The sequence below is a fragment of the Lynx canadensis genome, chromosome E2, assembly GCF_007474595.2.
Source record: "Lynx canadensis isolate LIC74 chromosome E2, mLynCan4.pri.v2, whole genome shotgun sequence".
In the NCBI taxonomy this organism is placed as follows: domain Eukaryota; kingdom Metazoa; phylum Chordata; class Mammalia; order Carnivora; family Felidae; genus Lynx; species Lynx canadensis.
The window spans coordinates 58323667-58581064 of NC_044317.1; the positions used below are offsets into that span (position 1 = coordinate 58323667).

Below are 257398 nucleotides of genomic sequence, written 5' to 3' on the forward strand. Positions count from 1 at the left end.
GTCAAGCACATGGGATAAAGTGGGAAGCAGGGAGAGGCAGTTACCACTTTACTGCTGGCTCTGGGAGCATCTCGGTGCTTCGACACCATCCCTGCCCCAGAGGAGGAAGAGGGGGCTCAATTCTGTGCCCCAGGCATTTCATCAGCCTGTTTCTTTTAGGATGAGTCTTCTGTCCAAGGTGTCCCCAGGGTACCCAGGGCATTTGCACCTACCCTATTTCTAAAGACAATGATCTTGACAGTGGGGTTCAGCTACCCATTCATTCCAGGTACCTGTCTCCGTGGGGCTCTGCTCACCTGCGTTCTCCCTGTGGCAGGTCAGAGGCAGACGGGGCCCTTATTCCATCCCAGACGGTCATGACCATGGCCCGGTAGGACTGAGCTGGCCAGAGATCCCACATGGACAGGCTCCTCCCACAGGAAGATCCGTCCTGGGGGGGTCTAGCCAATCTTCTTCTTCCCAAAACCAAAATACCTCTTCAGCTCTCATTTTCTGTCCTCCCCCAATGGACACGCAACAGATCCCTTCGGGCTACCACTCCCATGAGCCCTTGGGCTCTCTGTATCACTGCAGCTTAGCAAGGCATGACCCCATGGCCTGATGGGATTTGGAGTCCACTCCCCTCCCATCGCCCCAAGGTCCAACCTCAGCTCCCACCAGGTAGAAGGGGGCCCATCTCACCTGTGGATGCAAGGAGGCTCTGCGCATAACCGGTCACCTTGTTCCTGTCTGCCCACACGCTGAAGGTGTACAGAGTCCCGGGTTCCAGGGTCTGCACCTCATACCGACTGTCACTGGTCCTGCCTGTGTGGCTGACGTGATGTCCCTGGGGATCTTGCTGTCCCTGGAGATGTCCTCCAGGGTTTCGCCGGACCCAGTAGTACATGTAGAGCGGAGAGTGGGGGACTGTGGGGACCTTTCACCGCAGTTCTCTTGTGCAAATTCGTGACCGTGTTGGGAGCAGGCAAGTGGGGGTGCGGTTCCTGGAAACATCTCCCTCACCTGCTCTCTGCCCCAGAGCACCTGTAGGTATCCTTACTCGGTGAAGGGGTATGTGTCTCAGCCTCCCAGGCCCCCTTCCTCCAGTGGAGCGTCCATGATGTTGGGTCTCCCACCTGTCACATCCTCCTAGCCCAGGGGACCCAGTAGGTGGAGGGTGAATGGAGTCTTTTGGGTGAGGCCAAAGTCCGGAGCTGGCTGAGTCTGGAGACCAGAAACTTGGACGTGGATACTTTAGGGTATGTCTTGTCTTCTAAAGCTCTCTCAGAGATAGATTGGGAATGTGTGGTGATTGCCCAGCCCTGTTGCTAAGGAGGGACACCCCCTAGCAACAGGGCTCCATCCCTTGAGCTCAAATGAACTGTCCAGATCCTCGAAAAGAGGCCCAGAGCAGCCCCTTCCTACCAGCCCAGAAGTGCCAAATCCCGAACAGTTGTGTGTCTCACCTGTGGGCAGGTCAAAGACTTGGGTATCACTACAGACTCCACTCCTTCTCTCCTGGATGGTGAAGGTGTACCAGGCCCTCCTTTCCAGTCCCCCCACCATGACCCATGTCCCTGAGGTGTTCAGGATCTCACTGGCGAAACCTGGCTCACAGCACTGGACCCCGTAGGTGTAGGGTGGATGGTCAGGGCCCAGAGGAGCTGTCCACATCAGGATGACAGAGCTCATGGTGTGGTCCTGTGTCCCCTGGTCTGTCACCGGATTGGGCACTAAGAGACGGGACACGGTCAGCATTTCCAAATCCCTGAGTACCTGCACCACACCGGGACAGACCTGGGTGCTGAGGACGTTCTCTAGAACGAGGGCCCAGAAGCTAGAAGCCTAGGATGGGATGTCAGTCTGGGGCCCTCCGCCCCTGATCTGTGAGTCAGGAGGCCCCACAGACATCATTTCCTGTTCTCCTCGTTAGAGCCAGATGACCACATCTCACCTGTGGACACGCTGCCTACGTGTCTCAACAAGGTCATGGGAGTGTAGGCTCCCACAGTACTCTGCTAGAGCACTGTCTTCACTAACTACCTCCTACTGTTGCCTCAAAGCTGGAAGTGGTCTTTGCTAATCCTCAACTCGGTGACTGTTGTGGGTCGAATTGTGTTGTGTCCCTCAAAAAGACATGTCCACATCCTAACCCCTGGTGCCTGTGAATGGGGCCTTATTTGGAAGTAGGGTTTTTGCAGGTGTAACCAATGTAAGATGAGTTTGCACGGATTACGACGAGCCCTAAATGCAATGACTGGTGTCCTTAGAAGGAGAGAGAAATTTGGACACAAACAGCAAGAATATACCCTGGGAGGCTGGAGGTGGAGATCGGCGTGATGTGTCTTCAGACCAAGGAAGGCCGAAGGTCACCAGCTAGGAGAGGCAAGAAAAGATTCTTGAGGCTCCAAACGGACTGTGACCAACACCTCGATTTCAGAATTCCAGCTTCCAGAACTGTTGCTTTAAGCTCTCCGTTGGTGGCGCTTTCTTATGCCAGCCCCAGGCAACAAATGCAACGACCTTACTTTTACTCTTTGGTAGCGTCATCCCTAGGGAGGGTCATTTGTCTCCTGGAGACGTGCAGAGGGTCTCACTCTGTCCTGTTCACACGAAGAATTCATACAAAGTTGGGGTTCAAGTGCATCCACAACAAGCCAGGGTCTCTGAGGTGCTGTGAGCACCACCTGGGATGCTCTCCTTCGACAGCTGGATCCCATAGAAGTATATCTGAGGGCCTGGACCCTCAGAGACCTCCCTTCTCGGGGTGATGGAGCTGGAGTCTGAGCCTCCACCCTTAGGCTTCTGACTGGGATGGAGCCTGCAAAGGGGAAGATAGGCCTGTTAGGAGAAGGCATCAGACAGTCCCCTGCTCCTTCTTCCACCCCGAGCCCATCCACAAACCCCAGAAAGCACAGTTCCCAACAGTTCTGCAAGGACCCCCCCCCCCCGAGTCTTCCGGAGGGAACCCCCAGGGGGCTCAGGGGCGTGGTAGTCCAAGCTCTTCTGTCAAGAGTGTGTGTGGAGGGGTGAGGGGTCATCAGTGAGGTTTGGGGACAACTCACCACCAACCACATGGACGTACAGAGAATAGTCCCCATTTTGCTTATTCACTCACGCGCTGACGGACACGTGGGCGGCTCTCGCCTCTCAGGTATTGTGAACAACGCCGCTTTGAACCTGGGTGTGCAAATATCCCTTCGAGACCCCGCTTTCAATTATTTCGGGCATAGATCCAGAAGCGGGATTGCTCGATCGTACGGTAACTCTGTGTTAAATTATTTTAGGAACCGCCATGCTGTCTCCCACGGTCGCTGAAGCATTCTACGTTCGCACCCATGGTGCCCGGGGTATCTCCCATGCTCACCAACACTTCTGAGTTTCTTCTTTGGTGGTTGCCATCCTAACGGGCGTGAGGTGGTCTTGATTTGCATTTCCTTAGCGACCAGTGATATGAAGCATCTTTTCACGTGTGGCTCATTCACTTTTTCTCTCTGTTATTATTAACACATTTCTCTGACAGCGTAGGTCTAGCTTCTGTATACTTAACATGAGCAAGCCTCCTGTATGTGATCTGTTCCCCTTTCTGCCACCACCTCCTCACCCCTGCGAAGACCCGTGTGCCCTGCTCAATCTCGCTGACTCTGCACAGGAAGCTGCCCGCCGTGCGAACGCCCTCCTCGCCCTGCCTGAACTCTGACCCTCACGATGAACCGCCACCGGGGATGCCTGCACTGCTCAGTCCCGCCAAATGGCTTCAGGACTGAAATGTCTCAAGAGGGAGGGAAGAGGGACAGGAAGAAGAAGAAGGAAGAAAAATATCTTTGGTGGGGTGTTTTGTTGATGAACGAAGTTCTAAATTGTTTTTTAAACATTTTATTTTGAAATTATTAGAGACTCCCAGGAAGTTGCAAAAAATAGTACAAAAGGTCCTGTGTGAACTTTGTCCCACTTTCCCCAGTGGTAACATCTTACACACACATAATTCAATATCGAAAGCAGGAAACTGGGGGGCCTGGGTGGCTCAGTTGCTTAAGCGTCCGACTCTTGATTTCGGCTCAGGGTGATGATCTCACGGTTTGTGATTTCCAGCCCTGCGTCGGGCTCTGTGCTGACAGCTTGGGACTCTCTCTCTCTCAAAATTAATAAATAAAACATGGGGAAAAAAGTAATTTCTAAAAAATAAAAAGCAGCCTGCCAGGTCGGCGAACACCTGGAGGTGTGGAGAGAAGGCACGGAACCCCCACGTCCTTTCCACGTACCTGGCATCTCTCCCGTGAGCCATATCCCTTTGGCCCCAAATCTGTGCTCTGGTAAGTGAAATGCTTTCCTGAGTTCTGGGAGCTGCTCTATTGAGCATGCTAATCAAACCCAGGGAGGGGGTCTCAGGAACCTCTGATCTATATAGCAGATGGTCAGAAGCCCGTGACCGCCTGGATCCGAAATCGGCCTCCGGGAGGGGCGGGGCTTTCCCGTGGGGCCTGGCCCTCCACTCTGGGCTGTGACTGTCTCCAGGTAGCCAGCATCAGAATGGACTTGAACTGGGGGACTCCAGTGGGTGTCAGGGACTTTTGCTTGGTGGTGTGGGGGAACCCTCACACTGGAATTGCGTAGAATCCTAATTACTTGTCCTTGTGGAACCCTGGAAAGCACCCAAATCCCAAAGGATCGGTAACACGTTTAAAGATGAATTATGCCGGTGGTTGCCTTGGGCCGGAGGGGGTAAGTGATCGGGGAGGTGACTGCTGGAAGGCACGGGTCTCTTTTTGGGGTGATGAAGGCTCCCAAATGGATTGTGGTGATGGTTGCACAACTCTGTGAATGTACCATGAACCATTCACGTGCGCACTTTTTTTTTCTTTTCTTCCAACGCCCAACGTGAGGCTTGAACTCATGACCCCAAGATCAAGAGTCACACACTCTACTGACTGAGCCAGCCGGGCGCCCATAACCTGCACACTCTAAATGGGCAGTTGGATGGTAAATGAAGGGCATCTCAATAAAGCCATGACCACATTTTTTGCTGGAATTGAATAGAAACGACTTCAAACAGGACATGGTCACAGCACAGTGATGACAGTCAATGATACTGTATCATAAAAGTTCACAGTTGTTAGGAAACCAGATCTACTTGTCCCCACCGCACGCACGCATGGACATACACACCGTTGCACAGACACGATGTTGTCTGTAGGCACATTTCAATAAAAAAAAAAATTTGAAGGGGTGTCTGGGTGGCTCGGTCCTTTGGGAGCCTTTTTTTTTTTTTTTAAACGTTTATTTATTTTTGCAAGAGAGAACGCTAGTTGGGGAGGGGCAGAGAGAGAGGGAGACACGAATCTGAAGCAGGCTCCAGGCTCTGAGCTGTCAGCACAGAGCCTGATGCGGGGCTCGAGCTCACCAACCGCGAGATCATGGCCTGAGCTGAAGTCGGACACTTAACCGACTGAGCCACCCGGGTGCCCCGGAAGCCCAACTCTTGATCTCGGCTCAGGTCATGATCTCATGCAGTTTGGGAGTTCGAGCCCCGAGTTGGACTCTGTCCTGACAGCACGGAGTCTGCTTGGGATTCTCTCTCTCTCTCTCTCTCTCTCTCTCTCTCTCTCTCTCTCTGCCTCGCCCCTGCTCATGCTCTCTCTCTCAAAATAAACATTTAAAACATTTTTGAAGATACTCTTTAGAGATAGAGGCGGGAAATTTCCCTCCTCAGCACTTTCCACAGGGGCGGGAGATTGTTCTGGGGGTGCTGTAATGGGGGGGGGGCAGAGAGAGGGTCTTCACTTTACCTCCGTGCTCTGACGGCTGACAGAGCACCCAGGACCTGGGCAGCGTGACCGTGACCCACAAGTAGGCCTGAGGCAGGGGCTTAAGGGAGGTACCACAGACCCACAGGCCTCTGAGGCTGGGAAGGGCCAGTCACAGCCCCCAGATCACTCGCCCCTGACCGGGTTGCCCCCCAGCATGCATGACTTATCTGGCAGGGGGTGAGTGGGGACCCTGGCCTGAAGGTGGGGCAGATTGGAAAAATAGGGCTGGGCCCAGAGAACACAAAAATGCTGTTTCGAAGGGACACGTGCACCCCCATGTTTATAGCAGCACTATCGACAATAGCCGAAGTATGGAAAGAGCCCAAATGTCCATCGATGGATGAACGGATAAAGAAGATGTGGTGTCTATATACAATGGATTATTACTCAGCGATCAAAAAGAATGAAGTCTTGCCATTTGCAACTACGTGGATGGAACCGGAGGGTATGATGCTTAGCGAAATACGTCAGAGAAAGACAAAAAGCATAGGACTTCACTCATAGGAGGACTTTAAAGATACGAGCAAAGGGCGGAAAAAGAAACAAATGAAGAAGCAGACTCCTAACTACATTAAGAGAACACACTGGTGGTCACCAGGGGTGGGGGGATGGGGCAAACAGGTGACGGGGATTAACGCGTGCACCTGCGAGGAGCACCAGGTGCTGTGTGGGAGTGTGGAACGACTATATCGCACACTGGAAACCAATACCGCACTGTAGGTAACCAACTGGAATTTAAATAGAAACTTCAGGGGCGCCTGGGTGGCTCAGTCAGTTGAGCGTCTGACTTCGGTTCAGGTCATGGTCTTGCTCTGGGAGTTCGAGCCCCGCGTCAGGCTCTGGGCTGACGGCTCGGAGCCTGGAGCCTGCTTCAGATTCTGTGTCTCCCTTTCTCTCTGACCCTCCCCCATTCATGCTCTGTCTCTGTCTCAAAAATAAATAAACATTAAAAATAAATAAATAAAAACTTAAAACAGGGAGGGGCTCTGGGGGTCCCCCAAAGCACAGCGTGGATGTAGAAGTCTCCCCACTGCTGTAAGAGTCCCTCAACGCGCAACGGAGAGCACACGCTTCATTGACATAACACGCGTCGCACGTGCTGGCGTTGGAGGTCACTCCCTGGGGTGTCCTTCTTTGACCTCGTGAGGCTCCTCCCCCAGGTGTCACCTGGGTCTGGAACTCCCCGAGGGGCGGACCGGGCCGGACGCACTTTGACCCTGGCGCACTTTGACTGGGGGAATTCCACGTCTCATAAGCCCAGGCACCAGGCCCGCGTGAGGTTAGCATCACTACATCGGACCCCTAAAAATGTGTCATGCGGGCTCCACCTCACGGTGACAGTTTTTACCCCAAGAATGATAATTAAAAAGAAAGATTCAGTGCACAACACTGTGAATGTATTTAATGTCACTGAATCGTACATTCAAAAACGGTTAAGATGGTATGTTTGTTAACGAAAGAAGAAGAGAAAGGACCGTTTGTTGTCATTGTGGGCAGCCCTCCCCCGGTGCCCCTCCCCAAATACTAGAGATGGCGCCATCCCAGCGGGCACTTCACTCCTGGACACAAACTAGGGCCAGAGGGAAGGGGGCAGGTGGACGTGGGAGGCAGGTGGCAGGCAGGCGGGTCCCCCCGACGCGGGTGTGGTTGAGGGGTCTGGCATCCAGAATCAGGCCAGAGGGAAGGCGGCAGGAACTTGGTGGTACGGGGGATTCTCAAGTGTCTCTGGGTGGACCGGCCCCTGCAGACAGGAGTCCAGGAGCCTGGCTGCTGTCCCCCAGGGGTTTCTCTGGCCAGGCCAGTCAGTCTGGAGGCCCAGGGCCTCGCGGGAGGGGAGGGGGCCGATACCTGCTCGTGCGAGCCGTGGTCAGCGGGACTTGAGCCTGGGGCTCTGGAAGGCGGACAGGGCAATGAGGAGCTGGGCGGCATAGTAGGTGGTCATGACCACCAGGCGGGCGTGGGGCAGGGACTGCAGGAAGGCGTCCCAGGCCAGCACCGAATCCGAGAGTGTGAAGAGCAGGGCCCCCCAGCGGGCGCTCCCGCCCCTGGCCAGGCCACGCCACAGCATGGACGCCAGGACCAGGGAGTAGGTCACCAACATGGGGACCGTGCCAGGGGGGAGGTGCAGCAGCACGAGGCCGTTGTACAGGAAGAAGGCCGGGACGATGGGCAGCAGGAGGCCCGGCCGCAGGGGAGTGAGGCCGAGGGCCCAGAGGTAGAGCAGGTGAGCCACGGTGAAGGCCGTCACGCCTGGAGGAGACAGGGGGGGTGGTGCCTGGTGGGCCCGCTTCCCCACGCGGCCACCTTGAAGTGCAGAGCCTGAGGGAAGGCCCACCCCAGGTGCCAGCATCCACCCTGGCCCCAGCACCCGTCTGCTGGGGTTACGGTACCCGCCTCCCCGGTGCAGGTCTCCCTTCTCCCCGAGCACCAGAGCGACCTTAAAACACGCTGCATTCCATCCTCACTCCGCTTAGAACTGTCCGCTGACTCCCCACCTTGCTCTGCTCCCCACTCGGCCCCGCCTGCCCACCCACCCGTTTCGACTCACCAGCAGCTTCCCACCCCGGGGCCTTTACACTCGCTGGTCCCTCTGGCCCATCGTTCCTCAGATGGCTCCTGCACCCTCTTCAAGACATTACCTTCTTGGTGAGGCCGTCCTGGACCAGCCAAGGCTGCAACACGTGCGGCCCCTCTTTGTTTCCCTCCACACAACGCACACCTCCTCAGGGAACGCTGCCCGGCCCCCTCGGGGGAACGAGAGCTCCGCGAGGGCAGGGGCCTGCGCCCGTGGGCTCACCATAGAGGAAGGCCTCAGGCCAGATGAGGCAGGCGTCCCCCACGGCAGAGCACAGGAGGGCCCCCTGCAGGAGCGCCCTGTAGCCCCGGTCCGAGCGCGCCGCCCGCAGGAACACCGCCAGGCACAGGACGGGCAGGCACTTGACAAGGGCACTGATCCAGGACGGCTGGTCTTCAGGGATCCAGAGGAGGAAGTAGATGGCACAGGTGAGAAGGAACGGGCTCAGCCCCCTGCACAGGTGCAGCTGCTTTGGGGGACAAGGGCGTCACTGAGCCCAACCCGGGCCGGGGCTCGGATGTGGGGGCTTTCCACTCTGCCCCTCCCTCCCCGCCCCGAACCCAGCCGCACTGTTGTGGGGGCTGCTCAGGGACCGGGACGTCCCACCTCACAGATCCCAGCCTCCCCGGGAGGGCCAGGACCCCCCAGTTCCTCCACGCTGCTCAGGTCCCCTGGTGCCCAGGCCAGACCCCCTCCCACACCCACCATCTCTCACTTGGACTGAGAAGCAAGGCTTTTGGGACAGACCCTCTTCCCAGGTGTCCATGTCGGCCTATGACCCCCCCCAGACTGGTGCGTATGTGGGCACAGGTGGCTTTGGGGGTGGAGGGGACAGCGTGTGGTTACACATTAACCCGAGGAGCGTCCTGTGGACTCTGGGACTGGTAACAGGGCTCAGGGAGATGCTTCCCCCACCCTGGGGATGGCCCCACCTGGCACCGCCGATAAGGTGCTGGTCAGGACCCGGGGGTCCCTCCTCCCCCACAGCACCCTGTCCTCACCCGCTAGACCTGCCTTCTGCGCACCCCCCTACCTGCCTCCTCCCCGCCCCCGGCCCGAGTGTGGTCGTTAAGTGCCCTTCACATCCTCCCCATGCCCAACCAGTCAGGAAGCACAGGGCAGGATTCCAACACCCTCCCCTATGCCCAGGACTCCCTGCGCCTCAGCAGGGGAGTGGAGCCCCATCACCCTGGCTCGGGAGGCAGGACCACCTTGGATGGAAACTCCCTCTGCACCTGCCCACCCAGTGTCCCCCAAAAGACTGCCTGGGGGTCCCCCCTGTACTCTGGCCTCCCTGCCACACGCGGTCCTCAGCTCCCGCTCAGGACCCCGAAGCCCTCCCCGTGCCCTGGACGGCCCCCACGCCAGCCTCCTTGCACCCTCCTGAAGGAGCGAACGCCAGTGTCGGGTTGGGCAAGGTCATCACTGCTGAGCTGGTCTGCAGCTTTGGAAGTCATCGGAACAAAGGCTCCTGTGCACATCAGCAAGTGCACCTGGCCTGTCCCTCACTTCTACTTCAGAAGGCACGAACTACTAGGTGCCCTCCTATCTTGGTTGGCTGGCCACCTCGGACGCCCTCTGCTCCACTGCAGGAGCTGAGGCTCAGGGGCTTCTGCAAGGTCACCCAGCCGTGTCGCTCCCCTGCCCACCGCTGCCAAGGCCAGGGATAGACCTGCCACCTGTGTGTGGAGCCAGGAGCCGGGACACACAGAGACCCCAGGACAGGGGACCTTGTGGGGACCAGGTCCCAGACAGGGCTGGGCAGGGCTCTGCCCCTCTGCCCCAGGCATTCCTCCTGCGCTGAGCCCGAGTGACCCCACCCTCTGCAGAGCAAGGAGGTCCAGGAGCCTAACTGCGCTCTGAGGGCCACACCTGGGGTCGCGAGGCCACAGTGCAAGGACAGCTCAGGCTGCCCCTCCCCGAGTCCCAGAACTCAAGGTCTCAGTGGGAATCTTAAACTGTATTTATTTATTTATATTTGCAATATGAAATAGAAGCTGGGCACGAACACACGCACACTCACGCCAGCCTGGGGAGGGGGAGCTGGGACAAGGTCACTTGGCAGCTGGGCTGGACCCCAGACCCTCGGGCATGGGAAGGGGACCCCAGCCAGACCCCTGCCGACCCCCCGCCCCGGGGTCCATGGGAGGTGCGGAAGTCTCAGTGAGTGCATCAGGGCCCCACAGGAATGTCCCCAAAGAGACCCCCTCGGATGGGGACTGCCAGCTCCTACAGAGGCAGCAGGGCCGGGCAGGGGTCCTCTAGCCCCCAGCCCGGGTCAAAGTGCAGGGTCCAGGGCAAGGGTCTGGGCAAAGGCACGGCCCCCACTCGGGCCCTCCCCCGAGGCGGACCTGAGCCGAGTGTGGGTGTGGGCATCTGCACCGGAGGCTGGGGGCGTGGTGGTGGTGGGGCAATGTCCTCAGGATGGGATGAAGGTCCAACCCGCTGTCCCGCCCGCCTGGCCTCCTCCTGGCTCTCCACCCACCCACTCTCTCTATATAATATATAATATAGGTCTCTCTCTCTCTCCTTTCTCTCTACTCGACTCTGTATCTTTATTCTAGGAGACAAAACTCCATAATTTCTTTTCTCAGTGCAAATGGGGGTGGGTAGGGGCCTGTCTCCCTGGCACCAGGCTCCTGGGAGTCCAGAGGAGAGAACGTGGGGGCAGATGGTGGGGAGGGGGTGATGGGGCAACAGGGCCATCGTGGGACCCGCCCTGCCCCCACTTGGGCCGGGTCCACGTGGAGTATGGAGAATTCAGCCGCCACCACCAGGACCAGGCAGTTACCTGGGAACCAAGAGGGAGACCCAGGTGAGCAGCCCGCTGCCCCCACCCCCGCAGCCCCCCGCCTGCCCACCCCCGGCCCAGCTGCTCCCCAGCCAGCCCTCACCACTCACTGGGAGCCCAGGGATGCTGGCCCTCCCGGGGCAGAGCCGCTGGACATCGGAGGTGGTGTAAGGGCCTGGGCACTGTCAGAGGAGACAGATGTAGGAAGGTCAGTGCCTCCCCCACGTGACCCCGGCTGCCCTGGGAGGCCGCACCACACTCACCTCTGGCTTTGGGGGAGCCCTGAGGGCTCTGGGCTCTTCTCCCCCTCTGTGGTCTGGGGGTGCTGGCAGGCCGCGGGGGCTGGGACGGAGGTAGCAGGGTCTCTGGTTGCACTGTGTGTAGAGGGCGGATCATCAGTGGGGCTCCCATCACCAATACCCTGTGGACCCTCCCACCCCTAAGAGGTGCACAGCCCAGGGTGGACCCTCCCATCAGAGACCCCTGGGAGCCACCAGGCAGGAGAAGATCCAGATAGCTCTGCACACCGCCTGCCTGCTTCTGGGAGCCTTCCCAGCCCTGGGGCCCTGGGCTCCAGGGTCCTCTGTGGCATCCACACGTGGGCGCAGGCACAGCAGCGGACCCTCAGTCGCCACAAGGCCCCGAGGCAGCAGTGCAGACCTGGGGGGTCCTCTGAGGGCCATTTGGAGCAACTCCAGGGCAGGACCAACCTAGGGGCCAGGCTCCACCTGTCTCCCGAGCCGCTCACCTGTTCAAGGAGCTGGGAGTGGAGCGTGTCCCTCTGAGGGTGGCCTGGAGGTCCCCGAAGCTGACCAAGGCCTGGCAGGGGGCTGTGCGGAGAGAGGCCAGGAGACCTGAGCTCAGCGAGGTCGGGCATGGGCAAGGCCAGGGGACAACGGGGTGGGCGGTGGGGCTGGGCAGGCGACACTCACCCGAGGGCTCCGCTACTGTGCTGCCGTCTGTGGCTTCCTGAGGTGCTGAGGGGGACGCGGGGTCCTGAGACCTGGGGGGAGGGCAAGGTTGGGGAGCAGCTCAAGGGCCAGCTGGAGTCAGCGCTCCAGCCCAGGGGCCCAGGGACTGGGTACCCGCTGCGGCCTTACCTGAGCTGCAGGGCGGAGAGGTCCCGGGGAGCGCCGAGGGGCCCCTGTGGGGCAAGGAGACCAGAGCTCGGCTCCTTCTCCCCAGGGTCTCGGGAGCCGGTCGGGGTGTCTGTAGGCACTGGGTCAAAGGTGGCTGGCCAGCTGGGGCCTGGGCAGGGGGAGGGAGGAGGGAGGGGTGAGCATGGCAGGCGGACACCCCACGTGCGCCCCGGCATGCCCCACCCTGCGTGTCGTGTTCACCCACCTGGAGGCTGGGGGCCAGGGCCGGGGTGACAGGGGGGCCCGGTCCTCCCACCGGCTGCTCGGCTGTCACCATCATCCTCGTCCTCCTCGTCGTCCTCATCCTCACTGTCTGTGCTGCCTCCACTCCTGCCCAGAAACCACTGGTCAGCGGCTATGCTGAGACACAGCCAGGTGTCCTGACTACCCGGGGACGACAGAAGGGATGGACGAGTGGGGGCGGCAGGGAAGCCACAGCACAGGCAGGTCAGGGCCTTCCGGGGCCCATGGGGTGAGAAGATGCCAAAGCCCATCCTTAACGTGAACAGCCTCCCCGCCCCCACCCCTGACCTGACACTCTCCCTCCAACCACACACTCGGAGCGGCTGCTCCAAAACTGCGCTCTAAGTATCGACTGACACACGACCCCAGCCCGGGGGACAGCCCGACTGGCCTATGTGTCGCCAACTGGGGAATGGTTAAGAAATGACATGGCTCCTAAGATGCCCAATGCACCATGGTGTGAATGGTTACCGACTGGAAAGGGACCCATCTGCACGCAGCTCAGAGTAAACGCAGACGTTCAGCAAAGAGAGAGCAGAAGGGAGCTTCCAGAGTCGGGGGCGGGGGGGGGGGGGCAGCAGCGCGTCTCCTAAACCCACAAGGACCATCACACAAGGTGGAGGAAGCCCAGATGCTCCCCAAGGCCAGGAGCAAGACCGGGGCTGCTCTCCACTTCTGCTCAGGACCATACTAGAGGCCAAGGAGGCAAAACAACGAATTAAGAGGCATCCGGATCAGAAAAGGAGTAAAGCTCTAACTGCAGATGACGTGACTGTGTTCAGACGACCCCAAGGAATCCGCTAAGACTGTTAGAGCGAGCGCCGCAGAACACAACGTCGACGTACAAAAATCCACTCTATTTCTGTACGCTTGCGACAATCTCAAAATTCCACTTAGGTAACATATGTAGGGATAAATTTAACACAGGAAGCATGAAACTTATACCCTACAAAAGACCCAAATAGAAAAAAGACGTTCCGTGTTCACGGACTGGAGGATGGGATGGGGCTCGCAGGGCACAACCTGAGCTGACCTACAGGTTCCAGACGGGCCCTCTCAACCCTGGCTGGCTTCAGTTGTTGAAATTAACAAGCTGATGCTAAAATTCACACCGAATCCCAAGGGACCCTGAATAGGCCACACAGTCTTGAAATACAACCACAAACTTGCAGTCCTCACGCTTCTTGATTTCAAAACTTAATACAACACGACAGTAATCAAAACAGGGATGGGGCGCCTGGGTGACTCAGTCAGTTGAGGGTCTGACTCTTGATTTCAGCTCAGGTCATGATCTTACCGTCATGGGACTGAGCCAAACATCAGGCTCTGAGATGAGCATAAAGTCTGCTTAAGATTCTCTGTCCCCCTCTATCCCTCTCCTCTGCTCATATGTTCTCTCTTTCTCTCACTAAAATAACAAAAGAAATTAGGGGGTGGTGCCTGGGTGGCTCAGTCAGTTAAGCGTCCAACTTCAGCTCAGGTCATGATCTCACGGTTCGTAGGTTCAAGCCCTGCATCCGGCTCTGTGCTTACACCTCAGAGCCTGGAGCCTACTTGGGATTCTGTGTCTCCCTCTCTCTCTGCCCCTCCCCTCCTCACACTCTGACTCTGTCTCTCAAAAATAAACAAGCATTAAAAAAAATTTTTCAGGGGCGCCTGGGTGGCGCAGTCGGTTAAGCTTCTGACTTCAGCCAGGTCACGATCTCGCGGTCCGTGAGTTCGAGCCCCGCATCGGGCTCTGGGCTGATGGCTCAGAGCCTGGAGCCTGTTTCCGATTCTGTGTCTCCCTCTCTCTCTGCCCCTCCCCCGTTCATGCTCTGTCTCTCTCTGTCCCAAAAATAAATAAACGTTGAAAAACAAAAATTTAAAAAAAAAAATTTTTTTTAATGAAAACAAAAAAAAATTAAAGACAAGGAGGTCTTGGCATAAGGACCAATGGACCAAAGAGGCCAGTAATAAACCCACACATACAGTCAAATGATGTGTGACAAGGGCACCGGGTCCATTCAGTGGGGACAAGGCAGTCTCTTCGACAAGAGGTGCTGGGAAGACATTCACACAGAGAGAAGAGGAAGCTGGACCCCCACTTCACACCATACACACACAGCTCGCCACGGGATCAAAAACCTAACTGTGAGACTCTTGGAAGAGAACATGGGATGAGTCATGACTGGGGTGTTCAAGGACACACACAAGTACACACCAGCCCGGCCAGTAACACAACAGCACACCCAGCAGATGAGAAGTGAAACACAACCACAGCCATGGTGGGGAGGGGGGATGTGTGTGTGTGTGTGTGTGAAGACCTCTCAAGTAGGAGGAGGAGGCAAAATCTATAGGGCAGGAAGTCAGGACAGCGCCACCTTCAGGGGGCACAGTGGCACAGGGATGGCTCCACTCCCTCATCCGGGTGCTGGGGCTGGCAAAGGGGTGTCTGTGGGGCGGTGCACGAAAAAGTTAAAACTACACAGTGTAATCCTCAAGCCAGAAACCACAGGGACAAAGGCCCTGAGCACCTGTTCACAAGGCACGAATCTGGGGTGTGCAAAGAGCTGGTCACAGCCTGTACGGGAGACACCATCACCGCCTCTCCTGTACTGGAGCGAAGGCATACCAATGCCACGTCGGTGGCTCTGTGGGGACACCCGAACGAGAGCGAACATGGGGAGAACAGAGCGGAGAGACAGATTCGCTTGCACCAAGCCATTCTTCAAGGACCCACCTCTCTCCGGCCACACACGAGCCACTGCCCTATTCCCTCTGTAGCCGACCTCAGCTTAGCTGGGTTTCTGGCATTCAAAACCGAAGTGCCCCACCTAACACACACCACGTTCTCACGCTTCTCATCCACATTAGCGGGCGAAAACCACATCTCGGGGGCCCGACCGCCCCGCGTGCCGGGCTCCCGGCTGCAGGAGGTGGAGAGGACTCACCGCACACCCGGGGGCTGGCCCAGACGGGCTCCCCTGGCCAGCTGGCGGCCCTGCCAGGCACCATCCTCCTCATCAGATTCCCCGGAGCCCTGGCCCTCCTCCTCGTCCTCGTCCTCCTCGTCATCAAACTGCTGGATTCGGTCCTTGTAGCAGATCTCCAGCAGGCTGGCATTGGGCTGCGGGGTGCAGGGTGGGAGGCTGGAGTGGGAGGCACTGTCTGCAGGACCCCCCACCCCCACCCCCGCACGGCCAGGGACGGGGGGTACTCACGTTCTCGTCGTCGGCGTTGAGGGAGAAGGTGATGTTGGCGGTCTTGTCGAATGGTGCGCTAGGAGGCAAGTACCACAGCAGTGAGGCAGTGGCCGCGTCAGGGCATCTCGAGGTGGAGCACAGAACGCCTCCATCTCCTGTCTCAGCCCTCACACAGGGATGCCCGTTAAGGCGTAAAGATTACCGTCGAGGTGAGCTCCTTACGCAGGCACATGCTTCCCTGGGGAGACAGTCTAGTGCCCACGGTGACTGGACCCAACACGGCACGGTCAGAAATGGAGACGCAACCGTGTGCCGACTCTGACGGAATAGTTCCCTAACGGAATAGTTCCCTATTCTGTCCCCGTGCTGCCCTGGGCCTCTGGTAGCTGAAGCAGCCGCACGCAATTTAAGCAGAGACCAAAGAAACAAAACCGAATGAGACCGTGGCTACGGGCCACAAGTGGGGGCTGTCATCATCCCTCCTGTCTCTGAGGAGTGAGAGCCGGAGGTTCCCAGCGCCAGGCCACAACACACACGGCCCGCATATCCAGCCCCAGCCGGAGCGGGGCGAGTCTGGGGCTGGGACTCGCCTCACCCCACCCGCCTCTCACGCCTCTCACCCCGCTCACGGGGCCGACACCCAGCTCCCTCTGCTCAACTCCCTTTCTGAAAGCCCCACGAAACACTTCCAGCTCCAGGGAAGTGAGCGCACGCGCTTTCGATGCCAACACAAAGTGCTGCCGGGAGCGTCACTTAGTCTCCTCCCGCCAGTCTCCGCCTCGTGTCCTTCACCCACTTCTCTGGCGGCGTCGGACATCTGTCCGTCCCCCGCGTTACGGATACTTCCCACGTTACCACGTGCCCCCCTCCCCCCAGGGAACACTGCCACGAAGATCTGTGGACAAATGGAGGTCAGTGATCGGAGCGCTGTCCCAGCTCCTGACACCGAGCAGACACGCCCACGCGGTGTCCTCGCGACCTCTCCACCCAGACACGCAGAGCTGGTCCCGGTTGGGCAGTCCGAGCCCTGCCGGGCAACGTCTTCAGCTCCAACATCCTAAAAATATTCATCTACCTTCCACTCTAGAATGCTTCATGGCTTTCGAGGTTTTTTAAAGGAGCCTGTAGCCCCACTGGAAATGATGTGACGGTGGAGGCAACAGTTTCCATCAAGAAAACAGCTGGTAGTCCCCACACCGTCCCCCACCAGGGCGGGGTCTTCTCTCTAGGGTCCAGGGCTCGGAGACACAGCCAGAACCGCCAGGCCATCCATGCACCGGGCACTGAGCTGGGCAGGGTAGCAGCGGACACAGAGCTCACGTCCACCTAGGCGAGGCAGCCCAGTCGCCAGCCAGTGCCCATCACGCAGCAGTGATCCTGCTCCCACGCCGGCCAACACGCACCTCAGTCTCCCCAGCTCTAACGGGGCTCCTGAGCCCTAAGCAGAGGAGGATGGTGGGCACATGACAGGACACCACCCAAGAAGCACCCAACACACTGCTAGCGACGAAGCAAATGCAGACAGGGACCTCAGCTCAGCTGCCCCCGACCCAGGGACATCCGTGGCCCCCCAGCCCCCACAAGTGACACTCAGCCACTGGTCCTCTGCTACCTTCCAGCTGCTGCCACCAGATTGCTCATGCAATTTACGTGATGTTAGAAAATCCTAATTTTCTTCTCTCGACCATAAAAGCAACAAATACCTGTGCTGGAAAGCTCGGAAAATAAAGAAGAAAGTTGGTGACGACAACACCAAGTTAAAATATTATTAGACCACAATTACAAAGAAGCACACCTAGTCACTGAAAGAATTTCTCCCGTCAGCCTGGGGCCTGTCAGCCTGGGGCCTGTGCAGGCGAGGGGATGTGGGGGCCACTCCGGCTTCGAGGACCCATCCCAGGAGCTCCACACGGCCCAGCTCAGGCCCGGCTCGGCACAAGGCCTGTCCCCACCCACACCAGGGAAGATGGGAAAGATGGCAGGAGGAGCCACAGGGCAGGTGAGTGCTCACTTTCCGACCCACGGCCCCGTGCCCCCACCCTGTCAGGGAGGGCGCACTTACTTCACACTCTCTTCCTGCTCCCCAAACTCCTCGTCGTTGAAGCCAAAGTGGTCGATGAAGGCAGAGGTCATGCGCTGCATCTGGAAGTCCATGAAGGCCTGCGGAGGAGGGGCGGGGCGGTGGTCAGGGGCTGGGTGGGGCCTGGAGGAGCAGGGCAGCCCCTGTCCCCGCCCCGCAGCCCACCTGCTGCAGCACCGCCTCCTCCGGGAAGCTGAACTCCTTGAGCCGGTCGTCCTCATCGTCGCTGGAGGAGTGCAGGTGGTGGGTGCTCACCTGGGACGGGTGAGCAGGCAGGAGTGAGGACCAAGGTGGGCAGGGTGTGGGCGGATAGGGGTGAGGACCAGGGCGGGGAGGTATGGGCGAGTAGGGGCGAGGACCGGAGGGGTGCGCGCAGGGGAGAACCCCGATGGAGGGGAGAATCAGCCTCACCAGGTCCACTGTGTTCTTCCTGTTAGTTTCTGCCAGGGGTCCGGACACGAAGGCCTCCCACTGCTCCTGCTGCTCACTGGGCAGGTCTGCTCCGAGGGAAGGGGACAGGTCGTGAGGGGCCCCACGGCGTCCTCCCCTGCCCTCCAGAGCTGGGGTGTGCCCAGGCCCTCACCCTTCAGCAGCTGCCCCAGCTGCTCAGCGTTGGGCCCCTTCTCCGCGTTCTGCACCAGGGCGTTGGCCAGTCTTGTCAAGTGGCCCATGTAGCCCTTGCGAGGGCCCCCTGCAGACCTGGACAAGATCAGAGGCCGAAGCTGGACACTGGCCACACCTGCCCCTGCCCCGCCCTCCCCTGGGGGCAGGGGGCCCGGGGGATGCTCACTGCACGAGGTCGTTCTCCTCCCAGGAGGTCAGGATGCGCTCTACCAGGCGGCACTGCTGCAGCAGCTGGGACAGCAGGGTGGGTGTGGGGGCGGGGCCAGACTCCGCCCCTCCTCCCCTGCGTCCCTCCAGCCCCACCCCCATGGAGGTGCTGCTGGACAGCTCCTCCCTGAGGCCCTGGGCTAGATCCAGGGAGGCCATCCCTCTGTCTCCCAGGACACCCGCTGCCCTGAGGGCACCACATCCTGCACCTACCTGCACATCACCCCCCATTTCTCGAAGACAGACCTAAGACAAGGCCGAGCCCCACCCCCAGCACGCACAGGCACCCAGCAGGCAGACCTGGGGCAGAGCCCACCTGAGGGGAGAGAAGGGGACCTGGGAGCCCAGCTCACATGTTTCACGACGGGGTTTGGAGCAGGTGTCTCGAGGCCACTGTCGGAAGGAGGCCCAGCGCTCAGCATGGCACTCACACACGACTCCACTTGAGCATGCAGGAAGTTGTTGAACACGTAGTGGAAGAAGAGGTCCTGGGTGGGGGAAGCACAGGCTGGCGCCGAGGCCCCCCACCTGCCCTCTGCCCCCAGCCCTGCCCAGGGGCCCCCGCCCAGTCCTGACCCCCTCGGCCCCCCACCCCCCTACCCTCCGCACCAGCATGGTGTTGGGCACATCCAGTGCCAGGAGCTCCTGGGTCAGGGCTGCATCGTTGGCGCTCAGGGCGCTGGCCAGCAGCTTGACCACGTGCAGCCGGGTGTTGCCCAGTGGTGGGGCCAGGCTGCCCCATGTAGTACGCAGCGGCTCCAGCTGCAGGCAGAGGGGTGGCTCGGCGCTGCCCAGGATGTGGGGCCACCCTCCCTGCCACCCTCCCTCCCCGGCATCCCAGCCCACCTCGGGGGGCTCAAGCAGGAGCTGGTGGAAACGGCCAAGGCGTGGGCGCAGGGCGTGCAGGGCGCCTACACTGGCCGCGGTGCTGTCCAGGGTCGCCTGGGCCAGGAGCTCCAGCTGCCCGTCCACACTGCTAAAGAAGTTGTTCACGGTCACAGACTCAGACCTGCGGTAGGGGACAGGACAGAGGGCCTGTGTGCATGGATATGCTCACGTGTGGCACCTCTGGGAGTGAAAAACTGCTTCCCTGGGAAGGGTAGGGCAAGGACCAGGGGTGGGTGCTCAGGGACTGTGCAGGACAGGCCCCACTGTCTCAGGCAACCACCTGCCTGAAGGGCCCTGGATTCAGACAGCTACCTCCAAGCCACAGGCGGTTTATTTGGCCTCAGATGTGAGCAGAGGACTCTCTTCCCGGGACCCTAAGTGACCACCAAGAAGGGGCCAGCCCTTGTAGAGGCCATGTCCCCATGAGTTTCGCCTCTAGATGCAAAGGCAGGGCTCTGAGGGATGGCTCAGCCCCCTGGGGGGGCTGGCCCCCCTCACCTTGGCCTTCTGGGCTCCAGCAGGGTCAGCAGCACCTGGATCCCGCTCACGATGACAGACTGGCTCTGCTCTCCCTCCAGCATGTTGCTTAGGAGCTGCTCGATCGTCTCCTGCCTGGGGCGGGGGACAGGGCGGGGTCAGGGTGCAGGGCTCTGGACAGTTTCCCTCCCTGGGCCTGGGAACTGCCCCGCAAACCCACTTCTCCAGGGTGGCCAACAGCTGATCAGGCTCTGGGCTGTCCTGGACCTGGATCATCTGCTCCCGGCTCAGGCGGATGATGTCGCACAGGGACTGGGACGCATTGGAATGTTGCTGGGGAGGCAAACAGAGAGCTGAGGACACCAGCCCAGCTGCTGGGCCCTCGTGAGCTGACCAGCTGGCCTGTAGGAACACAGACATGGGGAAACACAGACATGGGGAAACAAATGCCGAGGGAAGAAAACGAAGACACCGAATGCTGGGAGAGGACAGACGACGAAGAAATAGGAAACCCAGGAAAGCTTCCTGGAGAAGGTGACACCCCATCTGCTATAGCCAAAGGAGGGAACGACCAGATAGATGTCCAGAGTTTGGTGAGTGGATAAATACCAGTGATGTGTCTGCATGCCAGAACATTCCTCAGCCTCAGGAAGGGACGGAGCACTGACATGCCACAACACAGGTGAGCAAAGAGGCCAGTCATGAAAACCATGTATTTCGTGATTCCATTCGTACAGTGAGTCCAGGAAAAGGAAACCCAGAGACAGAAAGCAGACTGGTGGCTGCTGGGGGCTGGAGGACCGCAAGGCAATGGAGTGACAGCTAATGGGCACAGCATTTCCTTTCTGGGGTAATGAAAAAGTATTCTAAAACAATGTGGCGATAATCACACAATTTCGTGAACACGCTAGAAACCACTGAATTGTGTTCTAAATAGGTGATCCACATGGCACGTAATCTATATCTCAACAAAGCTGTTACAAAGAAAAGCCAAGAGAGAAACATGAACACAACTCTTGAGTGTAACCTACTGAGCGGCTGCCAGGGCCCACCTGTGCAGACCCCAGACCCACCCGGGCCACGGGCCGCTCACTCTTCAGAGCCCCTGTGCCACAAGGCCTGCACAGCCCTCACCCTACAGGGACGGATACTGGCTAGATGCTCAGGGCTAACTCCCCACACCTGTGGGCCTCGGCTCTGTAAGCCAGCAGCTCCGAAAGATACGGCGAGGCCCCGTGAGCTGCAGTGAGGATGCGGAACCTCTGTATGGATTCTCTGAAGCACAAGTAGGGTCTATCTGCCAGGTCACAGTCAGCAGGGGAGGGGGCAGGGAAGGGACCCCGGGGCGGGGGGTGGGGGGAGGCTGGCAGTGAGGGGGCCTAGAGCCCGAGGCCCCTCGCCAGGCTGCGACCCATCAGATGCTGGGCAAGGTCCTGGTTCACCAGACCCCGTCCGTGGGGGTCCGGCCCCTCTTACTCTCAGCAAGAGACTCAAGGGCATGCACACACCAGGTTCTAAAGCTTCCCTTCTTCACCAGTTCACCTCTTAGGAAGGGAGGAGGGGGCAAAGCCGGTGTGAAGAGCAGATCTGAGGGAAGAGGCCGGGCCACAGGTAGGAACAGCAGGTGAGTAGGGGACACTCACATTGTCGTCCTTTGACGGGTGGATCTGATCAATGAGCCGTTGCACGATCTTCTCCTCATTGAGCCACTGGGGGTGAGAAGGAGGGGCGCTGGGCTCACCGGCCCGCCCACCTCCGGCAGGCCCCACCCCCTCCCGGCAGGCCCCGCCCCCACACTCACGTTGACCACGTCCTGCCTCAGCTGTGGCCGCTCCACGCAGGTGAGGAGACGCAGCAGGAGGTCCATGATGGCCGAGGTGCCGATGTGCTGCAGCAGCAGGTCCACGAAGTCGTCCTTCTTCCGCAGGAAGGACACGAGCTGGGGGCCAGAGGGGCAGCGCTCGTCAGGCTCGTCACTCGGCCCGACCCAGCAGGGCCCGCGCACCTGCCCGCCTGCCCGCCGCCCTGGCCCTGGTGCGGCGGTACCTGGTCTGTCTTGCGGTTGATAAGGATGCCCATGACCTTGCTGAAGAAGCTGGCGAGCAGTGGGTTGAGGCTGCCGCTGCTCTGCAGGAAGCCGTAGAGCCGGTTCAGGAGGGACTCGTCGGCACCCAGCGCGTCGTTGATCTGGGGCACGTCTGAGGTCAGGATCTCGCAGGCCACGCTCGGGTACCTGGGGGGTTCACGTCCAAAAAGGGTGGCAAATGTCAGGGAAGCTGGCGGGGCCATCCTTGCCTTCCCATGCCCTCCTGTCAGAACCCACTCGTGGCTCCCCACTGCCCCCAAGGCTACAGTCAACCTGAGCTTGGACCCGACCCCCACCGCCCTTCTCCCAGGCCCACCCCCAGGTGACCTCTGACATCCGCCTTCACCCCTGCTTCCCGGCCCCCCGCCTGCACGGGGCCCAAGTAGGGCAGTGGCCGGGACGGACGGGGTGGGGCTCACTTGTAGCGTAGCCGCTCCTCCCCGCTGGCGGGCGGCTCCTGGGTGACCCAGGCCACCATGGCCTGCAGGTGCGGCGGCTGCAGCAAGAAGTCCAGCAGCTTGCGGTTGACGACCTTGCACTCCTGCAGCACGTCCTCTTCATCCAGTAGCTCGGGCAGGCTTAGGTCCTCCCGCTCCAGCAGCGCGTCGAGGTGTGAGCTCGTGTGCAGGTCAAACTTCCAAAACATGGCGCCCTGGGGGCGGGGCCTGTCACACACCCGCCTCTGCCGGCTCTGCCCCGCCACGCCCCACTCCCTCCACCTCAGCCACCTATTGCTGGATGACCATGGCAGCCTGACAGGGCCACCCTCTAGTTCAGAGGGTAGTGCACACCTGAGGCCAATGGCCCTGACCAGCCCTCCGCCCCCAGTCGCGGGGGAAGTCCGGGGGCCGGGGGGGGGGGGGGGGAGGTGGGGGGCTGGGGGTGCACACACGTGGCCTGCAAAGAAGAGCCCTGAGGCTGTGCAGAGCCCCTGCGATCCTGTCCCCGTCCAGGGCCTGTGTCCACGGTCCCAAATCTGGGCAGGGACCCTGAGAGTACGGGTGGGAGCAGTGCTCATCCTGGAGCCTCTGGCATCAGACTCGCTTCAATCTGTATCTGAACAAATTCAAATGCCCCATGGTCGCCAGCATGGGGCTGCTGGCCAGCCCAGCAAATCACCATGCCACGTGCAGGGCGTGGGGCGGCGGCAGAGGGAAGTCTGAGATGTCTCCAGGCTGTGGCTGTTGCCTGGATTCTACATACACACACACAAACACACCCAACCCCCCCCCCCACCCACCCAGGGCCCGGGACAAGGAAGAGGAAAAGCGGGGGAGGGGGCCCTCCCAGAAGAGCCGCTGACTGGGGCCCAAAGGAACCAGGACAGGGTAACTGACTCAGTGGGGAGGAGGACAAGGCTGCGTCCCACTCCCCGACCAGGAGCACTTCACCGGGAGCACTCCCTGGGTGCCTGGGGGTCTGAGCCCACTATGCACGTGGACTCAACCAGGCCTCTACAAAGGCCTACGGCTCCCAGTCCAGACCTCCTGCTAGGCCTGCCCTGCACTTGCCACCAAGCTCCCAGGCCACCAGTCCCCCACGCAGAGCACCCGTGGCCCCCTCTGAGGACACGTCGCCACCCCGCTGCAAGACAGGCAACTCATGCCCAGGAAAGTTGGGGGTTCCCCAGCACCACACAGGTGCTGACCAGACCTCACATTCGTCACCTGCCTGTGAAGACCACCTAAAGCAGAGGCCACCGAGGATGGACTGCGAGGCCCTCCCTCACCTTCTCTGCCCCACACCACCCACCATGGAATGGAGCCCAGGCCCAGAGCACAAAGTGGCTCTGACTCCCTCAGGAAGCAGCCAGGACTCAAAGCCAGGGCAGAGCGGCACACGCATGGCTTCGGTCCCTTCGAGACACCGCCCCCCCCGCACCCAGCCCTCCCTCCCAGCCTCTGCGGGAGACTACTCACCTCCAAGCGTCCTCCCCACCCGCCGTGCCCAGGAACAAGTGGCTCTAAATTTGCAATGATCCCAGATCTGGGGCCCTGGCGATTCCTCGGCCCTGGCTCAGGACGGCGGCAGGTGGAGTGGAGTAGACACCACCATACAAGACGGCAGCAGGCACCAGGTCCCTGCCAGGGTGGCGGGGGGCCCTCCCACAGGCCCAGAGGTCCCGTCCCACAGCACACAGGGACTCTCCCGTTAGCCCTCCACCCTCCACTCCACGCTGGCCACTTTTCTCAAACACAAACGTGAGTGCCTGGTGTTCGCTCGCGGCCGGAAGCCCAAAAGGGCTCCCTGGGTCTCGCCATTTGAGACCCCAGGGGCCCCTGCCAGCCTTCCAGCCGGCTCGGGCCAAGCCCAGCCTCCCCTTGGACCTCCACTCCCACAGCACTGGCACACACCGGCTCTCTCACACCTACACGGCGCCTCCCCAAGGAAGCTACAGCCTGGCTCCTCACAGGTCATCCTGCAGCTGCCATTTAGGGGTGTGCCTCCCCCAGCCTGCGGCCGGCCCTCCTTAAGAGGTCCCTGCAGGACATCACGGCCCCAGCACCATGCTGGACATCTAGGCCTCCCGGCATCACAGGAATGGAGGGGGCCCCTTCCCTAACATGCCAGACTGATGTCCCACATCAGCTGTGTACTGACAGCTTTGGCTCAGGACCGTCTGGCCTTTATCTCTCCCTACTCTCATGACTGCCCCCCAAGAAGGTATGGATGGCCCCATTTTACAGGCGAGGATGCTGAGGTGCACAAAGGCGACTGTCCACCCAAGCTCCCGGAAGGTAAAGTCTCCGGGCGGGGGGCCTTGTCCTGTTCACTTACAGAGGAATGGGCAGGCTCAGGCCCAAGTTTGGGCAGGGCCAGCTCGGCCTGGCTCTGCCATCCTCACCCAGACTCTGACGGCCGGCCCCTTCCCGGTCCTCGGGGGCTTGGCGGGACACTCAGCTCCTAGTCTAGCGCTTACTCAGGAGACACCTCCGAATTCAGGAAGGCACAGCCTGCACACCTGCCCATCACTCAGCCACTGGGGGCGCTTCTCTAACCTGCAGAACCTTCACCCCGACCAGGCCCCGTCACCTCTCTCCGTTCTGTTCCACAGGCATCCAGGACCGTCTTGCTAAGATGGAACCTGACCACGTCCTGTCTGCTCAGGAGCCTGAGAGCTTCCCTCCGCTCTCAGATACATCTAAATTTTGCCCCGGCTGCAGGCCTGTGTGAGCTGGCTCCTCCAGCCGCCCTCACACCGCGTTCCTCACCTGCACTGGACACACCGGCTTTTCTGTGTGCAGAGCACACTTGGCCTGGGATCTTCTTAGCAACTCTGCTCTTGCTGCCTCGCCGGCCTGGGATGTCCCAGTAACCGGCTCCTTCTCATCCTTGGGGTCTCCTGCCAAGCCTCTACCCCCCGAGAGGGTGGAAGCAGTGCTCTGGCACCCCCTCCATCCACCAGCTCTGGAATGTGCACCCCGGTCCGCACGACAGTGTGCTGTGACACGGTGCACGTGCCCTGGTGCCCTGACCAGATGACGGGCAGCACAGGCAGAGCCTTCCTCATTAGGCTGCTGTGAGCGCCCAGGGGCAGCACCCTGCACAGCACCTGGTACGCGATTCGATCATGTTCAAAATAGCAGCAGAAAGATACCCCCGTCTGCAACCCCCCACGTGTCATAAGGCCCCTGCCCTCTCTGAGGCAGCAGGTGACATATCTGCCAGGGCATCGCTCCTCCCATGTCCCTCCCCCCCCCCCCCCCCCGTTAAACCACAGTCACAGGTGGGGGTGGGGAGGGGAGGAGGGCTGAGCCGGTGCTGAGTGTGCACCCCCGGGCCGTGTGACGGGGAAAACATTGAATATCACCCCCCCACACACACTCTAAAGTACTCAGCGACTCTCCTTTGCATGCAGGCAATTCCCTCCATTTGCTGAGATCCTAGACCTTCTCAAGAAACCCTTCTACGCTTGATGGACGTCCTCTCTCTTTGGGTAACAAGTCTGTGACAGGCCTTGTGCTAAAGGCCAGAAAACTAAGGGCTGGCACAGGTGACTCACCAGCCCCAAGGCACTGAGCTGGGCAAACCTGGGGCCAGGACCCCCTTGAGGGGCAGCCACCACCCAGGCTGTGAGAGGCAAGGAGCTCAATGTGGCAAGCACACCACCTCCTTCTCCACTGGAGACTCACGTGAGGGGGAGACCAGAGAGTTCAAAAGACCCCCTAAGCCCAGGGAATGAAGCCAGTCACCAAGGACTGCGTGTTGTAGGACGCCACTTAACGTGAAACATCCACAAGAAGCAAACCCATAGACAGAAAGCAGATTAGTGGCTTTCAGGAGCTGGAGGAGACTGGGCGTGGGGGTGAGAGCACCTGCTAATGGATATGAGATTTCCTTTTGGGAAAAGCATATCTAAAAAAAAAACCCCAAAAGTTCTAAAATTGAATGTACACAATTTTGTCCGTTACACCTCAATGAAAAAAACCTACTACGGTGATGTCTGCGCAACTCTGAATATACTAGAAACCACTGACTTGTGCACTTTAAATAAATGAACCACATGACGTATAAATTGTATCTCAACGAAAAACACTACCAAAAACAAAACCAAAGTTGCTCAAGCCTGTGGTGACAGGGCCGGGGCCAGGCCTCACTCTGTGTCCAAGTCACCCAGAGCTAACCAGGCGCCAGGTGCCACAAAAGCTGAAGCACAGAAAGCACGCACAGGTTCCCCCTTCCACACCCCCAACACCCCTGAGCTAAGCAGGACCCCCCACAGCTGAGGGGCAGGGCGGGGATGGGGCCCAGACAACATCCCCTGGAAACCTACACACCAGCATGGGCACCTGGGCTCCACATCAAGACAAGAGAGTGGATATTCCCATTTGACAGACATGGGGACAGGGGCCCAGAGGGACGGAGCCGTGGCCACCAAGAGGCAGAACCAGGACTCAGACAGCCCCCCTATCCTGTCTACTGGCGGAAATTGTCAAAGCTGAGACCCGCCCACTTCCAAAGCAGCTAGTTAGAGGGCACGGGATCAGGGCATCATCCCCAACCTCTCCCACGGGTTGGTTGTGGACAGCAGCTAGGGTTTCCTTCCCCAAGCTGCTTTCCAGAGAGCCGGTGTAAGGTGGGGAGGGGCGGGCGGGGGAAGGGGGGAGAGGTGGGGAGGGATGGGCAGGGGAGGGCCCGCCTACCGTAAGACAGGAGGGTGCCGGGTGGCATGGGGAATGAACTCCAGGGGCCTCAGAACCCAGGTGGCCCCTTAAACTCTCAGAACCTAAGGTCGTTCCTCCAAAATCAGAGAGGCTGCAAGGATCACACGCAAGTGAGTGGCGGCTGGTGCCTACAAGCATCACGTCTCAAGCTCCACACAGAACAGAGATGGAGATACAGGAGAACACGAACACACACACACACACACACACACACACGCTCTCTCAATTCACTCCAACCTCAAGTCCTGATGGCCAACCCCATCTTCCCACTTAACAGAACTTGCTGGAAGCCCTGGGAATTGGATGGGCCAGTGGGGGGGGGGGGTGTTCCATTCTCACTCTAATGGGGTGAGCCTGGGCCAAGCACCTGGTATCCTGGAGCCTCATCTCCTCATCTGTGAAATGCGTTCACAGCCCTCAGGAAGAGTCCTGTGAGAACGGCCAGCTCAGGCAGGTGGTCCTGACACGGCAGTGCTCGGCAGCTGGTGGCCCCTTCCTGTAGGTCCCTGACCCCGCCGAAGCCCAGACACTCCCAGCGGGACGGAAGGAGCTGGACAGTAACCCAGGGGTGATAGCTTCAAAACCAGAAAGCCCAGAGACAGACTCTCCGCACACCTGCCTGAGCGACCCAGGTCATTCAAATACTCTGGCAGGCGCCTCGCACCCCACCACCCCCACCCTATGCAACTCTTAGCAAACTTCAAGAAAACGGAAGTGACTACCACTGGTTTTTAGCAACCGTTTGAAAACCATGACTGGCTGCAAACGGAAGAAGGGGAAACTGTAAATGAGAAAGGAAGCCATTAAAAAAGAAAACCACCTCTCTCTCTGCCAGCTTGGCACCATCGCCGCGGGTCTCTTGCTCTGCTGTGTTGTTCTTAGGCCTGTGACAGCAGCTGCCCTCCCAGGAGCCTGCCCACCCCGCCCCTGCCCTGCCCAGGCTCAGACAGGGCCTGACTGCAGGGCCCAGAGCGCCGGCCCCACTGCACCGCCGATCTGCCTCCACCACCTCTGTCGGTGCCAGGGAGCCCGGGGCCCGATCCTCTACCTTCCACCCCTTCCTCGCCTGCCCTGGCCATGAAGCCCCTGCAAGCAAGCGCGTCTGGGGTGGCCACCTGAGTGGCCCAGGGGCTCAGGGGAGGGTCTAGCGCTGGCAGAGACCGTCTCTGGCCTGCAGGCGCCGCCACCCTCAGCCATCACAGGGCCACAGGCTGCTGAGATGAGACACGAGCCCTAGCAGGGGAGAGAACCCATGACTGAAAGGCCGGCCTCAGCCCCTTGAGCGCTCAGCAGGTCCAAGGGCTATGAGACCACCTCCCTCGAGTCTCCCCAACTGTCAGCTCTCTGCCAAGTCTGGAAAGGGGGTAGGGAGCTTGATTCCGAGGATAGGACAACAGTAACGGCGACCCCACGACCTCTGAGTAGGATGCAGAACCCAGCACAGACCTAGCAAGGTAGGCAGCAGGATGCCCATTTGGGACGAGGGGCCACTGAAGCCAGGGAAGGAGGGACCTGGCCACAGCCACAGAGGACAATAAGCTGGGACTTGTCCATGGCTTGGGAAAGCCTGGGAGGGGTCCCCAGTTAGGGGGACACCCCAGACCACATTCTCCCAGGGGAGGTGGCCACTTGGGTCCAACCCCGGGAGATGGAATAATTAGGAATTAGAAGACTGCAGACCCCTGGCCAACGACTAAGGAGGGACCTGAAAGCTCACATTCGGGACTGTCACTTGGATCAGTTATGGGTTCAAAGGAAAAAAGGAAAACGGCTATCAGATTTTGAAATAGCCCTCGGAACACGAAGAGGAGCAGAGTCAGTGTTCCAGGGAGATCCAAAGTCAAAACAGCCTGGGTTCCAATCCTGCCTCTCCAAATATAATCCCCGTGGCCTTGGACTCCATCTCCTCCCTCGGGAGACACCTCACGGTTACCATAAGATCACACCTCCCACGGGAAGATCTATGAAGCGGGTGTTCAAAGAGAAAACCATGCTCGGCCTGGAAAGGAGGGCGTGTCCCCACCCCCCACGTGCTGAGCCTGCCCTAGAGAGCTGGTGAGCCAGGGGCGCCCGGAAGGCCTCTCGTTTTCACCAAAGCTCCCTGGCCTCTCTCACCTCATCTCTTGCTGCAACCCGCATGGTGCTCACACTCCCGCCACACCTGGCTGCTCATGGGCACCCTTGCCTCTGCCCTGGATGGCTGCTCCCTCTGCCTTCCCTCCAGCTCTTTGGGCCTGACTAGCTCCTCCTGGGTCCTTCAGGCTTCGGCACAGACACCACTTCCTCCAAGAAGCCTCCCCTGACTTCGTTAGGGGCCTGCTCCACACTTCCACAGCTTCCGTGGTCACCCTGTGACAGCATCCGAGCGCTCTGTGACAGGATCTGCCTGTTCAGTCACCTGCCTCCCTCTGCAAGATGCCAACTTACCGGGACTTAGCATAAGGCCAGGCCCACAGCGAGAAATACTTACTAAAAAAAAACACCTCAAGTCCAGAGGGGGAGCGTGACCTGTTGAAGGCACTTCCCATAGACCCTGAAAAAGTGCTGGTGATCGGGGTAGGCAGGAACCAGAGGGCTCTCCTCTGATGCAGAGAAACTGTAGATGAACCAACAAAAATCCCTGAAAATACTAAAATAAATCAAAATACACAACTCAGAACACACAGCCACTCACGAGTACCAACAGGGCAGATAAGGCAAAACTGTACACGACACCCAAGCCAGAGAGCAGGGTTTCTGCGCCGCAGCACTGCTGGCATCTGGGGCTGGACAATACTCTGTGGCGGGGGCCGTCCCGTGCACTGTACAACGTCCAGCAGCATCCCTGGCCTCCACCCACCAGTAGCACCTTCCTCCTAACAATCGGCACCTCCTGCCATTGCCAGATGTCCCCTGGAGGACACAACCGCCCCAAGTTGAGAGCCACTGCAACACGTAATCCCGAACCTAGTAATAACACTCCTAAAAGCTACTGATCCTGGAGCACTTCCTGTGCCTTGCGTGAGGGTCCAGGCTTCCCGAAACGGCCCACTGAATCCCCACTGAATCCCCACTGAATCCCCAGAGCCGCCGAGTGAGAAGAACACTGACATCAGCACCATTTTACACACCACTGAAGTTTCTTTACCACTCCGAACCCGGTACCACACCTAACGCATCTTCCTTTCCAGAAACATCTTGCCTCTGGGGCCGGAGTGAACGGTAACGTCTGTGGCCTCAGCCCAGGCTCAGGTGTGTAAAAGAGCGAGCAAGAAAGACCCTAACCAGGAGATCACATTCGAGGGGCTGGACAGGCAGCGGCACCAAGGCCCTCCGCCCGCCCCCTCCCGACACTTCTGCAGACCACTCCCCGGTTCCCACCTTCACAGGCTTGCACGTGCTGCTCCGTCCACCCGGAAGGCCCTTCTTCCCACTCTCCATCTGTCAACCCCCTACTCGTCCCTCCCAGACAGAGAACGCCACGGCCACCGAGCCAGGCTCCCGAGCCCCTCCTCTGCGGCCTGCAGGCCCTGAGCCACCTCCATCACAACACCCCTAATTGTGACTGTCCGGCAGGGCCTTTGTCTCCCCAGGGCAGGGCCTGGGGCTGGTCCCTGCCTCTGCCGCCTGCCTTCAGCAGGCCTGGCTGGCTCCGCAGGCTGCTTCCAGAGCCCTCCTCACACGCTAAGCCGGGCAGGGAGCAGGGAGAGCCTTGCTGCTCTAGTGGGCCTGAGCCCGGGGCAGGGGTACGGGCAGGGTCAGAGGCGGGGAGTCTAAGGACAGGAAGGGGGTGTTCCAGGGAAAGGGGCTGAGGAGGAAAAGATGGAGATGTCCCAGGAGAGTGGGGCTGAGTCCGAGGAGGGGAAGTTGGAAGCGAGTGGGGGAATCGGAGGGAGACCGAGGAGGTGAGCTGGCCGGCGGGAGGCCGAGAGGAGAGACTAGGGAACTTGGCCGGGGGAGGGGGGGGGGGGCCGATACCTGGGGGGCTGAGAGACCCTCGGGGAACCCGGGGGCCCGCTCACCTGCGCGGGGGGGCGGCGGTTCCTCGCACTCGGGGCTCATCGGGGCGCCCCCCCCGCCCCGCCGCCGGCGGCTCCGGCCCCGCCTCAGGGGCCCGGTATGAGGGGGCGGGGGGCGGCGGCGGCGGGGGCTCGCGCTAGCGCCTTCGGGCCTAGGGGGCTCCCCGCGAGCCGAGCTCCAGAGTCCGGGGGTCAGCGCCGGCCGGGAGCGGACGGAGGCGGGCGTCCGGGGCTCGCCGGCGACCGGGGCCGCGGAGAGGTCGGTGCGGCCGCGAGGCCGGCGAAGGCCCTCAGCGGGGAAGTGGTCCCGGCTGGCCCGGCCCGGCGGCGCGCGGGAAAGCAAAGGCCGGTCAGAGAAGACGTTGTCCTCCGCAGTCCGAACAGGCCGCAGGGCTGAGCAGCGGCCGACGGAAGCCGAGGCCCACTTCCTTCGGCGCCCCCTTCCTCAAACGGACCGCGTCTTCGGACTCTGCAGTCGGCTCGGGGCCTCCGACGCCCGGCTCCGTCCGCCACTATCCCACAATCCCCTAGCGCAGGGGCACGCAGGAAGCCCCGCCCACCCGCCGCCGTCCGGGTGCGCGGGGCCGCGCGCCCGGGCCCGGGCCCGGGCAGTGCGTTTGCGCGCGGGGCACAACCACGCCCCTCCGGCCCGGCCAGAACATGGCTGCGGATGCGCTTGCGTTGGTTTGGGCCAACGGTCTCTCCCTGAATAAACCCAGACAACCCAACGCGCAGGCGCCACCGCACGCGGGTAGCGTTTGTCTACGACTCCGTTCCAAAGTCCAGAGCAAATCCTGCTCCAGGATTTCTCTTCCCACTCGCTCCTTTTGGAAATCCATTCCGTCTCCTCCAATTATTTCCTGCTTTCGCTCCAGGGTCCAGGTCCTGGGTAATCCGCACCCGGTTTTCTCTCCAACCAGGGCCCCGCGCGCGTCTGCCTCGCGCGGTTCTCGACGCCTTCTCTGTGCGTAAAGCTGACTTAGGTCTCGCCTTAGGTTTTTGCCCAGGCCTTGTCTTTACTGTTGCCTCCGTTTCCCCAATTTGTTACAGGCCCTTGCTCATGTTACAGGCCCACTGTAAGGATCAGACGAGTGCGTGCGTGTACGGACTCCTTTCATTTTTTTAATCTGCAGATTTACTTTTTTTTATTTCAGAGACATTTTATTGAATCATATGTTTAGTACATTTTCCTGTTCTTGTTGTTTGTTCCCCATTTCAAGGATGCCAGTTATGCATTTGCCTTTCACATTTGTTAGCTCCTCTGTACTTGGCTTTAATCTTTCTCATTTCCACCTGTATTTGCTTATTATCATATGTCTCTTCTTCTGGTCCTTGCTATTTCCAGTGGATTTGCTGCATGAGTTAATTTTTGGCTCTTGTATCAGTTATCTGCTGCTGTGTAACAATCACAACCTCAGCAGCATGTATCTATCATTTTCACAGCTTGGAGCTGGCCAATGTGAAGTTTGGCAAAGTTGGTTCTGTTTCCCATGTCTCTCGTATTCTGGCACCATGGGCTACCCAGGGCACCATCTCACAAGGAAAGGGAGAAGCAGCCCAGGTCGAGCCCATCTGTTAGCGCATTTCAAGTCTCAGGTTGCCTCATATCTGCCATCATCCATTGGTCAAAGCAAGTCACACAATCAAGCCCAAAGTTATGGGGAGCAGGCACATAAATTCCACACACCAACAGAGCGGATAAGTGTACTTCTCTTATGGAGGTGGAATGGGAGGGAGTAAATATTTCCTGAACAATCCACCATAGTCCTCTGTTTGTTTCCTTAGTTTTGCCAATCTTAACCTTTTCATCATTGGGGATTTGTTTTTTGTTATTTGTTTCTTCAATTTTTTGAAACATTTATTTTTGAGAGAGCGAAAGAATGGAGGATGGGCAGAGAGGTGGGGGAGACAGAATCTGAAGCAGGCTCCAGGTTCTGAGCTGTCAGCACAGAGCCTGACATGGGGCTTGAACCAACCAGCTGTGAGATCATGATCTGAGCCAAAGTCTGAGCCACCCAGGTGCCTGGGGATTTGTTTTTGTTTTGGGGGGGGGGGGGTTGTTCTAAAATGGACCCAGGTTCCTATTGTAACTCAGCTTGAAGCAGTTGTGATGCATTTCCTTCTGTTCCTCAGTCATCTTTTCTTCGGTCACATTCTTTTGACTTTTACTCAGCATTTTGCTTGCTTTGTTACATGTTTGCACAGTTGCCATATTATTTTAACACATAAGCTCAGGAACTGAGAGACGAGGGGTAGCCCTTTTCAACCAGCAAAAGAAACCTGAGAAGTTGACATGGTCAGTCTGGAAGAACCCGGGAAGCTGCAGCAGCTTTAAAGACCAAAATCTGCGTCGTCTCCCCCCTATCAGGACTCACAGGTTGGCGATGCTGTTATGCGTAAAAAATTGGAAGGCGCTGAAAGTGTCTGGTGACAACGCTCATTCCCCATTGTTCACATTTCCACACGGAGGTACTTCTATTGCTTAGTGTGTCTCCCCTGGCCTCTCCAACACTTTTAGGGGCTGAGGAACAATTTGCCAGATTCGACGGGCATCGTGGCTCACGCCAGCCCTCCCTGTCTTAGAGCCAGCTTGCCCAGTGCGGCCTGCGGCACCCAAGGGGAGGCCTCTGCTTGTCCAGTGCTGCCTGTGACCAGACAGGCAAGCATGTCTCACGCTGGGTGGGGTAGCAGCAAGACTAAAGCTACTTTCTCTGATTGGCCATAATGGTAATAAACGTGATACTTGAGCTCCAATTCTTGGATTCTGTAGCTACCTTTCAATTTATCCTGAACTTGGGAAGAAGGGTGAAATAATTGGGCCATCCCAAATCCCAAGAGTACGAGTAAATGCCACACGAGAGGAATTAGCGTGTACGAAATGGAGCTAGGAGACCAGGGTACAGGAGGAGCACAGCTTTGAAGCCAGCCCGGGTCTGAAACCTAGCTGTGTGAATTTGCCCACGCATCAACACCCTGGGCTCACATTCCTCGTCTGAAAAATGGCACTGGTCACGAGCCTTGGTTGCACACGACCAGACTTGGTTGAGCTGACAAGGAATTTATGAAAGGGGGTGAGACCTGTCTCCGGCCCCAATATCTGATAAGGCTGGGGATCTCTCAGTGCTTTGCAGCCGGGAGCAAGGCCCATGCCCAAGCCCTGGGCAAGTAGAGCGCTTGGGGCTGGCCGCGGTGCACCTGCTCTCGCCTTCCCCCCATCTCCCGCGCCCAGAAGCCGCGCGGTGGGCTCTAATTGGTGGGGCTGACGTCACGTGACATGCCTCTGCACGGGATGCTGGGAAGTAACATGGCTCCCGCCTCCGGGCAGGCCCTTTGGATATCAAACGTGGGGGGTTCTTCTGATGGAGAAGCCGGCGACGCTGGATGGTCAAAAGGGAGGGCGGGTGTCCACCACACTCCCTCTCAAGAGGGCCTGAGAAGATGAGACACGATGGCTCTGGATTTTAGGGAGCAGCACTTTTCTTTCCAGGTTCCTCCCGCTGCCCTCTCCTCCTCCGTGGCTCCCTCGGTCCCGTAAGATCGTGCCCCACCTCCCAACTATCCTCTAGGGGAGGTGACAAAGGCTGCAGTGAATGAGCTGGAGGAAGAGAAACACCTTTATTAGAACAGTGTGGACACAAGAAGGAGGAAGGGCGTGAGAGCACAAGAGGTGAGATCCAGGGAGCCAGAGCCTTCCCCGGTGCCCCTGCAGGGGGCTGAGCAGAGACCGGTTGGCACGCCCTGGCCATGCACCAGTAAGGCCCTGCTCTCGCTTGGGAGGCAGGAGGCCTGGGGCTCCACGGAGACAGGCGATAAGCCACCAGGTTTCACCGATCCATGCTGTCATCCGTCGGGCTGGAGAAACAGGTCTGTAGCAGCTTTTCACAGAACTCCAGCTCCTCCTGGATGGGGGTGGGGGTGGGGGGACAAGAGGCAGAGTCCTGAGTGCAGAGGACCACCCCTGCTTCGGGGTCTCTGCCCTCCGCACTGCCTGCCCCAGAAGTCTCCCAGGGTCCTCAGATCTCAGCGGAGATCCATGCCAGCGGGATCCATCATTCTCCCCTGTGCCCGGACTACTGACCTAGAACCAGGGGCCGCGCAGCCTCCATCAAACCCCACTGGTGAGTCCTCCCCTCAGCTCCTTGCGCCCTAACTCCCAGGTACCACCGACCCCTACTAATCACCACTTAAAACTAAAACCCCTTCCACAGGTACAAACACCACTGAAAGACTGGACTGTATGAACCTGAAAGGGTTCTGCTTGGCAAAAAGATGCCAGAAACAAAAAGGAAAGAAAAACAACAATTTGGGGTGAAAAATATTTGCAACTCGTCTGAAAAGGCTAACATATTTAATGCTTCAAGAGCTTTAAAATAAATCGATTATAAAAACCACCACCCCTTAGGGGCGCCTGGGTGGCTCAGTCGGTTAAGCGTCCGACTTCGGCTCAGGTCACGATCTCACAGTATGTGGGTTCGAGCCCCACGTCGGGCTCTGTGCTGAATGCTCAGAGCCCAGAGCCTGTTTCAGATTCTGTGTCTCCCTCTCTCTCTGACCCTCCTCCGTTCATGCTCTGTCTCTCTCTGTCTCAAAAATAAATAAACGTTTGGGGCGCCTGGGTGGCGCAGTCGGTTAAGCGTCCGACTTCAGCCAGGTCACGATCTCGCGGTCCGGGAGTTCGAGCCCCACGTCAGGCTCTGGGCTGATGGCTCAGAGCCTGGAGCCTGTTTCCGATTCTGTGTCTCCCTCTCTCTCTGCCCCTCCCCCGTTCATGCTCTGTCTCTCTCTGTCCCAAAAATAAATAAACGTTGAAAAAAAAAAATTTGAAAAAAAGAAAAAAAAATAAATAAACGTTAAAAAAATAAAAAAAAATAAAAAAAAAAACAACCACCCTGTAGATGAATGGGCACAGGATACGAATGAGCAGTTCACGAGAAAGGAAAGCTGTCCGACGTTACTCACTGCAGAAATGCAAATGTAAACCCGTCTGGAATACTACTTTTCGCCAATCGGCTTGGAAAAAGACCAAATGGCTTAAGGGACCCTTGGGCGCCCTCATCAACTGGTTCCCCCCTTATAGAGAGCAACTTGGCAATAGCTAACAAAACGGCCCCTAACTCTGTACCTTCACTTTAACCTACCTTAACCTGGCTGCTTTTCCCTCTCTGGAAATTGTCCTATAGCCACATTCATGCATATTAAGTAACAGGTAAAAAGGTTATTCCTTTAGCAGAGCGGTAGCAACAGCCAGCAAGTCCGTTAACAGAGGTCATGATGCGGAAGAAGCGACCTACCTTGCAGCTCTCAAAGGAAACAGGAAAAAGCCAGGGCCGCCAACACACAACACACTTCTCCTGCACCCCTCCCTGAGACGTTATGAAAGGGAATGAGGCAGGGAACAGAAGAGTGGTCAGGACAGGTCGGTTGTGCACCAAAGGGGCACAGGAAGAGAAGAATTTACACGCACATTTGCTTGTGTGCATAGACCATCTGAGGAAGGGCACACACAGAACTGGGGGAGGCACTGGGTGGTTAAAGACAAGGGCAGCGGGGAGACTTTTCACTGCTTACCCTCCTATGCAGCTTCACTTTTGAACCACATGACTACAGGACCTTTTTGCAAGAAAGCATTCATGAAATTTAACTCTTAAATTTACCTACAAAAGAGGACTAAGTCATGACGGAATCACCTTACGGGATATCATGCCAACTGCTGAATCATTCAATTATGCTGAATCATAATCATTCATAATCATTCAATTATGCTGAAATTAAAGCAGACCTCTAAGTATCTGGAAAGATTTCCAAGACGGACACACAGACACAGAAGAAGGCCCATGTGAAAATGGAGGCAGAAACCGGACCGGCACATCCACCAGCCAAAGATTGCCAGCAACTACTAGCAGCTGGAAGCGGAAGGATTATTCCCCTAGAACCTTCAGAGGGAGCACGGCCCTGCCGACTCTAGTCTTGCCTTCAGACTTCTAGTCCCCAGAACTGCGAGAGCGTACCTCCCTGCGTTAAGCCACCCAGTCTGTGGTACTGTTAGAGCAGCCGTAGGAAACTGATATGGCACCAGATCTAACGCATCACTGCCCCGTCTTCTCTGCCCCCTCACGTTTTTTCCGTCAATGTACTTGTAACCTCCTGATGTCATACTATCCGTGTTAAATTACACATGTACAAACACTGCATGTATTGTGCATGCACATATACACGCACACACAAGGTATGCATGTACTTGTAAATATGTATTTCTGCGTGTCTGCATGTTTATCACCCCTGAGCCCCCGTGAGAGCGAAGGCTGTACCCTTTTGTTCCTCCCCAAACCCCCAGCGCCCAGATCAGGGCCTGGCACATGGCTGAGCTGCCCCCGACAAAGGGAGGCAAGGAAGAATGAAGGTTTCCACAGGTGTATCCATATGTCTAAGCTTCTCACGTAGCACACTTCAAGTAAGTGGTTTATTACATGACACTTATATCTCAATAGAACTGTTAAGCGGGGCGCCTGGGTGGCTCTGACGGTTGAGCGTCCGACTTCAGCTCAGCTCATGACCTCACGGCTCGTGAGTTCGAGACCCTCATCGGACTCTGTGCTGACAGGTCAGAGCCTGGAGCCTGCTTCTGAGTCTGTGTCTCCCTCTCTCCCTCTGCCCCTCCCCTGCTTGTGCTCTGTCTCCTCTCAAAAATAAATAAATGTTAAAAGAAAAATTAAAACCAAATAGAGCTAACAGACTTTTTTTTTGGAACAGAAAAAAAAAAAAGGCAAAAGGAGTGGTGGTCAGTTCATAGGAGACCTGTCTCACCAGGAGGGTCCTCACCAGTAGGCCGTGGTATCACCTGCCACGCAGGCAGCTCAGGGATCGAATGCAACAACTAAAGCACTCCCCAGCTGGAAGTGAGCCCAGGCCGGGTTGGGGCTCCGTGGCCCCCACGATCCGTGGGCACATGTTTCCACGTGTCCCTGTGATGAGGTCGGGGCAAGCCCCTCGGAGTGGACACTGTGCCTCTCCTGGTCATCCCTGCTCCTCACTCCCAGCACCTCAGTGAACTCTCGACAGTGTCACAGAGGAACGGACTCAGTCGAACAGTTGTCCCTGGAGTGTGACACATTTAATTATCAGCTAAATCACTTAAATAATTAAACAACTGTACGAATATTTAATTAGTTGCTCTTTATCACTTATTTGTTCCTGATTAATTATCTGAGTTATCACTTGTTACTTATTACCTAATTAAATACACGAGTTACTTATCTCGTTTCTTATTCAATTATCTCATTGGTTGCTACTTATCAGACTTGTTATTTAGCAATCTAATAAAGATTAATTGTTAAAACTCTGACAGGATGTAAATAACTACACGATTTGGCTATAAATAAATGACTGCTAACTAACCCCTTACGGCACCCCGGGCTCCCATTCGCCCGTGCAGCAGCGCTAGCTCAGAGCACGAGGCACGCGGCAAGAGACACAGGAAGGACGCAGCAGGTGCCGCAGCCACGCCCACAGGCCGTACCTGGTACTCCTCGTGCTGCTGTAGCAGCTGGACGCGGTGACGGAGCAGCTCTTCCAGGCCCAGCTCGGGCTCCCGGCACTCCCGCACGCCCTGGGGGAAGTCTGTCACCAGGCTGCGGGGACAGGAGAGCGATCCTTGGGACCCCGCTCTACACAGGCCCGCCCCCGAGCTGCTCCCACAGGAGCCCGGGCAAGACAGTTCCCCACGCTGGGCCTCAGTTTCCCCATCCGGATGCAGACCTCACGCCGTCCCCACGCCACCCCAGGGACTACGATGAGACTGGTACAAAACAAGGCACCTGGCACAGAGCCTGGCCTGGAGCCCGCTCGGCACGCGGGAGCCGCCGCCTGCGTGACGGGCTGCTCCCCGTGTCCTCTCGTGCAGACACTAATCTGCCGGTACCGTGTGTGTGGTGTGGGGGGAGCGGGGTAAGCCTCTGCCCCTCCTCCCAGGCTGCCGTGTCAGCCCCTACAAGTGAGGAAACTACTGCTCAGGGAGGGCCAGCACAATGATGCCTGCCCCCTCTGTGGGAAAGGCCCAAGCTCCCGAATCCCATCAGGGAGGAGGCCGGTGGGCGGGAGCCCAGCGGTGCCAGCCCGGGAGGTGGGGGGTGGGGGGGGCGCCTGGCGCAGGCCTCGCCCTCTCGGAGGCCCCAGCATACCTGCACAGGGCTCCAAGCACATGCTCATGGAAGGGGCTGTGTTCTGTCCGGATCAGGGCCACCAGCTGCTGGACCATCCCCATGGAGCACAGGGTCCCTGGGGGAAGGGTCTTAGGGGTCAGAGGGGCAGTCCACACCCCTCCCCCCCACACACCGCCCACCCTCCCTTTGGGACCGTCCCTGGGCCCCCTGCCCTGGCTGCCCCACCTTTGTGTTCGGGGTGGCCCACCAGCAGGTTCTGCAGCAGGAACGCCGACTTGACCTTGAGCTTCTGCACTTGCTGCTGCATGGCCCGCATCAACACGGAGAAGCCGTCCAGGCGCAGGAACTGCAGCAGCCCGGCCTCCTGCTCCCGGACCAGGCCTGGGGGGAGACAAGCGGGGGGAGGAACCTCGAGGTCACGGTCACCACCGTCACCACCATCAACATCAACTTCTAGGGTCCCGCGCTTCATAAGCATTATTTTTTTTTTTTTAGGTATTTCTTTTTACTGAGAGATGATTAACGCAAGCTACTAGAAGACAACACTGACCCACCTCTTCCCCATCCTGCTCTGGCTCTCGGGACCTCTGGGGAACTGAGTCTCTCTGTCCACCCTTTGTGGCCAAGCCACCCAAGGTCTGCCTGTCCCTCTGTCTCCCCAGTTTTGCAGGCGACTCTCCAGATGCCACCTCCTCCAGGACTCTTTCCCGCACCCTTGCCACAATCCCTTTCTCCCTAGCCTCCCTGTTCTTCTCCCGGGGCCACTGTGACATACTAAATACATACTTGGTCTCTGCCCCCTTTCCTGACACCAACGTCTCAAAACCCTTGGAAGTTTCTGGGTGATAGGAGCATCTTTTGTTCTAATGAGGTGACTCTGGGTGGACTACTGGATGGGGTTTACTTACCAGAAAGACCAACCCATGATTAGAAACTTGGAACTTCCAGCCCCACCTCCCATCCTCCAGAAAGGAGAGAGGGACTGGAAGTGAAATCAATGATCCATCACGCCTACGTGAGAAAGCCTCCATAAAAATCCCTCGGGGCGCCTGGGTGGCTCAGTCGGTTAAGTGTCTGACTCCTGATTACGGCTCAGGTCATGATCTCACAATTGATGAGTTTTAGCCCCAAGTCGGGCTCTGTGCTGACAGTGTGGAGGCTGCTTGGGATTCTCTCTCTCTCTCTCTCTCTCTCTCTCTCTCTCTCTGCCCCTCCCCCTGCTTGTGCTTTTTAAGTTTGTGCGGGGGTTTCTACAACTTAAAAAAATCCCTAAACTGTGGGGTTCGGAGAGCCTCTGGGTTAGTGAATCCAGGAGGAAGGCACACCCCAACTCCTTAGGGGCAGAAGCTCCTGTCCTCAGGACCCTTCTAGACCTCGTCCCATGTCCCTCTTCATCTGGATGTTCATCTGTATCCTTTATCACATCCTTTATAATAAGTCATTAAACATAGGTATTTCCTTGAGCTCTGTGAGCTATTCTGGCAAGTTATCGAGGCCGAGGAGGGGCGTCATGGGAGCCGCCAATACGCAGCCAGTAACGAAGAAGTAAGGGACGCCCAAACTCTCCACTGGTGTCCGAAGCAGGGCAGTCTCGTAGAGCTGAGCCCTTACCCTGTGGGAGGTGTGCCGTCTGTGGGTAGCTAGTGTCCGAATGGAACTGTCCAACACCCCGCTGGTGTCCAGCAAGTTGGAAACCTGGTTGTTGTAGAAACCCCCGCACACAAGTTTGGTATCACGAGTGTTGTGAGGGGAGGGAACAGGTTCTCCTCCAACTTCCAAGAGTTAAATGCAGAGCGGCCACGGGACCCCGCGCGCCCGCGCCCAGGCGTGCGCACCCGAGAGCGATGAAGACACGCGTCTGCTCAAAACCTTGCCCACATGGTCCACGGTGGGACCGTTCACACAGCCAAAGGTAGAAACCACCTGCCACGCGAGTGATGAAGGAATAAACAGAACGCAGTCCATTCACGAATGACGTACTATTCAGCCACACAAGCGAACGAGGCGGTGGTACATGCTATAAACGCAGACGCGCCTGGAGAAGGACGCTCAGTGAAAGAAGCCAGACGCAAAAGGCCACGCGGTGTATGACTTCTGCCACATGTCCGGGGCAGGCAAGCAGTAAGCAGGCTGCTGGGTGGCTGCCAGGGGCCGGAGGAAAGGGGGCGCAGAGGGGCCGCTAACAGGCGTGGGGCTTCTCTTGGGAGCGATGGAAATGTTCTGAATTTCGACAGCGGTGACGGTTGCACAGCCTTGAGAATACACTAAACTGTGCACTTCAAAGGGATGATGGGGTGTCTGGGTGGCTCAGTCGGTTAAGCATCTGACTTCGGCTCAGGTCATGATCTCACAGTTCACAGGTTCGAGCCCCAAGTCAGGCTCTGCACTTGACAGCTCAGAGCCTGCTTCTCATCCTCTGCCTCCCTCTCTCTTTCTGTCTCTCAAAAATAAATAAACATTAAAACTGTTTTAAAAATAAACAAAAGGATGAATTCTATAGCCTGTGAATTTCATCCCAACAAAGCTTATTCAAAAAAAAAAAAAAAAAAAGACAGAAAGAAACCATCAAATGGGGGCCCCCAGCATGGCACACACATAGACGGGGGCCCAGTGCATGGTGGAGAGCACTGCCTGGGCTCCCACCGCGCACCTGCACGTCCTTGCAGGGCGCCCGGGTTGTCACTTAGGCTACCTGACCTGGTCTGTCCTTGACGCAGATTCAGTCTCCCTACCTCCGACGGTGTGTGTGCGGGCTAAGCAAGCTAATGCTCGCCCAGGCTTGGCGTGGGGCCTGGCACACAGAGAGTGCCCCACAGGTGTCGGCATCAGCCCCATCCAGGCACCTGTTCCCCAGGAGGCAGCGTGAGTGAGAGACACTGGTATCTCTAATGGGTGGAGGCCACCCTCTCAGGCAAGGACGGCCCCCTCCTCACGACAAGGAAGGGCAACAGAGACTGACGACTCTGACGTGTTGAGCGGCATTCCCGTGGCACTAGGGTCTGGCTCTCTGAGTGACAGGGGGTTGGCAAGCTCACCACCCAGTCCTGGCACCCAGCACAGAGTCTCAACGGGTAATGGGCATAACTGAACGTTCAGGTCCCCCTCCACCTGCCCCCAGGCAGATCCCAGCAGGATCTGTGCGCCTCCCCGCAGCCCCCCCGACACTCACAGGAGATGGCGAACAGGGCCTTCACGCGCACCAAGTCGGAGGAGTCCCGGTCGAGAAGCCGCAGCAACTTGCGCAGGGCGCCCAGGCCCAGCACCTGCTCCTGGATGGCCGCCACGTTCTGGCTGCAGGTGCCGATGAGCTGTGCCGCCCGCCACCGCAGCCCCGCGGGCCCTGCCTCCAGGTACCGGCCCACCAGCAGGTGCATGCCTGACAGCTGGCAGAAGTCTGTGCCAGAGAGAGGGGAGACGAGAGTTCAGGTGCTAGGGGCTGAGCTGTGCCCTCCCCCCCAACATTCGTATGCTGAAGCCCCGAGTGTCCAAGGATGTAACGTATGGGGAAACAGGGCCTTTTAAGAAATCACCCAGGTAGAGAGAGGTCATCAGGGTGGGTGCTAATCTGGTACGACCAGTGTCCTTATAAGAGGTCAGGACACAGACATGCACGCAGGGAAGACCACGTGTGGACACGGGGAGAAGGCGGCCACCTGCAAACCAAGGAGACCCGAGCCCAGGAGAAACGGACCCTGCCCACACCTGGATCTCAGACTTCCAGTCTCCAGAGGTGCGAGGCGACACAAGTCTCTTCAAGCCTCCCATTCTGTGGTGCTTTGTTACTGCCACCCTCACAAGTTAATACTCCAGGTGAGGCTGGAGGGTGAGGCTGCCTCCCAGGGGAGCCTGCCTCAAGTGCGGGCTTCCTCCCGGCACCCAACCAGGCATCCCTCCGAGGTCTCAAAAATGTCAGCGTTTCTCTTCCCGTAAGCGGCCTGAGGTGATCTCTGAAAATGGTTCGCTATTCACTTGACCCGGAAAACTCGACAAAATCGTGCAAATCAAGAGGTTCAAATCTTCGTGTTCACTCTAAGAACACACGGGAAACTGCCCAGGCCATCAAGAATGCATATCCGAAAGGCCACCAAGTATCTGAAAGATGTCACTTTGCAGAAGCAATGTGTGCCATTCCGACGCTACAATGGTGGAGTTGGTAGGTGTGCCCAGGCCAAACAGTGGGGCTGGACACAGGGTCGGTGGCCCAAAAAGAGTGCCAAATTTTTATTGCACGTGCTTAAAAATGCAGACAGCAATGCTGAACGTAAGGGTTTAGATGTAGATTCTCTGGTCACTGAGCACATCCAGGTGAACAAAGCCCCCAAAATGCGGCGTAGAACTTACAGGGCTCATGGTCGGATTAGCCCATGCATGAGCTCTCCCTGCCACATTGAGATGATCCTTACTGAAAAAGAGCAGATTGTTCCTAAACCAGAAGAAGAGGTTGCACAGAAGAAAAAGATATCCCAGAAGAAAGTGAAGAAACAAAAACTTATGGCCCGGGAGTAAATTCTGCATGAAATACATGCAAATAAAAGTAAAAACAGAAAAAAAAAAAAAAAAATGTCAGCGTTTGGGGGCTTAGGGTCCCAGGCTGCAGCCCACTGAATTCCGGTACTGACCCCCAATCTCCCTGTGGGAGTACCTCATACTAGACCAGGGCTCGGCAAACTACGGCCCAGCACCCGTTCTTATAAATAAAGTGGTATCGGCGAGCTTGGTGGTTCCTCGAGAAGCCAAACGCAGCGTTGTCATATGACCACTGCTACATAAAGACCCAAAACCACGGAAAGCACAGACTTAAACAGACACTTGCACCAATGTTCACGAGGGCAGTATTCTCAATAAGCAATGGGGGAAATGACCCCAATGTCTATTAACTGATGAATGGATAAGCAAACCCGTGACCTATCCACACAATAGGTTGCTCCAGAGAGGAATAAAGTTCCAGTTACAGGTTCCCACATGGAAAACCCTTGAAAACGTCCACTCGGAGGCCACATATTCTATGATTCCATTGACATGAAACGGCCAGAAAAGACAAATCCACACCCTCAATGACTATATTACGCCCCTGCGACTGAAAGTAGAATGTCCTCCTCCTACCAGCTCCTTGGCATTTAGAACAAAACCCCAGCACCGACTCTGGCCTACAAGGCCCTCCACACCCAGCGTCCCCTCCCACCTCCCACCCTTCGCTCACTCCATTCTGGCCTGTTGGCCCTACTGCTGTTCCTGCACGTCCCAGGTATGTTCCCACCTCAGGGCCTTTGCACTGGCCATACCCCATTAGCTTTTTCCAGAGCTAATCTCATAACTCACTCCACCGCTTCAGGTCTCTGACCAAAAGGCACCCCTCGGGGAGACCCTCTCTGACCGTCCTGCCCCGAGCCACCTCCTCACTCATGTTCCGGGGAGTGACAGTGCACACGCAAGAGGCTAGGGAGAAACGACCAGTTTGGGAGGATATCGGGGAGGCAGACGTGCCGCCGGGCTGGTGGGGTGAGAGAAGGTCCCCTCCTGATGACAAGGGGACCAGGCAGGAAGAGACAGGGCAGTCGCATCTGGGACCAGACTAGAGAGGGAGAGGCTGCAGGCCGGGAGGGTAGGGGAGAGGCCGACAGTGTGATCCCCGAAAGGAAGGACAGGGGCTAAGACACAGAGGGACCCGGGGCTGCAGAGGAGGGAAGAGACAGAGGGGAGACCAGGGAGAAGGGGCAGGACCCTGGAGGCGGGGGCGGGCAGCCCGGGGCGTACCTGTAGCATTGTCCATGTTCTCACACAGGTCGGCCAGCAGCTCCAGGGCCCCCTCACGCTCCTGCTGGTCAGCGGCCAGTTCGGCCTCCCCAGCCAAGGAGGGTGTAGGCTGGGACAGCACTCGGAGGCAGTTCTTCATCTGCTCCACCTCCTCCCGCGGGCCCCGGAAGGCGGCGGACATGGCCTCCCGCAGCCACTGACGCCTCTGGGGCGCGAGACCGGGCAGGGGGGTGGGGAAAGAAGCAACCCTCTGTCAGTAATTCGTTCACGCCTAACAGTTGTTGCTAATAACGGCCAACATTCGGGAGCTGACTGCCCCTTCAATCAACAGGTTTCCGTTGAGCGTCTTTTCTATTCACAGCTTTCTGGACACGAGATTTACGGAGAGAGTGGCAACGGGGTGGGAAAGAAGGGACTCCTAGGTCTCTGTCCCGAGCAACTAGAAGGAGATGGGGAAAACGGGAGGGGAAGCGGGTATGGAACATGAGGAGTGGAGATCAGAGCTCATTCTTCAACACGTTCAGCCTGAGAGATCTATTACACACCCAGGGCGAAATGCTGGAGCTCAGAGAGGAGGTCCAGCCTGGACCTAGCTTTCCCAACCTGGCTCCACCGACGCTCTGAACTGGATGGTTCTGTTGGGGGTGGGTACACTGGACGATGTTGAGCGGCAAGCAGCGGCCCTGGTCTCTACCTACTAGATGCCAGCAGCCCACCCCCTGCCCCGAGATGAACAACTAAACGTGTCTCCGCTGGTTGTCAAATGTCCGCAGAGAGAGAATATCAGAACCACCGGTCTAGAGATGTAAATCTGAGAGTGGTCAGGGGGAGGTCTCAACACAACATGAGTTCACAAAGGAAGTGAGCACAGGTAGGTAAGACGAGAGCCCTGGGGTACGCATTCATTCAGAGGCTGGAGAATGAGGAAGAACCAGCAGAGGAGAGGGAAGGAGAGCCGGTGAGTTAGGATAAAACCAGGACACTGTTGTTCTAGAAAACAAATGAAGAAAGAGATTAAGGAGATGGGTAGGAATCAAATGCTGCCTATCAGGTCAAGTGAGATGACAGCTGAGAGCTGGCCACTGATTTCTTGTTTTTTGTTTTTTTTTTTCCCACCAGGTCTGTTAGTGCTCATATGCGGGCTCTGTAGTCACAAGTCCTGGATGAATTTGGGCAAGATGTTAATCCTTCTGTGCCTATTCCTACCTCATTGTCCTAAACGTTCAATGACATCACTGGATTAGCACAATATCTTGTATACTATAATCACCATCGGCCGCTAAACATCACATATAACCAGTATTGCTAACTAATCTCCAAGACAACCCTCCCAGGTGAGTATCGCTATCCCCACTTCACAGATGAGAAAACCGAGGCCCAGAAAGGCTGTGACTTGCCCAAGGTCACAGTGTGGGCCACCCACAAAGCCTAACGCCAAACCTAAGTGCCTGTCCCCAGAGCCTGCACTCTTGATGAGGACAGCCTGCTGTCTTCAGGAACACTGCCCGGCGCCGTGTGGACCCCTACTTAAACGGGAACCTCAGAAATACCCTATGAAGTGCTGTTATTCTTAGCGTCATCGTCAACTTGCAAATAAAGAACCTGCTGCTCAGAGAGGTGAAGCGCCATACCCAAGGTCACACAGCTGGATACTGTCGAAACCAGGTCTGCCCGGCTCCCTTTCCCTTCTCACCACAAAGCCACTGTGCAACTCTGCACCTCGACGGGATGCTGGGATCCAGGGATCTGCCCTCGCAGGCACTTCTGAGATCTGACCTCCAGTCTACCATAACCCCACCTGGCACAAACACAGCCCGCTATGCCCTCACACCTGGACTCCCGCCCCTGCCCAGGACGCACTTCCCGAGAGATTTCTGTCCCACCTACCCCCTCTCCCCACCTCCGGGATCCCCACCCTTTACCTCTTCACTCATGGGCTCCGGAGGGGGCTCTGGTTCCTGAGAGCCCGCCGTGATAGCCATCTGCAGCAGGCCTTGGAGGTTTCGCGGGGGCGGAGGATGGCTCGAGTTCCCGGCCGAGGAGCCGCCGCCCCCTGAGGAGCAACCCTGGGAGGCCGGGGGCAGCGCCAGGGGGAGGCGGCTGCCCCCAGAGCCTTGGTCCGCCATGGGCTGTTTGCGAAGGGAAGAATGTGTCTGGGAGAGCGGGTGGCCACCGCTGAGGTAGCTCTGGCGTCCCGTCGGGTCGACTCCTGGGGGTCTGCTGAGAAGGCGGCGTTTTAGGGGAGCTGGGCGCCCGCCCATGACCCCAAACCACTCTGCCCGCACCCACCATAGCCACAGCCCTCTCTCCTTCCTGCAGACCCACAGGACCCTTCCCCAAAGTCACACGCCCCTCCTTCCTCCCTCGCAACAGGCCCCACCCACTCCAACTAGCAACCTAGCAACCCCCTCCCCCATCGCCCCTAAGTGCGTTCCCGTCTCTTAGCAACCCCACTGCCCTGCCTCCTTGGCAACAAGCCCCCCCTTTGGACGCCTTAGCAACAAATCCCCTCTCCTTCCTCTCCAAAGAGAGGAGCCAGAGCGAGACGGACCTCCCTAACCCAAGACTCACCTCCCCGGGCTGTGAGTCGCCGCCGCTACTAAAGACAGAGTCGCCCGCACCTGACTCTGCTGGGCGCCGCCATCTTGACCGGAAATGCGCCAAACTCGCCCGGAAGTTCCCGGCGCACCCTCCCAACCTTGATCCAGGAGGCTTTCCCGGCTCTTAAGCCCTTCCCACCTGGCCGGATAAGGCGGCCGGCCCCGCCCCCCGCTTCATTCTCAGCCTAAGCTCCGCCCCGACCCAGATCTCGTCCCTTAGGAGCCGCGTCCCCTAGTCCTCCTTGCAAGCTCCACCCCTGCCGTGGCCTCGCCCCGCCCACGGTGTAGCTCCGCCCACACCAATGTTCTCGCCCCGCCCTGCCACCTCACGCTCCGCCCCTGTTCTGGGCCTTTCGGCCTCTCCCAGCTTGACTCCACCCCTCCCCTGAGCCCCGCCGCGTGCCGGTGAGCGGGCCGCTCCCCGTTAGGCCCCACCCCCTACTTGCAGGTTGTGCAGGTCCCTCACCCTAGGGCCTTTTCCCCTGCACCTGGACACCTGCTGCGTCTTTTACTGGAGCCCTAGGTTCTCACCCCTAATATTTGATGTAAGCAGCCTTTGGCCCATTCCACCCCGCTCCTGGCCTCAGTTTCCCCAGTCGCCAAAGGGGGCTCCCTCGTTCCCGCTGCAGCGCCTGGGGACACCTATTATCACCCAGCCTCTCCCTCTTGGAATCTTCCCTGGGTCCTGCCAGGTGCACAGGACGGGGGGATTCCTGAAGGCCGCAGCCAAAGCAAAATGCTCGGACTAGGTGGTTCGGGAGGCTTGCCGGTTCTGTGCGCCATGCGTGGGGCCCGGGTCTGGGAATAGCCTGGTCTGTAGAGCTATTTGCCTCGAGCTGGGCTTAACCCCTGGTTCTAGTCTTCCATTAGGGGCCCCGCCCTGCCCCGCTAGGAGAAGGTTGTACTCAGCTCAGGTGGCGGCCACAGTCGCACACGGATTGCACATCCTGCTGCGCCAGGAGCGTGCGAGGTTGTATCGGGGACAGAATTGGAGAGACAACGTAAAAGCCCTGGGCACCCGCGGGCGGTGTTTGTAGCACTGAGCAAAATAGCTATCAGGGGTCTGGGCTCCTACCGCTACCCTCACGCCCTGTACCCTATCGCATGTCTTTCTATTGCTGCTTTAACAAATTATGAAAGAAGCGCCTGGGTGCCTCAGTCGGTTAAGCGTGGGCTCTTCAATTCGTGTGATGGAGCCCTTCGGGGATCCCTGCGTCAAGCCCTGCATAGGGCTCTGCGCTGACAGTGATGGAACCTGCTTGGGATTCTCTCTCTCCCTTTCTTTCTGCCCCTCCCCCACTCACGCTCTTTCTCTCTCTCAAAAAAAATAAACAAATAAACATTTAAAAAACAAATTACGAAACATTTGGTGGCTTAAAACAACACAGATTTATTATCTTAAAGTTCTGGTGGTCTGAAGTCCAAAATGGTTCTTACTCAGTTAGAATCAAGGTAGCAGCAGGACTGTGTTCCTTCTCGAGGGTCTAGGAGAAAATCTGCTGCCTGCCTTTTCTGTCTTCCAGAGCCCACCCGCATTCCTTGGATTGTGGCTACATCACATTGGCTTCTGCTGTCTTGGTCCCATCTCCTCTGACTCTGACCGTCCCCTGCCACCCTTTCACAAGGATCCTTGCGATCACCTACAGGGCCCACCCAGATAACCAGGATCATCTGCCCATCTCCAGATCTTCAACTCAGTCACATCTGCAAAGTCTCTTTTGCTACATAAGGTGACATAGGCCCAGGTTCTGGGAAATTAGGATGTTGGGCATCTCTGGGGGCTGTTATTCAGCCTACCATCCTTACATACGCCCATGTACAAGTCGATTTATATTATTTACAATACGTTATTATGCATGGTACCATACAACCTATGTAACTACAACGTGTAATTATACATAACACTGTGTATGTTAATATACGTATAATATAATGCTGGCCTACAGGAAAACTCCCCAGGTACCCTACAAAAGCCATAGTCCTTATGATGACCTTATGAGTAGGGTGATCATACAATTTTCAATGCATAGCGAGACTTCAGAGTGCAAACAGACCTCATTAATAATTACAGAATACCAAATAATGATGGTGATGACGATAATTACAGAATACCAGGCATATGGTCACCCTGCTTCTAATGGGGTCCTATATGATCTGCCTCCTCACCTCATTTTCTGTCTCTCCCCCTCTCTTGCTCCTCCAGCCACACTGACCCTTCGAGGTTCCCACCATGCACCGTAGGGCCTTTGCACTCGCTGTCCCCTGCGTGGAAGGTACTTTGTCCACACAGCTCTGACCTTCATTTTCCTTCAGTGTTCCCTCACTGGAGAAGTCTTTCTTGGCACCGCTTAAAAAAATCCTACTCCACCCAACAAACACTTCCTGCACCCCTCATCTGCTCCTCGGCACTTGTCTCCAGAGACTTGACTGTCAAAACATACACTTCGCTTATCTTGTTTATCACCTGCTGTGTCCACTGCCGTGGAAGCTCCACGGGGCAAAGATCTTTGTTGGTGTGGTTCCCTGGTGTCCCCTCACCATGTGGACAGGGCCAGCGTTCAGATTTGGTGTTAAATAAAGGTTTACAGAATGAAGGCAGTTGTCTAGGAGACTAGAAGCTCTTGGGTCCACTTTATAGGGGACTTGGGGACTAAACGGGCGTCTAACACCTTTGGGTACCTGATACAGGAGTCCTGGATTATGTGGACATCTACCTGAGCACAGATCCGTGGATGTGCTATAGTGGGCATGTAGAATTGTATGGAGGCCCACATGAAGATTGAGGGGACCCTGTGGTGGGCACAAAGAATATTCAGGGGTCTCAAAACATACACAGGGACCTGAGGGGGTTCTGGAAGTTTCTTTGTGGAGTACTGAGGCTCCTAAAAGGGGGAATGGAACCAAGAAAATCTGAGAAGGTGCACCTGGGCTGTGGGTGGTTATGGGGCCCTGATACTAGAGGGAGAAGGAGGCCTGGGTGGGCAGGCTTGGGGGCCTGGTTCGGCAACCCCCAAATTCTTTCCCTCTCTCTGCTTGTCTCCCTCTTTCTGTGCCCCCGTCTTCCCCAGCACGTAGCCCTCCCCCTGTAGGGACCCCACGGTTCTTTTCCGGTCTCCAGCTCTCTCCTTCTTTGTCCCTCTCCATAGCCCTGTCTTTCTTCGTCTCGGTCTCTGTCCCTCCACCTGTCTGTCCTTTTACCTGCCGCCTCATCCCCGTCCACCTGTCTCTCCCACTTCCCTCCTGCGCTCTGACCCTTCATCTTTCTGGCTGCCCTTCTTCTCCCTGCTCCTCGCCTCTACATCCTCCCCTCCCTCTGTCTCTGTCTCTCTGTTCCTCCCTATCTCTCCCCCTCACCTCCCTGTCTCTCCCCCTCACCTGTGCCTCTCCCTGGTTCTGTGTCGCTGTCTCTCCCCCTCATCCCCTCTCCCCTTCTCCATCACATCTGCGTTTCTGCACATCTGTCTCCGTCTCCCCGGCCGACTCTCTCCCTCTTTTCCCCCCGTCTCTGCCTCTCCGCGTCGGACTCCCCCGGCTCTGCCCCTGTCCCTGCCTCGCGCCAGCCGGTCTGCTGGTCCGCATCTCTCTCGCCGTCTGCCTCTGTGCCCGACTTCATCTCCTTTCGTGTAGCCCCGTCTCGGCCCCGGTCTCGGCTCCGCACGTCTCTCCCTCGCCTGGCCTCCACCCTCTCCCCTCCTGCATCCCTGCATCCCTCCTCTCTGTCCCTCCGGCTCCCAGGCCCGCCCCCTGCCCCCGCTCCCCCTCCCCCCTCCGAAAGGGTTAACTTTGGGGAAGGGCCCGGAGTCCCCGGATGGTGATGTCAGCGTGCCGGAGAGAAAGGACGAGGTGGCGGGGGGAGGCGGAGAGGAGGAGGAGGCGGAGGAGAGAGGGCGCGTGGGGGGGCGGGGGGGACCTCGGCCTGCAGCATCCGCCGGCCCGCACCTCAGACCCCCCCGGCGGGGGGAGGCGCAGGAAGGGGGGGGCCGGCCAGGGACGGGCTGGGGAGGGGGGGCCGCTCAGCCCCCCCCGGGCCATGCTGACTCCCGGGGCCTGACCCCCCCGGGCCAGCCCCCCCTCCCCCAGCTCCGCGGCCCGCCGATTGGGGGGGCCCAGCCCAGCCCCCTGGGGACCCCCGGAGAGGTGGGGAGCAGCCGGGGGGGCCGGGACGGAGCTGTCGCCGGCCCCCACCGGAGGGACGGGGCGACCTGCCGCCGGGGGGGCGGCCGGGGGGCCGGTCGGGCCGGGACCAAGGGCACCATGTCGTCCGGGGCCAAGGAGGGGGGCGGGGGCTCCCCCGCCTACCACCTCCCGCACCCACACCCACACCCACCCCAGCACGCCCAATATGTGGGCCCCTATCGGCTGGAGAAGACGCTGGGCAAAGGACAGACAGGTGAGCCAGGGGAGGGGACACCTAGGGCGGGGGCAGAAGAGCTGGGGGGCAGAGGGCGGGACTCCTGGGGATTCAAAGGGCAGGGGCTGATCGCCCTCTGTGAGGGTCCCTCACAGAGAGGGCACTTGGGCTCCAGTCTGCTGGGTCCCCAGGATGGAGGGGGCTGGGGGCTTGGACTCCGGGGGGGGGGGGGGGGGGGGGGGGCCCACAGGCTCCCACCTCATGGTGGGCAGAGGTTGGAGGGGCTCCAGGTGGGGAAGGGAGGCCGGCCTGCAGCAGCGGACCAGCCGGCAACGGGAGCCGAGGTCCTTGCTGCAGTCCGGCCGCGGGATGGGGGTGCGCCCTGGACAGCCGCTTCCCTCTGCACCGCTCTGGATCCGGAGGGCCTCACGCTCTCCTGGCAGGCTGTGTGGGTGACCAGCGGGGAGGCTAGGGTGATGGGGCCTGCAGCCTTCTCCCCCTTCTCTGGCATGCCGGCTCAGTGTGGGCAACAGGATGGAGAGGTAGAAAGGTGGATCCAAGAGCATAGCTCCCAGGAGTGGTTGTGGAATGGGGGGGGGGGGGGGAGGGCATCCTTTGCTGTTGCTAAACACTGGCCCCAGCTGTAGCCTCTTTCTTGCCAGGTGGAGGGTAGGGGGTTGTGAGGCAGGAGCTGCACACCTGTGTCCTAGGCAGCGGTGGGCCCAGGGTCTCTGTGAAGCTGAGGGCCGGGGCATGAGGGAAGTAGAGGCTCAGACCCCAAGAGCCTAGTGGTAAGAGTGTGAAGGTGTCACTGACCTGAATTCCTGAGTTATGGGGGAGGAAGGGGACACGGTCTTGAACTGCTGGGTCTGAGGGAGGAGGGGCTGGGGGCAGGACTCCTGGGTCTGAGGAAAGAGGAGCTGGGTGGGTCTGAGGGAGGAGGGGCTGGGGGCAGGACTCCTGGGTCTGAGGGAAGAGGAGCTGGGTGGGTCTGAGGGAGGAGGGGCTGGGGGCCTGGACTCCTGGGTCTGAGGGAGGAGGGGCTAGGGGTCTGGACTCCTGGATCTGAGGTAGGAGGGGGCTGGGGCAAGACTCCTGGGTCTGAGGGAGGAGGGGCTGGGGACCCAGACTCCAGGGTCTGTGGCTTTGGGGCTTACCCCTGGGGAGTGGGCATACTCTTGCATGCTCCCAGCTACAGCTGCTATTAAAAGGAGATCCAAAAAGAGGATTAAAAAAGGTCAGGGTTTGGAAGGATGGTGGAGGAGAATGGTCTGGGAAGGGGGCAAACGTGAAAGTATATTCCCTGGGAGACCTGGAGTCTCCAGATGATTGAAGGGCAGAGAATTCAAGGAAAAGATGGGTTTAGAGGGAGAGAGAGGTTGAAGGAGGCAGCAGGGGAGACAAAGCTATGGAGACACAGTGAGGAGAGATTCTGTGGAGAGACGGACTTCAGGGGGCACATCAGAAGGACAGAGAAGGGGGTGAGAATCAGGGTCGGCTGTGGAGGTGGGGACAAAACAGGGGCACCTGGCTGGCTCAGTCAGTGGGCCGTGCGACTCTTGATCTTGGGATTGTGAGTTTGAGCCCCACGTTGGGTGTAGAGATGACTTAAGGGGGAGAAAAAGAAGAAGAATGGACAGATCAGAATGTCAATGTCTACGGGCAGCAGGAAGAAGAGTGCGTTTTGTGGGAATGACAGCTGTCAGGGCCCTCAGGGACTCGGGTCAGGGTGATTCAGGCCACTGCAGCCAGCAGGAAAAGGAGGAGGAAAGGGGGTGGCAAGGAGGACTGAGGAGCCAGAGGCCGTGAGAGTGCTCTCTGAACACACTCCACATTTTCAATCCTGCTTCCCCAGGGCTGGTTAAACTCGGGGTCCACTGCATCACGGGCCAGAAGGTTGCCATCAAGATCGTGAACCGAGAGAAGCTGTCCGAGTCGGTGCTGATGAAGGTGTGTGTGTGCTGAGGGAGGGCGTCCCATTGGGGCTGAGGGGAGGGCGGGAGGCCATGCTGACCTCCATTTCTGTGCGCCCTGCCGTCCCCCAGGTGGAGAGGGAGATCGCCATCCTGAAGCTCATTGAACACCCACACGTCCTCAAGCTGCATGATGTCTACGAGAACAAGAAATATTTGTAGGTATTTATAGACACCCAGCCCCCCTATGCACCCCCACTCCAAGTTCTTAGCGTGGGACCTTTCTGGAAAGAAGGCCTGAAGAGGCCTGTGGAAACTTAAGCTCTCCAGGCTGGGCCTCTGAAGGCCCAGTCAGTCCCTTCCCTACTGCACAGAACACACACACGCGCGCGCACACACACACACACACACACACACGCATGCTCGCACATAATCCTCCTGTTCCCAGGCTGACTGGCCTGACCTGGCCTGACGCTAAGGACCAAATGTGCCTCAACAACAGGACAGCTAAGCGTGAGCCGTCCTGAGTGGGGGGACAGAGGCCCATCCTGCCCCTTCTTCCCCAGCCCCGGCACCCCCCCCACACTACAGGGAACACTCTCTACTAGATAACCTGGATGTCCTCAAGGAGGTCCACCTTGTTAAGAGCAGCTCCCCACCCCAGTTCCATCTGCTGAGGCAACAGGGCTTAACAAAGTCTAAGGCTCAGTGAATCCTGCCTCTTCCTAAACCCCCGCTCTGGAGCATTGGAACCCCCCTTCCCCGCACATAACTTTGGGTGCTACGATGGACACCCCAACAACGGCCGTCTTACGATTTCCTAGTCTGTATCTCAAAGTTGATTACCCCCCAGGAACATGGGAGTGGAGTCCAGCTGTCCAGGGTACAGACAATAGGCCTTTGTCTGGACTCTGGTGACCCAAGGGACAGCTGGGCTGGGCAGCGGGAGAGGGGCCAGACCCCCGCCCCCACCATGCAGTCCTCAGGATGAACTGTCTCCAATACCCATCAGATGCTGGGGCTGGTTTCCCCAGGCAGTACGCTGCTGGGCCCCACGTGCTCATGGGAATTGTAATCTTCAGGCTTCCCCAGGTGTGGCAGCAGGGAGGGGCTTTGTCACCAGCTGGTGGAGATGTCACTCCCACCCCACCACCTAGGTAGGGAGAGAGGGGGCCCATGGGAGTTTGGGCTTCACAGAGGATTATCAGCCTTCCAAGAAATTGAGCCTTTGTTTCCAGTGGTTGATGGGAATCAGAGTTTTAACCTCCTGGAGCCTGATGGGATTTGGAGTCTTAAGGATCCAGTGGCTGATGGGAATTAGGAGTCTATGTCCCAGAGGCTTATGGGAGTTGGGAGTTTTAAACCCCTTTAGAGCTTATGGGAGTTGTAGTCTTTTACCTCACAGACTTTGACTTAGATTGGTGCACACTACAATCATTTATTGCCAGGCATTATTGAGAATTCGAGTTTCTTCATCCCAGAGGCTTATAAGAATGAGAGGCTTGGCTTTCCAGAAGCTAATGGGAGTGAGGGAGGGAGGTGTCTTTATTTCCCAGGGTCTTGTGAGAATTGGGGTGTTTCTGCCCTCCACGTGCTAACAGGGTTGCCTTATCTCCTGAAATAACTAGGAGTCAAAGTACTATACTCCTAAAGTTGACATAGGATTCTGGAATTGAGTTTTGGATTCCCAAAGGCTGAGGGGTATTGGAGTCTCTTTTGCCCAGGGGCTCATTGAAACTGGAGTCTCCTCCTCCCCCCGGGGACTCATGGGAATTGGAGTCTCCTCCTCCCAGGGACTCATGGGAATTGGAGTCTCTCCCCCTCTCAGCAACTCATGGGAATTGGAATCTCTCCCCCCTCCCGGGGACTTATGGGAATTGGAGTCCCACCCCCTCCCGGAGACTCATGGGAATTGGAGTCTCTCCCCTCCCAGGGACTCATGGGAATTGGGGTCCTCTGCTGTCAGGGGCCAGTGGGATTGAGGTCTTGTGCTGGGGTCCAAGGGCTTTTGAAAGAGGAAGACCAGGCTCTTTGGTCCTCCACATGCCCCTTCCAGCCCTCTGCCCCCTCCACGTCCCCCAGGTACCTGGTTCTAGAGCACGTCTCTGGAGGTGAGCTGTTTGACTACCTGGTAAAGAAGGGGAGACTGACACCCAAGGAGGCCCGGAAGTTCTTCCGCCAGATAGTATCGGCGCTGGACTTCTGCCATAGCTACTCCATCTGGTGAGGGGGCAGCGTGAGGGGAGGCCAGGAGGAGCACTGCCCACGAGGCAGGCCCTGGAAGCACGTGGCAGCTGAGGGGAAGCCAGTGTGGTGCGGCCCCGACATAAATCTTTATCCCTTTAAAAAAAAAACTGAGCTATAACTCACGTGTCATAAAATTCGCCCCTTTAAAGTACACAATTCGGTGGTTTGTAGTATAGTCAGTGCTGTGCGTTGCTGCTATGTAATTCTGGAACATTTTCATCACCCCCGACATCATCACCTCGTACCCATTAAGCCGTCACCCATCCACTGCCCCTGCCCGCAGCCTCTGACAACCACCAGTCTGCTTTGTGTCTCCACGGATTGGCGCATTCTGGACATTTCGTACAGACGCACTCATACTGCATGTGGCCCTCTGTGTCTGGTTTCCTTCACGGAGCAAAATGTTTTCGGGGTTCGTCCATGTTGTAGCTTGTCAGTACTTCGTTCCTTTTTGTGGCTGATAAATATTCCATCACGTGGATATGCCTTATCTTGTTTATCCATTTGACAGTTGATGGACACTTTAGTTGTTTCTCCATTTTTAAATGTTGATTATTTTTGAGTGGGAGAGGGAGACAGGGCGTGAGCAGGGGAGGGGCAGAGAGAGAGGGGGAGACACAGAAAAGGAAGCAGGAGCCAGGCTCCGAGCTGTCAGCACAGAGCCCGACGCAGGACTCGAACCCACAAACCATGAGATCATGATCGGAGCCGAAGTCGGACACTAAACCGACTGAGCCACCCAGGCGCCCCTGTTTCTCCTTTTTGGCCATTATAAATAATAGGGACATGTGAATATTCACGTGCTAGTTTTGTGTGTACCCGTGTTTTCGGTTCTCAGGTACGTACCCGGGGGTTGAACTGTCTGGTCATATGGGAACTCTGCTTGGCCTTTTGAGGAAGTACCAGATGATTTTCCAAAGCAGCTGCGCCCTTTAACACACCCTCCGCCCCACCAACAGTCCATGATGGTTCCAGTCTCTGTACCTCCTTGCCAACATTTGCTACTATTTGACTTTTTTTTTAAGCTTATTTATTTTTTAAAAAAAATTTTTTTCAACGTTTTTTATTTATTTTTGGGACAGAGAGAGACAGAGCATGAACAGGGGAGGGGCAGAGAGAGAGGGAGACACAGAATCGGAAACAGGCTCCAGGCTCTGAGCCATCAGCCCAGAGCCCGACGCGGGGCTCGAACTCACGGACCGCGAGATCGTGACCTGGCTGAAGTCGGACGCTTAACCGACTGCACCACCCAGGCACCCCTAAGCTTATTTATTTTGAGAGAGAGAGAGAGGACAAGCAGGGGAGGGGCAGAGAGGGGGAGAGAGAGAGAGAGAGAGAGAGAGAGAGAGAATCGCAAGCAGGCTCCACACTGTCAGTGCAGACCCCGACCCAGGGCTCGATCCCACAAACCATGAGACCGAACCATGAGACTGTGACCTGAGCCGAAACCCAGAGCTGGACACTTAACCGACTGAGCCACCCAGGTGGCCCATTACTGTTTGACTTTTTGGTTATAGCCGTATGCTAGTGGATATGGAGTGGTATCTCATTGTGGTTTTGATCTGCAGTTCCCTCATGACTAATGATGTAACACATCTGTTCATGTGCTTATTGGCCATTTGTTTATGTTCCTTGGGAAAAATGTCTGTTCAGACCCTTTGCCCATTTCTTTTGAGTTATCTTTTGATTATTGAGTTGTAAGACTCCGTTATTCTAGGAACGAGAGGTAGCTCTAGGAATAACTCTTAAGAATTATTTATTCTAAGGACAGATCTTTTTTTGTAAACGTTTATTTATGCATTTATTTTGAGAGAGAAGGTGCGTGAGTATGAGAGGGGGAGGGGCAGAGAGGGGACAGAGAGAGAGAGAGAGAGAAAGAGAGAAAGAGAATATCCCAAGTAGGCTCCACACTGTCAGCACAGAGCCCGACTCGAGCCTTGATCTTACCAACCATGAGATCGTGAACTGAGCTGAGACACCCCTAAGGACAAATCTGTTATCAACTGTATATTTTTTGAGTATTATTTTCTCAGTCTGTGACATGATTTTGCATTATTAATATATTTTTAAGGTTTTCTTTTTTTTTTTTTATTTAACGAAGTAATCTCTGCACCCAGCTTGGGGCTCGAACTCATGACCCCGAGATCAAGAGCCACGTGCTCGCTCTTCCGACTGAGTCAGCCAGGTTCCCCTCTTTTGTGTTTTTATAGCAATGTCTTGTGAAAAGCAAAAGCTTTAAATTCTGGTAAATCCAATTTTGTCTTTTTTTTTTTTTTTTTTTTTTTTTTTTTACAGTTTATGCTTGTTCTGTCCTATCTATAAATCTTTGCCCCGCTCAAGGTCCCTAAGGCTTCCTCCTACATTTTCTTCGAGAAGTTATATAGTTTTAGCTCTTGCATTTAGTCCTGGGATCCGTGTCAAATTAATTTTTGTCTATGACTTGAAGTAAGGGTTGAGGTTCGTGCTTTGGCTTGTGAATGTCCATGTGAAAAGATGGTCCTGTCCTCTCTTCCGCTCTCAAAACAGGGTATTAAATATGCAACATTTTAATGATTCATTGAGGTGCAAATGGATGCCTTCCGTTGTCTTTCAGCCTCTTTTGTTTGCACACCTCCCTCTCTGGGGTGGGGATTGGAGTTGGGGTGGGTATCAGGGTGGAGGGGCTCAGAGTTGGGGGTAGAGCTTGGAAATGAAAAGGCAGCCTGTTTAAGTTGTCAACACCTCCCTAGCGACCGGACCCTGTCGAAACCCTGACATTAAAAACACTGGCCTCTAGGGGGCAATAGTCAACATACTGAACAAGTGTGACCCAGTTACTGAGCTGACCGCTTCCGACCGAAACTCTAGAGTCTTCAGGCCCCATCTCCTCCCAGACATTAGCTCTTAAAACTTGAAGGATTTTGCTCCAGGGGAGAGGGCAGGTGTCTCACGAGGGACCAGTGACTGGCTTGGGGTGGCAATGTTTTTATTGTTCAGCACGGAAGTATTTCAATAGCTCGATGTTAACTCTTCTCACCTCAAAATATCTCACTTCATACATAGTCAAGCATTTGCAGATAAAATGATATGCTGTCTGGCGTCTCCAGTGAAGGGGCGCCTGGGTGGCTCAGCTGGACGAGCGTGCGACTCTTAATATCGGCTCAGGTCATGATCTCACAGTTCGTGGGATTGAGCCCTGCATCGGGCTCTGCACTGACAGCTTGGGATTCTCTCTCTCTCCCTCTCTCTCTGCCCCTCCCCCTCCCCCCTCAAAAATAAACAAAATAAACTTTAAAAAAAATCCAGCGGGGGAAGGAAACAGTACGTAGGGGTATAGGCGAGAGAAGATTTGCCCTGAGTTGATAAGGGGGGGGGGTGGCGCGGCGGGCAGGTGCATGGGGCTTCCTTGTATCTTCTCACTACTTTGGAGCGTGTTTGAAATTGTCCATAAGACTTTGCAGAAGTCTCCCCCTCTGAGAGATAGCGAACTGGGCCTCCGCCCCCAGGAGGAGGGCAGAGATCTGAGCGCCACCTGCCTGCCTGTCTCAGCCACAGAGACCTGAAGCCTGAGAACCTGCTTTTGGATGAGAAAAACAACATCCGCATCGCGGACTTTGGCATGGCGTCCCTGCAGGTGGGGGACAGCCTCCTGGAGACCAGCTGTGGGTGAGTGGGGGCCTGGCCCCTGTAGTCCCAGGGAGGGGGTGAGAAGCCGGCCAGAGGCTCACACTGCCTCTCTCCCTCAGGTCCCCCCACTATGCGTGTCCGGAGGTGATTAAGGTGAGTGAGCGGGTGGAGAGGCGGGAGGAGTGGAAGGAACGTGGTGGAGAGACGATGTCACAGCTGGTCCTCCTTTGCAGGGGGAGAAGTATGACGGCCGCCGAGCGGACATGTGGAGCTGTGGAGTCATTCTCTTTGCCCTGCTTGTGGTAAGGTGCCCCTCACCTCTCCTGCCCCATTTCTAGGACAACCTAGAGCGCAGAACATCAAGTTCCGTCCTCCCCTCAGGGGTACCAACTATTTCACTGAGATCGGGAAGGTGGGAGGTATTAGCCAGCAGACCAAGATCCTGGAGCACCCCCCTCTGTGCCCAGAGCTCACCATTCAGTCACACAATGGTGAGCTAATCCAGGTGTCCCAGAAAAGGACGGGGCAGCCGGGAGCCCTTGGACGGCTCGGGACGGTGGCCGTGCTAGGGCACTGCAACATGACAGTAACTCGTACAGTCAGCCCGGCTCTTCCCGCCTCGCCTCCACACCTGCGCTTCTCTGCCCAGAACGCTCTCCCACCCCTACCAGTCCCGTTGCTCAGCTAGGTTACACCTAGACTTTTTTGGTGGTGCTGTTTATTTATTTTGAGAGAGAGAGAGGAGAGGGAGGGAGAGAGAGAATCCCAAGTAGGCTCCACACCTCCAGTCCGGTGTCCGACACGGGACTCGAACTCACGAACCTCTTGATCATGACCTGAGCCGAAGTCGGCTGCTTAACCGACCGAGCTACCCAGGCGCCCCCTTAGACTTTCTTTTTGCTTCAATTCAACTGCCACTTCTCCAGGAAGCCTCCCCTGTCCCCCACGCCCCACGAGGTCGGATCCTCCAGGGTAGGCTCTGGGCTTCCGGGGGCCCTCGGTTGCCATCGTGCGTTTAGTCGTTCGGTTCCTTGAGGGGGCGTCTCCCTTCCCTTCTAGATCATCAGCTCCCAGAAGTCAGGGCTTTTGTCTTTGTGTGTCTTATTTCGTGGGCTCGCGAGTGGGACCCGAGTTGGCACACGGTCGGCCCTCAGGAACACGTGTGGTGTAGACGAATTAGTGGTGCGCTCCATGCGAGGCACTGTTACAGGGACGTTATCCTCCGGACCTCTCCCCACAGCCCCGGAGAGAAGTGACCGGCCCGCACTGCTGAGAAGTGGCAGGTCTGGGATCAGTGTTTGGCGTCATAAGCACTAGCCCACGTGACCAGGGAGGCTCCATGACACTGAGGGGAACGAGGCCGAGTGGGCGCCCCGGGGAAGCTGGAGAGGCGCCCGAGAGGCAGGCTCCAACACTACAGGCCTCAGCCCCTCTGCAGCTGGCAGTGCGGGAGCCCATCCAGCTGAGTTCAAACCCCCGCTCCGTCACCTCGAGCAAGCAAATCACCGTCCCTCTCCAGGCCCCTTTCCTCACCCGCCCAGCGGCGACGGTTAGGGTACCTGGAATTGCGAGGGTTTCGATAGCGTGTCGTATGCTCAGCGTTCTAGGCGGTGCTCGACAGTTACTGGTACTCATACTTCATTACTATCATTATTACAGATGATTCTCACGCCTTACGGATTCTGTATTGCAAAGTTGCCCACTCACCGCAGTTTATCCGTGACCTCAAAATCAACACTCTGGGTGCTTTTGAGGTCATTCTCAGATGTGCACAGAGCAGAGAAAAATTGGAGTCCCCACCACACGCGAGGCAACCCACCCTCTGCTTTTTATGTATTTATTTATTTCCTTATTTCAGCTCATCTCGTAAGCAACTGTGCTTTTTGTGGTTTATTGAGTGCAATATATTTGCTTTTTCGTGCTTTTTATTGGTGATTTTATTTTATATTATTATTTTTTTAAGTTTGTCTATTTTGAGAGAGAGACAGAGACAGAGAATCCCAAGCAGGCTCTGTGCTGTCAGCACAGGGCCCAACTCAGGGCTTGAACTCACGAACCGTGAGATCATGACCTGAGCCAAAATCAAGAGTGAGACGACCGAACCACTCAAGCGCCCCCATGTTATTTTTTTTTTTTAAATAATCTCCACACCCAGTGTGGGACTCGAACCCACAACCCGAGATCGAGGGCCACATACTCCATTGACTGAGCCAGCCAGGTGCCCTTTTCTTGGGGATTTTAAATGGTGCTCAGGGTAGTATTGAAGTGCTATCTTGCGTTCCTAAGGGCAAAAAGGCTGTTTTGTCCCTCATCGAGGAAAATGTATGCATTAGATACGCTTCATTCAAGTGTGAGTTATAATGCTGTTGCCCATGAGTTCTATCTATATGCCATATATATATATATGTATATATATATATATATATATATATATATATATAAACAAAGCCTGATGTGGAGCTTGGGCCCACAAACCCGTGAGATCATGACCTGAGCCGAAGTTGGATATTCAGCTGACTGAGCCGCCCAGGCGCCCTTATATATTTATATATTATACACATGTATTTATATATATATATTTTATATAAATATATATTAATATAGACATATATATACATATATATATACACACACACATATATATATATATATATATATATATATATATATATATATATAAAACAAGAGGTCTGTCTTTGCTTGGGCTGCTCTGACAAAAGTAGACCGTGCAGCTTAAACAACAAACATGCACTTCTCACTGTTCTGGAGGCTGGGAAGTTGAGGGTCCAGGTACCAGGCAAACAAGAAACACAGGGACACATCGAACAAGACCGACAAGCAGAGTCACATCCAGGCTTCCTGGCCCTAGACCAGCATTCAGGGGCGCCCTCTCCCAGTCTCCCCAACCCCAACACCCGGCATTCTCTGTCCAGAGGCCTCTGACACCAGGGACAGCACTGTCACCCCCTGTGAGTCTCGGTCCAGCGTCACCTCCCCCGCGACCCCTTCCTCGACTCCCTGGCTACACCCGGCTCCCGTCCCGCGCTGCCTGCTTGTTCTGTGTCCTCATCACCCACGTTCCCGTCCATGTGTTGTTTGCCTCGCCCACCACGCATTCAACAACCGTTGCCTATTAATTACTGTTCTACACAAAGCTCCATGAGGACAGGAATCTGGTTTTGTCCTGCTCCAGCCCTAGGGGCCAGATCGGAACCCGGGCGGCAGCAGGGGCAGCATCAGGTGCTGAATCCATCGTGAATGACATCACAGCTAATGCGCGTCCACTCGCCGGCATCTCACGGTCCCGGAGAGCGAGGGCTCATTTTGTCGGTTACTAGATCCCTGACCCATAATGGATGCTCACCTTTTGTTGAGTGAATGAATGAGTGTGACCGCATCTGAAACTGGTCTGGGGAGAAACCTGTTCTTAAGATGCAACCCCAGCCTCTTAAGCACTGGGGCCTGACTCCATTACCAGCTCAGAGGCCCCGGGCGAGTTGCTGGACCACTCCGTGCCTCAGTCTCCCCACCTGTAAGGTGGGGTACTAACAGTTCCCTACTTCCCGAGGCCTGTGGTAAGGACTAAATGTGTCCGTGTGTGGAGCACTTAGGCTTTTACCTGGTACGTGGTAAGCTCCGTAAGGGGTCCTGTCATTTCTCACTCAGGGGGCTCTGCCCTTTGATGACGACAATCTCCGCCAGCTGCTGGAGAAGGTGAAAAGGGGCGTCTTCCACATGCCCCACTTCATTCCTCCAGACTGCCAGAGCCTCCTGAGAGGGATGATCGAAGTGGAGCCTGAGAAAAGGCTCAGTGTGAGTTGGGGGGGCAGGGGGGATGGTGGGTCAAGAGGACAGAATCCCTAGGGGGCTCATAAAGATGGCTTTCCAGGACCTGCCTGTCAGCTTGGCCGGGGGGGGGGGGGGTGGGTTGTGTCGTGGAATGAGCCAGGGTCTGCCCAACCTGCCGCTCCAAGCTGGGAAGGTCCCCCACCGCGGGAAGGATGCATGCCCCAGGCAGTAGTTGTGGGTCAAGGCACTCAGTTGCCACTAGGGGAGACCAAAGTCATCCTGACCTCGGTGGAGAGGAGGGGGCATCGTCAGGGACCCCCAATGCCACGTCATCAACTTTCGACCTCACTGGTGCTTCTCTACGACCCACCCTCTTCACAGCTGGAGCAAATTCAGAAACATCCCTGGTACCTGTGAGTACGGGGAACTGGGTGCCTGGTTCCGGGAGGACGTGGGGAGGGGGGCAAATGTCAAGCACCAGCTAGGGGGTGGGATGCCAAGGTTCCTCAAGGAGGAGGGGCCGGAGACTCGGATTTCTGGGTTCCCAGGAGAGGGTGGAGTGGGCTCGATCACGGATGCCCGGCCCCCTGTAACGTTTCTCCGTCTCCCAGGGGCGGGAAACACGAGCCGGACCCCTGTCTGGAGCCAGCCCCAGGGCGCCGGGTGGCCATGAGGAGCCTGCCATCAAACGGAGAGCTGGACCCCGACGTCCTGGAGAGCATGGCTTCGCTGGGCTGCTTCAGGGACCGCGAGCGGCTGCACCGCGAACTGCGCAGCGAGGAGTAAGGCCCCCTCGCCCTCGAACACCCGCGCCACCTGCCCGCCTCCGGCGAGCTGCTGCAGCGCCCCGGACGGCCAGCAGGGGGCGCAGCTGTGCCTCGCACCCGCGCAGACTCCCTGGGGCGGGCGTCAGGGCCGCTAGACAGGGCGGGGCTTAAAGGTCCCACGTGGAGCGATTCCCCGAGGAACCAGGAGGGGGCGGTAGGGCCAGCGGAAAAAAAGATAGGATGCTGAAAAGTATCAACAGGTGCTGACGCAGACTTAGTGCCTCACGTGGGTAGTGCTTGCAAATAGTAAGTGCTTCGATATTATTATCACTACTACTGTTATCATTGCTGACTAAGGTGAGGGTAGGATGTACACCGACACAGAGGAACTAACCGTGCCGCTACCTAGGAAGATGGAAGCATGGGCAGAGATGTTGGGTGTACCGAGCCCCAGCTGCGGGGAGGGGGTGAGACCTTGGAGACCCGACCTCTGATCCCGATTCTCCTCCTACCCCCTCGCGCCCCTTGCGTGCCAGGGAGAACCAAGAAAAGATGATCTATTATCTGCTTTTGGATCGGAAGGAGCGCTATCCCAGCTGTGAGGACCAGGACCTGCCTCCCAGGAATGACGTTGGTGAGCAGGCAGGGCCGGGAATCCAGACCCCGGATTCCGGTGGGAGGAAGGGGCTGCAAGCCCTTAGCTCCTGGGTTTAGACCCCCTGACTTGCCCTGTGACCTTGTCACAACTCTCCACTCTGGGCCTCCGTTTCCCCATCTGCATGAGTGCCATGTGCAGCTGGACGAACGTGTCTTTTGATCAGGTTGAAACTCTCTCCGCCCTCAGACCCACCTCGGAAACGTGTGGATTCCCCTATGCTGAGCCGTCACGGGAAGCGGCGGCCAGAGCGGAAGTCCATGGAAGTACTGAGCATCACGGATGCTGGGGGCGGTGGCTCCCCAGTGCCTACCCGGCGGGCCCTGGAGATGGCCCAGCACAGTCAGAGGTGGGAGCCCCCGCCCCTCCAGCGGATCACAGTCCTGGCGGGTGAGGGGGGGTGGGAGGTCAGGGTTCTAGCCCAGCTGCCCCTCGACCGTACTGTGTCGTTGGGACAAGTCATCTCCCCTCTCTGGGCCTCGTGTCGTCATCTGAAAGGAGTGTGGAAGGGAGAGGACATCTGAGCCTTATGAAACCCACACAACTGATTTAAAAAAAAAAAAAAAAATGTCTCCTGGAAACAGGTCTCGTAGTGTCAGTGGAGCCTCCACCGGTCTGTCCTCCAGCCCTCTGAGCAGCCCAAGGGTAAGGCCAGGTCCCCGATTACTCAAGGGATAAGGGGGTGAGAACACTGGAGCAAAGATTGGCAGAACTACAATTCCCATGAAGTCTTGGGGCATTGCCTTTTTGTCCCTAAAAGGACCAAAACCTAAGGCTGCATTAAGTATTTTATTTTAGTACATTGGGCATTTCACCTCCAATAGGATTGGGTTTTTAGTGTGTCAGAGGTTCATTTATTCATTTAACAAAAGCTAAGTGAGTCCCTACCGTGACCAGTCACTGTGCTGGGTCTTAGAGCAGTGAGCATGATAGAAAAAGTCCCTGTCCCCTTAACAATGTGGTTTGGGAGGCGGAAATAACGGACTACAAGTTCCAGCGTGCATCAGTGTCCACCTCTGTGAGCATGTGAGACTGAGGCTCCAAGAGCCCCCTGGGAGTTGTAGTCTGCCATCTCACCCATCTCCACTCTTTCGCAGAGTCCTGTCTTTTCCTTCTCGCCTGAGCCCGGGGCTGGAGATGAGGCTCGGGGCGGGGGCTCCCCGACTTCCAAAACGCAGACGCTGCCTTCTCGAGGCCCCAGGGGTGGGGGCGCCGGGGAGCAGCCCCCGCCCCCGAGTGCCCGCTCCACACCCCTGCCTGGCCCCCCAGGCTCCCCGCGCTCCTCTGGGGGAACCCCCTTGCATTCGCCCCTGCACACACCCCGGGCCAGCCCCACCGGGACGCCGGGAACAACGCCACCCCCAAGCCCCGGTGGTGGTGTCGGGGGAGCCGCCTGGAGGAGTCGTCTCAACTCCATCCGCAACAGCTTCCTGGGCTCCCCTCGCTTTCACCGGCGCAAGATGCAGGGTACGGGGTCCCTGGGGGTGCAGGGGCTGGGGGCACGGATTCCTGAGTCCTGATATGAGGAGAGAGGTAGGGGGCCTGGATTCCCACGTCCTAGGAGAAGAGAAGATGGGTTTGGGAGGAAAGATTCAGGTGTTGGGAAGAGGGGGTGTGGCATCCATCTCTGGAGGAGGGGCCTCCCTGAAGGACACGCCCCTTCCTTGCTCTGGCTCATCTTCCCATTGGCTCATGGCAAGCAAGTTCCGCCCTCGGGGGGCGTGGTCTAACGGGTGGGACAGCATCCCTGGAAGGACCATCAGTCAGCATGCCATTTGGGGTTTAGCTACTGGGAGGTGAGCGGGCGGGCGCTGGGGTCTGGAACCTCTGGTTGGAGGTGATTGCTAGCCTGCGTGCTGGACACCAGGATGACGGACAAGTGCTGACCATACTCTCCCCTCCCTATCCCCCAGTCCCCACTGCTGAGGAGATGTCCAGTTTGACTCCAGAGTCTTCTCCAGAGTGAGTCTGACGGGGAAGGGAGAGGAAGGAGGGAGGAATTTAATCCCTTAGCCCCCTCCTGGCCCGCCTCCAACCATCCCCTTTCACTCAGGTTGGCAAAACGCTCCTGGTTTGGGAATTTCATCTCCTTGGACAAAGAAGAACAAATATTCCTTGTGCTAAAGGACAAACCTCTCAGCAGCATCAAAGCGGACATTGTTCACGCCTTCCTGTCGGTGAGGGCCCTGGGTCTTCGTGTGTCCTGGGCAGCATAGGACTACAAATCCCAGAAGCCCTTGGGGGATTTCCCCCTCCCCCCCACCCCCCAGCTCTAGCCTGGCTTCCTCCTAAGGCTCATGGGATCTGTAGCTTTCCATTCAGAGTTGGGTTTGGTCACTGTAGGGGCAGCGAGGTGGGAGGGGTTTACTGTGTCCTGGGGTGCTTTGCTCTAGGAGCTAGTGGGACTTAAAGGTTTTGAGACAGATGTGGCCGTGCTTGTGGAGGAGATGTTTGTGTCATGTGGTTCTGGAGCCTGGGGCTGACACCTAGATATGAGGGTCCTGTTATGTGGGGATCCAGTTGCTCAGCCATTCCCCTTATACCCTGCCTATAGTTGGACAAGAAAACTACAAGTCCCAGCAGGCAGTGGGGGCTCCCAATGGCTTTTCTGTTATTCTTTGCCCCAGTGGCTGATGGAACTTGTAGTTCCTTGGGCAGAAGTAGTTGTAGGGTTGGCTCTCCATTCCCTGGAATCAGGTCACTGGAATCACCCCCTCTTTTTGTCCCCCTCCTGCCTCAGATCCCCAGCCTGAGTCACAGTGTGCTGTCACAGACCAGCTTCAGGGCCGAGTACAAGGCCAGTGGCGGCCCATCCGTCTTCCAGAAACCCGTCCGATTCCAGGTAGACATCAGCTCCTCAGAGGGCCCGGAGCCTTCCCCACGAAGGGATGGCAGCGGTGGTGGTGGCATCTACTCTGTCACCTTTACTCTCATCTCCGGTAAGTTTCCCTCAGCTACACTGCCTCCAGCCTGGTGTTGGGATCCTCAAGACAGCTGAGATAGGATAGTGGCCCACGAGGGCAGCAAGAGCGAGGGGGAGGAGGTGGGGCTCAGCTAGTGCTGACTGACTGTGTGAGCCCCCTGCTCGTTCCGACCCCTACCTCCTCTCCTTCCCCCTTTCCTCGTTGACATTTAGTGGATATTTATGATGTTCCAAATGCTTTCCTTGCACTATTTCATTGAAGCTTCCCAGCAGCCTTTGTGGTGTTAGTAATCACCCATCTTACAGAGGAGAAAACTGAGTCCTCTAGAGGTAAACAGACTTGACAGAGTCACACTACAGACCATGACAGAGCTGGGCTCAACCGAGCCCTTGACCTTGAAGTGCAGAGCCCCCTTCCTACTTCCTTAAGACAGTACAGCAGAAGGGCAAAGACATGGCCCGCCCCGTTGTCAGATGTCACTGCTGCACCCAGAGCAGACATCAGCAATTGACCACTGCACTTCCTCCCGCTGAGCTCAGGTGCGGCCTGAGAAACTTCAGGCCACCATCACTACTCGGGAGTTGGCACAGGAGACGAAAACCACAGAGGTGCCTTGCTTCCGGTTCAGCTTGGTTCCTGAGTCCTGCTAACCAAGAGTTTGAATGACCAGGGCTGCCCCTGTTTCCCAGCCTTGTGAGCTGTCTTAGTGTGTCACAGCTGGGAGATGAGCTTGCTCTCGGGGTTTCTAAACCAGGCTTCCCCAGAGCACTGCGGTGTCATCACCGAAATGAATGACGGCGCGTTGTTTTTCCTTTCCCTTAAAGACTAATACGCAGGACTTCCTCGATTTTAAGATTTTATTTTACTTCCCGTTTCTTTTCTTGCATTTCTGGCTCTACATGACCTCACCTTGAAACTTACAAGGAACAGGACCTATTTAAGTGGAAAATGGCACCCATCATTATTTCAGCTCAGACCTTTCTTAGTCCCCTTTGCAGACCGAAGTTTAGTTTTATGCCCAACACAGGGCAGGGAAGTTGAGACCAAGAGAAGAGTCCTTTGCTGGGTTTCACAGGGTGGGAGGGCCTTCCTTGTCCCGGTCGGTCCCCAAGTCAGTCTGTCTCCATACCCCTTCCAGGTCCCAGCCGTCGGTTCAAGCGAGTTGTGGAGACCATCCAGGCACAGCTGCTGAGTACTCACGACCAGCCCTCCGTGCAGGCCCTGGCAGGTGTGGGGGGGTGGGGGCTGCAATGTCTCCCTCTTTGATCCTGTGGGCTGGAGGGGAGACCCCCTGCTGAACGAGTGCCCCCCAGGGCTCCGGTTTGTGGGCGGGGCCTCCGAGAGGCTGGGGCCTGAGCGCCATCCAGGGAACCTGGCCATCCTGACCAAGAAGGCCTCGTTGCTAGGGAGGGCACCTCCAGGGGTCCCCAAGAGGATGAGTAGTCTCATTGTCGGGCGTAGTGGAACTTTCTGCTGCCAGAAGTTCTGGAAGTGTGTTCTGGAGAAGGGGAATCTACCATCCGGGTTTGTTCAGGCCCCCAAATGGCCCATGTAGGCTCCCCCGGGCCCTATTGCCAAGGAGCGTCCTCCCTAACAACCAGGGTTGGGAGGAAGGAAAGGGGACCTCTGGCTGTCATCCCCAAATCTGAGCTGCTGCTGCTGCTGCGACAGGCTGTCCCTTAGCGAACAGCGTCCTAGCCAGAGTCTGTGAGGACGCCTCCTGAGGGTGGGCCGCCGGCTCTCACCGGGACTCATTTGGCCCAGTTCCCACAGTCACACAGCTTGGAGGGGCCCAGGATGGGTGACCTGCCGTCCTGAGATCGCCAGGTCCGGCTGCAGATGTGTCCTCCCGGCAACCGTCTCCCCAGGCTTCCAGCCCCATGCGGCTGCCGGAACATGTTCCTTGGGCGTTGGCAGCTGTGAGGGTACTGAGGCCAGACTGCTTCCTCCTCCACAGACGAGAAGAACGGGGCCCAGACTCGGCCTGCTGGTACCTCACCCAGAAGCCTGCAGCCCCCGCCTGGCCGCCCAGACCCAGAGCTGAGCGGCTCTCCCCGCCGAGGCCCCGCTAAGGACAAGAAGCTCCTGGCCACCAACGGGACTCCTCTGCCCTGACCCCAGGGGGCCGGGGAAGGAGGGGAGCCCCCTCCACCCCCCTTCCCTGCCCCCCAACTGTGAATCTGTAAATAGGGCCCAAGGAGTATGTAGGGAGGGGAGAGATACAACAAACCCGGCCTTGCCCCGCAGGGATGGGGCTCAGGGGGCCGTGCCCAATGGGGGGTGGTTCTAGGGGGGACTGAGGGGGGGGGAGCTGTTTCTATTTTATTTATTGATTAATTTATTATTTTATTTATTGATCAATCTCTCTGCGGGGCGGGGTGGGGGAGGGACGGGGGCTGGTTGGGGTGGCTTAGCAGATCCGGACGGAGAGGGCCATCTGTCCCTGTGTTCCCCAACTCCTCCTTCCCGGGCCCCCCCTTCCCCGGTTCTCCCCTTCCCTCAACAACCTTCTGTACGGATTTGCTCTCCGGAAGGAATTCTGGTTTCGCGTGACCCTGCCTGCGTCCGTGTCTCTGATTCCGCCGGCGGCAAAAAAAAAAAAAAAAAAAAAAAAAAAAAAAATAATAATAATAATAAATAGCCTTGAGCAGGGATGGCTGGCTGGCCTTGGCCTCTCACTTCCCGGGTGGCCGCGATCGATCGCAGCGCCGGGGTCAGACCACACCGAGCGGACTGCCGATCACAGGGGGATCTGCAGGGAGATGGGGGAGGCGGGTGGAGAGCTGAGGCCGGGGCCCGGCCGGAGAGTCAGGGTGCAGCCGTCCAGGCCGGAGAAGTCCACAGCAAACAGGCCAAAGAGCGTGAACAGCAGCATGGCCACGGCCCACTCGCAGGCGGCGGAGGCCGAGCGCAGAGGCCAGGAGTGGAGGATGACCACTTCACGCCGGGGTCAAGGGCCACGCCGAGCAGAGAGGACCCCGCACCCTCCCGCGACAGACTCGCGGTGAATGCCCGCCGACCTCTGTGTCTATCTCAGGCTGTGGCCCGTAGGTTCCTCCCGCTCCTGTCTCGTTTCCGACATTGCAGAACAAAGTTTCTCTTATCCTTGGCCTTTCCTGACGCCTTTAAGGCTCCACCCTCACCATCTCCCCACTTGCCCCGCCAGACAAGCAGCTCCCAGTTGCTTCTCCCTTCAAATCGGCAGCGTTTCCTAAAGATCCCCCCAACCCCGGGTGCCAGCATCAGGCTACGTTGGCGACTTTCTTCCCCGACCACCCACAGCCCTAGGGCCCCTCCCAGTCACCCCCTGAAATATCTTCTTCCTCCTCCTGGTGTCCCCATCTGGTGACAGCCCTGCCACCCACTCACATGCCTAGCGGACCCTGGGGAATCACCCTCGCCCCTGCCCCTCCCCTCCCCCTCCTCATGGCCAGCTGGTCACCCCAAGGCTTGTGCTGTTGGTCTTGCCCACCTCTGTCCTGGGCTGTCCTGTCCTGTCTCCAGCTTCTTAGTCCCCTGCTCCTAAAAACCTTTTTTTCTTCTTCCCTTCTTTCCTTCCAAGTCAACTCTACACCCAGTGTGGGGCTCGAACTCACAACCCTAGGAGCAAGAGGCACATGCTCCACTGACTGAGCCAGCCAGGCGCCCCCTGAAAACCTTCTTCTGCCAGCCCAAGCACACTCCGAGCTCAGCCTAGCAGAGAGGCATCTCGCTTTCTGGGACACCCCCTCGCCCGACTCCCTGCAACAACTTTCTTGCTTCCCACCTAAGCTAGCGCTCTCTCACTGCCCCTAGATCGGTTTAGACATTATTCTGTTCACTGAAGGATTTTTAGACCGTGAACAAGGCTGACGTCACCCCTGACCCCTGAATCTTAGAGCAAAGAACAGGTGGGAGCACCCGAACACAGGGTGGTTACCCCCAGAACTGACCTTGTTTCTCCCCTGCTCATCAGCTCCCCATGGCTCCCTATTGCCCCTGGGCAGAAACCCAAGCCTTTCAAGCCTCACAGTAGCACTGGAGATCCTCATCTCCGCCCTGCCAGCAGCTTCGTCTGTGAGCTGGTCTCTCTCCACCCTCTACATGCACCTGCAGTGTTGCCCAAAGTAGCTCCTTCTGCAAGGCCAGTTCAGAATCTGTCAGTTCTCAGACCTATCCTTGCAGACACCCAGCCCTTATCACACCTCGCTGGCCATCTTTATGGTCCATCTCCCAGCCCCACAGAAAAAGGACCCTGCAGCCAAACTGATTAGCAGCCCAATTGTCCCTAAGGCAGACCACACAGGATGTCAGCTGGTTTCCCTCCAGCCTCTTCCAACCAACGTCAGCAGTCTTCTGGCCTCCATTCCACCCTCCCCAAGGAGATCAGTCCCTAAGCGTGAATTTGCAGCCTCCCCTCTCTCAGAGCAGTTTGCCTATCAATAACCACTGTTACTATGATCAAAACAAGTCCATCTTAATATATGGGGACTGAAGTGCCCAGAGTCACCTGAGTCACCCAGAGGCAGCCGTGCTGGCGGAAGGCATCTGGGCTCAGGTGACTCAGCACGGGGCTGGGTAGAGTCTTCACCGGGTGCCAGGTATGTTGGTAAATGGTTAACAACCGGCCACGATTCACAGCATTGGCCAATTTCTGTGTGGTAAATACTCCCACCAAGGCCAGTTGGAGCTGCTAATATGACATCACCGGATGTGGAGCTGGGAAGAGACCCGGGCTGCTCTTGAGAGCCTGCTGGAGCTCTGCCATTGAACTTCATGACCGGTCTTGGCCAAGACACTCCCCCTCTCTGAACCTCAGTTTCCAGTCTTAGCCAACATGATGCACGGCACAGGGCAGGCTCCCCTAACATATCCCTGCTCACTCCGTGCTGTTAGCGCAGAGCCTGCTGCTTCGGACCCTCCGTTACCCCCTCCTCCCTGCCCCTCCCCTGCTTGTGCTCTGTCTCCCTTTCTCTCTCTCAAAAATAAACAAACATTAAATAAAAACTCCTGAGGAGACGGAGGCCCAGACAGGACAGGGCACTGTGCACCACACGTCGCCCACCCAGCCCAATGGACAAACCCCAAGCCCTGCCACCGGCCCCGGTAAGGATACTGGTCACCATGAGGATGGTGCAGAGGCTGCAGAGGCCCAGGCGGAGTGGCCCGATCCAGGGAGGCCCAGGCTGGGGCAGGCTCTTCATCCACCAGAAGAGTAAATGCTGCATCCAGAAGTACAGGTTGCCCACGAAGAAGGCGAAGAAGGCCCCTGTCAGGTGCGTGGGCAGCTGGTTCTTTTGCTGGGAGAAAAGGGACAAGAGGGGAGAGGAAGCTACATACGTGAGGGGAGGGGTCCTCGATCCACCCAGTAGGCTGTGTTGGAAAACTGCCACACCCAGGGCACCTGGGTGGCTCCATCGGCTAAGCGTCCGACTTCGGCTCAGGTCATGATCTCACAGTTCACGAGTTCGAGCCCCGAGTCTGGCTCTGTGCTGATAGCTCAGAGCCTGGAGCCTGCTTTGGATTCTGTGTCTCCCTCTATCTGCTCCTCCCCTTCTCTCTCTCTCTCTCTCTCTCTCTCTGTCTCTCAAATATAAATAAACATTAAAGAAAAGGATAAAAGAAAGAGTGTTGGCCTTGGTCAGTTAGAGGAGGACAGGCACTTAAATTTGTTGCCCACTGCTGTGGCCTTGGTCCCTAAAACAGTGCCTGACACATCGCAGACACTCAGTAAATATTAGTGAAGTATATCTTTCATTTTTAACCAGGGTCAGGGAGCCTAATATGGCCACTCAGGGGGTAAGAATTTGCTTCTGGAGGATGAAAAAATTCTCAACTATTACAATGGTTTGTGGCTTGCAGATATATGGTATGTTATTTAATATATTCTAAATACTAAAGGCTTAATAAGAGAAAGCATTGGCCAAGGGGAAATGTCTTTAAAAGGTCCCTTAGGGGAGGTGCGCCTGGGTGGCTCAGTCAGTTAAATGTCTGACTTCAGCTCAGGTCATGTGCTCCTGGTTCATGAGTTCAAGCCCCAGGTCAGGCTCTGCACTGACAGTGAGGAAGCCTGCTTGGGATTCTGTCTCTCTCTCCCTCTCTCTGCCCCTCCCCACTTGCTGCCACCCTCCCTCAAAATAAATAAGCTTTAAAAAAGACTTCTTAGGTGAGCAATATAGTATTTTTAAAAAGTTAAAGTTGAGGAACCCAGGAATAAATGAATGAGTGAATGAATGCTACGCAGAGGTGATTGGGAATTTTTATTAAGAAGCCCAAGGAGCAACCTCTTATCTGAACACCCTGTGGTTTCTTTAGGCTGGAGAGGTTTGGAATCCAAGACAAAACAGTAAAATTAAATAACAATGTAAAATAAATCAATAGGCTTTCTCCAACCCATTGTCCATTTATTTGTTCTACAATTATCTACTGAGCTTCACAGTGAAGAATGCGGGTTCTAGAGTCTGAATCTGGGTTCATTTCTTTTCTTTTCTTTAATGTTTTTATTTTTGAGAGAGAGAGAGAGAGAGAGAGAGAGAGAGAACGAGTGGGGGAGGGGCAGAGAAAGAGAGAGACACAGAAACAGAAGTAGGCTCCAGGCTCTGAGCTGTCAGCACAGAGCCCAGGGCAGGGGCTCCAACTTGTGAACTGGGAGATCATGACCTGAGCTGAAGTCAGAGGCTTAACCAACGGAGCCACCCAGGCGCCCCTGGGTTCATTTCCGACCTCCAGGGACCAGCTGATTAAAACAACAACAACAAAAACCAACTCTGTCGGATTTGACCAAAAAAAGGTGTACGTAGGGCTCTTGTGGAGATGGATGAAGACACACACAATAAAAGCCTAGCGCCCCGCACCGAGCCAACACTCCAACTCTGTGGCAACCCTAAGAATGAGTGGTTCCGAGTAATTATATCATTAAAAGGGGACAGGGCAGGGGATGGCAATCGATTACCCCAGCCTTCTAGAGTTCAGTGAAATAAGGAAGCCAAGAGCCTCCCACGCGAAGCTCTATTCTGAGAGCCTAGGAGCTCACCCCTCCCTCCACCCCGACCCGATGGCCACAAGAGAAATACAAGTCCCAGAAGGCCATGCGCGGACGAGCCCCCGCAACGAGAAGCCAGCGGCCCCGGGGGATGCTGGGAGCTGTAGTCCCAGACTTGGACTGTCAGACCCTCCTGCGGGTCTCACCTGGAAATTGCCCACCACGGAGGTGCCCAGGGCACACAGGAGTCCGGTCCACAGGATCAGCAGGTTAAACCACTTTCCGACCCCCAAGTCCCGGAGCTGGTGGTAACGGATAATGCAGATCCAGGCGGCTGGGAGGAGAGGGAAGTGGGCGGGAGCCCCGGACCCGGACTCCTAGGGCAGGGGGTGCGGAGAGACCGGCTATCTAGGGCTGGGGGGGGCTAACCCCCATATCTGGGGGAGCGCGTGTGGGCTTGGACTACTGGGTTGAAGCTGGGGCTGGGGCCGGGCCCCCCCCTTGGCTGGGAGGAGCTCGCCCGAACAGAAAGGGCTAGAATATTTACCCATAGCAGCTCCCATGTTGAGCAGCTGGCTGAAGACGCAGCTCTGAGGGGGGTAAGATCCACAGAGGCTGGGGAAAATGAAGGATCATCCCGGGGCTCCTGAGACGCGGGCCCCCTCCTCTTCTCCCGCGGAGCCCCCCACCCCCACCCCGCCAGCGCCATAAGTACCTGATGTAGGGGAAACCCTCCGTGAGGTTCACAGCCCTGTTGGCCACTGCAAGGGCAAAACTGAAGTACAGGGACACATCAAGGTGGTTTTAACGACAACTTTTCTTTCTGTTACCCACAGAAACAGGGACTTCTAGCTCCCTCCCCTCGGACCCAGGAGTCCAGACCCCAGCGCCCTCCTCCCTCACACCCCTGGGATCCTGCTCCCAGCCCCTCCTCCCTCAGATCTAGGAGTCCTGACCCCCAGCCTCTCCTCCCTCAGACCCAGGAGTCCTGTCCCCAGCCCCTCCTCCCTCAGACCCTGGAGTCCAGACCCCCAGCCCCCTCCTCCCTCAGACCCAGGAGTCCTGCCCCCAGCCCCCTCCTCCCTCAGACCCAGGAGTCCAGACCCCCCAGCGCCCTCCTCCCTCAGACCCAGGAGTCCTGTCCCCAGCCCCTCCTCCCTCAGACCCTGGAGTCCAGACCCCCAGCCCCCTCCTCCCTCAGACCCAGGAGTCCTGCCCCCAGCCCCCTCCTCCCTCAGACCCAAGAGTCCAGACCCCCCAGCGCCCTCCTCCCTCAGACCCAGGAGTCCTGTCCCCAGCCCCTCCTCCCTCAGATCTAGGAGTCCTGACCCCCAGGACCTCCTCCCTCAGACCCAGGAGTCCAGACGCCCTCCCCCGCCCCTCCTCCTTCAGACCAGGAGTCCAGCCCCCTCCTCCCTCGGACCCAGGAGTCCAGACCCCCCAGCGCCCTCCTCCCTCAGACCCAGGAGTCCAGACCCCCCAGCCCCTCCTCCCTCAGACCCAGGAGTCCAGACGCCCTCCCCCGCCCCTCCTCCTTCAGACCAGGAGTCCAGCCCCCTCCTCCCTCAGACTAGGAGTCCAGCCCCCTCCTCCCTCGGACCCAGGAGTCCAGACCCCCCAGCGCCCTCCTCCCTCAGACCCAGGAGTCCAGACCCCCAGCCCCTCCTCCCTCAGACCCAGGAGTCCAGACCCCCAGGACCTCCTCCCTCAGACCCAGGAGTCCAGACGCCCCCCCCCGCCCCTCCTCCCTCAGACCAGGAGACCAGCCCCCTCCTCCCTCAGACCCAGGAGTCCAGACCCCCCAGCCCCCTCCTCCCGCAGACCCAGGGGTCATCCTGCCTCTAACACTCACACAGTCCAGACTCCAGTGATAGCCCAGACGGCCAGGAAAGCAGGCAGCAGGGACAGGTAGCCCCACATGCCGGGCTCTGCAGGGCAAGTAGAGAGCCACGAACCTCTCTCTTTCTCTCTCTTTCTCTTTCTCCGGCGAGGAACCTGCCCTAAGGGTCCAGATGCATCAGAAGGTGGCCTCCTGGCTCTGAGGCCCCCATTGGCTCCCAGGCGGAATCAGTCGGTGAGGGTCTCCGGGCTGCTGAGGCCAGCTCTCAGCCTGAGGCGTTTTCCCTCTTTGAACAACTGTCTTTCCATCCGGACCTCCCAGTTTTTCCAGGCTGGCCTCCCCCAGCCCGGCTTCCCAGCCTCTCCCAGCCAGCCCTCCACCGCCGGCCTGGCCTCATGGCTTCCCCGGAACGCTCACCTGTCCTGAACCTGCTCCCTCTGGCACTCCCCGAGTCCTGGGCCTGGGGGCTGTGGGAGAGGTTGAAAAGGGAGCAGGGGACGGGCGTGGAGCTGGGTGGTGCTGTGGCAGAGCCAAAGTCCAGCCCGGGAGGCTGCAGGACAGTGTCAGGTCAGGAGTCTGACGGTCTCACCACCACTTTCTCCGGGACCTCACCCCCAAACTGCCACTTCCCCACGCAGAACCTAGCAGGCACCACCTTAGTTAGCTTCGAGAGGCCCCCAACTTCCTTCCTTCAGCTTTCAGCAGTTCACCGTCCAAGAGCCCAGCCCTTGTCCTTCCCAGGACCCACAATCTGAGCCTGCAGCGCTCCCCACCCTTCCTCCCTCAAAGACCCAGTCATGCAGGCCCCCAGTCCCTTCTAGAATACGTGCACTTGTAGGGGCACTCGGGCGGCTCAGTCGGTTAAGAGTTGGACTTCGGCTCAGGTCATGAGCTCACAGTTTGTGAGTTCGAGCCCCACATCGGGCTCTGTGCCCACAGCTCAGAGGCCACTTCAGGTCCTCGGTCTGTCTCTTTCTCTCTCTCTCCCTCTGCCCCTCCCCTGCTCGTGTTCTCTCTCAAAAAGTAAACATTAAAAAAAAAAAAGATTTAGAACACATCCACTTGTTTCTAGCCTCTGGGGCCCCACCTTTAGCTCTTACCTCCTCTGGGACCTCAGAATCCAGGCCCACGGGTCAGACTCTGTGCTGGGAGTAGTTTCCGTCCTTATGCTGCTGGATGTAGGGCCTTGCTGACCCGGCCTCCTCGCCCTCACTTGCCTTCCCCTCTCCCTTCCTCTGGACAGCTGCTGGAATTCCCCGGTGGGCAGGCTCACGGTGGGTGGGAAGGGAGACCTTGGTGTTGACATCTCATCCGATGAGCCTTCCCCGAAAGCAATTGCTTCCTGTGCCCAGACCATTCTGCTGTGTCTTCCACATGGCAACCCTCAGATTTCTGGTTTCCTTCCCTCTTGGTGATCAGACCTTTGGGCCCTGGCCTCATCCTGCTTCCTGTGGACCCAGGAATCTAGGTCTCCAGGCCCTCCTCCCTTAGACCCAGGAGTCCAGACCCCCAGCCCCTCCTCCCTCAGACTCAGGAGTCCAGACCCCCAGCCCCCTCCTCCCTCAGACCCAGGAGTCCAGACCCCCAGCCCCCTCCTCCCTCAGACCCAGGAGTCCAGACACCCCCCCCCAGCACCTCCTCCCTCAGACCCAGGAGTCCTGCCCCCAGCCCCCCCTCCCTCAGACCCAAGAGTCCAGACCCCCAGCCCCTCCTCCCTCAGACCCAGGAATCCAGCCCCTAGCCCCTCCTCCCTCAGACCCAGGAATCTAGGCCCCCAGCCCTTCATCCCTCAGACCCAGGAGTCCTGCCCCCAGCCCCTCCTCCCTCAGACCTAGGATCAGGCCCCCAGCCCCTCCTCCCTCAGACCCAGGAGTCCAGACCCCAGCCCCTCCTCCCTCAGACCTAGGAGTCCTGCCCCCAGCCCCTCCTCCCTCAGACCTAGGAGTCCTGCCCCCAGCCCCTCCTCCCTCAGACCCAGGAGTCCTGCCCCCAGCCCCTCCTCCCTCAGACCCAGGACTCCAGATCCCCGATCCCTCCTCCCTCAGACCCAGGGGTTCCAGCTCTCTTCCCCCTCAGCACCCCACCTCTTTTTGTTCAATTTGAGGTAAAATTCACAAAACATAAAATTAACCATCTTACAGTGAACCATTCAGTCGCGTTTGGTACATTCCCAAGGTTGTGCAACCCCCACTTCTATCTAGTTCCAGAACTTTTTCACCGCCCCGGAAGAAAACTCTCCACGCATCAAGCGTAGGCCCTCGCCATCACCTCCTGTCCTCAGCCCCTGGCCACAAGCAGATGGCTTTCTGTCCCTATGGATTTGTCAATTCTGGACATTTCCTATGTTCTTTGAGTTTTGTCCACGTTGTAGCGCACGTCAACGCCGCATCCCTTTCTGTGGCCAAATAGTATTCCACTGACCCTGCGTCTTTGTGGACTTAAGAGTCTGAGACCCACCTTTTCTTGCTGGTACTGTTGTGTTTCCAGGGCCCCAGCCGCTGGAACTTCAGGCTGTTGGCTTCCTCCAGAGCACAGATGAGACAGACAGAACATTCCTCGAGGCCAGAAGCCGTCAACCCACTGGCCACGGTGGCTTTTCCGGCTGGAGGGCAGGCACACTGGGACCCAAAAAGGAGGGTACAGGTACGATAATGAAGGTAACACAGGGTACGGTGGCCCCCGGAGGAGGGGGTGCTGACTAGAAATGGTGTCCAGAGTGTTCTGGCTGTGAGGGAAGGTCAGGAGATTCTCACAAGCGATACGTAGAAGGAGGCTGTGTGCAAGTTTTCAAGCTTCAGGAAGGCTTCCTCAGTAGAGTCCAGGTGGCCCCTGAGACCTAGCCCATGAGGGTCGAGTGCCTTTGTCTGCTGGGTTGTACAGTGTAGACCCACTAGGAGACGTGAGCCAGGCCCCAAAGTTCTCCATTGCCATAAAGGGCCTGGACATTATCCTGAGGGTAATGGGGAGCCATGGAAGGTTCTTGAGCAGAGCAGATGGAGGAACGGACACTGTGCAGACAGGAAGGAGGTGCAATAATAAAAACCATTGACACATCTGAGTGCCAGGCACTGCCCTGTGACCCTGAGGGGGGAAAAATCTGGAATAATTCCAAGCTTCGCACTTCCAAGAGACAGCCCGGAGCGTTCAACTCGGCCAGGCTTGAGTTGGAATCCCATCTCTGCCCCCTGAAGAGCTGACTGCCTGTATGAGCTTCCAATGTCTGCTGTCACAAAGCGCCACAAATTTAGGGGTTTAGGACAACACAAATTTAGTAGCTCACAGGTCTGGAGGTCAGAAGGCATCAGTGCGGCTCGTTCCTCCGGAGGCTCCAGGGGAGAGTCCATTTTCCTGCCTTTTCCAGCCTCCATAGGCAGCTACACCCCTTGGCTTGTGGCCCCTTTCTCCATCTGCAGAGCACCTCGTTCCAACGTCTGCTCTGTCATCACGTCCCCTTCTCCGACTCTGACGACCCCATGACTGCATTGGGCTCATCCACAGAATCCAGGATAATCTCACCTCAAAGCCTTTAACTGAATCATGTGCGCAAAGTCCTTTTTGCGTGTAAGGTACCATAGTCACGTGTCCTGGAGATTAATATGTAGACACGTTGAGGGCGCCTGGGTGGCTCAGTCGGTTGAGCGTCCGACTTCGGCTCAGGTCACGATCTCGTGGTCCGTGAGTTCAAGCCCCGCGTCAGGCTCTGTGCTGAGGGCTCGGAGCCTGGAGCCTGCTTATGATTCTGTGTCTGCCTCTCTCTGCCCCTCCCCTGCTCATGTTCTTTCTCTGTCTCTCAAAAAGAAATACAAATTTAAAGATGTAGACATTTTAGGGATCATTATTCTGTCTCCCACAGTGAGGAAGCTTTGGTTTCTTCAATCTGTAAAATAGAGGCCATAATATTGCTCTGGAGACAGACTTCCTGGTGGTAGTAAGAAAACCACAGCCCCAAGGGGCGCCTGGGTGGCTCAGTCGGTCGGGCGTCCGACTTCGGCTCAGGTCATGATCTCATGGTTCTTGGGTTCGAGCCCTGCGTCGGGCCGTGGGCTGACAGGGCAGAGCCTGGTTCCGATTCTGTGTCTCCCTCTCTCTCTGCCCCTCCCCCGCTCATGCTCGCTCTCTGTCTCTCTTAAAAATAAATAAACATTAAAACATCAAACAAACAAAAACGCAGGTCCAAAATGGAGTCACTTATGCAAAGGGCCTAAGTCAACAAACCAAGGCTCAATACCCAACCCAGGTGCAGGCTTAGCCTCCCTGCCCCCAAACCCCAGGTGGTAACATTTAACTAGTCAACCTGGAATTTCCTGGTTAGCACTAGGAAATTTACTGATAGACTCTTTGATCCCCCTTAGGAGGACAACCTTGCCTAATACGATGCATTCTTTGCCAATAATTTTTGTTTCCACTCCCTAGCTACCTTTAAAAACCTTTCCTTGGGGCGCCTGGGTGGCTCAGTCGGTTGTGCGTCCGACTTCAGCTCAGGTCACGATCTCGCGGTCCGTGAGTTCGAGCCCCGCGTCGGGCTCTGGGCTGACGGCTCAGAGCCTGGAGCCTGCTTCCGATTCTGTGTCTCCCTCTCTCTCTGCCCCTCCCCCGTTCATGCTCTGTCTCTCTCTGTCTCAAAAATAAATAAACGTAAAAAAAAAAATTTTTTTTTTAAATAAAAATAAAAAAAAAAATAAAAACCTTTCCTTTCCCGTAGCGGGAGCCGGAGCTCCCCTCTACTTGCTAGATGGGACGCTGCCCCATTCATCAGCCACCTGATAAAGCCAACCAGGTCTTTAAAACGTATTAGGTTAAATGTGTGTTGTTTACCACTGAGTTTGTATCCCCCCCTCTGCTTCCTGCTGTCGGCGTGACCTGGGCGAATGGCCTGTCTCTCCGCACCTCGGCCTCCTCATCTGTGAAATGGGGATCATGAGAGTGCCGACTTCAGAGTCCGGGGGGGGGGGGGGGCGGGATCTGCGTGTCAGTCCGCTTAAGGTGCTCAGAACAGCATCTGACAGGTTTGTGTTTCTAAGAGGCAGCTGCGGTCAGCATTACCTTTATCTGAGAGTTCGTGTGCGGATCAAAGAGAGGAAAAAAGAGGCGTGGTCAGCCTTTGCTCTGCTTTTTGCTGGGTGCGGGGCTGCTTCTCCTGGGGGTGTAGCATAGCTGCCCACGGCAGGAGGGGGATCAGAGTTCCTGGGGGGGGGGGGCGGCTGGTTGTTGCTGGTTTTGTGTGTGTGTGTGTGTGTGTGTGTGTTTGCCATTGAGCAAATATTGATCGAGGACCCACTGTGTGCCAGCCGCTGTTCCGGACACTAGAGAGACCGCAGTGCACAAGCAGAGAAAAACTGGTGGCATGAAACTAACAAGGTCCCACCCTGCCCCAGGCCCCAAGTGCCTCTCCTGCTGGTCCCCTCCTCTGGCGGGGAGTGGTGGCTGTTCCAACCACTGACTCAGTATCTTCCTCCTGAATCCTTTGTTCACTCGCCCATTCCCTCAGTGAACATTCCCCTGAAGTCCCTGGGCTCTCAGGAATGAATCCGATCCAGCCCCTGCCCTCAAGGGGCTCCCTGTGTGCAGGTGACGTGCGCCCTAGTGGACGCTATGCTGAAGGAGCACAGGGGAGGGAGGACCGAATGCTACCCGGTGTCCACTCTGCTGGTAACTCTCTGTCCCCACTCCATGCCCCAGCCCTGCCTGTGCCTGATTCCCACTCGTCTCTCCAAGATGCTAACCTCCAGGTGACCCAAGGCAACACTTTTCCCCACTCTGGGCCCCAGGACCCACCTCTCTGCACCTCCCTGGACTGGCACAGAAGCCGGGCTTACTGGTGTCCCCATGGTGGCTGTGTGACATCTTCAGGACATCTGCTGAGTGGACAGGAGTGGGGCACCTCAAGCCCGGTGGGCTACGTTCAACTTGCAAATAAGCCCCTCCCACTGTCCGCTTGCAGGCTGGGGGTCCTGGACTATTCTGGATCCTTCCGGAAACGAGTGCTAGCCAGGCTTGGCTGAGGGGAAAAGGCTGCACGTGGCCTTCCTCTGGGTGAGAATGACATTGCACTTTCGAGTTTAGAAAACTGCTTCTAGTTGGTGCTGAGGATTGTTTTTTCCTAGACCGAGGAGGCAGCTAGAGCAAGAGACCTCATCTGTCAAAGCAAGGATCATAATGGTGCCCCGGTCACATGCTTGTGAGGGTTCAGGAGTGAGTCTGTGAGAGTCCCCTTCTGCCACAGTGCTGTCTACAATTAGGTGCCAATGTTGTCGGGTCCTCCAAGTTGCGTTCAGTATTTCTTTTTTCTTTTTTATTTTTTTCTTAATGTTTATTTATTTTTGAGAGAGACAGAGACAGGGCGTGAGCAGGGGAGGGACAGAGAGAGAGGGAGACACAGAATCCGAAGCAGGCTCCAGGCTCCGAGCTGTCAGCACAGAGCCCGACATGGGGCTCGAACTCACAAACGATGAGATCATGACCTGAGCCAAAGTCGGACGCTTAACCGACTGAGCCACCCAGGCGCCCCACGTTCAGGATTTCTGAGAAGTTGCACTGCTTCACAGAGTAGATACGTGGAGCTCAGAACAGCTTGCTGTGTGATGGGTCCTTTGAGAAGCAAGTGTTGTGATGGTGCTGGCAATACAAGGGATTTATTGGGGACAGTGCCAGCAAAAGATAAAGGGGGCAGGGAACAGAGCTGGGAAGTTGGTAGGCCCCCTGTGGAAGATGAGGGGGAAGGAAGGTGGGGGTAGAAAGAGCTTCAGGCCGTTCAGCACTGAGAAATCTCAGCCAGCCAACAGGGGAGGGGAGGGGCAAGGATTTCTCCTCCCAGATCCCTAGAAACAGAAAGTAGGTTGGTGTTTACCAGGGGCTGGAGGGAGGGGCAAATGGGGAGTGATTGCTTAATCATTTCTTTTTGGGGTGATAAACATGTGAAACCGCATAGAGAAGACACGGTTGCAAAATAGCGTGTACTAAATGCCACTGAATTATACTCTTTACAATGATGGTTGAAGCGGCGAATGTCGTGGTACGGGAATTTTAGCTCAATTAAAAAAGAAAAAGATCACATTAGAGGAGCCCACATTGGGTGGGAGTGGCCAGGCCCTAGTGCCCTCCTTCCCCCCCATCCCAACCCCGCCCCTGATGATTAGTCGTGGTTGGGGGCTGTCAGAAGAGAACACGACCTGGATCCAAACAAAATAGTGACTTAGGGCAGCTGGGGGGCTGTCCTCCCAAGGCACTCGTCACAGTTGATCAAGATCTTTCTTCGAGGGAGATCCACCTTGGCTGCTATACTTACCCGATGTCGCTGAGCAACAGACTGAAGGAGCTGGGGCCAGACCATAGGTCTGTCTGACTCTAAAATGTTGTTCATTCCCACATGCCAGGCTCCCTCCTCGGACACCCGTCCAAACTTCCACCCGCCCCGTCTGTTCATCTGTGCATACGTTCTTGCCTTTATGCGTTTATCCAACTAGGTGTTCGCCCTCCCACCCACCCACCTGCCTATCTGTCCAAATATCATTTGTTTAGATATTCTTCCAGCTCTCCAAGCTCCATCCATCCATTCAGCTCTCCATTCATCCAACTCGGTGTTCTTTTTTTTTCTTTTCAAAGTTTATTTATTTATGTTGAGGGGGGAGGGGGAGGGTCAGAGAGAGAGGGAGAGAGAACCCCAAGCAGGCTCCACACCATCACCACAGAGCCCGAGGTTCTGTGAGCCCAAGCTTCAAACCCACGAACTGTGAGATCATGACCTGAGCCGCAACCAACAGTCAGACGCTTAACCGACGGAGCCACCCAGGCATAACCCCCCAACTATATGTTCTTTCATTCTTGGAGCCATTCTGTCAATCCCCTCTTCCCGTTTATTCTACAATCCATCCATCAGTTTAACCACCCACTTTCCCACTGATCCAATCCACTTAATCAGCTGTCTATAGTAGCTTTCTGTGGCTGCTGTAAAATATTCCCACAAACCTAGGATAATCCAGGATAAGGTCCTCCTTTCAAAACCCTTACCTTAACCCTATCTCTTACCATAAAAAGTAATACCCACATTCTGGGAACTGCAGATGTCTTTGGGGGCGTCACTGTTTTACCACATCATCGATTCAACCCCCTGCGCGCACACACACCTCTCTCTCTCAGTCTCTCTCCCTCTCTCTCTCTCTCCCCATCCATCCACCCACCCATGCATCCATTCATCCACAGGTTTTTATCTCTGTAGGAAACAAAGCTATAAGGAGACAGTTACAATCACTGACATGGTTGAGATCGGTGCTATTGAGCAAATATGCAGATCTGTTGAGCTGACTGTCACTTCTGCCCACCTCTTTGTTCCCACCGCCACCACCTCCACGTTGGGAGAGGAAAGGAAGGTGGAAAAAGAATGACCCAAACATCCAAACATTTTTCTTAAGTTTACTTATTTATTTAATGTTTTAAATGTTTCCTTATTTAAAAAACTTTTTTTAACGTTTATTTATTATTGAGAGACAGAGAGACAGAAAGTGTGAGCAGGGGAGGGGTAGAGAGACGGGGAGACGTAGAAACTGAATTAGGCTCCAGGCTCTGTCAGCACAGAGCCCAACACGGGGCTGGAACTCACAAACTGCAAGATCATGACCTGAGCCGAAGTCGGTCGCTTAACCAACTGAGCCACCCAGGCGTCCCAATGTTTACTTATTTTGGAGAGAGAGACGGAGAACAGAGACAGAGCATAAGTGGGGGAGGGGCAGAGAGAGAGGGAGACACAGAATCTGAAGCAGGCTCCAGGCTCTGAGCTGTCAGCACAGACTCCAATGTGGGGCTCGAACCCACAGACTGTGAGATCGTGACCTGAGCCGAAGTTGGACGCTCAACTGACTGAGCCACCCAGGTGCCCCTATTTATTTATTTTGAGGGTGGACAGCAGTAGAAAGAGAGGGAGAGGAGAATCCCAACCAGGCTCCTTGCTGTCAGTGCAGAGCCCAACGTGAGGCTTGATCTCATGATCCTTGAGGTCATGACCTGAGTTGGAATCAAGAGTTAGACACTCAACTGACTGAGCCACCCAGGTGCCCCACCCAAACATTCTTCATTCTCCTTAAATCTTCCATCCCACTCATTCCCAGTCCATGAACATGGTATATATCTCCCTGTTTTAGATTTTCTTTCAGGTCTCTAAATAAGGTTTTACAGGTTTTCCGGAAGAGGTTTTGCACATATTTTGTTAGATTTATTTCCCCTTGCTGGATATTTATAAATATTGTGGGTCATATTTACTTAAATTTTTATTTTAAAATTTTGTTAGTTGTACAGACAATGGTTAACAAAGCGGATCCATCCAAATCAGCTATCCTGCTTGCAAGTTTGCCTTGGGCTGGTGTCTGGGGACTTGGTTGCTGAAATATTCTGAGTGGCTCACTGTGCCTGGCTTGTGCAAACCATGTGGTTAATGCTGAATTCCCGCTTTCTTTCTGGGAGTCTGGAATTTTGGTATGTGCTAGGCAGAAGGTGCCTACATGATCAGTCGTTAATAAAACCTTGGGTGCTGAGTCTCTGATGGGCTTCCTTGGGCAAAAACAGCATGCACATTGTGCTGCACTTTTGTTTGGGGAAAGAGTGAGTTCTGTATGATCCTCATGAGAGGAAGAGAGAATGAGGAAACCTGCATGTGATTTCCTCCAGTCTCGGCCTGTGAGTTTTCCCCCTCAGGATCCTACATTGTTGTAATAAAGTTTAGCCATGAATACAACTCTGTGCTGAGCTCCATGAGTCCTAGTGAATTTCTAAACTTTGGGTGGTCTTGGGCACCTCCAACCCACAGGTAAAAAAATGTACAGTTGATATTTGTATATTGGTTTTGTATCCAGCAACCTTTCTAGATTCCGTCATTAATTCTGACATTATCAGGAGCTTCTTTTGGATCTTCTAGATACATAATCATATCTGTGATCAATGGCAGTTTTATTTCTTTCTCTTCAATTCTTACACTTTTTTTTTATTTTACTTGCCTTACCCAGAACAGCACAGAATGCAGTGGTAAGGGGACATCCCTGTCTTGTTCTCGACTTCAAATAAAGAGCTTTCGATGTTTCACCATTAAACATGGGTTTTCTCTAGATTTTTTATTGTGGTTAAATATACCTAACATAAATTTTGCCCTTTTACGATTTTAAGTGTGCAATTCAGGGGTATTAAGTACATTCACAGTGTTGTGCAACCATCACAACCATCTGTCTCCAGGATTTTTTCATCATCTCAAACAGAAACTTTATACCCATTAACCAGTAACTCCCCACTTCCCCTCCCATAGCCCCCGGCAGCCAAAATTCTACTTCCTGTTTCTACAGCTTTGACTATTTCAGATACTTCATATTAGTGGAATCATATAATATTTGTGTGTGTGTGTGTGTCTGGCTTATTTCATTTAGGAAACTGTTTTCAAGGTTCATGCATGTTGTAAAGTGTGTCAGAATTTCCTTTCACATTTTGTTTATTCATTTATGAGTTGATAGATATTGTCAAGTTGGTTCTAGATATTATCTAGTTAGTTCTACCTTTTGGCTATTATGGATAATGCTGTAATAAACATCCATGTACAAGTTTTTCTTGTTTCCTTCTTTTTTTTTTTTTAAGTTTTTGCTTGTAAGTAATCTCTACACCCACATGGGGCTCGAACTCACAACCCCAAGATCAAGAGTTCCATGCTTCACTGACTGAGCCAGCCAGGCACCCTGAGTTCTAAGTATTATTTTTTTTCTCTTTCTTTCTTTCTTTCTTTCTTTCTTTCTTTCTTTCTTTCTTTCTTTCTTTCTTTCTTTCTTTCTTTTTCAGTAGGCTCCACGCCCAACGTGGAGCTTGAACTCGCGACCCGGAGATTAAGAGTCATATGCTGCACCAACTGAGCCAGACAGGCGTGCCAAATATTCTATATATATTCTAGGTTACAAACCTTTTATCAGATATATGATTTGGAAAAATGTTCTCCCATTCCATGGGTCCTCTTCTGAGGTACTCTCTCTCCTTCAGGGACAGGCTTCTTTCATTGTTTTTATTCGTTTATTCATTAAATCTGTATCGAATGCCAGTGATGTGCCAGGCAATGCCCTTGACGTTGGAAACTCAGCTGTGAACAAAACAAGGGTCCCTGCCCTCCTAGAGCTCATGTTCTAGCTGGGAAGAAAGACAACGAACAAATAAACAAAGAGATGTATAATGTCAGGCAGGGCTAGGTGCTAGGCAATGCTCGTTTTGTAGGCGTGTGAGTTGTATAGTGGCTCAGGGCCTCACGTGGGTTGAGTGCTTCATTGTGACTGTCCTGAAACGCTTAGCAATTTTTGAACAAGGGCTCTGCATTTTCGTTTTGCTCTGGGACCCAAAAATTATTATGTAGCTGGTCCTGGGGCTATAAAGCAATAGAGCAGAGTCAGGGAATGACTGGGGTAGTTGGGCTCTTCCAGCCAGAACCATTAGGGATGGTGACCTTGAGGAGGTGACATTTGAGCAAACACCTGAAGCAGGCGAGAGAGTGAGCCCTGCAGACAGTTGTGGGGGGTAGATCTCCTAGCAGACAGGACGGCAAGGAAAGGCCTTGCTTCCATCAAGGAGGCCAATGGGATTATAACAGAGTGAGCGACTCAGAGAATAGTTGATAATGAAGATGAGAGGAATAATGGGGGGCCGTTGTGAGACTGTTGGATTTTAGCAGCGCCTGGGTGGCTCAGTCAGTTGAGCATCCAACTTCAGCTCCGGTCACGATCTCATGGTTTGTGGGTTCCAGCCCCGCATCGGGCTCTGTGCTGACGGCTCAGAGCCTGCAGCCTGCTTCGGATTCTGTGTCTCCCTCTTTCCCTCTCTCTCTGCCCCTCCCCTGCTCACGCTCTGTCTCCCTCTGTCTCTCAAAAATAAATAAATGTAAAAAAAAAATAAAAAAAAAAAAGAATGTTGGATTTAAATCTAGGTGTGTATCAATATACTATAGTGGCATAAAACAGCGATAAGGATTTGTCATCTCGCAGTTTCTGTGGGTCCAGAATCCAGGAGCAGCTCAGCTGGTTGGCTCTTCAGGTTGTAATCAAGACGTAGACAGAGCACCGTCTGGAGATAGGAGGATCGTTTCCAGGCTGGCTCACTCACATGACCGTCAAACCGTTGGCAGGAAGCCTCAGTTCTTCCCTGGCTATTGACACAAGGCTTCAGTTCCTTGCCACATTGTCTTCTCCACAAGGTGGCCTTGATAACCTCTCTGGGTTCTCCCCAAGGAGCAATCTCAGAGATAGCAGGGATGGAAGCCAGAATGTCTGTGACGACCTAGCCTTGGACACATCATCATTTTTACACAATACCCTTTCCATTACACCAGCTCAGCCCTGTTCACTGTGGAAGCAGGAGCTCAAGGCTGTGAATTCCAGTGGGGGAGATTGGGTCCCCGGGGGTCACCTCGGAGGCTGACTGCCAAGGTGTGAATTCATTGCAGAATTTTGAGGAGGAGGAGGAGGATGATATTAGATAGATATAGATGTGTGTGTGCATATACATATACATGTGTATATAGGTAGATAGAGGTATTCATGAAGTAACATACAGTATATAATACTCATATTTATTCTATCATATTATACATTTTGTTCTTACACAAGTAATACTTGAAAACTGAGAGACAGCTTCCCCCCCATCATTTATGTTTCTCCAGCTTTATTGAAGTGTGATTAACAAACAAAAAGCGTATACAGTCAAGGTGTACAATATGATTATTTGACATACGAACACACTGCGAAGTGATCCCCACAATCAAGCTAATTAACACGTCCGTCACCTCACAGTTACCCTTTGTGCGTGTGGTGAGAAGGCTAATGATCCATGACCTACTGTCTTCGCAAGCTTCAAGTACACAGTTTGGTATTGTGAACTTGAGTCACCTATTCAGCTCATGTGCACTTTGTCCAACCTCTCCCCTTTTCTCCACCCTCTCCCCCCACCACTGCCTCCGGTGACCACCCTTCCACTCTCTGCTTCTAGGAGTCCGACTTTTTTTAGATTCCACATACATATGAGATCGTGCAGTATTTGTTTTTTCGTGCCTACGTTATCTTATTCAGGATAATGCCTTCCAGTGTCGTCCGTGTTAGGATTTCCTCCTTCCTCACAGCTGAATAATATTCCATTATACATATATGCCCTACATTTTCTTTTGTCGTTGATCCCTTGACGGACACTTAGGTGGTTTCCACGTCTTGGCCGTGGTGAATAATGCTACAGTAAACATGGGAGTGCAGATATCTCTTTGCAACAGTGACCATTGTCTTTGGATATATATCCAGAAATGGGATTGAGGGACAACGTGGTAATTCTATTTCTATTTTTTTTTAATTTTTTAATGTTTATTCATGTTTTTGAGGAACAGAGAGACAGAGAGCAAGCAGGAGAGAGGCAGAGAGAGGGGAGACACAGAATGTGAAGCAGGCTCCAGGCTCTGAGCTGTCAGCACAGAGCCGGACGGACGCAGGCCTCCCAAACCACGAACTTCGAGATCATGACCTGAGCTGAAGTCGGACATTCAACCGACTGAGCCACCCAGGCGCCCCTCTATTTTTAATTTCTTAAGGAACCACCATATTCTTTTCGATAGTGGCTGCACCAACTTACATTCCCATCAACGGGCACAAGGGTTGCCTTTTCTCCACATTCTCACCCCAATCATTTATTTTATATATACATATAAATAGATATCCCTTGCCCCTCAAAATATGATCTTCCTGAATTTACTGCTTTTTCCTGTTTTTGTTTTTGTTTTTTAGAGAGAGAGATAGCATGCTAGCATGGGAGAGGGCAGAGGGAGAGAGAGAGAGAGAGGGAGGGAGAGACAGAATCCCAAGCAGGCTCTGCACTGTCAGCACGGAGCCCAATGCGGGGCTCGAACTCACCACTCTGAGATCATGACCTGAGCCAAAATCAAGAGTCAGATGTTTAACCAACTGAGCCACCCAGGTGCCCCTGCGAAGGTGTGTTCTAAAGCAGGCTTCTCAAACATTCCAGAGCATTCCAGTCACTGGTCTGGGTGGTTCTGCTTTAGGAGTTCTGGGATGTGGCCCGAGATTCTCCATTCCCACCGAGCACCCACGTGGTCTTGCTTGATGATGCTGGTACATAGGCCACACTTTGGGCAGCGGGCATTTGGGCACCTTGACTAAATACTCAACCGGGCCTTCCGGAGGCTGAGACTTCGAATGTACGTTTTCACAATATTCCCCAGATGATTATTTCTCTCCCTCTCTCTGTCTCTCTCTGTCTCTGCCTCTCTGTCTCTTTCTCTGTTTCTGTCTCTCTTTCTGTAGTAAAATACACTTAACATCAAATTTACCATTTCCACCATTTTGAAGTGTGCAAGTCAATGGCTTTCTGTACACGCACGGTGTTCTGCAACCAGCACCATTCTCTGGATCCAGAACCTCTTCATCCAAAAAGGAAGACCCACCGCTATTATTAGTCCCTCCCCCATTCTCCCCCCGCCCCCCCAGCCCCTGGAAGTCATCATGAATCTGCTTTCTGTGTCTATGGATTTACCTCTTCTGGATATTTCCTAGAAATGGAATTCTTGGGGCGCCTGGGTGGCGCAGTCGGTTAAGCGTCCGACTTCAGCCAGGTCACGATCTCGCGGTCCGTGAGTTTGAGCCCCGCGTCGGGCTCTGGGCTGACGGCTCGGAGCCTGGAGCCTGTTTCCGATTCTGTGTCTCCCTCTCTCTCTGCCCCTCCCCCGTTCATGCTCTGTCTCTCTCTGTCCCAAAAATAAATAAACGTTGAAAAAAAAAATTAAAAAAAAAAAAAAGAAATGGAATTCTTCCATATGTGAATTTTTGTGTCTGGCTCCTTTTACCTAGTGAGTTTTCTTTTTTCTTTTTTTTTTAAGTTTATTTATTTACTTTGAGAGAGAGAGAGAGAGAGAGCACGAGCAGGGGAGGGGCACAGAGAGAGGGAGAGAATCCCAAGCAGACAGTGCAGAGCCAGACGTGGGGCTCGAACTCAGACGCTTAACCAACTAAGCCACCCAGGCGCCCCTAGCCTGTTTTCAGGGTCCATCTATGTAGTAGCATATATCTGTGCTTCATTCATTCATTCTAAACGTTGAGAACCGGCTGGATCCTATCTGGGCAATGTAGCCCAGAGGTTGAGAAATAAAGCCCTGGTGTCTGATGGCCAGTTAAATCCCCTCTGTAAGCCTCAGTTTGCTCATCTGTAAAATGGGGCTAGTAACAGCCCCTCCCTGGCAGGGCTATTTACAAAGTTACCGGCATGTGCCAACAGCCCAGTAACCGTTGCTTATTCCACTGGCAGATATGCTGTAAGTGGTCCAATCTTCTATTGTTAAACAGTAAGGCTTTTCCTATCTTTCTGCGTTTAATTTTTTTAATCTAAAAAAATTTTTTTAATGTTTTTATTTATTTTTGAGACAGAGAGAGACAGAGCAGGAGCAGGGGAGGAGCAGAGAGAGAGGGGGAGACACAGACTGGGAAGCAGCCTCCAGGCTCTGAGCTGTCAGCACAGAGCCCGACGCGGGGCTCGAACTCACGCACCTTGAGATCGTGACCTGAGCCGAAGTCGGACGCTTAACCGACTGAGCCACCCAGGCGCCCCTCTTTCTGCGTTTTAAACAACACCGAGGCGAAACAAACATATTTGTATATAAATATCTTAATGCTTGTCAGTTATTTCCTTAGACTAAAACCCTGGAATGGAATTGGCGAGTCAAAATTTTATTTGTATTATGAAATATTTTTCACACACAGAAGAAGAACAGATAGTGATAGAGTGCACTCATGGTTTCACCTCTGGGCTTTAAAAAAAAAAAAAAAAAGTGCAAATATCAATGTCCCCTGTAGCTTTCCTGATTGCAGTCCATCGGCCCCACCTGCAGGGGTCACCAATAGGGCTTTCCCTTCCTTTTCTCATGCCCGTGCACGTTTATATACATTTAAAACACGTCTCCACACACAGTCCCTGTTTTATGGGTTTTAAAACTTCCTACATTCGACTCTACAGACTTCTGCAACTAGCAGAAGGGGTTGGGGTTGTCAGGCTGAGCTACAGAGCGCTCATTCCCTTCCACTGCTGCATGGCGTTCTCCTGAATGAAAATGCCACGATCCCGTTATCCATTCTTCATCGGATGGACATTTAAGCCGTTTCCAGTACCCCCTCCCCCCAGCGCAACTGTTGGGAGCTTATCTTTGCGTTCACATTTGCCAGCGTTTCTCTGGGGTGGACACCCGCGAAAAGAAGAGCTGTACTTTTAAGATTCAGACATACTGATAGGACTTTTCCGGAGAGCTGAGTTTTTAGAGTCCTTTCTGCGTGCCTGCTGTTTCCCTCCTCTGAAACTTGGGCCATCCTTAGGGGTAGGGGCGTGCCTGTGTTGGGAGGGGGTGCCTCAGGACTGGGGCATAAACAGAGAGGGCAGGCCACCTCCCCAACATCACATAGCGACGCGGAAACCGTCAGCGTCATCCTCACTGGCCTGTCATGCCTGCATTCATTCATTCAGTACCTACTGAAGCACCTACTCCGTGCCAGGCATTGTTCTAAGCGCACAAGATACACAGCAGTGAGCAAAAAGAACAAAGCCCGCCTGCTCCAAGTGCGGAGCTTGTTATTCTGGGCGTAATTACGATAAATTGCTAATTATGTATGCTTCCAGGATTGGAGCCAGGGGGGTGATCCCAACTGGGGGAGGGGGTTGCCTCATGGGAGACTTCTCCAAAGCCCCTACTTGTCAGGCTCCTCCTTTCCGAGCCGTGCACCCCCACAGAGCTCTCGTGGGTGCTCACGGAACTGGACGGGGTATTCGGGGCCAGGAAGGTTGTCCCGCAGGGAGGGACAGAGAGGCGCCCTTTGTAGCCCGGCCGGGCTGTCAATAAAGTTTTGTTGCCTCGGCAACCGCAGGCCGGGCGGGGTCGACGGAAGAACCCGCGCGCCCGCCCCAGCTTTCTTCCCGCTGTTCCCGAAGGGTTCGCGGGAGAAAGAATAGGCCAGGCTCGACTCTACGGTGATGGGCGGGCGCCTTCGCCTATTGAAGGACGAGCTATTCCAAGGCCAGCCAGTCACACGCGGGCTATGCACGGGCGGAGCCCGCCCCCTCCCCACTTGGACCTGAATAACCTGACCTAAACCCGAGTTTTGCCGGGAGCCACGACGCTTTCGGCCAATGGGGACGCCGACTCCGGGCCGTGGGCGGGGCCGGTCTCCATGGCAGCGGCGGAAGGACAGCTACGGGAGCCATTAGCTGCAGTTGGCGGCGCTTGGCAGCGGCGCGGGCGGAGCAGGGTTTCGTGGGGGCGCCGACGGTGGGGGCAGGCGGGGAGGGGCCGAGTTGGACTCCGCCAATGGGAGCGGCGCGAGCGCCACAGCCCCTCAGGAGTGGCGGTGGCTTCGGCCAATGGGAGCTCCCCCTGGCCGTGGCGGGGCGGACCCAGCGGGGCAGACGGGAGGCGCGGCGACCGTGTCTGACGAGAGCCGGAGCAGGCAGTGGGAGGTGGTGGCGGCGGCGGCGCGGGTGCCTCAGGAGGAGGAGGAGGAGGAGGAGAAGCGGGTGAGGGGTGGCGCGGGGCCCGACCTCTGAGCCCCCTCTCGGCCCCCACCCCGCGCCGCCTTGGCTCCCGGTCGCCCCCAGCCCCGACCGTCCCCCGCCCTGCCCGGCCCCTCCTCGTGTCCAGGCGCCCACGTCTCCTGGCCCTTTGGCGGGCCCCCGGCTGCTTTCGGCGCCCAGCCCCTTCCCTGTGCTTGCTCACCCAGGCCCCTCCCTGCACTCCCGGGCCTAACCGGACCCCTGGGGTAGCCCGCGGGCTCTGCACTCCCCTCCCTGGATCTCACTGCGTGCCCAGGCCCCTGTCCCAGGACCACCACCGCGGACCTCAGCCCCTGCTTCTGGACCCCTCACTGCCTACCAGGTCCCTCCCTGGACCCAGGCTCGCTGCTCCCTGGATGCCTACCTGCCCCTTCTCTGCTTCTCCAAGCCCCGTTCTGGACCCTTCGGCCCCCCTTCACCTTCTCGGGACCTGCCCTCGACTCTAGGTCTCCACCCTGGCTTTCCTGGGGTCATCCCTGGATCCCCAGGCCTTCCCGCCGCCCCGTGTCTCCAGCAGGCACCCCCGGCCCTTCTTTGCCCCAGCTCCCCTCCGTGCAATCTGCATTTTGTCTTTACCCACATACCTCCCTGCAGCTTCCGCCCTGTCCCAGCGCCCTCTCGCAGCGCCCCCTCTTTATGTATCCCCAGCCTTCCTGTCTTTTCTAGACCCCCTTTCCCGCAGCTCTAGCTCCTGATCTCCCTTCAGCTCCCCCTTCCTTGCGGTCCCCCATGGACTCTCCCTGACACACTGTGGTGCGGACGCCCGGCAGGCCATCCGTAGGCCGGGTTAGGGGTCTTGTTTTCTTTCCTTTTGCTGATTCCCTTCTTTCTCCCCTTTTTATGGACCTGTTCTGCCTCTCCGTGTCATTCCTTTCCTCTCCCCCCTTCCCTGCTTTGTCCTTGGAGCCCCCCCTCCCCCGGAATCCTTGGAGAGGGAGCAGGTGCTGGGATCCTTCCTCCGCTCTCCCTCCCCTCACCCCCCTCCAGGCTGCCTGGGGCTTCACCGAGAGCTTCCTGATGATTCCCAAAGGCTGCTGGGGGAGTGGGGATGGGGGGTGGTGGGAGGGAGGTAGAGGCTGAAGCCAGGAAGAGTGAGGGTGGGTGGAGGAACAGTCTGTCCCAGTGGGGTGGGAAGTCTTGGATTTTTCCTTGGTGAGGGCTGGAGGTGGGGATGGGTTCCCCCTGACTCCCGCCTCTGCAGGGCTAAGCCTTTAGGGTTATCCCTGACTGCCAATTAATCAGCCTTCCCCGGGCCAGTAGGGACATGCGTGCATGCGTGCGTGTGTGTGTGTGTGTGTGTGTGTGTGTGGTGTATGGGGGCATGAGGGGATCTGCGCGTGAGTGTGTGGGTGTGCACAGAGGGTGGTCGTGTGTGGCTGGGGGATTTGTGTCTGCTCCAGAGCGTGATACCGACTGACAGTGACTGATATTTCTTTGGGGGCTTCTCCACTGTCACAAGTACTTGTTGCATTCTGTCTGCACCGAGAGCCCTGTGAAGTCAGCACTGCTTTCCTCCCCGATTTGTAGATGAGACTGGAGACCGAAACGCTTGCCAAATCCTGCGCAGCTCACAAACGGCCCTTCCCGGGGCGCCGCCCCTGCCCCTGCATTGTGCCCCCAACTCTTGGCCAGAGGCAGCATGGTCCGCGGGGCACCATGGGACCTGACAGAGTGACAGCCAGAGAGCTGTGTGAGAATGACGACCTTGCCACCAGCCTTGTCCTGGACCCCTACCTCGGCTTCCGCACCCATAAGATGAACGTCAGGTGAGCGGCCTGGGACAGGGTGGCCCCAGGGCTCCGGGACCCCTCCCCTGCCTCCACGGCCCCTGCAGCCCCAAGTGGGGGTGGGGGCAGGGCCCAGGAAGGCCCGGATGGATTAGGCCAAGGCCCTGGGACCCAGGCATGCCCTCTCCCCCAGCCCCGTGCCCCCCCTGCGGCGACAGCACCACCTGCGCTCAGCGCTGGAGGCCTTCCTGAAGCAGCGGGACCTGGAGGCTGCGTACCGGGCCCTGACGCTGGGAGGCTGGATGGCCCACTACTTCCAGAGCCGGGGCCCGCGGCAGGAGGCTGCCCTCAAGACCCACGTGAGGGCACCCCTCCCTTCCCCCACCCTCAGCCCACACATCCTCCCTGTCACCTCGGCCTGTCCTGGGTCCTTCGCTGTGGCAGGCAGACCTCTGGAAAGCCCCAGTCCCTCTGCAAAGCCCACCCCCCCACCAGACTCCCTAACTTCCTAGCTGTTGGGGCCATCTGAGACAAGGCTCAGAGAATCCTAGGAGAGTTGGGGGGCCCTCTGAGATGGAGTACAACCTCTTCATTTGACAGATGAAGAAACTGAGGTCCCGAGAGGGGAAGTGAGTTCCCCAAGGCCACACAGCGGGTCAGTGGCAGAGCAGGACTAGAACCCAGGAGAGAGAGGGCTGAGGACGAGGCTGCCCCACCTCCTCACCCCGCCCACCCCGTCACCTCCCCCAGATCTATCGCTACCTCCGAGCCTTCCTGCCTGAAAGCGGCTTTACCATCCTGCCCTGTACACGCTATTCTATGGAGACAAATGGAGCCAAGATTGTGTCTACCAGAGCTTGGTAAGAGGGCCAAACTCACAGCCACGGGCTCTAGAGGCTGCTGGGAGAGGAGACCCCTGGAGATCAGGGGGGATACCTCTGGCGTTGAGGCCAGGAAGATGTCTTTGTTCGGGGGGGGGGGGGGAAGAGACAGTTTCCTGCTGAGACGAAGGAGGCCAGGCCTAGTCCCAGAGACACTCTTCCCCCACAGCAGAGCCGATGGGGGTAAGAACCCCCATGCGACCCCAGGCTTCCGGGGGCTGCTAGGAAATCACTGACCTTGTGCGCAGGACTGTGGCAGCCCTCGTGCTGATGGGGTCCCCGCTGCGTAGCCAGCACCGCCGGGTAAGGGACAGGCCAGTGAGCAAGATGGGCCCTGCCCACTGATCTCAGTGCAGAGAGAAGGCAGGCAGTAGCCGAGTAAACCCGCAGGTGCTGACCACAGTTGCTTGGTGCTTTGGGAGCCACCGGGGAACTTTGAGTGTTCTCGGGAACCAGGCCTAAGCACAGACCCACGGGAGGGTCTGGTGAAGTGTGGGGGTGGGGGGTGGCAGCTTGTGGCGAGTTCACGGGAGTCCAGGCAGAAGGACTACTGTGCAGGGCCCAAGGGGAGTTGGTCGCGAGAGGAGAGCCTGAGTGACGCCTGGGTCCACGTGGGACTGGGCCATCCCGTTCCAAGGACCCGGAGCCAGGAGACCCCCCAGGCAGGTGTGGAGGCGGTGGGGGGGGGTGGACTTGAGAAATCTGGGAGGCGGACCAAGGTGGCACAGGCAGGAGGCCCCCTGGTGGCCCAGCTGGGGCTTGGGGAGGCGCTGCTCAGACGGTGGCCTGGCCTGGCCTGGCCTTTCTGCAGGAAGAAGAACGAGAAGCTAGAACTGCTGGTGGGCTGCATCGCGGAGCTGCGGGAGGCTGACGAGGGGCTGCTGAGGGCGGGCGAGAACGACTTCAGCATCATGTACTCCACCCGCAAGCGCAGCGCACAGCTGTGGCTGGGCCCCGCCGCCTTCATAAACCACGGTGGGGCCGCGGCCGCGGCCGGGGCTGGGGCCGGCCCGGGACAGGGCGGGGCCGGGGCTGGTGGTGCCCACTCACCTCCCTGCTCACTTGAGTCTCTTCTTCTCTCCCCGCCCTCCCCTCAATGTTCCAGACTGCAAACCCAACTGTAAGGTGAGACTTGGGGAACCCCCACTGAGGAGTGGGCTTGGGGGGAAATAAGGGGGCTCCGGGGAGGGGCATTTGGGTCAGTGACTAGCCAGAAACTGCCCGGAGTCTCCCCACCTGGTACAGCTGCCTCCTGCCCCTGGCCGGAACCTTGTGTGCATCTGCAGAGATCAGGGATCTGGGAGGAAGGGGCCCTGGCGAGTCTCCCTGGATCTCAGGTTGCCACCTGCTGGCAGCCTTCTTCCCTCTCTGAACCTGAGTTCACTTGGAGGGGGGAGTGTGGTGGACAGGGAGACAGAAGGTGCCCCCGTGCCTGGAGCCCACTGGCCACAGCGGTGCACCTGTCATAGCAGGACACAGGGGAGCTGAGCCCCAGAAGCCCGGGGTAAGGCCAGAGCGAGCCCCAGAGGATGAGACTCTGGGAGGCAGGGCTTCCAGGCAGAGGGAGCAGGATGGAGAAGCAGCTTTGCAGGGAGAGCCACTGCGTGTTCTCTGTGGTGGAGCACAGAGTGCCTGAAAGCAGAGGAGTCTCGTAAGGCCTTGGGTGTGCATCCTGCTGGGTGTGGGCCTCATTGCGCTGTCTGTCGGAGCCCCAAGGTGCGACCAGGGCTCTGGAGTTAGAACTGGGTTTGAGTCCTGGCTCCCCCAGCCCCCAGCCTGAGTTACTCTTCTCGGGTGGGAGACGGTGAGAATGTGTCTCCGGGGATGGTGGCAAGGGTCCGGTGTGAAGTGCACCCCCGTGGTTCTTGTGTTCTCTGACTCTGTAGGCCCATTACATGGGTTTGACGGTGGAAAATGCGCTGGGTAGGACAGGAAGCGGGGCAAGGCTTCGTGACAGAGGCTCTGTGGTGAGGCGGGTGCCGGCCACCTCAGGGCCCGGGCACCAGGCACCGGTCTTTTACCTAGCGGTGCAGAACCAGGAGGCCGCACAGATGTTTAGAGCCAGGCGCTTGAGGAGGAATAGGACTTTCCAAGGTGTTGAGGAGGAACTGAGGCGTGCTAGGCCATCCCAGACAGGCACGTCTCAGTGGAGGGCCAGGAGGCATGGTCGCCGTGGTGACTCTGGCCTCGCGTGCCACAAAGGAGCTCAGGTCTGCCCCACGGGTGCTCCCACTGGGTGAATAATGGGGTTTGGTTTTTAGATGGCCCTGGCAGCTCAAGAGCTGGAGGCTTGTCAGGACAGGGAGGGGCCGGAGGCTGGCGTGTGACCCGGTGTGTCACTGAGTGAGAGGTTGGCTCCAGATGGAGTCTGGGGGATACAGAGGGCCAGGACGCGAGGCCCTGTGCACGGAGGCTCCGGCCAGTTGGCCTGGGATGAAGTGGGCAGGTGGCCGGAGCCACCCCCAGGTGTGTGTCAGGCTGGAGTGGGGGGAGAGATGGGAGTCCACTCCTCCCAGAGGGGGAGCACGAGGCGGGAACAGGCACAGGCAAGAGTGGCCTCAGGGGGCAGCAGTCCCGGGCTGGGGCCGCAGGGCGGACAGGCACCTGGGGGGGGGGAGACGGCGAGACCGGCAGAGCTGGGACCTCGCTGCCAAGGTGCAGGCTGCCAGGGAGTGGGGAGCGGGGGGGGGGGGGGGGGGGGGGTGGAGGAAGGGTGCAGGAGGGAGCAGGCGGTGCTGTCTGCCAGCACTCCCAGGGTCAGGTTAGATCATCATTCTGCGGGGAGGGTGGAGGCCAGCACGCGGGCAGGAAGTTGGGGAGCGTGTTAAGAGGGCAGGCCCTGGAAGCTCCTGGGGGCTCCTGGCCCCTGGCCCCTGCCCATCCTGGGATCACACTCGTCCTGGGTGGGGTGGAGCCAGGCAGCCCCCAGGACCGGTCACTGAGCAGCCCAGCCCCCAGTTTGTGCCCGCAGATGGGAACGCAGCCTGTGTGAAGGTACTCCGGGACATTGAGCCGGGGGACGAGGTAACCTGCTTCTATGGCGAAGGCTTCTTTGGTGAAAAGAATGAGCACTGTGAATGCTATACCTGTGAGAGGTGAGGGGTGAGGTGGGGAGGGACCCAGGAGGGGTGAGGTGGGGAGGGCACCCAAGAGAGGTGAGGTGGGAGGGCCCCCACCAAGGGTGAGGTGGGGAGGGCACCCGAGAGGGGTGAGGTGGGAGGGCCCCCACCAAGGGAAAGGGGGGAGGGACCCAGGAAGGGTGAGGTGGGGAGGGCACCGGAGAGAGGTGAGGTGGGAGGGCACCCGAGAGAGGTGAGGTGGGAGGGCACCCGAGAGGGGTGAGGTGGGAGGGCCCCCACCAAGGGGAAGGGGGGAGGGACCCAGGAGGGGGGTGAGGTGGGGAGGGACCAGGAGGGGTGAGGTGGGAGGGCCCCCACCAAGGGAAAGGGGGGAGGGACCCAGGAGGGGTGAGGTGGGGAGGGACCAGGAGGGGTGAGGTGGGGAGGGCACCCGAGAGAGGTGAGGTGGGAGGGCCCCCACCAAGGGGAAGGGGGGAGGGACCCAGGAGGGGTGAGGTGGGGAGGGCACCCGAGAGGGGTGAGGTGGGAGGGCCCCCACCAAGGGGAAGGGGGGAGGGACCCAGGAGGGGTGAGGTGGGGAGGGCACCCGAGAGGGGTGAGGTGGGAGGGCACCCGAGAGGGGTGAGGTGGGAGGGCCCCCACCAAGGGAAAGGGGGGAGGGACCCAGGAAGGGTGAGGTGGGGAGGGCACCCGAGAGAGGTGAGGTGGGAGGGCACCCGAGAGAGGTGAGGTGGGAGGGCACCCGAGAGGGGTGAGGTGGGAGGGCCCCCACCAAGGGAAAGGGGGGAGGGACCCAGGAAGGGTGAGGTGGGGAGGGCACCCGAGAGAGGTGAGGTGGGAGGGCCCCCACCAAGGGGAAGGGGGGAGGGACCCAGGAGGGGGGTGAGGTGGGGAGGGACCAGGAGGGGTGAGGTGGGAGGACACGGAGGGAGGTGGGGAGGCCCCGCGGGAGCACACTGCAGTGCCCCCGAAGAGCCTCGTCAGGACCCGCCTCCCTCCTCTCCTTCCGCCCGCCCACAGGAGAGGCGAAGGGGCCTTCCGACTGCGGCCCAGGGAACCCGCGCCCCCGCGGCTGCTGGACAAGTACGAGCTCCGGGAGACCAAGCGGAGGCTGCAGCAGGGCCTGGAGGGTGGTGGCCGGCTGGGCCCCAGGGCCTGCGCCCACCTGTCCCCACTGCTCCGGGACCCGTTCTGCGGTGAGCTCGGGGCGGGGACCCTGTCCTGCCAGCCTGTGTCCGTCCCGACCACCGACCACCGTGTCCCTCCGTCGCCCTCCCTCCCCTCCCCCATACCCCCCCCCCCCCCCGCCGCCCCGCGCCAGTCGCCCCGCTCACATCCGCCCCTCACTCTCCCCTCCCCCCTCCACAGCTGCCTGCCAGCCCCTACGCCCCCTGCCCTGCGGCGCCCGCCCCGACGCCTCGCCCCTCTGGCTCCAGTGGCTGCCTCAGCCCCAGCCCCGGGTGCGCCCCCGGAGACGCCGACGCCCCCAGCCCCGGAGGGCCCCCGCTCCCCCCCGTCTCCGTGCCGCCCGCGTCTCCTTGCACCAGTGGGGAGGCTGTGGCCCCCGATGCTGCCTGCAGGCGGAGGCCCTGGTGGCCCTGGGCCCGGCCCCCCGCGCCCACTGGGCCCCTCAGCAGGACTGGCACTGGGCCCGGCGCTATGGGCTGCCTTACGTGGTGCGCGTGGACCTGAGCCGGGTGGCCCGGCCCCCGCCTGCTGCCCCCGCCCCTGCCCCTGCCGGGACCCCAGGCCCCACCCCCATCCCCAAGAAGGCCCTCGCCTTTGCCCCCTTCTCCCCACCCAAGCGCCTGCGGCTGGTGGTCAGCCATGGCTCCATTGACCTGGATGTCAACGGTGACGGGCCGTGATGGGCCGGAGGGGAGGCCCCAGGCCAGGAGAAGATGGGATCCTGCCTAGTCCCCCCTCCCCCACGGCCCCGTGTTCTCGGGGACTCACTGACCTCTAGAAGGAGCTCTTGGACCTCTGGGAAGGAGCTGGCCCTGGACCCCAGCACAGTTCTTACCGGGCTGGGGGCTGGGTCGGTTTGGAGACACCCAGGGATCTGACCCCTGACCCTTTGTGACTGCTGACCCCTGAGCCGCCCCCGCCCCATTGGGTGCCCTGGCCGCTGCTGCCCCACCCCCATCCCCAACTCCAACCTCAGGACTACAGGAGCCGTTCCCTTCCCTACCCCCCTCCTGCCCAGGGAGCAAAGCCATAAGGGGTGGGGGCCGCCCCTTGGTGTCTCCCCGGAAGCCCAGGCCTCAGGAGGCGGTGGAACTGACCTGGGGGCGGCCCCCCCTAGAGACTGCCCTGCGGAGGGGAGTGGGCTTGGGCTCAGCTCTGCGACTGTCTGAGGTGGGGGGGCAAGGTGGGGGGATGTCTGGGACACGTCCTCACCACCCCGTGGGTCTCAGGGAGGCCGGACGCGACCTCATCTTTCTCATGGTGCTGTCCCTGGTGCTACTGGGGTGTGGGGGTCCCTCCCCTCCCCCACACCAGAACGGGGTATGTTGGGGGATTGAAAGCACTTGAACTTTTTATTTTATTAAAACCTTGTTATAAGCAGCGTCCTTTGTAGCTTTTCATTTTGATTTATGTGTCGAGGGGATGTTTGTGGAGCTTTGGAGGGGCGAAGGGTCGATAGGATGGCCCCGAGGATGGCGGAGGACAGAGGCGAGAACCCCATCCCCGCTGGAAGGGTGCTGGTGAAGAGTGCGAGGACTCCCCTCTCCTTCAGATGAGGTAACAGGTCCGGCAAGTAGGGTGACTTGATCACGGTCACGTGGGGCCCAGCTGCCCCCAGAGCCTCGTCCGTGTCTTCTCGGTAGGCCCGGCTCTGTGGGACCAGGGCGATGATGCTCCACATCTGGGGCCTTAGGGAACAGCGCCGTCACCTTCGTGGTCACCTCCTCCCTGCCACTGTGCCTGAGACATGGGGACAGCTACCCACCGGTGAGCGCGTCCTGCTTCTGAGGGCCGGCGCTGTTCTAGAGCTGAGGCCTCACACCTGAGGGGCAGAAGCAGCCAGGGGCTGAAGGGAGGGCGAGAGGGGCAGGGAGAGGCCGCTGGGGGTGGGGGGGGGCAGGGCAGAGCGGGACGTGTTTACCTCGAATCCCTCTCTTTCACAGAGCACCTGTCTGACTCCCACTGAGCCTGTCGGTGTGAAAGGAGGAAGGCGAGGAGGGCGCGGAGGGCAGACTGCAGTGCAGGTGCCTCACTGTGGCGTCTAGACCAGCAGCACAGCAGAGCCGGAATCTCCTCCGAGATGGATGGACGGACAACCACGGGGCGGGGGGTTACAAGCACTTCCAGAGATCCTGTTGTAAAGTGTAGTAACTGCGCATGCGCATGTGCACTCTTCTCAGGGGAGAGGGCTCGGAGCCTTGGTCCGCTTCCCCAGAGCGTCTGGAACCCAAGTGGTCGGAGGCCCACGCAGAGCCCGCTCATTCTGGGTTGTAGGATGAGGCGTTGCCCCGCCAGCCTCCGCCCACCCGATGCCAGTAGCACCCCCCTTGGTTGTGACAGAAATGTCTCCAGACGCTGCCAGACGTCCCCCTGGGGGCCAACGCCACCCCCACTGAGAAGCGCTGGACTGGGGCGGCAGGGTGATGGGGAGGGAGTCGCGCGGCTTGTGTGGCCTGGCGTCCGTCTTCACGGCCGGCCGCGCTCCCAGGACCACCCCACCCCCTTTACAAACAGCCTGCGGAGGACAGTGACCACCTTGCTGCCAGGTTCTGCCCCGAACTCCCCCCCACCCCCCGCCCCACTGAGTCAATGGCTCCTACCACGACAGGACAGCACAGGCCCTGGGGAGGGAAGAATGAGAGTCCACAGGTCAAGGCAGGGCCTCGAACCCCATCGCGCAGCCTGAGCGAGGGCGTAGGGAAGTTGGCCGGGAGATGAAGGGAAGAAGGAACTGAAAGAAGCAGGAAATAATCACAGCTCACGTGCTCAAGGTCCATGCTCTGCCTTCTTCGCCTCTGGTGGCTGGGCCGGAAGCAGAGCCGAGAGTGCCATCCAGGCTGGGCACCCCAATCCTGGACCCACTCCTCTCCTGACCCTCTTACATGCACACGGCATTGGCCGGTTGTCTCCAGGAGCCCCGGGACCCTGTTGATGGGTTGGCCATCCTGGAGGGCGATCGGTCACTCCTCCCACCGTGCGATGTGTCAGCCACCAGTATGAACCAACATGCTTCCTCGGATTGCTTACACTGGTAGAGACCCCCCGCACACACCCGGAGAGACCTGGGCCCGACAACTAGCCTGTGGTTTACAGCATGGTCCTCCCCAGCAGCCCTATGAAGTGTAGGCGTGGTTATCAGCAGACTTTGGATGAAAAGACCACGGTGCAGACGGCTTGGGGAATTGGGGGCCACGTGGCTGGTAATCTGTGCAACTGGGACTTGAGGCGTTTCAGAGTTCATCAGGCTGCAGGATCTTCAGGATGAGAAGGAGGCTGGCTCCAGAGACAGGAGGCTGGAGCCGCGCCCACTGGGGACCAAGGGACAGTGAGCTGGGTCGCGGTGGCTTCCATGGGGAGGAGAGGGAGAGCGGGTTCCTTGGGGGTTTGGGTTCCCGGAGCAAAGGGTGAAGGGCAGCTGAGCGTTTCTGATGGGGAAGTGCCTGGAAGTCTGAGCCTGTCCCCGGATGGGGAGAAAGGAACCGGCCCAGGGGCTCAGAGGCAGGGGAAGAGGGCAAGAGGTGGCCTGAGATGGAGGGGATGGCCCTGGGGGAAGAAAGGGGGAGGAGGAAGGAGGTGGTGAGGAGAGCAGGGATGCGAGTTGGGCAGAGGGGCGGGAACGGGACCTCCTCTGACCTGGGAAGCTGCTGCAGGTCCCTGCGGCTGGCACTGGGGCTTCAGGGAGCGGTGGAGGCGCTGTTCAGAGTTCAAGGCCTGGGGGTGTGCTGTGCTATTGACCCAGACAGCCATTGTGCACGAGGCCGGGCCCCGCCTCCAGCTCCGGCATCCTTAGGGTTGGTGGCCTGGAATATAAACAATGCTCCAAAGTGGTTGAGGGATGGGGGCGCCTTGGTGGCCCAGTCGGTTGAGCATCTGACTCCATTTCAGCTCAGGTCATGATCTCGCCATTCATGCGTTTGAGCCCCGCATCGGGCTCTGCACTGACTGCGTGGAGCCGGCTTGGGGTTCTCTCTGCCCCTCCCCTGCTTGTTCTCTCTCTCTCTCTCTCTCTCTCTCTCTCTCCCCCTCCCTCCATCCCTCTCTCCCTCTCCCTCCCCGCCCCCACCAAAATAAATAAACTTTAAAAAAAGTGGTGGAGGGCTGATGGTGGGGACAGAAAATGGAGTGTTGAGAGTGGCTGCCGGGCAAGGGAAAGAAAGTGCCCTCCGGGCAGGGGTGGCCTGCTGAGGTCCAGAGGCCGGCTGGGGCTGTACAGGTGGCAGGCTCTGTGCTCAGATGCTACCTAGGTGACCTCACTGAGTGTCAGACAGCCGGCAGCCCTATTTGGTGACTCGGAGAGGTGCCTTGCCTGTGTGTCACCGTCGGCTTCCCTGCCACAGGGGCAGCGCTCCCGGCACGCCCTGCGCACTCACCTGCCCCCCCTGCCTCTCAGGCTGTGATTGGAGGGGGGAGCGGGGTATCTGGGTGAAGCCATCCCAGGAGATGAGACGGCTGGGGTGCGCCCTGGGTGGCTTGATGAGGCCAGCGTGGAGGGTGTGCCTGGGGACAGTCATCCAGGAGGCTGGGTGGAGCCAGTCCTCCAGAGTCCGCTCAGCCCCTCCCATCATCCCACCTGTCCTGGTAACGGGACTGTACCATCTCTGTTTCCTGGGGAAGCTGAGGTGCACGCAGGTCAAGAAGCTTGTTCAGGGTCACCGACAAGTTGTTCTGATCAGTAACAGCGACCTTCGAGCCCCGGATTAAACTGGCCTCTTGACATGACTTGAGAGAGCCTGGCTCCAGGCTGTCGCGGGAGTCCTCCTACAGCTTCAGGGAGACACAGTGGAATCCAGTCCTCCCTGTGCCAGGACTCCGTCCGGGCTAGAAGCCCAGGGCTCTGCGCTCTCTTAAGGGTCACGCCTCGGCCTCCGGGCGGGGGGGAAGGGCGCAGGTGGTTGGAGAGGTGACCTTTCGGGGGGCATTTGGAATGAGGATGGATTTTGGTGTTGCCGCCTCTGAGCCTGGGCAGGCCCGGTGCCCGGATGCGGCAGGAGCAAATTATTCAGACAGGAGCTTGGAGTATCCTGGGGAAATGGAGAAGTCTGGGGGGGGGGGGGCAGCCGCCCCTGTTCTTTGGGGGAACAAGGAAGAGGCTGCTCTGGCGGGGCCGGTGCTGACAGGGCCAGGCGTGCAAAAGACTGTTGGGAGGGGCTCACGGGATGAGGACAGGATGGCAAATGGAGTCGAACAGGGGCACGGAAGTGACGGAGAGTGGTGAAGAAAGGGTCCAGAGCAGGGGAGGGAGGGTTGGGGTCAGCGCTGGCGGGGGGGGGGGGGGTGTGCACAGTAGACTCCCCCCCACCCCAGAACTTGGGAATGGAAGTCCCAAAGGAGGTGGGGGAGGCGTTCAGGTCAGAGAGAAAGAGGCTCCTGAGGGAGGAGACGGAGGGCGACTAAGTGTGGGGATGGACAGTCAGGGGCACTCTGGTGGGCGCGCGTGGTCATCCAGAGATCCAGAGAGGACCCCGGGCTGGTGGCGGCTGCTGCTGGAGGCAGTGGGGCAAGGGCGGACGGGGCTTGGTTGCTGCCGCCCTAGACACCTGCCTACCCTCCCTCCATGGCAGCCCGACGGAGCAGAATCCTCCCCCGGCCCCTCCTCCATCAGAACCGGTAGTGTTAGCTGCAGGCCACAGACGAAGGTCTTCTCCAGCCCCCGCGCCAGATAATAAGAAACGTCAGCAGCAACATAGCTTTATGTGTGGCTTAGTCTCGGGGAGACTCGAGGACGGTGGGGGGTGGAGGGTGTCAGCGCGCTGATCCTTCGGGGCGTCCGCACTCAGGCCGTCAGATTTTGCCTGCGAAGGTCCCTCTCTGGATCTGCTCGGTCCAGCGCTGCACCTGGGGAGAGGCGGGCGGGAGGGGAGGCGGCGGGCGCTTGTTCAGCTCCGCGGGACCCTCCACCCTCGCCCGGTCCGGTCTCGCCCGGCCGGCTGTCGACGCCCCCTCGGCCCCCTGCTCACCCAGCTCTTGGGGCACAGCGAGTGGAACACGCGGAAGTAATACTCGCAGGGCTGCGTGCTTTTCCCACGGCGGTTCATTCTCTTGACGCAGCGGTGGTAGTCTGAGGGGTGGGGCGGAGCGGGCCGCGGGGTTGCCTCTGTCCCAGTCCCTGCAGACCAGGCCCCGCCCCTCCAGGACTTGGCCCCCAGCCCTCCAGAGCAGGCCCCGCCCACTCCCAGTCAGGCCCCGCCTCTCCACGGTCGGTCCACCCCCTCCAGGCCATGCCCAGCCCCTCCAGGACTCGGTCCCGCCCCTCCAGGCCAGGCCCCGCCCCCTCCAGGCCCAGTCCTGGCCCCTAGACCAGGTCATGCCCCGTCCCGGACAGGTCCCGCCCCTGCTGGGTAGGCCCCTCCTATCCCTCCCTGGCCTCGGCCCTCCAAGCCTCGGTCCCGCCTATCTCTCTCTCGCCCCTCCCCTCCAAGACTCGATCCCACCCTCCAGGACAGGGTCTCCTCCCCTCCAGACAAAGCCCCGCCCACGCTGGATAGGCCCCGCCTATTCCTCCCTCGCCCCGCCCCTGCAGGATTTGGTACCCGCCCCTCCAGAGCAGGTTCCACCCTCTCCCGGCCAGGCCCCGCCCATCGCACCCTCGGCCCGGGCCCCTCCAGATAGGCCCCGCCCACTCCCCGGCGAGGCCCCGCCCCTTCCGACCATGGCCCCCCCCCCCCCCTCCCCTCCCACCCCAACGGTCACCGCCACCAAGGCCGGTCCGGGACCCTCTCCCTGTCTTCAGGTGGGGCGGACCCTTCCCGCCTCTTCTGTCTCCCTCCCCCTAACCTGGCCCGCAAGGTCTCACCCAGGAAGTTCTGGTAGCAGTTGCGGGTCTGGTTCTGGTTGGGGAAGCGCGGGTCGAAGGGTGGTGTTGTCCATTTCCCCTTGGGGGACTTCTGGAACTCAATATCCAACATCCAGGGAGGCGGCAGCTACTGCAGGGGCAGGGGGCTCCGTGGGGCCTGAAGGCGCCTCTCGCTCAGACCCGCACCCAGTTCCTGGCCCCCACCCCAAAGCCCAGTCCCTGATCCCACCCGCCCTGCCCTCACCAGACTGATGTCAACGTGTCACTGGGTCAGCTGTGCTTGTGGCTCCATCCGGCGGTGCCCCTCGCTTCTGAGTGTCCGGGGGGGGGGGGGGGTCCCAGCCCAGGAAAACCACGACTCCTGGCAGGATTGGCTGGGGCCCCTGGAACCCCAGCCAATGGGAGCCGCTGCGCTGCAGGGGACGCTCTGGGCCGCCAGGCAGGGTCTGCGTGGACCAGCCCCCCCACCCCCGCCGCCTCCCACCTCCAGCCCGACGCCACCCCGCGCGCACACACTGGCACCCAGTCACGATTTTTGCCGAGTCTCAGACTCAGGCTTTTAATCTCTGCGAAGCTGGGCCGCTCCGCGGGCTCTCCCCCGCCCCCCTCCCCCCCCCATATATAAACGTATAGATAGCTCTGGTCTACCCTAGAGGGAGCATCCCCCCGCCCGGGCTTTTCAGCACCCTGCTTCTTACGGTACAGGTGCACAGCACCCTGGGGGCCTGTGGGGAAGAGGAGGAAAGAGTAAGGGTGGTGTCCGAGCCGCCGGACTTCAGTACCAGGACTAAGGCGGGTCCGCAGGGTCTCTGGCTACCTGGTCACGCTGGGCTCCTTTGGACACTTTGGCGATTGAGATTGACTCCCCCCGAATCCCGCTAATGAAGGCTCTGGGAACTCTGTGTGCTGCGGAGAGAGAGAAAGCCAGAGGGGGTCTTGGAGGTCACAGGAAGAGCATAGTGAGGGCTCAGTAAATCCCTGCTAAAATGAAGCGTGAGCTGGAATAAGGGTCCCCACCAGTGTCTTCCTGTCCCTGCTGTCCCTCCCAAGTTTCTCTCCCTCCTGCCTAGTTGCGGGGGAGCCCGCCTGTGGATCCTTCACACCAACACGCAAATGCTAATCTCTCTCTCCTCTTCACTCTCGTGCTCACTTCCTACACCAGCTACTTCTTGCCATGTCCCTCCTCCCCTTCCAGCAAACTACTTGGAAAAAAGCTGCTGGACCCCTCCTCTCTGCGTCCCCTCTTTGCATACGCACGTTCATAGGAAAGTACGTGTACGTGGGTGGGTGGGTAGGTAGGTATATAGCGGGGAAATACACATCACATAAAATTTACCGTTGCAACCGTTTGAAAGTGCACAGTTCGGCGACACTAATTACATCCACAGTGCGGTACAACCACCACCTCCACTTAGCTGCAGAACATTTCATCACCCCAAAAGGAGACCCCTGTTCCCAATAAGTCATCCCTCCCCATTCCTCCCATTCCTCCCAGCTCCTAGCAACCACCATTCCGCTTGGATTTATTTGCCTGGTCTGCAAGTTTCCCACAAATGGAATCACACACGATGAGGCTTTCTGCATCTGGTTCCTTTCACTGAGCATCATGTTTTCAAGGGTTGCGGCAAGTGATCCCCTGCTTTCTGTGCTCCCGTCGGCCTGCCCCATTTGGGTCTTTGTTCCCACCATGCAACAAATAATAAAATCCTTGCTGGTAAGCCCAGGGCTCCTGCCTCCGTCCCGTATTCCTTCACCTAACTGCAGCATTACACGCAGCTACCCCTGACACCCAGGCTGTCGCCATTCTGCCAACTCTCACTATGGTTTCCCCTTTTCTTTTTTTTTTTTAAATTTTTACATTTATTTATTTTTGAGAGACAGGGAGAAACAGAGCGCTAGTCGGGGAGGGATAGAGAGAGAGGGAGACACAGAATCCGAAGCAGGCCCCAGGCTCTGAGCCATCAGCACAGAGCCCGACGCGGGGCTCGAACTCACGAACCATGAGATCACGACCTGAGCCAAAGTCAGATGCTTAACTGACTGGGCCACCCAGGCGCCCCTGGTTTCCCCTTTTCTAAACACTTTGCACCCTCTTTGTCGACACTCACTGGCTGGTGACCTCCTCCAGTCTCTTGGCTTGTGGTAACTATCCATGGCCAATGATTTCCCGTCACTCCCAATTCATATATCCAGCTACCTGCCCCACTTCTTCACCAGGGATCTTAGACGATCCTGATCCCCTCCCTGCCACCTGCTGCATTCACAGCCTCTCCGTCTCCCCAGTGTCTCAGACCCCAGACCCTACATTTGCCCTTGACACCACATGGCCATGTCCAATCCATGAGCCAATCTGTCAGCTCAACCATCCTGCCTCTTTCTCACACCTCCAGCACCTCCCTTCTTGTCTCATGCCTGGATCATTGCAACTGCCTCCTCCCTATTCTCCCAGATTCCATCCTTGCCCCCTTACCTTCTCTATGCTTTGGCCAGAGAGAGCCTTTTCAAATATACACCAGTTCCAGCCATTCTGCCCCAAATCCCCCAGCTCACTCAGCATCAAAGCCAAAGCCCTTGAAATGGCCTGCAAGGTCCCACGTGATTACCACCACTTGCATGACTTCTTCTGACTTCATTTCCTACTCTTGGGGTCCCTTGGAACTCACTCTTGGTCCAACGTATCACACGCCCACTCATGCCTCAGGGCCTTTGCAGTGGCTGTTTTCTTCTGCAGGGAACATACTTTCACCAGCTGTGTGCATGGCTTCCTTCTTCCCCTCCTTCGGGCCTTTACGCAAATGACATCAACTCACTGAAGCCCTCCTGGACCAACCAGTCGAATACAGGAGGCTGCCCATCTTCATCCCTAGTCCCCCCTCTCCTGCTCTATAAGGTGTTATAGCGTGCAATATAATTGACTTAGCTTTGAATTGTCAGGACTCCTAACTTCAGCACTACTGATATTTTCTCTGGATCATTCTCTGCTGTGGTGGGCCATCCTGTGCATCGTAGGACATCGAACAGCATCCCTGGGCTCTACACACAAGATGACAGGAGCATATCCTCCCCAAATTGCTCAATGCCATATCTCTAGTGCTTAGAACAATGCCTAGCACAAGTCAACACTCTCTATACATTGAGTCCGTGAATAAAAGTGAAAAAAGGGAAAGATCCTCTTTTTATCTTGCAGCTAATGGAGTTGACAGGACGTGTCAGCTGTCACCCCAAATACCTGGCTGAAGGACTGTAGACACCTGGTTCCTCTATGTCCTCCACCTCGGGGGCCATGTCCATCATATTCTCATTTCCTACGAGCGTTGGTAAGATGACATCAGAGGACAACTTTGTTATGGCCAGGGGACTCTGGTCTGACATCCCCTCGAGCTGGTCTGACATCCTCTCGAGCTGGTCTGACATCCCCTCAAGCTGGTCTGGAGTCTTCTTGAGCTGGTCTGACCTCCCCTCAAGCTGGTCTGACATCCCCTCCAGCTGGTCTGGAGTCTTCTTGAGCTGGTCTGACCTCCCCTCGGGCTCAAGAGATGCTCTCTTTGGCTGCTGGAACACACTGGCCTTCATCTCTGAGGTGGGGGTCAGTGAGACGGGCCACAGGGGTACCTCCTCCCACCTTGATGCAGGCAGACTGATGGGATCTGGGGAGACATTGTCCATCATCAGGCTGCTGGCCTCATGCCTGGGGAGGCCAGGCACTTCGGAAGCCTCTTTTGGAACCTGGGGCTGTGCCTCTACCCAGTGATACATGCTCCCTTCAGCCCACGGATGCATTCTCTCCTTCACCCAGGTGCCAAACAGGGACTGCTCTCCAACCACCTCTGGTGTCCCCTGCAGCAAGGGCACCTCACTGGGGCTGACTGTTGACATGTCAGGCATCGGGGGGTTCGAGAGCCAGGAGGACGGATTGACTGTCGCTGGCCTCAGGGGCGGTTCCGTGGAGTTGGCCATGATCATCAGCTTGGCACGGGTGAGCCCCTCCACCGAGAACGGCCTGCTTTGCTCCTCCGGGGGTCCCTGGATGACCACCTCCTGGGTCTTGAGCCACTTCTGCTGTTGCCCCACCGTCTGGGAGGTTAAGCCAGGCTTGTCCAGGGATATCTCCTCCTTCTTTCTGTGGACCTTGTCCTCTAACTTGCCCCTGCCCTTCAAGCCATCCAGGGTGATCTTCAGGGCTTTAGTGAGCACGACCTCCTCCGACTCCTTCTTGGTGGTGGTAAAAGGCAGGTCCTGGGATGTTTTCTGGGTCCTTGTCTCTATCAGGTCCATCTCCTGGGTGCCCACAAACATCAGTGGTCCTGGCGTCCCCTCACGCCGGCTTCTCTCGAGCACACGCCCTCTAGGACCTCCCGTGGGCAACGTGCCCAAAGTGGCAGCGTCCAGTGTCATCTGCTGTTGAGTAGGTGAGGTCAGAGCCTTCTGGGATGGGGCAGGTAGGAACACGGATTTCCTTCCTGGGACAGAGGAAGATACAGCCTTCCGGGAAGTAGGCGATACAGGTGGGGCCTTCCGGGCCGGGCCAGGACTGGCTGCGGCCTTCCGGGAAGTAACGGATACGGGTGGGGCCTTCCAAGGGGGGCCACGTACTGTTGGGGTCTTCCGGGTAACAGCGGGTACCACTGGGGCCCCCCGGGGTGGGCCGGGTGCGGTCGACATCTTCTGGGACGGATCATGCATTGCTGAGACCCTCTTGGACTGGTCACGGAGGAATGGAACCTTCCAAGCGGCGACGCGGGCAGCTGCGGTCTTCTGAGAGGGTGGAGGCTGCTGCCTCTGCCCGGATCCCAGAGCCTGGGCCTTTTCGTTGTGCCTGTGGGAGGAGGAGTAAGCGGCTGGGAGGGAGAAGCAGGGAGGGTAGGTGGCTGGGGAGAAGGAGGACGAGGACAAGGGGCTGGTATCGGGGTCCATCAGGTTTTCAATGTCCTGCTGCCACAGGTACGTGTTGAAGGGATCATAGGATTCCAGCAAGGAAATATCAGGGGTGTCTGCGGAGGCACAGCGGATGGGGGTCTCAATTAAACCGCCCAGGACTGTGGCCGTGTCTGAGTCAGAAGAGCAACACTGTAGGTGGACAGAGAAGAGGGGAAGAATGGTCAGGGCCAGGGGAGGCTCCCAGAGCCCAGGACACAGGGCCCTCCTCCCTCAGACCCGGGAGTCCAGACCCCCAGCCCCTCCTCCGTCAGACCCGGAAGTCCAGACCCCCAGCCCCTCCTCCCTCAGATGAGGGAGTCCTGACTCCCAGCCCCTCCTCCCTCAGACCCAGGAGTCCAGACCCCCAGCCCCTCCTCCCTCAGACCCAGGAGCCCAGGCCCCCAGCCCCTCCTCCCTCAGACCCAGGAGTCCAGACCCCCAGCCCCTCCTCCCTCAGACCCAGGAGCCCAGGCCCCCAGCCCCTCCTCCCTCAGACCCAGGAGTCCAGACCCCCAGCCCCTCCTCCCTCAGATGAGGGAGTCCTGACCCCCAGCCCCTCCTCCCTCAGGCCCAGGAGTCCAGGCCCCCAGCCCCTCCTCCCTCAGACCCAGGAGTCCTGGCCCCCAGCCCCTCCTCCCTCAGACCCAGGAATCCAGACCCCCAGCCCCTCCTCCCTCAGACCAGGAGTGGGCCCCCAGGAAATAACTGCCTTGGAAGAGGACTGTGTGTGGTTGATGGTGTTGGAGACGATGCTGAAAATGGTGCGGATGGTGATGCTGGGCTTCTCTGGGCGGGAAGAAGGCAGTGTGAGCTCTCGGGGGAAGGGCCAGAACGTTGGGGGTCCACACAGGGAGGGCGAGGTGTGCTCACCGGTAACCCGGATTTGGGTCTGAGATGTGTCAGGGTGGAGGTTTCGTTGGGACCTGTAGGGGGCAATGTGGGGTGACTCTGGTGGCCTCCACACCGGGGTCCTCGCCCTTCGGCCTCCCGCGGGCAGCAAGACCCCAAGCCTACTTCTTTTCTGCAGATTTCTTTCTAGGCTCAGCGTGCTCCTGCTGTGACCAGATGAGAGGCACAGAGTCGCCCACGGCCTGAGACTTGAATTTGCGCTTGAGGGTCTGGCGGTGGGAGGAGGGTCGGGCGGGCAGTCAGGAGGCGCGGGGCCCCCAGCCCGGCCCCTCCCCAGCCCGGCCTGCCCAACCTGCTCACCCTGGCCTTCCTCTGTTTCTGAAGTGTCAGCATCTTGTAAGGAAAGTTGGGCTCCACAGTCATGACTGCAGAGGAGGGGAGGACCTCCAGTCAGGGTCCCCGACAGGGAGGACGGGAGGACGTGAGGCTCGGGCAGGGGAGGGGGGAGAGCTCAAGGGCTGGCAGGTGTGGCCACGCCTGGGGCAGGAGAGGCTGACAAGTAGGGAAGGGTCTGAGGACACGGAGGCTGCTCACCCGAACATCCGGACTGGGGCTGGTCCTGTGGACGGGGAGGGGGTCAGTCAGGACGGGTTCCTCCTCCTGGTTTCCACGTCCCCATTACCTACCCAGCTCAGGACTCCAGGACCCCAACCCGTCCCCAACCCAGGACCCAGGGGTCCTGCCCTCTGCTCCTGCAAACCCTGGAATCTAGGCCGCCAGCCACCTCCTCCCTCAGATCCTGGAATGCGGGCCTCCTCCCTCAGACCCAGGAGTCCTGACCCCCAGCCCCTCCTCCCTCAGACCCAGGAGTCCTGACCCCTCAGCCCCTCCTCCCTCAGACCCAGGAGTCCAGGCCCCCAGCCCCTCCTCCCTCAGACCCAGGAGTCCTGACCCCCAGCCCCTCCTCCCTCAGACCCAGGAGTCCTGACCCCCAGCCCCTCCTCCCTCAGACCCAGGAGTCCTGACCCCCAGCCCCTCCTCCCTCAGACCCAGGAGTCCTGACCCCCAGCCCCTCCTCCCTCAGACCCAGGAGTCCTGACCCCCAGCCCCTCCTCCCTCAGACCCAGGAGTCCTGACCCCTCAGCCCCTCCTCCCTCAGACCCAGGAGTCCTGACCCCTCAGCCCCTCCTCCCTCAGACCCAGGAGTCCAGACCCCCAGCCCCTCCTCCCTCAGACCCAGGAGTCCTGACCCCCAGCCCCTCCTCCCTCAGACCCAGGAGTCCAGACCCCCAGCCCCTCCTCCCTCAGACCCAGGAGTCCTGACCCCCAGCCCCTCCTCCCTCAGACCCAGGAGTCCAGACCCCCAGCCCCTCCTCCCTCAGACCCAGGAGTCCAGACCCCCAGCGCCCTCCTCCCTCAGACCCAGGAGTCCTGACCCCCAGCCCCTCCTCCCTCAGACCCAGGGGTCCTGACCCCCAGCCCCTCCTCCCTCAGACCCAGGAGTCCAGACCCCCAGCCCCTCCTCCCTCAGACCCAGGAGTCCTGACCCCCAGCCCCTCCTCCCTCAGACCCAGGAGTCCTGACCCCCAGCCTCATTTCCTGGGATTCTGGGTTTCAGCTGTTGGTCCCGGCTCTGAAATCCAAAACCACAGCTGCTCCCAGGGTCTGTGGGGGGCGCTGCCCACCTGGAGGCGCCAGGTGGAGGCGGGAGGTTTGACGCTGGCCGGGTCCCTGGCGGGCCCACGCGGGGTCCTGGGGAGCCGGGTGGTGGCGGGCTCCCGGAGCAGATTGATGAGCCGGATCCAGCGGTCGAACAGGAAGCCGGCCTCGTCGCCGGGGGCATCCAGCTCCAGGTAGTAGCAGCGGCCCGTGGCCAGGCGCAGTTTCAGGCGCCAGGAGGACAGGTCATGCACGTAGAGGCGGGTCAGGTCCAGCGGGAGCATCCTGGGGGAGGCCGGGGACAGACATGGCGGAGCAGAGGGTGGGGCGGGGCGGGGGGAGAGGCGGGAGAGGGACGTGGTCGAGGGGGGGAGAGGGCAGGCCCGGGAGCGGGGGGTTGGAGGCACCTGGTGAGGACGAGGCTGGCGCACTCCCTGCCCTCCGGGGGCTGAGCGATCAGCAGGATGTCTGGCAACACCAGGCCCGGCTGGGAGGCGGCCACACCCATGGTCACACGGTTGGTTCTGCGGTGCACGTACACGGGGGCCCCTCGATTGGCCACCTGGGGGGCCAGGGAGAGGGGCTGGGACCACTCCTTTCTCCAATGCTCCTCTGGCACCCCCGGCCCAAGCCCCCCGCCACCTGAGCCTCCCCACCCCCGCGGCTGCCTAGGCAGTGCCTGCCCGGGTTCGGATCCCCCAGTCCGGGGCGGGGGTGGGGGGGTGGTGTCTCAATCCCTTCCTGCCCCTCTCCGCCCCCAGGGTGCAGGAAGCCGGGGACCTGGACAAAGTTACTCTCGAACATGGGCAGCGGGCGGAGGGGCAGGTACTCTCCCCTCTGGAGGGTCTTCTGCAGCTCGCCTAGTGTGGGGACCCATTTTGAGGGTCCCTGGAATGGCTCCGTGCGCCTGATGTTCTGAAGCCGGTTCATGGCGGCTGCAGAAAAGGTGGGTCACCCCAGACACAGAGTCAGGGACCCGGCACCTGGGCGCTTGGCCTGCCCAGTGTCCCCCAGCCCACCCGCCCTGGCCCTTTAGGCTTGGCAGGTGCCACAGCTCAGGGGTCCCAGAGGGTGGGGCTTCCCCAGGGCTTGGCCATGGCCCTGCGGTGGAGGGTGGTCAGCCCTGGCTTGGGGGAGGAGCCTTGGGGGGGGGCCTTTGTGACCTCATCAGACACTTGTAGGACTCTTTCTGGGAACTCTCGGGGGGGGGGGGCTCGTGGACTCCCTTCTCCTCCTGGGATGTGGCCTAGAGTCTCGAGGGCTGGAGTCTGTGAATCAGAAGCCCCGACTGCAGACCCAAAGCTACTGAAAACTCAGGGCCCCCGGCAGGATCTGTCTTGGACATTATAAATGGATAATTAACCAAAGAGTTTCCCACTTAAGAAGGGAGGCCCGAGCATGGCCCCAACTCACCACTGACCCCTTTCAGGGACCTTGAGGAAGACTCATACCCCCCACTGAGCCTCAGTTTCCCCATATATAACCGATTTGTGTCTGTGGCAGTGATTGCTGAACATTGGTTATAAAGAGAGGGGCACGGGCTTTGGAAGGAGCTGGACCTCTGGCAGAAACACAGTGGTCCCTTTCAAGGTGTGACCTTGAACACCATGTCCCCTCCCCCGCCAGCCTCACTTTCTCTCACCTGGAAAGTGGGGCATGATGGAGCATTCCGGGGATCATGTAAGTAAAACCCCACACTTAAGACACGGCCCAGAGCACACACTCAGTGAGCGGTCATTCCTGACTCCTTCTGAGGTCTTATTTTGGGGGAAGGGGTTGGCTGGCATTCCGTCCTTCTAAAAAGTGTGTATCATTTTTTTTTTTTTAATGGGTCACGTAAAACACACGGTCACTGTAGAAACTCTGAGTAATTCGGACAAGCACAAATAATGAAAGCACCCATAATCCCACCCTGCCTTCCACCCTGAGGGGACCATGGTCAACATTTTGGTGTATTTTCTTCTAGGAGGTTTTTTTTTTTTTTTTAATTATTATTTTAAAGTAAGCTCTATGCCCAACGCGGCACTTGAACTCACAGCCCAGAGATCAAGAGTCACATGCTCTACTGACTGAGCCAGCCAGGTGCCCTGTGTTCTAGGACTTCTTAAAAAATCTATATATCCATCCACCCATCCATCCATCCAGAGAAGCAAAGTGGGAATCGTGCAGTGGTTAGTAGCCTGCTTTCTCTATGTCTTAAAGCCGCCTCTGTATCATCCCCCCTTTATGGCTAATAGTATTCCATCACACAGATGGGTGTCATTTATTAAACCATCCCTCTCTGTTGAACATCTAGGTTGCTTCCAATTTGCTGTTGCGAACTGCCACAATGAATGACCTCGAACTCGCAGCCTTGTCATGTACAAGCACTGTAGGGCACTGGATGACCTTCTGGAACCTTCTATTAAATATTTATTGAGAGTCTATGAAGTGCTGTGCACCAGATGAGGCTCAGACCCTGCCCTGGAGGACCAACCATCTCCCCTCTGCTGTCCTGCCCACTAAGGGTCCCTGCCTCCCTCTACTCCAGGGACCCCAGCCCCCAGCCCTCAGAGAAATCACCTCTAAGTGGATGTGTATGACAAATTTAATTCCCCCTTCTGTATCGTACAAAAGTTTCTTGCATTTTGTACAAAAACCCAGGCCTCTTTTCCCTTCCCTCCCCACCCCAACACAAAAAGTAATTGTTTAATAAATAATATATGCTCCTGCCTAGGCCCAGAGGCGTGGGGAACAGGGAAACACTGTGGCCAGACGTCTTAGAGATTCAAGAATCCAGGACTCCAGTTCCCTCACCCTTTGGTCCCCAAGCCCACCCACCTCCCACCCACGCCCTTAAATAAATAAGTATAAATAAGGCACAGATGCCCCCCCCTCTTCTGCCCAGGTCTCCTGGAGGGACCGTCTCTAATTAGGGGGAGAAGAAGAGGGGGGTATCTCCTGACCTCCATGCCCCTAGTCCCCAAATAAATAAATAAATAAGATGTGGCATCGAAGGACGTTGGCGGTTCTGTGTAGCTGGTCACAACCGAGTCTTCAGCAGCAGCAAGCCCCGCACGGCCCAGTCAAGGGTCAGGTGCAACCCCCCAAGAATGGCGTGGGCTGCCCTGATGCCCCCCCAGGCGGAGGCTGGGGGGGCCAGTGGGGGAGCTGGTGGGTCTGGGGGTGCTTGGGGTAAGGCCAGGCGGGACATCTGTCGGGAGAAGACAGAAGGTTAGCAATGGGTGGGGGTGCAGTGGGGGTCCCGGGAAGGGGCGTTTGGAACCTGGGAGTCCAGGCTGCATGTTTCCAGAGGGTCTTTAACCTGCAGGGTAGGGTTTCTGGGTGGGGAGTTCTCAACATGTTGGGTTCAGAAAGTGGAGGCCGGGGCCAAAAGGTGGAGGTCTCAAAGCTGGAGAGGGCCAAGCTCAGGGGATTGAGGGGTGAAGTCTATAGAGTCAGGCCTGAGATCCTGATGCTAGGTGAGCGCTGGGGGCTGTAGGCTCAAGTCTGGGGTCAGGTCCAAGATCTTGGGGCTGGTGTCTTACATGTGGGGTCTCTAGGATCCAAGCTCAGGGACTCGTGGGTGAGGGCTGGGGTCTCAGAACCGGGAGCTGGAATTTGAGGTCCAGGGTCTTTGTGGTCAGGCCCAGGAACGGGCAACTAAAGTTTTCTGATCTCAGGTTCTTGGGTCTCAGGGTTTGGGGGTCTTAAGGGCTCACAACCAGCATCTGAGGCCTTAGAGACTCAGAGCTCAGGATCTGGGCTCGTCTCACCCGAGATCTCAGGATCTAGGCTCTTGAGGTCTGGGGTTTGCAGAGGCAGGGTCTCCAGGCCGGCTGTGGGTCAGGGTCCGGGGCCTCGAGGGGGCTGGGGGTCTCCGAGCAGGCCTGGAGTCTGGGGTCCCGGGGCCTCAGGTTTCAAGTCTAGGTACGGGGCCTGGGAGCTGCGGGGTCGTACCAGGAGCTGCAGCCGGCGCAGCAGTCTGTCCAGCCGGGCCTGCAGGGCGCCCAGCTCCGGCTCCAGGGTCCGCAAGGAAGGGCCGCCCGCCCGCCGCAGCCACTGCACGTGCCGCAGGTAGGAGAACAGGTCTGCCCGCAGCCGCGTCAGCACACCTGGGAGCTAGGAGGCAGGGCATGGGGGGCATCACGGAACACCTGCCGCACGCCTGCTCTGGCCCCCAGGCCCCTTGCACCCTGGCCACCGCCCAGCTCTCGCCTCTGCCCCCTCTTCCCCTTCCCCTCCCCTCACCTGTAGGGCTCCCAGCGCCCCTGCACTCATGGCCAAGGTGGGAAGAGAGTCCAGGTTGTGGTCTCCGTCGGCTGGAAATTTGTCTCTCTGTGGGGAAAAAGAAGCCTTGAGGGGGAGCCTGCCCAGCTCCAAGGGTCCCCCCATCCTGCAGACAGGCCCCAGGCTCCCCCCTCTCCCGCTGTCTCCGTGCGAGCCCAGAAGCCCTCCACACTCCGGGTCCCCGTCCCAGCCCAGCCCCCGGCAGGCTCTCCCACCAGCTGCGCAGCAAGCTGTCGAGTGTCCGCCAGGAGAGAGCGGGTCAGGAGGACGGCGCTGTCCAGCTCGGCCCGAGGGTCTGGGGAGGCCCGTGGGGGGCCCGGCGGTGGCCCCGGGGCAGCAGCTCTATCCGGCCACAGGCTCAGAGCGACCAGGACCAGGCAGCAAACACCTGGGGGCGGGAGAAGGCAGAGAGAGCTCAGACCGGACTGGTGGGTCCGGGGGAGGAGGGACTGGGGGTCCCGAGTCCCGGGGTGGCGCGCCCAGGGCAGGTCGCAGGCCCGGGGCGGGCTGCCCTCTCCCTCTCCCGCTCTGGCTGCCCCGCCCGTCGGAGCAGACGCGGCCCGGGGCGGGTAGACGGGCCGGGCGTCTCCCGTCCGCCCCCGGACGCCGGAATCTGGGCCCCGGGGCGGGGCATGAGGGGGGAGGCACAGGCCAGAACCTGCCCCCTCCCCGGGCCTCGGGAGCCCGAGCCGGACTGAGAGCGGGGCAAGGAGACCGGGACGGGAACCCGGAGGCCCAGACCCCTGCCCAGGGGGACCGCGGAAGGCCGGGCCGTGGTGCCGGGGATGCCCCCGGGGCACACCTGGGCGGAGGGACGCAGAGACGCGGGCGCAGCGGGGACGCGGGAGGCGGACAGGGACCCGGCGGCGGCGCGCTCCCCGGGGGCTCCGGCCCGCTGGTTCCCCGGCAGCCCATCCCCCAGCCGCCCCGCCCACCCCCGCGCCCGCCAGCCAATCAGCGCCCCCCGGGCCGCCCCGCTCCCGCATCACACCCCCAGCCCGCCCCCCGCGCCCTCCCCGGCCGCTGTCTGTCCGTCGGTCCGCATCTGTCTGGCTCTCCCGTTCCTGTCTGCACCACTGTCTCTCTTTCTCTCCTCCCCCTGCCTGGGGGGTCGGCGTTCGGGACTTGCGCTCACCTCCTCGGGCTCCCTGCCTCAGTTTCCCTCCCGGAGCCTTTCTGTCGGGATGCCCGGGTGTCTGCCGACTCCCAGGGCGTCCCGCGCTCTCGGGGGTCACCTCCCGGCATTTGTCTGTCCCTGTCTGTATGTCTTCATGTCTCTCGCGCTGCCCTGTCTCCGCGTCTCAAGTCCGTCCTCCTGTCTCTGCCCGTCTCTGCTCCCGGCCTCCTGCTGCTTTCTCTGAATCTCCTTTCCTGTCCTCCGTCTCTGCCTCCCCACGGCTCCCTCGCTCTCCTCTCTCTCTCTCTGTCCGATTCCGCTGTGTCTGTCTGCTCCCCACCCTCCTCGCCGCGGTCCCTCCCTCCTCCCTTCCTGTCCCCCCCCCCCACCCTATGAACTTGAACCAACTTACTGTTCATGTCCCCACAGGGCAGGGATTCCCCAGGGCAGGGGGCAGGGAGCTGGGGGCCTTTAACCCTTCCCTGTCCGCTGCCGGGGGGGGGGGGAGCCCTGGGGGTCAGCTGGGCCTCGGCCTGGGGAGGGGAGGCATGTGCGTGTGAGCAGCGAGGGCCGTGGCAGTGAGGGAGTGTGGACGCCTGGGGGGTTATATAGGGGGCCAGGGCGGGCGGGCGGGGGGCAGGCGGCAGGGGAGGGCGGCCTGACACATCCTGACTCACCCTCCCTGCCTGCCTTTTCCATTCAGACGGAGCCGGCTGCCTCGCAGGGCTCACGCTGCCTTGCTCAGAGGAGGGCACGGAAGGAAAAGTTGGAAAAGTTGAAAAGAGAAAGGGGGGGGTGGTCGGAGAGGGGCTGGTGAGGTCATTGGCGTCCCCTCCCTCCACCTCCTCGGCCGGCCGCCGCAGGGGCAGACACACACGGCGCACAGGGCTGGGGCCCGGCTGCGGGCAGCGGGCGGGGGTCCACAGGACCAGGACTGGCACTGAGGGACACGGAGAGCTGGGGATGGGGCCACAAGACGCAGGATGGGGAGGCAGAGCGACCCCGTGGGACGAGGAACGGAGAAAGAGAAGGGGACGGAGCTTGGAGACCCAAGCGAGGAGACAGAGACACTTGGAGAGATGGGGACATTGGGGCAGAGATAGATCCTCTGAAAGGCAGAGATAGAGAGACGGAGACACTAAGGAGATACACTGCAGTCGCAGAGAGACCCCAGGAGGAAGAGGGACAAAGTTGCAGTCATAGAGGGGAGGCAGGTTGCAGAAGAGATACAGAGAAAACAGAGGAGCAGGTGACAGAGCTGAAAGGCCCCAAGAGACAGACAGGCAGGGGGACAGACGCGCTCAGAGAGACAGAGGCGCTGAACATTGAGGACAGAGAGGGGCAGAGCCTTTCCCCAGGAGACAGGTAGGGATGTGAAGGTGGGGAGAGAAGCAGAGATGGAAAGGAGGTGCGGTACCCCTCTGTGCCTCAGTTTCCTCACCTGTGAAATGGGGGTGACCGAGTACCCATCCTACCCCCCAAACACCGGGGTAAGAATGACTTCACCCACGCAAAGCACGCAGTCAGCTCTCAGGAAATATGAACCATTGTTATTCTCTTTCTTGATTTTTATTAACACATGCGGGGAGACCCAGAGAAAGAAGGGTGGAGATGTTGCGTGAGCAGAGGAGGCAGGGAGGGTTACAGAACTGCAGAGAGAGTGGCTCAGCCAGGGAGAGGAGCTGGGGACAGGGCACGGGGGACATCTGCAGAGAGATCGCGGTGCAGAGAGGCATTGGCGCCAGAGGGGGAGACGCACACAGACGGGGGAACAGCAGCGTGGACATGGTACCCGGAGGAGGGCCGGGCGCTTGGGCAGAGCCCGTGAGGGAACAGGTCCAGAGCTCCGTTCCCAGGAGCATTCCCCGCCCCCCACCACCACCCAGGACAGAAGCGACAGTGAAAGACAAAGTGACGAGACTTTCCAAAGGTCCCCCAGCAGACTCCCTCTAGGCCCTGTGCTGAGCTGGCGGGGGGAGGGGGGGTGGGGGGGGGCTCTGGGGATGAATGCAGGCTAGAGTTCTCCCCCTCCCATCCCCCACCATGGGAGGGGGGGGGACGACGGCTCTCCTCCCCAGGGAGGTGAGGTCACAGCCCCCCCATGGTGGGACATGACCTCATTGCTCAGGTAAGAGCTCTCTCTCCCTTGGTCTGTCATGGCCACCCCTTCCAGGGCCCCCCAGGGGCCCTTCCCAGCCCCCGTTCCCGCAGGGACCCAGGCCTCTGACCACTGGGTCTCCGCCCCTCAGGGGGCCTGTTTCCGGCTGAGTCAGCGTGGGGGGCCCGAGGCTGCGTCAGTGAGGGGAGAACTGACGTAGCCCCCCCCCCAGACCGGCGGGGCCAGCCAAGGTGACTCAGGCCACCAGCCTGGGGGATGGACTGGCCTGAGGGGATAGGGACTGGGCCTGGGGCCAGTCTGGGAGCAACAAAAGGGATCTCGAAATGGCAGCCCCTTCCACCTACAGGGAACCAGACCCCCTTCTTCAACCCAGGGGTCTGGACCCCCAGCCCCTCCTCCCTCAGACCCAGGAGTCCTTCCCCCAGCCCCTCCTCCCTCAGACCCAGGAGTCCAGGCCCCCAGCCCCTCCTCCTTCAGATCCAGGAGTCTAGACCTCCATCTCCTCCTCCCTCAGACCCAGGAGTCCTAGCCCCCAGCCCCTCCTCCCTCAGACCCCATGCCCAGTGTCCAGGCCCCAAACCCTGGCTTCCAGGTAGAGAAAAAGGTGTTGCCTTTTGTAATTTGGAGAATACGCTACGGAAAAGGTCAGGAGTCTGGGGCCAGGTCAGTGGTGCGTGGCTGGGGCCAGTCCCCCCGCCCCACCCCCAGTGTCGCCTTGGCCATCACCCAGGACTCTGGGGTCATGTTTGCCCATCTTTCATCCTTCCCGGCTGCAGGAGGCTGAGGGAGATGTGGTGGGCGCAGGACAGGAGGGCGAGGGCAGGGGGAACTCTCCAGACTCCTGGGTCTTCCCCAGGGTGAGGGGTGCTCCAGCTACTTCCACTACGAGGACAGTAAGAAGGAAGGGGTGGGGTGCAGACACTGAGAAGCAGGCCTTGGGGAGGTGACAAGACGACAGGACAAGCAGGAACAGAGACTGTAGCACAAACCCCCAGAGTGACAAACAATGATGTAAAACAATGGGATCTAGGGACACAGGAAGAAACAAACTAAGAGATCAGGGGAGACCCAGTGTGTGAGGCTCTGGTGGGGGGGGGTCACAATCTCGGGGGAAGGTACCACTGGGATACTAGCAGGGAGCCGGGGGTCCTTGCGTGTGCCGACCCCCTGGGCGAGGTGGGGCTGGCTGGTGTGAGGTCAGCAGGTCCGAGGCTGTGTGTGTCCGTCTGTCTGTCCCTGGGGGGTCCTGTCTGGCCTCTGGGGGGTGACGGGGCAGGCGGGCCGCAGAAGCAGCCCAAACCTGTCATTAGCGGTGAGGGCCGTGACGGCGGGGGCCCCCCCAGTCCCAAGCCGCGGTCCAGGGCCCTGGCAGCCCCGCCCCCCACCCCCTCCTTGATCCCTGAGGAATCCCGGGAATTGCGAAGTGGGTCCAGATGATGTTGACACAGGAAATGGTCATCAGCTGCTGGCCTCAGCTCCACAACCCCTATGACCCCCCACCCCCGGCCCCCTGCTGAGCCCCCTCTAACCTGTGTCATCTCTGACGGAGGCAGCCCAGGGCCACTCAGCTCCCACCAGGATGTTTACAGGAGATGCACAGGGCAGGGGGTCAGCCTCACAGGGCTTCCAGAGAAATGGGATCTGGGCTTCTGGACAGTTGCCCTCAGAGGAGTCCTGGCCTCCTCCTCCCCCGTCAGACCCAGGAGTCCAGGCCCCCAGCCTCTCCTCCCTAAGACCTAGGATCAGGCCCTCAACCCTCCTCCCTCAGACCCAGGAGTCCAGACCCCCAGCCACCTCCTCCCTCAGACCCAGGAGTCCAGACTCCCAGCCCCTCCTCCCTCAGACCCTGGAGTCCAGACCCCCAGCCCCTCCTCCCTCAGACCCTGGAGTCCTGGCCCCCATACCCTTCCTCCCTCAGACCCAGGAGTCCTGACCCCCAGCCCCTCCTCCCTCAGATCCAGGAATCCTGACCCCCCAGCCCCCTCCGCCCTCAGATCCAGGAATCAGACCCCCAGCCCCCTCCTCCCTCAGACCCAGGAGTCCAGACCCCCAGCCCCCTCCTCCCTCAGACCCAGGAGTCCAGACCCCCAGCCCCTCCTCCCTCAGACCCAGGAGTCCAGACTCCCAGCCCCTCCTCCCTCAGACCCAGGAGTCCAGACCCCCAGCCCCCTCCTCCCTCAGACCCTGGAGTCCAGACCCCCAGCCCCCTCCTCCCTCAGACCCAGGAGTCCAGACCCCCAGCCCCCTCCTCCCTCAGACCCAGGAGTCCAGACCCCCAGCCCCTCCTCCCTCAGACCCAGGAGTCCAGACTCCCAGCCCCCTCCTCCCTCAGACCCTGGAGTCCAGACCCCCCGCCCCCTCCTCCCTCAGACCAGGAGTCCAGACCCCCAGCCCCCTCCTCCCTCAGACCCAGGAGTCCAGACCCCCAGCCCCCTCCTCCCTCAGACCCAGGAGTCCAGCCCCCCGCCCCCTCCTCCCTCAGACCCAGGAGTCCAGACCCCCGGCCCCTCCTCCCTCAGACCCAGGAGTCCAGACCCCCAGCGCCTCCTCCCTCAGACCCAGGAGTCCAGACCCCAGCCCCTCCTCCCTCAGACCCAGGAGTCCTGCCCCCCAGCCCCTCCTCTCTCAGACTCAGAAATCCAGGCCCCAAAGCTATACTGCCCCAGGAGGCCCCTCCTCACTGCCCTGCAAAGCTGACTGGAAGTTCACCTGAGAGAACTAAGGGTCGCAGTCCCAACCCAGCTCCCCAGTTGGGCTCCTCCTCCTTACGGAGGGGAACCAAATGGGAAGCTTGACGACCTCCACATGGACTCCTTTCCCCATTTGTAGGTGGATTGAGGCCTAGGGAGAAGCCACCCTCAGGGCCCTCACATCCCTAAGGCCCCCTACACATGCCCCATACTTTCTCCATGGGGAGGCCCGGAGTGCCTTTGGGACAAGGGGACTCCTGAGCAAGTGCTCTGCCCCCCCACCCCCATTTTCCCCTTGTCCTCCCAGGCCATCTCATTGTTGAGGGGGCCTCCCTAACAATGGGGCTCAGGGAGCCTCAGGCCCCTGCCCCTGGTTGCTAGGGGGAAGACCCCAGGCCATGAGCTGCCCGGCAGGTATCCTATCGGGTTACTAAGTGGAGGGATTCCCTGGCAGGAAGGTCCCCCAGGCCCTACCCCGTGGAGTCCCCTGGTTCACAGGGAGCAGACGTCTTAGGCCGCCACAGCCTCCTCTTTCTGCCACGGAGGCTCATCTTCATGCCCAGGCCCCCACCCCCACCCCACGGCCCTCCCACCTGGTTGCTAAGGAAGCAGCTTCTTAACAAGCAGGCGCGACCGGGCCAGTGTGACCCCCTCTCCCTTCTTCCCCATGTCAAGGGGGCTCCCTGGCAACAGAACTTAGAACCTTGAAAGCTGGGTGGGCAGTGGGCGGGGCCCGGCTGGTTGCTGGGGTGATGGCCTTCAAGGTCTGTCCCCACAGAGGCCCCAGGGGTCTAGGGAGGCGACATGGTGGGCTCTGGGATCCCAGCTTTGAGCCTCTTCCTGCTGATGCAGGGCTCAGCAGGTGAGGGGGGCCAAAGACAGGGTCAGAGTGCTGAGCAGGGAGCCTCCTCAGCCTTCATACCGCAGCCCCAACACCAACCATTTTCCTTCACAGATGGGAATGGAATCCAGGGATTCTTCTACCCATGGAGTGAGCAGTGGATGAAACCCGGGTCCTCCAAGGACAGGGAGCCAGACTAGACTCCTGGGTCTAAAGGGAGTAGGGACTGGGGGACTGATCGCCAGTCTGAGGGAGGAGGGGCTGGGAGCAGGACTCCTGGGTCCGAGGGAGGAGGGACTGGGGGAAGGACTCTTGGTTCTGAGGGAGGAGGGGCTGGGGGTCTGGACTCCTGGGCCTGAGGGAGGAGGGGCTGGGGGTCTGGACTCCTGGGTCTGAGGGAGGAGGGGCTGGGGGTCTGGACTCCAGGGTCTGAGGGAGGAGGGGCTGGGGTCTGGACTCCTGGGCCTGAGGGAGGAGGGGCTGGGTCTGGACTCCTGGGCCTGAGGGAGGAGGGGCTGGGGGTCTGGACTCCTGGGTCTGAGGGAGGAGGGGCTGGGGGTCTGGGCTCCTGGGTCTGAGGGAGGAGGGGCTGGGGGCAGGACTCCTAGGTCTGAGGGAGGAGGGGCTGGGAGCAGGACTCCTGGGTCCAAGGGAGGAGGGACTGGGGGAAGGACTCTTGGTTCTGAGGGAGGAGGGGCTGGGGGTCTGGACTCCTGGGTCTGAGGGAGGAGGGGCTGAGGGTCTGGACTCCAGGGTCTGAGGGAGGAGGGCTGGGGTCTGGACTCCTGGGCCTGAGGGAGGAGGGGCTGGGGTCTGGACTCCTGGGCCTGAGGGAGGAGGGGCTGGGGGTCTGGACTCCTGGGTCTGAGGGAGGAGGAGATGGAGGTCTAGACTCCTGGATCTGAAGGAGGAGGGGCTGGGGGCCTGGACTCCTGGGCCTGAGGAAGGAGGGGCTGGGGTCTGGACTCCTGGGCCTGAGGGAGGAGGGGCTGGGGTCTGGACTCCTGGGCCTGAGGGAGGAGGGGCTGGGGGCCAGGACTCCTGGGTCTGAGGGAGGAGGGGGCTAGGGTCTTGACTCCAGGGTCTGAGGGAGGAGGGCTGGGGGTCAGGACTCCTGGGTCTGAGGGAGGAGGCGCTGGGGGCAGGACTCCTGTGTCCCGCAGAGTAAGCACCGGGCAGACGCTCCCAGAGCCTGCCTTTGGGACTGCGGTGTTCTGAGGCTCTGGGCGGACTCTGTGGCACAGCTGACACGTGTGGTTTGTCCCAAGGCTGTGAGGGAGATGTGTGGGACCGGGAGAGCTGCGGGGGCCAGGCGGCCATCGAAAACCCCAATCTCTGTCTGCGTCTCCGATGCTGCTACCGGGACGGGGTCTGCTACCACCAGCGCCCAGACGGTGAGTGCCTGGCAGCAGGGTCCCTGGGGCCGTGGCGGAGCCCCCCACCCCCCCCCCGCCCCGGTTTCAAAGCTGCCTCCTCTGTGCAGAGATGATGCGGAGGAAGCACATGTGGGCGCTGGGCTGGACGTGTGGGGGCCTCCTCTTCCTGATCTGCAGCATCTGCTTGTTCTGGCAAGTGGGGCTGGGACTCGGGGTGGGACCCACGTCCCCCGAGGGGCAGGCGGAAGGTCGAGGCTGAGGGTCCGTCCTCCCCGCCAGGTGGGCCAAGCGCCGCGATATGCTGAACCTTCCAGGCTTCTTAAAGGGCAACTGTGACCTGTCGAAGACCGAGTCTCTGTTGTCCAAGGACCGGGGGAATCTGAGCAACAAGAAGGGGTCCGCGGGCAGCATGCGGGCCTCCCTTCCCCTGGAGGGGAACCTGGACACATCAGGGGCCACCGAAGGGGAAGGGACGACAGAAGGGGGTGAAGAGACGGAAGGGGGAGAGGATGATGATTAGGGGCACTCCTGGCGGGACCCCTCAATACAGATCTAGCATATGGACCCGTGGTACCTTTTCTAAGTATCATGGGAGCAGGAGATGGTCGAGCTCTGGGGCAGGGAGTGAGTGTGTGTGTGTGTGTGTGTGCTCGAGTGTGTGTGTGATCGTGTGTGTGCGTGATCGTGGGAGATCTGGGCTGAGGGGGGCGGGCAGTGGGTAAGCAGGGGGTGGCCTGGGCTGAGGCTGCAGGGCTGAGGGGTGCCCGAACTGGGCTGGGGTGGCATCCTGCCGCCATGAAAATGTGGTCCTCAGCTCTCCTGCGGGAGCATCACGGACTGTCGGCCTCTGCCTGCTGCCTACCCCCGGGATCCCGTCCCCAAGCATGTGCCTGGCTTCCCATCAATGCCCGAGCATGGGAGGGGCCCCTGCTGGACCCGGGATGTCTCCAGTGGACAACTTTACTCTCAGACTCTCCACAGGCCAGACAGACATTTTCGAGGAAGTGCAGACAGTTGAAGACTCATCCTGACCAGCCCTCCCCCCAATCTCAGGTGTCACCAACTACCCTCCATACATGCTTCCTCCCAATAAATATTTTGCAAGTCTAATTTGTCCCTCTGCGTGCTTCTCGGAGGACCTCCCAAACCACCAGAGGGGCCTGGGCTGAGGGAGGTGTGGACTGAGGGAGGGGGCGTCTGTGCTCAAGATCCTGGCCCCACTCTCCCATCGCCCTCTGTGGGGGGGTCGGTGTGAAGCCGGCTACAAGGTCCCCAAGGGCATGGGCAGCTCCTCTGGGGGTGTGGCCCGGCCCCAGGGCTGTCTCTCTCCCAGACAGACACACAGTGCTAGGAGGCAGAGCCATTGAGGGGGGGGGGGGGGGCAATGGGGGAGGACAGATAGGCATCCTGGTGGCCAAATGATTTTGGGCACAGCTGCACATCCTGGTCCAGTGCCAACAGGTGGGGCCATGGGTCCGTCTGCAGGAGGAAGGGAAGGGTTAGTGGCTATTCGGGACCCCTCCCAGTATCCATGCATCTGCTGGGCCCCCCATCCAGCGGCCTGAGGGTGCAGGGGAAGGGAGCCCCTTCTTGCTGCTTTAGCCCCAGGGAGCTCACACACCTTCTCCTTTGTTCCTTCATCTCCCTCCAGGCCCCCCTTCGAGGCAGCACCTGTGGGCCTTTAACTCACCGGAGCCCAGTGGTGCCAGGTAGAGAATGAGTGACAGGAAAGTGAGAGAGGAGAGACAGAGACCGAGACAAAGAGGCACAGGAGACAGGGACAGAGACAGGGACACAGGGACAGAGAAAAAGAGAGATTGACAGAGAAAGAAAACAACAAGAGGGGATAAATAACAAAGAATGGTGGTGGCTCTGTCTGTCCACTCAACGGATTTTGGCTCCAGAGGGAGAAGGGAGTGACCCAGGGCCAGAATCTTCAGGTCCCTGTGTTACAGTTCAAGTTCTCTGTCCTTCATGCACTGGAAACACTTCACCCTGCCCACTAAGGAGTCCTGTGTTTGAACAGGCCTGTCTTCCTTCTAACAGGGGCCTTCGCTCCAGTCAGTTTGGCCCATGTTTCTGGCAGGCAGGTGGCTCCAGCCGGAGATCCATCCAGATGTATTAGACTTTGGGGCGAGGTAAAGGATTTTCAGGGGTAATTTTAACCACTGGTGAGTATTTCTGCATTATATGCCGAATTTTGTGTTAGCTGATGCTTCAGCTATGCAAACATCTTCTATTTTTCTTTCTCTCTCTCTTTCTTTCTTTCTTTCTTTCTTTCTTTCTTTCTTTCTTTCTTTCTTTCTTTCTTTCTTTCTTTTTCTTTCTTTCTTTCAGTAGGCTCCAAGCCCAACATGGAGCCCAGAGCAGGGCTTGAATTCATAACCCTGAGATCAAGACCTAAGCAGAGATCAAGAGTCAGACGCTTAAACAACTGAGCCACCCAGGCGCCTCGCATACATCTTTTCTTAAACCAGTCTCCTCATCTGAACTACAGAACACAGCAGATGATTGGAGTGACTATTTTCTGAATTCTCACAAAGAAGGGTATATAACTAGTATCATTCTGAATACATAGGAGAAAAGTTAATTCCTCACATACAAAGAAGGTCTTAGGACATCAGGATTTCACTCTTTTATGGAAACCCATTTGAGAAAGTGATTCAGTCACTCATCCATTCATTGTTCTACCTAGCCGTCCACTCATCAATCCAACCATCCATTCTCTCATCTATCTACCTACCTATCTGCCCAAACTATCCATCCATCCACCCCTTCATCTATGCACACATCCACCCAACAACCCATCCATCCACCCATCCATCCACCCATCCATCCATCCATCCATCCATCCATCCAACAAACCCACCCACCATCCACCTACCCACTCATCAACCTCTGATTTCCCGAGTTTACTTTTTGCTAGGCCATGCTAAGAATGAAGACACTAGAGACCCAAGCCTTACCGTCAAGATGTTGCCTGCCCAGTGGGAGAGATAGTACCAGCACACAGATACAACAAGACAGATATAAGAGATAACAGGGGTAACTCAGACAATATGAAGACCCAAAGAACGGCAGCAAGACTGAGTTGGGCCATAATGAACACATGGGAAGTTTTCTGTGTGGAGTACAGACAGCAAGGGCACTCCTGCTATAAGGGAAAGCATGAACAGAGGTCAATTGACATGAGGGAGCCTGGTGTCCGTGCACGGAGGGGTGCCATCATAACTGCAAAGAAGGCAGGGGATGCGGGGCTGAAACTTGGGCCCACATGCAGTGAGTGGCTAGGATTTTCTCAGAGGGCAACAGGGAGCCATAGCAGGTGTTTGAGCAAAGCTGGAGAGTGTGTGTTTAGGAAAGGAGATAAAAGGTAGAGGAGAGAGAAAGGGGAAGGAAAGAGCAGTAGAGGCTTCCCTGCATCTCACACTCCTCCTGGTGTTCTTACTCTTTCCCTCTTTTTCAGAAGATCCCAGCTGTGTGCCCTCGGGCAAGAGGCGGCACCTTTCTGGGCCTCAATGTCCCCTGCTGGGATGGGATGATACTAGTAGTGATGGCAGAGACCCAGTTACACAGAGAGGATTAAATGGGACCTGGTGCTGCTGGGGGCTGGGGTGCAGAGCAGGGTCTCCAAGTGTGGGGGGTGAGGTAACAGATATCCCTGGACCTCATCTGGGGGACAGGGTCTCCTTGTGTCTTCCAAGTCCACTGTCATGCCTTGCTGTCTGAGCCTCCACCCTCTAGGCCTTGCTACTCTCCTTCTAACCTTGACCCCTGTGTTTCCTCCCCATTGTCCTCCCTCCATCTCCATCCCCCCATCTGTCCATTCTTTCCACTTCTATCCCCACCATCTCTCGCCAGGCACTACCCCCCCCCCCCCGCCCTGTCTCTCCAGCTCTCCCCCCCCCCGCCCTCTCTCCAGCTCTCCCCCGTCTCTCCACCTCCCCCTCCCCGCCTCCCCCGTCACTCTTGCTGTCTCCCCCCTGTCCCTCCAGCTCTCTCCAACTCTCCCTGCCGCCCCACTCGCCGCCCCGCCCCTCACCTCGGGCTCACTCGGTGCCGGCGCCCGCCGCCCCGGGCCCGGCCTCGAGCGTGGCGAGCTGCAGGCGCACGCGGCGGGAGCTGGCGGCGGGCGGCGGGGGCGCGCGGGCGGCACGGCGCGCTCCCCGGGAGCCGGGCGCGGCGCGCGGGCCGGAGGAGGAGGCCGGGGCGGACCAACGGCGGGAGAGCTTGCGCGCGAGGCGGGCGAGCGCCGAGGGCCGCAGGCCGTAGTCGCGCTCGAGCTCCTGGCGCGAGATCTCGATGTTGCCGGTGTACCAGAGGATCCAGCCGAGCAGGCTCAGGAAGACGAGCAGCGCTCCCGAGTAGATGAGCAGGTCGCCGAAGTCGCGGCCGCGCACCTGCAGCTGCGCGAACACGCCGGTCAGCAGCGCCGCCATGCCCGCCACGTCCAGCGCCACGGCCAGCAGCAGCGCCATCCGGCAGCGGCCCAGGCCGGACGCAGGCCCTGGCGCGGCGACCGGCGGGGACGGTACACCCGGCGGGGGCCCCTGCGGGGCGCCCACCGCTGGCGCCGCGGCCATGGCCTTGCTCCGCCAAGCTGGCTCCCCCGGAGAGCGTTCCGGGGTGCGGCCGGGCCCGGGGCGGGGTCAGGGGACGGCGCCAGGTGTGCCCGGCGCCCTCCCGGTCACCTGAGCTGGCTGGGTGCAGACCGGCCCGGCTTGGGGGAACCCTGGCCGCGGTTTCTGAGCACGTCCCGGCCTCAGAGGCCTGTCCTGGGGGACAGCCTGGCTCACAGATAAAGGTGGGAGGGGCCTTATTCACCCCCAAGGAGCATGAAGGATCAGGGTTGTCTAAAGAGGCAGCGTGGGGTGCTATGGGAGCCCCGACGTTGTTTCTGCTCAGTGCCTGTCACCAGGGCCCCCTGCGCACCAGCGCCCCACGGCTGGGCCAGGCGTGGGGGTGGTGGGGGGAGAGGAGGCGTCAAATACAAGAATCAGACAAGGCCCCTGGACCCCAACGAGTTCCGGGAGGCAAAGAATCAGCAGTCAGGGTGCCCTAATGGAAGAAACATGGGCCCTACGGAGCTTTCTCTCACTCATTGCCTGTCTCCTGGGGCCTCTCGTGCGCCTGGGAATGAACCTAGAGGCGCGAAGGTGGACGGTTCTCGCAGCCCTGTGGACACCAACCGTCAGATCCTGGGCGCTCTGGTGCAGCGCTGGTGGTTATAGCGGTGAGCACAGCTGCCTTCCAGACTCTGGGCGCTCTGATGGGGGCAGCAGGCGGATCCCCGGGTTCCCGTCTGCTCAGGAGGTTTTCCCTAGTGCCTCTGGACTGCCAGGACTCATTCGGGGTGCAGCCCAAAAGCATAGAGAGGGACCAGAGGAGGCTCCTGCCCTCAAGGAATTCCCAGAAATGATCACACATCAGGGTGCCATTAATAATGGGGTCGACCTAAGCCATTGCCATTCCTTTTAGTGAGCTGGGGTCCCCTGAGATCCTCACCACCACCAGCAAGCGCCAAGCCCCGTGCTGGTGAGGCTGAAGCCACAGATCTACATCAGGCAAAAAATAAACCTCCACAAAGTTTAACGGGTGTGACAGTGGGCACACTGGAGAGGGGAGAACGGGAGCGGGAGGCAGCAAGGCACGGAGAAGAGGCTGGGCCAACAGGTATGGACCCCCTAAAGGAACCAAGAGCTTTCCCACGCAAATCTCTTTTCCTCCAAGGAACTCGACCTTTAGAGGGAATCTATGCCCTCATGGGGTGGCAGTCTGCGAGGAGATTCCGTCTGGCTTATCTCTAGACTCTCAACTCTAGATTCTAAACTCTAGACTCTAAACGGTTTAAGAGTTTATTTTTTTTTATTTTTTTTTTATTTATTTTTTTAACGTTTATTTATTTTTGAAACAGAGAGAGACAGAGAGCATGAACGGGGCAGGGGCAGAGAGGGAGACACAGAACCGGAAGCAGGCTCCAGGCTCTGAGCTGTCAGCACAGAGCCCGACGCGGGGCTCGAACTCACAGACCGTGAGATCGTGACCTGAGCTGAAGTCGGACGCTTAACCGACTGAGCCACCCAGGCGCCCCAAGAGTTTATTTTTTTTATGTCTACTTATTGTTGAGACAGAGAAAGAGCATGAACGAGGGAGGGTCAGAGAGATGGAGACACAGAATCTGAAGCAGGCTCCAGGCTCTGAGCTGTCAGCACAGAGTCCGACGTGGGGCTCCAACTCACGGAGTGTGAGATCATGACCTGAGCCGAAGTCGGACGCTCAACCGACTGAGCCACCCAGGCGCCCCTAAGAGTTTATTTTAAAAGGACCTGAGGCCGGCAAACTGAGAGGTCTGTCGGGATTAGCTACAGAATTCCGAATGTGGCCGAATGGAAATCGAGTGTTTCCGAACAGACCCGAAAGGGCAAGCGCCAGTAAGAGAAGGCCACCACCCCGGGGGGAAGAGCGTTTCCTGAGATTTCCGAAAACGGCCGAGCGGGCCTCCGTGCCTTCGTCGGGAATAGCCGAGAGGTTACGAAGAGCGGAAGGATCCGAAGACGCTGGAGCTGGCCTTAGGTAATTCACGCATTGGCACGTTCATTCATAAAACAAATGCTTGTTGAGCGCCTATACTGTGCCAAGCTCTGGTGAGCAACCCCGGAGAGAAACCGCTGAGGAAAGGGACTTGGGGCCTCTCGAACTGGACCCACTCGGAAATCCAGCCGTGGAATTCCGAAAACACACGAAGGGCCCCCGGAACGGTGGCGCTCCGCCTCCGAGAACACGCCCTCGGGTCCCTGCCCGAAGAGTTCCGAAGGTCTTCGAGCGGCAGGAGACCAGCTGGCGGAAGAGGCCGAACATTTCCGAGCCGCCTCGGAGGCGGGGGCGGTGCGAGCTCACGGAGGAAGCGGAAATGCGTGTTGGTATTAAAGGCGTCGCCCCGCCCCCTGCTTGCCTCTTTCCGTCTCCGGCTGCTGTAGAGAGCGGAGGTGAGGTTTGGGCTCTCCGTCGGCCCGCGTGGTCGCAGCACTTTTCCGCGGCCCTGGGTCTCTGCCTTTGCGTGGCCTCAGTCGCTGCGCCCCTTGTGTCCTTGGCTGTCCCCCCCCCCCGACTCCACCGCTGGAAATCGCTGTGAATTCTCGAGTTCTCACCCCTGCATCCCCCGCAGTTAGTCTCGGCCTCCCGAGTTCGGGCCGCCGCCTCCGGTCATCCAGCCCCGTCTGGCAAAGTGCTAGGTCGCTGTGTGCCCCTGGGGACCCCTATTCGCCCTGGTTCCCAGTCACACCCTGCCCCTGAGGCGCCGGTCCGGGACTCCCTTTGACTCCTGTCCCTGCCCCTTTTCCCGCAGCTGCCGCCATGTCCGCCCACCTGCAATGGATGGTCGTGCGGAACTGCTCCAGCTTCCTGATTAAGAGGAACAAGCAGACGTACAGCACCGTGAGTGGGGCTGGGACGCCGGGGTCTGAGGGGGGCACTCTCGCGGTCGCGGCGCCCCTTCCCTCCTCGCGACCCCGATGCGTTCTCCTTCCCAGGAGCCCAATAACCTGAAGGCTCGCAACTCCTTCCGCTACAACGGGCTGATTCACCGCAAGACTGTGGGCGTGGAGCCGGCGGCAGACGGCAAAGGGGTGGTGGTGGTGATGAAGCGGAGATCCGGTGAGCATTCGCCCTGGCTTGGCTCCGGGCTGCAGGCCCCTCTCGGGCCACAGCTGTACTGCTGTGGAATCGAGGATTCCCCAGATCGGGAGGGAAGCGGTGTGAGCATCTGTTAAGCGTAGCAGGATCTCATCCACACCAGGTGGTTCTAAGGGCTAAGTTGCAGGATTGCACGGTCGTGTGATGTTTTCAGGTTAAGTCCTTGAAGCATGTCGGGGAGGTAGATGTCCCCATTGCACAGGTGGGAAAACAGGCCAGCAGGTAAGAAGTGACAGGCTAGTTCTGCATGGGAAGCAGCAGTAGTGTGACCCCCATAAACTGCTCTGGGGCCTGGACAGGTGTCTTTAGCAGGTCACGGGGACAAAGCTTCAGAGGCTGGTAAAGGTTGAGTCGGTATCCCAGCTCCACCATCTTTGTTTGTTCTTGGGGAGGTGGGGAGGGGGGTTAGTTTAAGCGATCGGAATGAGGATTTCCCTGGGCTCTGAGTACGGCTGCTTTCTCTTTGGGTTTGCAGTCCAGCATGCTGTTCAGTGACAGCAGTGGCCACGGCCTGTTGGCTCTTGATGGGACTCCCTCCCACGCTAGAGGGGGATTACTGTCCCTTCTGAGGAGCACAGCACCCGAGCAAGAGAGAGCTTGGAACGAGCTTGTAGGGTTCCGGTACTCCCGAAAATCCTGTTCTGGTGCTCTGGGCCCTGAAAACTGTACTTTCTTCTCACATTGTTGGGTGGCCTCCCCCGGGCTGTCAAACTGGACTGACGTGAGGAGGTAATGTTTCTGCTCTGAGGTCAGCAACTTGGTCAAGGCCAGTGTTTAAAATCACTGGTGTGGTGCAGCGTCCTTGGTTTCTTGGGTGACCCCTTTTATTACGATCTTTTTTTGGAGCCCGGAGTCTACCCAGGACCCCACTGTTCTACTTGAGATCCTAAACCGAGGCCTGCAGCTTTGTGGCACAAGAAAGGGGGTGCTTTCCTTTTGATCGTGGGTAGCGGGAGTCCTGGCTCTGCCTGTGCAGGCATGCGGGAGGGCAGGTGCTTGGCCCAGGGCTCTTCCTCACCTTGGCCTTACCTGGCCCCTTCGTGGCTTGCCAGCAACTCAGCCAAGCCTCACGGCTTGTCTCACACCCTTGTTCCAGACGGGGTAGCCTGGGCCCTGGGGGTAGGGCAGGAAGAGACCAGAGCTGTGGTGTCCAGAGCACTGGCTGCCTGGCCAGCATGGGGGTTGTGCCCGCAGGGCACGGGCAGATAGCCTGTGTTCACCTAACTGCTGTGTGCCTGTGACCTTGGATGAGAGTTCTCCTTCCAGTGCTTCTGCATTCCTTTGTCAAGTGAGTTGATAACTGTTAGGGACACGGGAGAAGACCCGTCAGGGTGCTCAGCTGGGCCTGGCCTGTGGCAGTACATGGGTGGATGGCGTTGGCACCCGTGTGTCCGGTGTGAGACCGCACCACCATTGCCTGGGAGGTCCACTAAAGATCCAGACGACTGTCAGGCTGACCCCTGCCACCCTCTAGGCCAGCGAAAACCTGCCACCTCCTACGTGCGGACCACCATCAACAAGAACGCCCGGGCCACCCTCAGCAGCATCCGGCACATGATCCGCAAGAACAAGTACCGTCCAGACCTGCGCATGGTGAGTGGGGCTGCCAGAACTGAGGCGGGGCCTCTGCCGACCCCTCCCTGGGGGAGGGCTGGTGGGCTGAGCCCGTTCCTTGTCGCTCTAGGCCGCCATTCGCAGAGCCAGCGCCATCCTGCGCAGCCAGAAGCCGGTGATGGTAAAGAGGAGGCGCGCCCGCCCCACCAAGAGCTCCTGAGCACCCGTTTCCCCCTCCCAAGCAATAAAGATGTCAGCCACCTCGCCTGGGGCTCCGCGCCTGCGTGTGTGTGCCTGCTTGTGCAGGGTGTTCTTCGCCATCACGTACAGGTCACAGCGTCTGGGGACCGGAGGGCCCAGGGAGGGGGCTGGTGGGGCCCAGGCCCAGGTCTTGCTGGCGATGTCCAGGCCAGCGTTCCTGCCCCTCAGGCTGGGGGTTGGTACAGGGTCTTCCTTTTTCTTTTTTTTAATGTGTATTTGTGAGACAGCAAGCAGGGGAGGGGCAGAGAGAGGTGAGAGCATCCCAAGCAGCCCGACCGGGGGCTCGAACTCCGGAACTGTGGGATCATGACCTGAGCCGCCTCGGTGCCCCTGGTACAAATTCTTACTCTGAACATCACAGGTGACTGTCCAGTGCAGCAGATTAGAAAGTGGACGCTAAACACGTAAAGTTGACTACAGTCCTCACAGTCTCAGACTCTGTTGACACGGGACACAGCTTCAAGAAAGATTGGTGGAGCCTCAGTCTCATGGATGGGGATTGGGGCCAAGGGTCGGCCCACTGTCATGTCCTGTTCATGTCCTGGTTCGTGCCTCATGCATGTGTGGCCTGTGAACACGAGAGCACGTACGCTCTAGGGCTTTGTGGTCTCAGACTGGACAGTGGACCCTTCCTGGAGGGTGTCCAGATGGTTCCTGACGGAAGCGGGTCCTGGGGCAGCTCCCAGCCCTCCTGGGGATTAAGCACCAGGCCCACGGGAGTGAAGGGTACCAGGAGGGATGGGCAGAGCCCTGGCCATGGGGGCCAGGAGTGTGTCCATCTCTGCCTCGCCCGTCTGAAGCCAGAGATGCTGGTCTTGGGCTCAGTGGTGGCTCCTGAATGCTCAGCCCCCATAGTGGGCAGGAGCCACCAGCTACGGGTGACCTTAGGCGTCCTGTTCCGGCTGGGAACCACACACAACCCCTTCACTGGGCCACCCCTTCTCTCCCATCCTGAGGAGCTAGAGTAGTTTCTGGTGGCTTCCACCCCTTGCCTCCTGGTGTTTAACAGCTGGTGATGGCTGCTAGGCATGGGACCTGGTTGCCTGGGTCCCACCAACATGTCAACCACTAGCTGTGTGGCTCTGGGCAAGTACCTGGACCTCTCTGTGCCTTCTGTCAGAACTGAGTGGGCTGGCGAGAAGAGGGCCTGCACAAGACAAGTGCTCAGTAGCAGTGGGTTTTTGGTCTTCCAGAAGCAAGTACAGCAAGAAGCGGGATGTGTTTGTGTGCAAATCTGTGTGTGTATATGCAGACACATGGGGAGTGGCTGTTTCTCCCAACAGCCGCAGTCACTCGACAAAGCAGGTGTCCTAGGCTCAGGTTGGGAAGGGGTCACATTGTCATTGCCCTGACCTGTTTCCTGCATACACAGCCTGTGCCAGCTAGTATGCCACAGGTCAAGGATCCCACACAGGAGACCCCTGGTCTCTACTCTTCTGGAGACCATGTCCTGGAACACCCCTGCTCCCTGTCTCCACTCCAGAGCCCTGCGGCGAAAGGCATCCTGCAGAGGCCCCCCTGTCTGCATCAGGGCAGGACCCCTGCCTCGAGGGGTGCCTTTGTGGGTGGGTCACCTGGTGGCTCAATGCCTCAGTTTCCCCATCTCAGAAGCATTTCAAGTGCCTGATTTCTTCAGGGGTCCACAAAGCAGAGATTGTGGTTTGTTTGCTGCTGCGTCTCCAGCACTAGCTCAAAACGTCTGCAGAATTGAGTTGAGGGTAGGACACACCCTTGGCTGCTGTCAAAGGGTCACTTAACACGGGGGCTCGGCCGAGAGGCTGGCCTTAATCATACTATATTTCCATTAGCACTGGCATATCAAGATACGTTGAGATATGTGTGTGTACATGTATGCATATATATGCATATATACGTATATATCCATCCATTACATACGTACACACACAGATATTTGCATTGCACTCCCTGGTCCTGCAACCTTGGGCAAATTACTAAACTTCCCTATGACCTTGTTCTCTGTGATGTCTACATCAAGAGATCCTACTTCCTAAGGCTGTTGAGAAGATACAGTGTGCAAAAAGCTTAGGAAGAGACCTGCCATGTCATGCCCACAAATCATAATTGCATGAATGAACGTTTATTATAAATTATTTTGACCAGCTGGACTCAGACCATCGGAGATGTCTTCCCATGTTTATAACTCTGCTTGCACGGGAAACCATGTGTGTTTTCCAGGGCACTTGTAGGCACACGTGCCGAATCGATACACCCCGATACCCTGTGGTTCCCAAGTTCGTGCGAGCGGCCGTGTGTGTTTGTGAATGTCATGACATCTGCAGCATTTCTGATCCGGGCTGTCCAGCAAATTTGTTGATTTTCCTTTGTTTCTCTTGTAGTCACTTGGCTGGAATAAAACCATCTATTCTTTTAAAGTCATTATGAAAATAACAAGTGCACGTGTGGGGTTCGAGCAGCCTGCTGAGTCAGCCCTTACTGTATGTTCACCCCTGGCTCTGGGCTTTCAGCAACACCAGCAACTTCGTTTTAGCGTCTACATTTTTTCTTTTAAGGTTTGTTGATTTTGAGATAGCGCGTGCACACACATGCCCGTGCATGGGGGAGGGGCAGAGAGGAGAGAGAGAATCCCAAGCAGGCTCAGCACTGTCAGCTCCGAGACCAATGCGGGGCTCGATCTCACAGACTATGAGATTGTGACCTGAGCTGAAGCCGGACGCTTAACTGACTGACCCACCCTGGTGTCCCTAGCATCTACATTTTGTATAGTATTTATGGGAGAGAGGCAGCAATAGGGGACACTTCATAATTTTTCCATAAGTCCAGAACTATTCTAAAAAGTAAAGTCTGTTAAAACAAAACAAAAAACAAGATAGTCTGTAACTCCCAGACTGGGAAAAATCCAAATGTTGGGTCAAAATCAAAGTGCTAGTGAGGGCATGGGGGAATGGGCACCCTTATATTGCTAACAGAACGCAAACTGGGACAAACCCCACGGGGCACAATTTGGCAATATCTGTACAAACTACAAACGTAATCGTAACACTTTGGCCCAGTAACGTCATGTATAAGATTTGCTGTAAGGACATACTCCCTGTGTGCCACAAGGCCCACCTCCAAAGATTATTCGTTCCAGCGTCGTCGGTCGTTGGTCAATCAATACAGGATGTGGTAAGTCATGGCGCATGTATATGATGGGACACTAGGCAGCTAAGAGCAGGGAAGTGCTGATTTGGACAGACTTCGAAGACTTCTAGTTACGTTGAAAGAGCAAGGAGCGGCATGCGGTGTGCAGGACGCTGTGTGCTGTGGGAGAATAAAAGGATTAACAGGATCGTATACTTGACTCTGCCTGCGTTTCTGTAGAATCTCTCTAGAAAAATATACAAGCAGCTGGTAACACTGGTTGTCCCCGATGAAGGGGGCCGTTGGGGAGATAGGAATTAGAGGGATCTGTTTCTTTGTAGAAACTTTTATCTAAAAAAAAAAAAAAAAAAAATCAGGTCTTTGTTTTTTGAAAGAATAACAATCACAAGGTATCCCAAGCTCTGCTTCCTTGAGGCAATTAATATTTGCAGGTTCTTTTTTTCATTTTTTTTTTTTTTACATTTATTTATTTTTGAGAGACAGAGACAGAGCACAAGGTGAGGGAGGGAGGGGCAGAGAGAGAGGGAGACACAGAATCAGAAGCAGGCTCCAGGCTCCGTCCAAACTGTCAGCATAGAGCCTGATGCGGGGCTCGAACCCGCGAGAACTGCAAGATCACGACCTGAGCTGAAGTTGGATGCCCAAACGACTGAGGCGCCCCAATATTTGCAGGTTCTAAAGTAACCTTCCAGAAGCTTTGAATGCATAGGCAAACAAATAACACATATCCTATTTTAAACAAAATAAAAAAAAAATAGTTTGCACTGTTCACATGTTGCTTCCCCCCCCCCCCCCAACTTAATCTAGTTTGGAGATTGGTCCATATCCACACATAAAGAGTTTTTTTGTTTTAAAAATCCTCAGGGACACCTGGGTGGCTCAGTCAGTTGAGCATCCGACTTCGACTCAGGTCATGATCTCACGGTTCGTGGGTTCGAGCCCCGTGTCGGGCTCTGTGCTGACAGCTCAGAGCCTGGAGCCTGCTTCAGATTCTGTGTCTCTATCTCTCTCTGCCCTCCTCTGCTTGCAGTCTCTCTCTCTCTCTCTCTCAAAAATATTAAAAAAATTTTTAATCCTGAAATAGTGTATTTCAGGATTCAATACACACACACACACACACACACACACACACACACACACATATATAGAAAAGAATTATAAAGCAAGCATCCACATAATCAACACCCAAGTAAAGAAACAGGACTACCTGCTCCCCAGAAGTCCACCTGGGTTTCTTGCCAGTTTAAGGTACCAGAATGCCCAACTTTATGTAGACAACCTTTTACAGTTTTACAACCTACGTACGTATGTTCAGCAGTACAACTTATTTTTGCCTGCTTTGGAATTGTGCGAAGGCATTCGAATTGTGGGAATCTTTTATGACTTGCTGGTCTCGCTGATCATGACGTTTGTGATTTTTCCCTGCTGCTGGGAGCAGTGGTCGTTCATTTTTGTCCTATGGTATTGTTTCTTGAACCTACAACCGCGTTTACAATGCGTTAATGAGGACAGATGTTGTTTAAAGCCTGCTGTGTCTAAGAATGCCGAGTAACAAGGTACGCGTGCTTTCGACGTTTCCGCGTGCGTTTTAGCATTTGCTGCTCCCACCAGGGCCACACGGTGGGGTCTGTGGCTCTACAACCTTGGTATTGTTAGACACGAACGACCGTTATTAGTTCCGTGGGAGTGGAGGCGGTATCACTGTTGGCTTACATTTTCTCACTACGAGCGAGGAGTAGCTTTTGGATTTCCTCTTTTGTGACGTGCTTTCACCAGTTTCTCTTTGTGTTCTTTTTCTTATTGATTTGGAGGGGCTCTTTATACATTCTTTGAATTCGTACTTTTTGGTTATATGTCTTGCAAAATCTTCTGCCCCACTGACTTAACTTCTACTTTAGATAATGAAGTCATTGGCTTAATTAAATAAGCTTCATTGATACAGTTTACATAAAAATACACCCATTTTTAGTTGAAGTTTTGACAAATGTATGCACCTGTGTGACCACCGATATGATCAAGATCTGGGATATACTCATCACTCCAGAAGGTTCCCCCTGCCCCCGTACATGTTTTCCTTGATTGCAGATAGCCAGTGACCTGTTCTCAGCCACTAGTGACCAATATTGCCAGAGTTCTAGAATTTCATTGTAAGTGGAACCAGATATTTTGTACTTACGTATAGGGCTTCACTTAGTAGAGAATATTTTGTGATTCATCTAAGCTGTTTTTGTATCAGTATTTTGCTGAGTAGTATTCCATTCTATGAACTCACAATTTTAGTCCTCGGTTGAACCTTTGGATTATTTTCCACTTTTTGTCCGTCAGAAAGGGAGCAACTCTGAAAGTTCACGTACAAGTCTTTATGTAGACATGTTTCCCTTTCTCTTTTCATGATCATTTTTTGACAGGGGACCACAAATTTTGTTAATGACAATAAGCCAATTTGAAGCCAGCTGGCCGCGGGCCTCTGCCTTCGAGGTCCCTCCCACCCTCCCACCACTCGGGCTTTACAGCCTTTACCTCTGCCCCCACCCCCACATCAGTCTGAGACCAGGAACCACCAGCCCGCAGTCCAGAGGGCCAGGCCAGTAAAAGCTGCCTGTGTACATGAGGCTAACCTGCCCCAGGTCCTCCTGCACCACCCCCCTCCCCTGGAGTGGTGGGGCAAGAATCTGTCAATTTGACAGACTGGTTTCGAGGATTAGGTCACAGTCACCTGGAATTAGCAGGGAGCACCTGGGAGGCTTCTGCCCATCAGCTGAAGCCCTTCAGAGGACCCTGGCCCTTAGGTGGGGCACGCACTTGAGCTTCCAAGAGCTGAGGACAGCCTCTGGGTGACCGGGTCCTACAAGCCTGAGGATAGCTAAAACCCACCAGGAGGGATCCCTTGCCGGGACTGGAGACTGGAGATAGGAACGTGGACGGGGGCAGATGCCTTCAACTGTGAAACCAGAGGGACAGGGGGGCCAGCTCACACAACCCGGGCTGCAGACCAACAGAGACAGGTGGATGGGCATCGTTTTAGGCCTAGGATTTGGGGAACATGCTTCGTTGCCCTGAGCTGAAATCAGGTGTGGAGAAGCCAGCAGCTTCCCCCCCCCCCCCCCACCTGTCACCTGACTGTCTCGGGAAGAAAGGGACACTGCCGCACACCCACCTCAGGAACGAAGACAACAACTATCAAGAACAGGCCCGGCCCCCCCCCTTTAGACAGGAAATCGGGCCCTCCCCCACTGCCACAGGATGAGTGAGCTGCAGCCCTACATGGGGACTTAACAGGGGGGACCCGTGTGGCTGTGAGGGCCGTGGTCCTGGGGTGTCTGTGAGGCACAGCAGCTGCTTTTCCAACTTTATTTAGAAAAACAAATCCAGGTCCCGGTGCCCCCCGTACCCTCCCCCACCCCAGCCATAATTTAATAACTTAGAGACAGAGTTGGGGGTCAGTGTCGGGGAGGGGGAGGTGGGGAGGGCTGGAGAAGAGCCACTACAGCCGCCGCAGCGCCCGCTTCTTGTCCGTCTTTTTCTTGGCTGCCAGCTTCTTGTCCCGCTCGCCCGCGTGCTTCTTGCCACGGGGCCATCGGCTCCTCCGGGGCCCCCGGGAGCCAGGTGGTCGGCCAGAGGGGGCTGCGCGCCGCACCCGGGGCGACCGGCCGGCCTCGGCGCTGCTGGGCCCGCTGGCGCCCCCGTGGATCTCCGTGAGCAGGCGGGCTCGGGCGGCGTACTCCTCGTAGTTCTCCAGGAGCAGCGGCAGCCCTCCGCGTTGAGGGCAGACTCGGGTTTAGGTGTGATCAGCAGGCACTTGATGGTCTGCGGGCAGAGGACCAAGGTCAGGGTCAGGGTCAGGGTCAGGGTCAGGGGGCTGGGCCTCGTGGCCTCCACACTGCTGCTCCCTGTTCCCGACGCTGTCCCCCAACGAGACGCTGGCCCAGCTCGCACCTGTGTCCCCTGTGATCGATCGAGGCCCGGACTGGAGAGGGAAGGGACCTGCCCGAGGTCACTCAGGAAGTAAGGGAGACAACTTAGGAACTCACACCTGGGCCTGCCGGGACTCCAGAGCTGTTCATCTCTCAACTAAACAGGACACACAAAAACCCAGGGCTGTCACCCAAGGTACCAAGGAAGAGCCAGACCCCGGTGGGCGGGCTGGACCGAGAAAGGCATCAGGGTGTAAGTAAGGGACCTGGCCCGTGAGGAACAACCAGAGGGAGGTGTAGGAAGGGAGCCGATCCCCACACCCCTTTAACTGGGGGGTAACCGAAGCCAGACGCGCACGGGCTCCGCGAAGGCGTGGAGCGAGACCAGCTACCGTGGGGTCTGTCCCAACCCCCCTTTTGGCCACTACGAAAGGGAGCCTGCAGGGCCCTAACCGTGCCTCAAGCAGGGGACACGACCCTTCTGGCCCGTAAACAAGGACGAGAACAGGTGGTCCCCTGGCTGCTGTGACAGGCAAGGCACATGGCCCGGCAAACACCGCTGATGCTGACGGGACCCGGGACCACACCCAATTCTAAGCTCTGGCCCACACCCACAGGCCCCTCAGGCGCTCCCTCAAGGCTGGAGCCAGACCCAGCTCCTAGGGATCATCGGGGACACAGAGTCACTCTGTGAGCTCACCTCCAGAGTCCCTGGCAGCCGCTGCAGACACGACCGGGAGAGGAGGACAAAGTACGTTTACCTGGAGCTCCATCCTCCCCAAGTGCCCAGCAGGAAACTCCGCGTCCCCACCCACTACCATCTGCCCAGGCTCCAGAGGCAATGCCATTTTCAAAAAAATGTGCTTTTTTTTGAAGTAGCCCCAATGCCCAACATGGGGCTGGAACTCACAGACCCCAAGGTGAAGGAAGAGTCACAATCCTAACGACTGAGCCAGCCAGGTGCCCCTCAGAAACCTTTTGTAAGGCTTAGAGTGGGGTGGGGAGGCAGCATTGAACCTAAATGCCTTAGTGGCCGTGGAGATGATGGGTGTCTCCACCTGGGCTCAGTGGACACAGAGTCAGAATCACCCTCTGTGAGGCCGCAGAGCAGCACGAGCGCCTGGGCTTCCCACTCGATGCGACAAGTAAGACTCCCCTACCACACACCGTCCCTGGTGGAGCAGAGTTGCTCCTGGTGGAAATGACAGGTTTTGAGCTACGGCAGTGACGGCTGTACAAATTCTGTGACTCCCGCGTAACCAATGAACCGTATGGTCCAGGAATTTATACTGTAAATTATAACTCTTGAACCAACTCCCCCCTCCCCCGATGCCTGACTTGCTCCATCAGGAAAGTGTCCCATTACACAAACCCCTTGCGCGTTCCACACACAGCAAAGGTACACCAGGCACGGCACAACCTGTACAACCACGCTCAGTGGGTCAAGCACTGCCAAGCCTTCCAGAATTTTCCAGCTGGAAACCTGGACTTTTTACACAGAAGCCCCCAACAACTTCAGAGTTTATTTTAAAAAAGAAAGAATGCACCACAGCCCAGGCGACACTGGGATGTCCAGGAGGGGGGAGCCCCCCCGCCAAGAACTCACCAGCAACACATGCCGGCTGCCCAGCTCCGCTGTCCAGTCCCTCTTGAGCACGTTGACGCAGATCTCACCGTTGGCGCCCACGTTGGGGTGGAAAATCTTGGTCAGGAAGTAGCCCTTGGGCGGGGAGGAGGCGGGAAAGTCCTTCCCCAGCAGGAGCTTCATGCGGAACAGGCCTCCGGCGTAAGGGGTACCCTCTGGAGCGCAGGAGGGGGCCGGGTCAGGACGCCCAGTCTCCGTCTGGCTGTGAGCCCAGTGCCCTGCCGCCACCTCCCCTACCCCCCACAAGACCGAGGCTTTCGTGAGAGTGGAGTGAGGCTCAGCTCCCTGCCTCAGGTGATGGCCTGACTGGTGCTGGTAGCCACCCCCGGACGCCTCCTCTCTCCTTCCCGAGGGCAGACGCTCCCACCCACAGATCTTCTAGGAAGCAGGAAGGATCTCGGAAGGCCCGCAGGCAAATGATGGGGCTGTTGTCAACTCCAGGTCTGCCCGCCAGCCTGCCTCAGTGAAAGGTTCCGTCCACCCACTTGCTCATGACTGACACACACACACACACACACACACGAGGGAGCAATTCTGTACCCACTTTGTTCCTCGTACCCCAATCCCCACATCCCTCAGTGGTAGCATGGCGACTGCCGTCTAGGCGGCCCCTCCTGCACCTGACCCCGCTCTCCGGTCACCTCTTTCCCAGCGGTTAATAGTTTCCTGACCGCCCTGCCCCCTCCCTGTCAAAGGAACACTGCAGCCATCACATCTTTGAACCCACCAATGGCTTCCTTTCCAACTCCTTACAGACTCTTCTGCTCCCTGAAAGCTTCATCAGTCCTCTTCTCTGTCCCTACAAAGTACCCACGGCGCCTGCCTTGGAACCGGCCTATCACCATCGAGCACTGCGTGATGATAACCAGAAGTCTTCCCTGACGCCCTCCCCACTGTCCCATGCGCGTCCAAGTCCTTCACCACGTGCTCTCGCACCCTCGTTGCACTGTGTAGAAGCAGCACGCTAATTCACTGCAACGGTTAAATGATCACACATAATCACCTGGTTATTACTGTTCCCCTCTTGCAACACCGTGTCCAGCTAGTTCCTGCTCTGTCCCGTGGGTCCCGGGACGTGCCAGCAAGGAGTGTGCGGTTCATCCGGCCCACCCTCCAGGCCCCAGAGAACCCCTACCTGACAAGCCTGCTACAGCCCCGTTAGATGCTCTCACCACTTGCAGGAAACAGTACACAATCAGTGGTTGTTGGCGTCCTGCCCCTGCAAGCCGGTGAGCGCCAAGTCAGAGGGCTCCCTGGTCCACCACTGCGTCCCCAGCACCGGCACAGTCCAACTTGTAACTGGAGCTTCCTATTGTTCTAGTCTGCTTTTTTGGTTTGTTTGTTTGTTTGTTTTCTAGATGCCACGCACAAGTGAAATCACGTGGAAACTGTCTTTCTTTCCGACCCATTCTCGTACTAAAGAGGAACCCACAAGCACACTCCTCCTGCCCACACTCACCAGGGCCCTCGATGGTGACCTGCAGGTCAGTGAGGTCTTCCTCGTTGGGGAACACCTTGATGCCATCAGGCGGGTCAGCAGTCAGCGTGGTCACCTCCTTATACACCAGGCGAATGATGGGGGGGCAGGTTCTCCACATTGGAGTTCTGGACACAGAAGAGAAGGGGTGGGTAGCTGGCGGAGCCGGAGCTTCCTGGATTTAAGGATGCAGTGGCCACCTGGCGTTGATCCCGCAGTCCCCAGATCCCCCACCCAGCATGCTCCAGATGGCCGTCCAAAGCTGACCTCCCACTAGAAATGGGGACGGGCCTTCCAAGGGGCTTGTGGATGGTTCTGCCTTCTCCAGAAGCCCCCAAGTCTTGCTCGCAGTCAGGCATGGTCCCCAGTGTTTCGGGGTACGCCGAGGCCTACCCTGGTCCCCTCCCTACCTAACCTTGGTGAAACCATCTTCGAAACCCCAGCTCAGGCCTGGAGATGGAGGCGGAGCGTCCTTGCTCCCGGAACACCCACGGGCGAGCCACAAAGCCCCAGAGCCCTCCGGGACTCAGCCGGGCCTTCCCCTCTGGGGAACCTACGGGCCGCCCAGGTTCCGCTCCTGCCCGCCTCCAGGAGGGCCCGCGGGCCCATCCCAGGCCCGGGACCCCAGGCGGGCCCCCCGATACCCCAGTGAGTCCGCGAGAGGCTCCTGAGACCCCGCCTCCTCCTCCAGGGGGGCCCATGACCGCCCCTCCCGGGCCTGGCCTCCGCGCTCACCATGACTGTGGCCGGCCGGGGGCGGGTCCCCCGGCCCCTTCCTGCGCTCTGCGGGCCGCCGGCTGGGGCGGGGGGCCCAACTGCTGCCGCTGCGGCCCTAGGGAGGCCCCGGCAGCTCCGCTCCACTCCCCGCTGCCTCCGACGCCCGCCGCGCTGAGCGCGTAGAACTCTTCCTGCCCCGAGCGCCCAGCCGCACTGAGCGGTCGCGCGCGCACCGCCGCCCTTTTGTAGCCGTCCGTAGGCCACACCCCCCCGCGGCCCCGGAGCGCCGCGCCTCGACCCGTGACGTCACCGCGCAAGATCCTCGGCGTTCGGGGCGCTCGCTCCCTTCCCGCAAGCTGCGGGCAGAAACAGGAGGAGTTGGGGAGGGGGGCGCGCGGCAGGCCGGCCAATGGGGACGCACGGGGGTCGTAATGGGGTCCCCGGAGAATGGAGGCTCTGAGGCGGGAGAGTAGAGAAGGAGAGGAAGCGAGAGGCAACGCGACCGCTGATTGGGCCGTTTGAATGAGACGCCTCCTCCTCCCGGCGTACGCGCGCGTGCCCTGACGCCCAGGAAATCGCGCACGCGAGTAACGGTCGGCCGCGGAGCCGGGGAGGGGCATGGGAGGGCGGGACTCGGGGGGTTTAAACGGATGACGGAAGGCTCCCTGGCCAATGGGGACACGTAATGGTGGAATGGCGTCACGGGGCTTGTAAGCGCCAGTCCTTGATGGAGAAGGCGGTGCCAGGGGGCGGGAAGGAGTGGAGAGTAACCAATGGGGACCTTGTCTAGGTCGGGCCAAGCCGTTCGTAGCCAACGAAGTTCGTCGGTTTTGTATATGCAAATTAGGTGTGCGCGGCCGTCCGCGCCCGCTCCTCAGCCCGCGGTGGGGATGGGCGCTGGGAGTCGGCTGTATTTTCTACGAGGCGCCATTTTGTGCGGGCACTGCCCCGTGACCCGTGTCGTGTGTCGCGGGCGGGGCAGGAGCAGGTTGCACGGCCTTGAGGGCTTGGCCGTCTGTGGCCTGTGACTCTGGCCAGGTGGCAATCACGACGTCGGGTTTCTGTTCCCCAAGCGGGAAGCGGGCGCCGGGCTCCCTCGGGATGTGCCGGAAGGAGGTGGGCCTGGCGCTGCCCGCCAGTGGTCCTGTCTCCACCCTGTAGCCCCGCGGCGGTGTCCCCGTGTCCCCGACGGACCTCGCCACCTGCAGCCCCGCGCGGGGAGTGGTGTCCCCTTGTCCTCGCCGTGTCCCGGGCACCGGCCTCGGCCTCCCATCCCTGCCCGCCACGCGTCCCGGGAAGACCCTGAGCCGCCTCCCTCGTGCATGCGGCCCGAGCTCCAGCAGCAGGGACCCCACTGTTGTGGTCGTAAGCAGCACCCATGGAGGATCCGCCGCGTACTGGCGAGCCCCACCTGGCCCTCAGTCCCAGCCAGCCGGTTGCAGGGGACTCTGACCCGAGGGGCGCTCAAGGACACTGAGGGAAGAAGCAGGGGCCTCGCCCAGGCCCCCCCCCCCCCCCACAGCAGAGGACAAGGTCGAGGAGGTGGTAGTGGTAGTCAAGCCCGGCCCGGACTGCAAGAATGCATCCACAAGACACAACCGTGCCGATAGGTGGACGGTAATGATGCAGCCCTGCGAGCTGTGCGCCAGGCACTGCCCTCGTTCCATTGCAGACGGCAACCCTGTCGGGTGGGAGCGCGATGTGCACGCACGAAGCTTTTGGAATAGGCGGAGGGTAACAAGGGGCAAAACCCCTGGCGGCGTGGGGCTGACGCTCTCCTGGGGGTGCCAGGCAGGCAAGCAAATATATAATGTGCTGTGGGAGTGTGATAAAGACCGAAGGAGGGATATCAGGGCCTGCGCTGGGAGGGGGGGGGGAGACAGGGAGTGATGGGGTGGGGGGAGCCTTAGAGAAAGGCAAGAGGCAGGTCTCGGGTCCAGGCCGCAGGTGAACAGTGTGTTCTTTCCTTCGATCAAGGAGGAGCCGCGGGAGGCTCTGAGCCGAGCGCGACTCCGTCTGACTTCTGGTCGAGAACAGAGAGGCCGAGGAGGAAGTGCTGGCAGCCATGGAGGTGGGGATGAAGACCGTGCTGAGCAGGTTTGTGGCAGTCGGGGGTGGGGAGAGGGTTGGGGTTCGGTGAAAGTCAACAGGACCTGCTGTGGGGGAGAGGGAGGGGTCACCTACCCCCTGAAGGGTCACTTGAAATTGAAGTCAGCAGACCTTTCAGAAAAGGCTTTCAGCTTTGTGCACTGTGGGTCTCTGTCTCAACCCACTGCTCAGCCCTGCTTTAGTGGCCTCGCCAACATGAAGAGGAAGGGGTGGCCGTGTTCCGCTTAGGCTTTGTTTACAAGAACAGGTAGTGGCCCGAGTGGCCCTTGGGTAGGTCCTTGTTTACCATCCCCTGGAATCCCAATCCCGACAGGTACTGTCCCTGCTGGAAACTTCGCAGGACCCTTCTGCCCCGCTACATTTTGACTAGACCCCAAGCTGCCAACGGCACACTCCCCAAAGCCCCCCGGGCTGCCTTTCTGTTGGTCCCCCGGTATCTGCCAAGCTGTCTGACCTGAGAACATTTGGCATGGGTCCCTTGTACCTGGAGAACTTTCCATGCTTGCTCGCTGGCATACTCCACCCTCTTTGATCCCGGTCTGTCGAAATTTGTCATTTCTTGATCACTTAGGACGTGTTTACTGCTGTCACCGCTGATTAGGTGAGCTCCAGGAGATCAGGGACTCTGTCCTCAGCCCCCAGCAGGATGCCTGACAGGTCAGGGGTGTTCATTCACTCAGCAGGTGTTTGCTGAGCTCCTAGTGTGTGCCGGGGACCATTCTGGGTGCTTAGGGTTACCTCAGGAAACAGCACAAGATCTTTGCCAAGTGGGGTTTGCTGTAGTGGGGCCAGGGCAGACATAAAACCGTCCAATAAATTCGTGAGACCTTGGAGTATGTAGAAGGAGCAAGAACTGTGGACAAAGAAGGAGCACGGGAAGGGGCTCGGGCACTAGGTCCTGCAAATGTTAGGCTAGGCGGCCAGGGTAGGCCTCGGAAGCAGGTGTCATTTGAACCCAGGTCAGAAGGAAGGCGAGAAGGTGAGCTGTAGGCTTATCAGAGAAGAGCATTCCAGGCAGCAGCAGGAACAGCTGGAACATCTGAGGAACTGCAGGGAGGCCAGTGTGGCTGGAAGGTGGGGAGGAGTGGGGGGCGGGGATGAGGTTGGGGCGGGGAGGTCTCACGCAGGGCCTTCCGAGCCATGGTTAGAACTCTGCCCTTTCTCTGAGGTAGTAGGGAGCCACTGCAGGGTTTTGAGCAGAGCGGTGCTGTGGTCTGACCCGGGTGTTGCAGGTTACTTGACTGCTGGGTGGAGAAAAGAATGAACAGCCCTGCCTCCCTGCCAGGGAGGAGACCATTGCAGATCCTGAGAAGGGACTGTGGTGGCAGGGAAATGATCTGTAAGTGGCCAGTAAGCATGTGACAAAAATGCTCAACAGCATTAGCCATGAGGGAAATGCCACCTAAAAACCACAATGGGATCCCAATTTACACCACCAGGGTGGCAGTTATAAAAAAGTCAGCCTATAGCAAGTGTTGGAGAGGGTGTGGACAAATTGGAGCTCTTTTTTTTTTTTAATGTTTATTAATCTTGAGAGAAAGAGAGTACAAACAGGGGAGGGCAGAGAGGGAGAGAGAGAATCCCAAGCAGGCTCCATGCAACTGTCAGCACAGAGCCCAGCGTGGGGCCTTGATCCCTTGAACTGTGAGATCACGACCTGAGTTGAGGTCAAGAGTTGACCCTCAGGATGCCTGAGTGTTTCAGTTGGTTAAGTGTCCTACTGAGGTCATGATCCCACGGTTCGTGGGTTCAAGCCCCATGTTGGGCTCTGTGCTGACAGCTCGGAGCCTGGAGCCTGTCGCGGATTCTGTGTCTCCCTCTCTGTCTGCCCCTCCCCTGCTCACGCTCTGTCTCTCTTTCAAAAGTAGTAACCATTAAAAAAAGTTTTAAAAAGAGTCAGACACTTAACTAACCAAGCCACCCAGGTGCCCCAAGAGATCAGAACTCTCACCCATGGCTGGTGGAATGATAAATGGTACTGCTGCTTTGGAAAACATTCTGGCAATCCCTCAGTAAATACAGCTACTGTGTGAACCCATGGTTCTGATTATTACTCCAGATAATTGAAAACAGACGTTTGCGCAAAAAGTCACACTTAGGTGTTGCCAACGGCATTATTCACGATGACCAAAAGGTGGAACAACCCAGAAGTTCATCAGCTGAGGAATGGCCACACCAGCTGTGGTCCCTCCCATACAATGGGCTGTTCTATGGCCACAGAAAGAATGAAATTCCTGCACATGCTCCAAGATGGAGAAAACTCAGATGCCTCATGCTCAGGGAAAGAATGGCCTTGGCAGTTGGAGAGAAGGGGACAGATTGGAGAATTCGTCGGGAGGGTGGCCTAGTGATGGCCCCTGAGTCAGTTTGGGAGAGGTGGGGAAGGGTGGGCATAGGGTGCCTTCCCTTTGCTAAATACTGGTGACCCGGAAGCTTACTCTTTTTTTTTTTAATGTTTTATTTTTGAGAGAGACAGAGCACGGGGGAGGGGCAGGGAGAGGGGGACAGAGGACCCAGAAGCTAACTCTGTGCTGACAGCAGAGAGCCCCATGCGGGGCTCGAGCTCACAAGCCCCGAGATCATGACCTGAACCAAAGTCGGAAGCTCAAACCGAGTGAGCCACCCAGGCGCCCTGGCCCAGAACATCTTCTGCATTGAAACCCAGGTTGTCCCTTCAGCCTGAATTCTAGCCTCACAAATCGATTTTCATTCTCCTGTTTGTTTGTATTACATGGATGAGAGAAGTAGGTTCTTGGGGGGAACTCGCATGGCTACTGAGGTGCAGGAAGGAAAGACGGGAGGTGCAGCTCTTGTCCTCCCCCACTCACGCGCACACCCCTCGGCTACCCCTGTGAGCACCCCGGGGTCCCGGAGGCGGCTGTGCTCGTGGTCTGTGTGCGCCAGTCCACACACACCTGCCCTGGGGGGGTGGGTGTGCCCTGCTCCTCGGAAGAGTGCCCGCACTTTCTAGCACTCTCCGACCCGTGAGCGTTTACTCCAGTCCAGTCCTTGGCTACAAGCTGCAGGGAGCACACGTGAGCATTTACCTTTGGGCCCTGTCCCTGAGCTTTCCTGAGGGAGAAGCGCCTAGAAGTGGCCCTTGTTTGGATCCTCACCACCATCAGGACCTGACCTGTTAACAGTGTTTTACTGTTGTTGTTGTTGTTGTTGTTTTTAACGTTTATTTATTTTTGAGAGAGCGTGTGAGTGCAAGCGAGTGGAGGAGGGGCATTGATAGAGAGAGACAGACAGACAGAATCTGAAGCAGGCTCCAGGCTCTGAGCTGTCAGCACAGAGCCCATCATGGGGCTTGAACTGGCAAACTGTGAGATCATGACCTGAGCCGAAGTTGGACGCTTGAGTGTCTGAGCCACCCAGGCTCCCTAACAAGTGATGTTTCTTTTCTTTTTTTCTTTTTCTTTCGTAAGCACCATCCGTTTGCCATCGCTGTTCTAGGTGCTTGGGACAGATCCAAGAGCAGGACAGGAGACAAAACCCTGCCTTCCCGGGGCTTCGTTGTAGGGGGAGATAGATAGTAAACACCAAGCACAAAACCCAGGTGCTCAGCTGTCCTGGTTTGTGCGAGACACAGGACTTTTGGTGCCAAAACTGGGAAAGTCTCGGGCTAGTACGTAAGGAAGGTTGGTGGTGTGAAATGATACTAATTACTGAGAAATCAGAGCAGGGTAAGGAGTATTGGGAATGCCGTGGGAGGGTATTTTAGCAGGGTGGCCACGGTGGACTTTCTTGAGAAGGAGGCATTTGAGTACAGGCTTAATGGCGGTGAGGGAGCAAGTTTTGTGGAAACGTGGAGAAAGCCGTTCCGGGCAGGGGTGCAGCCGACGTCGATGTCCTGATGCAGGAATGAGCCTGGATATCGGCGATCTTCAAAATGCATGATCGATCGCGGGCAGACCACGGTGCTTTCCCCTTCAGCCCCGTCTCCTTTCCTCCCGGTGTGGCTGAGCATTTTCCATGTGTAAATACCCCCATCTTCATTTCTGAGGCCACCGTCTGTGGTGGTCAGCAGGTCCTCTGCCCCTGGGGGGCTTCAAACCTCTAAGCACTTGGCCGTCTGCGGTGACTCAGTAGGTGATTAACGACACCGAGTGCCCTTGTGTCCCAAGAGCAGAGTTCGAGCTCTCCTGGGTGGGAGGGACCTTCAGTGATTGGAAGGATGCCCCGAAATGGATCAGGTGATGGACACGCTGGTAATGAACCGCTTCTTCCGCCGGCTGTTCCAGGCGCTAGAAACCCTAGAAAGCAGTGCAGACGTCGCGTTGGCTGAAAACACACTTTCGTGCACCAGGGCCTTCCTTTACTGGCTGTAAAACCAGTACCTCTGCCGCACACCCAGACCAAGCAGGGTAATGATCAGTGCCGGTGAGGACGGAGGCAGAGAGATGTTCTCACATCCACGGACCCGGCAGGACTTCTGAGGCTGCAGCGTGGCATTTGAGTAGCAAATGTGTAAAACACACCACCGTGCAACTCAGACATTCGTCTCCTGGGAGCTCATCCTAGGAAACGAGAATCGAACGCACCAAGCGGTTTGTGAAAGATGTTCCTCCAAGCGTTGTTTACAGTAATGGAAAAGGGGAAGAACCCAAACGTTGTGTGGGTAGGGGACGGGAGTCTGTCACTCCATGTGCCATTGAGAGTCCTGTGAATTTATTGTGGCAATCAGTGGTGTCTCACAGAGTCTGACGGGGGTACTGAATCCTGTTCCCCTGGAATGATTCGTGTGCAAATGCTAAGTGATAAATGCCAGAGGAATGGCGAAATTAGAAAATTATCATTCGGCAGACACCACAGTAAGAATCCACCCAGATTCTAGGCAAGAGAATCACCCAGGGAGGCTTGAAGCAGCAGGTACAGTTTGAGGGGGGAACAAGTCCGAGGGCCCTCAGGCAGGGTACTTCCTGTTTACCGAGGGGGAAACGGCCCCTCCTCGGTGCCCCGGCCAAGTGGTCCAAGCTAACAGCAGCAGTCCCAGCTGTGGCAGCACAGGCTGTCCCCATGGTGATGTGCCAAGAGTCAGTGTCACTGCTGAATCTCCTGCCGACGGGCACAGCCTGGACCTGTTCATGAGGAGACCTTGGACTGGGTGCAGGGACATCCTGGCAAAAGAGCCGTCCTGGACTCCTGAAAAGCATCAATGGCGGTAAAAAGACAGAGGGACTGATCAAACTAGAGGAGCCTCAAGAGACATGACAATCACATGCAATAGCTCGTCCCCAGACAGCAGGGACTGGAAAGAAATTGCTCCAAAGCAGGGTTGGGACAGTCGGTGAAACCGGAACATGGGCTTCATCAGCGTGAAGTGCTTGGTTTCGGTCCCTGTGCTGTGGATGTGGAAGAGAACGTCCTTGTTCTCCAGAAATGCCCCCTTCGCGACAAAAGGGTATGACGTGCGCAACTCACCCTCACGTACCTCTGGAGAAGAAAAAAAAGGTGTTTATATGGAAAGAGAATCCCGAAGCAGTGTGTTGCGACGTAACAACTGGTGAATTGGCGAAGGGTGTACAAGTGTTCTCTGACTTATTCTGGTAGCTGTTGAGCAAGTTTGAAATCATTTCAAAACCCCGAAGTTAAAGGCGGCAGAGGGGAAGGCACATGGACACAGCGTCTGGTGTAGATTTCAGGAGCTCGCAGGCCCTCCCTGTCAAACGGGTTAAGAATAGTCTCGTGGGAGCTGTATTTATTGACACAGCGGAGTTGCAGACTGAGCAAGTGTAGGCTACGAAGGCAGAAATGCTCACGTCAGACCATAGCCTTGACTTGCCCATCCAAAGCACGGTGTGTGTGGATCAGATTGTTCTTTTCTGGGTGGAACACAAGTGAAGAAGGCAACTGGACTGACACATGGAGGCCATGTCCAATGAAAAGTACGTGCCTTTAAGCCCTGGCCTTGCAACTCAGTGTGGTCACTCTGCAGGGCGAGGAGTGAGACTGGGACCTCCCATCTTGCAGTCCCTCCTGGGCACACGCTCAGCGAGGGGAATGCCAGTCAAAGCTGGCACTGTTTACATTTAAATTTAGATTTGATTTTAAGGGCATCTGGCCGGCTCCGTCGGTCGAGCGTCCAACTCGATTTCAGCTCCGGTCATGATCTCACGGTTTGTGAGTTCGAGCCCTGCCTCGGGCTCCCCACTGACACAAAAATTCAGAAGCACAAAAGAGTATATGTCGAAAAGCCTCTAGGCACCCATCCCCCCCCTCCCCTGCCACAGGCAACCTGTAACAGCCAGAATGGACTACACTGTGCTGCAGTAACAAGTAGCCCCCAAACCCCCATTGTTAAGGGGAACAGGGTTGATTTCCCACTCACACCGCATGTCCATCGAGGCTTGGCTGAAGTCCCTATTTGGGGCCCTGGCTGATCTGTCTTGGATGCAGGCCCACAGAGCAGGCATCACCTGAAACGTTGCCAGTGGGGAAGGGAAGAGTGTGGGGATCTGTCTGCACATGGGCTATCAGAAGCTCCTACCTACCTCTGTTCCTACTTCAAGCACATCACGTGGGAACATCTGATCTCAAGGGGACAGGGGAGTACTGTCCTTCTGTGTCCCTACGGGGAGAATTGTCACGTGCTCAGGGAACCCATACTTAGATGCGCTGCATGGTCACCTCTCCCCCACCCCCTCCAGTTATCTGCAGACAAAGACGCCAATGAGAAGAGGTGATTTCTAAGAACATGCAGACAACCCTTGCGCTCACCAGGTGACACATTTAACGAGGGAGCATAACACCAAGATTCGAGTGCACTGCACGCGTCCCTCCTGCCCCACTAATCTACAGCCAAACAAATAAACCTGACTAGGTGAGCTCTGGCCAGTGCTGAACAGTTGACCACACGGAAGGGGATGAGGCTTTCTCCAAAGCAGATCACACTGTCCCTCCAGCAAGCTAGGAGTGACCACTTCCCCACAAGGACAGTGCGATGGTTAGATTTCATGTCCACGTTGCCAGCCTACCATTCCCATTTGTTGGGTCAAACCCGAGTCCAGATGTTGCTGTGAGGTATTTGTAGATGTGATTAATGTCTACTATCCGTTGACTTCAAGATCACATGGGTGGGCCTCACCCAATCAGTTGAAGGCCATAAGACCAAAGATAAAGTATCTCAGAGAAGAAGAATTTTGTGTCAAGGCTGTAACATGGAAAGCCTGCCTGAATTTCCAGCTTTTGACCTGCCTCACAGACTTTGGATTTGCCAACCCCACAATCACAGGAAGCAGTTCCTTAAAATGAATACACACACACACACACACACACAGTCTTATTGGCTCCCGTTTTCTGGAGAACCCTGACTAATCAAGTAAAATCTAAAATTTGGGAAACGGGCTCCTGGGTGGCTCAGTTGTTTAAGTGTCTGACTTTGGCTCAGGTCATGATCTCCCGGTTTGTGAGTTTGGGCCCCGCGTCGGGCTCTGCGCTGACAGCTCAGAGCCTGGAGCCTGTTTCAGATTCTGTGTCTCCCTCTCTCTGACCCTCCCCGTTCATGCTCTGTCTCTCTCTGTCTCAAAAATAAATAAACGTTAAAAAAAAATTTTAAATTTGGGAAACAAATGCACCAGAGAGGCAGGGATTTTCTTTTTCCTTTTTAATAAAGGATTTTATTTTTAAGTAATCTCTGCACCCAACATGGGGCTCAAACTCACAACCCCGAGATCACAGTGTCACACACTTCCAGGAAGTGTGTTATCTTCGAGATGAAATTAGGCTTCCCAGGAAGGGTTATCTTCGAGATAAAATCAATACTGGAATGAACTGAACACACAATCCACCCCAGAGGGATGTGCAAATGAGCCCTTCAATGTAAGATGGAAGTCTATGATTCATGAACAAACACTTTGGTGCCCTTAGGGGACAGGTGTCCTAAAGTTCATAAAGCCTTGGAGGCACCTACTCTCCCCAGTGTGGCTTACTGTCAGCTCTCGTCCTCATTATGCAAATATTTTAATGCACTGGGGGAAAAATCTTCCTTGTTATCACAAAAACTGGTAATTGAATGAACCGTGCCATGTAACACCCCCTGTTATGGCTTGAACTGTGTCTCCCCCTCCCCCCAGAATGAGACATTGAAGTCCTTCCTAATCTCCAGGACCAGTGAAGGTGACCTCTTTGGGAGTAGGGTCTTGACAGATGATCGGGTTTAGAAGTCACTGAGGATGGGCCCTACTCCAACATAATGGTTGTCCTTAGAAAATGGGGAAGTATGGGGCGCCTGGGTGGCGCAGTCGGTTAAGCGTCCGACTTCAGCCAGGTCACGATCTCGCGGTCCGTGAGTTCGAGCCCCGCGTCGGGCTCTGGGCTGATGGCTCAGAGCCTGGAGCCTGTTTCCGATTCTGTGTCTCCCTCTCTCTGCCCCTCCCCCGTTCATGCTCTGTCTCTCTCTGTCCCAAAAATAAATAACGTTGAAAAAAAAAAATTAAAAAAAAAAAAAAGAAAATGGGGAAGTTTGTACCCAGAGATAGAAAAGTACAGAGGGAAGATGATGTGTGTGTAGAGTGCCAGCTGTTGCCAGCAAGCCACCAAAAGCTAGGAGAGCAGCACAGCACCAGTTCTGCTCTGCCTCAGAAGGAACCAACACGGAGACCCTTTGCTCGCAGACCTGCAGCCTGTAGAACCAGGAGGTGGCACATCTCTGTTGCGTGAGCTGCTCGGTTCAGCGGCCCCAGCAAACCAACAGCACAGAGCACCCCGCTTCGGCCAGACTCAGCCAAAGGCCTCAGGTAGAAGGAGGTGCAAACACACGCTTAAATGCACAGAGGGAAGGGGCTTTCTTTGGAAGAAACCGAGGACTTTTCAAGGTGCTGTACCGGTCCCTCCCACACCCAGCTCCTTGCTTGGTGACAGACTGGGGGGGGGGGGGGCAGCCCTGACCACCGGTATGGACTCTTAGATGCCCACCCCCGCCTCGGCCAATGACACAAACGCAGAGGTGGAAACCCATTTCTTCTCGACAGTAAACCTTGAGACTGGGGCTCAGGAAACATCTGTTTATTCCAAAAAATACCAAGTTACCACTCCACCGCTGTCCTCACCAAGGAACTGGGGGGGAGGGGGGGTCTGGTGTAGAGCCCGGGAGGGGCAGGGATAAAAAGGTGTCCAGCACTGTCTGGTCCAGAATTGTTTGTCTTCTCTCTGCACCCCTCCCCTTGCCCCCTCCACCAGAAGTGGGGGGTGGGGGAAATGTGTGAGTGTGCGCGCATGCGCATTTAGCAGGGGCGGAAGACTCAGATGGCGAGGTCCCGGCTCCGGAAGCGTCGAGGGTGATCGGGCCGGACAGGGCTGCTTCCTCACCCCCTTGAGACCTCTCCCCACTATGGCTTATTTGAGATAAGAGGTCAAGGCCCCGAGGTCAGGCGGCCTGTGGCAGAGTGAGTGCGGGGAAGGCGGAATGAGATTCCTGGAATCCAGGCCAGGAGAGAGCAAGTTGAGGTGTGTGGGGGCGTGTACAAAAGCTGAAAGATCCCAAACCCCCAAATTCTGGGGGCTGGAGAAAGCTGGGTGCTCAGTGGGGAAGGTGAGCAGAGGGTCTGCAAGGGGGGCAGGTGCCCAAGCTGGCTCCTTTCTTGGGAAGTCACAGTCTGCCTGAGGGGCACTGGGCGCAGCGAGGCCCTGGGAGGGATTGGAGGAACCCAGAGGAGCAGCCATAAGCATGGAGTCAAAAAACTGGCACTGGGGCCCAGGTAGATGGGGTTGGCTCCCCAGTTCCCCCGGTGTGGTGGGAGCTGAGGGCCAGTTCTCTGCCCCAGGCTCCTGACGGGAAAGGGATGAGCTGAGGTGCCAGTATTGGGGGGGGGGGGGGGGGGGGAGACAAGAGGGAGAGGGACGGCCCAGAGAAGGGAGAAGAGGCCCCCTCGCCTTGCCTTGGGGGCTGGGGAGGGGGTATGTAGCCCTTTAAAAGTGGGGGAATGGCCGTCCCCCCGCAACATGGCTATATACAAAGGGAATTGGGGCAGATTGTGCGTTGGGTGTTGAGGAATCCCCAAAACCCCTGGAGGCTCCCTGGTGTGTGAGGGGGAGGGAGGGGGAGAACACTACCTCTCCGTCGTCTTGAGATGATGCAGATCACCACCCCACCGTGGCACTGGCAGTGGCTGTGACCCTCAGGATGGGCCTGCTCCACGATCAGACCAGCAGAAGACATGATTGAAGGCCCCAGAGAGGCCACAGCTGCCCACCCAGCCCATGGGGTCAAGTCTGGCCCAAGCCAATGGAGTGCTGTTTTGGATAGGGGTCCAGGTAACAGGGGCAGTGATATCACCTGAGACCTGTAAAGCCCCCCACACATACACACTCTCTGGTGGTGGTAAAAGGTATCTGTGTTGACCCTGTCACCGATGAGATGGTTGGGTGAAGGGCTGTGAGTTATCAGGAGGGGCCTGGATGCCCTCACCAGGGGGGTGATGGGGTCTGGCCAAGACCAGGTCTGTGGTGGGGTCGATGCAGGCATCAGCTTAAGTCAGGGGAGAGGCAGTGACATCATTAAAAAGGGGCAGACTAAGGATGATGTCATCAGAGGGGTCCTCACCTTATTCCATTTTTGAGGGAGTAGGAAAATGGTGTGTTATTGTGCTAGTTCCCCTTACGGGAGCGATTATAGGTGCCATGGGACCCCAGAAAACAACTGAAATGCAGCCGTTGTAGTACTTGGCCCTCAAGATGATGGATCCTGGAAGATGATGACGTATTTGGGTGTCATGGATCCTAGGAGATGATAATGCTATGGTCACGGTGGGTCCTGGGAGGTGATGACACCACGGTGGGAGTGGGTCCTGGGGGGTCATGACCCCATTAGCTCTCATGGATCCTGGGAGGTGATGACACCATGGTTGGAGGCGGTCCGGGGAGGTAATGACATCACGGTTGAAATGGATCCTGGGGGGTGATGACATCATGGTGGGAGTGGATCCTGGGGGGTCATGACCCCATTAGCGCTCATGGATCCTAGGAGGTGATAACCCCATGGTTGAAATGGGTCCTGGGAGGTGATGATAGCGTTGGCTTTCATGGGTCCTAGGAAGTGATGACACCACAATTATCGGGGACTATGGGAAATGGTGGCATCATCAGTGCTCGTGGATCCTGGTAGAGGATGCTACCATCAGCCATTGAGGATTCTGGAAGGTAATGACATAATGTGTCATGATGGGTCCTAGGAGATGATACAATGGTTGTGGTAGATCCTGGGAGATGGACACCGTAGGTCATAGGGAATCCTGGGAAATGATGTCATCATCAGACATGGTTAGCATTTGACCCCAGGTACAATGCCATCATGAGTGGTGGAAGTCTTATGGCACCGATGATATCATCAGCCAAACCAATAGCGGGCACACCCCAACCAACCCCATCCCACCTCACCCCCAACAGAAATCCAGGAGTTTGTTGACAGAGGCAGTGATGTCTCTCGTTATGGCAGAAAGAAGCGAGGCCAGCTTTTGGGCCACTGCGAGTCCCACGACTCTGGGAGGCTGGTGGGCCAGAGTGGCCTCCTTGGGAGTCCTGTCCTTGAGGAGTCACACAGGAGGTGACATCACTGCACAGGGGTGGGGTCTGAGGCCCAGCCACCCTTTAGAGGGAGAGTCTGGTGGAAGTCCTGCAGGGCATGTCCTTGCTGTCAGGGACAGGAGCGACCAAGTGAAGTCATGGCAGGACAAGGCGGAAACTCCGGTGACACCATCGCAAATGATGGCCCTCCAGAGCAGGCAGTGTCTGTGGTGATGTCATCACAATCCCGGGACGGAACCTCAGCGGGGGCCTGCTGCCAACGACCTACAGTCAGACCATTCTCTCCGGGTGGGGTTGCCTCCGCAGCAGCAACATCCCTCAGATGTCTCAGCTCAGGGCCCTTTCTCTGGTGACCCTGGGGGGTCGTCATGGATTCTGGGCGTGCCCTGCCTTCTCATGATAGGACAGGAGCAGTGCAGGTGTCTTACCGCATCACCTCCGAGCAGGCAGAGTCCAGTGGTGATACCACAGAAGGGGCCTCATCCTGGAGTGCCCCAGGGGCAGGTTGTCACCTCTGGTGATGACATCACGGGAAGAGGCACGGTCCCTCTGATAATGTCATAGGGCAAGGCACCTTCTCTGGAGATGGCATCACAGGAAGGAGGCAGAGTCCCTGTGACAGTGTCGTGGACAGTCCCATGGATAGCGAGGACACAGTTGGCAAGGCATTTTGCTTGCGATGTGTCCCAGGAAGATGGCTTTGTCTGTAGCGACAACATCATAGACAGAGGCATCTTCTCCGGAAGAAAATATTTTCCTGGCGATGATGTCAGAAGAGGCCTTTTGGTGCCGGAGATGACACCATAAGGGTGAGACTTGTCTCTGCAATGACATTCGCAGGAAGGAATCTTTGTCTCTAGGGATGATGTCATAGGGTAAGGCATTGCCTCTGCTGTGACCTCCCAGGAAGAAAGTCTGTGATGACTTCATGGAACATAGACATGGCCGCTAGTGTTGACTTCAGGAGCGGGCCTATTCTTCTGTGACGGATTGGTGGGAGGAGGTTTTGTCCCTGTGATGACATCACAGAACACAGACATTTTCACTAGTGATGAGCTCACAGGCAGGGCTCTTCCTCTGTGATAACGTCATGGGAAGAGGCCTTGCCTCAAACGGTGACATAGGAGGAGGGATCTTATCTACCGTGACATCCCAGAAGGAGGTTTTGTCTCCAAAGCAGTGTCCCCGGAGGCAGCCCCCTGGCCACAGGCTGATCCTGGGTCCCAGGCCCCTGGAGTGTGTTGAGGGATCCGGGCTGGGATGGGGGCCCCCGCGAGGCCGCGGCCCCCAAGCCCCCGGGCCTGGCCTCAGACGGTCACCTCGTTCTTGCTGGCGGTGCGCAGGTGCTGCGGACAGGTGGTGGCCGGGGATGAACTGCAACTGCTCCAGCGTGCCCTGGCGCTGGAAGGGCGGCCTGCGCGCCAGCGTGCCGCCTCCCCCGCCGGCGTCCGACAGCCAGGCGGGCTGCGGCGAGCCGTGCAGACCGTGGTGGTGGTGCGGGTGCAGGCCGGGCGGCGGGGGCAGCCCGTGCAGCGGCGTGGGGGGCCCCCCGGGTCCCAGCAGCAAGTTGGAATGGGACGCGGCCAGACCCGCGCGGGCGGCGGGCTCGGGGGGCAGCGCGGGGCTGCGCGGGGGCGACAGCAGGTGCTCCCGGCTCTGGCGCAGGGCCTCGGGCGACGAGAGGAGCAGGTGCTCCTGCGACACCAGGCGCGCGCGCGGCAGGGTGAATTCGTAGCGCGCGCGGCCCGCGTCGCCCAGCAGGTGCTCCTGGGACATGACGCGCCGCGGGTTGGGCGCGGGCGCCAGGCCCAGCTCCTCGGGGCCGCCCCAGGCATCCATGCGGTAGCCGCCCCCCGTGCCAGGTCGCCGAAGAGTGTGCAGGGGCAGCGTCCCGCGGGGCATCTCCCCCAGGTGCCGGCGCTTCAGGTAGGCCTCATCCAGATCCTTCTCGGCTGGGGGAAGAGGGGGAAGGGCCATACAGGTAAGTCCCCAACCAGTCCAGAACGTGCCCCCGCCGCCCTGGCTTCCGTACATCCCACACCCATGAGGACCCCAGGGATCACCAGAATGCCCTGGTCATTATTAGCCTGGGCACAGGTAGGTGACATAGGTGACATAGGTGGGGGGATCTTATTTAAATAAAAAAAATTTTTTTTAATAAAATTTTTTTTTTTTTTTAACATTTATTCGTTTCTGAAAGAGAGAGAGAGAGACAGAGTGCAAGCTGGAGAGGGGCAGAAAGGGAGACACAGAATCTGAAGCAGGCTCCAGGCGCTGAGCTGTCAGCACAGAGCCCGACGCGGGGCTCGAACTCACGGACCGCGAGATCGTGACCTGAGTCGAAGTCGGCGCGCAACCGACTAAGCCACCCAGGCGCCCAAGTGAGTCTCAAATTTTAGTCGGCCAAAAACCATCAGGCTAGGTGTGTGACCAAACGCACATTCCTAGGCCCCACACAGATGGTGGGCCAGTAGATGGGGGGGAATTTCCTTCCCCCCGCACCCCCCTCCCCAAATTTGGAGATGTGACCTATTCGTGGGTTATGAAGTCAGTTTTGTAGAGGCTGAATGGCATTTTAAAATTAACTAGAATAGAAAATTTTCAGAAAGCATCCACCCAGGGACGCCTGGCTGGCTCAGTCAGTGAAACATCCGACACTTGGTCTCAGGGTTGTGCATTGGAGCCCCACACTGGGTATGGAGATTACTTTAAAAAAATAAATAAACATTTAAAAAAGTTATTTAAAAAGAGGCATCGGTATACTAGGGGAATAAGGGTAAGCAATCAGTTCCTCAAATTTTTATTTCAGTTACGTTTGTGTTATTGAAATATTGATGGATGCAGTGACAGTACCTGGGGTTTGTTTTAAAATAATCCGCTAGGGGCGCCTGGGTGGCGCAGTCGGTTAAGCGTCCGACTTCAGCCAGGTCACGATCTCGCGGTCCGGGGGTTCGAGCCCCGCGTCGGGCTCTGGGCTGATGGCTCGGAGCCTGGAGCCTGTTTCCGATTCTGTGTCTCCCTCTCTCTCTGCCCCTCCCCCGTTCATGCTCTGTCTCTCTCTGTCCCAAAAATAAATAAACGTTGAAAAAAAAAATTTTAATAAAAAAATAAAATAAAATAAAATAAATAAAATAATCCGCTAAAAGTGGGCTGAAGGGAGTCTAGATTAACAAAATGTTGCTCATTGTTGAGTTGAGCGATGGGAACATGGGGATTCGTTTTACAATCTCTTCTAATGCTGGGCATGTTTGAAAATGTCCATAACAAGTTTCAAAGTTTTGCTGTAACTAAAAATTATACATATTATATGTGTCTCAGGGGTCATGATATAAAAAGCATTTCTTAATGTGGCTCTCAGTTTAAATCTTTTTTTTTTTTTAATGTCTATTTTTGAGGGGGTGGTGGAGGGCCAGAGAGAGAGGGAGACAGAGGATCCAAAAGCCAGACTCAGGGCTTGAACTCAGGAACCGTGAGATCATGACCTGAGCTGAAGTCAGATGCTTAACCAAGTGAGGCACTCGGGCGCCCCTGGCTCTCAGTTTAAAATGTTTGAAGGCTTAGGGTGCTTGAGTGACTCAGTCAATTAAGCGTCTGACTCTTAATATCGGCTGGCATCATGATCTCGTGGTTTGTGGGTTTGAGCCCACATTGGGCTCTGCACTAACAGTGCGGAGCCTGCTTGGGATTCTGTCTCTCCCTCTCTGCCCGTCCCCCACTCTCTTTCTCAAAAATAAATAAACTTAAAAAATAATAAAATGTGGGGCGCTTGGGTGACTCAGTCAGTTGAACGTCTAACTTTGGTTCAGGTCATGATCTCATGGGTCATGGGTTCAGGCCCCGTGTCAGGCTCTGTGTTGATAGCTCGGAGCCTGGAGCCCGCTTTGGAGTCTGTGCCTCTGCCTCTCTCTGCCCCTCCCCTGCTTGTGCTCTGTCTCTCAAAAATGAATAAACGTTAAAAAAATTAAAAAAAAAATAATGAAATGTTTGAAGGCTCTTGCCACTGACCCAGAAATGTCCAGAATCACAGTGATTGGTCCAGGGATGAGCGTGTGACCCAATTTGGACCAGTGGGATCTAGGCCTGGGAATGCTGGGATCATTGGGAAAGACCCTTTTCTGCTGGCAGAATAGCATCTTGAAATTTCTCAGGTCAGTCTTTGCTACCACTAAACAAGAATCTGTCTGAAGATAAAGAAGAGATGTAGAATCCTGGAGATAGCTTTTGGACCCCTGGATCCAGCCATACCTGAAGCTCATGGTTCATAGACTTTCGCCTTTTGTTTTTGGCTTAAGTTGTATTTCTGTTAATTGTAAATACAAGTCCTAATGAATACAATAGATCTTAGGGGGGCACGGATATGCATTTTTAAAAAGCACTTTCAGAGGCCTATGGGGCCACTGTCCACACTCCTAAACCCAGGTCCTGGCCCCACCCCATCACCTTCCCCTCCCCTTCCTGGGACTCACCCAGTCTCTTGAGGGAGGAGTAGCGGTTGAGTTCAGATTTCACAGCGGCCTCGTAGGACGGGGGCAGATGTGAGAGGTTGTGGAAGGACCGAGAGCAGGACAGCGTGGAGTAGTGCAAGGAGGGGCTGGGTGGCGGAGCGGCACGCCAGTCTGGGGCAGAGGGGCATGGCAGGGGTCAGTCCAGCCCCTCCTCCCTCAGGCCCAGCAGTTCCAGCCCCCAGCCCCTTAGGGAGTGGAAACCAGGGATGCTGGCCCCTCAGGGATACTTGCTCCCCCGACCTCAGGAGACAGGCTCAATGCTGGGGAAGCAGGTCATGTCACAGGAAGAGAGGTAACTGGCACGTGCTCAGCACCTGCTGTGTGCCTGGCCGGAGGCTGGAGGGGCCGTCCACTCCACACATTTCCCCACAAACCCAGGCAGGAGAGAGATGAGACTGGGAAACTGAGGCTAGCTCGGTCACCTGGCTGGACTGGGAGGTCAGGGCTCACAGGATCTCACGCCTGCTCTATCCTGGGCACCCAGCTCAGGCTTAATACAGGCAGGGAAGGAAAGGAGCCTCTGTCCTCCCCCCAACCCAGCCCCAGTCCCTACCCATCGTGGCGGCATGGTGCTTGGGGCTGTTGACGTTGAGGTGCAGGTAGTTGTGGTGCAGATTATCTGTGGGGACCAAGAAGGGAAGTGGTGTCACTGCCATCACCCACTCCCAGCTGGCACTGCTGTCCTGGTCTCACGGGAGGATTTCCACTCATGTCCTCTGGGTTCCCAGCTCTGATCCCTCCTATCTCCTGAATCTCTGCTCTGACCTTCCTCACCCTTCTGGATCATCAAATCGGCTTCCTGGCCATTTGGCCAGCCCATCTTCCAGATCAGCACCCCCCCCCTCCCCGCCTTGGTAGTACTGCCGACACCCACACCTGCCCCTGCCCCTGTGCTGCTGGAGTCTCTTCTCGCGGCTGACTGTCATCCACAGGACAAAATCTAAGCCGGGAATGGTGTTTGAGGCTTACTCGGCCCTAGCTGATGCCTTGCCTGAATGAGCCTAGCTCAGTCCTGCCACAGGGCCTTTGCAGATGCTATTACGCTGTTCTCTCTGACTTGAATTCCTTCCTCCCCTTCTTTGCCTGAAGAACTACTCATCCCTCAAGATCCACCTCAAATGTCTCTTCCTTATATTACGATTCAAACCCATCCCTTCCCCTACATTTCTGACCCCAGCTCAGGCCTTGTCCTGTATAGCCTGCATTACTACCCAGCCTCCTCCTGCACCTTCTTCCTCTCATCTCTCCCCCTTCACATGAGTTCCCGAAAAATTCTTCCACTCACTTCTGACTTTGTTGCTCCCCTGTTCTAAAGTCCTCCATGGCTCCCATTGCCATCAGGACAAAGACAGAGCTCCTCAGCTCAGCCCGGTGCTCAGGTCCTTCCTGAGGTGTCTGCCCACCCTCTCCCTGGCCTCACAGACTATGCTTCAGAGGCTCAGACCTTGCCCGGCCCAGGTAGGCCCCTCACCCTCCAGGCCACTGCTCAAACGGTATCCTGGGGGAAGTCTTCCTCCTCCTCCTCCTCCTCCTCAAACCAGACGAGACTCTTTTTAACCTGTTACAGCTCCCTGGACTTCTCCCTGGTGAACTCATCATAAAATACGAGAACAGCTCATATTTATATGGACCTTCTTTCTGTGCGAGGCACTGCTCTAAGCCTTCCGTCGTTAGTTCATTTGAGCTTTGCAGTAACCCTATGCGGTGAGCGCCGCGACGCTGCTTGTTTTATGGCCGGGGGAAGTGAGGCCCAGAAAGGTGAAATCGTGTGTCCCAGGTAGCCAGCGGCAGAGCCAGGGTTCAAACCCAGGCAGTGTTCAGGACATTCTAATTCAATAGTTAGGTGCTTTCTTGTGTGTGTGTGGCTGTTAGGAGCTCTGACACTGGCTTTCTCAGGTGCAGGGGCCGAGAATGTCTACATTGAAATCACCGTGGCGTCCGTGGCACCCACCCAGGGGGTTCACGGGAGGGCAAGGAGGGGTCCTGATTCACAGCAGGGTCCCTCCAGCCTTGCCGGGAACTGGTCGGGTTCAGAGCAGGAAGAGGCTGGAGGGTGGGCTGGGGGCGCGGGCGGGGCCTGGGCGCCGGGGGTGGGGCTACCCGGGGAGGGCGGGGCTACAGGGCAGATGGGCGTGGTCCGAGGCCGCAGCGGCATTCCCGGCTCCCAGGTCCCACTCACCGAGATTGGAGGGCTTCACGGTGTTGTAGAGGGTCTTGGGCGTCCTCGGGGGCATGCTGTCGGGGCCCCCGACCCCCGGGGTCAAGGAGCTGCTTCGTGCCCGGTCCGGGCGGGTCCCAGGCCCAGCCTGATGCCTCAGAATGTCCACCAGAGCCCTAAAGGTGGCAGAGAGCCGGTCAGCGGCCTGGGGACGGGGGTGGGGGCAGGGAGAGGGAGGCCCCAGCCTTCTTTTCCCTCCCTGCTCTCCCCTTTGGGGGAGTCGGTCAGCTCGGCGGAGCTCCTCGTCTTTGGCCACGCCCATCGCTAATGTCCATCTGAGCACCGCCCGCCCCAAGGTTCCTCCGACCACATTTCTTGCTTGAAGCGCCCCTTCCCCGATTCGTTGGGACCCAGCCCCTTCTGTGGTCCTTCCCACACCGTCCTCCCTGGGCCCCCACCCCACCCTGAACCTGGGGCCTCCCTCCTGTTCCTTTAACAGCCTTCCCTTGGCGGTAAAGTGTGCCTCTTCCGTCCAGGTGTGCGGACCGAAACCCTGAGACTCGCCCCTGGCTCCTGGAGCTTCTCTTTCTTTTCATGCCCCTCAGCCATCTTGGACTTCCAAAGTAAATCCCTAGCGGACCACTTGCCGCCTGTGCTGCCCCCAGTGCCTCCTCTCATTGCTGGCTCATTGCTAGTGTCCTAAGGGGCCTCCCGCTTCCACCCTGGTCCCCTGCTGTCCCCAAAGACTCCTCTGGAACCATCAGATGGCTTCGTGCCTGAGCTCCTCGCCCTCCAGACACCCCCCCCCCCAATCACTCTTAGAATAAACCTGCTTCCGCCCACTGCTCCGCAGGCTCAGAGGCTCCGTCGCTGTCCCGCAAGTTCTATCAGGACGTTTATACGTGCTGTTCCCTCAGCCTGGAATACCCTTCCCACAAATACCCGTTTGACTTGCTTACCCTCCCCACCACTCACATTTAATGATAACGGCAGCCAGCGTTTACGGAGGGCTTACTATGCGCCCAGACTTGACATGAATCAACTCAGTTAATCCTCATTACAGTCTGACCTGGGATTGAAAGCCAGTTCACCCAGCAGGGCAGGGACCTGGTTTGGTCCACAGCTGTATGCCCAGCTTCTGACCCACACACAGACGGTGCCCAACAAATACTTTGTTGGATGGATAAAGGCCTGAGCCTCTCCCGTCACTCAGCAGCCGGGCCGGTTCTGTCGCCCCTATTCCTGGGACCCCTTCGGTCTCCCTGGGTGTCTGCTCCCGCGCTCGCGGTGGCTGCCTCCCGCATCTCTGAGCAAGCCTGGTTCCCTGTAGCCCTGCCCTCTCCAGATGGCTCCACCCCTGATAGCCCAGGCCCCGCCCCCAGGCGCCCTGCCCTAGGGTCCCAGCGCTCACACACCTGGGCACGTTGATCTCCCGGTGCGCCCTGGGCGCACGGGACGCCTTGCTGAAGGCCACTTTGGCGCCGACGCCCACGGCCAGGGCGAAGCTGATGACCCCGCACACCACGTAGGCCGTGCTGCCCCCGGGGCCCTCGCCCCCGCGCCCCCCTGCGCCCCCCGCCCGGCCCCCTTCCAGCCACCCGGCCTGGCCGGGCCCGGGCCCCCCGCCCGCACCCCCGGCACCCCCGACGCCCCCGGCCAGCGGCGGCGGCGTGGTGGCCCAGCGCGGCGTGTCGTAGTTGGAGCAGGACGCCTGTGCCAGGCGCATGTGGCGGTGCTCGCAGCAGAAGCGGTAATGGCAGGTGCCGCAGCAGAAGCGGTAGGAGCCGGTGCTGCAGTTGAAGGTGGCGTCGTACTGTCCCATGACATCGTAGTAGCCGTGGCAGAGCTCGGCCGGAGGGGGCGCCCGCGCCGCCGCGCCGGTCCCGCTCGCCGTGCTGGTCCTGGTGCCGTTGGCGCCCGAGCCCGCAGCGCCCCCGCCGCCCGTCAGCGCCCCGGTCAGGCGCCGCAGGTGCGCCAGCAGGGCGGGCAGCGGGCCCGGGGGCTCGGCGCTTGTGGTGTTGGACGGGCGCGCCCCGGCCTGGCGGGCGGTCGAGGCCAGGAGCAGGAGGGTCCCGAGCAGCAGGAGGGACGGCATGGGGCGCGCAGGAGGTCGGACCGGGCTGCCAGGCCGGGGGGAGAACCGAGGCTGCAGCGGGGGGGGGGGGGCGAGAGAGAGATGGCCAGAGGTGCAGACATGTGGGGGTGGGTGGCCGGACGCGAGGAGGAAGGCAGAAGAATGGCGAGAATTATGCCGCAGGGGACAGAAAGGGTGCGTGGAGAGGGAGATGCCCGCGCGCCGAGTTAGCAGCCCCCCAGGGCAGTGGACGCGGGGGTGTTTGGGGGGGGGGGCGGAACGGAAATACGCCCCGGACGCGCCGCAGGAGAATGGCCGTGATAATGGGCAGACGCCGGTAGGGTCAAAGCGAGCGATGGGGGGGTGGGGGGTGGGGGGGTGGGGGGGATTGGGAAGGTCCGCGGAGATGTCAGACGGGCGCACAGAAGTAAAGGATGGGCAAAAACCAGAGGAAAGACGTGATGTGGGGAGAAGAAACCGGGGAGAGGAGCGAGCGAGCGACGGCAGGGGGAGCGTAAGAGGGCGGGGGGGGGGGGGGATATGGGGGCGTGGAGAGCGGGGGAGGAGGTTGTGGTGGGTCAGTGCGGATGGGGGAGGCAATGGACACAGATGTGGGGTGGGCGGGATGGGAGGAGTGGGGGGGAGATGGGGAAGGTGAGAGGAAGAGGTGTGGGTGGGGAGAGAGAGAGAGAGAGAGAGAGAGATTGGAATTGAGAACTTGAGTTTACAGAGCAGGCAGGTGGACCCAGGTGGTCAGGACTTCTCAGCCTGACACCGCTCACGTTGGGCCCAACCTGTGTGCCACTGGGTGCCAGGAGAGTTCGCATTCTCCGCATGGTGAGGACATAAGATGCCTCCAGGCAGTGCCAAGCGGTCCCCTGGGGTCACAGCTGCCCCTGTTGAGGAGCGCTGGCTCAGACCCGGCTGGTCCTCGGTCGCCCCCAAAGGCCCCTCTCTCTCCTTTATTTAGGTCTGGTAATTCAGGGGCCTCCAGCTTCTCTCTCGCTCCCTCCCTCCTCCACCCTCTCCCTCTGTCTCTCGAGCACACACACAGTCGTAGGTCTGAAGCGTCTCAGGACAGCAGGCGACGCAGGGTGGCAGAGTTGATCATGTGCCTCAGTCTCCCCATGCGTGAAATCGGGGTAAGGATGGTTATCAGGGGGTGGTTAGAAGGATGAGCCGGGTGGATCTTTGTAAGGAGCTCAGAACGCCCTGGTCTGTTGCAGTGCCGCGCACTGTGCACGCTGCAGCCGCTAGTTCAGGGGGTGGCCGGGAACAGGGCCAGGGAGGAGACGGCAGAGTGAGGGGCCAGTTGGGGCCGTTTCTAGGCAGCAGGACGGCAGGACGGATGCTTCCACGGTGTGTCCTGAGCCCTGGGGGTGCAGCGGTGACTAAGCCACAGCGTTCCCGCCTTCACGGGGCTTATGTTCCAGGGGCGGGAGGGGGCTGGGCGCACGGACATTCACCAGGGTGACGCTTGTTGAAAACTGTTAAGGACAAATATGAAGAAATTTTGCAGGAAGTCATGACCAAATGAAAGCAGCATGAGAGGATGGGAGGGTAGGAGCACCTGGGTGGCTCAGTCGGTTGAGCGTCCGACTTCGGCTCAGGTCACGATCTCACGGTCCGTGGGTTCAAGCTCTGTGTCGGGCTGTGTGCTGACGGCTCAGGGCCTGGAGCCTGCCTCACATTCTGTGTCTCCCTCTCTCTCTGCCCCTCCCCTGTTCGTGCTCTGTCTCTCTCGCTCTCAAAAATAAATAACCATTAAAAAATAAATTAAAAAAAAAAAGAGGATGGGAGGGTGGATAGGACGAGTTGAATGAGCATCATTAGGTATCAGTTTTATCTGCTCCTTTTCACTGGGGGTGTGTGTGTTTGGGGACCACACCATTATCACCAAAAGTAGTAGGGGCTGGGCTGGGGAGAGGGTCATGGGAGCCGAGGCTCCCCACGCCTCAGTCAGCTTGCCCTGCTCCTGCAAGGGGCCTCAACTTCCCTTTTAGCTCCAGCCCTGGCCCCTCCCTTGAATCTGGGCTAGAATATCCCACTCCCTGCTTAATAGGCATCTTAGAAGTGGCTTAGCTCACACCGTGCAAAGCTGTTTGGTGGCTCCTCGAAAGTTAAGCAGTTATCACACGACCTGGCAATTCCACGCCTATGCATCTGCCCAAAGAACCGAAAACGTACGCTCACACGAAAACTTAACGCGCGAGTGTTCATAGCAGCGCTATTCATAACACCCCCAAAGCGGAGACCACCCGGACGTTCACCAACAGAGGAACAGATCTACGCGGTCTATGCGGACAACGAAATATTATTCCGCCTTAGTGAGGAACGGGGCACTGATACGTTACATCGCGGGTGAACCCGAAAAACAGCACATGAAAGAAACCAGACACAAACAGTCATATGCGGTATGATTGCTCTTATACGAAACGTCCACAGGAGTCAGATCGATAAAGCCAGGAAATCTGGTTAGCGGTTGCCTGGGGCTGGGGGAGAGTGGAAGAATGGGGAGTGGCTGCTTTGGGGTGATAGAAATGTTCTGAATTGGTGGCAATGGTGGCACATTACCGGTGTCCTAAGTATCATTGAACGGTACACTTAAAAATAGTTTAAAGACTATCGGGCGCCTGGGTGGCTCAGTCCGACTCTTGATTTCGGCTCAGGTCATGATCTCGTGGTTCATGAGATCGAGCCCCGAGTGGGGCTCTGCACTGACAGCTCGGAGCCTGCTTGGGATTCTGTCTCTCTCTGCCCCTCCCTTGCTCATGCACGGTCTCTCTCTCTCTCTCTCTCTCTCAAAATAAACACATAAACACTTTTTTTAATGGTTAAAACAGTAAACTTTACGTTATGTGTATCTTGCCACAATTTTAAGAAGCGAAAAACCCACCAGCATAGGTCAGATGACATCAAGCGTTGCCCTGTCGAAACCGCCCAATGGCTTCCTGTCACACCCAAAATAAAATGCAAACCCTTCTCCCTGTCCCTGTCCCTTCATGCTTTTCCAGGTCCCGTGTCCAAGAGGGTCCCTTCTTCCTGCCTGTGCATTTGTTGTTCCTCTGGCCTGGAACCCTCCCCCCCGCCTTGTTGCAGATATCGGTCTGACCCACCCCCTTCCTTCCTTCAGGCGCCCTTCACGTGTCTTCTCAGTGTCCCTCCCTGCCCTGTCTAAACTAGCACCTCCAGCCACTCTGGTCCCTGCACCTGCTTTCTGTCTAGTTATGGGTGCCATCTCTACCTGCCGCATTATACGTGCAGTGGCCCACTAGACTACGCACTGCATGAAGGCAGACTTTTTTTTGGTCTTTCTTGTTCATGGTTGTGTCCACAGCACTATGGCATGGATGAATGTTGAAAGATGTATGAGAGGTGGGTCTTCTCTCTCTCTCTCCCCCTCCCCCACTTCAGACAAAAACACTGAGGTTCCAAGAGGGACTATCATTTGCCTAAGCTTTACAGTGCCCAAGCATCGGAGCTAGGCTTTGAACTCAGGGCTCAGGGCACTGCCACCTGTAGGGCATGGGTCCCTTTATTCCATGCAGACAAACGGGGGTTGACATGCATCCAGACACACCTCTTTCATCAGTGAATCCACATGCATGCAGCGATGTGGATTTCTTCATTCATTGAGGGCTGCCACATACGGTTGGGCAGGTTGTGCACTGCACAAGGAGCTCTGGTTGCGAGGCTGGAATCCAGCCAGGCTCTCCTCCTTAAGGCGTGCTGATGGGGCTGCATCCATCTGGGGGAAGGTGCACCCTTTAGAACTCACACGAGGGTGCCATCTGCCTGCCAAACCGTAGCCGCAGGGGAGCTGCATTGGACCAGGGGGTACCTTTGTCTCATTTGCATAAAGGCACCAAATGGGCTAGCGGTTTGCTCTCTCAGTCCCCATTCTGTGCCAAGCTTCCGGCTGAGCTCCACGGACACAACTCTTCCCTCTGCTAACAGAGTCCCATTATCTCCTCCAACTGCTTACACATGCACATACCCAGGGAGACACAACTCCAGGCCATTGACAACTCTGGGGAGTGGGGGAGGGGGACCACAGCATACATCCCTCAAACCCAGCAATGCACCCAGACACACACACACACACACACACACACCACCTCTGTTAGTGGAGGGACCCATAACCTCGTACCCTGCCTTATGCCTCCGGAAGGAAAGTGGACACACACCTAGGGACACAGTGGCCTGTCCAGACACAAGGATACAGGAGGACTGATTCTTCCCTTACACAACACACATACACACACACACACACACAACAGGATATGCACGCAATGACGGAGAACACGGGACACCCACGCCATGTGCCAGACACAACGCACAAGGACACCCAATGTCATCCTGGCGGCACACCTGTAGGCCTCCTCCCAACACACAGATACACAGATACACAGCTCCGTGAGGACACACAACCGTTCCACCCACAGGACACAATCTCAGTTGTGACACCCTGGGACCACACATAGCTCCCAATACAGCCAGAGACCTGCCCAAACCAGCTCTACATGGACACACGACCATACACATCACAGCCCACAGTCATGCAACCTCGTGGGTATACACACACACACACACACACACATGAGCAAACACACCCTCACCCAGCGGTGGAGTCTGGAAGCAGGCACGTGACAACTCCCCCCCCCGCCCCCCCCGCCCTTCTCGCACCCCTTACACACACAGGCACTTTCCTCCCCCCACAGCTGAAGAGAAAAGGGGCCCTCACCCCAATCTCTTCCCTCCCTGCACCCCAGTCTCCTCCCTCTCTGCCCCATGCATGCTCAGCGGCTCAGGGCCAGAGGTCTGGCTGTGTCCCTTCCCCAGCCCCCCCCCCCCCCCCCCCCCGCCTAGGACCCGAGAGACATACAGACAGAGATCTGGGGAGCCAACTTGAGGAGGGTTTCCAGAGGAGGCTCCTGGGACCCTCGCAGCACTGTGCCCCACACTCCACACCCTGCTCCTGTACCCTCTCCAGATTCTGCCAGCTGGGGTGGGGGCCAGGTGAGTCGCCTTCTGAGATGTGTGGCAGCAGAGAGAGATGGAGCAGGACAAGGAGAGAGACTTGGGGGTTTGGGGGGAGACTCAGAGAGAGGAGGAGAAAGACCCAGGGAGGACACAGAGATGTGAGAGCAGGGGGAGACCCCGGGAGGACAGAGACCCAGAGTGGGGGTGCAGTGAGGGGGAAGACAGATACTCACAGGAGGGGCAAAGACTCAGAGAAGTGGGGTTCTGAGATCAACAAACCGAGAGAGAGAGAGAGAGAGAGAGAATAGAAGCCCACAGAAGGGTGAGACCCAGGAAGTCAGAAGCCCTGAGCTGGTGAACTCGGGGCGGAGAGGGGTTTGGAGGTGGTGGTGGAGGGGCGCTGAGGATGCACGGCGGGTATGGAGAGAGAGAGAGAGAGAGAGACGCTGGGGGCACGCAGGGTCCGGGGGGGCATGATATTCCCCTAGGAATATCTGGGATTGAGGTGAGGGGTCCATCTGGGGTAGGGATGTGGAAAGCAGGCGAGGGGAGAGGGTGTGGGTTCAAGTCCAGGTGCTCGGGCTGGGGGAGCAGAGCGGAGGGGGAAGGGGAGGGGTCCGGATGGGGGGCGGGGATCGCAGTCCTGGGCGCCCAGGCGGAGAGGACTCAGAGACAAGGACCCTCCCTGGGCACGCTCCCGGCGGCCGGCCCGTCCCTACACCTTCCTGTCTCTGGCACCTCTCTGACTCCGGGTATCTCCGCTGTCCACCCTTCTCCCGGACCCCGCCTCCCACCGGCCCGCCGGCGGCCTCTCCTCTCCAGCCGGATCTGCCCTGGGCCATGGTCCTCTTAGCCTGTGTCTCTCTCTCCAGGTCTCATCGCTTCTCTGTGTCCCGAGTCTCTGTCACACGTTCTTTTCCCGCCCCCCCCCCCCTCCCGGCGGTGTCCCGTTCTCGGAGTCTGTTTTCTGTGTGCCAACACTTCCCTTCTTCCCCTTGTCCCATCGTCTCTGTCTCTCTCCGGCCTGTCTCTGTGTCCCCCCCCCCCCCATCCCCATGTCTCTCTGCCTCTCTGACTCTGTCTCTGTCTCTATGTCTCTTTCCCAGGTTTGCTTTCTACAGATCTCTGTCCCTCTGGGTGTCTCTGTGTCCCCTACCCTCACCCCACCCCGGTCCCCGGTCTCTCTCGCCGGTCCCCCTACTCTCACTCAGGCCCAGGTTGGAGGGGCGGGGTGGGGGGGCGCTGCAGCGGGAGCTGTGTGTTCCCAGCGCAAAATAGACTCCTGTTGCCATGGCGACGCGAGCGCGGCCTCCGAGACGCGAGGCATCAGGCTGGGGGGTGAGGAGGGGGGACACCTGGATCCGGAAGGCGGGGGCCGGGGGCGCCTGGAGGAGCGGGGAGGAGGGGACTCCTCGGTCCCCGGGGAGAGGGGGTGCTGGGCGCTCTGACGCCGGGTTCCGCGGACGGGGCCTTCTGGGAGGGGTCTGGGATTCCAGGATTGGCGGGGGGGGGGGTGGGGGCGGACTCTGATTCCCCGGTGGGGGCGGGCTGGTGAGGGCTCCGACTCCTGGGTCTCTGGGGGATTCAGAGGTTGCCTTCTTAGGTCCCCGAGGTTGGAGGTGGGGGCTGGGGGCCAAGGGCTGAGAATCTCAAGGGGTTGGGGAGCCTTGACAGGGGGGCCTTGACTGGGGGCTCCGCGGAGTCCCGACTCCCAGATCTCCACGGGGGCTGCAGAATTCTGGGAGCCCCCATGTGGATCCCCAGACTCCTGCGTCTTAGGGGAGCAGGAAGCACTCAGAGGAAGCGGTCTGTCCTTCCCAGCCATTCATCCACTCACCCGCGTACCTGCCTCTTCCTTCCTCCCCGTCCCCGTGCCTCAGTTTCCCCCTCCGCACCGGGGTGCGGTCGCGCTCACCTCACTTTCACGGAGTCGGGACCCTTGGGGAGTCGGGGGCGGCGGCGGGCGGCGGCGTGGGGGGCCGGCCGGGGAGGCAGAGCGAGCGCGTGTCTGCGAGCCAACCGGCTGGGCGTGTGCGCGCCGGTGGGGGGCGGCCGGCAGCGTGCGGGGCGGGCGACCCGGCCGGCAGCTCCGGTCCGCGCAGATGTGGCTGGGCCAGCCTCGCCTTTGCCTCGCGCCGGCTGGGAGCAGGGGAGAGGCACCTCCCCCTCCCCACCTGCTGGGACCCCTCTTCCCCCCACCCGCAGCCCCCACTCGCCCCCGGGATACCCCCCAAATCCAAGAATGGTTCGGCCCACAGCCACATCAATGTTTATTCGGCAAGTCCGGGTCCCACAGCCTGTGACACTCCCTCCCCCTCCCCTTCCCGCCTCTTGAAGTGGCCCGGGGCCGAGCCCCGCCCCCAGCTCTGCTCAGCCAACTGCCGCCCAGCTTCCACGAGTCTCATTTGCATTTCCGGGAGCTCCGGCCCAATGGCAAGGCAGCTCTCCACCTCCCCTCCCGAGGGGGTGGCGCTCCCGGTGGACTGCACCACTGTTGGGATTCCGAGGATGGGGGCAAAGTGATTCCACTGAGGTCCAGATGACAGGAGGGTGGTCTTCGGGGTGAGGAGTTCAGCGGAAGAGGGGGTTCTGGCCTTGGAAGAGGCCCAGCAGCCCGCTGTCTGGCGCGGGCTCCTTGATGATCTTCTGGATCTGAAGGGGGAAGAGGAGGGTTCAGGGAGTCAAGAGTCCCCGTGTCTGTGACAATCTGGAAGGGCACTTCTTCATTTTCATCCGCCTTGCCCTCTTGGCAGCGACAGGCCAAACCAACCACTCCCTCTTCTCACAACTTTTCCTCGGGCCTCCCTTCCACCATAGCCGCCTGGGTTACGATCACCTGCCATCTTGGTCCACTTGTCTGGCTTGCTGCCAGTAGGCTCTGTCCTGGAGCTTCTGGTCTATACCCTGCTCCTGTCTCACCTCTCCCATCCCTCAGCTGCCAAATCCGGCCCACGCCTTTTGCCCCTCAACTCCAGACTGTGATCCAAGTGCCTCTTACACAATAGTGTTCCCCCAACCAGTAGACCACAGGAGCATAGATGCTCAACCCGCCTCTCTGGGGCTGCCCTCTCCCAAAGCCCCACAGTGCACCCGTCAGCAAGCCCCACCCTGCTTGCCTCCAGAAACATAAGCACGATCTGCATCCCCACTGCCTCCACTCTGGTCTCCCGCCCACATCCACGGGCCACCCGGGACCAACCTGCAGGTCTGGCTCTGGCCAGCTCCCTTGGGCAAACCCCTCCACTCCGGGAAGACACGGGTCTGGGTGCTCTCTGCCTCCTCCCCTGTCACGCTCACCGAGCGCTCTGCATGGCCCACTCCGGTTCTTTGAATAGGGCGAGTTCCGGTCCACCTGCAGCCCTCTGCCTCAGCTGCTCCTTTGGCCAGGAACACTTTCTGGACGGCCGCTGCCCCTCCCACTGCAGGCCTCCGCTTAAGGGCCATCCCTGCCGGGAGCCCCATCCTCTCTCTCACACACTCTCAACACTCCCTTCCAGCGCCTGACCACAACGTGGAACCGAATGCGCCCTGGCTTTGGCTGCTGCCCCAGGACCTGCCCCGTTGGTTGGCCCATAGTAGGTGCTTAACAAGTAACGCAACGGAGCTGGCCTAAGAGGAGGCACGAGGGCGGACTCAGAGGGCTGGGGCATGTCCCTTCATCCTGAGGGCCAGCAGTGTGACTCAGCTGGGGCTACCTAGGCAGACCCGGGCACTAGCAAGGCCACCTGGTGGTGGTGGCTGCGGGGGACGCAACTGAGGGCCAGAGACGGGAGGAAGGGACGGAGGTGGGGGTCAGGGGCTCCCACGCAGGGCTTCTGGCGGACTGTTTGTTCGTGTCTGCCTCCCACCCTCACTTCACTCTAAACCCACCTTTCACCAGGAGGCCTCCCACACCACCCGCACAACCCCTCCTCTGCACCCCGACACTGCCAGCCCCTCCCCTGCGTTCTCGCTCTCTCCCCCGCCCTCACGGCCACCGACAGCTTCCCTTGCCCTTCACGGTGTTGACGGGACTTAGAGCTCGGCCGCCAGGAGGCAGCAGCCTGCCGTGCTCCCAGATGTAGGCTGTCAACCACCACGTGGCGGGCGCTGAGAAGGGAGACCAGGGAGGGGGGGGGGGAGGGGGCGGGGCCAGTACCTCCTTAAACTGGGGGTGGGCGGCGTCACCCACCAGCTGCAGAATGAGCCCCTCACTGGTGGAGAGGAAGGCGCCGCTCTGCCGCATCCGGGCCAGTGCCACCAGCCTGTCCACCTGGCTGCGCGGGAGACGGAGGTTGTTGGTGCCTCGGCCCGCACGCCCAGACGCCCGGCAAGGTTGGCAGGGATCCCACTCCTCCCAGACACGCCCCCTGCGCCCACGTGCACCCACCCCTCAGCAGGACCCCCTCACCTGCGGGACGAGCAGGCATCCACCACCACATGGACCTGCAGCCCCCGGTCCAGGAGGTCCAAGGTCGTGTTCTGGGGGCGAGACATGTCGAGGGCAACCTCAACCCCAGACGAGAACAGGGGCCTGGGGAGGGGGACGGGGATGAGGGAGCCTCAGATCAGGGCAGGGGGCCCCCATGTTACAGCAGGGGCCTAGGGCCCCACGGGAGCACGAGGTAGAGAGGGGTCCTGGGAGGGATGAAGGTCCCAGGTCAGGAAGGGGGTCCTGCCGGGAGGACAGAGGGTTCGGGGTCAGGGAAGGGTATCCTTTTGAGGATGGAGGTTCCCAGGGGTTAGCCGGGGGTCTCACCAAGATGCAGGCCTGGGTCTCAATGCCACAGAGGAGCACGGAGCGCAGCTGGGGCCGCGCGTCTAGCTCCTGTTGCACCGCGGGCACCATGCTGAAGCAAGTTTTGGCCAGCGGCCGCAGGCCTTCAGCACCCAGCTCGGGCACCGTGGGGCCCAGGCCTTCTGGGTACTGCTCCGTCAGCACAGCCGGTACCTCCAGCAGCCTGGCCACCTGCGCTAGGGAGGGGAAACAAAGGCCTGAGCCCGAGGGAGGGGCCTGTGGGGGCAGGACTCCTGGGTCTGAGGGAGGAGGGGGCTGGGGGTCTGGACTCTGGGTCTGAGGGAGGAGGGGTGGGGGTCTGGACTCCGGGTCTGAGGGAGGAGGGGGCTGGGAGTCTGGACTCCTGGTCTGAGGGAGGCGGCGCTGGGGGTCTGGACTCCGGGTCTGAGGGAGGAGGGGGCTGGGGGTATGGACTACTGGGTCTGAGGGAGGAGGGGCATGGGGGTCTGGACTCCTGGGTCTGGAGGGAGGAGGGGCCGGGGGTCAGGACATCCTGGGTATGAGGGAGGAGGGGCCGGGGGTCTGGGACTCCCTGGGTCTGAGGGAGGAGGGGCTGAGGGGTCTGGATCCTGGGTCTGAGGGAGGAGGGGCGGGGGGTCAGGACTCCTGGGTCTGAGGGAGGAGGGGCCGGGGGTCTGGACTCTGGGTCTGAGGGAGGAGGGGCCGGGGCCTGGACTCCTGGGTCTGAGGAGGAGGGGCTGAGGGGTCTGGACTCTGGGTCTGAGGGAGGAGGGGCAGGGGGTCAGGACTACTGGGTCGAAGGAGGAGGGGACGGGGGTCTGGACTCCTGGGTCTGAGGGAGGAGGGGCCGGGGGTCAGGACTCCGGGTCTGAGGGAGGAGGGGCCGGGTGTCTGGGACTACTGGGTCTGAGGGAGGAGGGGCCGGGGGCCATGGACTCCTGGGTCTGAGGGAGGAGGGCTGAGGGTCTGACTCCTGGGTCTGAGGGAGGAGGGGCCGGGGGTCGGACTCCTGGGTCTGAGGGAGGAGGGGCTGGGTCTGGACATCCTGGGTCTGAGGGAGGAGGGGCTGGGGGTCTGGACTCCTGGTCTGAGGGAGGAGGGGGATGGGGGTCTGGACTCCTGGGTTGAGGGAGGAGGGGGCTGGGGGTCTGGACTCCTGGGTGAGGGAGAGAGGGGCTGGGGGTCTGGACTCCTGGGTCTGAGGGAGGAGGGGCTGGGGGTCTGGACTCCTGGGTCTGAGGGAGGAGGGGCTGGGGGGCAGGACTCCTGGGTCTGAGGGAGGAAGGGTTATGGGGGCTCAGGACTCCAGGGTTGAGGGAGGAGGGGCTGGGGGTCTGGACTCCAGGGTCTGAGGGAGGAGGAGCTAAGGGGTCTGGATTCCTGGGTCTGAGGGAGGAGGGACTGGGGAGCAGGACTCCTGGGTCTGAGGGAGGAGGGGCTGGGGGTCTGGACTCCTGGGTCTGAGGGAGGAGGTCCTGGGGGTCTGGACTCCTGGGTCTGAGGGAGGAGGGGCTGGGGGCAGGACTCCTGGGTCTGAGGGAGGAGGGGCTGGGGGTCTGGGACTCCGGGTCTGAGGGAGGAGGGGCTGGGGGTCTGGATCCTGGGTCTGAGGGAGGAGGGGCTGGGGTCTTGGACTCCTGGGTCTGAGGGAGGAGGGGCTGGGGGTCTGGACTCCTGGGTCTGAGGGAGGAGGGGGCTGGGGGTCTGGACTCCAGGGTCTGAGGGAGGAGGGGGCTGGGGATGTAGACTTCTGGGTCTGAGGGAGGAGGGGGCTGGGGGCCCGGACTCCCGGGTCTGAGGGATGAAGGGCTGGGGGCCTAGACTCCTGGGTCTGAGGGAGGAGGGGCTGGGGTCTGGACTCCTGGGTCTGAGGGAGGAGGGGGCTGGGGCAGGATTCCTGGGTCTGAGGGAGGAGGGGGCTGGGGGTCTGGACTCCATGGGTCTGAGGGAGGAGGGCTGGGGGTCTGGACTCCTGGGTCTGAGGAGGAGGGCTGGGGGTCTGGACTCCTGGGTCTGAGGGAGGACGGGCTGGGGGCCTGGACTCCTGGGTCTGGGGAGGAGGGGCTGGGGGTCTGGACTCCAGGGTCTGAGGGAGGAGGGGGCTGGGAGTCTGGACTCCCGGGTCTGAGGGAGGAGGGGGCTGGGGCAGGACTCCAGGGTCTGAGGGAGGAGGGGCTGGGGTCTGGACTCCTGGGTCTGAGGGAGGAGGGGCTGGGGGTCTGGACTCCTGGGTCTGAGGGAGGAGGGGCTGGGGGCCAGGACTCCTGGGTCTGAGGGAGGAGGGGCTGGGGGCAGGACTCCTGGGTCTGAGGGAGGAAGGGTATGGGGGCCAGGACTCCAGGGTCTGAGGGAGGAGGGGCTGGGGGTCTGGACTCCTGGGTCTGGGGGAGGAGGGGCTGGGGGTCTGGACTCCAGGGTCTGAGGGAGGAGGGGGCTGGGAGTCTGGACTCCCGGGTCTGAGGAGGAGGGGGCTGGGGCAGGACTCCAGGGTCTGAGGGAGGAGGGGCTGGGTCTGGACTCCTGGGTCTGAGGGAGGAGGGGCTGGGGGGCAGGACTCCTGGGTCTGAGGGAGGAGGGGCCTGGGGTCTGGACTCCTGGGTCTGAGGGAGGAGGGGCTGGGGGTCTGGACTCCTGGGTCTGAGGGAGGAGGGGGCTGGGGTCGGGACTCCAGGACTGTGAGGGAGGAGGAGGTTGGGGATGTTAGAACTTCTGGGTCTGAGGGAGGAGGGGGCTGGGGGCCCGGACTCCCGGGTCTGAGGATGAAGGGCTGGGGGCCTAGACTCCTGGGTCTGAGGGAGGAGGGGCTGGGGGTCTGGACTCCTGGGTCTGAGGGAGGAGGGGCTGGGGGGCAGGATCCTGGGTCTGAGGGAGGAAGGGTATGGGGGCCAGGACTCCAGGGTCTGAGGGAGGAGGGGCTGGGGGTCTGGACTCCAGGGTCTGAGGGAGGAGGAAGCTAAGGGGTCTGGATTCCTGGGTCTGAGGGAGGAGGGACTGGGGAGCAGGACTCCTGGGTCTGAGGGAGGAGGGGGCTGGGGGTCTGGACTCCTGGGTCTGAGGGAGGAGGTCCTGGGGGTCTGGACTCCTGGGTCTGAGGGAGGAGGGGCTGGGGGTCTGGACTCCTGGGTCTGAGGAGGAGGGGGCGGAATCCTGGTGTGAGGGAGGAGGGGCGGGGGGGGGGCGTCTGGACTCCTGGCTCTGAGGGAGGAGGGGCTGGGGGTCTGGACTCCTGGGTCTGAGGGAGGAGGGGCTGGGGTATGGACTACTGGGTCTGAGGGAGGAGGGGCTGGGGGGCAGGACTCCTGGGTCTGAGGGAGGAAGGGTATGGGGGCCAGGACTCCAGATTCTGAGGGAGGAGGGGCTGGGGGTCTGGACTCCAGGGTCTGAGGGAGGAGGAGCTAAGGGGTCTGGATTCCTGGGTCTGAGGGAGGAGGGACTGGGGAGCAGGACTCCTGGGTCTGAGGGAGGAGGGGCTGGGGGTCTGGACTCCTGGGTCTGAGGGAGGAGGGGGCTGGACTCCTGGTCTGAGGGAGGAGGGGCGGGGGGGGCGTCTGGACTCCTGGGTCTGAGGGAGGAGGTCCTGGGGGTCTGGACTCCTGGGTCTGAGGGAGGAGGGGGCTGGGGGTCTGGACTCCTGGGTCTGAGGGAGGAGGGGCTGGGGGCAGGACTCCTGGGTCTGAGGGAGGAGGGGCTGGGGGTCTGGACTCCTGGGTTCTGAGGGAGGAGGGGGCTGGGGTCTGGACTCCAGGGTCTGAGGGAGGAGGGGGCTGGGGATGTAGACTTCTGGGTCTGAGGGAGGAGGGGGCTGGGGGCCCGGACTCCCGGGTCTGAGGGATGAAGGGCTGGGGGCCTAGACTCCTGGGTCTGAGGGAGGAGGGGCTGGGGGTCTGGACTCCTGGGTCTGAGGGAGGAGGGGCTGGGGGTCTGGACTCCTGGGTCTGAGGGAGGAGGGGGCGGGGGGTCTGACTCCTGGGTTGAGGGAGGAGGGGCTGGGGGTCTGGACTCCTGGGTCTGAGGGAGGAGGGCTGGGGGTCTGGACTCCTGGGTCTGAGGGAGGACGGGCTGGGGGCCTGGACTCCTGGGTCTGGGGGAGGAGGGGCTGGGGGTCTGGACTCCAGGGTCTGAGGGAGGAGGGGCTGGGAGTCTGGACTCCGGGTCTGAGGGAGGAGGGGGCTGGGGCAGGACTCCAGGGTCTGAGGGAGGAGGGGCTGGGGTCTGGACTCCTGGGTCTGAGGGAGGAGGGGCTGGGGGGCAGGACTCCTGGGTCTGAGGGAGGAGGGGGCTGGGGTCTGGATCCTGGGTTCTGCGGGAGGAGGGGCTGGGGGTCTGGACTCCTGGGTCTGAGGGAGGGGGGGGCTGGGGTCGGACTCCAGGGTGTGAGGGAGGAGGAGGTTGGGGGTGTAGACTTCTGGGTCTGAGGGAGGAGGGGGCTGGGGGCCCGGACTCCCGGGTCTGAGGGATGAAGGGCTGGGGGCCTGGACTCCTGGGTCTGAGGGAGGAGGGGATGGGGGTCTGGACTCATGGGTCTGAGGGAGGGGGGGCTGGGGGGCAGGACTCCTGGGTCTGAGGGAGGAAGGGTATGGGGGCCAGGACTCCAGGGTCTGAGGGAGGAGGGGCTGGGGTCTGGACTCCTGGGTCTGAGGGAGGAGGAGCTAAAGGGGTCTGGATTCCTGGGTCTGAGGGAGGAGGGACTGGGGAGCAGGACTCCTGGGTCTGAGGGAGGGAGGGGCTGGGGGTCTGACTCCTGGGTCTGAGGGAGGAGGTCCTGGGGTCTGGACTCTGGGTCTGAGGGAGGAGGGGCTGGGGGTGGACTCCTGGGTCTGAGGGAGGAGGGGGCGGAATCCTGGTGTGAGGGAGGAGGGGCGGGGGGGGGCGTCTGGACTCCTGGGTCTGGGGGGGGAGGGGCTGGGGGTCTGGACTCCTGGGTCTGAGGAGGAGGGGCTGGGGTCTGGACTCCTGGGTCTGAGGGAGGAGGGGCTGGGGGGCAGGACTCCTGGGTCTGAGGGAGGAAGGGTATGGGGGCCAGGACTCCAGGGTCTGAGGGAGGAGGGGCTGGGGGTCTGGACTCCAGGGTCTGAGGGAGGAGGAGCTAAGGGTCTGGATTCCTGGGTCTGAGGGAGGAGGGACTGGGGAGCAGGACTCCTGGGTCTGAGGGAGGAGGGGCTGGGGGTCTGGACTCCTGGGTCTGAGGGAGGAGGGGGCTGGACTCCTGGTCTGAGGGAGGAGGGGCGGGGGGGGCGTCTGGACTCCTGGGTCTGAGGGAGGAGGTCCTGGGGGTCTGGACTCCTGGGTCTGAGGGAGGAGGGGCTGGGGGTCTGGACTCCTGGGTCTGAGGGAGGAGGGGCTGGGGGTCTGGACTCCTGGGTCTGAGGGAGGAGGGGGCTGGGGTCGGACTCCAGGGTGTGAGGGAGGAGGAGGTTGGGGATGTAGACTTCTGGGTCTGAGGGATGAAGGGCTGGGGGCCTAGACTCCTGGGTCTGAGGGAGGAGGGGCTGGGGGTCTGGACTCCTGGGTCTGAGGGAGGAGGGGCTGGGGGTCTGGACTCCTGGGTCTGAGGGAGGAGGGCTGGGGGTCTGGACTCCTGGGTCTGAGGGAGGACGGGCTGGGGGCCTGGACTCCTGGGTCTGGGGGAGGAGGGGCTGGGGGTCTGGACTCCAGGGTCTGAGGGAGGAGGGGGCTGGGAGTCTGGACTCCCGGGTCTGAGGGAGGAGGGGGCTGGGGCAGGACTCCAGGGTCTGAGGGAGGAGGGGCTGGGGTCTGGACTCCTGGGTCTGAGGGAGGAGGGGCTGGGGGGCAGGACTCCTGGGTCTGAGGGAGGAGGGGCTGGGGTCTGGACTCCTGGGTCTGAGGGAGGAGGGGCTGGGGGTCTGGACTCCTGGGTCTGAGGGAGGAGGGGGCTGGGGTCGGACTCCAGGGTGTGAGGGAGGAGGAGGTTGGGGATGTAGACTTCTGGGTCTGAGGGAGGAGGGGGCTGGGGGCCCGGACTCCCGGGTCTGAGGGATGAAGGGCTGGGGGCCTAGACTCCTGGGTCTGAGGGAGGAGGGGCTGGGGGTCTGGACTCCTGGGTCTGAGGGAGGAGGGGCTGGGGGGCAGGACTCCTGGGTCTGAGGGAGGAAGGGTATGGGGGCCAGGACTCCAGGGTCTGAGGGAGGAGGGGCTGGGGGTCTGGACTCCAGGGTCTGAGGGAGGAGGAGCTAAGGGGTCTGGATTCCTGGGTCTGAGGGAGGAGGGACTGGGGAGCAGGACTCCTGGGTCTGAGGGAGGAGGGGCTGGGGGTCTGGACTCCTGGGTCTGAGGGAGGAGGTCCTGGGGGTCTGGACTCCTGGGTCTGAGGGAGGAGGGGCTGGGGGTCTGGACTCCTGGGTCTGAGGGAGGAGGGGGCGGAATCCTGGTGTGAGGGAGGAGGGGCGGGGGGGGGCGTCTGGACTCCTGGGTCTGAGGGAGGAGGGGCTGGGGTCTGGACTCCTGGGTCTGAGGGAGGAGGGGCTGGGGTCTGGACTCCTGGGTCTGAGGGAGGAGGGGCTGGGGGGCAGGACTCCTGGGTCTGAGGGAGGAAGGGTATGGGGGCCAGGACTCCAGGGTCTGAGGGAGGAGGGGCTGGGGGTCTGGACTCCAGGGTCTGAGGGAGGAGGAGCTAAGGGGTCTGGATTCCTGGGTCTGAGGGAGGAGGGACTGGGGAGCAGGACTCCTGGGTCTGAGGGAGGAGGGGCTGGGGGTCTGGACTCCTGGGTCTGAGGGAGGAGGGGGCTGGACTCCTGGTCTGAGGGAGGAGGGGCGGGGGGGGCGTCTGGACTCCTGGGTCTGAGGGAGGAGGTCCTGGGGGTCTGGACTCCTGGGTCTGAGGGAGGAGGGGCTGGGGGTCTGGACTCCTGGGTCTGAGGGAGGAGGGGCTGGGGGTCTGGACTCCTGGGTCTGAGGGAGGAGGGGGCTGGGGTCGGACTCCAGGGTGTGAGGAGGAGGAGGTTGGGGATGTAGACTTCTGGGTCGAGGGAGGAGGGGGCTGGGGGCCGGACTGCGGGTCTGAGGGATGAAGGGCTGGGGGCCTAGACTCCTGGGTCTGAGGGAGGAGGGGCTGGGGGTCTGGACTCCTGGGTCTGAGGGAGGAGGGGCTGGGGGGCAGGACTCCTGGGTCTGAGGGAGGAAGGGTATGGGGGCCAGGACTCCAGGGTCTGAGGGAGGAGGGGCTGGGGGTCTGGACTCCAGGGTCTGAGGGAGGAGGAGCTAAGGGGTCTGGATTCCTGGGTCTGAGGGAGGAGGGACTGGGGAGCAGGACTCCTGGGTTCTGAGGGAGGAGGGGCTGGGGGGTCTGGACTCCTGGGTCTGAGGGAGGAGGGGCTGGGGGTCTGGACTCCTGGGTCTGAGGGAGGAGGGGCTGGGGGTCTGGACTCCTGGGTCTGAGGGAGGAGGGGCTGGGGGTCTGGACTCCTGGGTCTGAGGGAGGAGGGGCTGGGGGCCAGGACTCCTGGGTCTGAGGGAGGAGGGGCTGGGGGCAGGACTCCTGGGTCTGAGGGAGGAGGGGCTGGGGGTCTGGATCCTGGGTCTGAGGGAGGAGGGGCTGGGGGGCAGGACTGCTGGGTCTGAGGGAGGAAGGGTATGGGGGCCAGGACTCCAGGGTCTGAGGGACGAGGGGCTGGGGGTCTGGACTCCAGGGTCTGAGGGAGGAGGAGCTAAGGGGTCTGGATTCCTGGGTCTGAGGGAGGAGGGACTGGGGAGCAGGACTCCTGGGTCTGAGGGAGGAGGGGCTGGGGGTCTGGACTCCTGGGTCTGAGGGAGGAGGGGGCTGGACTCCTGGTCTGAGGGAGGAGGGGCGGGGGGGGAATCTGGACTCCTGGGTCTGAGGGAGGAGGTCCTGGGGTCTGGACTCCTGGGTCTGAGGGAGGAGGGGCTGGGGGTCTGGACTACCTGGGTCTGAGGGAGGAGGGGGCTGGACTCCTGGTGTGAGGGAGGAGGGGCGGGGGGGGGCGTCTGGACTCCTGGGTCTGAGGGAGGAGGGGCTGGGGGTCTGGACTCCTGGGTCTGAGGGAGGAGGGGCTGGGGTCTGGACTCCTGGGTCTGAGGGAGGAGGGGCTGGGGGGCAGGACTCCTGGGTCTGAGGGAGGAAGGGTATGGGGGCCAGGACTCCAGGGTCTGAGGGAGGAGGGGCTGGGGGTCTGGACTCCAGGGTCTGAGGGAGGAGGAGCTAAGGGGTCTGGATTCCTGGGTCTGAGGGAGGAGGGACTGGGGAGCAGGACTCCTGGGTCTGAGGGAGGAGGGGCTGGGGGTCTGGACTCCTGGGTCTGAGGGAGGAGGGGGCTGGACTCCTGGTCTGAGGAGGAGGGGCGGGGGGGGGGTCTGGACTCCTGGGTCTGAGGGAGGAGGTCCTGGGGGTCTGGACTCCTGGGTCTGAGGGAGGAGGGGCTGGGGGTCTGGACTCCTGGGTCTGAGGGAGGAGGGGCTGGGGGTCTGGACTCCTGGGTCTGAGGGAGGGGGGGCTGGGGGTCTGGACTCCTGGGTCTGAGGGAGGAGGGGGCTGGGGCAGGACTCCAGGGTCTGAGGGAGGAGGGGCTGGGGTCTGGACTCCTGGGTCTGAGGGAGGAGGGGCTGGGGGTCTGGACTCCTGGGTCTGAGGGAGGAGGGGCTGGGGGTCTGGACTCCTGGGTCTGAGGGAGGAGGGGCTGGGGGTCTGGACTCCTGGGTCTGAGGGAGGAGGGGGCTGGGGCAGGACTCCAGGGTCTGAGGGAGGAGGGGCTGGGGCCAGGACTCCTGGGTCTGAGGGAGGAGGGGCTGGGGGGCAGGACTCCTGGGTCTGAGGGAGGAGGGGCTGGGGTCTGGACTCCTGGGTCTGAGGGAGGAGGGGCTGGGGGGCAGGACTCCTGGGTCTGAGGGAGGAAGGGTATGGGGGCCAGGACTCCAGGGTCTGAGGGAGGAGGGGGCTGGGGGTCTGATTCCTGGATCTGAGGGCGGAGGGGGCGGGGGGTCAGGATTCCTGGATCTGAGGGAGGAGGGGCTGGGGGTCAGGACTCCTGGGTCTGAGGGAGGAAGGGTATGGGGGCCAGGACTCCTGGGTCTGAGGGAGGAGGGGCTGGGGGCCAGGACTCCTGGGTCTGAGGGAGGAGGGGCTGGGGGCCAGGACTCCTGGGTCTGAGGGAGGAGGGGCTGGGGGTCTGGACTCCTGGGTCTGAGGGAGGAGGGGCTGGGGGTCTGGACTCCTGGGTCTGAGGGAGGAGGGGCTGGGGGTCTGGACTCCTGGGTCTGAGGGAGGAGGGGCTGGGGGTCTGGACTCCTGGGTCTGAGGGAGGAGGGGCTGGGGGCCTGGACTCCTGGGTCTGAGGGAGGAGGGCTGGGGGTCTGGACTCCTGGGTCTGAGGGAGGAGGGGGCTGGGGGTCTGATTCCTGGATCTGAGGGCGGAGGGGGCTGGGGGGTCAGGATTCCTGGATCTGAGGGAGGAGGGGCTGGGGGTCAGGACTCCTGGGTCTGAGGGAGGAAGGGTATGGGGGCCAGGACTCCTGGGTCTGAGGGAGGAGGGGCTGGGGGTCTGGACTCCTGGGTCTGAGGGAGGAGGGGCTGGGGGCCAGGACTCCAGGGTCTGAGGGAGGAGGGGGCTGGGGTCGGACTCCAGGGTGTGAGGGAGGAGGAGGTTGGGGATGTAGACTTCTGGGTCTGAGGGAGGAGGGGGCTGGGGGCCTGATTCCTGGGTCTGAGGGAATAGGGGCTGGGGGCCAGGACTCCTGGGTCTGAGGGAGGAGGGGGCTGGGGTCGGACTCCAGGGTGTGAGGGAGGAGGAGGTTGGGGATGTAGACTTCTGGGTCTGAGGGAGGAGGGGGCTGGGGGCCTGATTCCTGGGTCTGAGGGAATAGGGGCTGGGGGCCAGGACTCCTGGGTCTGAGGGAGGAGGGGGCTGGGGTCAGACTCCAGGGTGTGAGGGAGGAGGAGGTTGGGGATGTAGACTTCTGGGTCTGAGGGAGGAGGGGGCTGGGGGCCTGATTCCTGGGTCTGAGGGAATAGGGGCTGGGGGCCAGGACTCCTGGGTCTGAGGGAGGAGGGGGCTGGGGGTCTGGACTCCAGGGTCTGAGGGAAGAGGGCTGGGGGTCAGGACTCCCTCATCTGAGGAAGGAGGGGCTGAGGGCCTGAGGCCTGGTCTGAGGGAGGAGGGGCTGGGGTCTGGGTCCTGGGTCTGAGGGAGGAAGGGCTGGGGGTCTGGACTCCTGGGCCTGACGGAGGAGGGGGCTGGGGGCCCGGACTCCCAGGTCTGAGGGATGAAGGGCTGGGGGCCTAGACTCCTGGGTCTGAGAGAGGAGGGGGCTGGGGGTCTGGACTCCTGGGTCTGAGGGAGGAGGGGGCTGGGGTCGGACTCCAGGGTGTGAGGGAGGAGGAGGTTGGGGATGTAGACTTCTGGGTCTGAGGGAGGAGGGGGCTGGGGGCCCGGACTCCTGGGTCTGAGGGATGAAGGGCTGAGGGCCTAGACTCCTGGGTCTGAGAGAGGAGGGGGCTGGGGGTCTGGACTCCTGGGTCTGAGGGAGGAGGGGGCTGGGGTCGGACTCCAGGGTGTGAGGGAGGAGGAGGTTGGGGATGTAGACTTCTGGGTCTGAGGGAGGAGGGGCTGGGGGCCAGGACTCCAGGGTCTGAGGGAGGAGGGGCTGGGGTCTGGACTCCTGGGTCTGAGGGAGGAGGGGCTGGGGGGCAGGACTCCTGGGTCTGAGGGAGGAAGGGTATGGGGGCCAGGACTCCAGGGTCTGAGGGAGGAGGGGCTGGGGGTCTGGACTCCTGGGTCTGAGGGAGGAGGAGCTAAGGGGTCTGGACTCCTGGGTCTGAGGGAGGAGGGGCTAGGGGTCTGGACTCCTGGGTCTGAGGGAGGAGGAGCTAAGGGGTCTGGACTCCTGGGTCTGAGGGAGGAGGAGCTAAGGGGTCTGGACTCCTGGGTCTGAGGGAGGAGGGCTGGGGGTCTGGACTCCTGGGTCTGAGGGAGGAGGGTCTGGGGGTCTGGATTCCTGGGTCTGAGGGAGGAGGGGCTGGGGGTCTGGACTCCTGGGTCTGAGGGAGGAGGGTCTGGGGGTCTGGACTCCTGGGTCTGAGGGAGGAGGGGGCTGGGGGTCTGGACTCCTGGGTCTGAGGGAGGAGGAGCTAAGGGGTCTGGACTCCTGGGTCTGAGGGAGGAGGAGCTAAGGGGTCTGGATTCCTGGGTCTGAGGGAGGAGGGGCTGGGTGTCAGGACTCCCTCATCTGAGGGAGGAGGGGCTGGGGGTCTGGACTCCTGGGTCTGAGGGAGGAGGAGCTAAGGGGTCTGGACTCCTGGGTCTGAGGGAGGAGGGCTGGGGGTCTGGACTCCTGGGTCTGAGGGAGGAGGGGGCTGGGGGTCTGGGCTCCTGGGTCTGAGGGAGGAGGGGCTGGGAGCAGGACTCCTGGGTCTGAGGGAGGAGGGGCTGGGGGTCTGGACTCCTGGGTCTGAGGGAGGAGGGGCTGAGGGGCCTGGACTCCAGGGTCTGAGGGAGGAGGGGCTGGGGTCTGGACTCCTGGGTCTGAGGGAGGAGGGGCTGGGGGCCTGGACTCCTGGGTCTGAGGGAGGAGGGCTGGGGGGTCTGGACTCCTGGGTCTGAGGGAGGAGGGGGCTGGGGGTCTGGACTCCTGGGTCTGAGGGAGGAGGGGGCTGGGGGCCCAGACTCTGGGTCTGAGGGAGGAGGGGGCTGGGGGTCTGGACTCCTGGGTCTGAGGGAGGAGGGGGCTGGGGGTCTGGACTCCTGGGTCTGAGGGAGGAGGGGCTGGGGTCTGGACTCCTGGGTCTGAGGGAGGAGGGGCTGGGGGTCTGGACTCCTGGGTCTGAGGGAGGAGGGGCTGGGGTCTGGACTCCTGGGTCTGAGGGAGGAGGGGCTGGGGGCCAGGACTCCTGGGTCTGAGGGAGGAGGGGGCTGGGGGTCTGATTCCTGGATCTGAGGGCGGAGGGGGCTGGAGGGTCAGGATTCCTGGATCTGAGGGAGGACGGGCTGGGGGGGCAGGACTCCTGGGTCTGAGGGAGGAAGGGTATGGGGGCCAGGACTCCACGGTCTGAGGGAGGAGGGGCTGGGGGGCAGGATTCCTGGGTCTGAGGGAGGAGGGGCTGGGGGTCTGGACTCCTGGGTCTGAGGGAGGAGGAGCTGGGGGTCTGGACTCCTGGGTCTGAGGGAGGAGGGGGCTGGGGTCGGACTCCAGGGTGTGAGGGAGGAGGAGGTTGGGGATGTAGACTTCTGGGTCTGAGGGAGGAGGGGGCTGGGGGCAGGACTCCTGGGTCTGAGGGAGGAGGGCTGGGGGTCTAGACTCCTGGGTCTGAGGGAGGAGGGGCTGGGGGCCTGATTCCTGGGTCTGAGGGAGGAGGAGCTGGGGGTCTGGACTCCTGGGTCTGAGGGAGGAGGGGCTGTACCTTGAGCATGCGGGCGGCCACAGAGACTATCTGGGGGAAGTAGGCGACATGGCGGAACTTCTCCTGCATGTCACACAGGAAGAGGACAGACGACCCAGGGAGGACTCGGCCCAGGTTGGGCCTCACAGCTGCCATGTCCTGGGGTTGGGAGAGGTGCGAGAGGGAGGAGCCAGTCAGGGCAGGGGCTTTGACTCCCTGTCCAGGGTCCGTGCACTCAGACCCGTGAGGGTCCCACACAGTCCTTTGGAAACCTCCCCCTTCCCATGTGCTGCCCTTTGTGTCCGCAGATCCCTGGGCCCGGAATCCATTTGTTTCTTAATACGTCCTACTCGGCTGGGAGGTCACTTTCCCAGGGAAGCCTTCTCTGACCTTGACCACCTGGTGCTCCCAATCTCACTCTCCCAAGGTTCCTGGGAAAGCCTTTTCCTTCCAGGATACACGGCAACATCAAGGTCACCCTCTGCCCTCCACAAGGAACACTCCAACTGGGATCCTCACCCTGCCCTTCGGGGTGGGGGTGGGGAACAGAGGAGGGAGGTGAAGGCCGGAGGGCCCACAGCAGGTAACAGGGCGCGGGTGTGATTCCGGATGAAAACCAGAGCCCAGGTGCAGTGGCAGTGTCCTGAGTGAGGCTCTTCAAGTCTGACTCCCCCTACGCAGCCTCTGAAACTCAGTTTACCCTCATGCAACAGGCCGGTGCACCTGCACAGGGGACTGTTAATCATCTGCAGAAAGAATGAGACACTGCTACATGCTACATCACGGGTGAACCCCAAGATCGCCGCGCCCACGAGCGAGGCCAATCACCAGAGGCCACACGTTGTGGGAGCCCATTCACGTGAAACGTCCACAGGGATCCAATCCAGAGACAGGGAGCAGACTGGTGGGGGGCTGGGGCGGGGACAATGAGGGCTGACTGCCTCCCGTGTGCGGTGTTGCTGCTGGGCTGATGAGCACATTCTCAAACTAGGTGGTGGCCACGGTTCTGCAACGTCATGAATACTTGTTAACTGCCACTTAATGGTACGCTTAAATACGGTCGAAATGGTCAATTTCGTGACTTGTACTTTAGCACAATGAAAAAAGGCGGGGGCGGGGCTGTTGGAATCACCTGCAGCCCTGTTACAGGGGAGGCCACTGAGACCCGAGGGGTCCACGACTTGCCCCCGGTCCTACAGGACTAGAGGACAGCAAGCCCCCCCCCCCCCCCCCCCCCCCCCCCCCCCCCCCCCCCCCCCCCCCCCAGTCAGAGCAGCTCCCTCTCCAGCATCTGGGCCCCGCCTCCGAGAGTCTCAGCCTGTCCCAGCCCATATGCCCAGGAGGCTTGAGTCCCGGGGTCCCCAGTTGCTGCTCAACTGGGGGTTCTGGCCCCGCTCATGTCTGCACGTCTCACGCCCTCGGCGTGTTCACTCATTTACTCGTTAACTTATGTGGGACATGGGAGACCCTGCAGACCCAGGGGAAGGTGAAATGGTTAATACGGGGGAAGTCTGGAGGCTGGCTGGTGGGCGCACAGGCTGTTTATGACGATTCTTTGAAATGAACACATCTACTGTAGAAAATGTTTTCTATGGGCAACATAGTGTAGAAACAGTGTAAAAACTCATGGGTGGTTACAAGGAAGAATTTTATGCTATGTGAATTTTGTCTAAAAAGAAAAAAAAAAGGAATGGAAACTCCCACAAAAACAAAACCGCACTGAATGAATTAATCACATTAATTACGACTGCGATCAGTGCTGGGATTTCGAGGGAACCTGATCTATCTTGGCAGAGTCTGCAAAAGTCTCCCCCGAGGAAGTGGAGGGAGAGAGAGAAAACAATCTTTCTGAAAACACAAGGTTGACTCTGTTACTCCCCTGTCTTAGCCCCCACCTTCCAGGGCTGCTCTCAGGTCCTCAGGACTAAAATGTAACCTGCTCAGGCAAGGCGCCCGGAACCATCCCAGCCAAGTCCTTCCCCTGTGTGGTTCCCTCCACCCGGGCTGCTCTCCTCACTTCCCTTCTAACTTTTCAGGAGACAGGAGGGACAGGGTCAGATCAGGGCTATCATGGCTGAAAGCCTAGGTAGGACAGGGTGTCTGAAGCCACAAAGATCTCCCTTTCAGGCTGGCAGGAGTGTGTTTTGCAACAACCCCCAGGGAAACACATGTGGCCAAGGTTTCTCAAAGTTCTAGTTACATGAACCCTGTGACCCAGAAAATGTGCTAAGTATTTGCCCTGCAGACATACACGTGAAATGACACAAGGTTATTCCCTACCAGACTTTTTGGTTATTCATTATGGGACTTTTCTGCTGAGCAAAGGAATGGAAATACATGTAAACATCTATGGTTAGGGTTCTGGTTATGTAAGTTATGGTACAGTGTGTGATAGGTTGTCTGGTCCGTAATATATACAATACAATACTTAGATAAGCTGAGAACCCAGCAAAACCAATCTGTGTTAGTAAAGTTATAATGGTTATCATTGGGCAGCAGTAAAGAAAGGGGCACAAGGCAGGGGGGCTTCTGCGATGCAGTGGGGAGTTCTACTTCTGGATTTGGATGTTGTTTACACCAGAGCGTTGGCTATGTGAAAAGTTATTTGAGGTATTTGTGATTTGTATGTGTGGCTTTTCCCCCCTGGATATGCAGTATACTTCCATAAAAAGTTTTCAAAGTATCAGATAAAAGGGTGGAGGCCAGGAGAAAACCGGGGCTGGAGTCTAGGTGGACAAAGGTGAGGCCTGGGCTCCACTTTAGGCAGAGAGAAGAGAGAGGAGGAGGCAGGACAGAGAGATTCAGGGGGCAGGTGCCGCTGGCTGTGGGGGAAGGAGCAAGGAAGAAGATCTACAGGTTTCCGGTCCGTGGGTGGTAGGTCCTAGGGACTAACTGGGGACCTGGAAAGGGGAAGTGGTTTGGGGGAGATGAAATACTGAGGGTGGAGGGTGGGGAGTGTGTGTGTGTGTGTATGCGCGCGTGTGAATGTGGAGAGGTCTGGGCTGGAGACTGACTTAGAAATGCTGTTAGGGAGAGAGAGATCTGAGCTCCAGGTGGGGGGAGTCAAAGGCCGGAGGAGGAGGGGCAGTAGCGGGGGAGGGTGGAGCGTGCAGCCCTGCAGCCCTTCGGCCAGGATTCCCTGGCAGTGTGACCCTGGGCAAACTTCACGCTGTCTGAGCCTCAGTTGCCTCATCGGAGAAATAGGGGTCAAACTAACCCACCCCATAGGGACGATGCAAAACTCGGCCAGTGATGCACAAAGGGCGGGCGCGACCCGTGGAAGGTTCGAGTCCCCGGTCAGCCAATTCTGTAGGGCCGGCAGGAGTCCTCGCCCTGGCTGTGTCACCTCGGCCCGGACGTCCTGGCAAAGCCTCAGTTTCCCCACTTGAAAAGCGGGAAGGTCAGCGCCCCCGAGGCGCTGGGGGGCCTTACCCGGAAGGCGCTGGTTTCCAGCCTGGCCCGCCCCTCCGCTGGAGAGGCCTGGGGGACACTCACCGCTCCGAGCCGGGACTCACGCAGCTCCGGTCCTCCCGCCCCTTTCCAAGGCAGGGTCACCGTTTTGCACTGTTCCGACACGTGGCCCGCCCCCGCGGTCCGCGTCCCGCCCACCCAGGCCGAGCCGCCCAATCGGCGCTCGCCAAGCTCTGCCCCCGACCCTGAGGCCGGCCAACCTACAAGCGGAGCTGCTTAGCCCTCCTTGGAGGGGCGGTGCCGGGCAGGATGTCCATCCTGAGAGCGTGATTGGTCCGCCGGTGGGAGGGGGCGGGAAGGCAGCGCGTCCGACCAATGGGGAGCCGGGAAGGGCGTGAATGGCGGGCCCGGGACAGAGCGGCTCGGTGCGTGCAGAGACAGCGAATCCAGCTGGGGCGGTGGGTCGCCCTCCTGTGGTCTAGAGGACCTGAGGCCCAGAAAGAGGGAGTGAGGGGTGTGCCCAGGGTGGAGGCAGGCCTGGGGTTCCAACGCTGGCCTTTGAGTCAAGAGTCAGAAACTTATCAAGAGACCCAAGCACTTTACAAGAAAGGGAACTTAAGTCCTTGCAACCCCGCTCAGTCTCAGTTTCCCCATCTGTACTGCACCTGCCTCCCAGGGTGACGTTTGTAATATTTAGACTCTGTGCTTGGGAATGGGGTTGAGAAAAAATCTCGGAATGAAATCCAAACTACTCCCAATTCATGTCGGCCTTTTTGATCTCTGTGACCTCATCCCTTACCGCGATCCCCCTGCTTACTCTGCTTCAGCCACCTCAGGGCCTTTGCACATGCTGTCTCCCGTGCCCAGAACCCCAGACCTTTTCTCAGCCAGCTCCTTCTTGTCATTCAAGGCTTTCCCTGAGCACCAGATGTCAGACGGCCACTCCATCAGGTCTCTGCTTTATTTTCTTCACAGCACTAATTCCAATCTGAAATTGGAAGTTTATGTTGCATTTTAAAAAGGTACCGGCATATTCATTTATTGTCGATCACCCCTACCTGTGCCCTGCCCCCCAAACCCCTTAAATGTTTATTTAACAGTTTATTCACTGCCGAATCCTCAGCACCTAGATGGGGCCTGACACATAGTAGGTGCTCAGTACATATTTGAGAATAAATGAGACAAGACCAGACATTAGGCAGAGATGAGCCAAGGTGCGAGGGAACTGGAGAGGCAGACACTGAGAAGATGGGGCTGGGAAAAAAGAAGAGAAGTTGGGGGTGTGGGAGAGTGTGAGGGGCACCTCTGGCAGAGGCAGAAGTGGGGGACATGCACCGGGGAGCCCTGTGAGGCCGTGGTCATAGGTGGGGGTCTGGGCTTGGTTCATGTTCCCAGGGGCTTCCAGGAGGGGAGTGGATGGGACAAGGGGTTCCTGGGGGTGTTTGCTGAGCTATCATGAAGGGGACCTCTGATTTGTCCCGGGGTGGGGGGGTGGGTTGGGCATCATGGGGAGCAGCTCCCCCAGCCCTCAGGGGTTCCCTGAGAGTGACGGGCACAAGGCACCTCCCACCTGCCCACCCAGTCCCCCTCAGGAGCCCAGAGCCCGTCCACTTCCTCCAGTGCATTCGGGGTAGGGGGCAGGCGGTTATAGAAATGTGAGGCCTGCCTCAGGTCTGGCTGGCCCCAAGCACAGTGGGATAGACCAGATGGCACTGAGGGACACTCTGGGGTGAGTGCAATGTCATCAAAGAGGTCGAGGGTGGAGGCATCCAGGGCGGCGAGACTTGGGCCGGGGCTGGCGCAGGGCTCCTCAGTGGGGGCCACAGCACAGGCCACCCCCAGGAAGGGGGACGGAGGCGGCGGGGGCGGCCTTCGGGGTGGCGGTCTCTGGGGAGGTGCCTTCTGAGACAGGATAGACAGGGCCAGGCGCTGGGTGGCAGCCTCAATGTTGGCAAACTGCCTGCAGAGAGACAGACATATGAGCTGTGTGGCCGTCAAGCATTCGCCTCCGGTCTGCCCTCCCGGGAGTGGTTTCCCTCTTCCTTTCCTCTCCATCTTTTTTCTCCGTGCTAGTCTCCCCGCCCCTGGGTCCATTTTCTTGAGTCTGACAATTTAGTTTTTCCAATCCCGTTCATAGGGGAGCCCTGAACGGCTGTGGGGTTTGTGCACTGCACAAGGCAGCAAGTCCAGTTCCGCTATAATGCACGTCTTTTGTCATTTACATCTATTATGGCCACATTCCAACATATAAAAGTGAAAAACGGGGGCGCCTGGGTGGCTCGTCGGTTAAGCGTCTGACTCTTGATTTCGACTCCGGTCACGCATGGTCTCACGGTTTGTGAGTTTGAGCCCTGCTTCCGGCTCTGTACTGACAGTTCAGAGCCTGCTTGGGATTCGCTCTCTCTGCCCGCCCCCGCCCCCCAGCCCCCACCCCCTGCTAGCTCTCTCTCTCTCTCAAAAAAAAGATAAACTTAGGGGGAAAAAAGTAAAAAACGTCAGAAGGAAAGGATGCCTTAACAAATGTTTTTCACACAAAGGCGCACTGTGGGCTGGGCGTGCACCTGTAACGCTGATGCCCCGTGAGTTCTACTTCCGGCAGAGCTCTTAAATCTGCCCACCTCTCGTCTCCACCAACTCTTGGTTCAAGTCGCCGGCATTTCCCACCTGGATGACTACAGCTGCCACTGCACTGGCCTCCCCCACCCAGCATTCCTATCCCTCAAGAACTATATGGATGGATCTGACAGCGATGGGCTCACTATCGTCCCCCTAAAATTCGTATGTTGGAGTTTTAACCCCCAGTACCTTAGAATGTGACTGTATTTGGAGACCCCTGAGGGTGGTCTCTAATCCAATGAGAGATTAGGGCCCGTAGAGGGAAGACCACGTGAAGACACAGGCCACCTACAAACCAAGGAGAGAGGCCTCACCCTGCCAGCACCTGGTCTCGGATTGGGTGAGAAAGTAAATTTCTGTTGTTTCAGCCGCCCAGCCTGTGGTGCTCGATTCTGGAAGGTCTAGCAGACTAACGCACAAGCATAATGTTGAGCAAAAGCAGTGAGACTTGCAATTAGTAGCTGCACGATTCCATTTAAAGGTCAAAGATGGGGTTCCCCCGGGGGCGCCTGGGTGGCTCAGTCAGTTAAGCGTCCAACTTTGGGTCAGGTCATGATCCCGTGGTCCATGAGTTCAAACCCCGAGCCAGGCTCTGTGCTGACAGCTCAGAGCCTGGAGCCTCAACCACCAGAGCCAGATTCTGTGTCTCCCTCTCTCTGCGCCCCACCCCCCCCCCCCATGCTCTGTCTGTCTCTCTCTCAAAAATAAACATTAAATTTTTTTTTTAAATGGGGTGACCCAATGACAGAGAAATCAGGATGGCAACTTCTGGGAAGGAGACACGATGAGGGCCTCCGGGGGCCAGAAGTACCCTGTTCCTGGATCTGAGTGTTGCTTACACGAGTGGGTTCCTTTTGGGAGCATTCATCAAGCTCTATGCTGACAATGTGTGCATTTCTTGTAGTTGTTTTTTTTTTCCTTTTTTTTTTTAAGTTTTGTTTATTTTTGAGAGACAGAGCACAAGTGGAGAGGGGCAGAGAGAGAAGGAGACACAGAATCCGAAGCAGGCTCCAGGCTCCGAGTTGTCAGCACGGGGTCCGACGCGGGGCTCCAACTCACGAACCGTGAGATGGTGACCTGAGCCGAAGCTGGACACTGTACTGACTGAGCCACCCAGCCCCCCCCCACCAAAGGTTTTATTTAAAAAATGAATCTGATGTTGTATGTTTCTGTGTACATGAAATGTCCACAATAGGCAAATCCCCAGAGACAGAAAGCAGATTGGTGTCTGTCAGGTTCTGGAGAAGGAGGGGTGGAGAGTGACTGCCTAGTACTACTAATGGGTACGGGATCTCCTTTGGGGGTGATGAAAATGTTCTGGAACCAGACAGAGGTAATCGGTCGCAAAACATTACGAACGTAGGAAACACCCACGAAGCGTACACTTTAAAATATTCGAAATGGTGAATTTCACGTCGTGTATATTTTACCACAAGAAAATAGGCTTGTAAATAAGTTAGTGAGAGCTGACGCTCTGGAACTGTCTCTGGAGCTAAGGAGGATAGTTCTACTCTGAGTGCCCCTGGGAAAAATTCAGAGAGGGCAGGTCAGGTTAAATGACAGAGAATGGGAGGGGCAGAAGGGGGAGTTGATGTGAACAAACTTAAGTATAAATGACATTTAGGGCCGAAGAGTCATGACGTCTGTGATTTACTACAGCTCTTTTAGGACGATAGGCGAAGGAAGTAGGCTAAGATGTCATCGGCAGTAAAGTCTCAGCAGTGGTACGTGAGTGGCAGCATTTCTCAAACTTGAGTGCCTGGCGGAACACCCGGAGGGCTGATGGGAACACAGGTCCTCGGGCCCCGGCACTTTGGGTTCTGCAGGCCCGGGGTGGCGTCCGAGAAGCTGCGTTTCTGGCACATCGCCACGCCATGCTGAGGTGCTGACGCTGCTGGTCTGGGGTCCAGATGCAGACCAGATGCCGCTGGTCTGCTGCATCAGACAACTGTCGTGACGTTTCTGTGGGCTGGAAATCCCTCACAACGAAAAGCCAAAAATCCATGTCCAGGGTGGGAGGGGGCTCCTGAGGGGGCAGGGCCTGAGGGGACCTGGGGGGGAGGAGGAGGACGTGGGTGGGAAGATGCTGAAGGTAGTTTGCCTCTGACCTGGATTTTCTCAGGGTGAGCCCGGGCGCTCAGGGGAATATACTCCATAGCTGCCTGTGCCGCCTCGTGGGTGGCCTGGGTCTCTGGGGAGTATGTGGCAGGGCCAGGCATGGGGGTGGGAATATCTGGGATGCTATAGGAGAGAAGCTGGCCCTGGGGAGCGGGGAAGCTGAGCTGGGGAGGGTAGAGGGGGGACCTGGGAGGTGAGAGACTGGCATTAGCACGGGGTCCAGACTGGGAGTGAGCAGGGAGCCCTCCAGGTTGGGGCTGCAGATGGGGAGGGGTCCTTGAAGTGGTTGACAAGGGGGGCTGGGGAGGAGTTAGAAGGCTCGCTCTGGGACGCAGGGCTGGACCGTGTTTGGGGAGATGCGTGTTTCCTCTTCGATAATGGGTTTGTAGAGTGGTGGTGGTGAACATTCTGGGCTGGTCAGGGCTGGGCATTCTGGTGGAAGGGGGTTTGCAGTATGGAGGCAGGAGTTGGGCTGGACGAGGCTCGTATTTGCTCCAATTTGGTTCCGAGACCTCCTGGGACAAGATTCTGGGCTGGCTGGGAGGAACAACCTACTCGCGGAAAAGCAGGTCCTTGGACGAGTAACTTCGTCTCTCTGTGCCTCAGTTTCCTCTTTGAAAAATGGGGATTATAATAACATCTACTTCCTGGGGTTACTATGGGGGATTAATGAGTTCCTATTCATTGCGAGTGAGTATTACCAGTTACCACTAAAGTACTTAGAACAAGCACCTGGCACATATGAGTGTTGATCACCACCATCATCACCATCATCACCATTATTATCACCACCATCACCATCACCATGATGACACTCCTTGTCTGCAACGTAAGGACAAAGTCAACCTACTGTGCAGGTCTCTTGGGAGCATTAAGTGACATATTATATGTCAAAGCCTTAGTGTGGTGTACCTGACACCTGAAAGTGCTCAAAAAATGGTCACTGTCACAGAGCGAGGAGAGAGCACAGGGTAGGGTGGGATGGGGCTGGGCGGGGTGTGAGAGCGGGGACAGGCTTGAGCAGAGAGAACTGAGGAGCTGAGGTTCCCATCTACACTCCCAGAGACGGCGAAGGACATTGCCCCACAAAGGGAACAGGATGGGCAAAGACCAAGAAGTTGGATGGTCAAGGGCTAAATGGGGAGCTCCTGTTTCTTTAGAACCTAATTCCCTCCCCCCTGTCCCCCTTTCACCCTATTCTAGCCACACTGGTCCTCAAACATTCCAGGGATGTTCCTGCCTCAGGGCCTTTGCACTTGCTGCCCCTTGCCTGGAATGCTCCTCCCGCAGACATCCACAGGTCTTATCCTCTGGCTTCAGTCAGGTCTTGGCTCTGTTGGCACCTTCTCAGCCGAGCCTTCCCTGACACCTTACCCAGTCCTTCCCCCACCCCCGCATGCCCTCCATAGCACTTATCACCTTATAACATGCCATATCATTTAAAAAAATTGAAGTGAAATTCACATAACTGAACCCCTTTACACGTGCAGTTCAGTGGCATTTTAGGACACTCACAGTGTGCAACTACCACCTCTAATTAGTTCCAGAACTTTTCGTCACCCCGGGAAGAATCCATGAACCCCCTGCCAATCACGCACCACCCCCACTTGCCTCCAGAGGTGCCTCCTCTGGCCCCGCTACCCCGCTTTCTGGCTCTGCCTGTTCTAGACATTTCACACAAGTGGAATCATACAACCAACAGGTGGCCTTTTGTGTCCGGCCTCTTTCACACGGGATCGATCAGCTTTCCAAGGTTGGTCCGTGTAGCGTCATACTGTCTCACTGACATTATGTGGCTGTCCCTTGCCGGCCACCTTCCTGCTGGAACACAAGCTCTATGAAGGCAGGGAATTTTGTCCGCCTTGCGCTAATGGATCTCGGGCCTGGCCCACGGTTTATGCTCAATAAATGCATCCTGAGTGTTGATTGCGTCCAGCCCTGGGGTCCCCTTCTCTGTGTTCTGTCTGAGCCTGGTCTCCCCGACTCTGAGGTGTCTGACGCCTCCCCCTCCCCCTCTGCCCATCTCCCACCCTCCACCCCTCCTCACCTGCAGATCTGGTTGTGCAGAAACCTCCTGTGGTTGGGCCTCCTTTTGGGGGGCCGGGTCCTCCGAGGGTGTAGGGCGCGCAGCACGTGGGCGGCTGCCCCACTCACGAAGGCACACAGCTCCCGAGGGCTGGGCTCAGAGCCCCCAGAGGCTGTGGGGGCCCCGGGGTGCATGGCTGGGGTGATCTAGAATAGCCCCTCCACAGTATCGCTGCTGGTCAGAAAGCTGCGTCCACATCTGAGGACAGAGGAGTAGCCGGGGCTGGGGGCTCGGGGCTGGGGAGGCAGACAGGAGGAGAGAGGGCTCTGGGCAGGGTAGGCCGACTCTGGCGGGGGGCCGCCGCTCTGGCTGGAGGAGACAGGGCCCCGAGAATTAGGGCAGGCCCTCCCTCCGGTGCCTCATCCCCACCTCCTGGAGGCTAGATGCTGAGCTTTGAGGAGCCCGTGGGTGGAGGCTGATATAGGAAGGTGAGGGGGGGCTTTATGTGTGCCCCCCAGGGGCCCAATTAGCACATAGCTGGACCTGGGATATGGGACAGGGCAGCATGGTGGGGGGCAGAGAAAGGCGCCTGGAGATAGCCAATTAAGCGGACAAAGGCCTCGTTAGGGAAGCGAGGCCAGGGGCTGAGTCAACCGGCAGCGATTAGCGTGGAGGACCTTTAATTGGAGGGGAGGGGAGGGGGCGGCAGGAGGCTTGGGTGCAGGCTGGGAGGGAGGGGGAGATGACCCCCCCGGAGGGCTGCCGGGAGCCTTCAGCTGTGGAGCCGAGGCTTGGGCGCCGACTCTGCCCACCTACCTCCAGACGCACCCGCCTGGGCCTCCCTGCCTCTCTGTGCCCCGGGCCCAACCTCCTGGGGAAACTGAGGCTCAGAGAGCGGGGCTTGCCTGTGCCCAAGGCCTCCAGCCAGCCGGAAGGGCTGGCTTCTGCGCAAGAGGGTTGTTCCCCAAACCCTGACCTTCCGCCAGAGCGGCTGGTGAGTAGGGGAGAGGGGAGGATACACGTGCTGGCCCAGCTGGTTGCTCAGGTGGGTGACGCTAGGGGACTGTTTTTGGCGCAGCTTGGCTGTGGCCGTGGGCGGGGAAGACAAAACATGGGTGTGTGCTTTCCCTTAAGGCGTTTTACTGAGGGACTGGGGGGCCCTTGGTATTCGGGGAGGCAGAGAACAGACTGGGGCATGGCGGGGTGGAGAGGCTGGCTCCGGCGGGGGGTGGGGGGGGTGGGGGTGGGAAGGGGGTCCTCTTGTCTCTGGAAGGGCGCTGGCCGGAGTGGGGGGGACCCTGGTCCGGGCCGGTGTGGGGATAGTGCTGCGGCGCTTGTTGTGAGGGGGCCGCGCGGAAGGTTCGCGTCGGGGGGCGTGCGGGTCACCTGTGGCTGCACACTCACACACACCCAGTGCCTCATAACCACGTGCACTGATTGTCTTGCACTCCTGGAGGTCAGAAGTCCGAGGCGGCTCTTACGAGCTGAAATCAAGGTGTTCCATCTGGAGGCGGCGGAGGGAGAATCCACCCGCCCCCTCCCCCCCCACCCCCCCACCCCCGTGACTTTTCCGGCTGCCAGAGGCACCCGAGACTTCTCCAGGCTCACGCTGCGAGTTGAGTGGCAGAGCCGGGACCCGGAGGTGGCTCAATGTGGGCCCGACAGCGTGTGTTTGCACGGCAGGTCTGCTGCAGGGCCAGCAGCAGGGGGTCAGCGCAGGGCTCCGACGGGGACCACCAGGCAGGCAGGCTGTGCCAGCAGCGGGCGGCCGCTTGGCCTCCCTCCTCAGTCTCTGTCTTGGCCTGGGCAAGTCGTGCGTGTGTGTTTGCCTGTGTGCGCACAGCCTGGACGCGCGTGTGGTGTTGTGGAATCGCCTGGAAGCTTTCCCGTCCTGTTACTTTCAGGCCCCGCGGGGAACGCAGAAGGTCGCTTGGCAAGGGGCTGTCAAGGGAGTGGACCCCCGGGTCTCTGGAGAATTGGAGGTCAGGGCTCAGGCTCAAGGACGGGCTGGCTCTGGCCTGGGGACGCGCCACCAGGGGGCGCCAACATCCCAGGCAGGGCCGGGAGGCCGTGCGGAAGCAGCCTCACCCTCACCCTTGGGCCCCCCTCCTCTTCTCTGGCGGTGGATAAGAGTCACCCACAGCTGGGGACTGGCTTCATCTGATGTTTGTTGAGGACCCGCCCTTCCCGCTATTACAAGGTATATACACAGGCTCCCTTCCCCTCGTCCCAGCCCTTGCAATTCGAGGCGGGTTATTTCATAAACATTTATTGAGCACCTACAGTAGACCGAGGATGTAGCAGTGAGCGAGACTAGCACAGTCTGTCCCTGGAGGAGTCTGGGAGTGAGATGCCGACAAACAAGAAAAGACCGGTTCAGGGTGTGCTGGACAGTAAGTTGGATGCTGGATGGGGGAAGCGTCCTGCTTCAGATGGAGAAGCCCTCTCTGAGAAGGTGACAATTGTCCTGCAACCTGAGCGGAAGAGGGGGCAGCCAGGAGCTTCCCAGGCAAAGGGCACAGGGCATGCAAAGGCCCTGAGGCAGGAGCAAGCTTGAATGAGGTGAGAGAGAGGGAAGGATAGGAGGAGGTGAAGTCAGAGAAGGGGCCAGGGGCCAGACCTGAAGGGCTTTGTAGGCCAAGTAGGAGTTGGGTTTTGAAGGTAAGGGTGACGAGGGCCGTGCTGAGTTCGATGTAGGGGTAGCGTCGAGACTTCAGGGCTCTGCCCAAAACTTCCTTTGCTGTCTTTACACCTAGAATGTGGAGACCCCACTCCTAAACCCCCCTCTAATATGGGGAGGGGGAAGCGAGAAGCTGAGATGTCAGGGCGAGGCCAGGAGCCCAGGCAAAACTTGTCTGTCCTTGCCCCCATTGTGCTCATCTCCCACTTCTCCACCTAGTCCCAGAGGGACTCTGGTTCCCTTAAAATTTATTGTGCAAGGGGCGCCTGGGTGGCTCAGTCGGTTAAGCGGCCGACTTCAGCTCAGGTCACGATCTCGCGGTCTGTGAGTTCGAGCCCCGCGTCGGGCTCTGTGCTGACGGCCTGGAGCCTGTTTCAGATGCTGTGTCTCCCTCTCTCTCTGCTCCTCCCCCGTTCATGCTCTGTCTCTCTCTGTCTCAAAAATAAATAACACGTAAAAAAAAATTAAAAAAAATAAAAATAAAATTTATTGTGAAAATGTACAGGTGGCAGGTTCCTGGTGTTTCCAAACCAGAACTCTGAGAGGCCAACACTATTATATTTATTTCCCATGTTTTCTTCTGAGAAGAGGGATGTTATGGGCTAAATTGTGTCTCCCCAAATTCATCCGTTGAAGTCCTAACCCCCATATCTCAAAATGTGACTGTGTTCAGAAATAAGGTCTTTATTTTTAAAAAATGTTTATTTTTGAGAGAGAGAGAGGTGGAGAGGGGCAGGGAGAGAGGGAGACAGAATCTGAAGCAGGCTCCAGGCTCTGAGCTGTCAGCACAGAGCCGGACGCGGGGCTCAAACTCACAGACTGTGAGATCATGACCTGAGCTGAAGTCGGACACTTAACCGACTGAGCCACCCAGGTGCCCCAGAGATAAGGTCTTTAAAGAGGTGATTAAGTTAAAATGAAGTCATATGTCTGAGCCTAATCCAATTTGCCTGGTGTCCTTATAAGAAGAGGAGATTTGGATACAGACAGGTGCAGGTAGACCATGTGAAGACACGAGGAGAAGACAGATGTCTACAAGCCAAGGACAGAGGCCTCAGGAGAAACCAACCCTGCCCACACCTTGATCTTGGACTTCTAGTCTCTAGAAACGTAAGAAAATAAATTTCTGTTGCTTAAGCCACCCAGCCTGTGGGACTTTGTTAGGGTGGCCTTAGCAAAGTAACACAGAAGTGTATTAGTTATCTATGCTGTGTAACAAACCCCCACAAATACCATGGCATGAAACAGTGTATACTAATTTTCTCCCAGTTTGCATGGGTCAGGAGTCCAGGCACCACGGCTCACTGGGTCCTCTGCTCAGGGCCTCTCGAGGCTGCAATCAAGATGTAGGCGGGGGCTGCAGTCTCATCTGGGGTTCGGGTCCTCTTCTAGGCTCACATGGAAGTATTCATTTCCTCACATCTATAGAATTCGTGGAGGTGGATGGCTTCAAGGCCAGCAGGAAAATCACTGATGTTTCGCATCTCTGACTTCTAGACCCAGTTTTCAAAAGCTTGCCTGATTATATCAGGCCCACCCAGAACAACCTTCCCGTGTTAGGGTTCTTCGGGGAAGCAAAACTAATAGGATCCATATCTACCTGTATCTATATCATCTATAGCTATATCTATAGCTATCTGTATCTATTCTATCTATACATACAGTCAGAGACACACAGAGATGTTATATATATTTTATATATAAAGAGATTTACTATAAGGTATTGGCTTGTGCCATTATGGAGGCTGAGAAGTCCCATGATCTGCCATCAGTGTGCTGGAGCCCAGGAAAGCCAGTGGTGTGGTTCCAAGTCTTAAGAACCAGACAGTCCATGGTGTGGATCCCAGGGTGGGTCTGAAGGTCTGAGAACCAGAAGCGCAGAGGGCCGGCAAAGATCAACGCTCCGGGCTCAGTCAGGTAGAGAGGGAATCCAACCTTCCTTCCGCCCTTTTGCTCTAGTCAGGACCCCCGTGGATTGGGTGATGCCCGCCCACCCTGGGGAGGGCCGTTGGCTTCACTCAGTCTACTTATGCAAATGCTAATCTCTTCCGGAAACACCTTGGCAGACACGCCCAGAAATCGTGTTTCACCAGGTACCTGGGCATCCTGTGGTTCAGTTGGTGGACACGTAAGATTAATCATTACGTTTCCTTTTGATTAACATCAGCTGATGGGGAGCCTTGATTGCACTTGCCCAAATCCCTTCACCTTTGCCAAATCACATAACCTATCGCAGGAGTGCCATCCATCAGGTCCGCAGGCCACCTGAAGAAAAGGCACTTGGTGTACAAGGACATGGGTCATTGGGGATCATCACGGAAAGTGGCGGCCACTCCCGGGGAGGGCAGTTAGTGTGTATCTGTCTCTGGCCACATTTCTGTACTTAAAACAGATGAATCTGTTTTCTTTCCTTTTTACTTTTATTTTTTTTTAAGTTTATTTATTTATTTTGAGAGAGACAGGGACAGCGCGAGTGGGGGAGGGGCAGAGAGAGGGAGACAGAGATTCCCAAGCAGGCCCCCTCTGCCAGCGCAGAGCCTGGTGCGGGGCTGGAACTCACCAAACCGTGAGATCATGACCTGAGCCGAAACCCGCAGTCAGGCGCTTAACTGACTGAGCCACCCAGGCACCCCAGGAATCTGTTTTCTAGGTACAGATGGGACTGTGTGACCTGGTGTCAGCCCTGGTTCCCCCAGGGATGGGGGGGGAGGCTCCTCTGGCTCCCATGCACTGGGCCATGACCACACATGTGGGGACCTGCCAGATAGGGCTTGGATTGGGGGGGGGGGGGTAGACTCTGGGGCTGGAGACAACCTCAGTAAATCACTTCCGGGTTACAGGAATCACTTCCTGGCTATAGGATGTTTCATCACTTCCTGCATATAGGATGTATATCACTTCCTGGTCCTGTGTCTGGCCAAGAGACTTTAGAGGGCCTCTATTTGCCACCCCCTCCTCTCACCGCCCCCCCCCCCCCCCCCGCATTGAAGTGAGGATAACACCCCTTCCCTGGAAAGAGGCCCATTCGGGCAGGGCTGGCTGGGCACCCATGGGAGCCACAAAAGATGTCAGAAAGGAGCATCCTTAGTCTGTGGGAGAAACAGGCCAGCCCTCTTGGCTCCTGCCCACACCCCAGCCCCCCTGCTTAAAGTGCATCTCTGCTCTCTTCCTGCACTAGGGTGAAAATGGATATTTTACATTGAGTCTTTGGCCCTGGGAATCCTGTCTTTGGTCCAGATACCACCTGTTGTGCGTCAGGGGGAGACCGGTGCTCCAGGACACCTCCCACCCCAGCCCCTAATCCTCTCCTCTCTGAGCGCAGGTGGCGCCATTACCAAGGCAACGGACTGAATGGCCAGAACCACGATCCAGTGTCCACTCAGCCCAACACCGCACACCTTCTCCTTCCAGAGGGAAGGGATGTGGGTTGGAGCGCTTAAGCATGTGGGGACCAGGAGCATTGGTGCGGGCACAGCGAGTGGGGCCTGAGCCTTTCCCCACCCTGTGATCAAAAAGACTCTGGTCCTTGTTGGGCCACCTTGGAGCTGGACTGTTCCAGAAGCCCAGGACACACCTCCCACCACCCACAGTATGGCTGGCAGGGTTGGTTGGGGGGGGGGGGGCGTCTAGTGTGAGGAAGAGGGAAAGGTCCAGGTTCCCCACTTACTTCCAGGGTTTCTCTTCTCCTTTGACTACCAGTGAGGGTGGGGCTGCCTTTCTCTGGAAGTGTGTGTATGTGTCGCCCTTATCAATTTTTTTTTGGCTGACAGCAATAGGATGGGGATAGAGAGGGACAACCCCCCATGCACACAGGCCTTTGGGGCACGAGTAATAGCCTAGGTCCCTGGGAAGGGTCAGGTAGGTTTGGGCTGCCTTCAAAGCCTGCAGTCCCCACTCCCAGCTCTGTCCTCTGGGATGAATGGTTCATCTGGCTGGCCAGGTGGGGGAGAGGGGTTCAGAGGGACTGGGCTGGATAAGATGCCTGATCTAGTTGGACGGGGCTAGTATCCCCTGGAGAGAAGAAGGTGGAAGTCAGGGACAGGGGCGCTGCTAACCACCCTACGGTGCACAGGACGGCCCTCAAAACAAAGAACAATCTGGCCCAAGCGTCACTAGTGTCAAGGCTGAGAGACTGTTGGGTGACATGCAGAAGTCACCAAGGCTGAAGCCATGGTGGGGTGACTTGGAAAGGAGGGAGAGGGGATCCGGGACAACTCAGTGGTTCCCTAAGCCCCCAGGCCTCCAAGGAGCAAGCACAGCAGGGTCCAGCTTCCCGGGACAACCGCACACTCCCGGGAACTGCGTGCACGTGGGACCTCTGCGGGGTGGGGGTGTGGGTGTGAACAGAAGCCCTGCGGGCCTCAGTTTCCCCGGCAGGTAAATTTTAGAGATCCAGGGACTGGGCGTGGCGGTCAGGCCAGGAATGACCACACCCCTGATGGGCTAGGCCCGTTCGGAAACCGCGCAGCTGGAGAGCGATTCTAGGACAGACGAGAGGGAATCGGTAGTAAAAAACGGGGAACGTGTGGGGCGCCTGGGTGGCGCAGTCGGTTAAGCGTCCGACTTCAGCCAGGTCACGATCTCACGGTCCGTGGGTTTGAGCCCCGCGTCGGGCTCTGGGCTGCTGGCTCAGAGCCTGGAGCCTGTTTCGGATTCTGTGTCTCCCTCTCTCTCTGCCCCTCCCCCGTTCATGCTCTGTCTTTCTCTGTCCCAATAATAAGTAAAAAAAAAAAAAAAAAAAAAAAAACGGGGAACGTGAGACCCCGCCTCCGGGCGGGTCTTCCCGGGCCTTGGGCCAACTTCGGACACAGCCGGAACGACCGGGCCGTCGAGGTCCGGGGAGGACTACAACTCCCACGATGCCGTGCGCCGCCGGCGCCGGGGAGCGAGCGACGGCCGCAGGCTAGCGGGAGGGGTGGGGCGGGGCCTCGGCGCACGTGGCGTCGTGACGCGCCGACGGCGACGTCGGGGTTTGTGTGCGCGAGAGGCTGCCGATAAAGGTTGGGTGCCTCGCGCCGGGGGCTGTTGGGAGGGAGCGCGCCCCCGCCCCCCTCCCACGCCCCCACCCCTCTCCCGCCGCTGCCGGGGCCCCGTCTTCCCGTCGGCCCCCGCGGGAAGGCCCTAGGTCTCTCCCGCTCATTCCCCGGGTCGGGGCCGCAGGTGAGAGACCGGAGGGGTGGGGGTGGGGGGGAGGGACCGGAGGGCGGAGACGTTGGGGAAATGGGGAGCGTGAAACCGGAAGGGATGCCTTAAAGGGAAGGGCGCTACTTCACCTCCGATTTTTGTCCACTAGGCCGGCTCCTCCCTCTTAAAGGGCAAGGGGCTGCTTTTCAGGGGGGCGGGGCAGGTTCTGCAGTTCCCCGCAGCTTCCCGCTTTTTATTCTCTGAGGAAGGATTATCTCGCGAAGGAGCACTGGCAGTGCCCCAAACTTTGAAGGAAGAGCCTCTGAGTCCCGGTGGCTTCCAACCAGACACTAGCTTAGCTCAACAAAGGTGGAGATTGGTGTGCCCTAGGAGCACCCTCTTAAAGGGGAAGTCGGGCCTGATGGAAGGGTGTGGTCCGGCCTTTTGAAGGGGATGCTCTTTATTGGACTAGATGGGTCCAGCTCTTCCAGAGAGCCGATGGCTCCTGTCTGAGGCGTGCTGGGCCTTCCGAAAGGCACGTGCAGCTTCCTGGGATAATTAGTGTCTTAAAGGACTTGCTTACATTTTAAAGAGGATGTTCATCTTGTTTTTTTTTTTTTTTTTAACTTTTTTTAACATTTATTTTTGAGAGAGATTGACGCAGAGAGTGAGCGGAGGAGGGGCAGAGAGAGAGGGACACGGAGAATTTGAAGCAGGCTCCAGACTCGGAGCTGTCAGCACAGAGCCCCACATGGGGCGCAAACTCAACGCAAGATCATGACCTGAGCCGAAGTTGGACGCTTAACCGACTGAGCCCCCCCCCAGGCGCCCCGAGGATGCTAACTCGTCTTTTTTTTAAGAGAATCTTTATAGCCTGTCCAGAGGGGATGCCCAGCCCTTTTACATTCAAGATGTGTGCTCACTCTGTGCCAGACGTTATTTTAGGCTCTGGGGTGCAACAGTGATTGAGATGCCACTAACATTTAGAGGGGAGTGGCTAGGGATGCTGCTAAACACTGTGCAGTGCTTGCGACTGGTCCCTCGGCACTGGTCCAGCCCCAGATCGCAACAGTGCTGAGGCTGGGAAACCCTGCTTAAAAGCAGGTTAGAAGGTGCTGAGTGCTAGAGAGAACAACAGAAAGAGGGGAAAGAGAACGGGGAGTGTTGCAAGGGGTTGCAGATGTAGGTCCGGTGCAGGGAATGTCTCCCTGAAGCGACCTGTCAGCAAGGACACTGTCGGGAAGGGGCTCCAGGCGCCGGCTAGATGGTGTGGGGGTCTGAGAGGCTAGAGGAGGTCAGGGAGGGGAGGAGGCTGTGGGCACGTATGAGATGTATCTCCTCTGAAATGGGAGCTGTAGAAGCTTGTGGCACGTTCCCTGCAGCCTCTGTGTTGGGAACATACCAGAGGTAGGAAAGGAAGAGGGGTGGAAGCAGGGAGATCTGTTTGGGGAGACTGTTGCAGCTGTCCAGGAGGGACACGTTGGTGCCCTGGACAAAGGTGACAATGAGGGGCTTGGAGAGAAGTGGCCAGGTTCCAAATATGTCCCTGCTGGAACAAGGGAACCGGCTGACGGATTGGTCATAGACGGTGAGAGAACGAGAGGGCGGTGAGGAAGAATAGAGGGGTTTTCAGGGATGGAGAAGATTGTGGGTGAAGAAGGGAGAAAGCAGGAGCAAAAAAGAAAAAGATTTGGGGCATGTTAAGTGTGAGTTGTCTGCTAGGCGTCCCTATGACAACTGTAGCAGGGTTTGGAGTTCAGAGGAGAGGTGTCAGATCTGCATTTTGGAGTCCTTCTGTTTAGACGGAGATCCTGAGGGTGAGTGAGGGCTCCCAGGGACAGAGTGTGGATGAAGAAGGAGTCCAAGGGTCGGCAGAGCCCTGGGCTCTCCCACATTCACAAGTCAGGGAGACGAGAGGGAACCAGTGCCCGAAAGCGAGGAGAGTGGCTTAAGGAGGGAGGGACCCCGTAGGGATGAGGAGGGGCCATGGAATTTAGCACCAGGGAGGCCATGAATGGAGTGGAGGGTCTGATGGTGGGTTTGAGATGGGGGAAAGAGCATGTATTGACCGCACGTTTGAGTTGCTTTGCTGCAAAGGGGATGGGGAGAAATAAAGCCATAGCTAGAGGCAGTAGTGGGGTGAAGGCTTTTTTATATTTTTAATTTTTTAATGTTATTTTTGAGAGAGAGGGAGAGAGCATGAGTGGAGGCAGGACGGAGCATTCTTTGCTGTGCTGGGCCGTCCACGCACTGTAGGGCGTCGACCAGTATCCTGGTGCCCCCCTCGCTAGGTGCCAGGAGCACCGGCCCCTCCAGTCGTGACAACTTAGCGTCTGCAGGCTCTGCCAGATGTCCCCCTGGTGTGGAGAGTCGATCTGCTTGAGAATCCCCGCTACAGTGGTTGGGATTGGCGACATTCTCGTCTGACTGCATGTATGTTTTCAGTGACCAGATCAATGGCAGGATCACCTGCTAAAAGCAGGAGGGGAGAGGAGAGGTTTGAGGGGAACAGAAACATGTCTGAGTACCACCTGTTGGGTGGGAGTGAACGGCCTAGAAAAATGCAGGTATGAGGCAGTGCCGGGAACTTGGAGATTGGTGGGCATGAGTGCAGAGAGAGACCCAGACTAGGGGCGCCTGGCTGGCTCCGTGGTAAAGCATGTGACTCCTGGCCTCAGAGTTGTCAGTTCGGGCCCCATGCTGGGTGTGGAAGTTACTTAAAAAAAAAAAAAAAACAACACTTTTTTTTTTTTTTTTAAAGGGAGACCGAAGGCAGGCGGGAAGCGAGGAGGTGGATGGGGGTGGAAGGGGCAGCGTGGCTATGGATCTGGTGGAGTCTAGGGATTTTCGATTAATGTGCCAGAGGAAATAGGCAAGCAGCGGTGGGGGGTGGAGTGTGGAATGCTCGAAGGGGCTCTAGTTACAGTGGCTGGGAACTGGCGTTGAAGCAGGGTGGACGATGAGCTCCTCAGAGGGAGCGGGCTCAAGCATGAGAAGCCGCGGTGCTAGAGAGAGCCCAGGCCATCCTCAGGGACAGTGTCCTGTCTTTAGAGGGGAGGAGCTTGGCCCTAAAGGACGTGCTTGGCCTCCTAAAGACCACGCCCGGCCTTCTCACACTTGTCCACCTCCTGGCGGGGATGGCCAGCATGCTGTGGCCGTGAGCACTCCTCCCAGTTTGCCAGAAGTTTCTGCGTTAGCACCTAAGGTCTTGCTTTGGCGCAGCCCTAGTCCTCAGGGAGGCGTCCTGCCGCGCGCCTGGGCCGGGACGCACCCTCTGCCGCTTCCAGGGCGAACGTGTGCGTCCGGGTTGAGAGGACCGGTGTTGGGGCGGAGGTGGGGCGGGGTCCCGCCTTCCCCTGACGCCGAGTCCCCCACCAGGTGTGATGGTCGGCTCCCACGCGGACATGGCGCCCGCCTCCACCTCCGAGGGGCCGGCGGAGAAGCCGGGCCCCGCGGCCGCCGCCCCGACGGCCCAGTACGAGTGCGGGGAGTGCGGCAAGTCGTTCCGGTGGTCGTCCCGGCTCCTCCACCACCAGCGCACGCACACCGGCGAGCGGCCCTACAAGTGCCCCGAGTGCCCCAAGGCCTTCAAGGGCTCCTCGGCCCTGCTCTACCACCAGCGGGGCCACACGGGCGAGCGGCCCTACCCGTGCCCCGACTGCCCCAAGGCCTTCAAGCGCTCGTCGCTGCTGCAGATCCACCGCACTGCACACCCCTGCGGGCCTTCACCTGCGGCCAGTGCGGCCTGGCCTTCAAGTGGTCGTCGCACTACCAGTACCACCTGCGGCAGCACACGGGCGAGCGGCCCTACCCGTGCCCCGACTGCCCCAAGGCCTTCAAGAACTCGTCCAGCCTGCGGCGCCACCGGCACGTGCACACGGGCGAGCGGCCCTACACCTGCGGCGTCTGCGGCAAGAGCTTCACCCAGAGCACCAACCTGCGGCAGCACCAGCGCGTGCACACGGGCGAGCGGCCCTTCCGCTGCCCGCTCTGCCCCAAGACCTTCACGCACTCGTCCAACCTGCTGCTGCACCAGCGCACCCACGGGGCGGCCGCCGCCGCCGCCGCCCCGCCGCAGCACGAGCCCGGCGCCAAGGTCTTGGTGTCCGACGCCTACCTGCACGCGCCCGCGCCCGCGCCGCCCCCGCCCCCCGCGCCCCCGCCCGTGGTGCCCGAGCTCTTCCTGGCCGCGGCAGAGACCACGGTGGAGCTGGTGTACCGCTGCGACGGCTGCGAGCTGGGCTTCGGCAGCGAGGAGCTGCTCTTGGAGCACCGGCCCTGCCCGGGGCCCGAGGCGGCGACGCCGCCCCGGGACGGGCAGGCCACCGCGGCGCCCAAGGCGGACGCTGCCCCGCCGCCCTCGCGGTCCCCCCGCCCCTCCTCCGCAGCCCCGCCTGCCGCCGCCCGCCGCCCGGTCTTCGCCTGCCTCCCGTGCGGGAAGTCCTTCCGACGGTGGCCGGCCTCTCCCCGCCACCAGCACAGCCACGGGGCGGCCGGTGGGCAGGCGTTCCGCTGCGGCAGCTGCGACGGCGCCTTCCCGCAGCTGGCCAGCCTCCTGGCGCACCAGCAGTGCCACGTGGAAGAGGCGGCCGCGGGGCGCCCGCCCCCCCAGGCGGAGGCCGCCGAGGTCACCTGCCCCCAGGAGCCCTTGGCCCCGGCCGCCGCCGCCGCCCCTGCCGCGCCGGCGCCCGCGCCCGCGCCCGCGCCGGCTTGTGCCGAGCGGCCCTACAAATGCGCCGAGTGCGGCAAGGCCTTCAAGGGCTCCTCGGGGCTGCGCTACCACCTCCGGGACCACACGGGCGAGCGGCCCTACCAGTGCGGCGAGTGCGGCAAGGCCTTCAAGCGCTCGTCGCTGCTCGCCATCCACCAGCGCGTGCACACCGGCCTGCGGGCCTTCACCTGCGGCCAGTGCGGCCTCACCTTCAAGTGGTCGTCGCACTACCAGTACCACCTGCGGCTGCACTCGGGCGAGCGGCCGTACGCCTGCGGGGAGTGCGGCAAGGCCTTCCGCAACACGTCGTGCCTGCGGCGCCACCGGCACGTGCACACGGGCGAGCGGCCGCACGCCTGCGGCGTCTGCGGCAAGAGCTTCGCCAGACCTCCAACCGCGGCAGCACCAGCGCGTGCACACGGGCGAGCGGCCCTTCCGCTGCCCGCTCTGCCCCAAGACCTTCACGCACTCGTCCAACCTGCTGCTGCACCAGCGCACCCACTCGGCCGAGCGCCCCTTCGCCTGCCCCATCTGCGGCCGCAGCTTTGTCATGGCCGCCTACCTGCAGCGGCACCTGAGGACGCACGCCCCGGCCCCCGCGGCCCCCGCCGCCGGCTCGCAGCCCCCCGCCCCGCCGGCCGCCGCTCCGGCCCCGTCTGCCACCCAGGACGTCCACGTTCTCCCCCACCTCCAGGCCACGCTCTCCCTCGAGGTGGCCGGGGCCCGCCCAGGCCCCGCCCCCGGGTCAGGCAGCCCCCAACTCCCAGACGTTTCTCCTGGTGCAGACCGCCCAGGGCCTCCAGCTCATCCCCAGCAGCGTCCAGCCCCCCGCGCCCCCGCCCCCGCCCTCTCTCCCGCCAAGCTCACTGCTGTGCCCTCCTCGGCACTGCGGCGGGGAGCGGCCGTGCAGGCAGGGCCCACGGGCAGCTGGGAAATCTGGGCAGGGGCCTGGAGTCGTATGGCTGCCAGGTCCTGGGGGACTAGGGGTTCAGGGAGGGGCCAACGCAGGGGCCAGCGGGGGAGGGCAGAGCCTCATCGTCCTGCAGAATGTGGGGGTGGGGAGGCAGGGGCACAGGAAGTGAGCGGGGTCCAGCTCCAGCCCCTCCGGCCAGCCCCGGAGGTGACCACGGTCCAGCTCCAGCCGGCCCAGGAGGTGACCACGGTCCAGCTCCAGCCGGCCCAGGAGGTGACCACGGTCCAGCTCCAGCCTGTGGCAGGCCAGCTGTCCGATCCCAGCGGGCAGCTGTGACCACGAGGCCCCCAATCTGCTGGTGGTTCAGAGCGGTGCGGCCGAGATTTGCTGCCGGTCCCGGCCCTGGGGAGCCAGTGACGGTGAGGCCGGTACTGGTGTCGTCCAGGACGTGCTCTTTGAGACGCTGCAGACGGACGAGGGCTTGCAGAGCGTCCTGGTGCTGAGCGGGCAGATGGGGAGCAGACCCAGCTGTGTGTGCAGGAGGTCGAGACGCTACCCCCTGGGCTGGCTGAGCCACCTGCCCCTGGTCCGCCGGGACAGAAACTGCTCATCATCCGCAGTGCTCCCGCCGCTGAACTGCTGGAGAATAGCAGTGGTGGGGGAGGCGGTGCCACGCTGCAGCTGCTGGCCCCACCCCCACCTGGCCAAGCCTCTGTCCCAGTGGGCATCTCCGCGGCTCCCGCCTCCCAGATGGTACAAGTGGTACCCACCGGCACTGCACCTGGGGGCATGGCCCCGCAGGCCCTCCCCTCCATCCAGATTGTCCAGACTCTGCCCGCAGTCCAGCTGGTGCACACGTTTTGAGTAGAACCACTGCTATCTCTTCTTGCCCCACACAGAGACCCGGACTCACTGCTTGGGCTGGGCTGGGGGGGGGGAGCTGCAGGCTGGGCTTGCTAATAAAGACCAGAATCTCCTCCCCTGTGTTTTGTTTTCTTGGCGATGGGTGGGATGAGGGGGGAATGTCGTGGTCATAGCCACCGCTTGGGAGCTCAGAGTCTTGTAGCTTTTGCTTCCTGGCTCCCAGGTGACTGACTGCGATTTGGGGCCAGCCACTTCTATGTGAGGTTCTGTTCGTCCTTTTAAAAAGATGCAGTGGGGGGCGCCTGGGTGGCTCAGTCGGTTGGGCGTCCGACTTCGGCTCAGGTCATGATCTCACGGTCGGTGAGTTCGATCCCGCATCGGGCTCTGTGCTCACAGCTCAGAGCCTGGAGCCTGCTTCAGATTCTGTGTCTCCCTCTCTCGCTGCCCCTCCTCCGCTCTGTCTCTGTGTCTGTCTCTCAAGTAAACATTAAAAGAAAGTAAAAAGATGCAGTGGTCGCCATAGTGGGGAAGCATTAGAGTCTAGAATCCTGGTTCTGTTTGTTCGCTGTAAGTCACCCCACCGCTCCCCTCATCTGAAAGAATGGGTGGCTGGGAGTCCTTATCCCGAAGGTCCTCCCAGAGAGCCCAGGTGGGCTGGGGTGGAGGTTCCTGGGCGGGTTCTCTGGGAGCTGGTGGGCCCAGGATGCGGCCCCTCCCTCGAAGGCCCCGGAGCCAACGAGAACTAATCCGCTCCCATCACCGCCCCCCCCCCCCCCCCCCCCTGTCCCCCACGCTCGGCTCTCCGCTTGTTTAGCAACCAGGGAAGGTCGGGAAGAGACCTTGCGCTCCTCCTCTGCGGGCCGGGTAAGTACCTTGCCCGCCGGGACCCGCCTGCGGCTGCCCCTGTCTCCGCCCCCTACCCCACCCCCGGCGGGGTCGCCGCGTCCAGCTCTGGTCCCTCCCGGCCCCCCCCCCCCCCCCCCCGCGCAGAATCCTGCCTGGACGCTTGGCAACCGTTGCTAAGGCCGAGTGCAGGCCCCGCCCCCACTGTGCGCGAGCTTGACGTCACTTCCGCAGGCGACCCCTTCCCGACCCTGCCGCCCCCACACCTAGTGGGAAGATTGCAGCCACCTGCGGAGGTTCTTGCGGGCCTGCTCCTGCGGCGCGGGTCGGGGACGACTGTGGGGCAGGGAACGGGGTCCATGCCCTGGCTGGGGCGGGGGGCGGTGTTCCGCCGACTCCCCAGGGCAGTCCCTGAGTCTGGGAGCGAGCCCCGGCTTGCAGGGTGCTGACGTCCGCGGGGCGTTTAGGGGGAACCGATTGAGCACCGCGGCGGGCGGGGGCGAGGGCCGGGAGACTTGACAAAGGTCGCCGTGTGGAGGGTGAATCCCGAGCTGCGCTCGCTTGGGGGCCCCGAGCGTTCCCAGTGTCCTGATCTGGGACACGCTGCTGCGGGTCCCCTTCCCTGGGGCGCGGTGGGGACCAGAGGTGCCCTTCAGTGACCTGCTTGTTTTCACCAGGTGCACGCCTGCTCCCTTCGGGGGCGCGGGAGCCTGGGGGCTGCCATGGCCCCCAGCCACCTGTCCGTGCGGGAGATGAGGGAAGATGAGAAACCCCTGGTGCTGGAGATGCTGAAGGTGAGGACTGGCGCGAGGTGGGGGGCGGGGGGGGGGGGCTCGGCGGCGGCATTGGGGCGTCTTCAGCCACCTGCCTGAGCCAGCCCGGACTCCTGGGAAGGGATCTCTTCCTCCTAAGCGGCTTCTTGGCTCGGTCCCTTTTTCTAGTGCCTTCTTCCTACCCTTAGGGTCAGAAAGGTTTTCACAGCTGGAGGGCCGTGGGGCGACCCTGGCACAATTGCCTCCTGGTCTCAGACTTTGAGTCTGCCCTGCACCAGCCCGCGGAGCCCGTCCTCCTGCCCACACTCTGCAGAGCAGAGCCCTGGGGCCCCCGCCTGGGACCGCATCTCTTCCCTCTCCCAGTCCTGCCGCCCGCGCCTGCTCGGAACTGGGCTGTCCTCTGTCCTGTTCAAGGCCTCCGCCTTCCCTGAGCCTCACACCTGCAGCCCCCCCCTGAACTGGGCGTCCCCCAAGCTCCTGATGCACTCACTCGTCGCTCCGGGTGCCGGGAGCAGATTGTGTCCTGTCCCCTGCCTGCTCCTTGGCTGCAGGGCCCTTGCCCATCTGGGGGCCCCTGCCCCCAGTGCCCGGCACTGTCCGCTCCCTCTCTTTTTCCCTGTGTCTCTTGCCACCGGGCCTCCCTCCTCTGACTGCTCCTTCTGCCCACAGGCTGGCGTGAAGGACCCGAGAACCGCGTGCCTTGCACGCCCTGACACGGCCACCAGCCCTGCTCCTCCTGGCCGCGGCCAGCAGTGGCCTGCGCTTCGTCCTGGCCTCCTTCGCCCTGGCCCTTCTCCTGCCCGTGTTCCTGGCCGTGGCGGCCATGAGCTGGGCCTGCGGGCCCGATGGGGCTCACTGCCCCCACCAGGCGGCCTGGGGGCCCGTGGGTGGCAGTGCGCAGCTCGGTGACGTGTGTGGGGTGCTGGCCCTGCCCCAGGCTCCGGTGCTGGGGACGGGGCCCGGGTCACCCGCCTCTCCGTCTCTCGCTGGCACCGCCGTCGAGGTGTGGGCAGGCGGCTGCTGGCCTTTGCCGAGTCCCGGGCTCGAGCCTGGGCGGAGGCATGGGGGAGCCCCGGCCCGCTCGTGGTCCCAGTGGCTGTGGCAGCTTGGGGCGTGGCAGGGATGCTGGAGGGGTGCGGCTACCAGGCTGAGGGCAGCTGGGGCTGCATGGGTTTACACGCTTGTAAGAGAGTTCAGCAAGGACCTGTGACCGGAGCCAGCCGGGAGGGAGATCACTTCTCGAGCACTCACCGTGTGCAGGTCCTCCCTGTGTGAACCCCCAGCCCCCTGGGGCCCACAAACAGGCCTGCAGAGGGCCAGTCGCCCTGCTGCAGGCTGATGTCTGTGTGTAGTGCGTGAACTTCTCAGAGAGGTCAACCTGTGCGGGGGTTTTTGCGCACCGAGAAATCTCGTCTGTCCGCAAAGGCGGCCCCCTTTGTGGTACGGGCCTGGGAGAGATGTGCGGGGAGGAGGAGAGGGGGCCGGACGAGCGTGCCCGCCTCTGTGGGTTAAGACTTGGGGCGGGGGCACCCCAAATGGGGGACACAGCCCTCCTGGGAACGGGGTGGAGTGCGATGGCTGCAGGGGATGAACAGAGCCTCTGCAGGGGAGGGTCATCGGCCTAGAGAGGCCTGGGCAGGGGCGGGGTGGGCGCGGGTGGCGCAGGGCTGCCCGAGGCGGGCCCCTCCCGGGAAGGTGAGCCGAGAGGAGCGGCCAGACCCATCTGGATTTTTACACCCGATTGTTAATAAAGCCTGGTCTCGCTCTCTCTGATGCCTTTTCCAGTCCGTCTCTGCACACCACCCCCCTCCTTCTGTCTGGCTTCTGCTTTTCCCTGAGTTGACATTAATTGTTGCTGGGGTGCTGGACGGGGAGAAGGGGCGGCGATGAGCTCACGGCAGCCCCACTCCCTGCCAGCCTCTGACTCACGCTCCCCATTACCGAATTTTTTCCGCCTCACAGCCGCCTGGTGCAGAGAGAGGGGGGCGGGGGGAGCGTGTGTGTGTGTGTGTGTGTGTGTGTGTGTGTGTGTGGCGGCCCCCTCCCTCAGCCAAGACTGGACCCCTAGTCCTTCGGCCCGCCCCCACCCCCAGCTCCCTGGAGTTCAACCACAGCTCCCACAGACAGGGGATCAAAGAGTTTGCATTGAACCCCATGGGGGGGGGGCAGACGGGGGGTTCTGTCTCCTTTTCCAATCAGGAAGTCCTTCCTGGTGTCTGGCTGCAAGCCTTCTTGCTGCTGAACCATGAGCCCCAGATGTACCGGGTCCCCCCAGCCCAGCTGCTATTTTGAATCCGCTCCCAGTCCGCTCCCTCCTGGTCTCCCCGTGCTCCCTGCTGGACAAGAGAGGAGCAGATGGGTGGGTGCTGGTGCGTGCCCCCCCCCCCCCCCGTCAGGTCCCTTTCCTGAGCATCTCTAGGCACAGCGGGGCGCCTGGCCTGGAGTCTCCGGCTCCCAGTGGGAGTTTGCAGTAGGACACCCTCGCTCCCCGCCGCCACCCCCCTCCTCGCCAGGCCCAGCTGCCGGCCAGCCCCCTCCCTCCCCCCACTCCTGTCCCCTGCTGCCGCTGCAGCCTCGGCAGGCAGCCTCTCTTCCTTCTGCAAGCGTCCAGCCCCTGCCTGCTCCTCCCCGTCCGGGCGCCTCAGGCAGGCGCTCCCCTCGCTCCCGCCCTCCCTCTCTCCTTCCCTCCCTCCGGTGGCCGCAGCCTCCTCCCCTCTCCAGCTTGCGTCCCCTTTCACCCCGTCCCTGCCTTGGAGTCTGCAAACATGAGGGTCTTGGCCTGCCTTATCGGTGAGTGACCCCTTCTCCTTGGGGACTCGGACCTCTGACCCCTGAGCTCATCCACTTGAACGACTCAGACTTCCGGACCCTGTCTCTGGTGCTCGGATAAGGGACATCTGTTCTCCTTGCCTGATCCCCCGAGGGACCCAGCCTTCTGCACAGCCAGCCCTACCCTCTTAGGACCCCAGGGACCTACCCTCCTCCCCCCCGCCGGCCCTGACCCTGGGGGTGGGGGTCACCCACCATTTGACCTTAGCCAGGCCCCTGGGGGAGCACAAAGCCTGGCTCCCAGCCCTGACCTGAGGCTGTGGGCCCCGCCCTCTCAGGACCTGAGTCTTGCCCAGCCCTCTACCCAGAGTCCTGCCTCACAGTAGTGGGGTTTTTGGTTCAGAGGTGTGTACATTCTGTGTGTGTGTGTGTGTGTGTGTGTGTGTGTGTGTGTGCGCGCGCGCACGTGCGTTGGGGTATTTAAGACGAGGGGTCTGCACTGAGAAAGCACCCCTTCAGGCCTGCCCTCCTCTACCCTACCCCTCCACCCCCCTTCCAGCAGCTCTGATGGGATCCAGGCTGTTGGTAAGTGGCCCTGAGCACGGCTGCCTGACCTTGCACACTTGCAACCCACCCCTGCCCAGCCTCACCCTCCACTGCAAACCTGGCTGCCCTGCGTGGGCTCATGACCTCGGGCACTTCTTCCCCCCAGAACCACCGCTGACCAGCCTCCCACTTCCTGTGGGGGCCACTGTTCTCCTGGAACCCAGGAGCTGGGCGGCCGGCCTCACACCACACCCTGCAGGACAGACAGCCCCCCACCCCCGCTTTCCTGGGCCCCGCCCCCGCAACTGTCACAGCCTTTCCTCTGTCCCCCCAGAGAGGCTGCGTCTGGCCGACGGCCCCCACGGCTGTGCCGGCCGCCTGGAGGTGTGGCACGGCGGGCGCTGGGGGACCGTGTGCGACGACGGCTGGGACCTGCGGGACGCCGCCGTGGCCTGCCGCGAGCTGGGCTGCGGGGGCGCGCTGGCCGCCCCCGGAGGCGCCTTCTTTGGGGAGGGCGCGGGGCCCGTGTGGCTGAGCGAGCTGGCCTGCCGGGGCAGTGAGGGCCAGCTGGGGCTCTGCCCCCATCGCGGCTGGAAGGCCCACATTTGCTCCCACAGGAGGACGCGGCGTAGTCTGCGCAGGTGAGGGGCCCTTGATCCTCCTTCGGGGCGCTCCCACAGACGCGACCCAGAAGTCCGGGCACCCCCAGCCCCAGACGCCCCCTCCAGGACTCCCAGCTCACTGCCGCCTGCCCCCCCACCCGGTCTGCCTGTCTGGGGCGAGGGTGGGGGGGCGCCCCGGCCACAGCTTCTGTGCTGTCCTCAGTCAGCGTGTGGCCAACTCCAGGGACGGGGACGATCCACCTTCGATCCTGGAGGGGACCCCTGCCGGGGCTGTCTGGGGAGCTGAGCCCTGGCTCGGAGGAGCCTCCAGGGACACACGGTGAGCCCACCCTGGCCGCTCTCTCCCCGCTTCCCACTGTGAGGGAGAGGGGTCTTCCACTAGCGCCTCCCAGGGACAGATGGAGGCAGCGGCCGCGTCCCCCGCAGGCCCCCCCCCCCCCTCACAGCCCCCTGCACATCCTCCTGCACCTCCTGGGCTGTCGGCAGCGTGGCCTGTCCCCCCGGCGGGAAGGTTAGCGGCTCCCGTGAGGTCTCCCCGCTGTCTCTCCCAGCACCCCGCCCGGCCGGGACCCCACAGAACAGCTCCAGGAAGAAGGTCCCCGGCCACCCAAGCAGGCCAAATCCACCAGGGCCCCTCAGCTGACGGCCGGAGCCCCCCGACACGGTAATGCCCCTCCACACATCTGGACCAGCCCAGCGACCCCTGGGTGCCCTCCTCTTCACCTGTAACTGGCAGGCCCCCAGCGCCACTACGCCCCTCGGATCCACGAGGCCCAGCACCCTGTCTTCCCCCGCCCCCACCTGCCCACCTCATCAGGAGACCCAGGCACCCCACCCCGCTCAGATCCTGGCACCCCCTTCACGGCCTGGCTGGCAGGTGCATCTCATCGCCGCCCCCTCTGGGCCTCGGTTTCCCCGATGGAAAATGAGGGCTGTTTGAATCTGCTTTTCCCAAGCTGCCCCCCCCCCAACAAGACTCAGCACTCCCTCCTTCCCTGCCCCCCCCCAGAGCGGCTTCGCCTTGTCTCGGGCCCCCACGGGTGCTCCGGTCGGCTGGAGTGTGGCACGGCGGGCGCTGGGGGACCGTGTGCGACGACGGCTGGGACCTGCGGGACGCCGCCGTGGCCTGCCGCGAGCTGGGCTGCGGGGGCGCGCTGGCCGCCCCTGGAGGCGCCAGATTCGGCCGGCTCAGGGCCCGTGTGATGGATGACGTGGGGTGTGGAGGCGGAGAGCAGGCTCTGCGGGACTGTCCCCGAGCCCCTGGGGTCGGAGCAACTGTGACCACAGCGAGGATGCGGGCTGGTCTGCACGGGTATGTCCCCCCCTTCCGGACACTTACCCGAAGCTGCTGCTTGCCCCCCCTCATCTGCCCCTACTCACAGGCTGCGGTGCCCGCACCTGCTTGATAGAGCTCTCCTCGACTCTCTCCTTCCCCCTGCCCCTTCCCTCCTCTCCCTCCTCCCTTCCTTCCCCCTCCCTCCTCCCTGCCCTCCCCTCCCTCCTCCCTGCCTTCCCCTCCACCCTCCCTGCCCTGCCCTCCCTCCTTCCTTCCGTTCCCTCCCTCCTCTCTTCCTTCCCCCTCCCTCCTCCCTGCCCTCCCCTCCCTCCTCCCTGCCCTCCCCTCCCCCTGCCCTCCCCCTCCCTCCTCCCTGCCCTCCCCTCCCTCCTCCCTGCCCTCCCCTCCCCCTGCCCTCCCCCTCCATCCTCCCCCCTCCCCCTCCTCCTCCCTGCCCTGCCCTCCCTCCTCCTTGCCCTTCCCTCCCTCCTCCCTGCCCTTCACTCCCTCCTCCCTCCCCTCCCCCCCCCCCTCCCCGCCCTCCCCCCCTCCCCCCCCTCCCCCTCCCTCCCCCCCCCCCCCCCCTCCCCTCCCCCTCCCCCTCCCTGCCCTCCCCCTCCCTCCTCCCTGCCCTCCCCCTCCCCCTCCCTGCCCTCCCCCTCCCTCCTCCCTTCCCCCTCCCCCCCCTCCTCCCTTCCCTCCCCTCCCTCCTCCCCCTCCCTCCTCCCTGCCCTCCACCTCCCTCCTCCCTGCCCTCCACCTCCCTCCTCCCTTCCCTTCCCTCCCCCCTCCCTTCCCTTCCCCTCCCTTCCCCCCCCCCCCTCCTCCCCCCCCCCCCCCCCCCCCCCCCCCCCCCCCCCTCCCCCCCCCCCCCCCTCCCCCCCCCTCCCTTCCCTTCCCTCCTCCCTGCCCTCCCCCTCCCTCCTTCCTCCTACCACTCTCCCATCCCTTCCCTCCCCTCCCTGCCCTCCTCCTCCTACCCTCTCCTACTCACTCCCCTCCCCCTTCCCACCTCCCCTCTCCCTTTCCTCCCTCCTTCCCCTCTCTCTTCCCTCCTTCCCCTCCCTTCTCCCTCCTCCCCACTCTCTACCCTCCCCCTCCCTCCTTCCTCTCCTTCCTCCCCCTCTCCCTTCCCTCCCACCCTCCTCCCTCTCTCTCTTCCCTCCTCCTCTCCATTCCCTCCCCTCTATGTCCCAGGGTGAGTGCAGGGAGGAGGGAGGGCAGGGAAAGGAGGAGGGATGGGGGTGGGGGAGGGAAGGGAGGAGGGAGGGGGAGGGCAGGGAGGGGAGGAAGGGAGATAAGTTAAGACTCCAGGGAGGGCTAAGTTGCTGGGGAGAAGTGAACCCCATGAGGCGCCTGGGGAAGCTTGGTGCCCCACCACACCTTTCATTCCTGGGGGGCCCCACAGGGGAGCCCCTCGTTTCCTAGGAGCAGATGCAAGTACAGGCGTGTCTGACCCCTCGTTGGTTCGTGTCTCTAGAACACTGACTGGGGGTGATTTGCCCCTCCCGTCTCGGGGGCGGGGGGTGGGTGGAAAGATGGAATCCATGCTCCCCAATGGACCCAGGCCTCACCCCAGAAAGACCTAACAGAAATGTACCCTGAAACCAGAAGAGGTTCCTATGTAGCAGGTGGTTCTCAGCGGTGGCTGGGGTGGTTTTTCCCATCCCCCACTCCCCAGAGGACATTGGGCGAAGTCCAGCAGTCACACTGTAGATGCTACTCTCATCTGGGGACTGGAGCCCCGGGAGGCCGCTGGACATCCTACAGTCGCAGGACGGCCCACGGCAAGGAATGACCTGTCCCCTGATGTCCTCGGTGCCGAGCTTGAGAAGCCCGCTTTACAGGACTGAGGCAGGCGGCCGGGGAGCGGGGGGCCAGGCCAGGGCGTGGATGGAGGGGATCAGGGCCAATGGCACCAGGGCCTGCCCCCGGGGAGGCAGGGGCATTGCGGGCAGGTCACAGCCGGACTCTTGGCGAGAGACTTCCCATCCTGGAGCCTTTTCCTCACCGGCAAACTGAAGTTGGAGTGCCTGCTGCGCAGCGTCACCGCGGCCCCGGACGACGGATGGCTCGGCACCCCGCGTGTCTGTGCTGGTTTCCTGCACGTGGGGCTTACACCTGCTCACCCGTCACAGTCTCCCGTCTCTCTGTTCTCCCCGTCTCCCCCATCCAGGCCCAGCCCCCGGCTGCGTCTGGCCGACGGCCCCCACGGCTGTGCCGGCCGCCTGGAGGTGTGGCACGGTGGGCGCTGGGGGACCGTGTGTGACGACGCCTGGGACCTGCGGGACGCCTCCGTGGCCTGCCGCGAGCTGGGCTGTGGCGGCGCGCTGGCCGCCCCCGGAGGCGCCTTCTTTGGGGAGGGGCTGGCCCCATCCTCCTGGATGACCTTCGGTGTCGGGGTAACGAGACAGCCTTGCGATTGTGCCCAGCACGGCCCTGGGGCCAGCACGACTGTCACCACCGGGAGGACGCCGGGGCCGTGTGGGACGGTGAGGAGGACAGCAGGGACCGCCTGGCCGGGGGTATGGTAGAGCCACCAGTAGAAGTGCGGAAAGCCGGGGGGGGGGCTCGCGTGGCCTCACAGCGACACCCCCACGGGCCCTCTCTCCTTCCGTCCTGACTGCCGCCTCGCCCCATCTTGTCCCCATCCGTGCAACCTCGTCCTGCAATGGCGGTCCTGGGCTGGAGGGCGGCACGTGGTGATCACCGTCCCTCCGCCCCAGGGATGCCTCTCGGATATGTCCCTCCCACGGCCCCGGCGGCTGCGGACGGCAACCACTCTGCGTCCCGGACGTGGCGTCCGGGCCCCCCCCCCCACGGCGAGCCAGGCCTCGCGGACCGCAGGCGCCTCCCCTCCGCCTCCTCCCCCACTGCCCCGCGGGATCCTGAACCCGAAGCCGGTGAGTCTGGAATGCTCCCCAAGGAAGCGGGGTCTTCCCTTCTGCCTCCTCCCCCTTGGTGCCCCCCCCCCGCACCCTTTCTCCCTGCTCAGAGACCCTCTCATCAGGGGTGGAGGAGAAAACAGAGCCCCACACCCAGAAGGTCTCTGCTTGCTTGAATACTCTGCTGTCACCATCCTGAGTGTTTGGAGGTTGTCTCCTCACAAACGCTGAAGGGACCCACTCAACGATAGTTGTCATTTTCATTTTTTAAAAATGTGTCTTTATTTTGAGAGAGAGTGAGCATGAGCAGGGGAGAGGCAGAGAAGCGAGCGAGAGAGAGAGCACAGGTGTCCCAAGCAGGCTCCCAGCTATTGGCGCAGAGGCTGATGCGGGGCTCGAACCCCCAAACCGTGGTATCGTGACCTGAGCTGAGAGTCGGAGGCTTAACTGACTGAGTCACCCAGGCGCCCCTCATTTTGATTTTTTAAATGTTTACTTCTTTTGAGAGAGAGAGCTAGTGGGGGAGGGGCAGAGAGAGGAGAGAAAGAATCCCAAGCAGGCTCCAGGCTCCGAGCTGTCAGCACAGAGCCCCACGCAGGGCTCAATCCCACTAAGCATGAGATCACGGCCTGAGCCAAAATCAAGAGCCGGACACTTAACCAAACGAGCCACCCAGGTGCCCCGGTAGTTGTCATTTTTTAAACACTGGTGTTAGTAGTGTTCGGGGGCGGTGCAGCCAGCCGATCAAGACGGGACAGTCATTGGAAAGATAGTGGGTTTCTCTCCCACCCGGGGCAGGGGCCACCCAGGGAAGCCCCAGGGGCGGTCAGCAGGCAGAGGGAGCGAGGGGCAAAGGCCAGCAGGAGCCGTGACTGTGGTTTCTGTGGGAAGGATCGGGCAAGGCCAGGTGGGCAGGGTCAGGACCGGCTCGCTGGAATCACTTCAGGGAGCCGTGGGGCGGAGGGGCTGCCCCTGGTTGTGGGGCACCCGGCCCTGGGGGGCTGAGGGCAGGTGGCCGGTGGCCCAGAGCGTGAGAGCCGCGTCGAGGCGGTGGGGGGTGGGGGGGTGGGCCCCAGACGGGCTGGGCTGCACAGACAAGGCACGCTCCGGCGGCGTCTCTAGGAATCAGCCAACCCTCCGAGGGACAGTCTGTCCGGGTCAGCAAGGCCCGACAGCAGGAGAAATACAGAAAATAAGAAGGCAGGGTTGGCGCAGCTGTCTCCTCGAGGGTGGGAAAGGCCGCAGAGAGGGGAAAATTGGTTCTCCTACGGGAGGCCTCTTTCCCCTTTTGCTGAATGACAACAACCACGAGCATTCACTCAGCACTCGCTGGCTTGTGTGTGCGAGTGCTGTTCCAAGTACTCTACGTGTCTACGCCAGGTGACGCTCCCAGCCACGCAGGCCCTGGGTGCTGTTTGGTCTCTGTGTCACTCGTGAAACCCCGTGATTAAAAAAATATGGGAGGGGCGCCTGGGTGGCTCAGTCGGTTGAGCGTCCGACTTCGGCTCAGGTCATGATCTCGCCGTCCGGGAGTTCGAGCCCCGCGTCGGGCTCTGTGCTGACAGCTCGGAGCCTGGAGCCTGCTTCCGATTCTGTGTCTCCCTCTCTCTCTGACCCTCCCCCGTTCACGCTGTCTCTCTCTGTCTCAAATAAACGTTATAAAAATTAAAAAATATATGGGAAAGTCAGGACTCCAATGAAAGCAATTTGTTCCAGGGCCCATATTCTCTTTTTTTATTATGCTACAATATTACATAATATAAAATTGACCATTTCAGTCGCTGGTAAGCGTACAGTTCAGCGGCATTAAATGCATTCGTAAGGTCGTGCAGCCACCAGCATCCAGCTATAGAACCTTTTCGTCATCCAGACAGACACCCCAACCCATTAAACACGGACTCCTTAGTCCCCCAGCCGCTGGCTTCTTCTACTTTCTGTCTCTATGAATTGGACTCCTCCGGGGACCTCATAGTATTTGTGCGAATGCCCTCCAGCTTCATCCATGTTGTGACACGTGTCTGAATTCCCTTCCTTTTAAAAAAGTTTTCTCTTATTTTATGTTTGAGAGAGAGAGCGCGCGAATGAGGGAGGGACAGAGAAATGAAGACAGAATCCGAAGCAGCCTCCGGGCTCGGAACTGTCAGCACAGAGCCTGACATGGGGCTCAACGAGCTCAACGAGCTCACGAGCAGTGAGATCATGACCGGAGCCGAAGTTGGAAGCTTAACCGACTGAGCCCCCCAGGTGCCCCCGAATTCCCTTCCTTTTCAAGGTGGAATCATATTCCGTTCTGTGTGTATACATACCTCATTTTGCTGTCCCTTCATCTAGCGACGGACGTTTGGGCTGTTTCCAAGAACAGTGCCGCTGTGAACGTTTGTGTGGATAGCCATTTTCACTTTCTCTGGGGTATATCCTGGGGAGTGGGATAGTAATTCTATGTTTAACTTTTTGAGGAACCGAGACTGTGCCCGACCCTATCCCTGTGCCTAAGGCGGACGGTGGCACAGCGGAGGACGAATATGCGGCTGGATGGAAGGCAGGCGGAGGGACACAGAGAGCCGGACGGCTTCCTGACTCCCATCCTCTGGGTCTCTTCCATCCTAGGCTCCCCCAACTGCGCCTGGTGGCAGGGCCCAGCAGGTGTTCGGGCCGGCTGGAGGTGTGGCACGCAGGGCGCTGGGGGACGGTGTGTGACGACAGCTGGGACCTACGGGATGCTGCGGTGGTCTGCCGCGAGCTGGGCTGTGGCGGAGCTCGGCAGCCGGACCCTGCCGCTGGCCGCTTTGGCTGGGGGCCGGCCCCATCTGGCTGGACGACGTGGGGTGCTTGGGGACCGAGGCTTCGCTCTCTGACTGCCCCTGCGCCCTGGGGGAAGCACAACTGTGCTCAATGAAGATGTTGGAGTCACCTGCACTGGTAAGGAGGCCCTAGCCACCCGCTAGTTCCTGGAGGGCTTCCCGGAGGAGGGACTGGGAACCACCATCTGAACTAGCATCTACTGAAGGCCCGTCCCCTAAGCCGGGCCCTGGGCTGGTGTTTTCACACATGTGACCTCACAATAGGTCCAAGTTAGTGGATGCTATGCTCGATTTACACGATGAGGCTGAGGCACAGAGAGGTTAAGTAACTTGCACAAGGCCACACGGCAACGAAGTGGCAGAGTTGGGATTCTTTCTCCTCCTCCCATTCCCAAGAACGCTCCCCGAGATGAGAGGAAGTGAAGACAGGGCCACTGGGAGACGCACAGAAGCCAGAGTGAGGGCCAGCTGCAGTAAAATCAGGCTTCGTGTTCGCCGTTCGCGTCCAACATTTATCGAGTGTCAGGCACTGAGCCAGGTGCTGGGGCCTCCGGATGCAAAGAACACAGTCCCGGCCTTTGGGAAGCTCGCAGCTCACTGACGTAAAGGTGTACCAACAGATCACTGCAAACCTGTGTGACATGTTACCATTTGGGAGGTCCCCAAGACCAACTTTAGGTTCCACAATTTCCTAGAAGGACTCCCAAAAGTCAGAAAAGCGGTCTTAAAAGCTCAGGAGAGACCTTCATGGAGCTTCCAGCCACCCCCTCCCAGGGGAGTCATGCGACATGTGACAGCACATATGAAGTACTGCCGGGCAGGGACGCTCCCCAGACTCGGTGTGCAGGATTTGTATAGGAGCTCGGTTACAAGCTGTGCCTGCCCACCTATCACCTGTCCACGGCACAACGTGGGTACCGATTCTCTGGTCGCCCCAGGAGCCGGGGGCAAAGGGCCCAACCTTCCTCTGGGCACAGTGGACATTTTCCTGCACGCAGTGCTAATCCGAGAGATGAGAGAACGGTGGCAGTCGTAGCGATGGAGCCCCTGCACCTACGCCCTTTCCCTCTCCTCTGGAGGCCGTGGGAGCCACGGCAGGGTTTTCAGCTGGGGAGTGAGCTGTCGGATCTGGTTCCACCCTGGTGACTGGTGAGAGGTGGACAGTGAGAAGTCACAGGAAGTGAGGCCACGCGTGGCCAGAGAGAGGAGGACGACAGGTCGGATGTGAGAAGGGCACAGAGGGCCAGTCACATCACTGTACGAGACAAGGAGGCAGGGGGTGGGGTCAGATTTGGCTGGCCACAGTATCCCCAGGGTCTGGCACAGTGCCCGGGTCGCAGAAGATGCTCAACAAATGTTTGTCACGTGAACGAGTGAATGAATAATGAAGGGATTAATGGAAACTTGGTGATTGCAGAGAGGGGAGGTGTAGACAGATAATCTTGTCATTATGGTGTCCGCCATCTTCCCTGTCCTCTCCTCGCACCTTCCAGAGACCCCTGGCCTGGACTCTATCTCAGACCCCTTCAGTTGGAGCTGGATCCCTGGCCTGGGTAGAGATCCGGACGCCTGGCCTCCCCGGGAGCTGGCACCAAGCCCTCTGCGAGGCTGACCCCAGCGTTCCTGAGAAAACCACCACCAAGGCCCAGGGAAAAATGCCCAAGAGTACTAAGAAGTGGGGACCAAAAATGCAAAGCGACCGACCATCAGCCCCCGTGATGCCAACCACTAAACATTCCAGGGTCCTGGGCACCCAGAGGCCCCTTGAAATGACCATCACGGACCACCACAACCCTGACCACTGAGGCCTCCCACAGAGCAGTTTCAGAGTCTACTGCAAAGCGACCACTGGGGTCCCCAACGGGATGACCTCACATACACTGCACACGAACTCCTGGGCCCCCGAGAACGGACCTCTAAGGCTGTGGCAACGTCAACCATCAAGGCCCCGAGAGGTGACCTCTGAGGCCACGCAACGCGAATCCTCTGACCCCCAAGGAGTCATCAGCTGAGATCCCAGCACAGGGTTCTCCAGAGTCACCCAAAGACCCAGCCCCCTCCCCCACTGGGAGCACCACTCGGGGATCAGGTGAGTGGAGGGAACACAAGAGGTGAGGCTGGCCCCTCTTGACCCTCCTGACTTGGGGCCTTCTACCAGCAGGCCCGTTCCGCGTGCGTCTGGATGATGGGCCCAAACGGTGTGCTGGCGGCTGGAAGTGTGGCATGCTGGGCGGGGGGACAGTGTGCGATGACAGCTGGGACCTGCGGGACAGTACCGTGGCCTGCTGGGAGCTGGGCTGTGGAAGGGTCCGGCCCCGAGTGGGCAAACCCACTACGGCCCCGGGACGGGCCCCATCTGGCTGGATGACGTGGGCTGCAAGGGAATCGAGGCCTCGCTGAGTGACTGTCCTGCTGGGCATGGGGCCAGCACAACTGTGACCACGAGGAAGACGTGGGGCTCACCTGCACTGGTACTGGGGATGGGGTGGGGGACCCAGAGTCATGCAGGAGATTCTGGAAGGGTAGTTTGGAGCTGCAGCAAGGACCTCGGAGACAGGGCAGGGCTCAATCCATGCCCCATTTCTCCCAAGGCTACGCCGATGAGGATGATTATCCCCCTGGACCTGGGATCCCACCTCGGGAGAGGACCTGGCCAAGGGGACCACGCCGCAGGGGTGCCTGGACACATGCTCCCTGGGCACACCAAAAGCCCAGGGGGACCCTCCCCAGCAACAAGGCGTCTTCCACACACAGGTGAGGGGCACGGCCAGGGTGCGGAGGGGGCCATCATCGACCTGTGCGCGCCTCCCAGGCAAGTTTTCCGTGGCCCTAGGGCCCCTAAAACGTTCCCTCTGGAAACTCTTGTGGAGAGGCTTGAAGAGGAGACACCCCCATTCCCACCCCAGGCACCGTGTGTCTCGGAATCAGACCAGACTTCGCAGGGTCTGAGCCCACGGTCCTCCCGCAAACCAGCCAACCAGCAGTGACACCTGAGCCTGGCCCTTCCACCCGACAGCCCCAGCTGGCCCAGGTCACCGCGTTGTCATCCCCCCAGCGCCCTCCACTTGGTCCTCCCCTCATGCTCCGGTCTGGGTCAGGGAGTGGTTCAGTGGTGGGGTGAGGAGCCCCGAATGGAGGTTCCCCTCCCTTTGGCCAGTGGGGCGGCCTTCAGCCCCACAGCTCGGCCCGCGGCCACTCTCACTGCAGCAGGAACTGTCCTTTCCACCTCTGTGGCCACACCTGGGGGCGTGGGCCTCAGCCAGCTCTTCCGGCTTCACAGCGCCTCCCTCCAGGGCCAGCGCCCTCGCGCTAGCGTGTAGTGGTGGCGCGTGCTTTCGTGGGCGTCTGCGCGGCCCACGTCCCTGCGGTGCGCGTAGTGTGGGCGCGTGCACTCGTGAGCGCTGGCGCGGCCCACGTCCATGCGCGTAGCGTGCCGTCGCGGGTTCTGTGGCCCGCGTCCCTGTGGGTGAGTGCGCCCAGGCGTCTCTGTGGCCCGCCCCGCGTGCGTGTCGGTGCTCTCGCGAGTTTCTCCTCGGCCCGCGTGCGTGCGCGTGCACGCGCCCCTCCATCCTCTCGGCCCTCCCCGCTCTCCATCCACGCCGCCCCTCCGTCTCCGCATCTCGCGTGTCCGCCTCCTGCTCCCGTGGCTCTCGCGTGCTCGCATCCAGTGCACGTTCCCAGCCTTCCTGTTTTCCACACTCTACGCCTCCGCGTCCTCTTCGGGTTCCGCTGTTTCTCAGGCCGGGTCACTACTTTCCCCATCTGACCCCCCCCCCCCCGCGCTCCCTGTCACCTCGTGCCCTTGCCTCGCACGGTGGCTTCTTCGCCTTCTCCTCACGGCTGTCTCCTCCTGCCCCAGCCCCACCTTTGCCGCCCAGTCCAGCCTGCCGCACCCGCTGCGCCTCGGGCTGCTCTCGCCCTCTGCTTCTCCGTGTGCCCTCCCATCTCCTGAAGGCCCCACTTCTGCCCGTCCCCCCGCGCTCCTCTGCCCCTCTTCCGCGAGACTCGTCCCTCAGGACCGCCCCTCCCTTCGCCCCTTTCCCGCCTTTTTGTGGCGCGCAGCACGCACGCGCACTCCGCGGCCCTTGGCGAGAGCGCCCGGCTCCAGCGGTCTCACGCCGTGTGACGTCACAGGCGCTCTGCGCCTTGATTGGCCGGCCAGCCCCGCCCGCGGTAATAAAAGCCGGGTGAGGCGCGTCGGGGGCTTCTAGAGCGGTCGCCTGTCTGCGAGGCTGGGCTTCTGGTGCGAGCGAGAGAGGGAGGGGAGGAGCAGGCCGAGGGGCCGCCGCGCTGTAGGGTGGGGGACCCGAGTTGTGAGCCAGGGCCCGTCCAGCCCAGTTTTAGAGGTGCTGCACCTCGGTGCTTTGTGGCCAGGGTTCTAGAGCTCTTGTTCTCTGCAACCCGGAGCGGGATCCCTGCCTGTCCCGTGGCGCCCCCTCGCGGTGGAGACGGTCACACGCTGGGCGGGGAGTCCCTTCCCTCGGAGGGGGGGGGGGCGGGGTGAGAAGGCATTGCTTGAGCACCGATAAGTGCGAACTGTGCAGGGGGAGGCTCGGGGTAGTCACGTGTACCGTCTTCACAGTGAGGCCAGCTGGGGAGTGGGAGCAAGCATAGACGTGGATTCCTGTCCTCACTGCAAGGTGACCTCGAAAAACATGAGTCCACCTCTTGAGCCTCACTTTTTCCTCTGAGGAAACAGTGCAGGAGAGCTCACCTTTTCTGTGCTGGGCACGCGTGGTTCCAACAACAGGGAGACCTGCGTCCTGTTGTTAACGCCCGTGTTTCAGGGGGGAAAAAAACTCCGACTCAGAACTTGAACTCAGGAACCCCCATGGGGACCCATTTGAAACGATTTCACGCACAGTTTTGCTCATTGGGTTGGGAAAGATTACTGAATTACTGAGGTAATTAGCGCTGAGTTCTGGAGTCCACTCCTTGGGTTCCGGTTGTGGCTCCACCAAGATGAGAACTAGCTGGGTGACCTCCGGTCGCAAACCAACGAGCAAAATGTGTGTGAAATAGTTTAAAACCACAGAACGTTCGTTGTTAGATTTATTTACCGTAAATGAACAATCCCGGGGAAGGGTCGTTCTTTTTAGCAGAGCAATCGGGAAAAGCCTCACAGAGGAAGTGGTATATACCAGGAGGAAAGGATTTCTCAGAGGAGCAAAAAAGCTGACGTTGAGAAAATTGCACTGCCAGTCTGGGCCATTGTCATCTCCACTGGACTTTTAGTTCTGTCGTGTGTTTAACTGTCCGTTTGTATTGCTACCCTGACACAGAACCACACATTTAGTGGCTTAAAACAACACAAACTTATTTTGCGGTTCTGTAGGTCAGAAGTTCAACAGGGGTCTCCTAGGGCCCAAAACCGAGGTGTCAGCAGGGATGTGTTCCTTCTGGAGGCTCTAGGGAGAATCCATTGCTGTACCTTTTCAGCCTCTAGAGGCGCCCACATTCCTTGGCTCTTGGCCCCTTCTTCCATCTTCAGAGCCAGCAATGTTGCATCTCTCCGAACTGCCTTCAGATCTTTCTCTGTCCTGATTTTTTTAAAAAAAAATTTTAACGTTTATTTATTTTTGAGACAGAGAGGGACACAGCATGAACGGGGGAGGGGCAGAGAGAGAGGGAGACACAGAATCGAAGCAGGCTCCGGGCCTCTGAGCCATCAGCCCAGAGCCCGACGCGGGCTCGAACTCACAGACCGTGAGATCGTGACCTGAGCTGAAGTCGGGACGCTCAACCGACTGAGCCACCAGGCGCCCCTCTCTGTCCTGATTTTAAGGAGTTGTCCCAATTGGAGTGGGTCTCCTTGGACTGATGCAGGACAATCTCTTCATCTCAAGGTCTGGACCTTTAATCACATTCTGCAGTATCCCTTTTGCCAATAGGTAACATATTCACAGGTTCTGGGGATTAGGGCAATGGACATCTCTGGGGGAGCGGTATTCTATCTACCACAGAATCTGTGTTGTAGAGACTCAGGAACTTAAATGTTTGTCGAATGATTGGTTGAATGAATGAATGAGAAACCACAGTGTGAGTCTGGAGACGGCATACAGCCGAAGCTAGACAAAGTCTAGCTGAAGCTCACAAAGCTTGGATTTTCACTTCCTAGTTCGCTGAAGTAACATTTCTTGAGGCTTCTCAGAATTTGGAGACACGGACATTAACTTTCTGTTAAATGCCCACTGTGTGTCAGGCACGAATACTAACCCCTGGGAACGTAGCAGTGATGAGCAAGGGAAAGGGAGGCTGAGATTTACAATTTAGAGTAGGATGGGCAAGATATTCCTTACTGAGAAAGTGCCCTGTAAGTGATGACCTTAAGAGAAGGGCAAGGACATCAGCGTGGCTGGAGCAGAGTGCGCCGGGCAGGGGGAGAGTGATAGGAGAGGAGGCTAGAATTTGAGTTTTGTTCTGCACGCAGTGGTGGAGAATTTTAAGTTTGGAAGGACATGATCACATGTGTATTTTCTTTTTTTTTTTTAATTTTTTTTCAACGTTTATTTATTTTTGGGACAGAGAGAGACAGAGCATGAACGGGGGAGGGGCAGAGAGAGAGGGAGAACAGAATCGGAAACAGGCTCCAGGCTCCGAGCCGTCAGCCCAGAGCCCGACGCGGGGCTCGAACTCACGGACCGCGAGATCGTGACCTGGCTGAAGTCGGACGCTTAACCGACTGCGCCACCCAGGCCGCCCCCACATGTGTATTTTCAAAGCAGTCACTGAGGATGCCAGATGAGAAATGGATGGAGAAGCTAGAGTGCATGGCGGAGACCCTGAGGTCTATGGAGAGGTGACAGTGGTCTTGACTGGGGTGGTGGTGGAGACTGAGGGAGAAGTGGATGTGTGTAAGCTGTATTGTGGGAGTTTGAGCTGAGGTATTTGAGTGATGGGTCAGATAGGGTGTGAGAAGAGGAAGGTAGGGGATGGGAACCCACCTTCCACTGGATCTGGGGGACACTGCGGGTTGATGCAGAGGACCACAGTGGGAATATAGATCCATTGGGGATGCATTGGACACACTCAAGTGGACACATTAGATACGCAATCCTGGAGCTCTGAGGTGTGCCTGGGCTGAAGCTGTAAGTCGACAGATGGAATTTGAAGCTGTGGGGACGGATGAGGCTATGCAGACGGACAGCCGTGCCTAGCGGACCTCCCACACCCAGCTCGGAAGGTGGGATGACTCATGGATTTGGCCTGTTGCCGTATGTTATGGCTGCATGAGGCCGTGCAGAGGGGAGAGGACCCAAGATCGAATGCAGGATTAAATGTAGAGGTTGGATGATAATAAAAACAGTAATAGCTAGGGGCGCCTGGGTGGCTCAGTCGGTTAAGCGGCCGACTTCGGCTCAGGTCATGATCTCACGTTCCGTGAGTCCGAGCCCCGCGTCGGGCTCTGGGCTGACGGCTCAGAGCCTGGAGCCTGTTTCCGATTCTGTGTCTCCCTCTCTCTCTGCCCCTCCCCCGTCATGCTCTGTCTCTCTCTGTCTCAAAAATAAATTAACGTTAAAAAAAATTAAAAAAAAAACAGTAATAGCTAATATTCATCAAATGCTCTCCATGTGCCAGACACCATCTACATGTGTCACATGGTTTAATTCACTTCCTCCCCACGGAACCTTATGAGAGGAGCGCTGTCCTTAACACCGTTTTACAGATAAGGAAACTGAGGTGCAGAGAGGCCAGTACAGCAAAGGGCAGAGCTTGGCTTCATACTCCATCATTTACACTCTTAGCCACTCTAGCCACGGAGACAGGGAAGGAGCATATGACAGAGTTAGCTCTGAAGAACCCAGGAAGCATAAAGCAAGGCATGACTTCATTGAGGGGGAAAAGGGAGGGGGCTTTGAATAAAATCCTGAAGGTTGAATAAAAGCTCACCACGGAAGGAGTGAAGACTCGGGAAATTTGCACCCGAGGGAAAGAGGTCTCCATTTAGGACCAGGTAGACCTGTGTGGGTTCTGAACCTAATACTGCGCCTTAGCTGTGTGACTTTGGAAAGCCCCTTGCCCTCTCTGGGCTTCAGTTTGGTCATCTGTAGTGAGACAGCAGCTTCTCCACCCACCCCCTCCCCACAAGATTGCCAAAAATTAATATGTCTGACAGCACCCAAGGATGTGGGATAAAGGTGGCATGAGACTCTGTTCCTGGTAGGAGAGCAGTTGACACTAGGGAGATGCATTTGCCTTTCACACAGCAGTTTGCACAACTAGGTGTGGAGCTCTCACTCATGAGCCCAGGGACACAGTTATAAATTCACTACAGTTGTATTTGTAACCACAGAACATTGGCCACAGCCTAGCCCTCTGTCAACAGGGGCGTTGATGAACCAACAGATGTGTATTTCTACAATAGAACATTATCCAAAGGTTAAAAAGAAGGAACCAGAGATATATGGATTCATTCCAAGAATAAGCTTATCACATGCCATTCAGTAGATGCCCACGGTACCCACTTTACAGGTGAGGAAATTGAGTCGTGGAGAAATTGGTGGCTTGTTCACCCAGCTAGGAAGGGACACGTCTGAGAAGTAGCTGCCCAAGGACATGTACGGGATATACGTGGATGTGCATGGTCTTAACTTATCGTAGGAAGTGTGGAGAAACAATATGCGTCGGGGAGTACTTCCTCTGTAGCCAAGCTGTAAAGACATGTTTGGCAATGATAAGCTGGACTTTGAGCAGCGGCTCCCCCTGATGCAGGGAAGGGATGTGGTTGGGTCTCATGAGGGCTATAACTCTGCCATGCTGCTTCTTCAATTAAAAATGCATATATTTCAATGAAAAAAAATCAATCACACACTAATGGACCATGAGCAGGTGGCCATATCTTAGAGCACATTTCAGAACACAGAGACCCAATGCGTGTGCTTGCAGTTGGGGGACTGACACTTTAACAGGAAGAGAGCTTCCATTTGTGTTCTTAAGGGAGCCCTCCTAAAACCCAGCATCCTGAGAAGAAATCTTCACAGCTAATGGGGTTTTTTTTTCCCTCTAAACTCTTTTTTCCATTTTTAATTTTTAAATTAATAGTGCTGCTAATGTTTTTTAAAATTCCTAATGAGTATGACCATCAGGTAGGATTTCATAGCTATCCTCTTAAGGTATTTATCAGGCATTGGGAAGGTATTTAATTAAGAACAGTTAACAGGGAGACATGACTATAGTATGTGCAATGCTGGGCATCGGGATGAAGACCCTTGTTCTGTTAGCATGCAATGTATTAGGTGACAAAGCCAGGGATTTCTGCACCTGGACAGCTAGCCACAGAGCTCAAGGCGTCCAGGACAAACATGTCCAGGATGGCAGACACCATCCTTCTGAGCACCTCAAGGTTTGGGGTCCAGTGTGAGCAGCAACGTGTGGAAGGTGCTGGAGAGGTGGGCAGGGACAGTTAATGAAGGATATGAGGAACGTGGACTTTATGGTTGCACAGTTTGAAGACACTAAAACCCACTGAATTGTACAGTTTAAGGTATATGAATTATATCTCAACAAAGCTATTGTTAAAAGCTAGAAGACTTATTTCAATCTTTCTATTCTCCCTATATAAAATGGTGTATTTACATTTATAAAATGGCATATTTTTATATTACACAGCTGACCATTGAACAACATGGGGGTTAGAGGCACCGACTCCCACGCAGTTGAAAATCTCCATGTAACTTTTGACTCCCTTAAAACTTAACTACTAATAGCCTACTGTTGACTGGAAGCTTTACCAATAACATAAACACACATTTTGTATGTATGTATGTATGTATGTATGTATATAATATATATGTATGTATATATGTATTACACTGAATTTATAGTAAGCTAGAGAAAAAAGTTACTAAAATCATAAGGAAGAGAAAATGCATTTACAGTACTGTACTGTGTTTATGGAAAAAATCCACATATAAGTGGACCTACACATTTCAAACCCACAGTGTTCAAGGGTCAGCTGTATATTATACATTTCTATGTTATATAAAATTGTCATGTAGAGATTATCTAAGAGACCTAGGAAAAAATATTATGGAAATATCCTGGTAGTTCATTACTAAATATATTACAGGGTTTTTTCCCCCTGGGAAAAAAAATAAAGAATGAGGAAGAGCAGGGACTTCAGGAAAGCGAAGTAATAACTGTTCTTATTTTATAAGCTAGTTTAGTCCCAGTTTCTGTTATTGGTAGTTGAAAGCATCTCAGCTGAGTCACCAGGGTGGCTGTGGGGGCAGGGAGGAGATTGGGGTGGTGGTCCAGGTGACACAGGATGAGGCCTGAGTTGAATTCCGGGATGAACAGAGGGTCAAAATCGAGAGCAGTGAAACTCAGTTCTCCCTATATCTCTCAAGGTGACAAGGATGGTTATGAGTCTTTTCGGACATGGGATACACCTTCAGGAGGGGCTCTGCCCAAGGGGACACCCACCACTCTTACCACTGGCACCACCCGGGACCCAGACCATCCCTCTCCAGCTCCAAGGATCTGTGGAGACACAGGTGAGGCATGTATCTGTGGCGAGGGACCAGGGTGTTTGTGTTGTGGGGCAGAGATGGACTGCACATTCCTCAGTGGTGACCCCACTCTTACCCCCAGACCCAACAGAAATACACCCTGAAACAAGGGGTTCTTATCTACATCAGTGGTCCCAACTGGGGATGATTGGCAATATCAGAATATGTTTGGGATCATCACAACTAAAAGAAGGGAGTCTCTAGAACCTAATGGGTAGAGGCCAGGAATGTTGTTACATATCCTACTCTGCACAGGACAGTCCCCCACAACAAAGAATCCCACTCCAAATGTCAACGATGCCCGGATTTGAGAAACCCTAACCTATACTATGCAGTTCACTCTGACAAATCAATAAGAAAATGACAGGAAACCCTCTAAGAAAATGGGTAAGAGTTATGAACAGTTGATTCACAGAAGGGGAAGCCCAAATGGCCAACAAGTTTATGTAGAAACATTCACACTCAAAAGAAATCAGGAAATTGAATTAAAATGATGACAAGCTTGGAAAAAAAATGGAAAGGTAGCTAATATCAAGTGTGGGTGAGGACGTAAGGAGACAGACATCCCCGCTGGATACAGCGATTCGATAAAAACAATTCAGTGAAATTAGGGGCACCTGCCTGGCTCAGTCGGAAGAGCGTGCAACTCTTAATCTCAGGATCGTGGGTTCAAGCCCCACGTTGGGTGTAGAGATTACTTAAATACAGAAAACTTTTAAAAATTTTAGTGAAATTAAATATGATTGCACATTATGACTCAGCAATCCTGCTCCTAGATATGTATTCCAGAGAGTTCTTAAATAGGCTTATAAGGGAAAACATATATGAAGGTGTCCTTTGGAATGGTGTGGTATCAGGGAGTTGGAGGGCAAGTTAAGTGTCTGACAGTGGGTAACGAGAAATGCAATGGGTGCACACGATGGATCCATGCAATAGCTAAAAGAATGACTAGCTGCACACACAGCAACACACACAGTTCATGGTAGGTACGAACAACAGGATATGGAGGAAGGAAGTCAGAACCAGAGTGAGAGCTCCAGCAGAAATGTGATTTACAAAACTCAAAGCACAAACACAAAAATACATGTACACTTAATGTTTTAACATACGCACTTATATGGATTCTATATTGTGTGAGAACATACATATCTTAAGGACCTATGTCAAATACATTAAAGGAGGTAGCTATGGGAGAAAGTGAGAGGGATGGAGGTCGGGGAGGAAAAAGGAGAAAAAGGAGAGGAGACCCTGCAGGACTGTTGGTGACAATGTACACAGGAGTATGATTAGCTTAGCTCTCTGCACCGTGGGTCTGAAAAATTAAAAATCAATACCACTCTAGATATCTGAACCCCTACAGTACCTAAGCAAGCTGAGATTCTTGAAATAGTAACTAAAACCAGCTAACATTTATAACAATATGCCGCATGTCAGGTATTATTATTCTAAGCAATATATTATATATAATATATATATATATATATATAGATATATATTACCCCTTTAGCCCTCATAACATCTACATGAGGCCCTATGATGTAGGTGTTAATGCCCATTTCACAGAAAACAGAATTGAGGTACAGGACATCAAGGCCTATGACAGTATTAATAGTCATGAGAGTGTCTATTACGTGCTAGGCATTGTGCTAAGTGCTCTGTATACACATGAGCTCCCTGAGTCCTCATGACAGCTCATCCACAAACCGAGATTCAAGACAGTTTTGTGACTTGTCCACAGTCACCTAGTTAGGAAGCGATGGAGCCGGGGTGTAAGCCCAGGCAGCCTGGCTGGAGGCCAAGCCCTTTACTTAACTGCTTCTCCAACGTTGTAAACACAAGGCAGGAACAAGATGCACCTAAAGAATCCTACAGGAAAACTGGAATCCTCTAGCGCTGTGTCATTCAATATGGTAGCTCCCAATACAGCTGGCTGTTTTAAGTGTAAATGAATCAAAACCATTTTCTTGGGCAGACTAGCTACACTTCAAGTACTCAGTAGCCACGTGTTATCATTTCCATCACTGAGAAAGTGATGTTTAATGGTCTAAACTCTAAATGCAGAGGACCTTGCTTCTCATCTTTTCCCCGCAATTTGTGAACTGTATCCGTGCCACCTGTGGCAGGTTACCTACCATCTAGGCCTGATCCCCTGCATCTGCAAAAAGGGATACAATCCGTTCTTACCTGAAGCTAGGCCAGGAAAAGAGGGCGAGGCTTCTCACTCTACTCAGGCCCTAAATTTAAGGGGCTGCCCAAACACTCAGCAGTCAAGGTAGATAATACCTTTATATTGTTAAGATAACAAATTAATGCAAAACATTCACAATGAGCTAATATCAAAATTTAACTAAAGGCAAAAATTTAACTGAGTCTCTTTTTTGGATCTTTTGCGATAATTTTACTTAAAAACTGACATAAAAATCTTGATTACTGAGATTGGGCTTTGGAACCGCTCTGCATCCCCCCTCACACTTCTGCCCCTTCTGGCATTTCCCACATCCCTCCCCCAAACACCCCTGCGGCCCCTCCTGCATCCCCAGGTAAGCCTCCACGTCCCCCACACTTTCGCATCTCCCTGCAAGCTTCCAGTCCTCCCACCGTCTTGCTGCCCCCCACATTTTCGCTGCCTCCTGCCTTCTGAGGTAGCCCTCTCCGTCGCGTCCCTCATGCTCAGTGGAGGACGCCAGGTGGCGCCTGGAGACATTGCAGGAGGTGGGGAGGTGGGGTGCTGGGGGGGGGGGGGTGAAGTCTGCTGGTGACCCAAGACGTCACGAGGCCTTGCGCCTTCTCATTGGTCAGCTCTTCCCTGGAGGGGCGTGGCGGGCCGCGGGAGTAGGTGGGGCGGACTGACCTCGGGCCATCCGTCTTTCCATCTCCTCCAGGTTCCGAGAGAAAACTGTGGCCCCAGCGTAGGCTGCTGCGCCCCACATCGTCCCGGACGGTGCCCCCTGCCCCTTCCCCAGATCCCTCCGCTTCGTCAGAGCCCCCGGGCTCACCGGTGACCTCCGTGACCTCCAACCCTGCGCCATGGTTCATTCCTGAGGCAGCTTCAACGCGGAAGGTGACCTCTGACCTCCTGACACTTTGCCACCCAGCCCGGACCTGGCCTCCTGGACGAGCTCTGACCTCACCTTGACAACCCCTGGCCTCACTTTGTCTACCCCTGACGCCACTGTGATTGCAGCATCGCGGTCTGATCTCTCACCTACCCCACCACCCACCTTGACCAAGAGCTGACCTCTGACCCCTCTGCACCAGAGGTGGTGACCCCACCTTTTTTCTACCTCAGAGTTGACTACAGAAATCTGTCACAATCCAAACTTGGACACAGCTCCTACCCCAACTCAGTTCCAGAATATTCCAGATCCCAGACCCCTCCACAAGCCCTACCCCACTACCACCCTCACTCTGCCTTGACCTCTCACCCCTCTACCTCCACTACCTCTCAACCCACTACCACCTTTCCCCCAACTACAACACCTCACTCCACCGCCACGCCTCCACTCCACCACAACCCTTCACTCCACAAACCCCTCACCCTACCACACCCCTCAACTGTTACACCCCCCTCAACCCACCACACCCTCTCAACCACCACACCCCCACCAACCACCACACCCCTTTACCTACCACAACCCCTCACCCCCACCACAACCCCTTCACCCTACCACAACCCCATACCCACCACGACCCCCTCAGTCCACCACACCCCCCTCATTCTACCAGTGCTCAACCCAACTACAACCCCCCACCCTATCACAACCAGTTACCCTGCCACGGACCCCTGACTCCACCATGACCCCTCATTCTACCACCTCTACTCATCCCAACCATGACTGCTGACCCTACCTCAACCCTGTGGTTACTGTCAAATCCATTCTAACTTCCTTGGGAACAGAGTTCTCTCCCACTCCAGCGCCAGCAGTCAAGCCCAGCCTGCACCCCTGGTTGACCTCCATGGGAGCCGCTCATCTCTCTCAGATGTCCAGCCTAGTGCCTTTTCCAGCCTCAGAGTCCAGCCACCCCAGGTCTTCTCCAGGCCCAAGCATGGACACACTGTTCCACTGAGGATTTCCAACCACCAAGAAGCCAGAGCCCCAAACCAACTCCACCACCCACCCAGACCCCACACTCAGCCTCTGACCCCACAGGGACCTCTGACCTCCATCTGTCTTCCATGGTCCACCCCTTGGATCAACCTCCTCCTGACCATTCACCCTAAGGCCAACCCCTGGGCAGGACCCAGACCCCGTTGGCCCATGTGTGACTCCAGCACCACCTGTAAAGGTCATGGCCTGTGAGCCGCCTGCCCTGGTAGAGCTAGTGGCTGCTGTGAGGGATGTGAGTGGCCAGCTGCAGAGGCTGACCCAGGTCCTGAAGCAGGACCAGCAGCAGCGCCAAGCTCTGGAACTGGGGCTGACTCAGCTGGTGGAGGCCACCCGGGGTCTGGGGCAGCTGGGTGAGGTTGTAAAGAGACTGGCCGAGAGAGCCTGGCCCCCCAGCACACCTGCACCAACCACCACCACCCCAGAGGAGGAAGAAAGGCCTCTGAGGGGAGATGTGTGACCCTATATGGGATTTGAGGGGCTTAAAATGCTCTCAATCAAAAATGAAAACCAAAGTATCTAATTAAAAACAAGATATCAATGACATTTGTGGGGACCCAGGGGAACCCCAGGGAGATGGAATCACAAGAGTGACCTTGATTTATGAATGCCACAGGCACCATGCAAGGCACTGATTTTATGATGAGGATGCTGGTGATGATGGGTGATGATCATGATGGTCATAGTGACTACATGTAGTGAGAATGATGATGGTGATGGTCATGATGGTGACAATGATAGTGGTCACAAGGATGATGGTGATGGAAGTAATGTGGGAGATGATCATGGTGGTGATGATGACAATGGAAGTGGTGATGATGACGATGAAGGTGATCATGGTCGTGGGCATGATGTCGATGATCATGGTGATGAAGATCATGGTGGAGAGGATGATGATGGTGGTGGTCATGGGAATGATGGTGATGATTGTGGTGATGAAGGTCATGGTGGAGATGATGATGATGGTGGTCATGGGCGTGATGGTGATGAAGGTCATGGTGGAGATGATGATGATGTTCATGGGCGTGATGGCGATGAAGATCATGGTGGAGATGATGATGGTGGTCATGGGGTGTGATGGCGATGAAGATCATGGTGGAGATGATGGTAATAATAGTGGTGATGGGCATGATGGTAATGATCATGGTGATGAAAATCATGATGGAGATGATGGTGATGAAGATGATGCCACCATGGGAGCTGGTGAAGCCCTATGAAGGCAGAAATCGTTGTCCTATTCACAGATGTATGCCCGGCTCTTAGAGCCTGATGCAGGGTACACACTCCATAATATCTTTGAATGAGTGAGTACATGACAATAATAATAATGACTAATATTTGTTGGGTACTTCCTTTAGGTCAGGCTCTGTTTTCAGGGCTTTATGTGCCTAACGACACTTTATCTTCATGAACACCTGCTGAGGAGGGTACTGTTACCACAGCTCAGCAGAGACAGGGTGAGCTTTGGAGCCTGAATGCCTGGGTTTGAGTCCTTGTGCGTGTGAGACTGAGCCAGTTTCTTAATTTCTAGGTGTGAGTTTTTCCAGCTATGAAGGAGGGATAATAAAGACCACACCTTATGGGTTGCTGTGCCGATTAAATGATAAATTAACACATATGTAAGTGTGGATAACACAGGGCCTGGCTCTTGGTAAGTGCTCGTTCTGGGATAGCTGTTATTGTATGTATCCCCTTTTTTACGGATCAGGGCACTGAGGGCCCGGGTCATTCAGGGCATACATAATGGAGCCGTGACTGGGACCCAGGCTTGTCTGACCCAGGGTTCTTGCTCATAAGTCAGAGTATCCTGGACTCGAGACCGTGACCAGGCAATGGGACTCTGGTGGTTTGTTTCCTTTCTCTGAAAGGGAACTTTCCCCACCCTCTTCACTGGTGCACAGAGATAGTCATAGTGTCTGCCTTTGGGGTGGTGGTAGTTGTGGGGATTAGATGAGGTAGTGTGGGCTAGGACAGAGCTCGGCACATCATGTGCTCAGTTAACAAGAATGATCATGATCCCTTTCTGAATGCACTTCTGTGTGCCTGACCCAGTGTGCCCTCTTAACACACTACATTCCATCCTCACCACAGCCCTTTGCAGGAGGAACTCGAGCCTCATTTCAAAAAGGACACTGAAGCTCAGAGAGGGCAAGCTCTTTGCCTAAGGCCACACAGCAGAGTAGGAACTCAAACCCAGAATAATACAATGCATACTCGCCTGCTTTGACATTGGCCTCGGGTTCCGGGTTAGGACTCCCATGATGGCCCCTCTCTGAGTGACCTTGGGTGTGCCCCTTCCCCTCTCTCGGTCTCGGCTTGTAAACTGGGGACCGTCTTGAGAGGTCCAGCTCTGATTCGGCTCCTGTGGCCTCAGGCAGGAGACGGTTCCCTCCTCCTCCTCTCCCCGGTTGGGAGCCTGGCTCAGAGGTGTCGGAAGGTCATGGAGCTGGCGCCCCCACAGTCCTGCAAAGGCCAGCGGGGTCCAGTTACTTGTTGGAGGTGGGGAGGGATAATGTCGGGGGGTCCTGATAGATGGACTCTCTGCCCCCGTCAACAGGCGAAGGAGCACGCGGAGAATTCTGTTCCCTGGGTCTCATTAAGCCCCAGACTTACAGAACTGCTGACTGGCAAACTAGGAGGGGGCTGAGGGGGGGCCTCTGCCTGCCTTCCCCTTCCCTCCTGGGTAGTTAGGGGCTCACAGGACTGCACACCAACTTGGAGGCAAAAGGTCTGCTTTCCCATTTGTAGATTGGAGCAGGTGCACCCCAACTCTGGGTCCCCCCCAGAGGGCCCCACGGGGTTTTAGGCTTCGGGCTCCCCCGTCAGTGGGCTGAGGTTGGGGAGGGGACTCTGGCCCAAGGTCCCTCCACCCTCTGCTGCCTTCTGCCAGCCCCAAAGAGGCGAGTGCTTAATTATCCGGTCACTCTATCCCTGCTTGGCCGGGCAGCTAAGCCCAAACATCTGGCCCCGGGGCCCAAGGCCAGGGTGGATGGCCAGCCTCCACCTACTGCTGGCCCTGACCTGGACACCTCCCACGGGACGGCTGAGCCCTCTGCTGTGCCCGCCAGCTTGCACCAGGCCCAGAACAGTAGCTGCAGAGGCCTAGCAAGGTCAACTGATGCAGAAAAACATTTGATAAAATTCAACACCCATTCACGGTTTACACACATACACTCTTAGCAGAGTCGGAGAAGAGGGGACTTCCTTAATCACACAAAGGGCGGACAGAGAGACACAGATCTGTCCTTTCCTGTGGGCAATAATGACTGTCCGTGTAGAAAACCCCAATGAATCCAGTGCACAAATGATTGGTGTTAGTAAGAGTTCAGCTAGGATGCAGGATCAGTACTCTCAAGTTGTGTCCCTTGCACCAGCAAGTGTGAACCGTGCTCTGGCGGCATGGGGCTCACCAGCACCGCCTCAGACCCACCAGATCAGAATCTGGGTTGTAACAGGGAGGCAGGTGATTCATGGCTGGCAGCCTTCATGTGTGAGAAGGATGGCCCAGGCCATTTGCGTATCTGTGTGAGCACCGAACTGCAGAAGACTACTGCCAAAGAGCTTGTTTCTAGAGGCTTCTCTGCTGGCCCTGCTCTGGCCGAGGCAAGCCCCCCCCTCCCCTCCATGCGAGCAGGGTGCAGGTTGGGTGCGGCCGCAAGGGTCTGATTCTCTGCGGCAACCGTCCCTGACGTTCCTCATGAGTTTTCGTTTTGTGTTTTGTAAGTGAGGTGGATGGGACAGTGAAGCACGAGCCTGGGCTCAGGCCAAGTCCTCCCTAATGGGCTCTGGTGGCGGATCCTGGTCCCATCCCCGTGAGGATCTACCAGCCAGTATCCCCAGGCAGAGGGAGAGAGAGAGGACGGAAATACTTTTTTTTTTTTTTTTTTTTAAACGAGAAACTCCACATTTTCACTTTGCACCGGACACCCACATGGCCCATCTTGCAAGCTTGGGGTTCCCCAGCTGGTCGGGGGCAGAATGTCCTTCATGGCCACAGGCCCGGGGAACACTTTAGAATTGCTGGGTGGGTTTTTAAGAACAAAGACTGTGGAATCAGGCCAGAGCTGGGATGGAATTCAGGCTCTTTGGAAAGTAGGGTGTTCCCTGTCGGGGCCTCAACTGTCTTTTCTGTAAATCGGAGGAGGAGTAGGGAGTGGGTCCTGAATTTAAGGGCTTGGTTTGTGATTAATTCAGAGCTATTGCAAAGACAGAAGGGCTTTTTCCTTTCTCTTTAATGGGGATTCAGGGACCGGAGAAGGAAAAAAAACCGATGAAGGCATGAGAACCTGGGGAAAAGCCTGTTTGTGGTATTTTGTTTGTTTGTGTTGTTGTTGTTGTTTTTCATCTCATTGAGATGAATTTACATGTCATAAAATTCAACCCTTTCTCCGTGTATAATTCAGTGGCTTTTAACATAGAGAATTGTGCAACACATACCACGATCTAATTCTAGAACGTGTCCACCACCATCACCACCCCCAAGAAGAAACGCTGTGCCCCTTAGTGGCTATTTCCCATTGTCCCCAACAGCCCCACCCTCAGCAACCACCAGTATTTCCTCCTCTGTCGATTGGCCTATTCTGGACATTTCCACAATGGAATCCTACGATGGATCATCTTCACGACTGGCCTGTCTCTTCCACGTGGTGTTTGTGAGGTCCGTCCACGCTGTGGCATGTATCAGTGCTCCCTTTGTCCCTTTTCATGGCCAAGTAATGTTCCAGAGTATGGATGGACCACATTTTGTTCATCCGCTCATCTGTTGATGGACATTTCGGTGGTTTTCCGCTTTTTGGCTCTTGTGAGTAACGTTGCTGTTAGTATCTGTGTGGACGCACGTTTTTCGTTTCCTGTGGGCACATACTAGGAGCATAATTGCCGGGCCATGTGGTAATTCTGTGTTTAATGTTCTGAGGAACTGCTGACTGTCGTCCACAGTGGCTGCACTGTGTCACATCCCCCCAGCACGGCACGGGGCCCAACTTCTCCCCACGTCCTCGTCACACGTGTCAGTGGGTCTGGAGGCTCCTGTGACTCCCATTTCTATCTCCATCATTTACTTCCCGACCCCCAATGCCCGTGTCCTCCCAGGAAAGAGCGTCTGCCTCACAGCCACAGGCATACACTCACACAAGCCCCCATGCACACTCACGCACACACGTATACCCACACACACTCCCTCACGCTGACTCACGCCCACACAAACCCCAGCCCGCCGTGCGGGACCCTTTTGGTGCTGACAGCCTGAAGATGCAATCTGGGTTTGACTCCTGGCTCCGCCCCTGCCCCTGCCCCCAAGGTGCTACCTTGGCTGCCCTGGCTGCCCCTGTGGCTCCTACCTGCGAAATGGGGAGGGTCCTAGCGAGCGGGCAGATGTGTCTGCAGCGGGCCGGGGGGGGGGGGGGCTGCTGCTCGAGGAGCATGGCTTCTTTACTGTTAAGTTTTATGATCAGTATTAAGTTTTATTTAATAAGTAACTAATATTAATTAGCACTGCCCCTGCCCCTTTCAGGCCTTTCCTGGGAATCTTGGTCCTCCTCCCCTGCCCTGGGGCCCCCGACTGGGTGATTATCACTCCCAGTTAATCCTCAGCTGCTGCCACCAATTAACACCCTCTGCCATGCCCGGTTGGGGGGGGGGCTGCCTGCCCCTCCTATCTCCACTCCCCTCTTACCCAGCTCCACCCTGCCCCAGCCACCTCCAGCTTCTTTGGGACACATTCTTGGCGTGATGGCTCAGGCTATTTCAGATTCACGGATAAGATGGCAGGAGGTCCTGATCGTGCCCCCCCCCCCCGCCGCCCCTTATCTACCTCCCTGTCTGGTTCTCTCCAGTGGTCCCCTACTCCAGTAAGCTCACCTGGGTTGCCTGGGACAGGGGCCATGTCCCTAGTCCTCTGGATTGAACCTAGAATGAAGGGCTTTGGGGGTCACCCCAAACCCCACCCCCTGCCCATGTAGCGCCTTGAGGCCACAGCAGGGGCACTGGAGGGGGTGGTGAGGGCCTGGGAGAGAGTGACACACGATCCAGCTCTGAGTTGTAGCCTTGCTCTGGGCTGGTGGCCAAAGAGGGCGAGGAGAGGAAGACAGAGTGTTTGCAAACAGGGCAGCTGCCAAGAAGGGGCCTGGGTGGAGGGGGGAAGGTGTGAAGGAGAGAGGGGCCCGGCCGGTGACTGGCAGTGGCGCCTGGGTGACTTTCCTCCTGCCGCACACACACATACTCAAGGTCTCACGGACACACAAACAGGCCCTACGTCCACACGCATGGAGCAAGGTGCGTGCAAACTTCCACCCAGTCCCCTCACACACAGGCTCAGACGCTCCGACACACGCAGCACAATCACATCATCCACAGAGACACAGTCATGCCCGCACCGTCTCCCCCCCCCAACCCCCCACGGGCTCAGACCGCCACGGCCACGCTCCAGGCCAGCTCAGGCTCCTATCCACGGATGGCTCTGACGCTCAGTGCCTCTGCTCACACACAGGTCCTCGCAGAAGCAGGCTCACTCACAGACATGCGTGCGGCTGGCCTCTGGCCCGCAGCACGGCCACACGGGACCGTTTTCTGCCATTCTTTCCGTCTCTCCCTCCCTCTCTCTCTCTCTCTCTCTTCCTGACAACACGGTCCAGCATGTGCATTGCCCTTCTCTTTCCCAAGGTGACAGACCAACGGCATCATGGAGACCTAGGTGCCAGATGAAGTTGGGTGAGAGAAGAGAGGACACATTATCAGGAGGGCGACAGCCTGGCGTGCAGGCAGAAGAACAGGGCAGCGGGAGTAAGTGAAGCCCAGCCTGGGAGCAGAGAAAGACGGGCAGGAAGACAGGGACACAAACCAGACGGGTTCGTTTATTGTACACGCATTCCCCGGCCCCTTGCTATGGACCAGGACAGAGACAGCTACGTGGGGGACCCCCCAGGACAGGCTGGACCCCTGTCCCCCAGCAGGACACAGACCCACGTGTACGTCACAGAGGGAAGGGGGGCAGAGAGCGAAGACATGCGGCTGCCCGGTGGGGGGTGGGGGGCTTCGCTGAGGAGCGGGAGGTGAGGAAATGAGCCGGGAGACCACAGGCAAAGGCACCGGCGTTTGCCAAAGCCCCGGGGCAGATGGCGACGGTGACAACGGAGGCCCCCAGGCCACGCGAGGGTCACGGAATGCCCACGCGGGACGAAAGGAAGGCCGAGAGGGGCGAAGAGGTGAGAGGGAAGCCACCAGCCACCCCGTGAAGGCGGAGGAGACCTCAGGATGTGGGGCCCACCCGGCTCCCTTCCAGAGTCTGCAGGAAGGCGGGCTCAGGCTGTGCCCGCTCACTCTCCGTCCTCCTGTCCGTCCCCCTCATCCACCGCCTCAGCCTCCCCCTCCCGCTGCCTCCAGGGACGCCCCAGGTAGTCCCTGGACGGAGCCCACGGGGCTCCTCTTGCGGGGGCGAGGATCCAGCAGCCCCCACAGGAGACTGTCCGCCGCCGGCGTCAGCCGAACCAGGGCTGCGGACGGTCCCGGGGCTGGCCGGACGCCTGCCAGATGAGAAGTCGTCGTAGAAGGGGTCGGCCTCGGCCAGGGGCTGGTCCCAGGGGAAGTAGCCGGTGAGGAGGCAGAAGAGCAGGACCACCCAGCGCCCAGGCGTCCAGGGCAGGCTGGATGGGCAGGCCCTCGGGGAGGGGCGGGGGGCAGCAGAGCTCGTGGGCCGTGTAGGGATGGGCGGCCCGGTCAGGCGCAGCAGGGTCCCGCGGGGCCGCGTGTGGCCGAAGTCGGTCAGTTTGACCCGCTGGCAGGCAGGGTCGCACACCAGCACGTTCTCGGGATTGACGTCCCGGTACACCAGCCGCGGGAGTGGATGTGCTCCAGGGCCGAGGCCAGCTGAGCCGCGCAGCGCTGTACGGCCGGCTGCGGGCGGCCCACCTGCGGGGGACCGGCGGTCAGGGCCCTCCGCCCGCCCCCGCCCCGGCCAACCCCGGGGGGAGCGTCTCCCCAGCCCCAGGGACGCCCCGGAGAATGCACGACCTCAGATAAGTCCTGCCACGGTGAGGCCTAGCGTGTGGCCCCGATGGGCCCAGGGGGGCCTGTGTGGACCCCGTGAGGGCTCCTTGTGACCCCCATGAGGCTCAGTGAAACCCAGTGAGGCCTGGGTGAGTCCGTGAGGGCCGGTGAATCTCAGTGGGGGATAGTGTCGGTTCTCTCCCCTCCAGGGAGGCCCCATGAGGGGCCTCGGGGCTACAGTGAGGCTGGGTGAAGCCCAACTCGGTGAGCGCACTCCTGAGCCCCAGAGGGACACCCTCGGAGGCCTGCTCGGGGTCCACCTACCCACCTTGGGCTGGATGAAGGTGATGAGGTCCCACACAGGACAGGCTCCGTCAGGAAGCTGTAGGAGGTGGCGGACTCGATGCCGATGCCGTAGCCGCTACTATGGCCGAATGTGTGCCCAGCGAGAGGCCCACGCAGAACTCATACAGGAAGCCGCGGAGAGACGTGGAGGCCTTTGGGAGTTCCTTCAGGGCCAGGGTAGTGCCTGGGGGCAGCAGAGACAGGTGTGGAAGGAGTGGTGAGAAGCCCAGGGTCACTTGCCGGCCCCTCAGCCCAGACTCGTCCCCCGCATGCCGTCGCCGTGTCTTCCAATCCCTGCCTCCTTACCCTGCCCACCCCAGATGGCCACGAAAACACTGCCAGCGGTAATGACCGTAATAATGCAGGCATTCGGTGAGTTTCTGCCCCGCTGTCTCAGAGCGGACGGAGGGGAGCCCCGTAGGCCGAACTCAGAACCTCACATGACCTAGTTTGCAAAGCCCCTCATCCCAACAAAACCCCGGGCACAAAAGCCACGTCGAAGGCAGTGGGAGAAAAGACGTCCTGCACTGGGGAATCGATCTGATCAAGGAGGAATCCTAAGGAGGTTGTCACCCATGCAAGCCATTTCCTGGAACGAAGTTCCCCGAAGCCAGGAACTCTGGTGACTTCCATTTTTTGATTCCCCAGCAGCCGTGAGGGCCCAGCCTCCTGCATCAGGAGGCCGTGCGTGATGGAGAGAGGTCACCTCCTCACCTAAAACGCTGACCATTCTCTTCCCACCCCCCAGCCGGATGCAGCGGCGCCTTTCTGACCGTCTGCAAGTACCCTGGATTCCCCGCATCATGGCACATGCCACCTTCTATTTTGATGGCACCCGGTCCCTCTGCGCTCGCTCTGCGCTGTGAGCCCTCAGGGGCTCTGGGTCTCTACCTCGATGCCCCCACTGCCTCCCAGCGTGGGGCGGGCACCCAGAAGGTCGAATGAAGCAGTGCCCAGCCCCCCGTGTCCCCATTACTGCCGGTGCCTCGATGTTCTGCGACGACTCACGTCTGCATCTCTGTCTGCCTGTCTCTCCGTCATGGGCTGAACCGTGCACCCCCCCTCCCAAATCCTGACGTCAGGGTCCTCACTCCCAGTTTCACAGAACATAACTGTATTTGGAGATAGGGTCTTGAAGAGGTAAAATGAGGTCACAGTCCACCGCGACTGGCGTCCCTATAAAAGGAGGAAGCTGGACACAGACACGCACATGTGAGGACACTGGGAGAAGACGGGCCGTGTGCAAGCCAAGGAGAGAGGCCTCGGAGGAGACTGAGTCTGCCCACACCAGGGTCTCGGACTTCCGGCCCCCACAGGTGTGAGCAAACAAATCCCTATGTTTTCAGCCACCCCAGTCCGTGGGGCCTTGTCTGGGCCGCCCAAGCACGCCAGTACTGTCTCTGTCCCTATCCATCCTGGAGCTCCTCCTTGAAGGCAGGGCTGACTCAGATTGATCTCTGGCTTCCAGGCAGCAACCACCCAGGACAGGGCAGAGCCCCCAGGGTGGCCTTGGAAGCCCGAATTGACACCGACTCCGAGTCCATCCATACTGTCCCTGTTTCAGGGGAAGGACAGAGGATGTGTTCACAGACGGGGGGGTGGGGGCAGTGTGCCCTGCAGGGCACACTGTGCACCAGCCTTGCTAAGTACCTGGCAGACGGCATGAGTCCGCATCATCCCCATGGCGACCGCTAAGCTGGCCACATGTGAGCGCCAGAGGGAGGGACTCTGTCTTGCTCCCCTTTCTTACCGGCAACTCGAGCCATCGACATACACTCAGAGAAAAACACAGTCTTTCCAGAGAAGGAATCATCACCCGCATTTCCGAAGGAGGAGGCCGAGGCTCAGAGAGGGTAGGGAACTTCCCGAGAACACACAGCCCGGAAGGGGCAGAGGCAACGCTTGGTTCACGTTTACGGACTCCCCGGCCTCGGCTAGCTTCTGCCGGGGCCCAGTCCGCCACCCTCTGCCCCTCCAGTATCTGTCTCCAGGCCCTGGTACCTTTCTGGCGATGGGTGACCAGCAGGACCCGGCCGAAGCGGCCCTGGCCCAGGGGACGCACTTGCTGGTAAAGCTCGTCCACCTCGGCTCGGACCAGGGTCTGGGCACTTAGCGCCATCATGTCCTCTAGCTCCAGGGCTGCCTCCTGGCCCTGCCGGAGCTCCTCTGCCGTGAGGCCCCCTAGGTCCTCCTCGGCCAAGTTCTCCGCAGCCCCCGTCTCCACCTGTTCCTCATCTGACTGTTTGCCGGGCATCTCTGCAGGGCAGAGTAGAGACAGTGACCCAGGGCCGAGGTCCTGCTAGACCTGGGGCCCAAGGGACGAGGGGCTGCGAGTCTGGCCTCCTGGGCCTGAGGGAGGAGGGGGCTGGGGGGGGGTCTAGACTCCTGGGGCTAGGGGCTCATTGGCACTCCCCACTGTGACTCAGTCTCTCTCTTCATTAGCCGCATCTGAGGAGTGGGGAGACCAGTTGCGGGTTGGGGTGAGGTCAAGCCTAAGGTCACAGATATCTCTCGCCCCTGCCCCCACATCCCTGCGCCACCCAATGGCCCAAGGGTGAAAGATGAACCAGATAACTCGAGACACCCCCCACCTTGTTTCCAAAGCAAACAGACTTGGGCCCTGGGGGTGGATGAGTAGCCTCTTTCGCCTAAGAGCAAACAGGTGTTCTCTGCCTCCAGGGGCTGGGGAGGGCGGCTGCGCACGCCAGGGCCGTGGGGACGCTGGGACCTGGATGGGAGCAAGCACTTGGGAGAAGTCCCCAAGTCCTTGAGACGCCTGGGGTCCAGCTCTGACCTTACTCCTCCTCTCTCAGACCCAGGAGTCCTGGCCCCCAGTCCCTCCTCCCTCAGACCAGGAGTCCTGGCCCCCAGGACCTCCTCCCTCAGACCCAGGAGTCCTGCCCCAGCCCCTCCTCCCTCAGATTCAGGACTCCAGGCTCCCTCTCCTCCCCGCTCAGACCCAGGACTCCAGTCCCTCCAGCACCTCCTCCCTCAGACCCAGGAGTCCAGACCAACCACCCCCCCCCCCAGCTCCCTCCTCCCTCAGACCGGGAGTCTGGACCACCAGCCCACCCCTCTCCTGAACCTTATATGACTCACACATCTTTTGACTCCCAGACTCTCTTTCCCTAACACTCAACCACCCTACGGCCTCCAAGTTCAGCCCCGGCCCTCTGAGGGACCTAGGACTGTGGCCAACTGCCCGGCTTCACTATCAGGTGCTGCCCACCTCACGCGGCTTAACCCTTGCCTCCTCCTGACCTGGGCTCCGGCCTCCAAGCCTCACCTTCTCCAAAGCTTGCCCGACCCTTCGCTGCCTGCTGTGGTCAGTGCCCAGCACTAGATCCCATGCCAGCAGAGGCCTGCCCGGGAGCAGACCCCGCCCCCACCTAGGGGGTCGTAGGCCCCGCCCCTGGCCCCGCCCCTTCTACCCCACTGGGGCCAGAGCGACATCGTGTGTTGACTCCTAGAACTGGCTGCTGTCAGAAATGTGTCCCAGACCCAGGCCCCCAGCCCCCTCCTCCCTCAGACCTGGGAGTCCAGGCTCCAGCCCCTCCTCCCTCAGACCTGGGAGCCCAGGCCCCCAGCGCCTCCTCCCTCAGACCCAGGAGTCCGGGCTCCCATTCGCCTCCTCCCTCAGATCCAGGAGTCCAGGCCACCAGCCCCTCCTCCCTCAGATCCTCCTCCCTCAGACCCAGGACTCTAGGGCCCCAGTGCCCCCTCCCTCAGACCCAGGAGTCCAGGCCACTGTAGAGGATGACATCATTTCTCTTGCTTGCCCCTGCCTTGACCCCACCCAGCTGCCCCATCAATGCCCCATTGACAGGTCAGACACAAGTGTTTGGTGAGGGGTGTCCAGGGGATGAGACACTGGGGTCCTGTTTGGGGAAAGGATGAGACAACGAGATTCCAGAACGATGCAGTGAGAGATGATCTCAGACTTGGGGCAGAGGGGAAGCAGGTGGTGGAGCAACTGGGAAGGGAGGGGAGGGGAGGGGAGGGGAGGTCTGCGTTCTGAATCCGAAGACTTTAAAGTTGGAGGGAGGGGGTAGGCAGAATCTCCAGGGTCTGATGGAGGAGGGGCCGGGGGCCTGGGATGTCACATCTCCTCGCCAGGTTTACAGCAAGAGGACCACTGTGGACTCACTTCATTTTTTTTTTTTTTAATAACCTTTATTTCAGAATAACGTTAGATTTCCAGAACAGCCTGAAAGATGGTGCTGAGAACTGCCGGGCCGTCCCCCGTTCCCCACCAGGTTGATATCTGACACAACCAATGACCCCACATTTGTCCAAACAAAGAAATCATCACTCAGACGCCTCCGCCAACAACCTTACGCTGTCCCCGGGTCCAATCCAGGACACCACACTGTGCTTGGTGGACCCACGTGTTTAAGTCTAGAAGGCACGAGGGACGGATTCCCGTGGAGGGAGCAGTTCCCATTCCTGACTCTGCCGGGTGCCGGGGCCAGATGCACGCAGCCCCTGCCCTGCAGGTGTGAAGCGTCATAAGCAAGGGGTATGTGTGCCTGCATGTGTGTCGTGGGGCACACGGCTCCCAGCCTGGCCCAGGTGAATGCACGGTCTTCCAAAGCAGCTGTGGCCCTCCACATGGACGGCTCTGAGGTCCACACGCCTGGGACAGTCACACACCTTGGTGCTCTGTGCTCGTAGGGAGCCGGCGCAGGGCACTCGCCATGTGGGAGCGGAAAGGATGTCGAAACAGAAAACAAAAACAAAAACAAGTCCA

General features: G+C 58.6%; 19 protein-coding genes and 1 long non-coding RNA gene across 40 annotated transcripts; 8 read left to right on the plus strand and 12 right to left on the minus strand.

Annotated features, from left to right (window-relative positions):
• Positions 1 to 7161: 7161 nt before the first annotated feature.
• Positions 7162 to 9459, minus strand: TMEM86B (transmembrane protein 86B). Of its 4 annotated transcripts, none has more exons than XM_030298378.1 (3): positions 9077 to 9459; positions 8584 to 8827; positions 7162 to 8036 (listed from the first exon to the last, which is right to left on the minus strand). In XM_030298378.1, exons 1-3 carry the CDS (start codon positions 9125 to 9127, stop codon positions 7654 to 7656), a joined length of 678 nt encoding a protein of 225 aa, XP_030154238.1. In that variant the 5' UTR covers positions 9128 to 9459; the 3' UTR covers positions 7162 to 7653. The 4 variants fall into 4 exon arrangements, with proteins under 4 accessions (XP_030154238.1, XP_030154237.1, XP_030154239.1 ...); XM_030298377.1 differs by having other exon boundaries at positions 8584 to 8830; XM_030298379.1 differs by having other exon boundaries at positions 8584 to 8830; positions 9067 to 9134.
• PPP6R1 (protein phosphatase 6 regulatory subunit 1) lies at positions 8758 to 23873 on the minus strand. 4 transcript variants are annotated; one of them, XM_030298237.1, is made up of 23 exons: positions 22501 to 23873; positions 22042 to 22228; positions 21797 to 21934; positions 21639 to 21704; positions 20216 to 20328; positions 20017 to 20130; positions 19477 to 19639; positions 19240 to 19392; positions 18984 to 19118; positions 18590 to 18654; positions 18383 to 18498; positions 18211 to 18296; positions 17965 to 18054; positions 17782 to 17879; positions 15738 to 15795; positions 15468 to 15643; positions 12497 to 12621; positions 12253 to 12400; positions 12085 to 12155; positions 11901 to 11982; positions 11416 to 11526; positions 11256 to 11334; positions 8758 to 8827 (listed from the first exon to the last, which is right to left on the minus strand). In XM_030298237.1, the coding sequence occupies exons 1-22, from the start codon at positions 23097 to 23099 to the stop codon at positions 11259 to 11261; spliced, it is 2970 nt and encodes a 989-aa protein (XP_030154097.1). In that variant the 5' UTR covers positions 23100 to 23873; the 3' UTR covers positions 8758 to 8827; positions 11256 to 11258. The 4 variants fall into 4 exon arrangements, with proteins under 4 accessions (XP_030154097.1, XP_030154096.1, XP_030154094.1 ...); XM_030298236.1 differs by having other exon boundaries at positions 8768 to 8830; XM_030298234.1 differs by lacking the exon at positions 8758 to 8827 and adding an exon at positions 10307 to 11152 and having other exon boundaries at positions 11263 to 11334.
• Positions 23874 to 34835: 10962 nt separating this feature from the next.
• HSPBP1 (HSPA (Hsp70) binding protein 1) lies at positions 34836 to 47943 on the minus strand. 3 transcript variants are annotated; one of them, XM_030298322.2, is made up of 8 exons: positions 47729 to 47939; positions 47080 to 47374; positions 45158 to 45362; positions 42573 to 42797; positions 39629 to 39784; positions 39422 to 39518; positions 38761 to 38872; positions 34837 to 35143 (listed from the first exon to the last, which is right to left on the minus strand). In XM_030298322.2, exons 2-8 carry the CDS (start codon positions 47281 to 47283, stop codon positions 35069 to 35071), a joined length of 1074 nt encoding a protein of 357 aa, XP_030154182.1. In that variant the 5' UTR covers positions 47284 to 47374; positions 47729 to 47939; the 3' UTR covers positions 34837 to 35068. The 3 variants fall into 3 exon arrangements, with proteins under 3 accessions (XP_030154181.1, XP_030154182.1, XP_030154184.1); XM_030298324.1 differs by having other exon boundaries at positions 35069 to 35143; positions 47080 to 47377; positions 47729 to 47943; XM_030298321.1 differs by lacking the exon at positions 47729 to 47939 and having other exon boundaries at positions 34836 to 35143; positions 47080 to 47418.
• LOC115502716 (60S ribosomal protein L17-like) lies at positions 43452 to 43964 on the plus strand. The gene has a single exon (XM_032591391.1). The coding sequence runs from the start codon at positions 43469 to 43471 to the stop codon at positions 43907 to 43909; it is 441 nt and encodes a 146-aa protein (XP_032447282.1). The 5' UTR covers positions 43452 to 43468; the 3' UTR covers positions 43910 to 43964.
• Positions 47944 to 51990: 4047 nt separating the features above from the next.
• Positions 51991 to 70137, plus strand: BRSK1 (BR serine/threonine kinase 1). 2 transcript variants are annotated; one of them, XM_030298243.1, is made up of 19 exons: positions 51991 to 52147; positions 53964 to 54058; positions 54154 to 54239; positions 56104 to 56244; positions 59797 to 59913; positions 59994 to 60027; positions 60108 to 60176; positions 63541 to 63687; positions 64045 to 64076; positions 64275 to 64445; positions 64967 to 65064; positions 65275 to 65434; positions 65670 to 65730; positions 66183 to 66552; positions 66999 to 67047; positions 67139 to 67262; positions 67826 to 68024; positions 69148 to 69237; positions 69967 to 70137. In XM_030298243.1, exons 1-19 carry the CDS (start codon positions 52012 to 52014, stop codon positions 70122 to 70124), a joined length of 2337 nt encoding a protein of 778 aa, XP_030154103.1. In that variant the 5' UTR covers positions 51991 to 52011; the 3' UTR covers positions 70125 to 70137. The 2 variants fall into 2 exon arrangements, with proteins under 2 accessions (XP_030154103.1, XP_030154104.1); XM_030298244.1 differs by lacking the exons at positions 51991 to 52147; positions 53964 to 54058 and having other exon boundaries at positions 54154 to 54243.
• Positions 68853 to 79382, minus strand: TMEM150B (transmembrane protein 150B). 6 transcript variants are annotated; one of them, XM_030298331.1, is made up of 8 exons: positions 79268 to 79382; positions 77228 to 77360; positions 76823 to 76965; positions 75686 to 75745; positions 75518 to 75560; positions 75177 to 75304; positions 73105 to 73288; positions 68853 to 70946 (listed from the first exon to the last, which is right to left on the minus strand). In XM_030298331.1, the coding sequence occupies exons 1-8, from the start codon at positions 79361 to 79363 to the stop codon at positions 70750 to 70752; spliced, it is 984 nt and encodes a 327-aa protein (XP_030154191.1). In that variant the 5' UTR covers positions 79364 to 79382; the 3' UTR covers positions 68853 to 70749. The 6 variants fall into 6 exon arrangements, with proteins under 6 accessions (XP_030154191.1, XP_030154190.1, XP_030154189.1 ...); XM_030298330.1 differs by having other exon boundaries at positions 75177 to 75347; positions 76823 to 76970; XM_030298329.1 differs by lacking the exon at positions 79268 to 79382 and adding an exon at positions 77911 to 78303 and having other exon boundaries at positions 77228 to 77277.
• KMT5C (lysine methyltransferase 5C) lies at positions 79328 to 102776 on the plus strand. 4 transcript variants are annotated; one of them, XR_003965158.1, is made up of 10 exons: positions 94180 to 94363; positions 95927 to 96165; positions 96320 to 96485; positions 96877 to 96986; positions 97819 to 97982; positions 98113 to 98132; positions 99966 to 100102; positions 101108 to 101283; positions 101456 to 102595; positions 102695 to 102776. XR_003965158.1 is itself a non-coding variant. In XM_030298291.1 (9 exons), the coding sequence occupies exons 1-9, from the start codon at positions 79346 to 79348 to the stop codon at positions 101953 to 101955; spliced, it is 1620 nt and encodes a 539-aa protein (XP_030154151.1). In that variant the 5' UTR covers positions 79328 to 79345; the 3' UTR covers positions 101956 to 102657. The 4 variants fall into 4 exon arrangements, 2 of the variants coding, with proteins under 2 accessions (XP_030154151.1, XP_030154149.1); XR_003965157.1 differs by having other exon boundaries at positions 102669 to 102761; XM_030298291.1 differs by lacking the exons at positions 94180 to 94363; positions 102695 to 102776 and adding an exon at positions 79328 to 79453 and having other exon boundaries at positions 101456 to 102657.
• Positions 102625 to 103282, minus strand: LOC115502737. The gene is made up of 3 exons (XR_003965179.1): positions 103197 to 103282; positions 103041 to 103097; positions 102625 to 102963 (listed from the first exon to the last, which is right to left on the minus strand). It is a non-coding gene; the product is annotated as an uncharacterized LOC115502737 (long non-coding RNA).
• A 3668-nt stretch (positions 103283 to 106950) lies between these two features.
• On the minus strand, positions 106951 to 108428 carry LOC115502720 (cytochrome c oxidase subunit 6B2). The gene is made up of 4 exons (XM_032591392.1): positions 108313 to 108428; positions 108069 to 108198; positions 107233 to 107333; positions 106951 to 107110 (listed from the first exon to the last, which is right to left on the minus strand). The coding sequence occupies exons 2-4, from the start codon at positions 108178 to 108180 to the stop codon at positions 107057 to 107059; spliced, it is 267 nt and encodes an 88-aa protein (XP_032447283.1). The 5' UTR covers positions 108181 to 108198; positions 108313 to 108428; the 3' UTR covers positions 106951 to 107056.
• A 135-nt stretch (positions 108429 to 108563) lies between these two features.
• On the minus strand, positions 108564 to 116436 carry FAM71E2 (family with sequence similarity 71 member E2). Its single transcript, XM_032591393.1, has 11 exons — positions 116274 to 116436; positions 115901 to 116055; positions 115520 to 115778; positions 114429 to 114453; positions 114195 to 114259; positions 114000 to 114103; positions 113856 to 113908; positions 113695 to 113771; positions 111298 to 113135; positions 108886 to 108974; positions 108564 to 108793 (listed from the first exon to the last, which is right to left on the minus strand). Exons 1-10 carry the CDS (start codon positions 116421 to 116423, stop codon positions 108947 to 108949), a joined length of 2754 nt encoding a protein of 917 aa, XP_032447284.1. The 5' UTR covers positions 116424 to 116436; the 3' UTR covers positions 108564 to 108793; positions 108886 to 108946.
• Positions 116437 to 118177: 1741 nt separating this feature from the next.
• On the minus strand, positions 118178 to 126245 carry IL11 (interleukin 11). Its single transcript, XM_032591389.1, has 6 exons — positions 126163 to 126245; positions 124528 to 124538; positions 119978 to 120150; positions 119724 to 119810; positions 119433 to 119594; positions 118178 to 118686 (listed from the first exon to the last, which is right to left on the minus strand). The coding sequence occupies exons 1-6, from the start codon at positions 126243 to 126245 to the stop codon at positions 118516 to 118518; spliced, it is 687 nt and encodes a 228-aa protein (XP_032447280.1). The 3' UTR covers positions 118178 to 118515.
• A 247-nt stretch (positions 126246 to 126492) lies between these two features.
• TMEM190 (transmembrane protein 190) lies at positions 126493 to 128437 on the plus strand. The gene is made up of 5 exons (XM_030298396.1): positions 126493 to 126550; positions 126644 to 126679; positions 127798 to 127923; positions 128013 to 128097; positions 128185 to 128437. The coding sequence occupies exons 1-5, from the start codon at positions 126493 to 126495 to the stop codon at positions 128423 to 128425; spliced, it is 546 nt and encodes a 181-aa protein (XP_030154256.1). The 3' UTR covers positions 128426 to 128437.
• Positions 128438 to 129260: 823 nt separating this feature from the next.
• Positions 129261 to 132501, minus strand: TMEM238 (transmembrane protein 238). Its single transcript, XM_030298394.1, has 2 exons — positions 131948 to 132501; positions 129261 to 129384 (listed from the first exon to the last, which is right to left on the minus strand). The coding sequence occupies exon 1, from the start codon at positions 132486 to 132488 to the stop codon at positions 131955 to 131957; it is 534 nt and encodes a 177-aa protein (XP_030154254.1). The 5' UTR covers positions 132489 to 132501; the 3' UTR covers positions 129261 to 129384; positions 131948 to 131954.
• A 2282-nt stretch (positions 132502 to 134783) lies between these two features.
• RPL28 (ribosomal protein L28) lies at positions 134784 to 137426 on the plus strand. Its single transcript, XM_030298395.1, has 5 exons — positions 134784 to 134891; positions 135251 to 135339; positions 135435 to 135558; positions 137072 to 137190; positions 137282 to 137426. The coding sequence occupies exons 1-5, from the start codon at positions 134816 to 134818 to the stop codon at positions 137369 to 137371; spliced, it is 498 nt and encodes a 165-aa protein (XP_030154255.1). The 5' UTR covers positions 134784 to 134815; the 3' UTR covers positions 137372 to 137426.
• Positions 137427 to 161768: 24342 nt separating this feature from the next.
• SHISA7 (shisa family member 7) lies at positions 161769 to 170678 on the minus strand. Its single transcript, XM_030298292.1, is given in 5 exon segments — positions 161769 to 163272; positions 163274 to 163872; positions 166387 to 166536; positions 168605 to 168759; positions 169999 to 170678. Coding segments are annotated over 5 exon segments (1629 nt in total). The 3' UTR covers positions 161769 to 163227.
• Positions 170679 to 177886: 7208 nt separating this feature from the next.
• Positions 177887 to 196297, minus strand: ISOC2 (isochorismatase domain containing 2). 4 transcript variants are annotated; one of them, XM_030298389.1, is made up of 7 exons: positions 196220 to 196281; positions 193244 to 193730; positions 192746 to 192883; positions 180379 to 180588; positions 180031 to 180101; positions 179779 to 179896; positions 177887 to 178292 (listed from the first exon to the last, which is right to left on the minus strand). In XM_030298389.1, the coding sequence occupies exons 3-7, from the start codon at positions 192878 to 192880 to the stop codon at positions 178212 to 178214; spliced, it is 615 nt and encodes a 204-aa protein (XP_030154249.1). In that variant the 5' UTR covers positions 192881 to 192883; positions 193244 to 193730; positions 196220 to 196281; the 3' UTR covers positions 177887 to 178211. The 4 variants fall into 4 exon arrangements, with proteins under 4 accessions (XP_030154249.1, XP_030154247.1, XP_030154250.1 ...); XM_030298387.1 differs by lacking the exon at positions 193244 to 193730 and having other exon boundaries at positions 196220 to 196297; XM_030298390.1 differs by lacking the exon at positions 193244 to 193730 and having other exon boundaries at positions 196157 to 196240.
• A 14358-nt stretch (positions 196298 to 210655) lies between these two features.
• Positions 210656 to 217300, plus strand: ZNF628 (zinc finger protein 628). Its single transcript, XM_030298232.1, is given in 8 exon segments — positions 210656 to 210735; positions 214078 to 214410; positions 214413 to 215805; positions 215807 to 216133; positions 216135 to 216463; positions 216466 to 216646; positions 216648 to 216829; positions 216832 to 217300. Coding segments are annotated over 7 exon segments (3096 nt in total). The 5' UTR covers positions 210656 to 210735; positions 214078 to 214082; the 3' UTR covers positions 217188 to 217300.
• A 790-nt stretch (positions 217301 to 218090) lies between these two features.
• Positions 218091 to 220576, plus strand: NAT14 (N-acetyltransferase 14 (putative)). Its single transcript, XM_030299643.1, is given in 9 exon segments — positions 218091 to 218326; positions 218708 to 218824; positions 219473 to 219498; positions 219500 to 219624; positions 219627 to 219674; positions 219677 to 219703; positions 219706 to 219729; positions 219732 to 219976; positions 219978 to 220576. Coding segments are annotated over 8 exon segments (603 nt in total). The 5' UTR covers positions 218091 to 218326; positions 218708 to 218752; the 3' UTR covers positions 220014 to 220576.
• Positions 220577 to 221568: 992 nt separating this feature from the next.
• SSC5D (scavenger receptor cysteine rich family member with 5 domains) lies at positions 221569 to 245142 on the plus strand. Its single transcript, XM_032591431.1, is given in 37 exon segments — positions 221569 to 221597; positions 222135 to 222157; positions 222453 to 222744; positions 222926 to 223003; positions 223005 to 223060; positions 223293 to 223342; positions 223345 to 223405; positions 223751 to 223798; positions 223801 to 223995; positions 223998 to 224043; positions 226194 to 226381; positions 226384 to 226509; positions 226744 to 226805; positions 226807 to 226879; positions 226882 to 226924; positions 229510 to 229697; positions 229700 to 229763; positions 229765 to 229791; positions 229793 to 229821; positions 231197 to 231302; positions 231304 to 231478; positions 231480 to 231537; positions 231540 to 231684; positions 231686 to 231792; positions 231865 to 232026; positions 232029 to 232118; positions 232121 to 232174; positions 232295 to 232315; positions 232318 to 232368; positions 232371 to 232457; positions 240053 to 240199; positions 243097 to 243285; positions 243288 to 243650; positions 243653 to 243993; positions 243995 to 244273; positions 244275 to 244419; positions 244422 to 245142. Coding segments are annotated over 37 exon segments (4557 nt in total). The 3' UTR covers positions 244781 to 245142.
• Positions 245143 to 251171: 6029 nt separating this feature from the next.
• On the minus strand, positions 251172 to 255972 carry SBK2 (SH3 domain binding kinase family member 2). The gene is given in 12 exon segments (XM_030299062.1): positions 251172 to 251720; positions 251722 to 251798; positions 251801 to 251851; positions 251854 to 251932; positions 251934 to 252022; positions 252025 to 252147; positions 252150 to 252225; positions 252632 to 252663; positions 252666 to 252725; positions 252728 to 252832; positions 254650 to 254904; positions 255935 to 255972. Coding segments are annotated over 11 exon segments (1032 nt in total). The 5' UTR covers positions 254903 to 254904; positions 255935 to 255972; the 3' UTR covers positions 251172 to 251633.
• Positions 255973 to 257398: the final 1426 nt, after the last annotated feature.

Coding starts and splice junctions, on each gene's coding strand:
- TMEM238 (XM_030298394.1), bottom strand. CDS start 132,488: ATGGCCGCGGCGCCAGCGGTGGGCGCCCCGCAGGGGCCCCCGCCGGGT.
- TMEM86B (XM_030298377.1), bottom strand. CDS start 9,127: ATGGACACCTGGGAAGAGGGTCTGTCCCAAAAGCCTTGCTTCTCAGTC. Junction 8,831..9,076: donor AGCCTTGCTTCTCAGTCCAA/GTGAGAGATGGT, acceptor TGTCCCCCAAAG/CAGCTGCACCTGTGCAGGGG. Junction 8,037..8,583: donor GCCTGAGGCCTTCCTCTATG/GTGAGCCCACGG, acceptor TGTCTCCTCCAG/GCGTGACGGCCTTCACCGTG.
- KMT5C (XM_030298289.1), top strand. CDS start 94,211: ATGGGAGCTCCCCCTGGCCGTGGCGGGGCGGACCCAGCGGGGCAGACG. Junction 100,103..101,107: donor GAATGCTATACCTGTGAGAG/GTGAGGGGTGAG, acceptor GCCCGCCCACAG/GAGAGGCGAAGGGGCCTTCC. Junction 101,284..101,455: donor GCTCCGGGACCCGTTCTGCG/GTGAGCTCGGGG, acceptor CCCCCTCCACAG/CTGCCTGCCAGCCCCTACGC.
- LOC115502720 (XM_032591392.1), bottom strand. CDS start 108,180: ATGTTGGATATTGAGTTCCAGAAGTCCCCCAAGGGGAAATGGACAACA. Junction 107,334..108,068: donor CTGCTACCAGAACTTCCTGG/GTGAGACCTTGC, acceptor CCCACCCCTCAG/ACTACCACCGCTGCGTCAAG. Junction 107,111..107,232: donor CGCTGTGCCCCAAGAGCTGG/GTGAGCAGGGGG, acceptor GCCTCTCCCCAG/GTGCAGCGCTGGACCGAGCA.
- TMEM150B (XM_030298328.1), bottom strand. CDS start 78,167: ATGGTCTGGGCACAGGAAGCAATTGCTTTCGGGGAAGGCTCATCGGAT. Junction 75,561..75,685: donor GAGGGTTTCCCCTACATCAG/GTACTTATGGCG, acceptor TACCCCCCTCAG/AGCTGCGTCTTCAGCCAGCT. Junction 73,289..75,176: donor CCGTGGTGGGCAATTTCCAG/GTGAGACCCGCA, acceptor CTTTTCTCCCAG/CAAAAGAACCAGCTGCCCAC.
- TMEM190 (XM_030298396.1), top strand. CDS start 126,493: ATGGTGGGCTCTGGGATCCCAGCTTTGAGCCTCTTCCTGCTGATGCAG. Junction 126,551..126,643: donor GCTGATGCAGGGCTCAGCAG/GTGAGGGGGGCC, acceptor TTTCCTTCACAG/ATGGGAATGGAATCCAGGGA. Junction 127,924..128,012: donor CTACCACCAGCGCCCAGACG/GTGAGTGCCTGG, acceptor TCCTCTGTGCAG/AGATGATGCGGAGGAAGCAC.
- HSPBP1 (XM_030298321.1), bottom strand. CDS start 47,418: ATGGGCGGGCGCCCAGCTCCCCTAAAACGCCGCCTTCTCAGCAGACCC. Junction 42,798..45,157: donor GAACATGGACAATGCTACAG/GTACGCCCCGGG, acceptor TCTCTGGCACAG/ACTTCTGCCAGCTGTCAGGC. Junction 35,144..38,760: donor AGCAGCACGAGGAGTACCAG/GTACGGCCTGTG, acceptor ACCCCCATCCAG/GAGGAGCTGGAGTTCTGTGA.
- RPL28 (XM_030298395.1), top strand. CDS start 134,816: ATGCGTGTTGGTATTAAAGGCGTCGCCCCGCCCCCTGCTTGCCTCTTT. Junction 134,892..135,250: donor GGCTGCTGTAGAGAGCGGAG/GTGAGGTTTGGG, acceptor CTTTTCCCGCAG/CTGCCGCCATGTCCGCCCAC. Junction 135,340..135,434: donor ACAAGCAGACGTACAGCACC/GTGAGTGGGGCT, acceptor TCTCCTTCCCAG/GAGCCCAATAACCTGAAGGC.
- IL11 (XM_032591389.1), bottom strand. CDS start 126,245: ATGAAGATGAGCCTCCGTGGCAGAAAGAGGAGGCTGTGGCGGCCTAAG. Junction 119,811..119,977: donor GACAGCTTGCTGCGCAGCTG/GTGGGAGAGCCT, acceptor TTTTCCCCACAG/AGAGACAAATTTCCAGCCGA. Junction 119,595..119,723: donor GGGCGCTGGGAGCCCTACAG/GTGAGGGGAGGG, acceptor CCTGCCTCCTAG/CTCCCAGGTGTGCTGACGCG.
- ISOC2 (XM_030298387.1), bottom strand. CDS start 192,880: ATGGCAGCTGTGAGGCCCAACCTGGGCCGAGTCCTCCCTGGGTCGTCT. Junction 179,897..180,030: donor GATGCCTGCTCGTCCCGCAG/GTGAGGGGGTCC, acceptor TCTCCCGCGCAG/CCAGGTGGACAGGCTGGTGG. Junction 178,293..179,778: donor CCCACCCCCAGTTTAAGGAG/GTACTGGCCCCG, acceptor TTCCCCCTTCAG/ATCCAGAAGATCATCAAGGA.
- PPP6R1 (XM_030298237.1), bottom strand. CDS start 23,099: ATGAGCACTGCTCCCACCCGTACTCTCAGGGTCCCTGCCCAGATTTGG. Junction 21,935..22,041: donor TCAACCGCAAGACAGACCAG/GTACCGCCGCAC, acceptor TCTGGCCCCCAG/CTCGTGTCCTTCCTGCGGAA. Junction 19,640..20,016: donor CTGGAGCCCAGAAGGCCAAG/GTGAGGGGGGCC, acceptor CCCCTACCGCAG/GTCTGAGTCTGTGACCGTGA.
- FAM71E2 (XM_032591393.1), bottom strand. CDS start 116,423: ATGAACCGGCTTCAGAACATCAGGCGCACGGAGCCATTCCAGGGACCC. Junction 116,056..116,273: donor TCGAGAGTAACTTTGTCCAG/GTCCCCGGCTTC, acceptor CTGGCCCCCCAG/GTGGCCAATCGAGGGGCCCC. Junction 113,772..113,855: donor GACCCAAATCCGGGTTACCG/GTGAGCACACCT, acceptor CTTCCCGCCCAG/AGAAGCCCAGCATCACCATC.
- BRSK1 (XM_030298243.1), top strand. CDS start 52,012: ATGTCGTCCGGGGCCAAGGAGGGGGGCGGGGGCTCCCCCGCCTACCAC. Junction 59,914..59,993: donor CTCCTGGAGACCAGCTGTGG/GTGAGTGGGGGC, acceptor TCTCTCCCTCAG/GTCCCCCCACTATGCGTGTC. Junction 63,688..64,044: donor AGCCTGAGAAAAGGCTCAGT/GTGAGTTGGGGG, acceptor CCCTCTTCACAG/CTGGAGCAAATTCAGAAACA.
- LOC115502716 (XM_032591391.1), top strand. CDS start 43,469: ATGCATATCCGAAAGGCCACCAAGTATCTGAAAGATGTCACTTTGCAG.